The 283,373-nt window shown below is 39.9% G+C and overlaps 1 protein-coding gene across 1 annotated transcript; it reads right to left on the bottom strand.

Moving 5' to 3' along the window:
- Positions 1-891: 891 nt before the first annotated feature.
- Positions 892-134,505, bottom strand: Otogl (otogelin like). The gene is made up of 59 exons (XM_051206415.1): positions 134,449-134,505; positions 132,969-133,191; positions 120,742-120,781; positions 119,703-119,751; positions 114,618-114,684; positions 112,827-112,925; positions 110,972-111,126; positions 108,023-108,144; positions 105,327-105,532; positions 100,955-101,082; positions 100,477-100,583; positions 96,273-96,379; positions 95,916-96,041; positions 93,960-94,068; positions 93,085-93,131; positions 92,450-92,595; positions 90,814-90,937; positions 89,148-89,325; positions 84,470-84,594; positions 81,985-82,194; positions 79,474-79,639; positions 78,801-78,875; positions 76,371-76,423; positions 74,109-74,271; positions 71,370-71,477; positions 70,440-70,578; positions 61,529-61,663; positions 56,147-56,296; positions 54,247-54,366; positions 52,140-52,256; positions 48,813-48,969; positions 47,579-47,605; positions 44,037-44,204; positions 42,192-42,470; positions 39,812-39,929; positions 34,870-34,949; positions 34,522-34,563; positions 30,735-30,790; positions 28,259-28,436; positions 27,199-27,341; positions 26,959-26,982; positions 26,775-26,867; positions 24,756-24,945; positions 21,987-22,201; positions 20,240-20,381; positions 18,640-18,825; positions 17,482-17,694; positions 17,042-17,146; positions 16,688-16,795; positions 15,442-15,543; positions 14,465-14,569; positions 14,340-14,380; positions 10,582-10,645; positions 9,305-9,483; positions 8,765-8,869; positions 6,686-6,805; positions 5,329-5,374; positions 1,742-1,821; positions 892-1,092 (listed from the first exon to the last, which is right to left on the bottom strand). Exons 1-59 carry the CDS (start codon positions 134,503-134,505, stop codon positions 892-894), a joined length of 7,218 nt encoding a protein of 2,405 aa, XP_051062372.1.
- Between the last annotated feature and the right edge of the window lie 148,868 nt (positions 134,506-283,373).

Raw genomic sequence — 283,373 nt, forward strand, 5'->3', positions numbered from 1 at the left:
AGTGATCAATAGAGGAACTAAGTGTTAAATAGTAACAATATAATTAATAACTTTAATGATGTAAAAATATATCTCCAGGTCTTCTATGTAGTGACTGATGCTATGGTCTCCTGTTCCTTATGGCTGAATGGCTATTACTGCACGTGTGGCATTCTAAATGGATACTCGACTAAAACTTTTTAATTCTATCCAGTACTATTTAATAATGGGATATTATGTGACTTTTCTTGTCACCTTGCTATATCTTTTACAATAAAAGAGCATGAATCTAAAATCAAAAAGACCTAGAAAATAGTCTAGTTTTTAACATAAATTCGCAACATTATTGAGTCACAAATGTGTTATGGTAATGTCACGTTTAAAAACTGACAAGGGTTTGCAATGACATTCCTAATACTTGTTGAAGTAGTAAGTAATCTAACAACCTATGGTTCTATGTTCTGTTTCTAAGCACACAACTCTGTAGTTATCTATCAGCCAATTATAACCAATCACATTGGCCAGGGCTTGCAACAGAAATTAAAGTCTACCACAATTTCACCAGCCATGGCAGACTGCAAATCAAAACAAAAAGGGAAACTAGGGACTGAAATGGAAGGAATTCCGTAATACAGCCCTCTGCTTTATAGAAATATTTAAATTCACCCCACACTGCAATTATAAATATAACAGCATTTCAGCTAAACAACTTAAAATGATTTTATCCTCTGAAATAAAATCAAAATTTTCCACTGAAACTATACACAGTTTCTACCAACTGCTATCAAATTCCAATAGTGTCACAACACATTAGTTTTATGCAGCGCAAGTCTGTTGTGTGCCTAAACAATAGCGATGCACTGATGCTGCCTGACATGACACTGTTGTGCAGAATTCACCAAATGCATGAGCTCAATTCCACTGGCATGTGCAGTCTATGGGTTCCTGGAGTATGTACATAACTTCTGTGCCATTTCCTGAGCAATGCAGAGGCACAGTTAGGTTTCGCACCCCGTTTTCACGACAGCACTTGCAGAACCTCAGGTGGCTTTCAACATTGATGTTGTATATGGTAGCTGATGGGCATTTCCCATCACAAGATGCAACACTGATCTGCAGGACAGATAATGAGAAAAAGAAAAACTTCAAATCTGGTCAACACTGGTGATCACCTGAATCCTCCAAGGACTCGGTAAGAGCTTTTTTTTTTTTTTTTTTTTTTTTTTTCTCCACCACTTCATTCCCCAATCTTCTATAAGTTTAAAAGACTGTGGAAATGCTACATTAGAACATGGTTCATAGATACACCAAGAGATGAGTTGTGCAAGCATAACTGAACAAAACCACAGAATAACTTAAAACCATCCCGATCACTCTGTTGCTACTGGTATCTCTTCTGTGACAACAACCAGGCAGAATTAAATAGGCCATACTAAAAGGAGTTAAGTAGTAACTGAGACTACATTCCCTAAGTAAAATTACACAACTAAAGACAAAATGCCAACAAATACATGTAGACTGCATTTCTATCTCGCCTAGATTGCAATTACCAGTGAGAACTGTTGATTATTTATGCTAAGAGTAATTTTAATTCTTTAGAAACAGGATGTTTTAATATTATATGATAGGGACACTCTCAAAGTTAGATAACATATGTTGTCATTTTCTTGGCATATTAGTTTGCCAGATGTCAGTCATCCACAGCCACAGATTTCCAAAAACACAAATGTTCTTTAAGGAACAGTGTCATTGTTCCACTTACAGAGCTCTGGCTTACACAGTCCTGTTTCTTTATGATTGATTTAATGATCACTTTCTGGCACATTCTTTCTTCTCGTTTGCCTGGAAAAACAATAAGAGAATGTGTTTGTTCATCCAACAGTCCAGTAAGAGATGGAAAGAGGGTGGAGTGGTTGGGAGCCCTTGCTGCTAATCCAGACGGCTGGAGTTCAGTTCCCAGAGCCCACATCAGGTGGCTCACAACCCTATAACTCCAGTTTCCAGGGTACCTGACACATCTGTCCCCTCTATAAACCACACACCCATGCACATACACATACCTACACACAAATACAAATACAAATAATAAATATTACAAGCATATGTAAAAGGCTTTCTAAATTTAGATGATGAATATAATTAAATTGGAAATTTGATGTATTTCTTTAAAACATAGTCAGTATTAAATTTTTTTCAGACTCTAGTCTTAGATATAATATGGGTAATATCTTTTTTCTCCTCCCATATAGCTTTTACCTTCTACAATAATAGTTGTTCTTACTTTTTTCTCATTAAAATTATCATTATCATTATTAGCCAAAAATATCACCTATATTTTTATATTTTATTTGTGTAAATATGCATTACATAAAAATAATTCATTAGTACATAACAATTTTAAATAAAACTGGGACATAAAAACTACATTTTCTAAGTACCCACTAATATGCTAAGCATACAAACTTTATTATCAGCTTTTGTAAAACATGAATGATTCATACTTATTCTATGGCTCTGAAATGGCCTTTTAGGATTTCAACTACAAAACACCTTATAATCGTTCATGACACAGTAGTATGCACCAATATGCAACTGAGAATTACATTATAATATAACCAGGAATATATGTTTAACAATGTTTGATAGTGACATAAGCCTGAATAGGATACCACAGGCCAGGATTCAGACCCCTCTCTGTCACTGACTTGCTTTGTCACTTTAGGCAAGTCATTGGTAGTTCAGTATACTAGTTTATAGAATGGTGTAATTACCAATTTTCATATGACTTTATCCATGGAAGTCTCCTGTCACAGCATCTGGGATAGGACCTAAACTCCACAATCTCCACAACATAATGACCATAACCCGGTCATCCAGAATCTCAGGCTGTAGCAAAGCTTCTCTAAAGCATTCCCTTATACACCGGATGAGAGACACCAAGGCAGTTTGCTATTACTCTGCCACTCAGAGAGATTGGCAGAGTTGAGCTAATATGGGCCTACACCCAGTATTGCCTAACAGGATCTCCTTCTCTGGGGCCTAACCATTTCAGGAAGCTACTCTTCCATGGACTGGCTATGGCCAAGACAGGATGAGGGGTGTGCTAGTGTGTCAGCCATCAGTTTAAACACCCAGTTGTTCCCGTGTGTGCCCTCAGAAAATAAACACACCGACTTGTCTATTTATTATCATGGGACCATATTATAGGGCCGATTCAAAGTCAATGGCCTAGACTTTGAATATGATTGTGCCTCTATGCCATATCTAAAGGAGAGTCTAGAATCCGAAGCTGTCAAAGGAATGAGAAGTAATTATATATTAATACAAGTCTCTTCAGATTCTACAGCTAAATTTAATTCCTGTGTTCCCGATAGAGCAGATAACTGACAAACATTAGCCCACATGTAGTTCAGAGAAAACAGAATGAAAATCTGCTTATTTTCAATATTTGATGTTTTATCAGATTCTAGCAATTAAAATGTGCATTACTCTGTTCTTTGTGTGTGTGTGTGTGTGTGTGTGTGTGTGTGTGTGTGTGTGTGTGTGTAACTTTTTTAACTTAAATTTGCAACACGCTTGTTGCAGGTCAATCCCAGTTCTCTCAACCTCCCCTCCTCCCCATCCCCCTCCCAACCCCCCCCATCGCCTTTCTGCTCCCCAGGGAGGGCCAGTCTCATTACTCTGTTCTTAGGGCCCAGTCAGTACAGCTCTTGTCATGGGAGGCAATCAGATGAGAATGGGATAGGTATGTATATTATAATGAAGTATGACTGGCCCTTATACAAAGGGGGAATGTGGAGACAGACAGACACACACACACACACACACACACACACACACACACACACACACACACACGAAGCATAATACAAACATGGAGACAGCCATCTATAAGGCAGGGGCTGGCATTATTCTCTCACTGAAGTCATCAGAAAGCTACTTGCCAACATCTAAGTTTGGGGACTCCAGAGTAATGAAACAGTACATTTCTGGTGTTTAAGCCACCTGCTCTGTGAGAATTTGTGTTACAAAAGTCCTAGAAAGTCAGGCAGTAGAACAGACATCAAGTTGTGAAATGCTAAACTTTTCTACTTTCCTTTTATTGAGGGGAAGGGCTTATATATGACTTAACTGGAACACAATAGAACTAAATTTTATCCCATCATCATAAACCACAGGAAATTTGCCTGGGCCAAATTGCTTAACCTCTTTGAGCTGAAAATCAGAATACTTCCAGGATTTATTGCAGTGGACTCTTGTGCAAAATAAATATTCTATCTTTATATATTCATGGCATTCAGTTCCCAGGATACTCACAAATCTTATTTGCTATATATTTCAGCTTATATTTAGTAATCCATCCTTCTACAATGACATTACTAACCCAAAATATACTACGTTCATTCCCCTAAAGTATCTCTATATAATTTTTAAATTGCTACCTATGTAACTTTTCTTGGAACTTCTACTTTTGTATGCATATAACTTCATATTTTAAAAAAATAAAAACGGTTAGTTGCATAGTCCTCTATTCTAGCCCAGTCTTTATTCAAAATCACAAAATAAACTTATAATTAAAACAAATATAAAATACATTACATGTAATTAACTAATTATCATGACATTTTCTAAATATAGGCTTTAAACATAATTCACTGTTGGCATTTCCTGGCAGTATAGACTTATGGATTTGTTCCATAGGTTTGAAGATACTACACTCTCCTGAATGTCCATATGGGTGTCTCAATGTCATTCTCATTATACACTACTTAAGTTTGTGCAGTTGAGCATATCCCTTGCAACGTAAGCCATAGTGAACTTGAAACTCAAACCTATTAAAGTCCTAGACTAGAGGCTGAAGGGGTGGCTCAACTGTTAAGACAACTGGCTCCCCTCCCAGAGGACTTGGGGACTGATATCTGGCACCCACAGAGTAGCTCACAAGCTTCTGTTACTCTAGTTCCAGGGGTCTGATACCCTCTTCTTACCTCAGCAAGCACTGCATGCATGTGGTACACACACACACACACACACACACACACACACGTAAAACACCCATGCACACAAAACTATTGTGGTTTTAAAGAAAATACTAGGCTTTGATTTTTAGGAAATACCATACTAAAGAAATACCCAAAAATGAAATGAGAATTTATCTAAGTAAAAATGTTTCTTACACCACACAATATGAAGGCTGGGCTACGGGAATGTCAAGCACACATCACAAAAGCATTCCAATGAGGCTTTACAGAGCACATATTAGGGACAGACTGTTGAGAGGACAGAACCCAACAACCATATGAGCCATGGAAACCACTCTACTACTGCACAGACCATAACCTCACTTACAGATCTTGCAACAGCCTTCATTATAGAGCTTCACAATGCCTTCATTCTAGAAACAGACAAAAAGGCAAAGATACAGTGTTTATACATTTCCCCTTAACCTGGAATTGGAAGCCGATTCTCACTATTTCAGCAGCTATCACAAAGCCTCTATAGCAATATAATTAAAAGTTAACAATTCCTAATAAGAATTTCTTAAGAACAATATGTTGTTTAAAACCTGCACTGTCAGGCTGGGTGTTGGAGGCACATGCCTCTAATCCCAGCACTTGGGAGGCAGAGGCAGGAGGATCTCTGTGAGTTCGAGGCCAGCCTGGTCTACACAGCTAGTTCTGGGACAGGCTCCAAAACAATACAGAGAAACCCTGTCTCAATAAGCAAAACAAAAAGAGGGGAAAAAAACTGCATTGTCTGTCTCCACCTTAATGTAAAAAGTACCAAAAAAAAAAAAAAAAAAAAAAATAAGGAATACTTTTTCGAAGCTCCAAGTATTTTTTAAAGATAATAACGTAATGAAAGCTATTCTAACTAGTTGTCATTCACTTTCAACTCCAAAATATAATTTAAACTATAACTAAATAAACTGAATTTCTAAATATCATAAAATGTTAAGAAGATGCTTTCTTTTCTTTAATAAGTGTTTTATTCTTCAAACAAACCCCATTTTCCAGAACTTACATATAACTTTAGTACATGTGATAGCTAGCTAGCCACCACTATTGAAGGATATGACTACAGAGGAAAAAAATCAGTAAGACTATACTATTTCTTTATGCAGTTGAATAAATCCCATTTTTCACTAAGGACTTATTATGTAATTAATACTGGAAGGAGTTTGTTTTAAAAATGAAAACCCTAACCCTTTTAAAGTCTTCTCTAACAGATTTTTCTCTGAGAAAATAGAGTGTGAAAATTAAGCAAAACTACGGGATCTGAAAAAGCACTAGTTTCTCCGGTGACCTGCATCGGAGAAGCAAGGTAAATGTCACCAGATTAGGATGAACTAATGACATGATAAGTCTATGTGTTTGTCTAAGAGAAAGTAGGTAAAACTCAATTAAGTAGCCCATTTATCTAGATTAAAAGGGAGACTGGATTTGCTGACCAAAGGACTTTTCAATTTTCCTTAAATGTACACATAAAACCCTGAAGACAGCAAATTATCCATTCTTTGGAAGTCAAATCTGAATTCAAAATAGCAAATAAAGAACTACAAAAGAGATTTTACTTATGTGAAGAAAGAAAACGCCCACCACGGCGAATAAGCCACAGTGTCTGTAGGGCCTTGGAAATCAGACGAATGTTTGCTTCCTAGATTACAGTTAAGGCAGAGTCTCTTTAGCTACAAGCAAGTACAAACCAGTTTGCATTCGGTCTCATTAAAAGGAGGGCAGATCATGGCGTAGTTCAGAATCGTTGCTCCCTCATGGGTCTTAACACATTCGTGTGTGGTGCAGTTAGAGTGCCAGGTGCTTCCCTCCTAAGAGCAAAAAGGGACCCTTAAATTAATTAAGTATTTAGCCAAACCCAAATCAAAACAGAATTTCTGGGGACATTAATATTCCGTTTGAAAATGTTCTTAACGGTGTCTGAAAATCACACAAATACACACACACACACACACACACACACACACACACACACACACACACACACACACGGAGACAGACAGAGAGAGAGAGAGAGAGAAGGAGGGAGGGAGGGAGGGAGGGAAGGAGGGAGGGAGGGAGGGAGGTTTGTATGTGTTTGGTTTCATTTCATACTGGAACTGAGAAGTTAATGAGACATACAGCAAATGGGAGAAAAGTAACGCAGAGCTACCTTTTTCTACTAATAATCATGTAGCAGCCATGCCAAAGGTCTCACTGCGACATTCTTTACTAGTGACAAAACAGCGAACCACACCCCTCACAACCCTCCTTGCCTGGGAGGTGTTTTTCTTCCTCTTGCTCCCTTATTGCCAGGTTTAAAAGAAAACGTCTGCATAGTGATGTTGGTTACATTGAAACTAAAATATAAAGTGCAGTCAAGCTCTTGAAGATCCCTTGTTAGATTAAGAAACCTAGATGAATCCACTCACTTTCTTTGCTCTAGGTCAATGGTCCTCAACCTGTAGGGTTGAGACCGGCTTGGAGTCACATATCAGATACCCTGCATATCAGATACTTACATTATGATGCAAAACAGTAGCAAAACTACAGTTGGGAAGCAGAAACAAAAATTAATTTTGTGGCGGGGGGTCACCACAACCTGAGTGTGGTGAACTGTACTCAAGGGTCACGGCATTAGGAAGGATAGAATCGCTGCTGTAGGTCTAATCTCAAAATAAATAGCTCCAGATCTTCCACAAACCCCGATGATCAGGGGTAATAAAAATAATATTCAAATTCAGAAAATAGTAATAGCCAACATACCAAAAAATATTGAATTGCTCCATAAAAATACTAATTTTTATTATCCTCATAATTGATTAGGTACCAGCCTTTCCTGGAACTCATTTCTTACATCTGGAAAATTGTGAGAATCAACGTTAAAATTACCATAGAAAGCAATTTAAACAATTTCTTATAAATGAAGATTGAGTCAGAAGAATAGAGAGCAAGAAAAGACATACTATGACAGAGGGAGCCGTTATAGGTTTAAAGAGGAATCTGGCACTAGGGAAATACCCAGAGATCTACAAGGATGATCCCAACTAACAATCTGAGCAATAGTGGAGAGGCCACCTTAAATACCTTCCCTGATAATGAGATTGATGACTACCTTATATGTCATCCTAGAGCCTTCATGCAGTATCTAATGGAAGCAGAAGCAGATACCCACAGCTAAACGCTGAACCAAACTCCTGGAATCCAGTTGCAGAGAGGGAGGAGTGATGAGAAAAGGGGTCAAGACCAGGCTGGAGAAACACACAGAAACAGCTGACCTGAACAAGGGGGAGCTCATGGACTCCAGACTGATAGCTGAGAAACCAGCACAGGACTGACCCAGACCCCTGAATGTGGTGTTAGGAGGACTTAGTAGTCTATGGGGCCTCTGGTAGTGGATCAGTATTTATCCCTAATATATGAATGGACTTTGGGGGCCCATTCCACATGGAGGGATGCTCTCACAGCCTAGACACACAGGGGAGGGCCTGGGCCCTTCTCCAAATGATATGACGGACTTTAAAGATCCCCCATGGAAAACCTCACCCTCCCTGGGGAGCAGAATGGGGACAGGTTAGGGGGTTGGTGTTGGGGAGGGAGGAAAGAAGGGAGAGGGAACTGGGATTGACATGTAAAACAAGCTTGTTTCTAATTTAAATAAAAAAATTCTCAAGTGATATAGAAATGTTTTAAATACAACAAATATATTAATATGTGGGGAGGTAATACACTGTGTATAGGCACGCAATGTGTGCAGAGGAAGTTTTCTAACAGGAACTGAAAATCCATACCTCATATATAACTGATGTTCCATTTTCCATATGAAATTTACAGGATATGTTTTTACAGGTCCCACAGCAGTCATAATCACTGGGGGCTGGAGAGTACGTCTGATGCTGTACACAATGACCAGGCACAGTATTAGCCACACAGCAACACTAGCATTTTCACAAGTTACTTCTGAGGGTGTTCTCTCTGCACATCTGAAAGCATCTGTAAAGTTGGATCTCAGTAGCTTCGAAGAATAATTTACTTTATATGGCCAACTTACAAATGAAGTAGGTGTTGACCTCTCTATATCTACAGGCAACATCCATCAAGCAGGTGCAACAATCTTAGGTCAACCATGCAAGAGAGCTTTCCATGACATCTTTTGAAGCTCAAGGTCACTCGTACTAGAGTGAAAATGTGCACTAAATAAACATCTCATAAAATAACAGTGCTGAGGAGCTATTCAAGTGTATAACCCATAACGTATTCATAAATTCAAACTCTCTAGTTGGAAATTTTAAACTCACTAGGCCGCTGGAGCAGCTTACAAGAATACTTACAACATCACAGTCTTTTGAACAATTCACCATTGTAACATTCAGAGTACGAAAGCCTGTATTGTTATCTTTTTCTTGTAGACATTCTATTGTGTGGCAAAAGTCTCCTTCCAAATACTTTGTCAGAGATTGGCCAGGATTCAATACTGATACTTCTTGAAACACACACACATCATCCTTTTCTAAAAAAAAAAAAAAAAAAAAAATGGTCAGTTAAAAAAAAACAAACAAAAAAAACACAATGTCATCTTTTATATTTACCAATCAATGGAACTTATATTTAAGATTAGATTATCACTGTGATTGACCATAATTTTCAAAATCAAGTAAGATATTACAAATATCTAGCAACCCAAAGGTTCATTTAACATCAATAGCACAGCTATCCCTTCATAGATGATAAAAAAATGTATCTGTAAAATCACTTGTATTAACATGTTCTAAGAGATACACTTTATAGCGACTTCCAGAAGTATGACATCTCAGAGACGAGCAAGGTATTTCACTCCTTCTCTAGAGCACAGTTCATGACCACTGTTAATGAGGAACTAGATGGATGCAGAGCCTAAGATAGCAATAGCAGTAGCCCTTATGGTGGGACTCTGTAACATTTGGTGACTTTAATGATAATTGTGTCAACTGAAATGATTCCATTCTTAGTGCTGCCGGGATAATGCATCACTGTATCAAAATGGAGTCACATTAGAGCAGGCTGGAAGAGGGCTGGACACAACCCAGAAGCTCCCCTTCCTTCTAAGTCTGAGGTTCTGTCATTGTTTCCTCAAACAAAATTCTGAAGCAATTTAAGCCATTGAAGAAATATTCTACATTTTGTGAGCCCACTAAATCTTATTATGAAAATAAAGTATTGCATGCTTTGAAATGGCAATACTAATCATGAAACAATGAGTAAAAATATATTCACAATTTTAGGTAGCATAGTTTATTTTATCCATCTCTCATATATTATACCCTGACCACAGTTTCCCCTCCCCCACCTTTCCTTTCTTAGAACCTACCACTTCTAAGCATTTTGGCTAAGATCAAGTATAGATGGAATATTTTTAAATGACTTTAGAAAAAGAATTCCAGTGCTGGTGTGAAGAACTCATTTTTCTGTCTTATCAAATTTCCAGAACATTTTGAGATATTATGAAGTAAGAGTTGTTTGTTATAATACTGGCAATTCACTTAATATAACTACCATATTTCTAAAAGAAAATACCGTTAAATATATAAATGCTAAACACTTATTATTTAAGAGTATCAAAAAAATTTACCACAAAGATACTGTATACATCCACAGTCACTCTGAAAGTTTTGATCTATTGTGGCAAATTCTCCCTATTAGAAAAAAAAACATATCATGTGACATCACGATCATTTTGAAAAGATACATTATAAACAATTCCACCCAGCTAGACACTTATACTTAACAAACAACCTTCTAGTGAGGAAGCTTAAGTTTCCTGAGTCTTCGGGGGAAAAAAAATCAAATAAAAATATAATTGTGGATTACCCTATTGTATGGGGATAGGTGTGTGTACATAGTCGTATGTCTTGTGTGTGTGCATAAGAATGTACATGTATGTTGAAACCAAAGAACAACAGGTATCTCCCTTGATCAGTCAGCATCTACATTGAGGAAAGGTGTCTCACTTGTACTCATCAATTAGCTAGTCTAGGTAACCAGCTTGCGGGGCAGATCTTCTCTCTCTGCCACCTGTAGACGGGTTAACACAGGTAAGGCATATAGGTGCTGTGTTTCCTAACTCTAGTCCTTATAGTTGTGAAGTTGACTTACCCACTGAACTATCTCTCCAGCACACATTATCCAACCTCTTTGTACTTATTTCCTTATCTATTAGGTAAATCAAGGTGGACACGATGATGTTTATGGTTGGTCCTAAGTTTCAAATCCTACTAAATTTCTTTGATTCTGAGATTCTAGAGAGCAATTTGGAGGAGAAGCAGCTTGCAGCTTTGGAAATGTGCAGCCCACAGCTCTAAGGTCTACATCCCAAAAATGCAGCTATGGCAAACGCATAGAGTAAAGCCAACACAAGAGAAGAAATGTACTTGTGGAACTTGGCTACTTCCTTACTAGTTACACGAACAAGTGCACATTATTAATCTGTACCTTATTTCCCTCATCTGTAAACCAAATATAATGATACTGCTGGCCACATAGTATTACAGAAAGAAATAAATGGGCCAGTGTATATAAAGAGGTCAGGATTGAAGTGGCACCCAAGAGTACTGTATAACCTGTAGCTATTATTATCATGACTGAGACTCAAACCTCACACTGTTGGAAATGGTTTAGCATCCTCTGAGGCAGTGGTTCTCAACCTGTGGGTTGTGACCATTTCCAGTCTAACAACCCTTTTACAGGGATCACCTAAGAGCACTGAAATATCAGATATTTACATTATGATTCATAACAATAGCAAAACTACAGTTACAAAGTAGCAACAAAAATGAGTTTATGGTTGGGGTTCAAGGGTCACAGCATTAGGAACATTGAGAGCCACTGTTCTAAGCAATCACAGGCCCAGGCTTACATTTTCAAGTATTTTCTTGGAAGCGTTTCCTTTCCACAGTGCCTTTAATCTTCATAACACATATCAATAAAATGAATTTGACTCTTCAAGTACATAATTTATTCTAATAAATTAACACCACTGTCTTAATGTTAATTTCCCTTTAAGCTAATTCGTTACATTTCATTGTACCTTATAAGTTGTAATTTCATGTGTTAATTCATTTGTTGTTTTATCACTTTAAAGACAATTGCAAGAAGATTGAAAATAAAATTTTCTAATGGAACTTAAAAAAAAAAAAACTATTGATCAAATTCTACCAGTGCAAATGGTATTCTAAATATGAAATAAGAGATATGCCTGTTGTTTCTGTACACAGGTCTTCATTTTAATAATCAAAGGCATAATTACACACAACTTTTCCTCAAAAGCTCAAATATCTATTTTGTACTAATCCCTTCTCTATCTAGTTCTTTTCAGACCATACCCACATATTTATTTGTAGCTGTATCTCTTAAGGACCCAACTCCACCAACAGCAAAAGTCTTTGGTATTTACCAGTTCTTAACATTACATCCAATAAGATCACTGGTGTGCTCCTGCAGAAGCATACATTCCTTTAAGGTTAGTAGGAAACTCTATCATCTTGGGTTGTTTTCAGTCTTTGGCTAGTATGGCATTCAAGAACAAGTTTCTATGTGGCATCATTTTCTTTCTTGCAGGCGAGTTTGCTGAACCAAGTGGTACCCCTGTCTAACCTAGTTGTTATTGAAAGAGTGTGTGCCATTTTCCATCACCACAAGGAGTGTATAGTGGTTTTCATAGCTCCTAGCCTTTCAATATGTGCTACAACTCAACTTTTTCAAACTGGACATTAAGTCATCCTCATTGTAAAATTGGTTTATACTAAACTGAAAGCAAATGATGATTACATATCTTCTGGGCTAACAGAGATGCTCTGGATGAGGTAATCATGATTGGAATAAAGGCCAAGTACCCAGCATACACTCACACACACATACTCACACATACACACACTCATACACACCCATTGAATCCTGACTTCAATCAATCATTTACCCTAATAAACCTCAACTTCCTTATACGAGATAAAAATCCAGTTCATGAAGATTTGATGTTAAGTAAGAAAAAGAGAGGTGTAGAAGTCATGATCCTACTTTTATGCAAATGTGCTTATACTACACACACAAATCAGATGAAAAAAAAAACTTTTATGAAATCTGTGGTAGCCAAACTTCATTGTCTACATGAACTAAAAATCACTTAGGGGACACAGCTCTGGGATTGCCTATGAGGGCATCTAGTGAAATTTAACTAAGGATGGAAGACACACCCTTAATGACAGCAATACTATGCCATGGAATATGTCACAGACTGGGTAAATTAAAAAAGGGGGGAGAAGAAACTAGATGAACACCAATGTTAACCTCTCTCTGCACCCCATCTGCAGACACAATGTGAGCACCCCTTCCTTCTCCTGATGTTAATCCTTCCCCCATCATGGACCATATCCTCTGGACACTGAAGCCAAATATTTTCTTATGTTTCTTCTTTCCAGACATTTGGTTATGAGAATAATAACTACTATGAAAGTCACTGTAAATCTTCAACATTCTGTGTAAACCAAAGATAACATCACCTGAGAAAATGTAGAGTTAAATGATAGAGAAAATAAAATGCAAACAGGGAATCTTTTACTTGATGCTATTCCTCATTTGTGTCCCCACAAAGCTTGGGTTTCAGATGTCTGAATGGACTGAGAGTACACATAAGAAAAGTAGGAAAATGTAAAAATTAGAATGCCTTTATGGAAAACAATATCTGCCCTAACAAGTGAGGGTAGGCACAAAAATAAATAAGGTGGTACAAAAGTACTACCAGTCACTCTGTTATCAGTCACCCTTGTTGTTTTAAAACATTAAATTCTTGAGATTATTCTCTTTGTATACTCATAGATAACTCAGGACAAGATAAACAATTACATGTTTGTTCCTGTTTCTCCTCTATAAAGTATGTTCAATTTTTAGAAGCATTCTTTGATATGCCTTTTAATATTAAAATAATTTTTTCAATATTTTGCTTCATTTTAAGGACTAGCAATATAATATTAGTATGTTAAATTGCCTGATAAATAATTATGCATTACAGTGCATTGTATTTTATGCATCACTTTTTTTGACATATCTTACTATGTAACTCTGATTGGTCTAGAACTATGAAGACAGCTGGACTCAAATTCACAGAGATCGACCTGCCTCTGACTCACAAGTGCTGGGATTAAAGGTGTGCAACACCTTACAAGGCCACTTTCTTAAAGAAATATAAAAGGTTTACTATCATATCGTGTCAGCATTTTAATCTATTTTAATATAATGTAACAAGGACAATTAATTTTCAATAATTCAGAAATGACCGATAAAGAGAAAAGATACCAATTTGAACAACACAATAAGGCAATAAAAATATATTCTTACCACTTCACAAACTGGCATGACAAGGTTTTCACAGTTGCATTCTAAAAGGCAAAAATCAACATGTTTACCTGAATCAAAATATGTCAATTCATTATTGCACAGCTTTAAGATAAAAAATGAGTTACCACAATGCCAGTTTGGGCAACACTGCCCAGATACATTTTCTTTCACCAGATCCATATCTTTTGCACAATTGAGTAGTGGTGGAGGACAAAGATTTGGCTCACAAACTAGGAAGAAAAATCAAATGGGTAAGTAAATCAGTATTTGTCCCTATTATGCGAATGGACTTCGGGAGCCTGATCCATATAGAGGGATACTCTCTCAGCCTAGACACATAAGAGAGGGCCTGGGCCCTGCTCCAAATGATATGACAGACTTTGAAGACTCCCCATGGAAGGCCTCACCCTTCCTGGAGAGCAGAAAGGGGATGAGATGGGGGTTGTGCGGAGACAGAGGAGGGGAGGATGAGGGAACTGGGATTGACATGTAAAATAAGCTTGTTTCAAATTTAAATTAAAAATATCATATGCATAATCTACTGCTATTATTGCTCTTTATATATATAATATATATATATATATATATACACACACACATACATATATATAATTTGAATTTTCAGAAACTTTAGCTGTGTTGTCAACTTTGGAAAAAAAGTATCCCAGTTTACCATGTTGAGTTGACATCGTACAGAAATAACAGCCATATTGGTCTAGAAATGTTAAAATTAATTTTTTTTGCCATTTGTACAGGGGTAATGCACTGTATTAAATATGTAAGGTCTTATCTATATATGAATTTGATTATAAAAACTAATATTCTCTAAATTAAAAAAATATCATAAAAAAAGAAAAAAATCAAGTGGGTAAAGATGAAAAGATGAATCTAATGAACTTGCCAGTCATTAGTTTGCTACCAAGGCAATGCAGGGGCTTCTTCTACTACGGATAGCATGAACTAAGCCATAGCAGTTGGTCTAGCCCACCTCTTCCAGTAAAGGACAAGGGCCCTGAGTTAACAGCACCAGTGGAGTACTTATCTCTTCTTGAACTTTTCACTGACACATTAAAATATTTTAAATTAGGCAAGATGGGCTTACCACAATAGTACTGTGGACAACATAAATGTGTAGTATTCAGATCCACTGTGAGGAACTCCCCATCAGTGCATTGTGGAGTTGGTTCTGTGCAGGTTTCACAAACTAAAGAATAAACGAAAATCCAAAGTCAGATTAAGCTAAAATCACCTTAATGATTAGTTCAGATTGTCAACTGAATCAAAATAAAATACAATGTGTTTAATTGGGAAGTAAGAAAATAAGGCATAGCTCTCTGTTGCCGAGATGTACAACTTCATACTTTCTAAGTACAATGCAGAAGATAGTATCTTATCAGAAATATGAGGTATTTATTTCCAGGATAAATTCATTCTTATTTGAAGCAAAGTAGCATTGATTAATTTATTGTAATTATCTTATTTTTTTTCTGACTGGGATTGGTCTCATTTCTGTTGAACAGTGCAGTAAAACCTTGTTCTTGCATGCTTCCACAGGTGGTTATTTTTTGAATGACTCTGACAATTGACTCATCCACACAGTTCTTACAAAGACTGTTAATAAATGGGCCTCGTCCTGACCAGCTGCTGTGTGGGAAGACCCATGTCTCATTGATCAGATTGAGAAAAGGAGGCACACGGCAACAGGAGGCAGACAGAGATGACATTGCTTTTTCCTCTTGAGCTTTTGAACTTGCCCCTAAATCCTTGCTGGAACTTAATCTAGCCACATAGAGGCAAGGAAACAATGGAATTCGAGATGTCTTCTGGTTTTGGGTGTGATAATTCTCTTAAACTGGGGGAACGAGATTTCCTTATTATTCACTCTCTAGTTCACCAAACAGAATACTTTGTGCTGGGTACTTCCTAGATGGGTCTGATTCTCCTATGCTCTCTAGGGATCAACATAATTTACAGGGGATATGTAGGCATTAAGTTTTAAAATGGTCTTGTATGCCTTAGTACATTGCATTATTTTAGTTATGTCTTCTAAACTAGCACACACTAAATTATCTTTTTAAAAGATATTTGCCTCATTAAAGAAAAGTCTTGATTCCATTCTTTGGCTCATGTTTGGACAGGTACACATTTTGTTTTGTTGAGGGATAAGTACCACCTATAATATTATTGAGAGTCATTTACAATGTACTCTGCTTCCTATCATTTTCATTCACTTCAGTTTTTACAAGATAACATAATACCACTTGCCACGAGTCCCATGACATTCACAGCTAACAGATGTTTCCCTGATTCTTTCTCTTCTCGCTGCAAATTATCTCTAGAGCACTCACCACAGAAAGGGTAGAAACAGCAAGGGTCTCCTTGTTGAACCTGAAGCATAAACTGGTCTTCTCTGCAATCTGGTGTTGAAATATTGGGGCATTTCAATGTATCACATTCTGCAGAATCACAAACATGTTAGAAAATTTGCATGAGTGAGACAACAGATAAATTAAAATAGAACAATACCATTTTTTCCTCGTTGAATTGAATGACAATCTTAATATAAAGGTATTTTGAGGAATTATAAACTTCACAATCTTTTACAATGAATTCCATCCTTAAAGACCCAGAGGAAAGGGGCCTCATCAGCTATTTAGAATGTACAGTATTGTATTAGTATTGTCCCTAATAGAGTGACTTACCACATTCATACTGTGGACAGCAAGAAAGAGCACTATAGCCAACAAACAACTTTTGGCTACTCGTGCACACTGGAATGGTCCTGTCACACAAAGCCATGTCACAGCCTAGAAATAAGCAGCGGAATGTTATGGTAGCAGTGAGCCCAAGTGGAGTCTTAGGCTTAGGCAGTTGGGTATGGCCCCTGACACGGCTGTGTATCAGACAGCACCAGCTCTAAGGGTCCTCTGGGATTTTCTTGCTTCCCTTACTGTCATGAATCAGAGACGAGACTCAGAGTCCTGCCTTTTGTCATGCGTTGCTGGATATTATTAATAGTTACATGTACTTATAGAACTCATTTTGAGAAAATGACATTTATGGAAGTATTTCATTGCTACCCTGCCGTGGTTGTCAAACTAGTTAGCATGCATGTCTACAAGGCTCCAGTTCACCCACATACCACAAACGTCTTTCGAACAACAGGTCAGCTCATCAACAATGCCCATGACAACTTCAGCTTCTCGCTCACAGATGGGGGAGGGCTCTTCTTCACAGACAGGCTCTATGGGGATAATGCTTCCATCCTCCAAACATTTGTAGAGGGCACATTCATCAGTGCCCCCATTCCAAATCTCCCCAACACTGCGGGGTTGATCTTCGCTGTCAGTACATCCTTTAAAAGACCATCAATGGTTATTTCATCTTCAACCTGAGCGCTACAGCAAATCCAGTCAGAATGTTTTTCATTTGGGGTCATGACTTTTCCACCTACACTATCACTGCAGATCATGAATCTATACTTTCTCGGATTCTCCTTTTCTTCCTTCGGCACTGCACCACATTGTTCTTTAACAAAAGTTGATGTACAGTCCGCAGGAAATATTACTGTTTTCTACATCCTTCCACAAACACTTTCCTTACTGCCAGTCACAGGCCTGTTTCTTGATTTATACTTCCATTTCTATTCTACTTGCCTTTTCACTTAGTTATTAGCAAAATTCCTTTTCTTCTTGCCATGATTAAGACTCATGTGACTGACAAAGTACTGTGCTGCAACTTTCAGAATTTTTAATCTGCCACAACCATAAAGAAAATTTGCAAAATATAATTTTACCACGAACACAGAGTACTTTAAGTGTTTTTCCCTAGATAATAATGCTATCTACCATTTCCTGCATTCTTATTTTCGTAAGGCACTGAGTGTACAAAATCATTTTTTTTAATAATTTTGTGTTCCCCTTCTGACTTTAAGGACTAAGTCCCATTACTCTCTCCATCTTACAGATACATAGCCTCAGAGTCACAGAGGCAAAAGTGAACCACCATAAAAACTATTGGGACTTAAACTGACCCCACAACATAGTGTTAATTTTTAACTTACCTTGTTCTTTCCTAGTCATTAGCATATAATAAAGACTAAAGGCCATCATCACCAAATGCCCTAGTTTTAACCCCAACTGAATCCATACTAGAAGCAAACAACAAACTCATTTCCTTTCCAACACCTGAGGCATCTCTGGGGTCCATTTCCCTCAGCATGTATTTCCAATATACAAAAGATGCTGTATGTGTGCCATTGCTGGATTCCTCAGTAGCCATTTTGTACTTTAGGCCTTACCACATTCTCGCTCTGGGATGCATAGAGTTCTATCTGGCCGGTGAAGAATGGTCCCATTCTGGCACACACAGTCTTCTCTCAAGTTCAGACATGAGGAGTGCCCATAGAACCATTTATTGAGACACGTTCTTGCTTCACATGGTCTCACACAGGGCTGGTATTCCTTTCCCTCTGGGCAGCTCAGAGCTGTAGGCAATAAAGGACAGAATTTGCTAATAACCAAGGAAATCTGTGTGAATTCTGTTTGAGCGAGAGGTCAGCCTGCATTGCAGAGATAAATTTTGCATGTTTTAGTTCTTTAAAGACTATTTTTCATTTACTGCACAACCACAAATAAAGTAAGCCGTGGGGATTCAAAGGCATCCTTCAAGCATCTAGATAGTATTCAGTGTTGTTGTTGAAAGTGTTTATTTAATTTATATCAAATATATATTTCCAAGTCTCCACATAAATATAGAGTCAAATATTACAAAGTTGCTGCTGCACACCCTCAGCTAAACACTGAGCCGAACTCTTGTAATCCAGTCGCAGAGAGGGAGGAGTGATGAGCAAAGGGGTCAAGACCAGGCTGGAGAAACCCACAGAAACTGCTGACCTGATCAAGGGGGAGCTCATGGACTCCAGTCTGATAGCTGGGAAACTAGCATAGGACTGTCCTAGATTCCCTGAATGTAGGTGTTAGATGGGAGGACTGGGCAGTCTATGTGGCCTTTGGTAGTGCATCAGTATTTATCCCCAGTATACGAATGAACTTTGGAAGCCCATTCCACATAGAGGGATACTCCCTCAGCCTAGACACATGGGGGAGGGCCTGGGCCCTTCTCCAAATGATATGACAGACTTTGAAGATCATCCATGGAAGGCTTCACCATCCCTGGGGAGCAGAAAGGGGATGGAATAGGGGTTGGTGGGGGAACAGGGGAGGATGGAAGGGTGAGGGAACTGGGATTGACATGTAAAACAAGCTCATTTCAAATTTAAATGAGAAAAAAATTATATATTAAAAAAAAAAAAACAAAGTTGCTGCTCCATACAACCAGAAGAGATACAATTTCTCCATTTCTCCTTTCCTCTGTGGGATAAATATGAAAACATTCCTTAAATATGTAACTCAAACTAAGTAAGAAAAAAAGTAAGAAAAAGCTGCCTTTAGAGGCTTCATCATTTACTTCCAAAAGATGCATTGCTGAGCAGTTTCTACATGATGTTTTAGGAAATTCTTGTTGATTTCCACCATTCTTAGGAAGTCATGCTGTTCAAAAATGAATATTCAGCTTGTGGTAAGTGGTACAGTCTTGATGAGGTACAATTTCACAGAGTGTAGGGAAATGGGGTATGCTAGACATTCATGATGAACCAGGAGTGGAGAATCCTCTGGTAACACAGCAAGAGGGGGGGGGGCCGGAGAGGGACACAGAGCCGGATCCCCTTTTATTTCTGAAGCTCGGTGACAGCACTGTGACATTTGTTTTCCTTTTTTTCCCACTCATTTTATATTTATTAAGTTACCTTGTGACTAAAAGTGAAGTGAGGAAAGGATTGTAAAGAATAGAACATTCTAGAAGGATCGGAAGACAGCACTGTGCTAGCGGTCACTTACAGCAATAGTCAGGTGTCCTCCACTGAATGCAGATCTCAAACTTGTTGCAAAGAGCTACATATGCAGAAATTGCATCGCACTCATAACTCCAGAGATAGGTGTAGTTGATCCACATTTTTTCACAGAAGTCCCTTGGAGAGACCTAGGGATGCATTTTGTATGTAATAAATGTTACTTTAACTTTCTCAAGGGCCATGGGTTAGCCCAACAGCATTTGAAAAGTCAGGTAGGGCATGCCTTTTGTGCCAGTGCTTGCAGTGCAGAGGTAGGAAGATTAGTGCAAGTGTGAGATCAGCCTGGTCCACATAGCAAGTTCAGGTCAGCCAGGGCTACACAGTGAGACCTTCTTCCAAGAAGTTAAAATTAGCAGGGTAGTAAATTAATGTCATTAAGGTTTCTCTTAAATCTCAATTTCCAAAAACTATTTTTGCCACACACACACACAAAAATTGAGATTTTAAGAAGAAAAAAGAATCGATGCTTTTTTTAAAAAAAAAATTAAATAACAACAAAGTACAAGTGTGTTACTTTTATGTGCATGCATTTAAAATATCTAAACACTTAACATTTACTATCATCCAAATATTGAACTAAACTGACCTCCAGAAAAAAACTCAGAACAAAAACAACAAAACAAACAAACACAAGCACTTTTTCCATTACTTTGTGCCGTGTGTGCATTCCGTCGGGGAACTCAGAGTCCAGGCTGACTGCAGATCTGCTCTTGCCTGTCTAGCTCAGCCATCCCCATGTGTTCTTTCCTAACCAACGCCCTCAGTGTTCCCCCCAAACTGCACTTCACCTGTGCAGAGCGCTTCAAACTGCCTCCGCATTCTCGTTGCATGGACTTCTGCAGCGAATATTCTCTTATCCACATTGCTTCCCTTGTCTAGATCTTTCTCTCTCTCCCCCTTCTTTTCTGGCAATGTGTGCTTTTAGATGCCTCTGATATGTGATCTCCCTGAAGCTGGATTCATATCTCCATACCATGCATTGTAAATAACTGTTCATGGATTCCCCTCCTTTTAAATTTCTTGAAGGCATATGAAGAACCTTATCTGTACATCCCAGAATTATAGCATGGGGTCTATTATATGCTAGCTTAAAGGCTTACAAAATTTTGTACTTGTTTTTCCTTTTTACTTTAACAAATGTTTTGTTTTGGTTTGGTTTTGACAAGGATCTCTTAAAACATTTACTAATCACATAACCTGAGAAAGCAAGAGAGTGAAGTAGAAAGTCCATAAACTGAGGAAACGGGAACACGGCGATCAATAAAACTGAGTGAGTGATGGCTGTGTTACTTACAGGTATATGCACACTAGAGGGTAGCATCACAGGAACAGATTAAAAGGTCACTGTCTTAACTTCTACACCTGTTTATCAAGCGTCGTTGAGCTCTTTCTACTGGGGAGTTTACTCATGGGAAACAATTCCACTTCCCTCAAAATTATACAATTCTAACAAAACATAAGAGGGAAAACGATTACCCTTCCTGACTTCTAGAAGTTTAGGTAGAGGAAGAATCTCTGAACTTCAAACGTACTGACAGAAGGATCAGGGAGAAGTTATTCTCAGGAAACACCATAGCAGGACTGGGAGCTTTTGTCCCTCTCTCTCTCTCTCTCTCTCTCTCTCTCTCTCTCTCTCTCTCTCTCTCTCTCTCACACACACACACACACACACACACACACACACACACACACACTTGAATGCAATCACTCTTTTGTGGCTGCTTCTCACTTACTTTGTCATGGCATGGAATGAAAATGTCTCTGTTCAGTAACTCAATACAGTGGCTGCAGTCGTGTTCAGTACAATTCCTAACAGGTCTTCTCATTGTTACTTCAAAAGATTTCTCAACTTCCCAGCTCCCGATAAACAACTCTATGTCTTCCATGTTGGTAATGATGGTGCCGTTCTGCATCCTGAGGTCATCATCTGGATCATCATTGCAAAGTCCTTGAAAGTAGATGAGGATTTTAGATGGGAAAAAATTTCACTATCACCAAATACAGGCAATGTAACTAAACTGGCTTAAAAGTTGGTTTCACATAATTGGCTAATTGATTTGAATGAAATTATAAACAGCTGAATTTGGGTATCCTTTGACTTTGGCATTGATAGAACCTTTAAAATTATGTCTGGTTTTTTTATTATATATATACAATGAAAATCAAGAAAATCATGTATATAAATATTCTACACCTTTAGTATTCAAACTAAAATGGAATTAAATACCACCTAGAAGAGCAAATATTTTATGAATGAATTCCACTCTTCTGTTCTACAAGGAAAATCTTGCATAAACATAGTAAACTTTTCCTTTCAATAACTGTTCCTAATCCATTATCTAGTTCATGACATAACTCCAGGATCAGGTCATTGTGATGGCTTGTGTTAACTGTTCACAGGATGTAGAATTATCTAGGAATAAATCTATGGACGGACCTTTGAGGGATTATCTAGCCCTGCGCAAGTCTGTGAGGGATTTCATGAGCTGGGTTTATTGAAGTGGGAAGATTCGTGCAAACAGTAGGAGGCACCATTCCCTGTCTTGGGTCCTAGACTAAATAGAAAGAACAAAGGAAGATAAACACAAATACTCATTGCTTTCTGCTTCCTGACTGTGAGTATGACGTGGCCTGCTACTTCAAGCTTCTGCTGTCTTGATTTCCCTGCAACTATACTTGCCAACTGTAGATCAGAATAAATATTTTCCATTAAATTACTTTTGTTGGGATATTTTATAATAGCAATGGCAAAAAAAAAAAAAAAAACTAGGCGAATTTTGGTTGGTATAATCCTTACAAATAATCCGGACAACAGCTGATGGCAGTCAGCTGAGAAACAAAGATGTATTCAATATTAGAATGTCACAGTCAATGCTTGAACTAGGATTGGTGGTTAGGGACAATATATCTTCAAAATATTCAGAGTTGTTGGCTTGCTTTAGCCTTGACCTTATTTGAGGAAGACTAGACAAATTACTCTCCATCGTAGAGTATAGAGCCAGAAACAGCATAGAGAAATGTCCCCAGAGTCCTGATCCAACCTAACCCCAATTCCGACCCTAATTTAACCTGTCATTTTTCTTAATTCTCAGGACTTTATTCCATAAACTATGTGAATTAAACATTTTCTTTAAGCATCAAATTATACAGGAATATCAGCATGAACAATGGTTGTCAGCATCTATGGATAACTTAACATGTCAAAGCTATCTAGTTCTTTACATCTAAACTTTCCTAGTGAGAGATAGGCACAAAGATACACTTTCAAAAGTGTTTTTATTCTAGCCACCATGCCGAGGGGGGGGGGTCACAATACTATGAAGAATTTGATGCCCACAGTGGCTTCCCACTTCCCATCTGGTGTCCTCTCAGTTTGGGCCTCATTCTTTTTTACTAGCTTCTTCATCCAGCACTCATGCTAGCAGTCCTGATAAAACACAAGTATCACTTTAATTAACCAGACCTCTCCCACTGTAGAGGCCATGCACTAAGGCAATGACCTGTGCCTAGCACAAATGTAACATAATTTATTCCCTACACCACTCGTTTAGAACCTAGTTAGCCAAATGGTTGTCTTTACAAGAGAAAAATATCATGAAAATTACATGAAAACCAAACCACAGAAGAGATAGATCCTAGGAATAAAGACAAATTCCCAAAGTTAGCTTTATTACTCAATAACTAATGAATTATTATTTATACTCAATAATGATTTTTGATAATGATAATCTTAAGTCATAATAGAAGTTTATGTTATGTTTAACATATTATTGGTAGTCAAGGAAATATGTAAACCATATTTAACAAAATATTAATGTGTATGTAGTTCAAAAAATGGAATAATATCTTCTGATCACTTCACTGTGATGGGCCCTTATGCTGAACTTTGTAAAAGACAACAGATCTGGTAGTTTCAAATTTTTGTTATATGGTTGCAGATATGTCCACTTTGATTTACAATTCTGAATGGGTGTGTGTGTGTGTGTGTGTGTGTGTGTGTAATACTACAAAACTAAGCCTATGCATAATGGTAAACATGAGCTGTACACTTTATGATAAAATTAGTGTGAATATTTGGAACAGAAACTCTTCCAAGATGGCTTATGTTTTTCCAGACATTAAGATGTAAGAAATATATAAAAGCCTTTAACCTTTGTATGTCATATTTTTATCACATAAATTAAGATAACTCTGGGACCAAATATTACTGCAGTTTGAAATTAAGTGAGTTTAAATATACCTAATAACTTAATGAATGTTCAGTAATGATGACTTAGTATAAGTACTATATCAAGGCACCACAAATGTGCATTTAAATATAATATCTAACCTGAAATGTTTTCCTTACTTCATTTGTTGAAAATCACTGCTTTCTAACATACTTCCACATAATACTGATCATGAGTATCACTTCTCAATCTAGAGAGTGGGCCATTGGCACACAAAGCAATGTGTGTAAAATGAAAAGCACATGAGAAAGAGGTTTCAACATCAGAACTCACCACAGAGCCCTTCTGTATAAGATGACAAGTTAAACTGGGGGCCGAAGTGAATGTCGATGATTCCTGTAAGGTGAGCCCACTTTATGATTAACCCAGTAGGAGTAGTAATCACATACATTGTGCCAGAATCTTCTATGAACAGCTCTTGACTTGAAAAGGGCAGAGGCACGACAATAGAATCCACGTCTACCTAGAACAACACACATATAGCCCTTAGGAGGATATTTCTTAAAGGAGAGAAATTAAAATTAGGCTTTATAGAATGTGGAGTTTTCAGTGTGTGAAATTGACTTCTCAGCCACCTTCTAATAACTTCTACTCCCTCTTGCTGCCCCTTTGCTATACCTTGATAGATTCAGCATTGTCTTGATTTTTGTTTTCTTGGAAAGAACAATTGTTTCACGTATTTGCTCTTGTCTCACTTCCTCAACAAGGTGACCAGACCATAATTTACTAGTCCTAATTTTTACGATAGAGATCCTTTCTCTTCTAAATCAGGACTCAAGAGGAATAATGTCCAGAAGAATCATCTATCAAACTTAATAAAGATTAAGAGTCTCAGTGATTCTACTCCTTGGTTTTGTTTAGATTCTGGACTTAATTTCTCCATCACGTCACCCTGATGATATTAATGTAGACAGCTCAAGGAGACTATGCTTTAAAAAAAAAAAAAACTGATTTGACATCATTACCATGATACAGAACCATGACCTGTAAGTTACAGGAATTTTGGTAGCTACCTCTCTAACCAGTCTTCTGGGTCCCCATCTTTGAATCCTGCTCTTACTGCCTCCTCCACACCCTGCTTTCTTCCCACTCTTCAGGACCTGAGAATTCATCCCCTCCACAAAGGCCTGTTTGACCCTGTCTGTGAGTGTGCGTCACTTCCTTTCTGTATTTTTCTGATATACTACTCATAATTTTAATTCCTATGTCTCTTATTTTCAAACTACCACACATGTATACAAAACCCACACAACTGCAAGTTGATTGATATCAAGATGTTTAGTGCTGTAGCATCTCAAATGCTTTTTTAATAACTGGTTATTAGTCTAACAAATGACCAGAAATTGACCAGGAAAATGCTCAACTGAGGCAAAAAAGTTAATCCCCCTACCTAAATGCTCAAAATAATACCATTTAGTACTTACTATGTACCTTATCAACTGTCAACATTAAAATATGCAAATGTAATCTAAAAATTACCATCCTTGCATAAGGGTTTTACTTAGTTAAACCCTTTTACTATCTTATTTCATGCTCATTTTAATATAATTACATAGTAGGCTCTCTATGGAACTGCAGTAATATACTAATAATGTCTAGAAAGCAAGCATATATGCCGTTCATGTAAGGAAAAACCTTATTGTACATTTTTCCTCGTTCTTTAGAGTGAACCGTTTAGATCTAAGTGATATATTTGACCGACAATTCAGTCTTACATGCTAAACATCCTCGAGACTACAAGTTTTCCTATAAAACCACTCGATTCCTCTCAAGCATTTCATAAGTTTGTTTAGGTTATTGAATTAAATTTGAATATGCTGTCTTTCTGTTTAAGCCAGTACTTATTCACTGAAATACAGTGGTGCCAGAGCTCCCAAACAAGCCTTGAGCCTGCCCTTCTGATGCTCTTCCCTGGCAATGTTCCTGTTGCTACCGTTTTCAGCAGAGTCCACTTTCCTCTTCATATCCTTTCCTTCACCCGACTCGAAACATAAACCTTAGCTCTGGAAGAAAAGGCTTGATTACTCACATTCACCTCAGAGAGTGTTGACAGATAATGTGGCCCTTACTGAGTCTCACGGAGGATGAATATTTGAAATGCCGTCCCGTAAATGGAGGGAAAATATCAAACTTAAGAAACGCATCTTCTAAGTTTCCATGACAAAAAATATTTACCCATAAGAGCAATAAAACTACACGGATATTTAAGTCCTCCTTTTGTGGAAATGGTTGTCTTGCATAATTTCCTAGTCTAATCCCATGTGAGAACATTTCTTAGTGGCATGTTCTTACCTTTCTTACCACTCTATTAATAAGTATTTCATGTGTAGATGTTGTCACATTTAGCTTCTGAAAACAAAGTCCCGAGATTCTTCCAAAGGAAGCCTTCGTTTGGAAACAAATCAAAATTTTATGATGTTAAATAATTTTAGTAATAAGCAAAATGAATTTAAGTAAATTATTTGCAAATACTCACTGGTTTTTTAACAGCATTTCCATTCTGGGGCATAAAGAAAGAAACACAATTACACCAAATGAATTAATTGTCCTTCAAAACCACCAGAGTAATATTGTAAATCTATTATAAACACTTTTACATGAAAAATTCCTTGGTTTCAATACAAAAAGATAGTCTCTTTTAGCATCTTATCATTGTGGAATCCAGGATATTACAATGCATATGAGCTACAGATTAAGAAGATGGATTACAACCTACCTGATTCAGGGAGCATTTTTCAATGTGAACAACTACAATTTCCCCAGGGATTCTTACAAGGATGTAAGAAGCCTTGCTGGATAGTGCCGCACTGTTTCCATCAAATGTAATGATGCTGAGCTCAGAGAGCATGGAGCATCGACCTAAGACAAAGCAACACACAGTGGAGGTTCCTAAATTACCAATGGAGTTTTTAAACTAATTCCTCTCTTTAAAATATACCTCCTTCCCAATTCCCCTCCTACTCTCACATCGTGGTGTGTGTGTGTGTGTGTGTGTGTGTGTGTGTGTGTGTGTGTGTATGTGTGTGTGTGTGTGTACATGCACGCATGTGAGAGAGAGAGGGAGGAGAGAGGGAGGGAGGGGGGAGGGAGGGAGGGGGAGAGTGTGCATGTACATTTGTGCATATCCCTTGTGTATATGCACACTTTATTGAGGTTTGCTGTGTGAGCACTGACGGGGATTATTTCCTTGGGTGAGGACAATGTACAAGTGGCCATATTACTGAGAAATGTGATTTCCCCTTTCCTGTAGCCTATAGCTCTGTGTGGTAAGGAAGAAAAGAGGGGATAATGAGGGGACTTATTGATTAAAGAACATTATATAAATATGTATAAAATTATTGTAAAAATACATTTTTTAAATGCATACACTAATTTCCCAGATCTATTCCAGGGACCAGAAAGTCTGGATACAGGATCTAGCACTCTGCTGGAAAAAGTCCTCCATGAGATGCTAATACCTGCTGTAGGCAGGGAAGCATGTTCACAGCCAATTACAAGATATCCATTCTATTCATACAAGGCTCTGCCTTGTTGTTTCCAAAATGCCTTCAAGTTTTCTGAATCTGTTTTACTGCATTCAGTTCTAAATGGGGAGACGTGTTAAAGACTGTCTCATCAAAATATATTTGAGGCATGGAGGGAAAATGAGTGCATGTGGGGGGACACAACGACAGGACAATCTCAAAACAAACAAAGACAAGGAAAACAAAACAAGAAGACCTCAACACTGTTCTCTGATACAGACACTGTTCACCGAGTGAGAAACGCAAACTAACAAGGACATTCCCACTCAGGGCAGCATATATCAGCGTTCACTTGAACAGGCCATCCTCGGAATCCACAGTCTGGCATTTCCAAGTCCTTCGGGCAGTTCAGAGACCAGTTATAAAAGGTCCACTCCATATTCAGGCAGATGTATTGGCTACAGTTATAAACAGGATCAAATTGTTGAGGCTGATAACAAAAGAGCAAAATCAGTTACGTTCTCAAACTCAACGAACGCTTTCACTTGAGTCTTAAATTTCACATTGTTCTATAAGTATGCATGTAATTAACCAAAACCTTATGAAAGATAATTAAAAATCTCTCCAACTTTTGTTGTCAGACCAACTCTTCAATAATCAATATATAATTAAGATTTACATTAACATAGACTTGCGATCAGAAGTATCCGGGCATCTAAGCAAGAGCTTTTTTTTTTTTTTTTTCTTAAATTTTCTACATCTAAGCAAGAGCTTTATTTTTCTTAAATTTTCTACATCATTTAATAAGCAGATTTGTTCAGTAAAACTTACAACTTAATCACACTCATATATTTATTAATAGTTGACATGTAGCTAGTGAGATGTCTCACTGGGAAAATGCCCTTGCCTCCAAGCCTGATGGCCTGAGTTCAACATCACAGGGAGTATTGACTCCCATAAGTTGTCCTCTGACTTCCATATATGCATCATAGCACACACACACACACACACACACACACACACACACACAGTGAGAGAGAGAGAGAGAGAGAGAAAGAGAGAGAGAGAGAGAGAGAGAGAGAGAGAGTTTGTTATCTATGAGGAGCCATCCGACCTTTTTGTAGTTTGTTGTTTGAGGAAAGGTTTAGGGCAGCCCAGGTGTCCTTTGCACTCAGCCTGGAGGCAGGTGAGGCTGGCCTTTAACCCTTGATCCTCTCGCCTCTACTTTCACACGCTGTGACTGCAGACCGACCGGCACCATCACTCTGACTTTTGGGAATCTCTGACTTTCCTGATCGCACACTTGCAGCCACCTCAGACCTCCCCTTTCGCCTTCCTGGTTAATTCCACTCCTTCCTTTGTCCAGTGCAAAAATCTTAGGGCCCTTGATACTTTTATTATTAACAATCTACCTCTAATTCTTCCCAAGCTGTGGAACCTCTGACTTCCAAAGACATCCAGTCACTTGTGTCCCAGTCATTTGTCAGCGTCTCCACCGCCATCACCTGTGCAGACCATCTGCCTTTGCCTCGCATGTTCTCTCCCTTCTACCCCACAGGCAAGACAACACCAAATTGATTCTGACACAAAGCAAGAGCAATGATTTTCATGCTTGCAAACCTATGGTGCCTCCCTGTGTCACTTAGAAGAAAACCAGTCTTTGCTGGAATCTTCCTGGCCTCTCCTAAACGCTCCACCTCCTGCTTTATTCATCACTGTCTTGTTTACTGCGCTTCTTGTCTAACACTGTGTTAGACACAGTTTCTCCTCAGGGGTTTTATTTTCTATGGAAATGGTGCTTCCCAAAGACCGAATAAACAAGTGATGAGGATCTGTGGCATTTGTGAAGTAAGACAGCATCTGCTCGAGTCTCCCAGTCCTACGGGCCAATCACTTCATCTTTTTGGTGATGGTGTATCATTATGTGGCAGAGCCTCACATACGATATATGCCCAACAGAGAAAACCCACCAGATAATTCTGTGCTTTTCTATTTCTTTCTTTTATTGAAAATAGATTTTTTTAAATGCTATGTATTCTAATTTACGGTTTCTCCTCCTCCAATCCCTGTGAGATCCTCCCCACTTTCCCTTCTACCCAAATCCACACCCTTTCTCTCTCTCTTTCCTCGGGAAACAAGAAGCATCCAAAATATTAATAAACACAAAAAAACTAGAATGGGAAAAACTATCAAAGAAACATCCTTAAGTTCTTAGTCAACTATTTATTTTACTTATTGCAGCCAGAAATGAATTAATAAGAATTATCCAAGTTAGTTAAGAAAGCACACTTGTGCGCTATAGAGATGTGTCAATCACTAACGTGCTTGCTTTTCAAGCATAAAACCTGATGTCAGGACCTAAAACCCTGCTAAAAAGCCCGGCATGGAGGAGCACACTTGTAATGCCACAGCTGAAAAGACAGGACCAGTAGATTTCTCGCTCTCTGTGCAACCAGGCTGTCCTATTCAACAAGAGGCAGGCCATTGAGAGACTCCGTCCAAAAAAAGGAGGATGAATCCTAAGGACCAACACCCAAAGTTGTCCTCTGACTTTATATGGCACACGTATGTGTGCCTGTACACACACACACACACACACACACACACACACACACACACACACACACGTGCGAAAGCACAGTTACAGAAATGTAATATATACCCTGCTTCTCTTTTAGCTGATAGCTGGGCACTGTACCAGAGGAAGTTTGTGTCTGTATAGAGACACACAGACTAGTGTAAGTGCTGTGAGAAACTATGAACACCCTAAAGAGACACACAGCCATACCTCACATTCCAACCCTGTGGTAGGGGTAATGTCTGACGGAGTAACCATGTCCGCATCTGTAAGAAATAAAAACATGTCTGTCCCTGTTAGTGGGACGGGAAAAACCCTGTAAGGGTGCTCCTTGTGATTTTTAAAAAAAAGTGCTTGGGAATTTTACATAGATTATTACACTCACTCCTCCCAAATACCGAGTAAAGTACATAAAACAAAATATCTTTGTAATTTTACAGATGTAGAAATGAAGCCATTGAAAAATCTGGTAAACAGTATGAGAAGATTCTAACCCAGTATTTCTGACTCTAGAACACTACCATTTAATGACGCTTCTATAAACAGCCTCATTGATCAGCTGATGTAGCACAATTAGCTGAACAGGGAGTCATCAAATATCCCTCCAGAGTTACAAACATCATTAGGTTTCAATATTAAATTGTGAATCTGGTCCCTTTCCCTGTCAGCCTCCCTTGGGTTCCTCTCAGGTAGAGTAGAGGATGGAGGACCGACACACAGAAAGGGACAACATCATCAATAGGCTGCTGTGCAAGACACTTCCTAACGTTCTCTATCATCATATCTGAAATATTCGGTCTAAAGAACTACAGAAAAGCCAAGGAAAATAGTCGGAATCTCCCCTAGCTGGAACTGCAGGATTTAAGAGACTGCAATAGTTTCCCATTGCTGTTATAAATTATCGTGAACTTAATATCTTAAAATATCGCCAGCTTATTATATTGGAGCTCTAGAGATGAGAACCCTAAAACCAATGCATTGGTACAGTTTTCTTCTGTAAACCCTAGGGAAGAATGTTTCCTTGGCTTTTCCAGATTCCCGGGAGTCCTTGGCTCTTGTTCCCTTCTTTAAAAGAGCAACGTTCTCTCTCTCTCTCTCTCTCTCTCTCTCTCTCTCTCTCTCTCTCTCTCTCTCTCTCTCTCTCTCTCTCTCCCCTCTTTCCTGTTCCTGCTGTCATATCATTTTCTTCACTTCATCAATGAAGCTTTGCCCCTTGTGCTTTTAAGGACCCCATGACTATATTGAACCCACATGGATAATTCAGGTCAAGATTCCTGGATGATAGTCTAGTCACAAATCAGTCAATAACTTCACATCAGCAAAGTCTATTTGCCATGAAACACCACATACAGACCATAGGAGATGAAGAGACATACACATTTTTAAAGAGCCATTTTCAGTCTACCATAATATATAGAATAACTTTTATATAATTTGAGTTAGTTCTGCAGGTAACCCTTATATATATTCTATTTTATAGTGTCTATCAGCTCAAATGTGTTTTAAAAATTCCACTCATTGATCATATGAACAATGCTCATGTTACCATAGGTCTAGACGTTGACTCATGCAGAGAATGAGGTTTAATAAAGACTTCATTTCCCAAGTGAAATGATATAAATTTCTCATCCAGTCACAGCACAAAAATCAGGAAGAAGTCTAGTGACTGGGTGGTTACATATTCTTCAAAGCAAAAGACACATTGTTAAAGGGTCAATGTTGTTACGAAAATATTACAATCATCAAGGGGTCACCAGTAATGTGTGATTGTAGAATTCTGCTGGCTGAGATCTCATGACAATCACAGGACATTTAACACTGAGATGTGTTCATCATTCCCTGGGTCTTTTAAAAGATTGTTTTGACTATTCAAAAATATTAGTATTTTTAAAAGCTTTAGGATCTCTTTGTCATTTTCTGCAGAGCCAAGTATCAAGTGTTGCTGCCTCAATAATATAAACTCTCTTAATCCATGAAAGCAGGATTTCTTCCTGTGTGCGTTGTTCTACATAATTCCTTCAATAATGTTTTTTTGCAGACTCCACTGTAATCACATTTCAGTCCACTATTGTTTTAGTAAATGTATTCTCAAATATTTTATGTTGTTCATAAATGTTGTTTTAGGCAGGATCTCACTATGTAGCCCTGGCGGGTTGGGAACTCACTATGTAGACCTGTCTGGCTCTGAACTTATAGAGCTCTACCTTCCTCTGGCTCCCTAGTGCTAGGATTAAATGCATGCACCACCACTTCCAGCATATTTTATTAATTTTTGATGCTGAATTGCTTGTGTAGAGAAAGACAATTGGTTTTTTATATTACTCTTACATTCTTTAAGCTTGGTGAGCCCATTTATTACTTAATGGACACTTTAGCAAAATAAATATACATGTACATGTATATGCTATATATAACCAGAAATTATCTTTCTGTTGAAGTTTATGAAGTATAATACATATGAACTACATATGAATAATTGTGATTAAATAGTTTAAACATTTGAGATGTATGTTGAATATTGATTTGTAAGATCGAAGTAAACACCAGTATGCAGAATTAGCAGCCTATGTCCTTGATGGCAGAATATTTAGTCTTATTTTATAGACCTATTCATTCATATATTCATTGAAGTAGGACATTGACATTGACAGATCAATTCCTCATCTCCAAAAGCATTGAGTGCATGCCAAGTCCTTGCCCCAGTGACTGGTACATAATAAGCATACAATAAACATTAGCTCATAAGAAAGGAGACAATGGTGATTATGGTAATGAGGCTCTAATTTGGGAAACATCACAGACTACTAAAAATCCCTCAGTAATTGCCTTCATAAAATAAAATCTAATTTTTTTTGGCATGGCCCTTTTACCTCAGATCATCTCTTTCATCCAATCTCTTAGCTCAATTCTGAATATTCAAAATGCATTTGCTTATATGAAATGGCTTCCATGCTACATGTTTCCTCGCACTCCAAACCTTCACACATGTTGGGCTTCCAAGCCAGAACACATTTTTACTTCTTCTAGCACACTTACTTTCTGTCTACTGATAACTCTACTGATATGTTTTGAGGCTTTACTTCCAAAATAATAACCACGGCCTTCTTTAAGTTGTTCCCATGTGCCAGTATTATAATATAGTCATATAATATAGTCATCCTGTAGTATTGTTGAAGGACAAATTCAACACCCATCACAAATGATCATAACACTGATATCAGTATAGTATTTGCATATAACCTACATGTTTTTCTGTATACTTAACTTATCTCTAAAATACTTTATGCCTAATATAATGTAAAATTTATATAAATAATAATTTGGCTGATATTTTAGGGGATATATCATTAACCCACAAGAATATTTTTCCAAATACTTTTGATTCATGCTTGGTTGGAAGCTATATACATGAAGGGCTATTTATTTTACAATACTTTGACAACAACTTTTTATGTTAAGACCGAGGTTATGACTTGTTGAACATCCACACCCTAACCAAGTGTCCAGAGACAGCCAGTAACATTATTCAATGGAGGCTAACCAAACACAATTATCTAAAACTAAACTTTGGAGAAGTATATTAAGCTTGGCAAGACTCTATGAGTGGCTTTATGAAATCATTTCATGGAGCAAGTTTCATCGTGAGGAAGAAATGTGAGGGTAGGAGCCCCAAATGCTTCCTCAGAAGTCTGGATAGAATCCAAAATATCAAGGAAGGTTTCCAGAGGAACCCGGATTGTACACATCTTCTGAAAGTCAACTCTATTATCATGAATTTGGAAGAAGCCTTAGTAGTCTACACTAACTGAAATGGAGAAACAGGTGGACCAAATACAGAACTCACATACAGCCTCTTAAAACCAAAGTCACATCTGGGATTTTATTTTACCAATGTATTAGCAGCTGGGATAAATGGGCCAGGGCTTATGTTACTGAATGATAATTTTTCATGTTTAAAATTGTAGCAATATGCACGTAAGTGGGTATGACACCTTACCTGGTGGCATTAATGCTGGCTCTGTGGGGGTCAGTGGGATGCCTGCAAAAAAAAAAAAAAAAAAAAAACAGGTGCTGTGCCTTAGACTGAATTTACATAAAAGAAGACCCACCTATTTACATATAGTTCTTTGCCTTCAAGGGAAATATTTAAGGAAAGAAATCACAAGAAAGCAATATTCAAAGCAACACAGGTATATTTTTAAAACCAATGGGATTTTTTAAGCCCTGTGGGAGATTGAATTAAATTATTATCTTCCTCAAACTTCTAATTGTAACCATTTGCCTCAGAGAGAAGTTATCCGTTCTTTTCATTTTTGGTAATAAATCAAGCAAGGCCCACACTTACAGTCCTCTGGATAAACACATTTAAGCGTCACCTCATCCAGGATCATATGCTTGGGGCAGTACGGCAAGCATCCTTCAACCCTTTAAATGGGAAAATAAATGGAATAAAATGTAAACAGAAAAATAATCTACATTAAACATTTGTAACTGAATTTTAGTATGCTTAAAATCTTCATCATCAGACACTTGGGAGAACTCTGTTTGCCATCACTGCTTCATACTTAGGAAATTTATGAAGCTGCACACCAGGAGTTCATGAGAAGGTATCACTATAGTGAAAGAGGCAGGATTTGAGCACAAATGTTGAAAGTATACATTTAAGTTTCAGGCACACTAAACTCACATTCTAGAAATGGGTGGGGACGTAGAAGGAAGAACCATCTGTAGAGTTTTCTTTTTTTAGCTATAGTAAGTGTGTGGTTACTTCTTTGTGTGTGTGTGTGTGTGTGTGTGTGTGTGTGTGTGTGTGTGTGTGTGGTGTGTATGTGTGTGTGTGTGTGTGTGGTGTGTGTGTGTGTGTGTGGTGTGTGTGTGTGTGTGTGTGTGTGTGTGCGCGCGCGCATGCGCGCACACATATACCATATACATGCAGATGCTCACAGAGGCCAGAAGAGGGTATCAGATATCCTGGAGAAAGGGTTGTGAGTTACAGGCAGTTGTGAGGTGCCCACTGTGAATGCTGGGAAGCAAACTCAAGTTGTGCCTAAGAACCACAGGCACACCTAACCGTGGAGCCATCTGCAGCCTGTATTCTCACTTCCGCATTCCACATGTCTGAGCAGACTGCTACGGTGTTTGGCTACTATGGCCCTGAAGATGTATGTACGACAAAACATCATCAGCAGTGGCTGTCACTGCGTATTATTCAGGCCACAGCTCCCTGAAAAGAGACTTGAGATCTCACAGGGAAGAGATGGAGTGGTACGTAACCGAGGGTCTTTCATATACACAAGGAGGAATAACTGTGAACGGGGAGTTCTAGGGAGTGTTAGTGTTTGCACCCAAATTCATTCAGTGATATGGGTGACAGTATAAAGAATTATGAGCTGGAAGGAGGTCCAGTTCCAAGACCTGAGATGTGTAGCTTGAATAAGGAACCCCATCAAGTCATAGAAGTAAAGGGACAGTCTCAAAACTTTTCAGATGCCAGAGGCTTAGGGACGTGTGCACAAACCTAAAGATAGCATGTAGGCCACTGTACTTCCCCAGGAGTAAGACCAAAGTCTGACTGAGATCATATTTTCCTGCCATCCAGTTGAAGCTCAGAGTATAATGTCACTTTATTGGAAGGAAGTGTCATCTGCCCTGTACAGCCAGGTCTAATTATTCGATTCACAGGCGCCACAGAGAATTCATGCAAATCCTCATATGAAAAGGCCTGATTATCTGCCTCCCCAATGTACTAGCAGGCTGTAATAATATTTTTAATATTTTCAAAAAGCTTCCAGTTGCTTGATGTGTTAATAAGTTGGACAAAGATGTGCAGTTTTTCTATTCTGGGTGAACGTGAACTAGCGACACGCTGATGGGTTAGCACCAGCAGAGGGCAGTCTTTATGAAGCAATGGCTTTCTCCTACTGAAAAGGCTTACTTAGGGACAGCTACCCACGTCTTAAATATGACATTTACAAATGATTCTTTTAAAAACAGAAGTAGCTTATCCATGATCAACTGCTTGTTTCATACAATGAATAATAAACCTCTAACCGATAATATAATCATATTTAAAACTTTATCACGCAGCAGAAGAGAAATTAAAGTTACAGGATAATTGACAAGCTAAAGCCAGTGGATTAGCATCAAATGAAGTCATACTTTTTGTCTTGTTTTGTTCGACTCAATTACTTTGCAGTTGTTTTGTACAGGACAAAATTCATACCCATCCTCTTAAACCATTTTCCAAAAGCCATTATTTTATCCCTTATCAGTAATCTCGGTGTCACAAATAGCAGGCTTCTCTTTGCTTTGTCATACAGCTAATATTATGACCAACGTCCAACTGATAGACAGATTGCCTCAGCGTGACGAAATTGCTATAAAAGACACATAATAAGAAAAATTTACATATGTGCTCCACAACTGACATATTCCTCCCAAACAGCTTTCGCGTTCATGGAACACTTTGGTCTGTAACAGTTGCTTGGTACCAGAAACTCGAATAATGTGAAACAAGAATGACTGATCATTAAAAGAGGGGTGTAGGGCCATGTTAAAGCCCAGCTTAGTGCATGGGTCCCCTTGGACCTCAGGCACAATCAAGAGAAGGCAGAGACACATCAATACAGAGGGTAAGACAGGAAGGGATATGCAGGATCGAGAAAGAGCTTGGCAGGTAAACATTTTCTCCTGCATCTTCTAGTCACCCCAGCCCTCCCCCTTAAGGGAAGATCTTCAAGGCAATGCACTGGAGGCACTGGGGAGCTGGCTTCAGTCACCTCAGACACTGGCTCTGCTACAAAGGCAATAAGGGCGCCTAAATGCCACTTCCTGTTCCAGCTGGCTTTTCTCCTGGTGACAGCCACTAGTGCCTTGGGCTCACGTCCTCCCCAGGGGTCATCATTACCATGTGGTCATGCAGCTTCCTTGCCTCCTCATGGCTACCAGAAGATGCAAGAGGAGATGCATTTGTAACTGTGAGAGTTCCAAAAGGTAATAAACACTTCACACACACACACACACACACACACACACACACACACACACACACACACACTGGTCTCAACTTAAAGATAACAATAGAATTCCCTCTCGTTCCTCTATTCACAGAGCACTTGGTAAACAGGGCGCAGTGAACCAGACCCTCTCTCTTCAAAATGTGGTTTACGTAGAGCCGAGGGTCTTCTCTGGGCCTCGGCTAGTCTGCTCTAAAAACGTGGGCGGGGGGGGGGGGCGGAGGGATTATAATGAGATCAGCCATTCCACAGGCTGAGGAATGCCACCTGAAGGTGCCAGTGATTTTGGTCCCTTCTCTTGCTCTTGCCAGACTGATGCCCCTGCTTATGTGTCTCTTTGGGAAGACTGAGAGCTCCTGAGATGGCCTAAGTCTCACTCAGTCACATGCCGGGGGCATTTCATAATACAAGACAGCAATGGTTATGGGCAGACACTCCAAGATCTTTAATATAAATGGCCTCAAAACAGCCCTTCCCACTGCGGGTCCATTTATGGACCCCCCTCTCCCTATTTATGAAAATTGTTGACATCCCCTGCTTCATCTTGCCTCTTCTTCCCGGGTACTAGAGCCTATGAAGAATATTCAGTCTTAAGATTAGTATCCTCAGAAGTAAATTTCTCTTCCTGACATTTTCCTATGTCATCAAAGGGCAATATAGTCTTCAGTGGAGTTAAATGGTTTGAACTTTGCAATAGCTGTCCAGTTTTCCCTATTGTGAGCGGAAGTCTACCAGAAGCTACACATATTTTAAAGGTCCCACAAGGCTAGTGGATTGCAAGTTAGACCTGCTTGGTGGAGGAGGTCTGTAAGTTTGTGGATCCACCACCAAGTTCCCTTGAGCTACCTTTAGTCTCCCATTAACCACCATCCACTTCTCACCTGTGTGTATGGCTTAACACCCTTACAACTATCAAGTAAAATCTTGGGAAGGTCCTAACTTAACAGATCATACTAGTTTCCACTGCCCCGAAAGCTCAGAATGTCATCAGACAGTATCCCATGCCCACAGGAAATATTTTCCATTTTGTGCGATCTGTCTACGCCATGTACCCTTTAGTGTACTTGAAAAACACCTTCATTTATGTCTTTCTCTTCTTCTTTAGTATAAAAACATCATGGAACCCTTTCCGCTTTGGACCATGGTATTTGCGGCAACTGGAATCTAAGTTCTGAAGCCTCGGGTGTTCGTACTTGGATGAAAGTAAAATACTTTGCAGGAACACTGTGAAAGAGGCAAGTGCATCCAGCTTCAATCAGCCTGGGCTCCTCCTCTTCTGCCTGTCACTCACACTGGCCCTGTCAGCACTCTCTGGGTCTGAAACACCTCCAGAGTCAGATTACATGCCTCTCAGGAGGCCAGCTCAGTCAAACCCCTTCTCAGCAAACTCTAACTGGCAAATTCTGCCCTTTCCTGTTCCACTACCAACAGTCGGTTTCAGCTCAACATGCCAGGAGCATGCAATTCAAGCAAAAACAGATCTTGTCATTTCCTTGTGTAAAATATGGCAGGGTTACCTGTCTCACCATAAAAGACCAAGTCCTCACCACAGGCTTGCTTGCCACACTGGCTCTCTAACCTCAGCTCCTACTTCTCTCATGCCTGTTCACTTTCCACTTTACTCAGACAACTCTGCTGAGCTTCAAGGACATCAAACGTGTTCCTACCACAGGACCTTTGCATCTCTCTCAGATCAAAGTCTCTTCCACAGGTATCCACAGGGCCAGTTTCCTGGCTCCCTTCAGATATCTGAGAAGATCACAACTTCTAGGTGTCTTCTTCCCTCTATACCAATTAAACCTTCTCTCTCTCTCTCTCTCTCTCTCTCTCTCTCACACACACACACACACATATGTATATATATATGTGAGAGAGATATGAAAGAATATATATAAGAATATATATATATATATATATATATATATATATATATATATATTCTTTCCCTCTCTTCTTTATATTCTCTATAACACAAAGCACTGTCTAATTACATGATAACACAACACATCCTATAGGTACACTTTGGGTTATTTTCTGTTTCAACCCATGTGTAGACCATATAAAATCAAGCTCTTGTCCTCTTCATCTTACCTAGCAGCAAGCAGAATTAAGAGATCTTCAGTACCTAGTTGAGATTAAAGTTAAATCAACCCATAGATTAGCATGTAGCATATCCTTAACAATGGTCACTTTTCAGCAGGACACAAAAATCACCCAGGACAAAATCTGCTAATACTCGAATTTGCAGGTTTGCATGCCAATGTCACTTACGGTGGAAGGAAAGCACAGGCTAGGGCTTCCGGGTCACTGCACGTTCTAAAACAAGGAATAGCACAAGGTTCGTATCTCCACTCACACATCCTCCTGTAAGGTACCACTGCCTGGATTTCTGAGAAAATAAGAGGAAGTTGAGATTAAGCACAGTGAACACATATTTGAAAACTAATGACTTCTGGAAGAAACTGGTGTGATGCTTGCCTCTCCCTCATCATTAACACTGTCAGATAAGAGCATTACAATTCCCTGGTGAGCAGAAGATCTGCTACTTGGGTTGAATGACTAAATGAAGATCTTGCCTCCAAAGAGTTTAATGTTCTCCTTTCTCTCATGTCTAGTTGTGTTTTCAGTGATTTCCCCATTGTAGCAGTTGGGAATCTTTCTTTTTACAGCATAATTTTGACGCTATTTTATCCTTGCACAACTCTGCTGAGGAACATTACTTGCCATCTAGAATCTTCATTGTAGTACCCTAGTGTCTTTCCGGCCTCGGACAATAAGGAAAACGGTAAGACCAAACACACATCTCAAGAGCAAACATGTTTCTCCACTATGCCTCACAGAACTCAGCACATCGTCTCATACATGGTAAGTACGGCTTGAATACAAAATAACAAATCAGTGTGACTGAAAGATAACTTCCATAGTTCTAGACGGTTTAGTTAGAGGCTTTTCTCCTGTAAACTCGGGCACTATATTCTCTATTCCACATCATGGAGAAGCCCTTCTGCAACAGCTCAAAATTGTCTCTGCATAAAAGAGATCACTTGAATCCATATCCCGAATCTGCGCCCTAAAAACTTTAATTCTAAAGTGTGGTGAGGGAATGGACTATTTCAGAAGGATTCTTGGTGTCTGCAGAGCTGAAGCTGGAGTTCCAGAGGAGACCAGTAGCTTCTCAATGGATGAAGCCTACAGTGATCAGTGTCTTAGATGATGCTATTGACTGTCTTTTGCTGAACCTTGAATGGGGTTTCTAGGCCTGCCTCTAGTATAGTAGAGCAGACTTCTATATTAAAGGGGATATGGAGGCTTATTGGGTTCAACTTTACATTCAATCAAGTAAAATAATCACACCACTCTATAGAACGTTATGCAGGCAAGTGGAAAAGGAAATGTCCCCACATAGCCTTGTCTATTACCAACCTTTAGAGTCCCACTAGGACTTCTTACAATGACTGCAGAATGCCATGGGGATGTACTATGCACAGCACATACAGAGTGGAACTATTGAGACTAACCGGGCCTGTCTTGCTAAGCCAGTGTGTCCTGAAATGTCTGTGCTCAGAGACATCAGTGGCACCCAGAGTGCAAAAAACCCAGGCTTCCATGCTCTGCTACTTCTGCTGCTGAAGCATATCTGGAGTATGCAGAGACAAGACATCCATCACCTGCCCTGAGGTGCTCTCCTAAATGAGAGGGTTGAGGGTCAGGGCACTAGCTTATGGTGAATCCTAATCTTCAGTGGATTGTCACCACCTACAGGAAAGTGGTATCATTGCTTGTCCTGTCCCCTTCTGTCTCATTAGACTAGACCCAAGAAAACATGTGCTGAAAGCATTGTGGCTCTTGTGGCTGAGCTTTGAGGTCCCTGCTAGAGTAAGAATACTGGCAGCTGCATTTAAATGAAACCTCCGACCATACTTAGAACCCATGACCTCGGGGAATTTAGCCTACAATAACCAACGCTTTTAAAGCACAGCTTGGGTTTTCTGAAATGCACCCATTTTCAGAAAAAGCATTCACAGTAGAAAAGGCAAATGATTAGCAATATTGAATGCCTTCAGAGGATTGTTTAAAATGGAGCAGTGTTGGAGACTTCGGATGGAAGTCAAGCTCCTAGGTTTGGAAAACAGAGCACAACTTCAGCCACACAAAGAGAAGATTGCTTTCTGATCCTCAGCTGTAGATCAAAGGGCCGTTCTTAGAAACCAGACACGGCTTCTGCAAAATGAAAGAAACTTTTCAGGGGTCAGAGACACCACTGAATTCCAAAAACAGAGATAAATACTCTGTCTTCAAGACTAAGAATTAGATTAATAGGAAGCTGTCTTCTATGAAAAAAAGGAGATCCAAACACTAGACCATTTCATGAGATGTGAGTAAGTTCTGTTGCAAAAGCCCAATCAGTACTATTAGTATATTATGGAGAAATAATTATAAAGTTATTTCAGTTATTCTAAGCCATTTATACTCGTGTATTTAATGTAGTAGATAAAAGTCAGTACCCCCCCCCTTAGCTCAGTAGCCTGAGAGGTAGAAAGGTTAGGGTCCCATAAATCTGCTCATAGAGTCAGATACTTAACACTGGCATCGGACAAGGTCTGCAAGGCAGACACATCTGTGCTCTCTCTGAAGCTCTCAGGAAGCACACCTTCAATGCTGAAGCTACTTGACTTCTTGAACTCTTCCGAATCATCATATTTTGATGCCTTGACGCTAGAATCCTTGAAAACGATGAAGAAGCCTTTCTTGCTATATAATTCGAATGCACTGTAACCAGGAATCCAGAGCCCTTGATGGTGAAAAAACGTTGCTCTCTGATGAAACGCTGAGTTTGCCTGCCACAGCAACAAGCCAAGAGTGTCATTGTCGTGGACGTAGAGAAAGTAGTTTGGCCTTTCAGCAGATTCCAGAGAAACAAGAGCCAACGCTGTGAAACAGAGTGTCTTGATGACTTAGGATCTCAGGGGAAGGCAGCACACAGGCACAGGCATCACAATGTTCATTTACAAGGTTAAAAATAACTAATCACATCACCACACAGAATTAATGCTCATCTCAGGCACATCACACACGAATTATGACATTTCAAAGAGAAACAGCAATGCAGTGAACAACAATGAACCCTCCCCAAAACCAAGCTCTGGTAAGTTCTAATTTCAAATGCATCTATTATGCCCTTAGCGGGAAAATGCAAAACTAACAGCTATCTATATTCATAAGCTATAATATTGTCACATATAACACCTGCAAACAACTAAACTGGAAAAGAGTAAGAAAACAAAAATATACTAATTTAAGTACATAAACAACTGTACTTTTATATCAATAGGATCTTAAATAAAAAAAATGATTCTGGTAAGGGACTTTTGATACACTGAGAAAATGTTATTTACTCAATAGTATCGTCTATTTCTCAAAAGATGACAAAATGGCTAATGAGCAACCAGGTTTACAAAGCATTGCATAAGTATGATTGCATTTCATCATTTTGCTTTGAAATTGCCCCTTATATGTGTGAGACTGCTGCTATATGAACACATTTTATTAAGATATTGAGTTAATTTTTAAAAATGTATTTTTCACGAAGAATCATTATAAACTACAAAATCATGAAATCTATCAAATCCATTGTTACCAAAGACATTTATTTTTGTTCTTAAGACTTGCAAATATCATGACTAAAAAACCAAAAATGCAAAATAAAATAAAATATTTTTTTGTAGAAGGAAAAATGGTTGCAACTAATTAAAACTTCAGGTGATAGATGCTTGCAGAACAGAGTTCATTCCATGGGAAAGAAGGTATTGATTCAAACTGGAGGATTGGGGGAGTTTTCTCAGAAAAGTGAGCAGTTTATCAGATTCAATTGTTTCACATTTTTTTTTTTTATCTTGCACTTGTAGAAGAAGCTGTGCATGGTTCTGGGTAGATTACACTGAAAATGCAGCCTGGCACCACTGGCCAGAGGGGACACGTCGTCCAGTAAGAACAGGTGCCAGGTAGATACAAGCCTAGGATGCAAGCTGTGGATACAGGTCAGTGAGTGAAGGCTGATTCAACACCCCAGACCAGGACAGAGGAGGTGTGCTGAGGACAAAACATCGTCTCAGCAATTGTCTACATTCCAATATATACACCTCACACTCAACTCATCCGATGCCAAATCATATCCTTCCCTTTCGCTTTAACCTGGTATTAAAGTCCTTTGAGGTGAGGAATGGACTGTCTTTTACACTTTTTCAACGTAAGTTCTTTGGTTAATACTGTAAACATTTGCAGTGAATTACTTAATACCAACAAGCAAACAAACAAAAATCTCAAACATCTACAGTTCTAACACAGCTATGCAAATAGATAAGCCAAGATTTTGTTTTATGTCCTTTGGGGGAATTTAGGAAATGTCATAGAATATGAAATCTCTAGTTAATACTTGGGCACGGCTAATGGAAAAGCGTCCATGAAAAACTAAATTTACATTTTCAATTATACTTACAGGATGTCTTCTCTTTGAAAAGGCCCGGAGTGATCATAAAAATGAAAAACAAATTACCATGATCACTACTTCTTGGTAAAGAGAAAAGGCTCCTACTGGTCATATTGACACCTAGAACAAGGCCGCTCTGCCCATAGCTTGCCAGCATATATGGCCCTTCTCCCAGCCCTGGTGAAGTTACAAGTAAGACAGTGATAGATTAGCATGGGACTTTAAGTTTCAAAAAAATAAAGATACTCCATAAATATTGGGCAATTAAAAATTATCCACTGCTAAATTAACAACTACTTTTAAAATAATAATCATCTAGTATATAGTATATATACTTAAAATATATTATTTAAGCTATATACATACAAATGTATAATATATTTATTATGCAAATATGTACATGGGTACATGCATGAAATTTTTTTATACATATAAAGCAAAAGGTGGAAATGACTCAATCATTTCATCTTCAAATTCCCTCTCCTCTAAGACTGGGTTGTCTTCCAGTCTAACATCCAAAGGTACTGATTTCCTCAATAAACACATGAACTTTCTCTGTATCAGAGCCTATGCGACGGCTCAGCAGGTAACTTTGGACATTTCTGTACCAGCCTCGTGGCCTAGGTTGGCACCTAGGACACATGGTAGGAAAGAGAACCCATCTCATGAAGGCTGTCTTCTGACTTCCACATTTATGCTATGACACACAGCATGTGCATGCACATGTGCTTGCACACACCCACACACATACACACATGCACACTTATGGGAACACACACACACTACATTATTATAAATAAACCCTCAAAGACATGCATCTGTACTAATGTGCTCATGTTATAACACCCTTCTAATTGCACTGCATGAATAAAAAAAAAGAATTCAAAGACACAATATCAACACTTTATTTAAAATTAAGAGGAAACAAGATGCCTAGACCCAGACATGAAATGCCTCAGAGTAATCATTTTGTAAACCTCATTTTATAAAAATAAGTATATAAATTATAAATATGTTTATTGATATTTTGAAATAACTATTTTGTGTAACCCAATTTCTATGCTACTAGTGTTCTTAATATGACTGAGCATAGTAAAAACTTTGAAATTTCTATGAATCATAATACGTTGTTACATCATAACCAGCTATTTACTCTGTACAGGCATACATCTATTTTTCCCTTGTGGATTATATTCAATGTTTCTGTGGGTGTGATGGATCATGTCCTAAAATATTAATCATGTCACATTTGGAAAATTTCACTTTCCCCTTTTTTAATCTTTACCTCAAGCACATTTTTTACCTTCTAACCCACCCTATGTAAGGAAGAAGAAATGTTCGATGCATGTAGAATGAGGTTTTTCTCCTCTAAAAGACTCAAGTTCAGGTAAGGGAAAGGGGCTGGGTAGGGGATGACTGGATTGGAGGGATACGGTGCCTTCCAAGAAGGAAAACGATGTTCAAAGTTTCCATCCTGGAGAGGGAAGGATTCAGTGCTATCCCCTCCACTAATATCATCTAGAATTGGTCATATGGAGCAGCTCATAGATTCTGAGAGAAGAGCTTCCAAGTATTAGTGAAATACTTGGATATCCTGAGTAGAGATAGGACTAGCATGACTGGCCCTTGCCAAGGTGGGGCTGGGCAGCAGCAGTGAGAATTTTCCATTACATAGGAAGCAGTAGGTTCCGTCCCTGTAACTAGTTTCTACTGTGTACAGTGTCAGGCCAGGAAGAAGAGAACCAGGGAAAAATCACACCAAAATTCTGTACTGACTTTCTAAAAAGAACTTTAGAAAAAGAAAGTGATATAAACCTCAGAGAGGAAAGAAGATATCAAATTTTTAAGTATGTGGATTTACATGAAGTATGAATATGATACAAATACGTGAGTATGCAAATTATAACGTAATTCAATACACACGTGTGTGCCTGTGCCCTGATGAAACGCATCCCTTCGACACTAGCCTAAAGATAAATATAAATGTAGAAATCAAAAAGAAGAGGATGCATGAACAACAGCAGGACTTGAGGCATCCTCGAGGATGGTTCAGCCTAAGAATGAGAAAGGAGATGGACAGCTGGACACATCATCTTTCCCACTTAATACACATACGTCTCACTGCAGCAGCATAAATAGATGCGTGTCATCTGTCCATGTAAAAACCCAAGGGAGGGAGCAGTGGCTTTTGCACACAGAAGACCACAGCATCCCTGAAGTCACATGAGGTCATGAGTTACTTTGCACACGGAAGGACCACAGCATCCCTGAAGTCACATGAGGTCATGAGTTATCGGCACAAGGTCAAGCCAGAAGCCAGTAACCATTCTTGCAGTGAGCACAGTGGGAAGGTGTTTACAGGTCCCGCCCCTAAAAAAGGAGCTATTGACTACAGATAGCTACCAGACAAGGGACAGTGTCTCTTCCTTAGGCTTATGGCCCTAGGTAGGATGACTATGTTCCAGTGGATGACCTTACACCATGCACATATAAGCAGCAGCAATTGGACTTGGTGAGTTATTTGAAAACAAAAGAAGAAAGGAAGGATAATTTAAAAAAAAAAAAAAAAAAGGATGTGAAGTTGGGCATTAGATATGGGAAGAGTTGGAGGCGGTGCAGATGATCAAAATACATCATGTACATACACAAGATTCTCAAGAGTAAAGAAAAATCTATTTTAAAACTCAAGCCTAATGCTTTTTAAGTGCCTCCCAGTTAATTTACACCTTGTTTCCAGGCTATTTGCATGTGCTTTGACTGCAATTAAGATATCATTAACGATCATATCACCAATTTCTGAAGTGATATATACAATCCTACCATTTACTAAAATCAACCATTCCCAACAGTAATTCCTGAAACAGTCATAACACACCTCATCTAATAAAATCACTCCAAACTTCATTACATGGTGATTTCGAGCAGGATACTAAAGTCTTTGCCCACATATGGCAATAATGACAACACATACTTTACATTATATGAAAATAGCATTCGACAACCATGAAGAACTTATGCACAGTACTGACACCCAGAATTATTGAGACAATTTCAGGATCAACCCTTACATTCTATTTTTAATCTTGTCTTCTGACAATTATTTATTTCTGTGTTGTCTTTGAATAATGCAGCTATCTTTACAACATAGTTTCTGACATGTTGTAGACAAACACTAGAGAGAGCTCAGTTAAGTCTCCAGAGAAGCCAAGATAATTTATAAGAGCTGTGAAATTATTTGAAGTAAAACAAATTGAGAAAAGTCATTTAAAACAATGTTACTGATTTTCAATGACTTCCACCAACAATCTCTACAATTCTGTAATTAATATAATGTCAACCTCTGCAATTCCATACCTTCTTTAGTCACCTATCACCACTGCAGCAAACTCTGCCTCCTGGGCACAATAACATTTTTCTCTATTACTTGAATCATAGAAAATCAATTCTCTGAATTATTTGTGTCTTGTTCATAGTATAAATTATTCAAAAAGTTTTATCTGAAAATACATCTGACAGAATACTGCAGTAATACTCATTAAAATGTCACATACCTTCATTGTAATATTCACAATCAAGAGCTAAAAGAAAGAAAAATAAATATTAAATGGCATATCAATTACATATTACTTGTTTGCGTATTGCAACACAGAACAAGCATTTATTAATAACTACATAAAATAACAGAGAACGACATCATTACTCAGAAACTTCCGATGAGCAAAGACAATTATGTGTGATTGTGTGTGTGTGTGATTGTGTGTGTGTGAGGGGGGAGGGAGAAAGAGAGAGAGGGAGCAAGTGCATGTTCATGTAGGTGTATAGTTGATGCTTTTAACACAGCCCCTTATAGCTAGGCCAGCTTCAAACTCACTGACAGTGACCCTCCTTGTCTCTGTCTCTCAAGTGCTAGGCACAGGTGTAGACACCAGGTCTTGCTTAAAGGGTTGTTGTTGTTGTTTTCCCCCAAAGGGTATTTTTAAGATGGCGTGTTTCAATAGATTTCATGACATTTTTTTTCCCCAAGTTTACATGATGGTGGAAGTTTCCCCTCCCTCCTCTCTTCCCAATCCCGACCCCACCCCACCCCTCTGTTCCCACCCTCACAATCCACTCCTCCTTTGTTTCTGCTTAGGAAAGGGCAGGTCTCCCATGAGTATCAACAAAACATGGCATGTCAAGCTACAGTAAGACTAAGCACCTCCCCATGCTTAAGGTCTGGGCAAGGCAACCCAGTGTGAGTAGGGTCCCAAAAGGCAGGAAAAGAGTTGGAGACAGCTCCTAATCCCGCGGTTAGGAGTCCCACAAGAGGGGGATACACATTATTTTAAAAGGAGATAAGTACTTGGCAGTTTAGAAGCCAATCACAGACATTGTCCAAATTGGAATCTGTTCTTCAGATGACTAAACCACCTACATAAGGGAATAAGATGAGGAAGGAGCCAAAGCTGAAAAGGGACTAAGATGGGTTTGTAAAGCATCATTATTATCACAAGGAAGAAACTTCACAGATGTAAGAGGACCTGGGGTCCCAAACAACTTCTGTGGTGACAGTACTCAATTTCTATTTCAAAAACTGCAGGGACAGCCATCAAACATAACAGAAAACAACACCTTTTTTCTCTTTGATACAGAACTGGGGATTGTCAAAAGACTATGAAATTCAGACAACTAAACATTCTATGAACTCGAGTCTCGTGGCATTACACCACAACAAAATGCCAATTAATTTGGGTCTTCTTAAAAACTATCCACTTGACTTAACAATATCCTAAGCGAGGTACCCACCACAAACAGTGGGTGACCTCCAGTGAACAGGCACACCTTCCTGGCAGCATTTGTGAGCATATGCTGACACGCTGGTACACAGACATTCACAGTCCCCTCCTAGGTTACAGTTGCATGTATCCTCGTGGCAGTTTTTGGCAAAAGAAGTAACGTCGATCTGAAAGTAAAATGAAAGATGACATGATTTCAATAAGCACTGACTGTGATTAAATTCGAACTTCCTGAGAGAAGAGTAACTGCCCATTCTTCCCAAAGGGCGTCATCAGCATAACGCCGCCACCTACATAGTCTTAATTGTCTCAAGCCACTGTGTTGCCTAGGGAAAAGGAATTACTAAGCAAATGCCACCACAGAGAACCAGCAAAACAAATAAGAATATCAGAGCCATTTTGACATCTGCGCTAGGGCAGATCTCAGACATTTGAAAGGGCATTGTTACACTGTGTGGTTCTTGGCATTGAAGCAGCTCTCTCTGTTCATTTCACATTTTCTTTTCTTTTACTTCTTAGTCTCCTAAATGGCAATGTGATGCCAGTTTATTTTAAATGTCTCACATTCAATTAATGACTTCCTTTGCATTGCACTTGTTAGAACACTGAGTAGATTGAATAGAGTATTGACAATGTTGCTTAAAAGAAGTGTTCGGTGTTGGCAATTTATGTTTCACGTTGTATGCCAATGCATGGGTTAATTTTTCAAGTGGCCCTTGAAACTCTGTGGCTTGAGTCCAGAATGAACATCTTATTGCCTGTCAATGATCTATGGTCCTAAGAAGCATAAAACTCTCAAGATGGAGCTTTATAAGTAGGACCTTAGTCTACACATATCCTTTTAATGTAGCAAGCCATCTTGGTTTCTCTTTAAGTTCCTAAAACTTTTTATATTATAGCAGAGTTATTACATCAAAACATACAACTGAGGCTTTTAAAACAATAATTATAAATTCATCACATGTTAACATAAATTACCTATTTTAGTAAAAACATGTATTTGATCAAGCAAAAATAAATTAGTGGGGAGAGTCCAATGCTTTACATTTTTGCAGATTCTTTAACATCTTTTGGCAGGACACAACTTGATTCTCGTAATGGATTTCCCATTCAGTGTGGCTTGGTTTTGGTTAAAATCCCCTCAAAAAAGTTCTCTATATACATACACCTAGAAAGTCAATGGTGCTAACGGGGTAATGGAGATGGCATTCCATAACTGCAGCTTTCTTTTTTATTCTTAAGATCAGGATGTACTGTGTGGGATAACATGGTATTTCTGAACACTGTGTTTTAGTGACAATCCTTTCCCCATGGCCCTCATGGCCATAACCCCCACTGTCTCTGATTTCCCCTCACAGCCTCCTAAGCGCAGAGGGGGAAAATCTTTGCTGCTTCTATCTACGTCCCTTTCGCCCACTTCCTACCCTTCCTTATCATCTATTAATCACCTTCTTGGTTTCCTTCCTACATTTTTAGGCTTTATACTCTTACATCTATTCTTTGTAAACATGTACACATTACAGGCTAGGATCTGTATATGAGAGAGAATGTATATTTTGGGTTGGTTTTCGTTTTGTTTTTCCTTTCTGAGTCTGTATTTAATACGGTACAGCTCCATCCGTTTTCATTTTTTCTTTTCTGACTGTGGTTTGTTTGTTTGTTTGTTTGTTTTTTGAGGCAGGGTTTCTCCCTGTAGCTTTACAGCCTGTCCTGGAACTAGCTTTGTAGACCAGGCTGGCCTCGAACTCACAGAGATCCGCCTGCCTCTACCTCCCCAAGTGCTGGGATTAAAAGCGTGCGCCACAAATGCCCAGCTCGTTTTCATTTTTCTTTACAGCTGAATAAAACACAATGTGTACATGCACCACATTTCCATTATGCATTCACCTGTTGATGGACATCTGGATGGCTGAAGTAATTTCCCTGCTGTTGTGAATATGCATAAATAAACTTGGGTGGGAAGTATCTCCATAATAGGATATGGATCCTGTGCAATGGCGAGAAGTGATATGGGTGGGTTACGTGGCTGTTCTTGTTATAAAGGACTCCACACTGACAACCATAAAGACTAGGTTTAATTTGATGTCTTAAACCTCAACAGTGAGCTGGGAGCTGGTGGCACACACCTTTAATCCCAGCACTCGGGAGGCAGAGGCAGGGAGATCTCTGTGAGTTCAAGGCCAGCCTGATCTACAAAGCTAGATCCAGGACAGGCTCCAAAGCTACAGAGAAACCCTGTCTCAAACAAAACAAAACAAAACCAAAATACAAAAAACAAAGCAAACAAACAAATAAAAAAAACCTCACCAATGAACTCTGTACTTTGCTACTTTGCTGGATTAAAATCTCCAGGTTTAACTTGCCTTTGGAATAAGCTTTCACTCCTGTGTGACTCTATAGCATTGTGCATTGACTATTGTGAAAAATGTGTAGTATATAAAGATCTTCTAGACACTAATGCATTTAATTACACACATCAGACCGTGGGCCACATTTATTCATATCGTCAACTATATTTTCAGAAAAGTCTCACAAAACTTTTAAACCACAGTTACGGAGCCAAGGTTTGCAAACTTCTATTTTTCACTTCAGAAAGTTTAAATGTTCTTAAGGACAACAGATGCCATGGGATGTTTGCCTTGAAGCCACAGGCTTACTCTCCCCAAGAAAATATCTGCCAGATATTCTAGTCTGCATGACCATATTTTTCTATTACCTGTTTTTTCAAATAAAAATGGTGTGTTCCAGGGAAATCTACAGAAAACCTGGCTCACAACTCAAAAACTGCACAAGTAACTTCTTTGGGAAACCAGAGGGCATGCAGCAGAGGTATGCTTGGCTTTAAGAACTGTATTAAATTACTTTCACAACTTCTACTGGAACCCAAAATTATCCTGTGAGGAAGGAGCTTAGATATTTAAGTTATGCACTTGAAAAAGCTTCTAAAACTATTCTAAATATGTCACCAGGAATCCGGTTACGCTATATTGAAAAGTATGTCCACTTGAAATGCTCTCTGATGACAGATAAACATCTATTCCCCCTTTTGTTATTTACACATATTTACAAAATGCCTATTACACATGTTACAAAATTTACACATACTATAAGATGTGAATAAACTACATTTCACAAACTAGAATGAATTAAAATGGTCATTTGCAGATGCACACTGTTAGATGAGATGGAATAAGGAGGAAAAGCACTAACAAAGGACCCCTCCGCTACCAACCATGGGACACCTGAGTCACATGAGCCTCTGAGTTTATCTCGCTCATCTCAGGTCAAGCAGCAGCAAGTCTTTACATTTGAGATTTCAGTAAAAGAACTCATTTACCACGTTGCGGCATGGAGCAAAAACATCAGTGTACAAGATGGAGCACTCTTTCTTGGCATAGGGGAACTTGCTCTGGTGCGCCTCACAGGGCTTCAGGGCTTCAACAGGATCTTCACACTGTTGGGAACCAAAGGGAAACCAAATGGCAGACCTTAACGGGTCTAGACTTTGAAACCAAAGCACCTGACCACCCATGACAGTGGCACCCAGCACAGCTTCACCCTCTTAGCCGGTTTTTATGCACAGCGTGTTTTCACTCATAGAGGCTATACTTTAATAACATAAATCACTTCCGAGAAGCAGCTAGGGAGTAAACAGAGTGATGTCATAGCAGGAAATTTATCATTTTTAATTCTTCACAAATGCAATATTTTCATGAAAAATTCCATGAGCCTCTAACTTTTTATGTTGTTCAGCTCTGTCACAGACCATCTTCTGGGGAACAGGGTGTACAGATTTCTACACTCTCCAAAGACTCAACTTCCATAAACTCCACAATTTGACCTCTGCTGTCTCTAATCTGCCCCTCTAAAACTTTCCTGAAGAAAGGACGTCGATGACTCACTCGATTCTAAATACAGAGTCAGTTGCTCAGTCTGCCGCCATTTGAGTCTTAACTCTCCTTCAATTCTGTCTTAAGAGTCTCATCTGGTTTGGATTCATCACTGACATTTTCTATTTGGGTTTTCTTATACTACATCATACTGGCTTTTCGTCTCCAACCTCCCGATCCTACCTTTATTAGCAAAGCCTTGAAACCCCTATGTCCCTCATTTGACACAGGTGTCCTCACTTCAACACAGCCTAAATATGCTACTAAGTGCCAAACCCTACTTATATACCAGGGCTGTTTCCTGCACTTCGAACCTAGACATTTCCAGCTAAATATCTTTCCATCACACCTTCCTCAATACAGCCTAAGGTAACTACACTTGTTTCTACTATATCATGAGCCCAACTCCTGCACACATATACCTCCTCTTTGCCCTGTCTATGGGAAAACTCCAGCTGATATTTCCAGAGGCATAAGGCTTTTTTGAGTCTTCCAAGTGCATCCTTCTCAATGAAGTCCTTCAATAAATACTGGGGTTTTTTGTTGTTTATGGTCTCAAGTTTCTGTAGCTTTCTAATCTCCTCTAACAGCTAACCTGGATGTACTGTAAGAGACTCCTGTACCTGCTAAGCCCTTGGTCTTTTGGTCATTCTCTATTTCTAACCCTATGGCACAACCATATGAAGACTTTGAGATGTTTTCACGTTCTGTACCCTCCTCTCCCCTGTTCACATTGGCAAAGCTAACCCTTCATCATCTCTCCTATAAACCAGGGGATCTCAACCTGTGGGTTGAGCCCCCCCACAGGGGTCGCATATCAGATATTTATAATATAACTCATAACAGTAGCAAAATCACAATTACGAGATAGCAACAAAAATAATTTTATGGCTGGGGGTCACCACAATATGACAAACAGTATTAATGGTCAGAGCTTCAGGAAGGCTGAGAACCACTGCTATAAACTTTACCTTTGCATGTCTCATAGATATTAAAGAACTTACTTCCACAGCATTTGTTTCAGGGATCCTCCTTGAACTGTGACAGTCTCTACTTGTTGTGCACATCTACTAAAATGCCTATCTATATCAATACATCTGTATCAATATATCTATATCAGTACATTTCTGGTAATTTTCTACGTCACCTACTAACTTAAACATTAAAATTCCTTAAAGGCAAAGACGTTCATATTCTATGTCTATATATTATATTAAACAAAATCTACTGAGTGAATATAGAGCAAAAGACATTTCGCTACACTTGAAAAGACATGAAAGAAGGTGTTAAGTCTGCATGTCTCCATTACTACTCTCTGGATACATAACTTGTACTAGACAAATCATTTAACATCCTTGAAACACAATCTTTCTATCTGTAATGTAGAGACAATAACTTTTATAAAGTAAAGTTGTCATAAGAATTACACAGAAAAGTAAATATGAAAGCTACCAACTATACATCATTATAAGACATCATGTAAAAAATAACTAAAGTAATTTGACTTTTTGGAATATTCTTTGGTTTGTTCTAAATTCTGTATCTGTAACTTACCTGTCCTAAGGCCCAACTGTCCCCAAACACCTGAGCATTTCTCACTTCCAGGTTATTAGATGTGGTCATATCATTTGAAGTACATTTGTCAAAGTTCCCGCACATTCCTGCCAGCTTGTTCTACAGTAATAAAATTATGATGAAACATTTTATATTAATTCTAAGACTCTCATATATTAAAATGTGGATGATTTAAGATATATAGACAACTTTCCATAGAAATATCTTAAAACAAATGTTTTAATAAAATGTCTTCATACCAATTAAATTATATTTATAATATTTAACAGACCCCAAATATTTTAGCACCCTCCAAGAACTATCGTTCCACATTACTATAACATCTTACCATTGACTATGTCTAACAATGTAAGTAGAAGAGTATATACTGAAGTATATTAATATACATATAATATATACTGAAACATACATTGTATGTAAGCATAAATAGTTTTAATGAAGAAAAATCTACTAGACTATATATTTGAGATGCTGTAGCAGTATAAATGTTGAAACAATGAAGACAACGTGGGTCATTATAGTTTGAAATGATGAGTGCAGTGGCTATGGGACATATTCGTATCAGTACTGACCAATGGGTTTTCTCAAAATACCATGAAAATTTTACTTTTGGAGGCAGAATCCTCTAAGACTTTCAAAAATGGATGATATTCCAACAATAATGGGGCTCCTGCTTAAAACCTTGAGTTGATGCTTCTTGAACTCTCTCCAATACTAATGCCTGGAATGCAACCATTTAAAGTAACACAGACTGACTTCCTATTTCCAGAAAAGTGGGCAGGGCATGTCGAAGACCAGTTACCACTCCCACTCCTGGGTAAACAAACTGGTACATACAAACCACAGGTTAAAGTAGTACCATAAGGGAAAAAAATACTACCTCATACCATATGGGTGAATTTTATAGTTATATATTTTCCCAAGTCAAATATGAGAGATCTCGAAAAATACTAAAATTCCAATGGTATGTGTCGAAGGAAAAACAAGGGATATAGAGGAAATGGAAATAGAAGGGTTTTTCCCAGATTGTAGGGGTGAAGGGTAAGACCTCTCAATAAAGGGGCAGCCCAAACACAAAGTAGGTGTTAGCAGACTTGGTTTGTAAGTAACTACAATATTAGATCAAGACTCCATACATTTTTTCAAACTCCACAGAGCCATAAAGGTAGTTTTAAACTTCCTTACTACTAGTTACTTGCTACAATAACTTTACTATATGTGAATTTATAAGCTACAATATGAAACAAAATAGAGAAAACAGATTGCTATGGTAAGTGAATCATTTTTACAAAACAAACTCATATAAACAAAACTCAAGGGCAGAGAAAGAAGGAAATGAATGAAGCAGCAACAGATAGCATGGTGTTAAAGCCAGAAAGAACTAAGTAAGATTCTATATCATACAAATTAATAGTCTATTCCTTTATATTGCTGGGTAGTATACTACTACGCCATTTGTACAACTGTAACCCAATTTCTGAAATCCTTCACAACTATGTAAACCCTTCACACTTATTAGTAATTTTTAAAACATAAATTAATTCAAATATAGCTCTCTATAGTTCGCACACACACAAACACACAAACAATCCTTTCAAATTTAAATTGCCTGACCAGGCATTGGTGGAACACACATTTAATCCCAGCACTTGAGAGGCAGAGGCAGGTGGATCTCTGTGAGTTCAAGGCCAGCTCGGTCTACAGAGCTAGTTCCAGGACAGGCTCCAAAACAATACAGAAAAACCCTGTCTCAAAAATAAATAAAAATAAATAAATAAATAAATAAATAAAACCTGAAATCGCCTAACATTTCTCTAAACATGAAAAGATAAACACAATTCCATTCATTGCCTCCCATTGAGGGGTTAGGTTGGCCTACCTTCCACTGTGGCCCAACTTTGATGTGGATTGTTGTCTTCTCGTCCCACAGAATGGTGATATCTTCCTCGGGGAAGTACACGACTATGTAGAGCCCAGCTTTCCACAGCTGGTATGCAGGTGTGCTCTCCAGGAAAAACCCCGCTCGCTTCTTCCAAAAGGATAACATGTCTTAGAATGACTATCACACTCTCTAACCACAGGAAGGGAAACGTTAATACCTTCCAGCATCTATTTAGCATTATTGCTTGTCGCACTTTTTTTTAAATTCTGTAGTACAAAACCAGTGTATTAAATAAATACATTGCATTGGTATTCGTATGAAAACTAGAAGATGGGTTCAACAAGAGACCGTGGGGAAAGTAAAAGCTAACCTGGGGACAAGGTGACAAGAAAGGCAATGGACACAGACAATAGGAAGGGACAGTGAATATGAAAGGTTGAGGGTGAAAATGCCTGTTTTTCCCTTCAAAAGAAGAATTCATCCCTGTGTATGACCCTAAGAAGTTAAATACAGCATAAAACTGCCCTTCTAATGTTATTAAACTCTTTAATGAAACACAAAATTATCACAATTGGCAAGGTACAGTGCTTTCATAGTCCAGTGAAGATTTCCAGATTAAGAAGTCTGATAACACGCAATACAGATATATATTCGCATATACATGTATGTGCATACTCTTAAGTGTATGCATATTGGAAAGCGGCAGAGGTACAGACAGACAGACAGAGGAGGGGTGAATTACTATACTTTGGATGAATTACAAGGGGCGAGGTATTAAACTTGGGAAAGAATCTGCATAGAAAGGAACAGAACGCTGCAACGAGACTGGAGGGGAAAATGTTGACATGGAGACAGAGGGGACTGCTTAAACAAGGGCTGAGTGCCATGGGCATCCGAGATACATCCAGGCCTAGGAAAGGGAGGAGAGGGCTGAAGCACGGATGCCATGGCAAAGCCAACCCCGAGGTCCTAGCACCCAAGAGACCCTAACAAAGTAACCACCACATGTGTAAAATAGGACCAATAAAGGATCTGATCATGGAAGTACCCGCCCACGGTCTGGAAACTCAAAGGAAACAATCTGCAAACTAGAAAGGGTAAGAGGGCTTAGATGGAGAACACAGTGGGAAATGAGGACACCTGTAAGTACGACCATGGCCATGAGCTGAGCTCGTAAAATGATCTTGAAATGAGATGGACTAAGGAGAAGAAAACAAAAATTGGGAACAGTTATGAAGTCTCCCGTGCATCTTTCTTCTCTGAATACAACTAAGTGTAGTGGGAGAATGCCATATGAGAGTGGTTGTTTAAGTGAACATTTCAAAGAACAGGTGAAACAGATTTAGTCATACTTATAAGGTGCTTTCCGTCTCCTACACCAAGCTTATGCCTATAACTATACTGTACACAGCAGATATAAGCATCCGTATTGTTAACTGGCTTTACCTAGCCTCAAACGCTTCTGTTCCACAATCATCTGTTGTCACTCACTAGGCTAATTAAGTTATTGTCTGAACCATCTCAATCTGTGCACTTGCTATCCTCCTGCTGGGTCAGAGTGCGGCATAGTTGCTTTATTCTCTTTTTCATTCAGATGCTTCCTCCATCATGAGGGCCACACAATATCTCTCACTCCCAAATACACCGATTTACTTGGCCCACACGTAGAGTCTTGATGTTCTGTAACTTCCGTTTTGAAACCGGGTCTATGATTGATGAGTCAGGTCCAGCGGGGTGAAGATCATGCATCTGTACCATGGCACCCTGACTCTCGTGCATTCTACGTCTTGCACCTCCCACCTCTCAGCACTGGTTTTCAGCTTCTTGCTTCTCAGCCTCTGCGAAGGGGCCAGTGCTATTCTTCATCCACAGCGCAGAGTCAGGACAAAGTTATGTTGAGCATGGGAACCAAGTACCAAGAGAGATGAGACCCTCCACACTGAGAAGGTCTGCAATCGCCATGGAAGGACAGCTGTGCCCCAAAGAGCACATATCAAATGGACAGAAAAGCCCTGACAAAAGAAATCCAGAGGGAGAACAGATATTTCTCCTGCAAGGACACTATGTTTTCATTGGATGGAGGCCCCACGATTTGTATAACCTGCTATGCCCCCAAATTACTCTGCCGTGACATCAACTTTTATCTTCATTATACTTTCCAGGAGTTTTTTTTTTTTTTTTTTTTTTTTAATTACCTTACTTGTCTTTGTCACTGCTCCCCATCCTGGCAGTCTGGTTTTAAATCGGTTGCACCAAATCAAAAGCACGCCTTTTCTATTTGCCATTAGATACAAAATGCTCGTTTCATTAGGTGAGGCAGCCTGCGAGAAGAGCGCCCTTCCTAATCAAAAGAAATGACTGCGCTCCTTGCGTTTCAGTCCATCAGCCAATGCCTCTTTCAGAAAGAGTCAGTAATGAACTGTCCAAAGTAGAACCCTAGGCTTTAGAAGACTAGCACTTCAAATAAAACTGAATGACGTTAGGGAAAAAATGAGTCAGAAATGTAGAAAATCAAAACATGTCTGAGCACAGCTCACGTAAATCTCTAAAAGATTTTTAATTGGCATATTTGATTGAATTACAATTGTGCATTTATGTGAAGGACACAGGGTTGTTTATTCATTTCCCTGGATGAGCAGCCCATTCGTTCATGAAGTAAGTGGCACTTGCTAGATTTTCACTTAGGATCTCCCAGAAAGACACTGTAGCTGGGAACTCCTTTCTTAATCTTACCTCATTCCTCACAAGCTAAATAAAGGAGATTTATCCACAGGTGAAGTTTGAGGCGGGGAGTTACATGAAGCTGCAATTACCACTTCAGAAATGTGCAAAATGTCTTTATGTGAGCCTTTAACCAATTTCTTCCCCTTGAAAAAGCATCCTCGATCATAGAGAGACCTTCACCTACAAATAAATAGCCAGCTAACGGCTAAGCTGAACATTTGTAATTACTTAAAATAGATGTCAATGTGACTGTAGGTGGTTTTGTCTTGTCTGATTGCTGGGTGATTACTCCAGATGTTTCTACATGAGATGTGTCCTAGAATAGAGGTTCTCGAGCTGCAATAAAACAATTTGGGGTATGATGGAAAACCAAAGTAGCAAAAAAATGTCAAAAAAGTAATCCAGGGGCAAACAGATTATACAAATCACAGGGCCTGTCCAAAATGAACAAGTGTGGTCTTTTGTTTAAGACTGAGGAATATCCCTAGTGTTAGCAGAGAAGGTTCAACTGCCATGTCATTTCATCTTTGCTATTGCAGAGCCTGGGGCAGAACACAGAAACTGGCCCTTCCAGCAAAGATTCCAGATGACATTCATGAAAATGTGTGTCAGAGAAAATGAAAATGGTGTCCTGGGAGTCCTGATGGAAATAGTGAACTTTAAAAGACCATCGTCAGATCATACACTTCAAAACTCCAAACTATCTTTAAAATGAAGTCACGTGGCTTGTGCCATGCAGGAGCTTCCAGTCGGAGTCCAGAACCCTTGGCGCATACTCTTGCTCTTACCTCTCCACATTCTAGTTTGGTAGGGACACACTTACAGAAACTCGGCCACACCCTTTCTGTGTCATTCCCAAGGACTTTATTTCAACCTTAGCCATTTGTCACTAGCAACCATGACATTTTGTCTCCCAGCTCTGCTCATCTGAGTGTGATCATTTCCCTACAATGCTATCCTTGTTTCTCTTCATCCATATTCATTCATCTCTCAGATTCATCTATCTTCATCTATCACCTATCATCTTCATTCATCTATCTTCACCTATTTATCACCTATCATCTTCATTCATCTGATTCATCTATCACCTATCATCTTCATTCATCTATCTTCACCTATTTATCACGTATCATCTTCATTCATCTGATTCATCTATCACCTATCATCTTCATTCATCTATCTTCACCTATCTATCACCTATCATCTTCATTCATCTGATTCATCTATCTTCACCTATTTATCACCTATCATCTTCATTCATCTGATTCATCTATCACCTATCATCTTCATTCATCTATCTTCACCTATTTATCACCTATCATCTTCATTCATCTGATTCATCTATCTTCACCTATTTATCACCTATCATCTTCATTCATCTGATTCATCTATCTTCACCTATTTATCACCTATCATCTTCATTCATTCATTTCTTCTTACGGGGTTTAGTTCAGATTATGTCTCTATGAAAATAAGAATGGTGAAAGGAAGGGGGGAGTCAGTTCTTAAAATTCATTCTTCCATACTATCAGTACAATCTTCATAGTCCAGAAGAAGGTGGCTTCGTAGTCACTCTGAGGGGAGGCTGAAATTTGAGAACGTCAAGAAACTTTGCTAGAGTGGTGCAGCAAATAGGTGATGGGTCAGTTCTGACTGACTCCCAAATTTAGGGTTGCTTTAGTGATTTTGTTCCCCAGGAGTGCCTCTAGGAGCCTATGTAGACTTTGAGGCATTATATCACACTATCTACTCCTATTTGCCTTAGTGAATCATTATTCACTTGAGCACAAGTTTTAGTATACTGTGGACATATAACTGAATTTGTAAATAAGTAGGTGAATGAATAAAACTGACTCCATCTTCCAGTATACAAGAATAGATGAAAAATCACAATGATCTTACTTCATATGTTGCCCACAGATACACAGGGAAGATAGATAAGCACACACAGAATTTGACTAAGGTCTATGAGTACCTAGCAGGATCTTTGAGAGCATCCTGTGCAGTTTCCCATAGGAGATAGGACACACTGCACAGAATATGTTAAACAAACAGATGTATTCATAAATCACTTTTTCTAAAGGAACAGCTGAGGGTAAAAACAATCCAGAATATATAAACAACTGGGAAGAGATTCAACTTCTGGGAGATGGGGTTGCAAAAGAAAATCATGAGAGGTGAGGCAGGAAAGGACAATAGCCTACTTGGTAAGAACCTAGCAAGGCAATGGGAAGATACCTGAAAATTATGAAGCACAACTGATAGAGAAATCAGATTCCATATGGGGAAAGTCGCTGTTGCTGCAGTGGATGGCATGGAATAAAGGTGTGTGGCGGGAGGGGGGGGGCATGGGTGCTGGCCATAGTGCTAGGAAGACAGACTGGGGACTACTGGAAGAACTCACATAACAGATGCTGGTTCTCAAAATCTGAATGCTGATCATGGGAAGGAAAAATAGTAGACACAGAACATGATGACAAACAATATAAGCAGAAGATGCAAATGGTGTATGGTTTACCACAATCACACAAAACAACAAAGAAAAAATCTAAATCTGCTACCTACATACAATCAGAGGTAACCAAGTCCTTTCTGGTCTGTTTTCTGTATCAATAGTACAAGTTAAGATCATCATAAAGCAAAAAATTCACTAACCTGTTTGTAAGGAGCATCATTGAGGTAGATTTCGGTGTCCCCAATTGATATCAAAACACTTTTAGAGCAAACAATATCATTGTCAAAGCATTTCTTGTTCTGAGCAATCACAGCTACATCAGTATCATCTGTACTCTGAAACATGCCAAGAGCATTTTATTGGCCTAAATGTGTACTACATATAAATTATTATTATTATAATTATTATTATATGGTTATTTTATTAACAAATGTAAAGGCAAGCAAGATTTATGATGGTTTACATTCGAGTTGAAAAAGACCATATATACTATTAAAGCAAAAATAAAAATTATACTTAACTAAAAATGATAAAATATTCTATTGAAGTACCAGTCTTTAAATAATTCCCCTAATATGTTTTAAAATTTTGTCCTAGAAAAGCTTTTTAGGTTCATCAGAGATCCGCTTGTCAACCATTGTAACTCTCTGTATCAATATATAACCAAACATAATAAGTCACAGAGAGAGAGATCTGACCTACTTTCATTTTTAGAAAATACGTAGTTTCCTTTATCTTAGAAATTTCTTCTGGGCTGATTACTACCTCCAAGGAAGAACAGATGCAGATGCAAACTTTGACCACTTGTGCTAGCAGACAAAAGAAAGCATTCTATATGTGGGCTTGCTTTTAACATGGTGGTGTCTCATCTAATCCCCTCTAACATTCAAAACTTATTTTTATTGAAAAATGGCATTTTATTGTTTATGAAAGCTTTGTCTGGAAGAAAACTTTTTAAACATTAAAGTTATTTTAAGTCAAAACCGCAGGTCATGCTGAGACAGACATGGGCAGCTTCACCAGAGGCAGCTGGACAGTGAAGATCTCATCTCTATGTTCAGACTTTCAGATCACATATTTTCTCATATCCATTCACTTCACGTCATTGGGCAAGTACTGAGAGCCAGTCCCGCATGCACTCGTCAAGTTATAGTGAGTTACAGTACTCCCTCCCCTCAACACACTTCATTTCCAGCAGTATGGGAAACCTACATGTCTCATGGCCCTGGTGAGCACAGCGTAGAGCTCTGGGGGGTGATGCCTGCTGGGTCAGATGCTCAGGTGTGCAAGTGAGATCTAAAGCTTGGGCTGCTAGCAGCTCTCAGAACAGTCCTCGCAACCACGTGCTTTATTGGAGTGTCCAGGAGGACCCTTGGTGTCAGCTCTATGTGTGCACCTGTCTGGTGTGTGTGTTCAACATCCCCTCCCCAGCCCACACAAATGCCCTGTATCCAGCAGGCACAATGTTAGAGTGAATCACTTCTTGATAGGTGCTCGCGTATCAGAGTTCAGCCTAGAGCCATCTTCTCGAGGAGTAAGGACCATCAACCGTAAGCAATGGCAGATGCCACCCTCTGGGAGTGACACTATCCTGTTGTTAACTGGCTGGGCCAGGGCCAGTCATCAGGGCTCTGCCTGGCTTCCTCCGTTTCCTGTGTCTGGTTATGAATGCTCTGAGACACACGGGACTTAAGTTTATCTCACTGAGATGATCCCATAGCAGTTGGGAGAAAGTACTGAGACCACAGTGTGCTCCTGTAGTTGTGACCTCACTGGCTTCCCATGGAAGCCGCTGCCATGGTGGTATGCTGGCTGTGAGTGGCATTTCTGGGATGACACTGACCTAAATACACAATCAAGGAGGTCATGAAAAAAAAAAATCGCAGTAACACTTCCATGGGTTTTCTGCTTTGGGGAGTTAAAAGTTTCTGCTTCTAAATGTTCTTTTGTATTGGCAATCTAAGGGGGTTTCCTTGGTTTCCTAGCTTCACTTTTTAAAGGTTTATATATGGATACTGTATTTACATCATTCCTCCTTTTCATCCTCTCTGACTATTCTTGCACACACACACACCCTCATTTTTATTTTTCTCTTCCTTAATATCTAATTTCAACTGACTGGACCAGCTTTGTCTTGAACTACCCTCCTACTCCCCTTTCGCTTCCGAATAGGTTTTCCCAGAGAACAGAGGACAGAGGCAGGCCTTCAGTTGGAGGTTTCCTTTCTCGGCCTCCAAGCGCTGAGCTTCGCTAGGCTATCTGACCATACTGCCCCCTCCATTCTGTTTTCCTGCTACCTTGGATGAAGCAGCCCTGGAGTCTCCCTTTACCTTTACTGTTTCCCCTTCATTTGCTTTTCCTGTCTCTGTTTTTAGTCATGATTACTAGTCTCACTTGCTCATTTCCTTCCCACCCATTCCCCCAGTGACTGATGTCACACCACAGTCACCCTTCACAATTAAAGTAGAAACCCTTCCCTGATGAACACAAACTAATGTAATCCATGATCACAAATCCATCACTAGAGAAAGTATGTGGAGGAATTCTACATACACTGAAGAGAAAGATGGACACATTCATCAGGTCACAAGGAAAAGTATAATAACAAGCAACACTAGAGTAAGAAATACGCAAAGCAGGTCAGCACTACAAAAACAACTAAAAGGCAATAATTCATATGCATCCCTCAATAATAACTTTATTATTGTCTTAGTTCTCTAAGAGGTGTAGCCTATGAGGGTGGATGCTAAAACTGGAATCATCTATTTCTTAACTATAAGAAATGTAACCCTCTGAAAAAGAGAAACACGTAGCCTTAGAGTGAATGAATGAAATATGTTCAAGCAAAAGTAACTAGAAAGCAAGCAGCTATAGCAATATGAATATCCAACACAATAGGTTCCAAACTAAAATTAGTCAAAAGAAATGAAGAAAATAGATTTATATCATACAGTTCTAAATATGTATGCATTATATACTGCCGTAAGTAAATAGATTGTTCCAATGCCAGAACAGTGGGTGACTACAATACCTCACTCTCACAGACACACAGGTAATCCAGACAAATCCTCAGCAAAGAAATGTCAAAAGTTTAGTTATGTGATAGAACAAATGAATTTAACAAACCAATAATATCCCTCTAAACACTGTAGAAAACTCAGTCTTCTCACCATCCATGCAAATTCTTATTTAAAATATCTCTGGAAAACAAGTCTCGACAAATATAAGGAAATGTAAATAATTGCTTTGATTCCATCTGACAGCACTGGAATAAAGCTAAAAATGATTAGCAAAAAATACCTACAGAACACACACAAATTTGTGGAGACTAAACAACCTAGTACCTGATGAAGAATGAATCAATGAGGAAATCACGGGAAGTTCCTAAATTTCTAGAATAAAAACAATATAACACACAACATCTTAGACAAATGAATTGTCTGCTAATAAACCTTACCAAGGAAATAAACAAATTCTGCAATGAAAATTTTTAAACAATTGAAGAAGATTCTAAAAGTTGTGAAACTCCTATGCTCATAAGTCAATAGAATTAATGTCATGAATATGCAATCTGCAGCAGATTCAACATAATCCCCGTCAAAATTCTAGTGGCATGCTGCATAAAAATAGAAAAAGTCATCTGGCTACCACTGCACTTCTGACCAAAAAAAAAAAAAAAAAAAAAAAAAAATATATATATATATATATATATATATATATATATATATATATATGCTGGGCTTAAAACAATTCTTGATTTCAAGTTATACTACACAGTCATGGGGGGGAACAACATGATATTGACACAAAACAGATAGACCACTGTAGCAGATGAAAAGAATCGATCCACACAGTAAAAGCTAACTACTTTTGAAGAAGCTTTGAAAAACATACACTGCAGAAAACAGGCTGTTTTTAACAAATGGTTCTAGCAAAACTGAACATTTACATGCAGAAGAGTAAAACTAGAGCCCTACCCCTCACCTTGTTTAAAAAAACAAAAAGGTCATATGGACCCATGACCAAAACAAAGGACCTGAAATCTGAGGCTATTAAGGAAACATACCCTAAGATATAGGCAGATGTAAAGGATTCCTGAAAGGGGTTCCAATAGCTCAAGGAATAATACTAAGAATTGAAAAATTAGATTCATAAACTTTAAAACTGTCCTCACAGCAAAGAAATCAAAGTAAAGAGATAGTTGACAGAATGGGACACTCTTTGCTAGCCACATATATATGAGACAGAAAATTAGAGTATAGAAAGAGCAAATATAAGTAAATACTAAAACCCACAATATTTAGTCAATAAATGTGCTAATGAAATCAAGAGACAACTTTCAAAAGAGGAAAAACATTCAACATCCTTAGCCATTAGAAAATGCAAGTTAAAATTATATTAAGATTCCATCACAACGCAGTCAGAATGACTATCATCAAGAAAGCATATGACAAAAATTAATGTCAGAAAGGAGGACAAAAGGGACACTTTATAGACACAGAAGGGGACATGAACTGGCCAAGGCACCATGAAAATCAGACTGAAAGTTTCTCAAAAACACTAAAGCTAGACCTTCCATGTGATACAACTGTACCCCTTCTGAGCATATACCTGGAGGATTCCAAATCAACATACAAGAGCTAAGCAACACCCTTCACAAGAGCCAACTTTTACATTCAGCCTAGATTTCCATCAGCAAATCAATAGATAAAGAAAATGTGAGGTACACACACATGCACACAAGCACACATGCACACACAGGAGTTTTACTCAGTCACAAGAAGAATGAAACCATATCATCTGTTAGGAAGCGAATGTAGCAAAAGATCTTCGATATTAAGTAAAATAACTCACACATACAAGCATATATTTTCTCTCATTTGTGGAGCCTAGATTTTATATAGATACCTTAAACCATTAACACAGATGCACACTCATACCTGCATACACACCTACTCACAACACACGCATGTACAAGCATGCACATACACAAACACACATGTGCGTATGCACACCCACAGGCGCACGAGATGAAAGCAGAAGGGCTACTAAAAGGAGTAGCCAAGGTTGGAATGGCAATCCATCGATACGTTCAGTGTATGCAGTACACTCGCAGAATTTCTTTTATGAAAATCAGCACTGTGATCAATGACTATGCATCAATAAAAAAACTCAGCTTTTCTAAAAAGAGGAACAAACTGATTCCAAGGTCGCTTACTTTATTAAATGCAGGGACAGAACTGAGAATCTTTCTGTTTTGATAGTGCCATGAGTAATGAAGTTAGGAATAGTTACAGAAATTGGAGAAAAACAAGCCCAACTTCTAATGACTCCTTCATCTCCAAGAACATCCTTTAACCATGCACACCTAAATCTATGCTTCACTGAACGCCTCTGCTTCCTCGCTCACACTTAGCACATATGCAGCATCAAAGCTCCTCAGTCCATGCACTTTCATGGATGAATTTCCAAAGTGGTTCTCTCTCCAAAAGTCAAAACCCTTTCAGTAACAACGGGGAAGGTCTCCTCAAAAGGAAAAGAAGGATGGAGACATGCATATGTCGGCTCCAGACTGAGGCGTGGGGTGCAATCACGAACATAAGTACAGATGGGCCTGGGTTCATTTAAACCTTAGGTTGGGCTGGGATATTATCATGTAATCACAGAAATTTCAAAGTCCCAGGTAAGTTTCCTGGATGTTTTTATTTAGAGACAGATCAGGGTGTGTTTTCCTAATGCTGAAATGTGACGAAAAACATATGGGTTTTCATGTAAATTCTCTATACATAGGTTTTGACATCACTCGCGATAGGTCCCCTAAATCAATATATTTCCTAGTTTGGCAAAATTATCCTTGGCTCATTAATAATTACAGCAGCAGTGCCTATGGGAGAGGGTTAGTGAACAGTACTGACAGAGCAATTAATGTGTCTGTGCAATTCACTTCTCCTTGATGGGTGCTGGGAGCCCCTTCCCGAACAATCCTCTGCAAAGCATTGAACATTGAAAAGCAGCATAATAAGGGCCATTAAGATGATTATAGCCTTGTTCTCCTAAAAATATTAATGTCACACTTCTATGTTTTTATGAATGGTTTTCAAAGCAGAAGGGAGTATATAACGCAGGGTTTTATTTGTTCTTCTTGGGAAGAGTTATTTAGATCAAGTGACGAGAAAAGTGGGCTACAAGTCTTCTATTACATTTCTGTTACTGTTAATCAAAGTAACTCAGTGCTAGCTGGGGTCTTTATATTCAGTCAGAAATGTCAAGACGTATTCTATATTACATGCTCTGTCTCCTAAAACCCTGCTATGCTGACGGAAATCTGAAACAATAGCAATGCTAGGAGTTATGTTTCTATAATCCCCACTCCTGATCTACTTCGAGTTAATATCAGGTTTGGAAATAATGTGGCAGAGTTACTAGGCAACGCAAGAACAATTACAAAGCTAGACAGAATAGGTCAATACCAAGGCTATTCTCTCCACTGTAAAATCTCTGATAGACAATCGTCCTCCAAATGATTCCAAAACTTGACCTGTCAGCACCTTTCAAAGTAGAACAGAATAGCGCTTGACAGGCCATTGTCAGCACCTGTCACGTGTAAACCTGAACCCCCTTTAAGGTAACCATTCCACACCAAGTCCCTGCTGACAGGTGCCTATGAATCAACAAATAAGAAAGAAAGCAGGGTTTCTAGCTGCAAGGTGTTATGAAATCATGGCAATGTAGAATTCCATGGAGGCAACATTGATAAAAATAGAGAACCTGTGAGGGTCAGAGTTTTGAGAAAAGAGGCACAAAAGTAAACCAGGTGATCAAAAACAAAGGGCCAGAAATCAGAAGCGTTACAAGAGTGACTTCAAAAACAAGACAGGATGAAAACTCAAGAGGGTTAGAAGAGGTTGCTCAGAGGCTAGGGTGTTTGCTGTGTGTGCATGAGCACTTGAGTTTGCTCACCAAGTCCCTAATTTTAAAGGAAAAGCCTGACACAATAGCATGTATTTACATTTTTAGTTCTTAGGAAGCAGAGAAATAAATTTCTAGAACTCAATATCTATCCAGGGTAGCCAATTTTTTTATTTTTTTTAAATCTCAGGTTCAATGAGAGACCCTGTCTCAAAATATACAATGGAGAAATATTTAAGAAGATGTCCAGTATCTGCCATTGGCCACTACACAACCACATGTACACATACACACACGCGCGCACACACACACATATACACACATACGCACACAGACACACACATGCACACGTGCGCGCACACACACCCAACCCCCCAAAAAATTGTTAAACTGGATTTTACATGTAGGTTATTATCGTCTTTTCTTAGTTTCAATGAATTTAATAATAATAATAATAACAGTAACAATATTCTCCCTATGAACGACCCAAGGTTCAAGTAAAGCTAAGCCCACATTAATTTTTGTTCATCACCATACCCCAACTTCTCAGTTTTGGACTGACATTGCAGAAAACACACAAGGCATTATTGATGTGAAAACTTAGGTAAGGTTTAAAATTTTCAGAGTGATAAAATCAGAAATCTCCCAAGGGGTTAAGGAATTCAGTAACATGTGAAGGATCCGCTGAAGAACACATTGAAATCCTAATCTAAAACAAGTTGTGGGAAGAAGTCTAACAGGTACTGCTACTTGCTGTGGGTTCGCAGAATTAGAATTTGACTCTGAAATCTGAGAAATAAAATATGTACTTCCTGGTTTGTAGTTCATGGCATAAGTCGGGATGCTGGAAGTTTTAGACTTTGTGCGGTTCCTTTTCCCTTAAATCATATCTTGCCTCACAAAATACATTTGTGACTTTCTCCCTAAATCTGTCTCAAGACATGAAAAATAACATGCTGTGTACCTTGTGGATAAAAAAAATCTAAAATCAATAAAGTAGCAGAGTATTTTAATTGTTGAATTCTGACAAGTATTCACTCTGCATTACAGCAAGTGAGATTATCTGGAACTTGGTTGCATTAAGAAAACGTGCGCTCTAGAGATGAACAGAAACAAACCTAACTTCCTTCGATGGTGAGGTCGAAGAACAGGGTGCCTTTCAACTAAAACCAAGTGTTAAGTTTTAATGGTCCATGTGAGAAATAAAAGTGGACACTTTGATGAATTAGATGACTGGGTCCTCCTTAGGACCCACAGAAACTCAAGGGAAGTGTAACCACGGGCAAAAACATTGCAGTCTGCAAAGGCTAGGCCTGGGTGCAGCCGATACAGAGATGGAGAGCTGGCTGTGTGGCTGCAGGGAGAAAGTCAAGTCGCTCCTCAGAGACGCCCTTGACGCTACAGCCCACCCCCACTCCTGAGTCAGGGTGGGTGAAAAAAATAAATTCCAAATTGGGCAGACACCTCAATGTGAAACTGGAAAGCCTGGAGCCGCTACAAGAAAATACAGGTAGCATATTCCAAGACCACGGTGTAGAAAGTGACTTCTGAACGGGACTCCATTTGCTCTGAAATTAAGGCCAAAAACTGACAAATGGGACTTCACAAAACCAAAGTGTTTCTGTGACACAAGGCAAATAATCTGTAAAGTGAAGAGGCAACTGGCAGAGTGGACGAGAACATTTGAAGCTATACATCTGAGAGAATTAGCATCTAGACTATATGAAGAATTCAAAAGTAAAAGAATTACAAAAGCAACTGGCCCAATTAAAGTGGACACAGGTCTCAACAAAGAGTTCTAAAAGAAGAAAAAAAATAACTAAGAAATACTTCAAAAACTGTTCAACACCCTTAGTAAATGGGGAAGTGAAAATTAAAATTCCTTTGAGATTTCATTTACCCTAATGAGAGTGGTTAAGATCAAGTAAAGAACTAATATCAGGTGATGGACAGAACCTGGGGAAAGGGTTAAGACTGCTGGTGTCCTGGGATTTCGTGCCCACCATCCCTCCTCTGTACTGGGATTCCGTGCCGCCCTCCCCTTTCAAAGGAAGCAATGGTATTTCCAGAAGGAAGGCTGTGTCATGGGAAGCCTTGGCACATGGTGTGAACATAAACAAATACTACCTCTTAAAACAAAAGTGAATCTGACAAGAATTCAAGCACCGAGAAAATCGGGCATAATCATATTTCAAGACCAACCTTTATCAAAAACACCTGGCAATCACTGACGTAGTCATATTCCAACCCATCAAAGGAGTAATAATGCCGGTCCCCATATACGGAGCACACTGCAGGACATGGATAATATGTGCAATTGAACATCCCCCGCCGACAAACACTATTTTAAAAAATGACAAGAGTTACAGAGAATTAGGTTTGATTAGTATTATCATTTAATGTATACGGGTGTTTTGACTGTGTTTCCGTGTACTGTGTGTATGTGTAATGCCTGTGAAGGCCAGAAGGGAGGGTTGGATCCCCTGGAATTTAGGAATCAAACCAGGGCCCTGTGGAAGAGCAGCCAGTGCTCTACTGAGCACCATCACTGCAGGGCTAGCGATTTTCCAATAGCCTAAACAGTTTTCTCAGAAGCATCCAGAGTCAATAACACTTATAAGTATTGTCAGCTCCTTCCGACAATGCCTATTACAGTGACAGATTTGTCATATATTTACATTTATAGTACCAGACACCAAATGTAAGTCTGGAACACACACAGAAAATAGATAATAGAATGAAATATTTATGTTCAAGATTCTGTATTCAAAATTTTAGATTACTTGGATATATTTAAAGGAAATTTTAGTAAAAACATAATTTTTATGACACTGTGCTCACTGATTTCCAAATGGTAAAACTTCCATTGAATAAGGCCTTCTCTTTGTAACAATTAGCATTTTCTTATGTTGTCATATTCCATACTTCTAGGCTAACAAATATGCATTTAAAAGGCCATTGCCCCCTCATACAAATTAGCTACTCAATTCCCAATGGCCTCTAGCTCTAATATGCCCAAGCTTGATCATGATTCCCTTCTTCTAGTCAGACACATCAAGTCAAGTCCCTAAAACAAGTGAAATTAATATAGTTGCTGAGGACAACTTGCACAGAATAAGTGGCTGCCCTTACCAGGTATAACACGGCGTGGAGATGACTTCCCCTGACACATACTCCCAATCTTTCCAGATGCAGGGACAGCTTTCAGGGACATAACACTTTCCTTTGTGTTCTGCCATTCTTCCAGACAAAAAGGAAACAGGGTTAGAAAGACCTGCACATGTCAGGCGGGCTTTCAGTCTATGATTTTATCACATTCCACACTGGCTTTGGCACTGGAGTCCGAATCTGGTCTCCTCCTTCCCCCCACAAGGTCCTTGTGTATCACAGTATTAACTGAATGCCAAGGGCATGATCAGATACTATTTACCCTTTTGTTATATTGCACAGTAAATATAAAACAGAAGCGTATGCGTCTAACATGGTGAGTTGTTCTAGAAAAAGCAAATATGTCAAAAACTCATTTTAGCCTAATGACAATGCACTAGGGTAATTTGTTTTTATCTTATCCGTTTATTGTAATGCCTCCTCCTGATTCCCTTTCCCAAAATACTGTTTCATAAACTTTGGGTTTTTGTTTGTTTGCTTGCTTTTTGTTTTTTGTTTTTTTCCAGTCAAATGGACCACAATTGCTGTAGACCCAGACAAAGCAATAGTCTTAAGTGGTTATGCAGGTAACTGAGGAATCTTCCATACCTAATAAAAAGGGGAGGAAGAGGAAGGCACAGCCATTTGGTATCTTTTTGGTTTGCTGGGAGGGGGCATATACTAAACACTGACTGGGCACCTACCATGTAACTGGTGTGCTGTGACGTACTCAGTCATCCATGATACAAATACCACTACACTCATTTTTAAAAGAAATTGAAACTGAGTAACTTGCCCCAAGGTTATTTAATTAGGAGTACCAATATCTGAAGCCACTTATACTCACTTTTCCTCCATTTTGAATTATCTCAGTGCAGTGATTCCTAAACTAGGTCTGTGTGGGCCTTTTATAGCCACTGACCCTATCAGGATTTCTGGGAAAACACATGATATACTAAGGTATTGTCTCCACATGAACCAGAAAAGGTCACACTGACACGAAGGTAACTTAATTATCATCATTGACTTTTTGCTCGAAATGTTTCTGTTTGCATTTTTTTTATTCTGAATCAATCAGAAGCATCTGAGTTGATTCTAGCTCTATCTATTTCAATACAATTAAGGAAGGAGGGATGGCACTTCTCTGTGTTCCTTAATAAGGTTAGCCAGGAAATAAATGTCAAGTGTGAACTGGAAGTCTGAGGGAATAGTAAACAGCATCAGGCACTCTATCTGAAGTAAAATTTAGATACGGCTTTAATCAGCCATGCATCCCAATACTCGCAATCAACACAAATCAAGCAATGTTGCAGGTTTTAATTGTTTGATCACAATACACATTTTCTTTCCCTTGTTCTTTAGACAAATTATTTTCCCTGCTCATTTGTTCTATGGCTTGATTTCCACCTATCTTTATTTTTCTCATATGAGGTCTCTTGTCTCTTGTGATCTTTCTCTCCCTTACTCATAAGCCCTTCTTCTCTCAACAGACTGATACCATTCCCAGACACTTGGCTCTTTGGAGCCATTTAGACAAAGGTGATTCTCCTGGGAGGCAAAGCGCCAGGCCTCCCCCTCCCATGCTCTCTCTTCTTATGAGTTGATCCTGGGGATGTCTCTGTGGAGTGTGTTCAGTGAGGAAGACTGAGTGTCCTGTTTACCTGGGATGCCTCTCCCTCTATTAATCATTAGACAAGCAAGAGCCAGGGCAAACTGACTATATGAATGTTTACAAGGACGCTAACAGGCTCCAGATTCCATGTCTGCCGCAGGTACACAGTAATCCTGCAACTGAAGGAAATGTATGAAGAGTAGATAGCCTGGCATTAAATTGTGATTCATATATACTGAACACACGCACACACGCATGCACACACACACACACCTTAAAATATCTTACAGATCTTACAGTGACTACTTGCTGGGGCTTGAGAGGAATGTGTGGGGAAATCAATCAACTAAGGGTGGCAGAGCTGGGATTTGAGCTCTGGTGTGAATGAGGTCAGAGTTCCCACTTAAAAGTAACCCCTGTTTAGCCTCAGTATAGTTATCGAAACATTCATAATTACATCAGTCGGCTTCACTACTACAAATTAATGTCAGTGGCAATCACTGCATCAATATAGAGAGAGAGAGCGCGAAAGAGAGGAGAGAGAGGGAGAGAATGATGTATACCTAGATGGTGCCTTGAGTGAAGGTGACTGACTGTGTCACTTTTCCCAAACCTGCAGCTGAAAGAAGAGAAACCCCAATCTTACCTGAAAATGTGCTCTCTCTTCAATTCGGTGCATGACTCTAGTTATATTGTACAATGTCACACTAGCTTGGCAAAATAGTTACAGGAGTCTGGTAGCTACCAACTCACTGGACAAAACAAAGATTTTGCCTATTCTTCTAAAGAATAGTTTTAAACTATTTTTAAGTAAGTGTTGTGTGCGTGTGTGTATATGTGTGTGTGTGTGTGTGTGTGTGTGTGTGTGTGTTTGTTTGTGAGATGTGCATACATGGGCCTAAGGGTATCATGCTTTAAATATGGAGGTCAGAGAATAATCCTCCTTCCACCTCTATGGATGTGGGTCCTGGGGATCCAACTCAGGTCAGTAGACTAACAAGGCAAGCTCTATTAACCACCAAACCATCTAGCTGGGCCCAAGACTGTGTTTAAGAGACCTTACTTTCCCCGTGAGTCTGGAACGACTGTATTTACCAGCTAAGGGAACTCACCCTGGAGCACACACACAGCCACTGATGCAGGGCGAGGATGGAGCACAGGTGAAGTTCATGGCCAGGTTTGCACATGTGGTCTCGCAATTTACACCACCAGCTGGTAATTCAGGGTCGGGAAACCTGCAGTCAAAATATTCCTTCCCTTCTGGGCAGGCGTGCACTTCAAATATAAGCATGGATAGCATGGCTGTAACTCTGTATTTGCTTCACAAACTTACGCACAAAGTTTATAGGCCAGATCACTGCTATGATTAAAGGATACTCTCATTCTGTGATATGGAGTTGATGAGCTTATCAATGTTACTAGCTAGAGCCTGTTCAGTCATCAAAATTTCCAAAGGCTGTTTTGAACTTGAAAATCTCAGCCATCTTCCCTGGCACTTCAATAAACAACTAGCATATGAATACTTGAAGAACAAAAACAGGGCATGTCAACTAGATGATGGGATGGGCTTAGTAGACTTCCTAGGGGAGGCCTTAATCTCTCTGTGGAGTAGATGGGGGGAGGGGCGGGAGGGGAACTGGGATTGGAATGTAAAAAAAAAATTAATAAAAAAAAAACTGGGTATGTTGAATAATTCAAACATACCAATTTTTAAGGGCTGGAAACTGTAATACTTATGTCTATATTTACAAAGCCATAATAAGGATGAGTTACTTCTTGGCCTTGCCTAGCTTATGAATAATTATTTTCTTCGCTGTAAAATACAGAAGTGGCCACTGTTACAGAGGCATGACATGAACTTCCTGTTTCCCCAGAAGGCTTTGGGTCTGTCAGGATCAAATAAGACATGTAGATCAGAAGACTCCACTGAGAAATCAGGCTACCTGGGCACCCTTGCTTTAACTATGAGCTTCCTTGAAATAAGGGGCACCCAGTGAGGCTTTTCCAGTAGCTACTGTGTTAACTGCAAGGCCCAGTAGAATGACCTCTAGAGAAGCCCCAGCCTGACCTAAATCCCAACAAAGTAAATCTAGAACAAATAATTCAAAGGACACCTTGCTTTGTCTTGTGTTGTAAGAGACAGGCTCTCAGGTTGGCCAGGTTGGCCAGGATCCCTCCTGCTGCTTTGACCTCTTTAACTGGGAGTATAGACGTGTGCCACTGGGCTCTTAGATCATTTATAGTGACTTACAGTTGGGTATTCAAATAAGTAACAGAACCTAGACCTAGAATGAAAACCAAGAACTGTCATTTGTCCACAGTTTTTCTGTAGTCACTGAAAATCTGGGGCTATTTCTTCACCTGATTAAAAAAATACAGATTCATACAGTCCTCTAATTTGAAGATCTTCAGGATACATAGTCTAATGGAAAGCGATGTTCTAAGGCAAATGGCAAGGGATATATTTTATAAAACTATTGTATTTTAGTGTTCATTTTTATAACAGGGTCTTACATAAACCATGCTTGCTTCTAACTCATAGGTGAATCTGGCCTTGAAATCCGGATCGCCGTGCCCCCACCCCATCAGTGCTGGACAACATGAGTGTGCCACCATGGTCTTATGCTATACTATTTTCAATTTGTCACAACTAGCACTAGAACCTTGCTACCCAGATACAGCCTAGGACCCAGGAGCACTGACAGTAGCTTGGCCACTGGTAGACATTCAGAATCTCTGGCATTGCTCCTGAATCAGAATCCGAACCTAAGCCTTAGCAAGATTACCAGCTCATTGTGTACACATTAAAAACTGAGAAGTGTTGGTCTAGGATAGAGTTTTCTGATTTCTGGTCCACAACTGTGTTACACCAGCATCTGGGCTATCTCTCTCAAGCCTTCTGGTTAACTGAGAGGGTGCTGGGCTAAACAGTAGAAAGGTTACAAGCCTCAGCTGGCCAGCTGTGTCTCTAGGCCAGTGGTTCTCAACCTGTGGGTTGCAACCCCATTGGCAACCCTCTCTCTCCAAAAACATTTACATTACAATTCGTAACAGTAGCAAAATCACTGTTAGGATGAGGCAGCAAAAATAATTTTATGGTTGGGAGATACTACAATGTGAGGAACAGTATTAAAGGGTTGCAGCATTAGGAAGGTTGACAAACACTGCTCTAGACAGCCTTAAATGCTTACCTCTAACTAGCCCTCAAATACTCCAATTCTTGATGTGAAGAAAGTCAGAAATCACTGAAACGCTGTGCTGACTGTGTGATATTGCTATATGCATGCGCTTGGGTAAGGGACTGGATGCTTTCTATCAGAAGAGGCAGTGATGGAGAGATATTCTCCACGGGAAAATCTTTATCTGGAACTCACCAGTAGAGGGTGTTGCTGGCTCATCACATTTCACAGTCCCGTTTGAACACTGGCTAGAAGTAAAGAAAGTGCTCATTTACAGACCCAAACCTTGGGCTTTATACAAATAAATTACTTCGGTCCAGCTTAAAGATAGCTATTTCATTTTGACATATTTTATCAAACACCTCCATGTAAGGAGTCTTATGAGAGACATGAGGATAAAAAATACCACAATGTTGTTAATATGAGCCCAAGTGCTTCTATTCTAGTTGCAGGGGGAAATATACAACTGATTAATGCAATGAGACACACTTAATACAAAAATACATTTAAAACCTAGGAGAGAAAAAGCATTTAAAAAATTTAAAAATCTGTTCATAACTGACATTTGGTGGTCAGAAGATAAACCCTGAACAATTCTAAGGAATGGATGGGGGTTATAATTTAGATCAGAGAGGAAGATCCTAACACTCAGAAATATTTATAAACTACAAGATACAAAATCGGGTGCCAGAAGACGAGGCGGGCAAAAGAGGTGAAGCCAGGCCCTGCTCTGATGTTACGATTTTTCTCCTGACTGGTTTAACGTTTTCTGGCTGGTTGGTTTAAAGACCAATGTCATTAAACACAGACGTGGTATGGTCGGTTTGAATGTTAAGACAATCATCCTGGGGCATCAACACAGAGTCACGAGTGTCATGTGATTTGTTGTGACATTAAGAGGAAAACCATATACAGACAAATGAGCCTTGCAAATTCCTTAAGAGGACAACGTAATAGGAACACGCGCCAGCCCTCAGTAAATCCAGCAGATTTCCCTTTGGCTTTGGAGTAGACCGTGTGTGCTATATGTGCAAAATGAAGAAGCTGGCATATAAAAGGGCCACATTACTTGAAAACCACGTGCCCATATCTTTCAATAATAGAATGTCACTCAGAGGTGTATTCATACATCAAATACCACAGAGGAAGTAAGACAGCCAGGTCTCCTTAGCATACTCCTCTGAGTCAGAGGTATTTGACAGGGAAGCAAATGAGGTCACCATGCTAATTAGCTTTATTTTTGGAAGTAGGGATGGGTTTTAATTTTACTAAATTTAAATAAATATTGTTAAAAATATTAAATTCAAAAGAAGGCTCTTCAAACACTTGGAAGGAGAGTACAGACCAACATGCAATGGTTTTGCTGTAGCTTATTCACTCCCAAACTTGTGTTAAGGATTAGTGCGACTTACACAGCACAAATTGATTTGGTCAATGGGGAACTCCTTCTAAAAGAGATAAATGTGTTTATTACCTGGAGTGAATTGTTGTTAATCCCTCAGAACGGGACTGTTTGCAAGGGTGGTTGTCATGAGCAGCTGGCTCACTTGGCTCTCTCTTCCCTGTGGACCCAAAGCTCTTGAACAACTGTAATGCTGAGCTAAGAAACCCTTGATAAAGTATCCAGTCTCTGGTATTTTGTTATAGCAACGTGAATCAAAGAGTTTTTAGAAAGGTACAGGAAAGGTGAGTGTCATTGCTAAGGCATTGCGAAAGAAGGAAAAAAATGGATTTCACCTACATGGAGAAAATAAAATTCAGTTAAACCCAAGGTTGTTAGGGTTTTTAAGGCTGAGTACATTGAGCATAAGAAAGGACTCGGGATAATTCTCAGATTTCTACCTTGGGAAACTATAGACAGTGTGTTAGACACGAGAAAAGATGCAATGATTTCTTTGTGTTTTAAACAGGGGGTGGGAAGGAAATGGAAATAATTATAAAGTTGAGTATGAAAGACAGTTGACTGTTGATACAAAATGAGCTGTGAAGGAAGGTCTGCAATAGAGCACATACCACCAAGCCAGGTGCCTGGGCATAAATCCCAGCATTATTATTAGGTTGCTTAACTACATGTGCCTCATTCTGCTCCTGTATGAACTGGAATAACATGGCAGGCCCTATCTCTTGCAATTAGAGTCATGGGTGCTTAATTAATAACAAATATACCATTCCCAGAACAGTCACAGAATAATAGAACACACAGTTCTGGCTCGATCTTGTTGCTGTTATTATCTACACATGAGGATGTGCTGTGACCACCCACAATGCAACTAAAAGAAGGATACTGGGAGATAGGTATAGATGGGTGCCGCTATGTAAATGTGGCTACATCTTTAGTAGACAGGTTGTAACTGGAATGAGTGTTAACCTATGAGAGCTATTGAACAAGACTTGATACAGGAGAACATAAGTGACCCCTGTGTGTGTTATTGTTAAGATCTGTTCCAGAATTGATTTTTTTTTTTTTTTTTTTTTTTTTTTTTTTTGAGCCAGTAGATGAACCATGAACCTAAAGCCCTTGGGGTGTAGTTTGAATTACTACCCATTCCTAACATCGTGTGTGTGTGTGTGTGTGTGTGTGTGTGTGTGTGTGTGTGTGTAGTTGATATATTGTTTGACACCTACCATAATCCTGAGGGTGTTGGGATGAGCTCCCCAGGCTGATAAATGCTCCCCCTGTAATGACACCGGCAGTGGTATCTGTAAGGGAAAAGGCAAAGTAAATAAAAAAGATATAAATTTTTTCCCAACACAACTGAAATGACAGCTGACTCCTTGCTCTGCAATTGGCCACTGTAGTCTGCTACCATTCACAGTTCCGACGTGCAAACGACAGAAACTAACTAGACACAGTAGCTACAGAGTTCGAAGGTCAAAATAGTTCTGAACTGTTAGTTTAGTCCCAAGGAAAGTCACTGAACGCCTTTCAGAAAGACACAGCTGCTTTGTCTTTTAACCCTACACGCAATCCAGTCTTTGCTTCCTGGGAGGGCTAAGAACTTTCAGAGTGAGAATGGACACTACAATCTTACCACTCATGTGACAGGGAAATGTAAACCTTGCTAGTGACAGGGGTGTAGGGAAATCAAATAGGATTAACTAGGAGAATCCTTCCTGCTTTCTAGCTTTCTGTGAGTAGCTCACCACATTAAGAAAAAGTAAACAATAAACCAAGATTTAAAAAAAAAAAAAAAAAAAGATATTTAGCAATTTAAAGAAACAAGATCAAAAGTTCATCTGCCTATCAGAAGAAAAGCAGACACAGTCTGGCTGTTGTCCGGCCATCTCAGTGACTTACATGGGCACACAAAAGTTAAGCGTGTCCTCATAGAATTTGCCTTCGGGACAGTTACATCCTTCTGCGCAGTCCTCATTGCACAGCTCAGGGGAGGAGAGAGAGGTGCAGGAACGGAGGCAGAATGAGGAACAGTGATGGTACAGCATGCCCTTCTGACACACCACGGCTGTGGACAAACAAGTGTCACTTAAGGAGAGTTACACAGGCAGAGAAACATACATGAGCTCACAGGTCCAATGGAGATATAGATCATGGGGCAAACACTATCTTGCATCAGTGAACACATCACAGATTTGACAATAAAATCAAATAATGAATAGACAGACAGACAGACAGACAGACAGATAGGAAAATTTCCCTGGCCTCAGTAGGGTATATATAACATGTAAGTGAAATTTCTATTCCTCAGAGATGCTGTTAACTTAGACATCCTGTGGCATTCTTAACTACTGTACCATATTTATTTGGTCTTCAGGAAGATATTTTTAGCAGTCTGGGTAAATTTCTGTTAAATTTTCATAGCACTATGCCTTGATAAAACACTGACCAAAATCAATCTGAGGGAGGAAGGGTTTACTTGGCTCACACATCCTAAGCACGTCCATCACAAAGAAACGTCGAGAGAGGAACTCCAGCAGAACCAGACTAAAGAGCCATGGACGAAAGGTACTTACCGGATTACTTCCAGGTGCACATTCAGCTACCCTTCCTTAGACAGCCCAAGAACAACTTATCTAAGGGGGGAGGGGGGTGGCACTGGCCGCAGAGGCCTACACTGCCCTTCATCAATTCATGATAAGGAAATGTCTCACAGTTATGTTAACAGACCCATCTGATAGAGGCGATTCCTCAGGTGAGAGTCTCATTTCCCAGATGGCTTTAATTGTGCCGAGTTGACAAAAACCAACCAGTGTGGTCATCACCACATGTATCATGTCCTTGAAACCTAAGTAAGCATCCATCTGTCTATAAATGTGATGCAATTTGATTTTATTGATCCATAGTGTTTTTTAAATCATGTTTATAGGTTTTTTTTTTTTTTTGTTTCAAAAAAACTTTTAATTTCTCTTTAAGACTGAATGGAACTAGAAATGGCGGGCAAGTTAAAATAATCTAAAATAGATCTGCACAATGAGAACACCAGCTGCCATGCCAGTGTGGCTGGGGGAAATCTCATGAACATCTATCTGCCCCTAGATGAAGAACTACAGGTAACTAATAGCTGTTGAGAAGCAATCTTCTGCAGAGGCAAGCCCTGTGATAGGTTGTCTAATTCCAAGTGCTCGACCCAAAACACATGTACATATGAGCATGTTGTATTTTGTTGTATTAGCAGGTTGTATTTGTATATATCTATGTAGTGATAATAATAATAATAATAATGACAGAAGGGTCATAACTTTGAGAAGAACTGGGGAGACATTGCAGGGGAAAGGGGACTGGAAATGGTACAGAGTACTTATGTGTAAAATTCTCAAAAATAAGTAGTAAATAAAAAAATGTTTGAAATTTTCAAAGAACTAATTAAATTACTATTTTAAAAGTTTTTCCTTTATTTAAGGTAAATAAAAGCTTAAAACACACTGAAACAAACACATTGACCATTCTGATTCAAACATAATTAAAATTATGTTAGGTGTATAATGCATTTTTGGGAGTACAAAAATGGAGAGTATTACAAACACCATAAGTAAGAAGGGAAGTAAAATACAGAACTTTGAAGCAGAGAAGAGAGGGGCTGGTCCTAGTTGTCTTAGATCTTGGATTTCACCCATGTGGGAATGGAAAATCCCCTACAAAACAAGAAATTGGAAGAGCCAGGATGGATAGATGGCTCAGCCATTAAAGCTAAGGCTCACAACCAAAACATCAAGAAACTGGAAAAACAATAAGCTGACTTCTCAAAGGGAAGCCTCAGTTGAAACAGGGACTAGAGTGGGAGTCAGATGCACAAGGGACCTAAGGGCTAGTATTCCAGCTTTGCAGGCCCTGAGCCCTGCTTTTATAACATAAGAGTAGGCTGTGTATAAACAGTGAATGTAACAGTTTTCAGGACACTTACTACAAAACACGGGAAAAGCCCAAGAGTTGTAGCTAGAAAAATAATTATAGGGCACATACAGAATTTCTCTTAAATGGAACAGCAGACATCATAAGCAAAAGTATTTGAGTCCAAAAACATGAAATAGCAACTGCCTACTGCATATTGTACCTACTCAGCAAAGATCAGCTGTGTCTTTTATAGTATCATCTTCCCCTCTTCTAGTCCCATGAATTTCAGTGAAGGGTCTTTCACATGCTAAGCAAGCACTACAGTACTCAGTCCTTAGATTATAAATTCCTTTTCCAATACACACTGGGTTTAAACAAACTCGATATTCATTCACTTTCAGTATTGTACACTGTAAGGATATTTCAAATAATTTATATACGTATTGACAACTCTTTCATAAAATTAAAAGGGGCGATTATGAATAGAAACTGGCCATCTGCCTGCACTGCCATACTCACCACAGAATGAGACCTGAGCTCTGAAATCGATGGGCACACCACGCTGGCCACACAGGTAGGCATAGTGCGCAAGAGCATTGCACAGGCAGGGGCTTCCACACTTGCATGCGTCATGGCGGCACAGCTGATAGTACAGCCCTGGACTCACGTAGGCATGACAAGGAGCAAAGAGCTCCTGGTGGAGGACATCACAGTGGGCTGCATACCCAACTAGGAGAACGAGAGGTCATGAGTCTTTCATGTACCGGGCCAGATATTACCAAAGAATGGAGTACCAAAAGTACTCAAGTGTCTGTCGTTCCTAGAAATGTATCATTACTTTAAATGAGAGCCAATAAGTCGAGCAACTTACACGGGTAACAGCACTGAATCCATATTTAATTGGTTTTTTTTGTTTGTTTGTTTGTTTTTTGTTTTTAGCCACAATACAGTGTACATGAATAACATGAGCAACGGAAGGGCTGATAGAAGTGGCAGCCTCTGGCAGCCTGGCCTGAGTATCACCTCAGGAAACCTGCTGTGAGGAACTGGGGATTATTATTTCCCAGCCTCCATGCGTGACAAGAGTGGTTCCAGATAATGGATGTAATGACGAGTCTGTAGAAAATACAATTATGCCAGGACTGGCAATCACTGCATTCCAATGGAGCTTCAGGGGTGACAGACAATGGGGCAGATGTCACAGTCATTCAATTCAACATCTGCACAATGCACAGTGTCCAGCGTCTGACAAACACGAGAAGCTCACTCACTTTGGTTTGATTAATAAATCTCTGTGTGAAAGAATGGATGAATAGTGAACAGGAATCAGCGATTGGAATGTGTTTTGAAGTCTATGAGACATAACTGTCATTATGCTATTTGCAGCAGACTCCTACTATCCCAACTTCAAATCAGTTGCTGACCAAAAAAAATCCTGTGTAGGACTGGCAAAACAAGTTTGACAAGATCGGGGAGCTACTACCTTTCAGAAAAAGGAGAAAAGGTGAGTTTTGTGATTCCTTGATGAGAGTGTGCCTTACATGCACTGCTTTCCTTATAGATAAAAATCAGTCAGTCTTTGTGTTGTCATTGTCACTGAGAAACAGATGGACCATAGATATCTTTCACTTTCAAGAAAAAATACGGAACTTATTCTGTTGAGGACATCAAACGTATTTATCTGTAATATAACATTTTCACTAATTTTGAGAATTTTACACAATGTGTTTTGATCATATTCACTATCTACTCTTCCCCCAACTCCTCCCAGATTCAAGGCATATTTATTAATAATAAAATTCCTGGTAGTTTTTTTGTATTAAGTATGAATATGTGTGCAAAATAAATTACACTGTTGGGGGGACACAGTCCTAACCCCAAGAACCCTGAAAGAGTGACTGATGGGCAAGCAAGGCCAGTCTTCGGTGGTCTAAGAATTGTAGATCAAAACATACTGTGGTTATATAAAATGTAACTCAAGACCTTTTGAGAAAACATCCAGAATCTTCTTCAGAGTTGTTGTCTTTTTAACTATTTTCCCTTTATGGAGGTGTCTTTCTTAATTTAACCGTTTGAGATTTGGGGGAAATCATAGTGCACAGCAAAAGTAAAACAGGAAATCTCTAAAGTATCTACCAGAGAAGGCATCAAGTGTGGAAGGAAGGTGGTGAAAGCTACAGTAAAATGGCACATAATGAAGGCTAATAAAAACCCAGCCAGAGGGGCAGCCTCTCAAATGAGCTCCACCGAAATCTTTACACAGTAATCTGATAAATAATAAAGTCAGTGCAACAGCAAGAAGGGAGTCATCACTGTTATAAGCATGATACTTTCTTTAAAAAATGAGATTAGTTGAAGAAGTAAATTCATTTTTAAATTATTGGGATGGAAGGGTGGCAAAATGGAAATGTGACTTCAAAGAAATAAATAGTACAGGCCAAGATTCCAGTCTACTCTTGAGATTAAAAAGAGAGAGATTAGCAATCCTCCTCATTGAGTTAAAAAACATTTCATTTCTTTTTTTTTTTTTTTTAAGTGTTGGGAGCAAGATTATCTGTTCATCCCATCACATCCAAACTAAGCTGTAGGCTCGGTGCTTATGAAACTGTAACAGATGCTGTGAGGAGGAATAAATAGGAGATGCACTTGAGGCATCACACTGTGGACTGAAGATGAGCATCCTTAAATGATAACAGCAGTGTTAGTGTTTTCAGCATCCAAAAACTCCAAAACAGCCTGTGTTTAAGAAGAAAATTATAAATACCCATGATGTATACATTTTTAAAAGGAAAATAATGGGTTGTTTTCTGTTCTTTTAAATAGCTTCAACTGCACTTAAAAGGCATGGATTCAGGCATACGATTGAACAAAAAACACATAAGAAATGGCAGTGCTTTCATCATAATGAATAAATCATCATTTTAAAACCATAGTGTAACATAATGAAGTTAAGAGTAACGTGTTGAGCATCTCCCAGAGTCTACATACAGAAAGGAAGACTTACTGTTCTGTTGATTGATATTGCAGGGGTCCACCATCGGGACATGGACAGGGGCAAAACAAGTAGAGGAAACTCTCCATGCATGAGCATGAAGCTGTGGGGTTCCTTCTATCATGCCTGACGGAGAACTAGAAAGCCAAGAAAATGTTCACCATAAGTCTCTCTCATTCATTCTATTGGCACATATCCTTTAGATATTCAAATAAGTAAACATTCCTTCTTCCTAATGCTCAAGTAAATCTTAGAACTTGAAGTGTTCTAGCAACTTTGAAGAAACATAAATGTGGGGGCTTCCTGTTACTGAGATTTCTCAAGGTGCAAGATTACAGACACATGGAATGTTACTGAGTCTTCTGCTCTGCATTGTGAAGAAAACATCCTAATGGCCATTTTATAAAGAACAGCAGCCCTGAAAGATGATAATCGGTTTCATTGAGCTGGTATCTGAGGAAGTAAATGTTCAGCCCTGGCTCCCACTCAGATAACCGAGCATTAGCCACACAACCAAAAATCCAATCTCCGTGTGAATCAGGGTAAATGTGGAGGGTTAGAAGTGCATAGTTCACATGGTCTGTTGAAGCTAACAACAGATAATATAGGGTAAAACAGTCTATACTCTTGGCTCATTATATCAATGCATATATGTTGTGAGGGCTGAAAGGCTAAGCAAAAAATAATAGTTTAAAATTGGGATTAAAAAATGACAAGAAGCCACCCTTCCTTCAAACTTGCTCTCTCCTTCAGCTTCCTCAGCAGACCAAAACAGGAGAGGAACAACCACCATTTCAAACCATTACAACGTCAAGGGACCAAATATGAAATTCCACCTCAAAACTCATTGAATTCAACAGCCAACGTTTACTAAGTGATTCCCCTACCAGGCACCTGTGAAGACTACTTATGCGAATAAAGACAGATCTCGTCTCTTGAAGGACATGTAGGCTTGTGCCCATAGCTACGGTATCTCGGAAGGGAAGTGTAGGCTTGGTCTCCACTCTCACAGCCCCCTCATAAACGAGTGCTCTCCTTACCATCTAGCTGAGATCACTTCTTCAGTGAGAGAGAGAGGAAGCGGTGCACAGGACATTACCCTTGCCTTCTCCCACCCTTTCCTTCCCTTGCCTATTTCTCAAGAAGTCCTCAGGATGCTTAAGAACTATAAGAAGCCTGACGCGAAAGTCTCATTTTGTTCAGATGAAGGTATTAAGATTCAAAAACTGCCTGAGTTCTGTTAATGGCCCTCTCCTTTTCTCCCCTGCCTGCCTTCTCCCTGCCTTCTTCCCAAGGAAAGCAAAAATAGCTCAGGGTTCCCAGGAGGAACTACCCAGAGCCTGGCTCTCTTATTTCGTTTAGTTGACTTAAAACAATAAATTTGTTAAAGATAGGCACCAGAATGTAGGCCTGTTTATTTATTGTATTTCACTTTATAAAATGGCCTTTATACTTGACTTACTCTAACAGGGCATGTAAAATAAATTCTCAATGAATATTTTTCCATTAAACTATGTTTGTAGACCCGCGTTAACCTTTGTCAAGTAAAGAATTTTAACTACTTTAGTTGCAAAGCTAAACAATGTTGAAGAGTTATCTCTGCCTGAAATATTATCCTGCATTCTTATCACACCCGAGTGTTTATGCATGGAGGAGACTGGGGCCAGAGAGTGGCAGACAGATCTACCGTCTGTTAAACACTGACTGCTAACCCATTCTGACAAACAAGGCCAAGACAGAGGGCTTAACTTCTCTTCTGGACATCAGAACCAAGCCTCCTAGCATGGTTTCTGGTTTGAAAATGTGATAGCTACATTGTTATTCTAACTTCAAGTAAAAAAAAAAAGAATCTAAAAGCAAATAAGTTACATTAGAGATAATGTAAAATAAACTTTACTTTTTAAATCTTTAATTAAAATGTCAGCTCTCATTGCCCATCCAGTGTACTTCTTAGTGAACTGCTAAAAACCCTGCTCCACGCAGCTGACTATCGAGGGTGGACAAGTCCTGAGATTACAGGGACTGAGGGTAGCCTCCTACTGCTCAGAACCCTGGCAGTTTGGTATGAAAACTGATAAATGTTAAATATTCTTCTTGCAGTGGATCCAGTTCTGACATCAGCTAGATGTAAGCGAAATTTTTAAAAGCAAAGAATGTCTGCTTGGGTTGAATATTAAACCAGAGTTTGTCATCAAGATTACAAAGGAAAGAACCACAGAGAACAAGATTATGTATGAAGGTATTTGGAAAAAATAAATCACATGTTATTTAGAGAACAAATCTTCTATGACATGTCCCCTGGATGCTCAGTCCACAGTGACTCTGAACTTATACTCTGTCTCTGGTTATGACCACAGAGGGCAGCATTGATCATGCTGAAATTACCTCAATATATCATCTGCATTGTTGGCTGTTGCCTCACCCGTCATTAAATATGTCTTCATTAGCATTGCATAGAGAGATTACTGCAGTCAGCTTAAAATTGCAAGTATTTGAAATGTACAACATAATTCTTTTACTTTTGGGTTGTGAGCCTAGCCTTTAATAGCTGAGCTATCCCTCCAGGCCTGTGACATAATTCTTTAAAGTGACATGTATCCACTATGCAATGGTTAAGCCAAGCTAATGGACATAGGTGCCGCCTCATACTCTTGTCATTATGGCAGAAGGAGAGTTGCTATTTGGCCCCTTAGCAATTTTCAAGCATATAACACACTGACTCCTGGAACTGTGCTGAATGACAGATCTCTATTCATCCACTGATCAACAACTCCCTTCGATTAACCCTACCTTCAGCCCAGCTCCCAACTACGCCTGACAGCCTTCAGAGCTGCTATTTTTTAAGCCCATGTTTCTCAGTGATTAAAATCCCTTCCTGACAGTGTGACATCAGTTTGTGGAGGGTGAGAACTTAGTCATGTCACGTATCTGGTTCCCAGCAGGCTTCGGGCCAAATGACTAGTACTCACTCCATGACCCTGAACCAGGAACTGCTGATTCTCACGGGTATGGCAACACATATCCTCATACCCAAGGAGACAGACATACTTCATTGCTTTTCTGCCAAGGCAACACCAATTTTCCTAAAATCCAGTGAACTTAGATAGGCATATTTGTCTCACAGCTAACAGTAGTACCAAATAACCCCAGTACTTACTGTAATTAACAGTTATTGCAATTGACATTAAGATCTTGTAAAAGGCTGCACGTTTCTAAAGCAGACCACCATACTTGATATGTAGCAGAGGCGAGCACAGAAGGCAACAGGTAGCAACATCCTGAGTCATGCTGCATAAATCCAAGCCTCACTCCAGAATGTGGACTAGGTCATGGTTTCTTAAACTGTGGTCATTGCACATACGGAGTCGTGCAGATGAAAAGGGAGTCACAGAAAGGCTGGCAACTGCCAAAGGCTTCGGAATGGGCAACCACCCACGCTAAATTCCAAGACAATGAAGTCACCTGTGGCGTTCGTCCCTATAATACCAGTGCTTTGGAAGGTGGAAGTAGGAGCATTAGGAGTTCAAGGCCAGCCTTGGCTTACACTGCAGGTTTGAATCCAGCCTGGGCTACGCGAGACATTTTCTTTTCCTTAAAACCCATGTTACAAAATGGTGGTGCACACTTACAATCCCAGCACTGGGAAGGTAGAGCCAGTTGGGTCCCTGGCTTTGGGTAAGCCAGTCTACATTAGTCAGCTCCAGGCCAATAGAGAATCTGTCTCAAAAAAGAAGGTGGGTGGCGCCTGAGGAGCAGCACTTGAGGTTGCCTTCTGGCCTGCACAAAACACACACACACACACACACACACTTCCCATACTGTCATACTGTTTGGAGCACCTCATCTCAGACTTGAGAATATTGTATGTTATGAATTACAATGTGTAAACTGTACAAAGACTTTCACCCTCACACAAACATATGGCCTTGTTCTAGAAAACCTATTTTTAATTTTCGCCTACCACCATTTCCCCCATGTAAATATCAAATTAATATATCTCTGAGCTGTATTGTATCAGAATGCTTGCTTTTTAAGGACTACTATTTTACTTGTTGATTTGAGTTTTGTTTTAAAAGTCATTAACTTGTGACTTGAGCTTAGGATAAATTATTCAAGAACATCTGAAATGACCTTAAACACATCTCTGACATTTTTAGATCACATAGTTACATGAATTAGTTTTCTCAGTATTGACGATTATAAAATCAAAATATTGAGTGAATCTGAAGGATGTTGAAGATGCTCTATGTCCTGTAGGATGGCATACTCAGTTCAATTCTTTGTGTAAATGTGAACACACACATTCATCTTCTTACTGTGCAAATATGCTCTCATCCTTAATAAATGGCAAAGGATTGTTTTAAATAATTTTCCTTATAGTTTATTGTCACTATGTGCTTGGTGCATATTTATATTTTATGTATTTATATACCCAGGACTGCATAAAATTTTATGAATAAATAGGGGTTCTGAGTGGGAAAACTTTAAGAAATTCTAAGATAAGGGACCTTGAATGAGTTTTTTGTTCCCTTGGGGGGGGGGGTCTTAGTTTCTTCTCTAACTAAACAAGGACACTAATTGGAGGATGGCTATACAAGTTAGCCAGTGACTGCTGACCTCCTATCAGTTATATAAACATTTTTAATGAATCTCTCTCCTCTAAACTGAGCTGTGCATAAGTCATACTCACAGAAAGTCATCCCTGATGTTGCCATTAAAGGTGCCACACAGACCTAATGTCCTCCTTTTCCATGCACTGGAGAGCTGAATGTAAATTCTCTCTCCGTCAACAGCAAACAAAATCTTTAAGCCAAATGTGGTTCTTAGAAGGATGAATAAGGATGACAGAGTTTGAATTTCAACAATACCTGGAGGAAGAGAACACGTATAAATCAGTGTTGTCACATGTAGGCAGTGTTCTGAAGGGACAGAGGACAACACTAGGCCTCTCCTTTTATGACAGCTGTAAGTGGGTAGCCAGGTGGCGGGTCCTGCCCGTGCTCCAGGGGTAAATCTCTCCCCAGTGGGCTGACTGTTTTTCCCGAGTTCCCTCCCCTGTCTCTCTCTCTCTTTTACTTTCCTGGTCTTCAGCAAGTATTTTTGATAGATTGTTATCAACATGTAACTTCCACTGTCAAAAATCTTGAAGAGTGGATAGGTTTTAGATATTGAAACTCTAATCATCTTTTTTCATGGTGTGTGTGTTTCTGTGTGTGGTGTACATATATATGTATGTGTGTGGTGGGGTAAATAATGTAGCAGAAATGTGGTGTGGGATTATATGGGAGGGAGTATGGGGGAGGCGTGGTGTTGATATGTGTGTATGTATACATTTGTGTGCATATGTCATTTGTTTATGTTGTATGGGGATGCAGTGTATGCGTACTTGTGTGTGTGTGTATGTGTGTGTGTGTGTGTGTGTGTGTGTGTGTGTGCGTGCATGCGTGCGTGTGTGTGGTGCAGTGTGTCCTGTTAGTCTAAAGAGGCCATGATCCATTAGGAAACATTATTTTCCTCAAAACTTTTCCACATTTCTGTGAATACCAACAAAAAAGTGGAAAATAAAACTCTTGATAATAACTACTTTATAAGACACATTGCAGACAAACTCATGTTCAGAACTGAGCTAGTGACTTTGTCACCAAAAGCTCTTCCTTGCTCTGACGTCAATTTTTTCACAGATTTAAATTTCTCAGTGTGGTCCCTACGGCCACAAATCTGAAAAACGACATTTCTTAGCATGATACCTATGTAACTTTGACATGTGATTTGTGGCACAAGCTGGAACATTTCTAAGAGTCTTCACTGTGAGAGTAAAAGAACATTCTTAATGCCTGTGTTGTAATGCAGATATAAACAAAGTCCATCTCGGGAAGCTACCACATAGGAAGCTATCTACATATTGTTCATGTCCAACCAGCTTTCCTAATGTCAGGCCTGGATAGTCTCTATTTACCCCGTCCAGGATACGGCAATGTCAGTCCAGTCATATTAGCCCTAAACAGGCTTCACACACCTGCCCCTCTGTTCACCTCTTTAATCCTAAGAATTGCTCAGCTTCAAATGCTACCCTGAGCCTGGAAGCCCTTTTCCTGGGGTTGGGCAGGCTACTCCTCATTTAAACCACAAAGTCCTATGCACATCTTTGAGTCTATCCCACTTTATTTTGAGAATCTGTTTCCTTGTGCAAATTCTAGGCCACTTGAGAAAAATAAGAAGCACGTTGGCCTCAGTATTTTTGGTGATGTGACATGAGCACACCCTGTAAATGTGTTATGTCAACCACCAAGAAGGAAATGGGCCCTGTGGCTTGTGTTTGCTAACCATGCTGATGTCCTCAAAGCATTGCTTCTTACCGTTCAGAGTGAAGCCTTGGTTGGGACTGGTGAGGATTTGGCCTCCTCTACTGAGTATCACTTGTTTGTTAAAATCATCCTCCAGGATTAGAGTTATTGACTGAAGGCAGACCAAACCCAGGTTCTGCATAAAAGTCAAAGTATTGGTGAGAGAAAGAGACAGAGGTGGGCGAAGGGAGGGAGAGAAAGTAGGAGACAGAGAAAGGATACATACAAACAAGAATTTCTGGTACATATGGAGGCTTGAATGTTACTGACAGATAGGATGAAACAACTGATGATCTGTTTCATGTAACCCCACTCCTAGTGACATACCAAATATAACATACATATGTTACATAAAATGTTGGATAACAACATCTTCACTCAAATACCAGCAATTTGTTTTCATAATACATAGTTTATCACTTAACTAGTATAACTGACGGACTTGTCAATAAAGACAATTGCATAACCAAGCAATTTAGAACTTATTATAAAGCTAATGTAAACGCTAATAAATTTCAGCGAAACAATCAAGCTGGAGCCAGGCATGGGGCTCACAGGCATATTCCCAGCACTCCAGGAGCTGAATGCAACAAATCTGAGATTAGACTGTGCTACAAGCTATCTGGGGGTCGGGGGAAGCAAAGAAATTGGTTTATAATGTTTGTTGGAAATGGCCTTTTACTGCCATTACTTTTTTATTCTTCTCTCATTTATTACATTCCAACTACAATGTCCCCTCCATCCTCCTCTCCCAGCCCCTCCCTCCCTACTCACTCCCAATCCTCTCCTTTGCTTCCTCTCAGAAAAGGGCAAGCCTCCCATGGGTATCAGCAAGTCATGGTTTACCAAGTTACAATAAGACTAGGTACCTCCCTTCGGATCGAGGCTGGATGAGGCAACCCAGTAAAAAGAAAAGGGTCCCAAAAGCAAGCAAAGAGTCAGGACAGCCCCCTCTCCTACTATTAGAAGTCCCACCTGAAGAGCAAGCTTCACAACCATAACATATATGCAGAGGGCCTAGCTCAGACCCGTGCCAGGTCCCCGATTATTGCTTTAGTCTCTGTGAACCCTGAGAGCTGAGGTAGTTGTTTCTGTGAGATTTTCTGTGCCGTCCTTGACCCCTCTCCTTGCTACAATCCTTCCTCCCCCTCCTCCCCAGGGTCCCCCAAGCTGATTATTCAAGATTGTGGCAAACTCTTGAAATCACTCTTTCCTTTTTCAACAAATTATTGATGTATTTACTTAAAGAAAAGATCCAACAGAAACATTATAATAAATGAAAGAATTATATATTATATAATTATATATTATAAATCCCTTTAGAATGGTATGAAACCTACTGGATGCTATTTTAAAAAATACCCTGTTACACAAATAGTTTGGGAGAAAGATAACATATATAAATAAGCTTTAGTTATTTTTGTTTTCAAATGTAAATATGTCTAAAATCAAGGTTCATCACATCAACATAACTGACAGTGAGCATTATTCATTCTTTTCTGATACATTAAGAATGACATCTTAATAATCAATACATTAAGAATAAAGATCTATTTTATGAATTAACGTTGTCACTTAATCAGGATGCGAAGTTGGGCTTTGAAAAGTAGGACTGCTCCCCAACTTACTGTTGGGAGTTTGCACTTACCTGTTCACAATGAGCTTTCTGTAAAGTAATGGTGAATTTATCTTTTCCAGTCCCTTTCACGAGGATGTACTGGCACAAGCCAATAAAAGAATAATGGCGCCCATCAAAGGTGGTAAAATGAGAATCACCCACAACAGAGCACTGAACTATCAGAGATAAATAAAGAAGATAAAGGATGGAGGAGGAAAAAGTGTATTAATTCCTGAAAAACGAGAAAATGACTTAGGATAAATAAGCACACCTCAGAAGAAAATCTAAAGTGTTAATTTAGATTGACTGAACTGACAAATTAAGTTATTAAATTTCATTTAGAAATTATTAAATGATAATTTCTCCATGTAGTTTAGGCATTATATTTACACATTTTAACAAATTTCACCAAAGTTACATACTCAATACCATGTACTCAATTTTCCAAGTATCCTCTATATGTAAATTTTGTTATTATGTCCTTTGAGATATATATATGTATGTATGTGTGTATGTACATATATAAATATATATACGTATATATGTATATATGTATATATATATATGAGATACATTCATGAAAACCAGTGTTGTTTTTCCTTGCAAGTTAAAAGTGTTTTTTAAGATTTTAAGATTTTTTTTCCTCCAACAGTTGAAAAGATTACCTGGACAGTCATGCTCAGTGCAGTTCCAAACTCCACCAACACACACACTAAATAAAATCATAAAGATATTTATTAGCCTGACACAGAAGTTTTGGTGACATTTGCCTCAATACATTGATTAATACATAAAATATAATAGGTGCCTTATTATCTGACTAGAAAACTTCTCTAAAAAAGTTGGACTAGTGGTTATGAACTGGATGGCTCATAAATGATTATCTATTACTATCTATTTAATGTCGATCAGACACAGACAAGAGGAAAGAGACACTTTCTTGTGTAAGACCCAGGCTTCTTCCCCCCTGACAAAGAGAGGAATTTCTGAGGAAAGAAAGCGTCCCTGATGATGTCAGCATCTGAGACCAAGGTAGGTTATATGATTGCATAGCATTTGTGTATGCTGTCACAAAGAGAAAGAGGCCATGGTCATACAGCCTTCCGTTTTTACCCGGGAGTGTCCTGCAGGAATTCTTCATGCCTGAGCTAGTTTAATAAGGAATTGCAAATCTTACTGAGCGTGACCAAATGTTGGCAATAGACAGTCACTTTATAAAGTCACTATATAAAGTTTTCTTGTATGAAAACGCAAAAGCACCATCTAGTCCTCAGAATAAAAGCATGTGTTAATTAATGGTCGTGAATAACAAAATGAGATGACCGGCACATGGGCATAGGATTTTATGAAATTACCAAGGGAAATAATAAGAGTACAAACAGAAGATAATGAACCTATGGAGTTCAAATAAAATACAAACTGCACCTCAGAATGTGCAGATTAAAATAAGCAGTAGGCAGACTCTGTGAGATACCTGTCATGTCCAAGTTGTTAAAGAGATCAGTACCCAAAAATTATTCTCCACCCATTGACCACTTACCACTCGGTGCACTCCTGTTCAATCTTTGAACCAACTGAATAAGCTAAGCCATGGAAACTACAGGGACAACTTTCCAAAGAGATGCAAGTCCCATTGTCCATTATGAGTCCTGTTTAAGAAAAATGTATGTCACGATCTCAAAAGAAATAGTAAGGGTTACATTCTTTGAACATATAACAACTCAATCAAATGCTGAGATCTTGCTTACAGCAGGTGTTAGAGACAAAAACTCCTTGTCCGTCAGGGAGGATTCTAGCAACTTAGCTCTCAGTCAGTGTCTACTTTATGAAGGTTTACTTCAGTGAATTTCAACTTTGATTTCCTGTAACTTACCACCAAAGCCTCAAAGCCTACCAAAGAAAAGAGAGGGTACATCCTTAGTTTATGTTCTGTTCAGTCCAAGATAAAAGACATTTAGACTACCATCATGAAAAAGACTACTGTCGTGCAAACAGTAAGGTCCAATGCTGTGCGTTTGTTTTCTATCTTTGTGGAGGTAAATGAAGATGGAGCAGAATTTAAATCAGCTTTTGCATCCACTGGCCTTTTTCATAGCAAGTTTCTACAGGAAAAGAGATTGGCCTACTGCAGCAGCACTTGGATTTATACCCTGAACCACATCCTTACCCAGTGTTTGACTGTAAACAAACACCTCAAGGCTGTCACTGGTTTGCTGTCAGAAAAGGGGCTGGGAAAATCACTTAACTCTCTCTCTCTCTCTCTCTCTCTCTCTCTCTCTCTCTCTCTCTCTCTCTCTCTCTCTCTCTCACTAGTCTGTATTTGTTTTAAGGGTGGAGAACATGTTGGGCTGCAAATGTGGCTGAGTAGGTAAAATGCTTGCTGTGTATGCATAGGGTTTATGTTTGGATCTGCGGAATGCGGAGAAAGCCGGGCCTAGTGATGCATTCCCGCAATCCCAGCCCTGGGTTAATGAACAAATGGATCCCAGAACTTGGTAGTCAGCCAGTGTAGCTGAAATGGCAAGCTCCATGGTTCTCCATGGTTCGGAGAAAGACCCATCTCCAAAATCCAGGTGGAGGTTAATAAATAAGTACACATTGTTAGGATACAGCGCGAGGGGAACGTTGGATGATTCCAAGGCAGGTGAGGGTGACCAGCGGGGGACAAATATGCCAGGCAGACAGAGCTTAGTGGGAAGTTTTATCAGAAAGGGAAAAAGGGAAGAGAAAACAGATAAAGAGAGAGGACAGAAGAGAAACTGGAGAAAGGAAGAGTCCTGTCTGGCCCACAGGAACAGCAGGAACGAGAGAGAAAAAAGACTGAGTGAGCCGCGTCATTCTTTTAAAGGGGTCCTTTGCACCTGCGAGCTGACCTGAGTACTGCCTGTGTGCACTTTGCCAGGTGACAGGGACAGGCCAGCATAATGCCTGAATCCTTACACACATAGCATCAATCTCTGGCCTCTCCTCATGCAGAAGCACACGCACAATACATTACACATGTGCATGCTCAGAGAAATAGGGAGAGGAAGTTCTAAAAAACGTCTTCAGCCTTCTTTATAAATGTCTGCCCGTACAATAACTTTCAACTGCAACTTTCAACTTTCAACTGCAATCATTTGCAGTTATTTTCATTTCAGATATTAAAACTACACTAGGACTAAAATCTTATAATGGAAAAATGTGGAGGCTTTTTCCTAAATTCACTTTCATTGTCCAGAAACAAAAAATGTATAAAGTACTATTATATAGTGAATACACTCATCACCTTGGGAATTTAAAATACTAAATTCCAAGTTTCTGAATGCTTTACAAAATTTAAAAAAAAAAAAAAAAAAAAAAAAAAAAAACCTTCCTCTCAATCACTTCATGGACTGAATGCTACAAGGGTATGAAGTTGCAATATCTCTAATGTCCAGGGAATGGACAGCAAGACCAGTGTATGGTCTTCATACAACCGAGTACTGCAGGCATGCTTTCTCCATGAGGAGCTTACCATCAGCACAATAGCATCCATCAAGACAGTGAAGATTGCTCCCAAGACACTGCTTCTCAAATGTGCAGCTCGGGGGGCAACAACTAATACAATCCCGGTGGACAAAGCTGTCATCACACTTATCAGCTGCAATGGGCAGACAATGGGAAACACGTCAATTTTATCCTCTTTCAAAACAAATAAAAAACAAAAAACAAAAAACAAAAAAAAAACAGTGTTTAGGAAACAGGTACATTTACAAATATGTTGGCAATTTTAAAAAGTTTTGCAATGTGTTAGTTTTGAGAAGTTAGGTAAACTGGACTGTAGACTGAAACTTTTTTGTAAAATACATGGATTGAAAAACTACAAACATACTGCATGCTGGGAAGTCGTCCCTCCAGTCTTGAATGGGGAAACCAGCATGGGAACAGGCTCTCGCGTACTCTGTGGCTGCTCTACAGTAAGTTTCATCATCATCAGTTCTAGAAAGAATAAAAATGAAAATAACCAAGCCAGGGTCACTTGGGAATTTAAACAGAATTCTGCCTTGGATCTGCTGTGTCTTAAAAGCAATGGTGTTCTAGTGACTATCTCGTTAGTTGACCTGAGAATGCATGTCTTCCATGATATACCTCATAGAAGACAAGAATGTTGAGAACATACAAACAACAGATCCTAGATGAATGCACCCACCTAAATGTCGTACAATGTATGTCAACACCTTCGCCGAAGCCTTTCAATAAATGGAACACTTTTCCTATGGGTCAAATAAAAACTATAATGAAAAGTATTTGTATTTAAAACTTTTAAAATATTTGTATGTGTTTTTACTTCTACACAAAATGTGCCAGACATTTTAGAACTTAATGATCATTAAATTCAGATGAAAATTTAAATGAAATTAAAACAGATAAATTGTATTTTTACAAAATATCAAAGATGAACCTTTATTTTCAAATAGCTCATTCTGAAATGCCCAATAATACGTGGCCCTCCGAAAGATCACACTCATCCTGTAGTGGTCTTTGCCATAACAGTCCAAAATATTTTTAAAGACTTAATAAATAACATTTCACAGATTTAAAGGGAGATTTTTGAATCCTTTCACTGAAGCTAGACATTTTTACAATGAGTAAATTGCCACGAGTAAATTATCTCTAATTATTTTTCTTGCAATCACTTTAGAAGCTCTCTAAACAATAATTTCTTATGGGATCTGCCAGTTCCCAAGGCAGATTAACAAGGCACTTTCAAAATAAACAGGTTTCTAACAAGGTAGCGGTCTTGGTTTTCAACCCAATCCATACTCAAAATTGGATAGTTAAGCATCTTAAAAGATAATGACCGTAAGAATGCTCCATTTTGTGACTCTTAACATTTTCAGTCTTTGTTATAAAAGCCACCTTCTCAAATTGCCCTTATTCTGTGCTACTGTAATTGGAGACAAGTAGCTTATCTAGTCCAATTAACTGAGCTTTCGAAGGCAAAAGGGAACCCTGTCCATATAACTGCTGGGGCTCAGAAAAAATCCTGAAGGTACAAAACAGAAAAGTCTTTCTGAAAAGGAGTGTGTTTCAAAAATTGTTGAGTTTTTAACCTCCAAATCTCATGGTTTACGTTAATGAGTGTTCCCTACAATCAACAGTAATTTTGAAAGTTAACACGGAAAGTGATTTAGGGCTTGCCAAATGATGCAGCAAGTATTAAAATATCTGTCATTTACTGAGAGTCTATATTACTCTGGGAACCATGCACGGCACACACTCTTACAGCACCTAATGAAAGACATCAAACTGGGTTAGAAGGAATTTATTAGCCTAACTTACTGAGAGGAAATGAGCAATTTTCCATTTGGATGTTAACTCTAATGAGAAAAGCAAGCATTAACTAATAGTTGTTTCAATTCAATCGACTTTCACATGCCAGAAATTAAAAATCATCTCTTTGCTGCCAAGTTTTTAGAAGCAAACCCAGAAGGTGTAAGCACAATGAATATATTGTTCCCATCCAAAATGCTACCTTTTCTGTAGAGCCTTGTATGCAGTCCTTGATCTTATATGGCAAGAGCCATATAAGTCTGCCCTTACTACTCTAACCTAACAGAATTTAGGTTTTCAGGGTAGAGACTATGTGGGAATGGTCTCTATGTATCCACATCTGTCCCACTGCTTAGCTATGAAGTACAAATATGGATGTCAAGTCAATGTCAATGAGTCATCATGATAGAAGCAAGAAATGAATGTGTGTCCAGCCAATTTACCTTTTCATTGAACAGGATCTTTCTGAATCAGTTCCATGGTACAGGAAAAGAAAAGAATCTTTCATATCCTACCGAAGAAAAGGACAGAAGGAGGGTACAAAGATATGCCCTGAAGGAAATACCAGGAGAAGTAGGAACTTATTCTGGGAGTTTCCCATTTCTGTTTTGACAATGTCCACTAAACTCAACCACAATGCCCTTCTTCCTGTATGACCTGCCTGAACCCCAACCCAGTCTTTCCACCTCCAACATATGTCTTAAGTGTCAGCTAACTTAAACCACTACAAGCTAATTCTCTGTCTTACTGTCCTGTTCCATTTTGTCCTGGAAAAGGCAAAATCAGGTATTCAAAACAAATTAAATTTAAAAGTTGAAAGTTTATATGGTGTGGGTATAGAAGAGGAATACTTTTATTTCTAGTTGCTCGTTGTTTTCATTATAAGACCATTGTATATTTCCTAGATGTATGAATGTTCAGCAAGAGGCATCACTGGCCTTCTGTGCATCTAGGCATGGCCATGTTTCTACATTCTGGTCCAAAAGGCTAAGAATGAGGGCTGTATATGAATCTTCCAGGTCAAAAACTCTATCCTTTTGTTTCCTTTCTCCCTTTCTGACAGTTAACATGAAGACATAAGAGGAGACAGTTTGGGACGTGAAACTGAGAACAGTAACAAGGACATCATGTATCAACAAGACTGCAAAGTCACTGTGAAGTGTATGGAACAGAGCCATGACGTTAATCCAAGAGCAATTACTGGCTTGAACTTTTAAATGAGAGAAGTATAAACATTCCATTTAAGTTTATTCACTGTCACTTTAGCTTTTGAAGCAGCCAAATTAATGAATAGAGAGTGGCTTTCTCGAATATACCAAATGATGCCTTATCTCAGCCTACAGAAAGAAATGGGTGTTGAAGATGGCTATGACAAAGCAATTTAGGAAAATTCAAAACAATGGACACAAACCACTGTGGGGAAAAAATAATGTTTAATTCTATATAAATGGGGAAATAAGGGACAAGGTCAGCCTGAGTAAAAGAACGAAGACATAACAATTGGTGCTTACTTTTTTAAAAGAGTGGGAAGAAATTTTTCAAAAGTTCATCGTAAGGTCACTGACCATCAGTAAAGAGAAGACTCTAATGGTGAGCTTTGTATTTGTTTAGAAACCCCCAGATTTGGAGACCATCTGCACACACAAAGATATGACTGCTCTCTACTCAAAGCCAAGTCATAAAGATAATCAGTTTAATTTAATATTTGAAAAATATCAGTATATTCAATACACTGTATAATATACAATTGATCTAAGGAAGAGAGTATTATCAGGTAAAATAATTTCAATACTACTTCCATTTTTTTTTTTTTTTTGCTTTAATAAAAGTAGAGATTACCTTACAAGCTACCAAAAACTCAAATGGCTTTACTTGACCAAAAACTAGTCCACTATTCTACAAAAAATATTCAAGTGTACTATTTATATTTCTTGGGATTTATTAAATATTCAGATATACAAAATCTTTAAAGTACTCTTAATCTGCAAGGTGGCTAATCACACATACTTGATTATAAATAAACAAAATTTAAAAATAGTTGAACAATGGGTAATTTGTCTTAAGTTCTATTATAAACACAGTGTGACCAATTAGTTGCCTAGACAACTTCCTGTTCTGGCTGCTGTTAACCTGGGACAACATAAAGCAATCTCAGACTATGAATAGAAAAGCATTAAAGGTGCATTTCAACTAATCTCCAATTGAAATTAAGCATTCCCTACAATCAAATCACAAAATGTTATTCACAACATATGTGACTTTGTCAGCAACATGTCTCATTTATTTTTCATGTGCTTTCATTAGAATTGTAGAAATTACAAATTATTGTTTACACCCACGATGTCAAATTTCAGAATTTATTAAATATGAAATATATTTTAAAGCACATATGTATATTAGAAATTGATTCCTTTCACTCTTTAGATACCAATCTCATGAGTTTCCTTCATAATATTATTTTGTTTTGAGGATTTAAAACATCATTGCACACAAGTTTCTACAGACACCTCTAGAATCTAAAAAGGGCCAGTAGCACAAAATGTTTAAAAGCCACTAGATTCTGCTCCCAATAAAACATTTAACTACCCACTGAACAGTCAGCTTCTAATAACTAGCTCTTCATCCAGTTTGGACTATATGTTTAGCACTCCATGGCAACCTGCTAACAATAGCTATGTCACAGAAGTACATCTGCTCTTGGGTTTTTTGTTTGTTTGTTTTTCATAAATAAATATACTGCAAGTACCAATTGTTTTACTTACTTGCACAGATCATTAACACAGCTGGCAATATATAAGTATGGGTCAATGTATTCGTGGCAGCTCAGAAAAGGGAATTGCAGCAATATCTGGCATTTAAAGAAGATTGCCTGTGTGTGAAGAACAGATGCCAATCATCAAAACACCTTCACTGTTACATGAGAATTCTTGCTTCTACTTGGTACTAGTCTACTTGCAAAAAAAAAAAAAAAACTCTCTGTTCTCACCAGGGAAGGGATAATTCCCATTCATAAAATGCAATGAGCAATTTTTCAAGCTATATATTTTTTAATTATTGCACTGATGAATCATGTCATACCCACTATTTCTGAAATTAATGTGGTCATTCCATATTGCAATTACATAATCTGAATTCAAGAACTCAATTATTCTGTATTTTCACTAAAATGTTTAATGTTAAACATACAAGAAGATCTGTATTAAGTTCAACATGCTCAAATATTTCTTACATTAAACTTACCTCAAATGCTGGCATTCCACTGGAACATGGATTTGGAAAGTCCGAGGGAGTGGGTATACATTTAGAGTCATCTAGAGTTTGCACAATCCAGCTATTTGCAAACATAGCAATGTCTTCTGTGTAGTCTTCTATTGCAAACAAACAAACAAAAACAGTGTTTTTCACAAACCTTATTAAAATTGTTCTTCCAAGACAGAAGAGATCTCAGCCCATTAGTACTGGCCACACAACTATGAGAACCTGAGCTTCATCACCAGAACCCATGTAAACATGTGTGGTAAAGCGGTGCATGCACACTTGTGATTCTAATGTTGGGAAGGCTGAGAAAAAAATAAATCCCTGGGGCACACTGGCTAGAAATTTAAGAATACTTGTTGAGTTCCAGGACAGTGAGAGACCCTGCGTCAAGGGAGGTGCATGGTGTCCCTGAGAATGAAACCTGAGGTTGTCCTCTGGTCTCCACAAGTAAATGCACACATGTGCATGCATACACATCTACATATGCATGAACATGTACACAAGTGAACACACACTCAGTTTTCACCCTCCACAAGTGAGTTCAAGGTCAACCTAGGTAATTTAAAGAGTGTCAATATCAAAGGGAAAAGAAGCCAAGGGTGTAGCTTAGTGATAGAAATCTTGCCTAGTATGTACAAGGCCATAAGTTCAATTCCTCCTATTGTAAAAGTGAGCAAATTTTTAAAAACCACTCTTCTATAAGTTTCCTCTTTTTATTTAGGACTCGTTTAATGTGACCTTCTGAAAACAAGTTCTAGATCATTGCCAACAATACTGTTCTATTGTTCTTATCTTATTTCCCACTTTCCATCAAGGCTGCTATTTCTCACAAAAATTATATTTTAATTTTTCTCCTTATTTACTTTCGATGACAGTAAATGAGAGGCAGGCTTCACTGTTTTATTGCTGTATCCTTAGTTTAATATCTAACTTATAGCACATGCTCAAAATATATTTACCAAATAAGTGAATAAAAATATAGATGACTGTTTGATGTTTATTAAATTATATTTTGGATCTTACAAGCATGTCTGCCTCCTTTGTGATCTGTGGCATTGCTGGAAACATTACACACAGTACAAAACCCATTGTAAAGTACTTATTTAAAAATAGAAAAACTTATGTTCTCATTAAGTAAAGCAATAGTTATATTTCATTTCAAAATAACACTTTATAAAGGTCTTAAGAAAAAAATATTTTTAAAAGTCCCCATTATTTCAACATTTTATATTACAAAACAGCCTAGGCAGTGCCTTAGAGTTTTTTCTTCGCTCCACACATGTAACAAGTTCTACTACATCTGTGTTGTTTATTCTGAGACTTTAAATCCACATCTATTAGCTCAGGAGCCCACTAGACCAGAATTACAATGCTTCCCGTGGAAGGTACTAATAGAATAATTCACTGAGCCCGTCAGGACACCTTTGATAGTGAAAAAGAAATATTAATTTCCAAGTCGTGGAAATGAGATTAAACCAGGACTTTTGTGTTGTTGTGAAGCAAGACCAAGACATGACCAGGGAAAAAGGAATTCTCAACTAGATGACAAAATAAATCCTTCCTCCTTGCACAGAAATTCTAAAGTCTCATTTCTTTGTGAAGTCGCCTTTGAAAGATAAGTAGGAATGCAAAGAAAAGGGCAGTTTTAATTACTCTTGGGAATCTGCATATTCAATAGTATCCCATCAAACTACGAAACTCTTGATCTGATCAGCAAAGCTTAAGCTGAGTTTCAAGCGAACACTAGAGCCAAAGAAGACACGCTCACCTCTGGAAATTGCCTTGTAGTTTTACAATCTGGAAGAAATTGAAAAGTAGACTTGTTTTACAACCCTACTAGTTATTTTAAATGAGATTCCTTTAATAAGTGTGCCTTTTGCTGTGTACCAGACTGTGGAGGGCTAATTGCTAGTCTTTGGGCTTCCCCCACAGTCACTCAAGTCTCAGCCCTAATTCAGTTCCTTTTTGCCAGTCTTCACTGCTTATCACCTAACAGGCTTTTGCTTGCTGCCTTCACTTACTTCACTGCCAAAAACCACTATCTACCCCAGAGCTCCTGAGTGTGCTACTCTGCAGAGGGATGCCTAGCCCATCTTCCTGTCCTGAACAAGAACAGGTGCTCGCTTCCATCTTCACCCCCACGCCAAGCTCCCTAAATGTCCTGGTAGAAGTCGTTCAAAGCAACCTCATCCAATTCCCACACTAAGAACTGGACTGCTTATTGTGCTTTTCATGAAACTTTGATAGAGGAGAGAAACTAATCAATAACTTCTATTTGACTGATTTTGTATTAGTCCCACATACTCCTTCCTAACATAGTCTCAAGATTCCAAAGTTGTAAGCCTTTTCATTCCCAGTCCCCAATGGGTCAAAGTTACCATTTCCCAGTGCTCCTGATACTGTACATTTATATTGTACTCACAGCTGCCTCTGCACTTCCATTTACATCTCTCATTAGTCACAGACTGGGAGGCACTGAGAACTTCATTCTTTCTATTCTGCATATGAGGAAACTGACCCAATGGAGCCAGGCTCTCTAATCTAGTTCTTGGTGAACTAGCCCTGATAACGTATCTGTGTAGTGTGAGTAAACTGTTTGCATTGATAAAGACATATTTCTACTCCTGTGGGATACCTAGAGACAAACAAAGTAAATAAAATGGGTTGAGTAATGATGAAGGATGTCCTTCTATACACTGTGAAGATGTATTGCATTTATTGGTTGATGAATAAAGCTGTTTTGTCTTATGACAGGGCAGAATATAGCTAGGCAGGAAATCCAAGCAGAGATAGAGAAAAAAGGCAGAATCAGGAGAAGCCAGCAAGCTGCCAAGTTAGCAAGACATATAGAAAATTAGGTAACACCATGGCCATGTGGTGATACATAGATTAATTAAAATGGATTGATTTAAATGTAAGAGCTAGTTAGCAATAAGCCTGAGCCATCAGCCAAACAATCCTAGTCAATATGTAGCCTCTGAGTAATTATTTTATAAGTGGCCACAAGACAGGGCAGGACCCAGAAAAGCCTTCCAGCTACAGAATAGAATGCTGGGAAATCCATGTTTGTAGAAATTGTCTCATTTAATCCTTGCCACTCTGTGAAATGCATACCATCACATCAATAAAATCAGAAAATCATAAAAGGTAATAACAGCAAAGCAGAATTTTTATCCCATTCTGACTTACAGAATACACACTCTAGAATTTTCTTTTAATACCCATTAAAGTAATATATATATATACATATATATATATATATATATATATATGACTAACTTTGTAATACAAAACAATGTTATGTAGCAAATTTTGGTTTAAAGGCAATTGTTTAAAAAGTAATTGTTATCCACAAGTAATAACATCTAATTCAACTCTAACAGCATCAGCTGAAAGCTGTGTTATACTAGAGGATGTGACTTTGTTTTAAAATTAAGAAAATATTAAGCACTTGACAAGATGATAGGGAGTTAGGAATAATGTTGCTATAAGCTCATATTAAACATTATGACAAAGAGTAAAGTATATTTTTATTATCACCGGTTACTCTGTAAATCCTGAATTACCGTGCTCCTCTTTTATAGCAATGGACAGATTCAGTGCTCCACTCTCATAAGTATTTAAGAGTAGAAGCAAGGTACAAGGTCAGGTCTAGTGGTACTAAGGACAATGTTCTTTTTTATGTAGCCTCTTTATGTGGGTAGACCTGAGTCATGGTTGTGGCCTGTGTTCTCTTAATCCTCAGTTGTCTCCACACAGTAACAGACTCTGTTACTAATGACTCACCAAGGTGAGTTCCATGCCTTAGACTCAACAGGTGACCAGAGAGTCATTTTACCATCTTACAGACTATCATTTGACAGTCGTTTTCATTTATTACTGTCAAGACTGAATATAAAATAGTTTTTCTCCTGAACTAAACAGATTCAAGCCAAAAGGTTTAAATCACTAGAATATGAACTCCAAGAATGGGGAATTCCACATTTTGTTCCCTGCAGCTCCCAAGTCCCCATGGCAGTGTGTGTGTGTGTGTGTGTGTGTGTGTGTGTGTGTGTGTGTGTGTGCGTGTGCGTGTGCGTGTGCGTGTGTGTGTGTGTGTATCCCTAAAACTCCTGATACAAACTGAATACTCAGTTAACACATCTATGTGAGCAAGTGCTACATTTCAACTTAACAAATGTTGTTAAGTAACCAGACAATGTTTCCCAACTTGACCTCCACTTGAAATCACCAAAGTAGACAAATGGTAGCCAGGGATTTTTGCCATCACTCAAGTCTTCTGGCTACTAACTGTTGTTAGCCAAAGGAAGAGGACTCTAAATGCTCACCCCTTTCTTGTGCTCCAGCTTCTTACCTTCCTGGATCACAAAGTCATCTGACTGAATGCCATTATAGTTTGAACACAAGCCACAGGATTTCCCCCTGTGCTCCTCAGACAGTTTGAGGTAAATTCCTGATATTCCATCCCAAGCCAAGGAAAAGCCAAAGGTACTTTTCACCAGAATATAGTCAGCTAGCTTCTCAATGTACACCTGGCCGATGGTCTGAGGCAGAGATAACCTGGAAGACAGAACCATGACCAAGGTACAGTTAGTTATTCATGCCATATTCTCAAGAAAAATCCAGAATTTTTACATGGAGTTATTGAATGAACTAAACAGGGGTACCCCCTCCACCGCCCCAAGTTGCATTCAATGGGAAATTTCAACATTCTATTTAACAAGTTTAATATTTAAATTGAAAGACAAGGAAGATGCCACTGATGTAGAGTTAATACTGACAACTTAGTAGTGTTTCAGAAGCCAGAAATATACATCTGAAAATTACATATAATCTTTTCAAGGTGGAAACTAGCTCTAACAAGTTGATAGAATGAGGATTCAAAAATACTTTTTATCCAGACAGCTAAAGATGACCTAAATTCTGCTCAACAGTTCCAAAGGACAGACAAGCAATAGTCAAAACATGCAGATGTCCTTGAGTTCTGATTATATTTCATTCTACTCCCAACCAAAAAGAGCTAACCAAGTGGACATTGCAAGAACATAATGAGTCACTTTGAAAACCAAAGAACACTGTCCTCCTTCTGTTTATAAATGGTGCAGTAAGAACAACTCCTAACCATAAAATAAATTTGAGAAGCTCACTTTTATTAAGGTAGTCATATCAAAATAAATTTATAAAACATGATGCAGGATAGGTGGTTAATAGATGTAGTTATACCTTTCTCTCAAAATTTCAAATTAGTAATTTCTGCTCTAGAAAGAGTATGGCTCTGTCCAACAAAAACTGCAAAAATAAGCAGACTAGGAGATAATTCCCAAAGAAACACTATAAATAATCTCTTACCACTTACACAAAGCTTTTTTTGCATATAGATATTTATAGAAAATGATTATAAGCAAAGAGAAATAATGAATTATAATTAGAGAATAAAAGACTAGCTCACAAAAAATGTTGATTAAAAACTAAACTTAAAGTTTTCATAGAAAAAATCAGTATGAAACAATGAAGATATTACTTGTTTGAATTTACATGTTTTTAAAAGTCTGTATTTCAAGATAATGGATCATATTTTTAAGCATATTTTACACTAATAGGATGTTAAATTGTGGGAGGAGCAGCTCTGGTGAGGGGGATTTTGCTGTGGTTATGTGTCCGTCATCTCTGTCAGCTCTCTTTCCCTGTAAATTTAATTGCATATGTTTTTTTAAGAGAACAATGGGTATCTGTGATGACCTTGATGTTTATGACACAGAAGGGTGTTGATGAGGATGGGATTAGCAGAAGGAGAATAGACTGCAATCACCTAAGACATACTATGCAAGTTGTGTGGGGGTTTGGTTTTCTTTTATAACTGGAAATGTAAAAAGTAAGCAGACAAGAATACTCGGATCTATGCTAATATCTTTACCTAAATCTGTACTAAAACTTAAAACTTTAAAAACAAACTCCAACTTTGCTTAAAGAAAATAACAGAAAGTGATAAGAAAACAATAAGCCCAGAAATCTGGGCCCTGTGGTCCATGCTTATTTCCCCAACACTCGGGTGGCTTAGATAAAAGAGGATTCCTGCTGGGTTGCATAGCAAGCTCCAGGTCACAAGAAATGTATGGCAAGACCTTGTACCAAGAGACAAGGCCATTAAAAATCAAAGAACCTCCAAACTGGGTAAGGGCTGCTCCTGGTTTCAGGACTAACATGAAGTTCTCTGAGGCCCACCTTCTTACAGTGTTCCTGCCCCTGGCTGAGTCTACACAGAGGAAAAACATCATCAGTGTACTACACTGGAAGGAATCCTACAGTTCACACACCCAACAGAGAGTTCTGAATGATGGATAAATCTGCTCCGTTTCACTATTTACTTTCTCTGGCATAGCTCAGCCTGGAAATGTTTTAAGCCTGATGTCTTTATAATTATTTAGATTGGAAGGGAAATTATTCCTCAGGATTCCCAGTTTTTAACTGTACAAAATCTCTGCCTGACATAAACATCCCCTTCCCCACAACTCTCAGGTCATGTTTTTGGCAGGCAGGAGGCCACAGTGGCTGCTCTGAACTATCAACAAGGACAGTTATTTACTGGCTCTGAGTCTTTGTCAAAGCTTCAATGGAAACTCTCAAGTGACACCCAAGACTCATTCTCACAGACTTGGGAGGACTTCCAGAATCCTTTCCAAGAGAAAGTCAATTTTTTGCAAAATGTTCTATGAAGGGAAAGAGAAAATACTGAACAGGCCAAAAGTAATCAGAACTAAAGTACATAAAGTTAGTTCTTGATGATGCCCTGAGGAGAACAATCCCAGGACCACCATTGCAAATCCACGTGCATCCTACACACCAGGATGTGGAGCAGCTAGATTCCTAGCTGCATGGTGGGTGGCAGTACACTGAAGGTGAGATGTCTCTGTGACACTACTGCCAAATTCGACCAAATAATACATCCTCTACTCCCACTGTCCGCCCTTCGCTTCCAGTCTCAGGCATCCAGGGTGTTAGTCAGTATTTGGTGCCATCTTCATACACCATTTTTTTTTTTTCTCATCTTACCGGATTCCATTCATTTTTATTTCGTGACCATAAATTCTAATTTCCTCTTGGTTTGAAAAAAATAAGCTGATTGAACGATAACAAGAATACACAGAACCAAGGCACTTTGGGCTGTTATGGACCTGGAAGGAAGAAAAAGAGAAAAGAAAGCAAGCATGGGAAACAACTACATGGATCCACATGGGCAACTGCAGCCACAGTTTACCTTTACAACTCGCAGCATCACTACTCCCATGATGCTCTACAAAGTGAGCACCACACTTACACTTAGGATTTTTAAGAGAAAAATAATAATTATCTCAAAACTGAACAATATAATTAATTTTATAAAATGCAAATTATTCGGGCTATTTGTAAGCTCATCTCAACCTCTACATGTTAAAAGATACTACTCTGAATCTATATGATATATGCTGGGGGAAAAAAAGGAGTTGGGCAGAAAAATCATAAACAATACAAGGAAACACATTTGTAGCATTTATGTCCCTGTTAGGGTGTCGATAGATTGTCATGAGAGAATGCTGAATGGCGCTCAATAGCAAGTACTACTTATATGCTGACAAAGTGACTATGACTTCACTTAAAATAAAATTGATTTTCTTCATTCGCAAATACTTTAGAAGAGAAAGAAACTAAAAGATAAAGAAATTATTTCGTCAGACATTAGAAGGAATTCAGTTCACTGGGGGAAAAGGCAAAACAAAGCAAAAGGGTAGAAAAAGAGCAGGAGAAAAGAGTCAATGAATGTTAAATTCTCTTACCTTAGCTCAAAATTAGTTTCAGAAGACTCAAAATATATATATATAAATCATAAAACTACAAGGCAACTGAAAAGCAGGTAAATAAACCGATGCAAAAGAACTTTCAAACATGAAAAGGATAAGAAAATTAATAAGAATAAGACATTTTAAAGATATTAATTCAATATGTAGGTGACAAAATTATTGACTTATTATATATCTAACACATATTCTAGGAAGATAGCCATTAATAAAACAGACAAAAAATACCTGCTTGCCTTAAATTTAAATTCCATGACAGGAAAATAAGTAACATGTACAACTAAATAGAAATAAATATATAGTGTTGGATCACATTAAAAAATATTAAGCCAAGAGAAGACATGACATATATATGTCAAGATTTAAGGAGGATTTTAGATGCCAGGCTAAGGAAACCTTCTCTGAGGCAGTAAAATTCTAGGAATTATGGGGCTTGAAGAAAAACCATGGGAAAAACCTAGAAGCCTACTTAACCAAAAAAAGACAAGAAATACAAAAGCTAGGGGAAGGAATTTGACTAAAACATTCTCAATATCCAGGAACCATCATCCAATCCCATTTAGATTGTTGAAGTATTCCTCTTTGAAGAACAAAATACAGGAAGGTTGACTAATACCAATACATGGGGCTTTGCTAAAGAAACCAAAGTGTCCTTGCTCAGTCTCACATTAGCCAAACAAGCCCTCTCCAATTGTCAGAGGAAAGTTCCTAATTTAACACTCAGTGAAAACATAAAAGAGAAAATTAAACAATATCATCTCAATTTATGAATTTGCAAAAAAATCCAAAGAAACAATCCTAAAAAAAAAAAAAAATGAAACCATTAACAATGGCATCCCTTGAATGACAGCCCTTGTAAGTTTTAAACTCATTTTCTTCAAATATAAAAAAAAAAAGAAGTGTACTACTTTTATAGCCAGTAAGAAGGATTGCGTTTAAGTAAACATGTTTCTTGGTTAGAAAGAAAATTCCATCATTGAAAACCATCCCTTAACTGTGGGAGTGGGTTTCTGCATTCTGCACTGTAGTATGTTACAAAAAAAAAAAAAAAAAAGATAGATTATCTAGTTCACACCTTTGTTGTTAAAAGAATGAGACGATGAAAGAGAACATTTTAATGAGAGGTCAAAGAAGTTGAAGAGACCAGAATTCTGGGAGGGTCCGGGCAGAATGCTAAGTAACAATGAAAAAGAAGCCATTCTTCTCTTCCCAAAGAGATTTTCTGTTTATCCCACTGCCCCCAAATTTAACACTCAGTATAGCTCACCGCCTTAGAGGACTGCAGGCCTAGGGCACAGATGCAAAGCTTGCATTACCAAGCAAGTGGAAACGCAGACAACTACAACATGATGCAGAGCGAAAACAAACACCAAGCCTCAATATTGTGTCTGTAAGGAGTTAGTTTTTAAATGAGACAGCACAGTACTCCCCTCGTTGTGATTTGAGATGCTTTGGTAAATGGAAAAGGAGATCCCTGGTATCCATACCTCAGCTACTGCTCTTTGGGAGCTGAATTTTGAGATATTTCCTAGTAATCCATTAGACTTTGGAACTCTGAAGCCAAGAGCTAGTCCTATGAGCTCTACCATGTAGCATGAATCTACCTACCAATGATATAATTCATAAACACCGGCTTCTTCTTCACACCAAGAGTTGCTTTTGTTGCATATTTTTATTTACTTATCTATTTTGGGAGCCAAGGATCCAAACTAGGACCTTGTGCGTGCTAAAAATTTACCATACCAGTGAGCAATATTCTCTAGCCCAGAGGAGCATTTTCTAAAAATGAAAGCAGATGAGCATCTCGAGTCAAAATAGCAAGGAGGGAGAAAATATTAACAGTATTAATATTTGACTTTACCCTCTTCCAAATCACCAAATAAAACCCAAGCATCAAGGATATTGGCAAGAGTTGCTATGGTAATAAACACGTTTCTACACAGCCTGTAAGATGCTCTTTCATGGATTCAGTCCCTATTGCTAATATGCCAGTCATCATCTCAATAGAATTACACTAATATAACCACAAATTTGGACATTCCATTAAGGGTAGAGCCCTATGTGATCTATAATTATTGTCCATTTCTCACCATTTGTCCAATACTTTTAAAATATGTTATTTCCCAAAGGTAATTTTTTAAATTGATTAAATTTGAATACTACCTACCCATACTGTGTACTGAGGCTCCAAATTACCACAGTCCTTTGCAAATATATAAGAACAGCTTCCTGGGAAGTAATAGTAGATTCCATCAAATGTCTCAAAGTGATATTGTCCCCAGGTTTTGCAAATCCCATCTCTGCCACTTCCCATGTTTGGGACTAAAAAGAAATAAAATAATATTTAGTAGCGTAAAATAAATCACATCTATCTCAAAATGTTCTACCAGGATAAGTAATTGTAATTCCACTAAACTAAGTATTTTACCCCTTTGGGTAATCTATGGAACAGGAAGAAACAAATCACATCAAACTATGAGCTGCTCTTAAAACCACCTAACTTTTTCAAGAAAAGCCAGTCTCCAAGTTGCTATGAAGATAAGACTTATGTTAGAAACTCCCCTAATTTTTGTTTCCAAGAGAAGGATCCAGAAAAAAAGGGGGGAGTAGTAAGGAAAGTGATACAAGAAGATGATGATATTGACAACTCAAATAAATGAGTCAAAAAAGAAAGGCCACCATGGAGTCTCCCAGAACATCATGGACAGCATGAGAATACCACAGTCCCAAAATCTTTTTTTTTTTTTTTTTTTTTTTTTTTTAAAAATGTCTTTGTGGTATGCAGAGAGAAAAGTAAATGATGACAAAAAAAAAAAAAAAAATCATGATTCAATGCCTGGAAAATGGAGCTGGAAGCATGAGTCATTCTGTTTCCTGGAATCTGGAAAATGATGACCTCAAACTGGTGAAATTTCAAAAATATTTATTTTAAATCAAAGAACTTCATCTATTATGTTCATGCCTCTCCTCTGGATAAGCTTCTATTCGGGATTTTATTTTTATCCGTGTCACTTATTATTATTGTGGGTGTGGTGTGTATGGGATCACATTGTATCAGAAGAGCAGGTGTCTGAGGACCACCTTGTGGAATGGCTTCTCTCCTCTACGTAGGGATATATGGGTTCTGGCGACACAACTCCCCATCCTCATGCTTGGCAATAAGGGCTTTTCTCTGCTGAGTCATCCCACGGTCCCCTCATGTTTTCCTATCTTAAATGCTTCGCTTCATAACAACATAAAGGCAGTAATGTTTGCTATGACTTTTTGTATACTCTGGGCAAAACAGAAAGATAAGGATCAAGCTTAGTATCCCCTCCTTTTTGAAACATTTACCTAAATTCATTAGCTTAGGCCAGCTTTGGTCCACTCAGAAAAAGACAAAGCCCGGCTCATTATGCACACAGCCTTCCCTGCCAGTGCATCTTATATACTGCACTTTCCCTCAGAGCACTCAAGTTCAAGTCCGGCTTATCTATTATGCACCATCAGTTGCAGAAGCACGTCTGTATTATTAACAAATACACCCTGCTTTGTGCCAAGCATATAGTCTTGCAAACAGTTAAAATTTCAGTTCAAACCTATTGACAAGTATTAACATAAGATCCTGCTTTAGATGCTGTGGATAAAAACATATTTAAAAAAGAAAATACTCCCCCCATACCTGAAGAATCTCAGTACTATTTCTAGTCTATATACTAAATATCCAACTAATTAAATACAAAGAGGAGAAGCTTCGAGTGAAAATAAAAGAGATACACAAATGAGAACTGGTCCTATTGGGCTAGTGCAACCGAAAGTAGAAAAAAAAATCCCTGAGGAAATAGAGGTTTGTGGGAAGGGAAAGCATACACATCTATTTTCTTTTACAGTGTTTCTAAATTACTTAAAACTGATGGAAAATAAATACAGAGCTCTCTACGTTAGTGTCCCAAATCCCTGAGGACAAACACTTGCAAGCAAATCATGACTTAATGTTCTCTTTCATCTTCCATGACTCTCTCATAAACATCCCTGAAACTTACCAATCTGGCACCTTGTCCCGAGAGCTTGGAATATTTGACAGTCACACGTACCCGTCTTAGAACAGAAAGCCCCGTTAAGGCATTCATGAGGACAAGAACCTGAGGGACAAAATAATAACTTATCTTCTGGCATGGATCGGCTCTTATAAACACAATATGTCACGATCTAGCTTGAACTAACTGTAACACTATTAACTTAAACAGAACCCTGGGCCTTTTGCCTTGTGGTACAAAAGAATTAAGCCATCAAATCTCTATCTATTCATTTCATTATGTGTGCTGTGAAGCAAGAAAGACGGGCTTTCACATCTCAAAGGACTTTGAGAGGAGAGGTTAGCCTCTTTCGAGCAATTGAAAGGTCAAGTTCCCATGTAAGGAATCCCTGTCCCAGATGATGAGAACCAGAAATACTCAAGCTGTAGTTGATGCCCTGCACCGAGTTTGGAATGTATTCCACCAGCCCTTTCTCCAGGAGCAAGTGCCGTGTTAAAGAATAATGCAAACCTTGCTTGCTTCGGGGAGGGCTCAAGCAAAGCCTAGAAGTCAAAAGGAAGCTCCCACCTTTGATGAGAAGGGGGACACACGTCATTTGAAGTTTGCCCACTAATACAGAGACTTGGCTATAAATGACTCAGTCTTTGGAACCTGTGCTTAACAAAGTTGAGGCAGAAGCAAAAGTCACTTCTGGTTGTCTCCCCTTCCCAAAATACACCTTTTCTTTTCTTTTCTTTTTTTTTTTTTTTTTTTTTTTTTTTTTGTGAAAATGTTGCCCCAAATAAATTACATTAAATGGAAGAAGAGAATTGCTATGAATTTTCCTTAATTGCACAGGCATCTCCTGAGGATTTAAGAAGTCAAATTGAGTCCTGATACAATGAGTCCTGATGATAAGGAGAGGACAAGGGCAACTGGCCAAGCCCAGCCTCAGAGACCCCAGGAACACAGGAAAAGCAAAGAGCACATGTCTGGAAGATGTCATGTTAGTGAAGATACTCATCAACTGCAATGACAAACACTGTCTACCAAACATGAGAAGGACTAAGTCCTCTTGTCATTTGCCCCCCAAACATCCACGGATTTCTCTATACATTTCAAAGCCTTCAGCACTCTACATAAATTTTAGATGAGGGGGGAAAAATGAACTGTTTTAACTTAAAACTACATTTTACCAAAATATAGGTGAAATAATGTTTTTCATTAACTTACAAGCAATTTGGATTTTCTTTAAGAGATGCTCCTGTCTTTAAACTGTATCTTGGATCAAGTAGTCCAATGGGTGGCTGTCTAAATATTTAGATAAATACCTTTTTTAAAACATATATATACATCTACAAAGTTGCTCGTGCTCGTGAAAGCAAATAGCAAACTAAATCAAAAACGGGATCACTGTGACTTTAGACAGAGTGATAAGAATTGCTTCTGTTTCTTCACATTTTAAGTTACCACCAGTCTTCTCCTTAATGGATATAGTAAACTGTTGATGCAAAATTCAGATGTCAGGGCATGAAGGAATAGATTATTGATTCAGGTTGATTCAGGATAAAAAAAAAAAAAGCTACTGGTACTCACTGATGCTTTACCAGTCACAATGCCGTCAGCCTTGCCTAAATGTTTAATTTCGGCCACTTCTAAAAATCCATTTGGATTTGTATGGGACAGGAACTTAAATGATTACTATTATCAGTACTCAGTGCCCTCCAATGTAAATGGAGACCCTCAGAATTGATTTACTATCCCCCTGAAGGGATCCCCACAGAGACCACGTACAAAAGAACAGCTCTCCACACTGACCTTTTATTTTACTCTCACCCCAATTAATAGCTTCATGGAAAAAGTATCTTGGAGAGGTCGCTTCAAACTTGAAAAGAGAAATAAGAATGCAAATTAGTTCATTTAATTACCATAAGTCAAAGGTGCAGATGAAAACCTTCTGGAAGGCATTTATGAACAGAGAAGTTATGAAGTGCTGACTTGACAGATCCTTCGATTACTAAGAGCATCTCCATGAAGGAGGAAGGGATCCCTTGGGGTGGTGGTCAGACCTGGCTTCACATCTTCTGTTTGTCTCTTTGGTAACTGGGGCAGGTGTTTGTCCTCTGTGGCCTCATCCCCCCTGCTCCTGCCCACATTCTTTGTGAACAGAGTCCTAACAAGAACTGTATTAATATCAGGTGATTTTTTTTTTCATTAAAAAGTATCAGTTCTCTGACATTTCCAGGTACAGATGAGTTAGGGGGGAAGTGCATAGGTCTGGTACACTAGCACTCAGTGGTGACTTTTGAGTACCTGACAGTGAAGACAGCACTCGCAGAAACACTGTCTGACCCTTGACATCACACACACACACACACACACACACACACACACACACACACACACACACACACACTCAGGCACATTTCCTATCATCTTAATGCCTCCATCAGTTCATCTGTAAAATGGGAACCTGCTTCAGTGTGTGGTATAACAACAAAGTAAAACACTGTCCAATGACCTGAGTTGGATTCCCATGACCATATGATGGAAAGAGGAAGAGGCTCCCAAAACTTGTCTTTTGACATCTATATGCATGCCAGGGCACAAGGACACACACACCACCCACACACTATATATATGCATGAATGAACACACACACAAAATAAATAAATGTAATTTTAAAGCTGAACATACTGTATAACACTGGACTAAAGCAAATACATACTTTTGTTTCTTGTTCCACTCAACTCTGACCTCCACTAAAAAACCAAAATCCCAATGACCACTTGGCACACCAGCTTCCTGACAATTCAGCATCTGTTAACCTGGGACCATAATGCATTTCACCAGTGTAAAGTTTCACACTGAGTTTTAGCTTCGGAGCATATGTGAACTTAGAATAGTGTGCCACTTTGATAAGTAGGGCATTTTCTTTTTTGTGTTATGTACATAACATCAAATAATTCATGGTGACTTGGGATCAATAAACCATTTGAACAGACAGGATATTTCTACAGATCCTGGAGACATGGAATTTCTAAATTACAAGTGTGGTGAGATATCCACCCCGCCCACACCTGTTGCACTGACCATGCCCATTGGGGCGTGGGCACAGGTGCCTTTCTCCTTCTTGATCACACCTCCGCAGGAAGGTGGTCAGCACCATAGAGATGTGCTCTGTATAGGGAAATCACTGTAACACTGACATGCATGCCATTTATAGAAGTCTATGCTGAGGCTTTACTTGCTTATGTCATTGCCAGCATATTTCTGAGGACAGTTATCCATCCATCAGTGCTGTTTGCTTACGGCAGAGGAATGAACTGAACACGCATGGCCTTCAAGCCTATTTCTAAGCAGTGCAGTGCGTGACTATGACCTCATTGCTCCCTGTCATATTTCTCCTTTGAGAACTTAATCGACTTCCAATGATCTTGACACATTTGCTGGCTGCAGGGAACGGAAGTGTAAGCAAGTCTCCTGCTCTTCGCCCTGCCTAAAATGGACACCAAGGCTTACCAAGTGCATCTCCACTCAGCAACAGAGGAGAGGCATTAACCTGAGTCCTAGTGGGCAGATTACACCAGTCCTGATGACATGTAAATACACAGTGACTCAGTCCCATCCACAGAGCTCATTATATGTCCCTTTAAGGCACAGTTCACACAAGTGTTCACCAGAGTGGAAGATGTTTGTTTTTTTCATCACCAGATTTTCTACCCACTTACACAGATGGCTTTTTGTGGTTAATATGCTCTACTGACAAGCCTGTCCTCCAACATTATCACAGAAAACTCATTTTAACTACTTCACATTATATATGAGAATTTTTGTACATAAGCATTCCTTTGGTGGTTTGCTGTGTTCTCAGGCAGGTTCTCCCTACACAGCCCAGGCTAGACTGAAACTTACTATCCTCCTACTAAAACTTCTCAAATACAAAATACTCCATAAACTGAGTTATTATTTCCATGGCTATTCTAATTTTTTTGTTTTGTTTTTGTAAGACCCCATGACAAGGAAGATTATTCAGTGGATTAAGTATTTGCTATGGAATCAAAAGCATCTGAGTTTGAACCTCCAACAACCACCTAAAACTCCAAAGCCATGTACAATAAATTTTGGTCACAGAATGTGAAAAACCAAGCTGGTGTTGAACAGGAAGCTTCTTTCCTGCTAGCTGGTTTTCACAGTACCAAAAGGTGCCAAGTGGGCTGTAGGGGATAAAGGAAGCTACCTATGGATGACTTACTGAGTTGTGAACCCTGTGGCAGTGACCTGACTGGCATGATATGCCCATTGGTACGATGGTGGCACAAATGTTATGGGTCAGATGAGCACCTTCTAATTGAATTTAAGGCCTGTGTGTGGAAACATATGCCTGGTACTGTAATTCTGGCTGAGAATCCATGGTTGGGTAGTTCAAAGGCCCTGGAGAAGAACCAACTACTATTATTTTGCTAAAGAGACATTGTAGAAAAACATCCTCTAAATTTGTGTCTCTATATTTGTAGATTAATTCAGCTCTCAGAAATGTTTCTTTATGACGTGGATGATGGTTAACACCAAAATATACAACCAATTAAAGTGCAGCGCATTGGTGTCTGTGGAGTGCTAGGCCACAAAAGAATCACTAGAAAGATTGTTGTTAAAGACTGTAAGAGCCAGAGGTCTGGGATTGACTGGGCTGAAACAGCATCTTCTAGACATGACAGAGCTACTGCACGCATGAACTCAGAGTAGTTATGGCCGTCTTAGAAAGACAAAATGAAGCCAGTCAACAGTCTAGCATGGAATAGGGAGACCGTGAACTGCTTCCCTTAACTGAGGAGCTACTGACAGCTCATGACTTCTGGAAGAGGAAGAGCCAGTTTTATTTACAACCATTCTCCAGGGGATAGCTCCACACCAATGAGTATATGGGCAACATAAACTGGACTCGGTGGGTAATTAAAAAAACAAAATGAGTTAAATGAATTAATTTGGGAAGGACATGAGAAGATGGTGGTTGATCTGGGGGAAGTTTGGGAGGAGATGGGGTAAGTATGGTTAAAACATACTATATGAAATTCTCAAAGAATTAATAATAATAGTTGCATTTAAGAAGCCATACACAGTGTGCTACAAGAATGTCCAGGGGCTCCCTTGCCAGCAAACTTATGGTTTAGTAAAAAACTGTCTCAAAAAACAAATGAAGCACAGAACAATAGAAGAATATTGGTGGTGGTTTGAAAGAAAAGGGCCCCCAAAGGGAGTGATACTATTCAGAGGAGTGGCCTTGTTAGAAGAATTTATGTCATTGTTGGGGTAAGCATTGAGGTCTCTTCTGCTCAAGCTTCCCTTATTGTGACTGTCAGTCAACTTCCTGTTGCCTCTAAGTCAAGATGTAGAACTCTCAGCTCCTTCTCCAGCACCATATCTGCCTGCATGCTGCCTTGCTCCCACCATGGTGATAATGATGGACTGTAAGTGGGCCCCATCAATTAAATCTTTTCCTTTATAAGAGTTGCCATAATCATGATGTCACTTCACAACAATAAAAGTCTTACTAAGATAACACCTAACATCAAACTCTGGCCTCCACAGAGCAAGTACAGTGATTATACTTGTCCTCATACAAATTCACCAAACTATATAAACGCACACACACCAGAATCTCTAATCTCAAAAAAAAAAAAAAAAAAAAAAAAATGAATCTATTTTGTCTTCTAAATTGTCAAACCATTATGTAACATTTGTGTTCTGGAATAAAATATTTCTTTAAATAAAGATGTGTTACATTTGTTTGTGCTGCAGAATAATTGTTTAACTATGTAAAGACGTGTTGCTGTTTTACTTGCCTGCCTGAGGCAGTCCAAGAAAGCCTGCTACATATTTGTCCTCTGCATCTACTCATTTTCTCCAGTTTACTGTAATACACATATGAAGATGCCTAGAAGGAAATATTTATGACACTTGCATTTCAGAGGCTGGATGGTTCACTGGTTAAGAGCACCTGCTGCTTTTCCAGAGGAGCTGGATTCAGCTCCTAGCACCCAGGTCAGGCAACTCAACAACCATCTGTAACTCCAACTCCAGGGGATCCTAGGCTTCAGGCTCAGGTGCACACTCCCACATGTAGACACACATTTACACATAATTAAAAATAATATTTAAAAAAAGAGAAATAGTTTGGATCTCAGGATTTGTCAAAGGCTCCCTGTTAACTACATAAATATTCCAAAAAAGTCTTTGCTAAATTAAATCTCTAGTTTATTATCTATCTTTCACAAATATTTTCTAAAGCTCATTCCTTTGAGCATTCTTACATATTTTAATGATAATGCAATCTTGTTACCCAGAATCCCTTATATATAATAGAAAGCAGACAAGATGTTCTCAAATTTACAGTATGCTGCATTTTAGAAATACCCAGAATTTGGATTGTTTTGGAAAACTGTCTGTCAGTACATCGGGATATGTCTGATGCCCTTTTGCTGTATTTAACCTGTGACACCTCAGGCTTCTTCCATTTCTTCTAAGGTGTGTTTGCCTTGCTGCTATCGTCCTACCCAATACTGTGTTTACTTTCTAAAGCGTCCAAGCATTCCAGCAAGTAGATGATAACCAATCCACATGGACACCAAAACCTACGCACAGGTTACTGAGATGAATGAGGACAGAGGAAAAAAAAGTGTTTCATTCCAAACAAATCAATGTGAACTGAGAATATATTTGTGGGTTGAAAAAAGATAAAATACAATAAAAGCTGCAGAGAAATGCCTTCGCCTCTTCATGCTCCTTCCTGTCTTGTTTTTAGCATTTCATCCCTTCCACAAAGGTCTCATTGTTGAGGTGACAGCAGAGCCCAAAGCGGAATGAATTCTTTCTCTGCCTCTCTCCATCTGAGGCTTAACCTACCTGTAATGCTAACAGAGCTCTTTTCTGTTCCTTTTCATGAAACTCACTTCTGCAAGAAAACACAAAGAACTTGTGTAGTCAGAGGCCCCCTGGGCAACCTGAACAGCCTTTCCCAAGAGGGAGCTGGTGTTTTCCTCCAGATCTCCATCACTTTATCAAAGAGGCCTTTCTTGATTTAACATTTAGAGCACTCCCCCCCCCCTTTGGAAGGGTGAGATTTGGGTGGTGGAGCTGTCTCATTTTACCAAGTTCAGGACTGTCCACAAATCTCTTCGGGCTCTGATATAAACTGAATTTTAGGAAGGAACTATGAGATTGAGAAATAAACAAAAAAGTGTAGTATTGTAGCATCAATGGGCATAGTTTATTCTCCCTACGACTGCACGAGTCTGCTGAAGTAGATATTTATCAAGTGTGCATTTACCTTTCCAAACGTGATATTAGAATTTCATCTGTTCCATGTCATTTAGAAGCAGAGTGATATAAAAATTTAATTGTCAGTTATCCAAATCAAATCATTAATTCATTAACTTTCACATCTGCTTTACCGAATTTCATATTTTATATTATCCTTATCAATAAAGGTATTCTTTAAAATCCAATTAATATACTTCTGCTCTTCATTAAACAAAGCAGTAAGAACTATTTTCATTATTTACTACTAGAACAATTTTAGTCATATAATCAGTCAAACCAGTTTTACTTTATGTTAACAATAATACATTAGCAGTCAATACTGTAAGTCAACAGAAAAAAATGTAAGAACACATTCCTGGATATAATTCCTTCACAAACCTGTTAGATGAAAGAAATGTCTCTTTAGGACCTACCGACGGTGGACAACACCAAAAGCTTCCTTTGAATAGGCAAGTAAATGCCCATCCATTTCTAACATATGGAAATATTTCAAAGAAGAACACCGCATGCTTTCTGTCAATGTTTCATTTGTGATTTTAAAAAGAGGGCAGAACTGTCTGCTGAGCTTGGCATATCCTCATTCCCCTGGTGTTCCAGAGCACAAAGGCAAAGAAATACTCACTCCGGTGTTTCTGTCAGGATAGATGATGCACAGATGTGTCCTGCCAGAGACAAACACAGACTGGTAAGACTGCAGGACATACAAATAGCTTGGTCTGTGTTCTGCTATTTAACGGATCGTTCTTATCCAAATTCTAAAGTGTGGATTGAGGGTTTCTGCTAGCTATTTCATTCTTTTTCCGAGGACTCTGACCAGCACATAATCTGTGATAATCCTGAGGTGACCATAATCTAGAAACTATGGTCCACCCATGTCCATAGATTGACACGGTGGCAACACACAACACAGTGAGGGCCAGACCAGGGATGGCAGAACCGTTCTAGCTCTGGCCCTACCACGTAGTATCTGGCAAGCTGAAGCATGATGCGAAACAAGCCACGAAATGATCATGTTGAACAAGCCAATCCCAATGCCCCTCTGGCACACTCTGGCACAGCAGCTACCTCTTTTTCCTTGAGAACCAAGTGCTGCTGTGAGGGGTAGATAGTGACTTTGAGATGTCTTTCACACTCTGTCATTTCTTCCATTTCCCCCAAAAGTTCCAAAACATAGACTCTTTTTCAGGAATCAAAAAGCAAAAAAAAAAAAAAAAAAAAAAAAAAAAAAAAGAAAAAAAGAAAAAGAAAAAGAAAGAAAGAATAAAGAAGAAATAAACAAAGGCCATCTCCATAAAAACATTTAATGAGAAATAATGTATAGGTAAACTTGCTATAAAAATTGAAAAGTAATTCATAACCTCAAATGTTAAAGTTAGACCTAAAAACTCTTAGATTTTAATGATATGAAACAACTTTAAGCACACTATTTCTCTCTATTACAAAGTTCCTAATGCTTAAATTACATACAGGAAACAATTGTAAAACATGTCTGAAAGGAGTAGGTTACAGTGGTAATACATCATGATAAAGGCGCAATTTTAAATAGCCACTAAAGAAAATTCAGAAATATCAAGAAAAAGATTCAGGTTCTCTACATTCTTAAGGATTCAGTAAAAATGTCTGAATGATATTCAGCACATATCTATTCTAATGAATCCACAATGCTTGAGAATTAATTTAAAGGAAACTATATCAATTTCAAGAGAGAATGGTAAGTGAAGACAAAAATACAGAAGTCCTTACCTTGCAATAAAAACAGCAGTATATGAAATGAGAAAACACTCCAAGGTACCATTAAATTGAGTTTTCTCACAATGTTCATTTCAGTGGAGTTTTTCTCCCTAAACTGAAAGCAAATTCTGGTCTTCACTATGATGGCATCTTATAAGCGTGATTATCCGTTGTGTGCTCAAATTCAAATGAATACAGTTATGGGATAAAGCAACGGAAAGAAAAACTGCAGCTTTCAGCACACAGCATCTGAGGTTTTAAGAACTCACAGTCAGCCCTTTGGCTGAGTCTCTCATTAGCAATGCAAGGCAGCTTCTTGCCTGAGCCCGTATTAGTTACAGCCAGCCATGCACCTGCACATCACACACCTTTTTAGCCAATGTCAGCCTTTCATAATTTTGGAAGATGAGAGCATCAAAACAATATTTGGTTAATTCGTCTAACGTCATGAAATAACCATTATTCCTAAGTGTGGATCCATACTCCATGTCTTATTAGTCACAAAATAGTAATAATTGAGGACAGGTGGAATGAAATCTAATCAACTTTCTCTATAGTATCTACAATATAGTATCTTATTCTTAACAATGGAATTAAAAGGATATGCATGTATTTCCAACTGAACACCTATATGGTCCAATATAAGTTGACATTTTAATCAGTCCACAGAGGTGGTAAACATAGAAGAGATATAGATTTGAAAAGAAAGCAATGTTTTTTCTAATAGTTGTCATTTAAAAGGAAACAAAACTAATCAGGTACCGAAAACTCTTGCTACTATTCCATTTTTCCATCCTCTATGACAAGCACCTGTTCAGATCACAAAGAAAGGGTTGTTATTCAAGCAGTATGTCACTCTTCTCCAGAAGCAATTGATTGCCTAGAACAGCATCAGGGAAATACTTTCATCTTTCATAATGAACAGCAAAGAGATGATCTGAGCCCAAAACACCTGAAAGCCATGCTTAAGCAACAGGTTCACATTTCCTACAGCAGATCCCATGGCTTTCCTTGCCCCTGTCCCTCTTACTTAGCAGATGGGCTACAATAACAAGAAGTGTCTGATTACAGTAGTAGTTCACTGCAGTTATTACTGTTCTCTGTTGCCCAGACACTTCCTTTACAATAATTTCAATGAATCCAGTGGCTGACTCAGCCAATATCCACTGCATCATAGTTTCCTGTTATTGTCCTAAATTCACTGATGGTGTATTATTGTTCCATGTGGTCCTAATTCTCCGTTGATAAATAACAGCTTACTCCATGAAGCAGCAGAAAAATGTTTGACCATTCAATTTAAAAAGTAAGCATGAAATATACCCATAAATAGCATTAAAATGTAGCTATGTGCCTGTCTACAACACACATTCTGAATTTTAATACATATACTTTAAAGTAAAGCATGCATTCAATAATATTGATTAAAAAGTTCATAGCCTGTTATTCTTGAACTAATTAGACAATTAAGTCTACACAGATAGTTCAGTAAATAATTTATATTTATATTCTAAACATTGGTCCAGAAATGCATCTACTAAGCCATGGTCAAAAACTACAAAATCAACTGTTTTTAACATGACAATATAGGATAACTGAAAAGCTATGGTTACGCTCTGTTTAGAACATAAAAATTGCCTTCCAAAGAACTTTCTCAGACTAAGGGAAGTAAATCTTTTGTGTAAAATGTTTTAAATCAACATACACTACTAAATCTTTGATTCTCTGCCTCTGGCTAATCTACAATAATGTTTCTTATCTTTACACATATAACAATGTATGATATAACAGGTGTTTAAATCATACTTCAGAATCATTTTTCTCTAATAACATCTTGATTTTTTTCTTGAAAGAACTTTTATTTTTTACAAATGACACAGATATAGAAAATTCTTGAATTGAAATCCAAGCTAAATTTTATGATTACAAACCTAGTTATTTTTAATGTACCTGAAAGTTGCCTAAAGAGAATTAGAAAGTCTTGTGAGCTTCATGTTTCTCATATAAACTTTGATAGCACAAGAAATTAAATTTAATAACTGAATTTTCATCTCAAACTTCATATATCTTTTGATTCAAAAACATCACTTGAATTTTCACTAAATAAAACTGAAAATTCCAAGGCTATCATCTGACTTTTTTTTCATCTTTTTTTTGTTGTTGTTTTTATATTGTTTTTATATTTTGTATTCAGACACTGGGAGGTGTTTTGTCTGGTAAAGAAGGCAGTAAAAATTACCACACACAAACACAAAATACTGCCCAGTGTGGCAATTTTTTTCTAAGTAGAGGCTTACTGTGTGCCTTCCCTCTCCTCCCCTCTGTCAAGGCTTCTCACAGGGAAGAAATTTAAAAAGAAAAAGGAACAATGGCAACAAAAGCAATAACTAAATGCCAAGTTCTTTTTCAACTAACTCCATCATGAACTTGTTACTTGAAATGGTAGTCGGGATGAAAATAAGCAAAATGGGCTTCCGTGAATAGCTCCAACAGAACAGAGAGTCTTAGATGAAAGATTAGACCCAGAGCCACAAAAAGAGAATTTATGACTATTGCTATGTGCGATTATTACTGTCAAAACGACAGCTTTTATGTTTCTTTCTACCCTGACAAAGGAACCTAAGCAAAATGTGAGTCATCAACCAGTTTATGAAGAGATACTAAGTTCATAAGAAGCCTGAGTCAAGCACAGAAGGCAAGCAATAAACAGTTCCCTTTCTGCCACAAAAGCACTGAGCATTTTCCCACATGGAATATGAGCTTCAGAAAGTTGACACCTAACAACCAATTGGCCTCAGTACAGCACATTCAAAACAGCTGGCAAGATTGGGAAAACTCTGACCTCCTGGTATATATGTCAATGATAACGGGACTTCGTAACAAAATCCATTGTCTTTGAAGAAATTTATTTCCCTAGAATATTTATATAACATTCGTTTACATGAGTTGAGACCACATCTAAAGTAGCTAACATGTGACTCCCATAATATCACAATCTACTAGTGAAATTCAATTATTCCTCATGTGCTTTGCTAAACTTAACACATTACTGGTTCCATAATTTTTTCCAGAATTTGTCTTATCATTGAGATACCAAAAAGGCCCTATCTCTAAAATGAATTCTAGCACTACGACTTTCATTCTTTTGCTATTAATGAGGTAGTATTCAGAATTCTTCATATGCTTTCAAGCTGTGTGTTATGTGACAACGTCTGGGAGGTTTCACATAATTTACTTTAGATGTGAGACCTATCTCAGCTTTACCATATAAGGATTTGTAACACTTCATAAATCATATCTGTATTAGTCATTATTTCAATTTAAAGTTTAGACGCGAAAGTCCTCGTGCTGTAGTTTATGAAGACACTCACTTTCCAGGTTGCTGTAGAGTGATTGGTTTGCACTACCCAGGGGGGAAGAAGTAGTTAGTGTTCCTCCAACTAGCTTCCCCTTGTCAACACCTCACACCTCACCTCTTGTGTTCTCCAGACTACTACGACACGCTGTGTTTACACCGCCTACAGCATTGTGTGAGGTACTAAATAAAATGAGTGGAGTTCATTTCTCATGTCTGGGATCCATTTGTGTGCACCTACTTTAAAACTCCTGGGAGAAAGTATCTGAATGACCGGGGAGCAAACAACAATGGTTTCAATACCTCTGATTATAGAGTTTGCTTCTCTTAAGTGGACTCCATTAAGAGTTTCACAGTTTTGTGTGTTGTGTACATGGTTTGCATTTTCTATTAGAATCCTTTTAGCACCAGAGTTAAGGATGTGTCTCTCTCTCTCTCTCTCTCTCTCTCTCTCTCTCTCACACACACACACACACACACACACACACACACATACACACACCCAAAAAATATAGATCTACTGCTACCACATGTTCCAGGAGTCTCCTGTTGATTTCTTAGCTTGAAGGTTCCTAGAGTCTGAATTCAAACCATGACTCCAATCGAAGGAAATCTAAAATTGAAAGGACTCTAAGTCCACTTCTGGCTTTGGCTTTGGCTTCTGGGAATGTCCCTTATAGCTATGTGGAAGCATCAAGTGACTTCTGTGATTAACTATCTTATTTATCACCTTTGACTATTTCATAACTGGGAAATTTTAATATCACATAAACTACCATATTACCAAAACAAAAAGCACCAAAAAATCAAAGACAGGCTTTTCTTTCCATGTATTTTGAATATTTCTTTTTATTAGCTTAACTTCGGCTTACCTTTCCGGCTTAATTATATCTGAAAACTATTCAAAACAAATAACTACAAAATGTGGAATTAAAAAAAAGCACATCAAAACAACTCATCTTTGGATCATATTACATAAATTAAGTAAAATTTTTGGTTATTAATACTAACAACCAAACCATATTTTAAAAAACAAATTCATCAGATTCCTCGGTGCCATGATTGGATGGTTTCCTATCACACCAAGATTTCAATTCACACAGCAACAACCTGGCTAACGACAGTTGCCACTATAAACCCCTGGACAGCGGCCAGTGTCAATTTCATCACATACTTCCTCAGTACTGGAAAGGTTGAAACTGAATTGTCTTTGGAGATAAGGTCTTACTGTGATTTCAGTATGATCAGTACAAAAACAACAGAAGAAACCGAGTTCTTCCTTGTGATTTGAGAATCAAGTAACAGTTGGTCAAGCCCCCTTTATCTTGATGTGACCTCTCCCCTACTTCCAGCCTGAATTAGACTCTTACTGAATTACATACAAAATTGTTATCATTATCTCACAAAAGCTGCAGTGATAATGCCCTAATCCCCTTAGAAGCTTTTTTATTTTTTTCAGTCTTCTCTTCTATCAAGATAAGTTTATCAACTTTACTTAGAAGACAGTGGTAGTTCTCTAACTGGTGTCTATAAGAGTTACTCCCTAGGTAATTCTTATAGACAAAGATTCCCAAGTCCACTGCCCCTACAGTTATGTTTTCCAATTAAGTCTAGGGGCATTAGGTGTCTATATTTTTGATAATGAGAAAATCTGGCTATAGGGAAACAGAATACAAAACATATAGAATAAAAGAAATGCAGGCAAATTATAAATATAGTGGAGTTAACAAATTCCTCTGGGAAACACAGAAACTGAAGGTGAAAAACTAAGTGTGGGTTAAATATGGGCATCCCTGCCTACTGTGGAGAAGTTAATTGTTTGGAAAGATGACATGGACATGTTCAGTTTTCCTACTCTTTCTAGATTCTTTATACAAAGCAGTTCCTCCAGCTCTACAGCCTCTGGTCTGTTGGCAACACACCTTCAAGACACCCACTGAAGAGGCATGATGTGCTGTTCTCTCATTAACCCTGGGGGGGAAATCTAAGTTCTAATTCTCAGAACCTGGGAAATGTATTACTCAAGAACCGCAGGTTTTAAAGATGTGGCTGCACTTTCTAGAAGATATTATCCTGGAGAATGCCTGTGAGCCCAGTGTAAAAAAGGTTAAGTGCTGAGAACTGTCAGAGAGAAACACAGTGCAGAAAGAAAACAGTCTCCAAAACTACCAAAGGCAAAGGAATGGAGTTTCTTCCAGAACTTCAAGGAGAAGGCATCTCTGCCCATGTCTTGTTAGCCCAGTGAAACCCATTTCAGATTTAAGATATCCAGGGATATAAGTTACATTCATGTTGTTTTAAATCACTAAGTATACTGTGGTTTGATATAGTAACAAAAGAGCACTTATATACTCTATCCACCAATATAGGCACTAGGTTCCCCATAAAATGAAGACATGTCTAGTCTTAGAACTGATCCATAACTTTCTCAGGCACTGAAATATAAATTATGGAGACAAAAATTATTTGTTGTCCTAAAAGGTTGTGGGCCCTGCCTTTCTGAGCCCAGACAGAATTGAAGATGACAGCTATTTTTCATCCATGTTTATGCTATTAAATGGGCAAACACATTCGGTTATTTTGCAGAAAGAAATAGAATGAGGGGGTTACTCAGAAAGAGGCAAAGAAGCAAGTGTTTCCATGGCTATATCTATCCAGTAACATCCATTTAGCTTGAGTTAACTTGATTAGTATTTTGGTGGTGGTGGTCACAATGGTTCATAGCTGTTGTGTAACACAATTCCTAGGAAGACATGAATAAATGTCTACTTATCCCAGATAGGAAATCAAAGTCCAACTTGATGAACCAAAGATTTTATTATAATCACTTACAAGAGTATAGGTAACAGGTTACTTAAACAAGGAGAAATGACTCAAAGACAGTTGTACCACCAAAAGCCCACCACAGCATGGGTGAGAACTCATGAAAATTGGAACTCTGAAGCTCATTGCACAGTTCACAGACATCCCAACAAATCAGAGTAATTCTTAGCCGCAATTCAGTTGGTCCGAACCTATTCCATAGAACTCTAAGGGTTTGTTTTCCAGGCAGTTAGGCTGCCTCTTCTAAGCATCTTGCCTTGTCTGAAAATGTCTCTCAGTAGTTCTGTTTATATAAGCTTTGGGGGGGGGGTAGTGAATCTGCTTTGTTTCAGAGACTTCCTGGGGCTTTTGAGTTGTTTACTTCCTGCATTTTAAAGGGCTTTCCCTATAGTATGGAAAGCTTTCCTTCCCTAAAAGGAAGGTATCCTGAGTCTTCATCAGCTTCTTTCAAAATGGAGGATTTTATCTTTGGGGAAATTGCTACACAATAATAGCTGACAGGAAGGAGGGTAGTTATGATGATTTATTTTATGGGTCAATTTCATTGGATGACAGGGTGTCCACATATTTGGACAAACTGTTCTGAGTTTTCTATAAAGTTGTTCCTGGGTGAGTTTAGCATTGAATCAGTGGATTTATTAAAGCACATCATCCTTGCCAATGCAGGTATGTCTCATCTAATCCACTGAAGAACTAAAGAAAAAAAAATTAGAGAAAAAAAAAAACAAAACAAAACATGATCTCTCTATAGTTACAGTAAAGCAGCAGCAAAATGTGTTCCCCTTCCTTCAGGCTCAGATTCACACCAGAGTTAAACGATTGGCTTTCTTGGTCTCGGGCTCATTAACTGCAGATTATGGGATTTCTCAGGTTCCACGAGCCCATTTCATATATAAATTTTTCTTTTATACATTATTTGTGTGTGTGAATAGATACGTGCCCTATTGTCTGTATCTCTCTGTAGAACCCTCCCTGATAAGATGATACACTCCTGGGGAGTATATGAGTCCATTTTCCTGTCGCTGTAACAAAATATCCTTAATTCTGAAAGAGGTATGTTTAACTCACAAACCTTTAGGCTGAAAGTCTAAGAGAAATTAATTCTAGCAAAATCCTCACAGCAGACAGGATTGAACTGGCAGAGACTCGTTTGGAAGATCACATAGCAAGATGGGAAGCCAGGGATAAATCAGAGAGGAGGTCATTATCTTTATAACAACAGGAACCACTCAAGATTACGTTACACCTATACTAATGCCTTCTGAAGGTATCCTCTCCTCCATTTCCTGATCACAGTGAGCACACACACACACACACACAAACAGGCATACATGCACGACATACACACACACCTATACATAATTGAAAGAAACCAAGAAGATGATACATAAGAAGGGTTGGAGAGAGAGAAGAGAATGGGAGAAATAATGCAATTATATTAATTATAATCCCCCAAGTAAAATAATTTTAGGAATAAAATATTAAAAGATGAGGGGAGAATGGCTCTCTAATGCCAGCATGCCCTGTGTTTCATAATCTAACATCTAGCTTACATCCTGGTTGAGCTAAATTACTTTCCTTTTCATACAGACAAGAAAAGACAGAAATCTTTAGAAGCAGACAGGTGGAAAAACCCATCCAATCACAAAAAAATGATAGATAATTATTAATATTGATTCTGAGGTCATTACTATGGTTTAAAATGTTATGTTAGATGACATGAAACATAAAAGAATAAAACATATAAATCACCTGGAAAACTAATCCAATAGATATTATAATACAAGACAAAGGAAATAGAGAAAAATAATAAGGTGCTCCCCCAAATAAGAATCCTATAATGTAAGCTCCATTAAAAATAATTCTAAAAATAATTACCACAGTGCAACTCTGGGGAATGTGATTAAAGTCAAGGCATTCTGTGACTGTCAGAGAGAAGAAAATAATGAAGGGTCTGAAAGGTGATTTTTAAATTAAACCCAAAACTACCAAGCAGGAAAAACTGCTTACATAACTGACTGAAAACTAAAGGAGCCCACAGAACTTTGAGGAAATGAAAGACCGAGTGTGACCGCCACAGAATGGGCGACGGGTGAGGGAGGAAGGCTGATAGCAAGGTGAGGCTGTTCAAATCCTTTGGGCTATTCCAAGAATATCTCAGTAGAGAACATGAAGCAGAGGAGCAACAGAGGGCCGTGAGCAGGTGTGCAAAGCTAGGCAAGGATGAACACACACACACACACACACACACACACACACACACTTCTCTCTCAACTTTAAAAGTCCGGCTGTATTCCAGGAGTGTTGTTTCTTTTACTCTAGCCCCACTGTGGAACACCAAAATGTTGTTAGTGTTTTTACCTTTTTTGCTTTTGCTCTTTGGGAGGCATGGGGCTACCAGTTAGCTCCCAAATAAATCCACAAATAAATCCACACATGGAGACTTATTATTACTTATGAATGCCCAGCCTTAGTTTGGCTTGTTTCTAGCCAGCTTTTCTTAAATTGTCCTTTTGCCTCTGGGCTCTCATCTTTCTCTACTCTATGTTCCTTTCTTTACTTCCTACTCTGTGGCTGGCTGTGTAGCTGGGTGGCTGGCCCCTGGTGCCCTCCTTTCCTTCTCTTGCTCCTTCCTTCCTCCCAGATTTCTCCTTCTATTTATCCTCCCTGCCTGCCAGCTCTGCCCATCCTTGCTCCTGCCTTGCTATTGGCCGTTCAACGCTTTATTATGCCATCAGGTGTTTTAGAGTGGGCAAAGAATCACAGCTTTACAGAGTTAAACAAATGCAACATAAAAAAAAAATGCAACGCAAACTTTGCATCATTAAACAAATTCCACAGCAGAAACAAATGTACCATATCTTAAAAATAAAACTCTACAACATAGGAGAATACCAGTAAATGAAGAAAACAGGCATGGTAAAATTCTTAAAAGGTGAGAGCAAGCTGGTCTAGGATAGACGATGTGGAGCCTGGGGAATGATACTAGTTAAGAAATATTTAGAAATAAAGTAATAGAATTTGCTGTTTAATCAAATGTGGTTCTTAGAGGGGGGAAATGTAAAGGATGTGTTTTCTGGGAAGACTAACTGAATGGGCAATAATGTCATTTATTGCAAGAGACCTTGAATACAATGCATGTTTGGATATGATGAAACACACAAGTTATTTTAATCATGTCAAGGGATATAGGTGTCCTCTGTTTTCATCTGTTTCCTCTTTGTGTGGCTGGGTGATTAGTTTAGTTTGGTTTTCTGTTTGGCTAGTTTGGTTTGGTTGGCTGTCAGGTGCTTTGTTTCCCTTTTCTGGGTGGGGGGGGTCATTCTGTAGCAAGGATGACCTGAAATTCTACATAGATGCCACTGGCCTTGATAATGAAGAGCTGGCTCTTGTCTCAGCCTCCAGAGCACTGGCATCATATACACCACTCAATGGGACTTGGATAGTTCCTTTAAAGCTGATAGAAATGGTGTCGTGAAGAGTAAAGTGCTGACGATACAGGAGAGGATGCTGGGGGGGGGGGCATTTTGAGGAGCCAGGGTCTTCTCTTAAGGAGTATTAGAGCAGAGTGTGTATTAATTGCCCCATCACACATCACAAAGATACACCTAACGGGGAGGCTGTTCTCAATAGCACTCTTGTATCGATCGCCTTTGGGATTCTGGTGATAGTCAGCTTCTAACACAGAAACCTAGACTGTCTGTTTGCAAAAGGCAGACGATGCACATTTTTTTGTTGTTCTTCTCATCTTTTGAGCCAGGGTTTCTCTTTGTAGCCCTGGCTGTCCCGGAACTCACTCTGTAGACCAGGCTGGCCCCAAACTCACAGATCGCCTGCCTCTGCCTCAAGTGCTGGGATTAAAGGTGTGAGTCACCACCCAGCTATCACAGTTCTAATCTTGGGATCTAAGAAACTGAGTAGTAGTGTAAAACAGCCTGGGCTACATAGTGAATTTGAAAGAAGCCCAGTATATTAATTAATTATCATTAAATTAAATTGGACAACCAACCTGTTCTAACACCAAAGGAATTTTCTGTGCTTCTGGTGTCCCAGTTTTACATAGTCAGAGGCAAACATGAGGAGTGAAATCTTACAGTAATATATGACCGAATTCCCAGTGAGACCAAAAACAGCCCCTTGCTTACAGCCAAGGCTATAGGAAGGGTAGAGACCCAGAGGCAAGCAAGATGCTACAACAGATACCCTAAGGGTGAAGAGAAGAAAGTGTTGGTCAGCAGAGGAAAGATCTGAGGGCAGGCCTCCTAGCTCTCAGGCCCACTTGAAAGGTGACAGACACCACTGTGTCTAACGGACTTCTGAGAAGCTTGAGTTGGGAGTCTGGCTTCAAGGCTGAAAGAGGATCACCATCAACAGAAATCCATTGACCCACCGCCTGGGCAGGAGTTCATAGACTCCAAGAGGCCCTCAAACCTGAGAGAGGTAAGACAGAGCCTGGAATCAGCAGTGAAAACAAACAAAATAAAGCACAGTAACTGGCAGACCTCCAGAGAATGACACACCCAGTCCTAAGTGAGCCATCTCCAACCCCCACATCTCCAAGCCAACAAGGAACAGGCCTGGAATACTAAAAGACACTGGTCTAAGTCATCCAAACAGGGCAAAGCAAGAACACAAAATTCATCATCTGTTGCATGTCTGAGTGTGGTGTCAATAAATCTGAAATCCCACTACATTTATGAATAACAGTGTTCGTACATCAACCATGTCAGGTACCATATGAAGTGTGTCACTGAAAGGTGGTAGCATTTTAAGAGATAGTATTAAAGGTAAGTTAACCATTCCTGGGAACAGGTCATTTACCACGCCCCCATGGTAAATGACTGGGGAGGACTAAATAAGCCAGGAAAACACAGAGACAGCAATTGCACAGCACATCAAGTCCTCTGCTCTCTGTGTCCTCCCACACACCCTGCTCCGCACACCTGAGACCAGGGTGGTTCCCCCTCCAGCCTCCTGCTCACCACTGCTCACTCCTAGCAGTGGACAAAGAGCTCTCTGGATCCATGGGCATGCCAGGGACGCAGCCACACTTTCGAGGACAACCGTGCTGACATCTGGTGTGGGCAGGACTATATCCCCAATGGTATACTGGCAAATACTTAGCAGCCAATGCTGGGCAAAGTGGAGGACCACAGTGCGCAGCATCTGCAGGTGAAAAAGCCTTCAGCACAGTAAAAGCTAATGTGAGGGGACCTCGCCAACTGTTTTCCACTGTGATTTTTCTCTAAGTAACATACCTCATGCTCTTCGAGTACATGAGCAAGCCAAGTATTGAACTTATCAGAGTTAGATAAACCTTGTTCAATTAACCAATCTATTATATTTTTATTCAACAAAGCTTTGTGAGGGAAATTGATTTTCCCTTAACCTGAGCTCATACTTAATAAAGTAGTTTTTCTTCAATTATTCTAGCCACTTGTTACAAATACAGAGAAGCCCTCTGCTGGTGACTTCTCGAAGTCAGTGTCTATGACGGGGTTCCATGACCCTGCCCTGCCTTGCCAAGCTGGACCAATGTGCAAACGCTGTCTTGAAATGCCATTAGGAATAAATGGCTTGGCTGTTTCCAAGAGAGTTAGTTGTTAATACAGAAGATGAATCGGTTCATATATCACAATGTTGTGTTATTCCACAGATCTAATTCTAATATAGCCAAAGGACATAACTACCAAACTTCATTTTAAAATGTTCATTCTTAATTCTTCAAATTGGGGGGGGGGGGGGAGAGTGGTCTGCTTGCTAAGATTCGTGAAATTACACTAAAAAGAAAATAATTTCCAAATAGCAACACTAAGCTAAATGTTCCACGCCTCGTTATTCCTCATCCCTTCTATGTGGCTCAACCATCATATTTTTCTATGGCTTCGTACTTATAGTATTTGCAGCATGGAGATGTTTTTCTATCATTTTCAACAGGAAAACTTACTAAAATTTATTCATTTCACACAGATTTTAAGACCTAGAGAAAAACTGGGCAAAATGCATATTACCTTTACAATTATAAAAGAATCAATGTAAAAGCTATATTGAGATGTGACTTTTAGCATATAATGTCATATAACAGAAAACATGTTTCATTTATTCAACAAGTATTTATTGTGACTATGTTGTCAGCAAGTCTTAACTATAATTAAAACTCATAGCTAAAAGATGCATAACTGTGGTGACGTTTCTTATTAGGATTATTGGGAAAGAACACTGATTTTTCTGTATACCTTTTTTTTTTTTTTTTGTATTATCCTTGATGACTTTTCCTAGTGCTTTAAAACTACAATTTAAGGATCTTGCTTTATGTTTAGAGAATGTAGCAAATGTGGGAACGACTTGAGTCCTCTATTTACAAAAACATCAGAAATTAACTTTGGCCAGTTTAGAAACAAGGGAAACTTGCTGGAAAGTTACAGGAGAATTCCCCAGAACTGTGAGGATGATAGACAGGTGGCTTAGATCCCAGGTCATCATCTAAGGTAAGACATACCCAGGGCTTCGTTCTCCCAATGAACTGCTAAAGAGTTCAAGTCCCCAAATGACCAATTGGCCACATGTCTAACGTCTGGTTACACATAAGAAATTTCCTAGGACTTCTCAGTTTCCTTTGTCAGCTTTCCAAGACGTCATGTACTCAGAGGAACACAACTCAAAAGGAGAAAACAACAACAAACAGTGATGTTGGGAAGAGGCGAGGAAAGCATCAGAGGTTCACCACACTGCTGCTTGTATTATGCTCTGTGCCACCGCCTCCGTCAAGGGAAGAGAAGCAGCCACCTGGCTTGGTCTCAGTTTCTTTCATAAAATGAGAAGGGTACAATGGATGACTTCTAGCATCTACATTTCATGCTCACAAATGTCACTGGGAGACTCTGAAGCCACTTCTGGAAATGTCTCCAACTAAACAAGGGGCATGCCCACATAGCTGCTGTCCCTGTCCTCAGCAACCTTCTCTCTCAGGCACAGCTAAGTCCTTTGAAGGCACCTCTAGCTTCCCACGAGGTTCGGGAACTCAGTGAACTCCTCATGGAAAAATCTAAACACAAATATACTTCACTTAGGTGCTTACAAGGATAAATTACATCATAAAATATAACATTTTTCTCATTAAAAGGCAGGATTTGCCGCAGTATATGCCATGGTGAAGTTACATTATTTTTTTTTTTTTGTCTTGTTTTGTTTTAAAATTACTTTCACAAAAATACCAGTATTTATCCTCATAAAGGAAAGCCTGGTGCTCCATCTAGAGGACATTTTGAGTTCTTCAGTTTAAGGGGTTTAGGGGGCTTCTGGAAGATGTCTAGAGCCTTCCAATTCTTGCTATAAGTCTACTAATGGTTGTTTAGATCATATCTCATTTTTATAAAAGCATTCTGAATATGCCCGTTTTGTCTAAACATGGGAAACTGTCAATTGTCTGAGTAATGATTTTATTTTTTTTTTTTAGTCATGAAATATATACTCTGTTCGTAGAGTTTTCAGGGGTTAAAAAATTAAACATGAGCAGCTGGAGGTATGGCCCAGTTGGAGAGCACTTGCCACAGAAGTGTGTGGACCTGAGTTCAGATCCCCAACAGCCAGTGAACATCAGGGTGTGGGAGTGGTCTGCCTCCAGTCCCAGTCCAGGGAAGCAGAGACACGGGCACAGAGCACCTGGCCTGCAACATGCAGATTCAGTGATATCTCACAAAACAAGATGGCAGCATGGGATCAGGGGACAACTGAGCTCCTACCATCAGTCTCCACCTCCGTGCACAGCATTATATACATATAAACACACATTCATACGCACACACAATAAGTAAATGTGATGTTTAAAAAACACTTTCTACTTTTTAATCATTTTTACCAACAACCAAAAGCTTTCCCTTTTGGCAGATATTTGATCTTGTTTTAAAAATTATATAATACAACGTAGAACAAAAATATACATGTTCTTTTTCCGCTCCATTTACCACAGCATTTTCTTTCAAAATGTTCTGCTTGTTAACAGTGTGTGCTATTTTTATTTTGGTAACCAGGGTTGCAGTAATCTCTCACCAGCACCTTGGAGAAACGTACTTTTTACATAAGGTCTTGGAGTGTATTCTACCAAAAGCAATGCTTCCAAGTGGAAATGTACACTTAATCTAACAGAATACAGCTCTACGTTTCCACTGAATCCATGAGAAAGTAACATCCTATGGTAAAAGGAAAGGAGGAAGGCTTTGAAATAAGGAGATGAGAAAATTCTGTGGGGAAAATGGTAGAGCCTGGACTGCAGCCGTCTTGGTCAGAGCTATGGGGTCAACTCTGGCTGGACAAGTAGGCCAGAGCCTTCTGGTACTGCTTGGGTTCTGTAGGAGAATAGAAAACTATCATCACGGCATGGCCCCTGTGACAATAGAAACTATTGCAGAACAGGAAGTTTCCTCTGGGCTCATTCTGTCTCATAAAAAATAAAAATAAAAAAATCAAAATCACCACCACTTCAAAAGCTCACCATTTCTCCTGCACATATGCAACAGTGACAAAGTGACAAAACAGTGAGTCCAAATCTCCATGACACAGCTGGTGAGGAGTAGACGGTTTCCATAGAGAGAAAGGGTAAGAGGTGAAAGGAAGAAACAATGGTCAGGGCTGGCTAGTACTAACGCGTCTTTCACGAACAATTTGCTAAATATTGTATCCTTGAGATGAGCCTGAGTCCCCAGACTCAGACTCATGAAATGGACATTGGGGTGTGATGTTCCTAGGTGTAAGTCTGAATGAGATCCCACGTAGGATGCAAAGAAAAGTAACCCTCACCAAATGCAGCACTGTAAAGCTGCTGCAACACGCCCTGCATCCTCCTCCCATGTGGTCCAAAGTCACAAAGCTGAGACCAGAACCCACTCTCACTCATCTCCATCACTCTCTATAATTAAGCATCATCAAAGCCTGTACAGTACCCTATCTTGGGAGGTCAACTGTTCAAATGCTTTGTTTTTAAAAAAGGGCAAATAACAAATGGAATAAAACTTCATAAAATATAACCATATTTGGTTCTTTTCAGTTGATATGAATATATTAAGAAACATTAAGAGTTTATTGTTGCTATTTTTTTTAATTCACTCAGCTCTTCCTGTCTTGTTCCAAAAGAGTTTCTGGGCACAATCCAATAATTTTAGAGCCACAGAATAAAAACAAACTTCAAGATGTCTTTTGGCAAGGTTTGACCAACTCTAGAAGATAAAGAAACAGCAGTCTAAGGCCTATGAGATGCATATACCATGCCTCATGCTCTTTTCTCTGCAGGAGTGGAAAGCCTGTTTAATAGGAGACCCAGTCTCACTGAATGGACAGGCTGGCTTCCCTATTAGCGGCAGACTTAGCAAGGCTCACTACACTAGCCTGGAAAAAGCATGGACTACAAAGTAAAGGAAGAACTATTTCTAAAAAGGAACCACTAAGAACATTACCACTAAAAGGCTACCATAAATGCCCTTCCAGGGTAGTGAGATCAACAACTAACTTATCCATGGAGCCCTCATCTAATACCTGTTGGAAACAGGAGCAAACACCCATACATAAACACTGAGTTCAACTAGAACCCAGATGCAGATGGAGAGGACAAGACCAGGCTGCAGAAACATAGAGACAGCTGACCTGAACAAGGAGGAGCTAACGGGCCCCCAGACTGATAGCTGGGAAGCCAGCATGGGACTGACTCAGGCCCCCCTGAATATGGGTCTCAGCCAGAAGGACCTAGCAATCTAAGGGACCTCAGACAGTGGAGCCAGGATGTATCCCTGGTGCACAAAAGGACCTTGCGAACATATCCCCCATGTAGGGATAACTGCCTTAACCTAGAGACAGGAGAGAAATCCTAGTCTCTACTTCACATGACCTGTCAGATCTACATGACCCCAACTGGATGGCATTCCCCTACATATGGAATTGGGGTGGGGGATGGGAGGGGAGGGTGGTTAGGGTGCATGTGAGAGGGCAGAGAGGGTAAAAGGGAGGGAAGGAGGGAAGGATGGAGGGAAGGAGGGAGAGAGGAATGAAGGGAGGGAGGGAGAGGGAACTGGGATCGACATGTAAAATAAATTAATTTTAAAAAAAAAAAAGAACATTACCACTAAACAAAACTTGAATTCACTCTCGTGCTGAGAGGCAGTGACCTACTGCCTATGATTTTGGTAAACGCTAATCATGAATAGATTCTCGCCAAGCTGCATATACTTGCATGGTAACAGGGAAGTCTCAACTCTCAAAGGAGAAGGCAAACATTAGCCATAGGTATTTGTTGTACTTCTTTTTATTGCTTTGAAGCATTATGGTTTTTAATCTTGTACTAGTTGAAGTCTGCCTTTTCCTAACTGGGGGAAGAAGCTCTTGCATGGGTCCACTAAGATCCAGGACACATACTGTTCCCAAACAAATGACTCAGCAAGTGTCAGTGTATGCATCCAGCAGTGAAGTTAATTGCCACCAATGCCATTATGTGCCAATATAAATCACACTAATAACAACACTGCTCTATGTCCAGATTAAAAAGGAAGATTCTATATTATAGCCAATTCTTTTAAAGCCTGAGGTTTCACAGCCATCATTTTCTGACGATGAGAAAGGGAGTCTCTGTAACTTATTTCCCAACATACACTCAGGCTACAATAGAGATCTGGTCAACCTCAATGAAAAGTAGAAACTGGGTGGGAATGAGTGTTTCCATTATTTAAACCATCCTCTTTCCCTCCTGACTTCCCTTTCCCATCACCACCTGATGTTGGGTTCACTTCAAATCATTGCTGAACAAAGAAGCTACCCTAAGCTAAAGATAATCCCTATCCCCACTGCCTCTATGGATAACAATTCCAGTTGCAACCAACCATTATTCATAAACCTAGCCTGACCATTTAGAATCATCTTAGGGAGCCCTACCTGTAACAGAGAAATCCTTCCTTATAGATAAGAGAGACCCAAGCCTTTTCTTCTATTCCCAGCATTTTTCTAGTTTTCAGTTTTCCAGATATGAATACTCTTTAGTCAGTATTCATTGATGTGTGCCTTTTGCAAACAATCCAGTTTGGTCTTCCAAACAATCATATTCTAGCTTCAGAACTATTTTCCTAAAAAGTAGATTGAAACTAAACTTTATTGTTAATGAAAGGCAGGAGAGATTAAAGAAAAAGAAAGGAAATCCAATCTCATGCAACTTAATCAATGTCCCAGGTGTGAGTTCTTACTTGATCAACTGATCAAAGATTGAATTCTCTATATTTAATTCAGAGACGTGCTTGCTAACCATGCTTAAAAGAAAATAAGCATCAAGTTAAAGGCACTATGAGAAAGAACAAAGATTATTCAACTGGGACTCACAAAATCTGGATCATGTTTAGAAGCTAATAGTTATGGGACATGGGACCTTGAACTTGTCACTCTTTCTCAGTTTCCCATCAGAAAACATCCTCTTCCAAATATTGTGTTAATCTGCCTGTATATATATTTAATGAAAAGTCATTAATCAAAACACCTGAAAGGATCCATTGTTCCTCTGTTACATTGCCAAATGATGGGATAGACTTCTTCTCTAATACACAAAAAAGCACTGGATTGGAAAAGACAAATTATAAAATCTTTTGAAAATTAAAATTAAAAAAAAAAAGCTAGAACAATTAGAGCAGTGCTGTGGGAAAGCTTCACTCCAACTAAAACACTGACAGGCCTTTGGAGAATCGATTGTTTATGATCCTGTCCTCTAGAGACGGGAATTCTTGGATACACCAGATGGTTTTATTTATATAGCAAAAGTTCAGCCCTAGTGAGGTGGGGCTTGCAAATTCACACGCAAATGAAAGCAACTACATTTATCCATGCATTCATACCCTTGCCTGGAAGACTGATTTCCTTTGTTTCTGATAAGCCTTTCTACAAAGTGTATATGTTTGAGGAGGCCAGCCTCTCTTATAAGGAATATCATCTTCCTGATACAACTAAGTGATCGACAGGAACTAAAATTGAATCCAAGAGAGTTGCAGATATTTCTGGTTCTCCTCTGCTCGGTGCATGACAAATCACACTTAATTCACTCTTTGATGTCTCCCATACAATCCTATCTCCTCAAATAGCATTGCTCAACCCCCTCCCCAGCCGAATATTTAAGCTGCATCCTGTATCAAGTCCTGGCACTAAGTCAGCCTCCTGAGCCCAATTTAGAGCACATGGCAGTCATCCAACTCATTGTGGCTGTTTGTGGACCCCAGATCATGTTTCAGAAAGAAGGGACAGGGATCTGCTGACCTTCTCAGGACAGTGGAGGATGGCTTTTCTCATGATGGACACCTGATCTTTCTGCTAACATTAGCTCCTCATCAAAGATGGTACCAAGACTGTGTGAAGTGCCAGCACCCCCTTCCACGCCCTCCTCCGAGAGGTGTGGGGCTTCCTGTCACCCGCTGAGTTTTGGTTTTGGAATGCCTTTCCCTTTCAGATCCAAGGAAGCTGGGTTTTATTCATATGTGAGATAAAGCTCAAGGCCACTCTCAATTGAGTTTTCCTGTTATTAATAGTGCATGCCTGCCTACTGTCATTATCTTTGTATCCAGGGATGTTCAGTGAGACTCACAACAAAGACACAGTAAGAGCATTCGAAAATCAACAACCGGAGAACTTCTACTAGATGAAATTCCCTCAGTCACAGGGACACTCTTTCCTGTCAATCTCTTATCAGTCATCATTTGTTAAAAATGTGATAGTCATTCTTGCTGGGCTCAAGTTAGCTTCTGTTTTGCTGCTACCAGATCTCCAAGAACAGAATGGCTGGTGCAGTCCTGACATGGGGGAGGACTAAAGAAGGCTAATTATACCTTCTAGGCTAGCCTCTCTATTTCTTACTTGAGCAGATAGTTAATAGAAGTATGAAAAACAACCTTGCACTTGCCTCTGTAGTGCCTAAATCAGGGAGTTGTTCTTAATCTGAAAGGGCCTTTAGGAGCATTTGCTTTGATCGGCTCCTACCTTGCACATGGAAGTCTGTGTTAATCTGAAGATTCTTAGAGTACCAGATGTGGTCAAAGGAACCGCTGGCTTTCCTGGAGTTTTATACTTACTATACGAAGGTTCTGTTTCCTATCTTGATTTTATCTTCTTCTATCTCCCTAAACAAATAGTCTTTGAAGTTAGTTAAAAGGAGAAAGAGAGTGGAATTAGTTCACCCTGTCTTGTTTGTTTCCATGAGGGCTCCAACTGAAAGGAAAAGATGAGTCAGTGGCCCGGCACTATTCCGTATATGGCAGTTGGACTCTCGGCTGTTGCAACCAAAAGAGGGCAGCACCACATGGAGTTTGAATTCCCAGGCATCAAAATGCTTGGTTTCTCGCTGAAGTCTGCACCATAGCAAGGCAAATGAACTCTGTGTCGTGTGCAGTATAAAAAGGAAGAGAATGCATAGCCAGATATACAAAGATAAGGAAGGCATATCAGAGTCCTGGCATATCCACAGTTAGAATGGCACTGTGTGTCTGTGAGCACCGAAGGAAACTGAAGGAGATGGGAATGACTATCCGGCTGTTTTTTCTTGGTTTTAAACGTAATGAAAATCACTCAAAGCTTTTTAATAGTTTTTAAATACTAAGTGGTGTGCGTGCGTGCGTGCGTGCGTGTGTGTGTGTGTACATGGATGTAGAGGTCCAGAAGACAAGTTGTAGGGGTCAGTCAGCTCTGTTCTTCTACCCTGTGGGACCCGAGAGTTCAACTCAGGTCATTGGACTTGGTAGCTCATGCCTTTACCCATGGAGCAATCCCACAAGGCCTTTGGGTTAAGTAATGAGACTACTCTGTCTCTGGAGAAAAGGCAACTGAGTGGGATGTATCCAAGATATTGAAGCGGGGTGAGAAGGGAAAAGGTGCAAAAGCAAAACCGGAGGATAACGGGGGGAGGGAGGGGCTTTATAAAAGGTAAGGAACTAAACCAGAGGGATCAGTCAGTGAGGCAGGAAAGGGGGCCTGGTGGGGACACTACGAAGTACAGAAAATGTCTTTATTGAACAGATGAGGGCCAGAAGGGACTGAGGTAAACCCCAGGTGTCCTATCTGAAATCTAACCATAGAGTCAAGCCCTTAACCTATGAGGAATCTAGCAACTCATTTGGAAACAAGAGTGGTGAATTCAGCTTTGTAAACATTTCTCCTTCCGACAAATTAAGCCATGACTACACCGCTAAGATATAATGGGGTGCTGAAGGAAATGAACAAAGGGAATTGCCCCAAAGACTGTCTTGAAAACTAGTCATGAATGCCTACTGTAAACTCTCTTCTTTTCCCCAGATGGAATCCCAGTGCTGGCTAATGACTCATTAGTAGATACAGTGCTACGCATTCATGAGCTATGCCCTGTTGACTTCACCCAACTCTTTCTTTCTTTATTCTGCTATTACTTTAGTCATGTCTCATAGCAACATTTTGGACAACAACTGACCACACATATAATGATGATGTATCTGCTAATGACATCATAGCCATTCAGTTTGTAGAAATACTATGATGTTCACATAATTAATGCAGTTCTTAGAATACATATGATTGTTAAGGAATGTCTTACTGTGTGTGTACCTTGTTGGACTACCACAGACCTTTTTGTAATATATTGTGAAAGCATCAATTAAATCTGATTATTATATTTTTCTACATAAACCTGAAGACACAGCCATTTGCAACCTTTAAAACATATTATCACTAACATTTGTTGAAAACTAGACACTAGAAGTTTTGTACGTATCATTTCATTTAATCACAGGATTAATAAAACAACATTGTGAGGTCATTGTGTCATAATCCCATTTTACAGATAAGGAAATTGCAACATAATGAGGTTAATATTAACTTGAAATAGAACAAACCTTACATCACAATCCAAGTGGGCTGACCTCAGAGTCAATGACCCTACACACTACACCTACTTCCTCTCTGTCCCTTATGAACACATCATTTCCTTCTAGCTCACCTTGAATGTCCCCATGGCATGGAGAATTAGCTATTTTCTCATATTGAAGGAATGGGGTCCTCCAGAGGTAGGATCTTTTGTCAAGCTAGTTGTCCTCTTGAAGGAGGATAAATTTCTAACTTCGAGAAGAGACTTCTCTTTACTAAAACTTCTGAGTTCCTACACACCAAGGTAGACTACTGACAGTGTAATACCTGTCATTAATTGTCCTTCACATATTGGATGTCCGTAACAGAAAAAAACAGTGGCAGGGGAGGGGGATATGGCCATGAAGCCATCTTTGCTTATGAGTCTTTCTTTCTACTATTCACTGGTCTGCTGCGAGCCAGCTTCAAAAGAGCCCTGCAGTGTTGTGCGTTCCTCCCGTAACTGATACTAAGTCATGCATGGGGGGTTTCAACTCAAACTAAGAGGTGAGAGCTTTGAGTCCAACATTCCTAGAGAGTCAAGAATCACAGCACTGCATGGTTTCAATATCTCTGTGCTTTAAATGTATAACAGAAGGGGAAATGGTGAGCATGGAAATACTGTTTGGGATGAGATTGTTTGGTGTCTGAAATGCTAGGCTAGCTTGAGTGTTATTCTGTAGTCTGGCCATGACTTTTCATTAGTCAAGAAGTCACCTCTCATCGTAACAGCACCACAGGTTCCCATAATAACATCATGATTTTCACTTTTGAGAACTTTCACTTTTAGTCAAGTGCTTTTGAGAGAATGTCTCCCTCTGTAACCCAGGCTGGTAAGGAACCCAGTGTATAGTCCAAGCTGGCCTCAAACTGACATCAACCCTCCTGCTTCAGCCTGCCAAGAGCTAACATTACAGGTGTTAGTCATCGTGGTTGACTTTGAGCACTTTTTAAAAACTGTCATTACTGGTTAAATAAGATGTAGCAGTGGTTCTCAATCTTCCCAACACTCCCACCCTTAAATACAGCTCCTCACATTGTGGTGACCCTCAACCGTAAAATTATTTCATTACTTCTTCGTAACTGTAATTTTGCTACTGTTATGAATGGTAGCTGACATGCAGGATGTGACCCCCCTGCCAAAGGGTCACAATGTACAGGTTGAGAACCACAGAGATACAGCCTTAATTTTCAATATTCTAGAAAGGAGAAATGGCTTATAAGAATGTTCCATGCCAGTTATTCTTTATAATAATTTTATTGGCTATAGTGCTCAGTTGAGTGGATTTTATCTTACTGTACTTCATCATTTTTTATTGTTGCTTTTAGCCCACCTGACATTTCATTATTGTAGGACATATCTCAAAACTATTATTTCCCAACTGAAAGATCACCTTGTAATACATCTTCAAAAATATTAAGGTCAAAAGTTATGAATATCATAATGAATATCAATATGAAAATTTTCTTTCCAGAGAAACTTTCACTAGTTCATATTGCCTTATAGTATGTAGACATAGGTCCATTCACTTAGTCGTTTGGTAAATACTTAATATGTACCCATTATGTACTATTTCTGTCAAAGAGTTTAACATCTAATGAGGAAGACACAAAAGTAGAAGTAAACTACAACTCCCAGGCTGTGGAAGTCCCTGCAGAAGACCAGGCCCACCTAGGAGATTGGCCACAAAATGAGTGTTTTAACAGATGGGAACATGTGTTGATGGCTTCTAGGAGGTGGTTATTATGAACAAGAGTACACTAGGAAGATTAATTTGGCCGCAGTTATTAGGGAGATTGCTTGGGGAAAGTGAGTGATGCTGGGAAGAACTGTGTGGAGAACTTAGGGCAAAGGGGGAGGTTTCACCCACTTAGAGCAGCTGCCAGCACGTAGACAAGGCTGAGCTGGTCAACATCCCACATCCCCTAGTGTATGGAGAAGGAGCTCATGAGGACTGACTTCCAGTTGAGCAGCTTCTGCTGGAGGAATAGGTGTCACTTCTCATCAGAGGTATAGCCACTGGTAAGTTTGCATGCTCCAGTTTAAAAAAGAAAAACTTTTAATCCATACTCATGTGTGCTGCCCTAATTAAACTCAATGGGTCATTTTACAAGGCACAAAAGCACAAAAGCAGGAAGGGAGTTTTCTTTCTTTCTTTCTTTTTTTAAGATAAAGAGGTTCAGATGGAAGAAAAAAGATCTAAGAGAGGATAACAGAGGTAAATATGACAAAAAATATATTACATATGTGAGTGAAGTTGTTAAATATACTTTGATAAAATTCAATGTCTACTCATGATAAAAATTCTGAAGAGAATAGGAATACAGAGGACATATCTCAAAATAATAAAGGCAACAGAGAGAAAGTTCATAGCCAACATCACTAAACAGAATACTCAAAGCATTTCCAATAAAATCAGAATTAAGGAAAGGATCCAATTCTCCCTGTTCCTGTTAAACAGGGTACTTGACATCTTAAACAGAGCAATAACACGAGATCAATATATATATCAATAAAAGGATACCATTAGGAAAGGAAGAATCCAAAGTATCCTTATTTACTTCCACCAGAAAACTATAGTTGATAAATAGATTCAGCAAAGCAGCAGGATACAAAATTAACACACAAAAACTGGTGACTTTCCTATAGACAAGCAACAAACATACCAAGGAAGAAATCTAAAAACATTCCCATGCACAGGTATTGTGCATGATTTTGGTTGTGAGCCTAGCCTTTAATGGCTGAGTAATACCATGAAAATGGTCATCCTACCAAAAGCAATCTGCAGATCATTGCAATCTCCATCATAATTCCAATACAATTCTTCACAGATTTTTTTTTCAAAAAAATTTCAATTTCATATAAAAATGCAATAGACCCAAGGTAACTCATACAATCCTAAACAACACATATACATAAACATGCTGGAGGAATCACCATTCCAGATTTCAAGTTCTAACACAGAACTATAGTAATGAAAACAGAATGGTAGTGGCATAAAAACAGACTCATTGTTTAATCTATGAGGACCCACACATAAATCCATACTCCCAAACCAACAATATGAATTGGAGAAAAGACAGTATCTTCAACAAATGGCACTGGTCAAAATGGAGACCTGCCTGTAGAAGAATGAAATTAGATCCTTATCTTTCACTCTGAACAAAACCCTACTCCAAATAGATCATGGACCTCAACATAAGACCTGTTACTCTAAATGTAATAGAGGAGAAATTGGAGAATATGTTTGAACTCATTGGAACAGGAAAGGACTTTCTGAGTAAGATCCTGAGGAATGAAGTGAAGAAGTTTCTATACCACTCAAGTGAAGAGGCCTTCTGCACAATGGTGGGCAGAGGGAATCTGTACCGGAGGTACATCTGATGACAAGTTAGCTCCTGGGATATTCAAAGAGCTCAAAGCATTAAATACCAAGAAAACAAACAACCCACTTAAGAATAGGACCAAGAACTTGCTTTTGGTAGACTTTTTTTTAACTTGCTAATAAGAAAAAACAAGAAAAAAATGATTTCTTTGTAATATTGTATCAATTCTTTGAAAATTTCATACCATGTATTTAAATCACAATCACCCTCCATTCCTCCATAACTCCTTCAAGGTCCACTGTTGTAATTTAAGAAAAGGAGAGCAAGAGAGAAAGATACCATGAGACAGGGTTCAAGCAAAGGATTTTTTTTACTAGGGAAAGGGATCACAAAAAGGGGAAAAGGGTTGGGGTGAGGGGATGGGGGTGAGACTGGCCTCTGGAGACAGGAGCAGCAGAACAGAGGAGAAAGGGGGGGAGAGAGTGTGTGCAGAACAGAGAGAGGGAGAGAGAGAAAGAGGGAAGGGGGAAGAGATGGGAGGTGGGCAGGGCCCTATTAAAAAGGAAACATAGTGAATGTGCACAGGTGGTGCTCTTAGTGGCTGCAGCTGAGGGTGAATCCTGTCAGAACCCCAAAGACAGGCCAAAATAGATGCCTGAATACTAATATCCAGCCTCCATCTCCTCATCCCATCCCAACTTTGTGGCAATCTGACTTCTAAAATTCAAAAAATTAGGGCTGGAGAGATGGATTAGGGGTTAAGAGCAGTGACTGTTCTTCCAGAGGTCCTGAGTTCAATTCCCAGCAACCACATGGTGGCTCACAACCATCTGCAATGAGTTCTGGTGCCCTCTTCTGGCCTGTAGTCTCTGTATACATAATAAAAATAAATCTTTAAAATAAAATAAAAATATAAAAAAATTCAAAAAATTAATAATAATAATAATAAAGGGAGATATATGGACAATAAATAAGCACATGAAAGCATGTTATCACTAATCGTTATTATAGAATAGCTAGAAATAAAAATTATAAATCTTGTCAATAGTTATTAATAACAGAAAACAACTGGATTTCTCAATCATTGCTAATGGGAGTGCAAAATGACACAATCATTTTACAAAGAATCTTGAAAAAATTTATAAGTCAAATATATACCTATCATTTGATCTACAATTCTACTGTCAATTTTCAACAAAGAGAAATTAAATAATTTGTAAACACAAAAATTTTATGTGACTATCCATACAAGTTTTTTTGTAATAGACAAAATTGAGAACAAGCCAATTGCCATAACAAGATGAATGTACTAATACATTGAAGTATATCCACAATGATGGTGTACTCATCCTCAATAGAAGAATAAAATAATTTATGTATTCTATAACATGCATACATAAAAATGTATGCTGAATAAAATAACTCAAACAAAAAAGGGCACTTAATGTTTACACTGCATTTTTATAAACTTCAGAACATACAAACTAATCCAAAATTACATAAAGCAGATCAGTGGCTACTTAAGGAGGAAGAGGAGTCATTCTTTTCAAAAGAATGGGAGGGAGAAATTGCAAAGAGGCACAAGAAATCTTTTGGGGATAATGAAAATGTCTCTTACTGGTTTGTTATGGTTGCATATCTTGATGAGTTTGTCCATATGTCAAAATTTACCATTGTGCTATTTTTTTTCTCTTGAGACAGGGTCTAACTATGTATTCCTGTGGACTGGAACTCAATCATTTCACATTTTAAATAAATATTGTTTAACATATATCAATCAGCACACAAGAAAACGCTTTAAGACTGAATACCAGCGTTTGGGAAAACACTGTATATAGGTAATTGGGCTTCAGTATGTACTTCAACATCTGAAAAGAGCTCTTCAACCAAAACTCTCTGAATTATAAATTCCTAGTCGTGGGCAAGCAGTCGCTGTCCATCACTGAACAAAATTCACAAGGTAGCCACTATGGCTAACAACTGTCATTTCCTCTGATGAAAACTGGTCAGCCATTGCAGAGATCATCACTAGCCAGTTGCAAGCTATACTGACACTCTGCCCTGAGTCACCAAAAACTCTGTCTATTAACTGGTTGGGGGGCACGAGAGGGGTTAAGGGAGGGTTTCTAGGGGATGGGGAAAAGGGAGGAAAGGAGAGAAAAAAAAATACTAATTCTCTGTTTCAATTAACATTTTTAAAGTGATAGTAAGTATAGAACAGGAATGCCCATAGCCTTGATGCTGAAACTAAACTGGTATGATCACTCCACCAAATAATTTGTTGTGTTCTTATAGTCAAATATGCATATATGACCCAGTCATTTTACTTTCAGGTATTCACTCTAGAGAAATAAAATCATATTCATATAAACAGCTACATACAAACTTGTATTATATTTTACTTACATTTGTATTTAACTTACATTTAACTTTCCCAAAATGAAGAGAAGTAGCCTTCAACGGATGGATGAATGGCTGACTGAATAAGAAAAATCGGATGGCCCATAAAAGCAATGTCGCTCAACAATAAAACAGAGTGAATTATAGGTATGTTCAATGAAATGGATAAATCTCAAATTTATTATGCTATCGGAAAGAACCCAGACTCAGCTGCATGATTTTATTTGTAGCATGATCTGAAAAAAAAATAGTATAAGGATAGAAAAACGATCAATAATTGACGAGGATAAGGATGAAGGAAGAGTGCAGTTATAGAGAAATATCTTGAGATGAGAATTGAGAAAGATAAAATCTACTTGCTGTGATGATGAAAACATGCCCAGAACTACAAACAAACAAACACACACACACACACACACACACACACACACACACACACACACACAATTAAATTTTATGCTACATAAATTCAAACATAAAACAGAAGAAAACATAAAATAAAGATAAGTTAGGACTGGAATATTTGGCCTGAATTGGTAAAAGGAAAATCAGACAATGATGGATGGATATGCCTGAACATGTGCATACATGTGTATTGCATGTACATGTCTGTCTTGGGGGGTGACACAAACATGTGTTCACATGCACATGGGGTTTTAAAGGGAAATCTCAGCTGCTGTTCCTCAGGCAACATCCACTTTCCCTGGAGAAGGGTCTCTCACTTTTCTGAAGATCCATGTCTGGCCAAGAAACCCTACTAAAGGCATGTGTCACTGCACCTGGCTTTTTGTGTGTCATGTGGGTTTTGCAGATCAAACTCAGGATCATGTGCTTGGAAGACAAAGCAGTGTACTGAGCTGTCTATCCAGCCTTGAGACAGTAATTTCTGACTTTTTTCTCAGTGCTCAGAGCCAAGTCTTAGACATTTTCTGTGTTAGACAAACATTCTACCACTGAGATAACTGGCCCCTCCCCTAATTTTTAATGGGAAAGCAACATAATAATTGTCATATTCTTGGGATAAAGTAGAGTTTGGAGGAATAAGGAGAGGCAAAAGCATGTAAAAGGATGATGGGGAGGAGCTTTCATTGATGGTCTAGGCATGTCATAACGAGTGCCCTACTATGATGACTGTGAATACAGCCATGCAGAGAGAAGAGAGCGGGGAGATCAGGAAGACAAAAAAGGAAAGGGAGGGATCAAAAGTTGATCACATGATGCAAGTTTAAGTAGACAGAAAATGAGCAATCCTGATAGAAAAGTTCAGAGAGTGAATAAGCTTGTAGCTCTATGTCTCCAACATATGGAATGAGTTGGTATGGTTTAGTCGCAAACCTAGAGCTATTATTTGAAACTTTTGGAATAGACAAATTGCCAAGTTGATAGAAAAGAAGGGGAAGGAAGAGGAAGGACAAAGACGACAGGACCCTAATGACTGGAAAAGTTTCCATTCCCCAAACTCACCAGAAGCTATTTAACTCACTTCCCTAAGTAAACTGAATGTGAAGATGTAATATCCAGGATAAGGCACTTGGCATTGAGGCTTGTAAGGAAGATGCCCTATTAGGAAAACACTTAGAAAAATCTATGAAACAATACGCTCCAAGTGAGCCAGGAGCCACTGCCAAGACACAGTTACTTATCACCTCCCAACATGACACATTTTTCCAGGAAAACTTGCTACGGCCTTAGCTGTAGTCTTTGTAATCTCATACTTTCATATTGCTGAAAGCATAAAGCAAACTGGATGGGAACATTAAATGCCATCATCCTCAGGCCTTGACCCTTTTCATGCATTCTTTTTATATTATTTAGCTTACCATCCTGGAATAGTAACTCTGATATTCCTGACCAATTTAGCACAATTTATGTAATAAGTATGACATAACCTCTGTTGACATACTTGAACAACCTGTCTTTCAAAGATACTTGTTTCTTTATCTAAATCAATGTTTATTCCTATAAAACTTAAGCAATAATTTATTTAAAGACTTTAAAGAGTCAAAAGCTGTAACTGAATCAACAAATGAAGGGGAAAAAATATCTACAGTAGGTTGAACTCAACATTGACATTATAGAGGCCTTTTCTGCTGAAACATGTATGAATGAGAGAAGATAGTTGAATAGCCAGAGCCTAGAGTCAATGCCTCAGACTCTCACCCTTATTTTACTTCTGGACCTCAGTAGGTGGTAGGATGCTAAGTGAAACAAACTCTGGGGTTTCCTGCTCCTGGTGTTTTTAGAACAAAGGAAGGCAGGGTTCATCAGATAAGGTATTGTGTGGTAGAGGTGCAAAAAAATAAAATAAAATAAAATAAAAAGTTCTTGCTTCACCATCATTCACCATCATTTTATCCCTTAACTAAAGACAAGCGAGGTATTAAAAAGGGATTATCAAATAATGACATCTTTAAACCAATCCTTGAGCCTTCCTTGAAGAACAAGCTACTAACTGCGTAATTGGCAAAAGAAACTTGAAAAACTCTATTGTAAATTCATATTGCCCCAAATCCTCACTTGTCTTTACTGCTTTTATTTGGGTTCTCAAAGTTTCTCATCTTTCTAGATGAAATTCTTTGTTTCCTGCTCTGTCTCAAGTGTTGATCCCATCCACTCAGTGTTCTTCAAAGGGATCTTCCAGACATCAAATCAAATTACGTCACTCCTGATTTTTAAAGATGCTTCCAGTTCTTATTTTGATAAAATGAGAGTAAAACCTTTCAGCCTGTTAGAAAGCCATCACACAACCATCCAAAGTCCCATCTCTGGACACTGCCCACCTCCTGCCATCTCCACAGACACACATCCTTCATTCATCAAGGCTAAATCTCCTGTGGCTTCATAGAAAATATCAGATATGTTCCTGGGGGAAAAAACAGAGGGTGATGAAGTATCATTCCCTGCAGGAAGAGGGTTTAAAGGGATACCAAGAATTCTAGGGTGAAGGCAACTACTTAAATACAATTTTCAAAAATGCATGAAAAAAAGTATTATACCAACCTGAAACTCATTCCATTTAGGAAGGTCTTGTTTATATTTAAAGGTTACCTTAAATGTGAGCTCTCCAATACCTCAAATGTTTTCCTGTGGTATCTATGTCTACCACCATTTAATTTTTCTCTAATTTGTGCTGTGTATCTTTCCCATCTCTCCTCCTGAGGACACTGTGACTGACAGCTTCTAAGCCATTTCTCAATCACAGTAATTAGGGCATATGATGAGTACCACACTTATTCATTGTATGAACACATATATTTATAAGATCCATGTGTTAAAGTCTTGGATCCTATTATGGGGCTGTCTTGATTAGGGTCTCTGTTGCTGCAATGAAACATCATGACTGAGAGCAAGTTAGGCGGGGGAAAGGTTCATTTGGTTTATATATCACTGTTCGTCACCAAAGGAAGTTTCGGGACAGGAAATAAAACAGAGCAAAAACCTGAAGGCAGGAGCAGATGTAGAGGCCATGGAGGGGTGCTACTTAGTAGCTTGCTCTTCCTGGCTTGCTCAGCCTGCTTTCTTACAGAACCCAGGACCACCATCCCAGGGATGGCACCACCCACAATGGGCTATGGCCTCCTGATCAACCACTAATGAAGAAAATGTCTTATAGGCTTGCCTACAGCCTGATCTTAGGAAGGCATTTTCTCAATTGAGGTTCCCTCCTCTCAGATGCCATAAGCTTATGTCAAGTTGGCATTAAACTATTCAGCACAGGGGTCATGGATGGTAGACAACCTTTAATAAGTATGGCCTAGTGGAAGGGTCTATAGGTTACTAAGGGCATGTCCTTGAAAGGGATCATAGGACCCTGTCTCTCCCTCTTTCTTTCTTCCTAGTCGATGAGTTTTCTTTGCCACACATTTGCCATTTTGTGTTGTCTCATCTGAGGCACAGAGCAATATGTATATCCCCAACACTCCCCCCTGAAACATCACTGGACTAGTAACCCAGTAACTGTAAGCCAATTAAATCGTTTTTTATCTTTCTTACCTAATTGACCCAAGTATTATCTCAATGGAGAAACACCAAGTTGACTTACAAAGTCAGGCACCAAACTGAGAAATGGCAGAAACTCTAACTAACTGTACCTTGGCAACTTACACATTTATCAATTTTATGATTCTGGATAGAGCGCTCAGTCTCAGTTTCCAATCTGTGCAATGAGAATGACCTTATTTCAGAGACTTTTGGATGCTAGTCATTTTTATGAGAGAGGTCAGATAGGATACGTGTTCATTGATTTGATGCAAAGAAGTTGAAGAAAAGAGAAGGAAAACTATACCATCAAAACAGCGAGGAAAATCATCTACTACACTTTTTGGGGAACAGAAAGTGGGTCAGTGTGACACCATATAAACAGACTGACCATCAAAGGATGAGCCAACAAACACAGCAAGCAGCACTTAAACAACAGATGAAGCCCTTGTCTGATATCCCATCTAAAGAGGCTTGACTCCACACAAGAACAGACGGCAGACCTGAGTTATCCTTAATTCAGTAAGCTCGAGCTCTCAACAAGAGTCTACATGAGGTGTCTGGGTTATGCTGAGCTTTTCTACAGGGAAAACACAACTTAAATATTAAGCCTTTGCATATTCACTTTTACCTATTTTGGAGGCACCATAAGATGCGATTGTAAAAGGAAATTATAGAGAGGGTAGAAAGAAATGGGGAAGTAGAATATCTAAGATTTGAAAAAGAAAAGCTGTAAGAGACATAGAAGTTCCCAAGAGAAGGGTGTTTGGGCTACAGCTATAAGCAGTAAGACAGTGTAACGCACGAGTGGAGATACTCGCTCAGACTTTATGGTGATATCACAGGTATCAGATTATCTTCCTAAATGTTTATCTTTTCATACATCACTACTCCTACAGTTTTACCCACACATCACTTTGATCTCATACATCACTTTCTTGACCTCTTCCACGCAGAAATTAAGAAAAATAAGTCTGTGGGGGAGGAAAGAAAAAAGAGGGATGCAAAAAGTCTTAGAAGAAGAAAAAGGAAGGGAGGGAAAGGGGGGGGGGTACCATACTACACAGTCCATGATATCCTAAGTAACTCAGGAAAGTCAAATAGAATATTAATAAAGCATTTCTAAACCAAAATCAAGTATATAAAAATACATAAAAATGAAATAAGGTATCACATACCCAGAAATGCCCACATTTAGAAAGGAAATACATTATCAAGACTTGGCCTTCAACACATTTCTTAGCATTACAGTGGAAGCTTTCTTTTTTCTTTCAGCTCCCAGTCAGGGTTTCCACAGGAAGCAGATGGCATAAAGGGAAAGATATTTAAAAGACCGAGTGAAGGAACTGTCTACGAAAGTATCCGTGGGGTACTGCAGAAGTACTTCAGGATAAACAGGAGCGGGTCTTGCAGGCAAAGAGAAGATACAGTTCCCAGAACTCAGAGAGACTGCAGCTGGAGCTCTGTGGAGAGGCTGGTTCTTCCTGCTGAATAGAAGTGGACATCTACGAATACAGTCACACCAATCCTCAGGCCAGCAGGAAGGCCTTCCCAGCCTCTGGCCACCGCTGGCACATCATCCTCTGGCCTAGACGCAAATGGAAGCCAAAAGGCCACACAACTCAGCTGCAGCTGCTCGCAGGCTTCCAGCCCGAGGCACAGAACAGAAGAAAACAGAAATTATTGGAAAGCAAATGCAGACTGTCGAGATTCCTGGGCCCTGTCAGTTCCTGTGTCATTTACCTCTAAAGAAGCATGTGCTCATCACTTCGTCAACGGCCCTGCCCATATCAGATACAATGCTTTGCGCACTGGAGGCCCCTGGGAAGTAACGGACAAAAATAAAGACTACAAGAATATGCACATTCTAGCACAGATTAGAGATAACAGCTAGTAAGGTTGGGGAAACAAACGTCAGAAGCTCAGAGAAAAGTAAAATATACCAAGTGACAACAAGCTCCTTGGGTCTTCTCTCCAGTTTTATAAATCTGCAGAGAATCTGATAAGAAAAGCTACCAGACAGAAGAGAAAAAAATAACTATCATGTGTTTTGCCAAGTCTCTTCCTCACGTGGGGGAAAGCGCTTCTCTGGAGATACTTTGGTAAATGTACTAAATGTCAAATTCACGTTTGATTTCATGCCTGCCTCTACCTCTTGATTAATGCAAAAATGTCACTATATACTTTATATTGCTAGATACTTTTGTCTTTTTTAATTTTAGGTATGCTGGCCCCCAAATCGTATGCCAAAGGATAAATTGGAAATTTTCTAACATAATTCAAAATACACTACAAAACTAGTATTGTATGTATAAATGGCATCTCTTTATGATTATTCAGTAATGTCAACTCTGTTTAAAATAAGCTAAAGACAGCTGATTTTCATAAGTTTGCCTATTAAAGCAAAGATTTGTGTACCATATCCTTGGAGTGAAAGAAAAGTGCACCCCATTTATTCTCGTCTTTTCCCCTTCCATTCCATCATGTACCATTTGTGCTAGGAGGGAGGCATTAATTCTTCACACCACACCTCCCCCATATCAATATCACTTGCTATATGACTTCGCAACTCCTCCCCCCTGGGAAGAGAGTAAATTCTTCCTCTTTGCCTTGTACCCTGAGGCTCAGAAAGGGCTTGAAGTACTTGGGCTCGCTCCCTTGGTCCTCCATCACTGTCAGGACAGCAAGCTCAAGTAGGCCCACTGATCCCAAGAGAAGAATGACAGAAAACAAGAGCAAGGCCATCCAGCCACGCCAAGCCCACGCCAGCTGACTTCCAGACACAGGGGTGAGCCCAGAAGATCCTCACAGAGCCACCCAGCTGAGCCAGGCTGAGATTAGCCTACCCTCCACTGACCTGCAGCTCTTAAAAGATTGTTGGGTAAGAAACAGTGCCCGCTCTTGCACAATGCAGTGCTACTGCGCATGCTGACACTAATTTGCTCAGAGACACTGAACTCTTTGAGCCTCGATGTGGAATTGTAAAAGAAGGGGCAGAGTTCCTTCTGCCAGTGTCTAGGTCCTAGAATTACAGTGTTTTGAAGACATGTAGGGATAGTCACTCCATTATCTGTTTCCTCTTTTTTATTCTTTTCCCCCCGAATGATAAAGCAGTGGTAATAACAGAATCTCACAAATGATATGCTCCTCAGTTCATTCATTTAAATAACTTACATGTTGGGAAAAGGACAAAGCCCAACAATCAGAAACTCACCATAGGCAAATAAAAATTGATTATGGGAAGCATAATAGATCCACTGTTACAGAGAGATAAACAGTATTTATTTACATAGGCAGGCATGTTTCTTCTAGTTGTTGCTAACAAAAGTGATGCTTTATTAAACACTGTTTTAAAAGGATGATTGTGACAAGTAAAATAAAATGCCACTCTTCCCATTTTTCCATAACTAAGTTATTGATTTCAGTCAGAAATAAATGGTTGGGATGTATTCATTAGAGGTTTTTATTTTTTACAGAAAAAAAAAATTTCCTTCCTAGAGATTAAACCCAGAGTCTTGTGCATGCCAGAAAAGTACTCTGTCACTTAGCTACACCCCCAGCCCAAGAAAATATCATTATTGTACAGTAAAGGAAAACTGGTAATCCGTTTTTTCCTTTGGGCCAGCCCACCATCCAGGAGGTTCATTGTGAGTTCACAGTAGCCAGTTCTATCCATTTCTGAACCCATGCAGCAGCATTTTTACATGCTGTAATGGGGACCGGGAACACATTAGTCACAGGAACACACCTAATAATAATGTGTTGTTATGGCTTGAACTATGTGCCTCAAAAAGACAGGCCGGATTCCTAGCCTGTATCTCAGAGTGTGCCCTTATTTGGACATAGGGTCTCTATAAAAGTAATATATCAACATGAGAACATCTGGGTAGACCTGACCCGTGGCATTCCTATAAAAGAAGAAAATCACATAGAGACAATGACAAACACAGAGGGAATGATGTGACAAGACACAGGGAAAGACAGTGTCCACCAGTAAAGGAGACAGATCCTAGCATCTCACCGACAGCTCTCTGGTACACTGGTGCCGGGCTTCTGACCTCCAAAACTAGGACAGTAAAACTCAGTCTGCGGTAGGCTGTCACAACAATCCTAGCAAATGAATACAAGTGTCCTGCTGTACACATATCACAGGTTATCCCATTCTAGCCACAAAGAGACCCACTAGATTGAAAGACACTAGTCCTAAAGTTAAATGTTTGCCTGTTAGCAAGACACTGTCTCCATAACAAGGGAGGTGCATCTGCTGTGACGGTGCAGTTTCAATGCTACTTGAGCAATGATAAAAATATGTCTGTGGTTTTGTGGCTGGCATTGCACAAAGGAAGGGGAAAATTGTCTAATAAACCACTTTTGAGGAATGAGGCATTTCACACCGCCCTTGAATGGTAATGCAAGCTCATCATAAAGTCTAAACCATGAAATCATTTTGCAATTTCATTTTATAATTGTGTGTCCACTCAGCTTGAGCTCTGGAGCCATGGCATATGTATCAGGGAAGTGGGTTGTGAATATGGATCTAGGTGCCTCTATTCTTAGTTACAGAAACCTATTTAAATTTTAGCATTGGCAAGAAAGCAGATCTCCCCATTCCAAAGTCAAAATTTCCATATGCTAATTTCAAATGATGAACACACTTGAAATCACTTTCGCATAACCCATGAATCCACAAATGACTTTAGGGAAGCTGATATTTATTTGCCATCTTCAGTAAATTCCACCGGCACCAGGTGGCTTTCATATTTGAGTTCCTCAGCATATCCTAACTTAAACATTCATCTCCCAACCCTGCTCCTCCCCCTGCCTTGGCTATTTCTGTTGACAGTACCATACATACCCACCTTTTCCCCTACCCTGTCATGCCCACACAACCAATGATAACATTTTATAAATGTTATATTATCCGTATTTGTTTGGAACGATGTTACTTTATTTCAATTGATTGCCTATCCTCCTAAAGCAGCCTGTTAAGTGTACCCCATCTCCAAAATTCTCCATTAGAATAAGCCAGTCATTTAGTTTAATGACATTCAGCACATCAAAGTCATTATCCTTAAAAGTTCTCAATTTCCTAATAATAATACTCACAGTTTGAAGGTTTTATTATTTATATAATACTCATCTTCCCTTTTTTACCTACTCCTATTCATATTTAATACTTCACACATGCACTAATGTTCCCTTTTCCCACAATCATCTTCATAGTTTTCTTCTTACTCACAATGCCTTTACTGTTCATCTCTGCCAATCACCCTCCACAAGGCCCATTTCAAAGATAACTCTGTAATTAAAACATAAGAATCTCACAACTTGTACATCTAGGTCCAATGGATTTCTGAACCCTGAGTCACTTGGAGTTTATATGTGCAAATCCCATTTATTGCATTGCCTCTTCACCGGAGTCCTCTGAAACTGAGCTCAATACCTCCTCACTGGCTGTCTTCTGAAATCAAAGTCATTAATCTTTTTTGCAATAAAGCCTGTATATAAAACAAACATATAGAGGCTATAGGTAGCTCCTTATCAATTCAAGTCAGAATTTGCAATCCAAAGAGTCTTCTACACATTTATTTTAAATTCAGTTCTTGGAACTTTATAAATTTGGAGATCATGAAAAAGAAGTTGGGAGACTGTGGTACTTTACTCAGATTGAAAAATCCTTGTAGACTGACCAACTCCCACTTTAGTCATTTTGCTTATATCCATTGTACCAGAAAAATTATTGTTCGGGTACTATGTTAAGTACTTTATATTCATGCATCACTAAGGAATCAACCAGAGAAGCAGGAACCATTTCGGAATTCAAAACAACAAGTTTAACGTGGGGAATCAGTCACATAAATGACTAGAGGAGCTGAGCAAACAGGCATGAATGAGGAAGCCACAGAGAGACTATCCGTGTGTATCTACCACCTCTAGGGTGTTCAGATAAGCGAGTTGGCAGTGAACTCAGGGTTAAAGAAAGAAGGAAGGAAGGTGTGTCTGCCCAGCGGTGACCTACAGACTCAATGCGATCCAATTCAAAATCCCAGTGAGTCGTTTCACGATGGCAACGAGCTGATTCTAAATTCCTTGTAAAGAGACAAGAGATTCATAATAGCCGACAGGATGCTAATAAAAGAGAAAAGTTGAAGAAGTGATATGACACAACTTGAAGATTATCTGCCAAACTGCAATAATCATGACAGTGACATTCACAAAAGAAAAGACAAATAGATCAACAGAATACAAAAGGAACCCAAAGTAGACAGTTTATCTCTGACAAAGAATGGTCTTTTCAATGAATGTGCTAGAATTTTCCATTTTCATTTTAAAATGGATCTAGAAACAGATCTTCATGAAAACAGTTTCAAAATAGATAATAAGCCTAAAATTAAAACAAAACCCCCTATAAGCCAACAAAGGAGGAATCTTGGAGGGACTTAGTAATGGTCTTTAAAAGTAAAATATAGAAGGCAAGATCCATGAATGCAAAAACACTGAGAAGCTGCAAAAACAATGTGAAGAAAAAGATAAGGTAAGCTCCAGAGCAGCAGGAACTGTATGCAACAGACAGATAAAGACCATCGTCCAAAAGTCAGGAGGTTTCTTACAGTTCCCCAATTGAGAGAACAAATAACAGGACCAAAGCCTGAGGATGTCTCAATGGAGAAGAGGCAGAGATGACAAATAAGCAAGCAAAAAGACAACTCACATCATATGTCATCAGGAAATGGAAATTACAACTGTTTGGTACATGTCTATTAGAATGGCTGGAACCCAGAAGGCTGCCAAAAAAACCAACCAGTGCTGGCCAGTGTGGAGAGTAGCAAGAACTCTGATTTGTCCCTGTTGGGAATGCAGAATGGTACAGCCATTTGCAAGACAAGTTTGGTAGGCTCTTGTTGTTGTTTGGTTTGGTTTTGAAACTGGTCATTGTTTAACCAAGGATAATCTTCAACTTCCGATCATCCTGCCTCCACCTCTATAGAGCTTGGGTTATACATACACACCATGGTGTTTAGTGCACGGTAGACAAACACTGTACAAACAGAGTTACAGTGCCAGCTCTGGTTTGAATATAAACCTCCTTAGTATTTACCCAGATGAATCCAAAGTTTTGGTTACACACACACACACACACACACACACACACACACACACACACACACACGCAATTTTGTACATGGATATGTTAACAGTCTTATTTATGACAGCTCCAACTTGACAGTATGTGCATAAAACATAATATTGTCTTAGTCAAAGCCAGTCCATAGCAATCAATATTGTTTAAAGGTAAACTGTGGGACAATAGACTTAGAAAGAGGTTACTTGGACAAATCACACAGCACTGGAAACAGGATTAATTGCAAGTGGACATCTTTTATAAGAAACATATACAAGTAGAACAGAAACAATTGTGTTTAGTTCTAGCTAGCCAGTTGCCTTACTTAGTCTGCATCGAAAGAAGGCTCTAGCTATACATTTCAAAATTAAGTTGTGGCTTTTATGGGTTGAACTTTAGTTTCTTCCTTTCTCTCTCTCTTTCTTTCTTTTTTTAATATTAGCATTTACAAGAAACAGCTCAGGTTAAGTTTCACTTCTGTTTGCCGGTCAAACAAGGATGAAGTCACTTATGAGGCTGGACTGGTTTCTGTCTTCTCTGAAATACTTCAGGCCTGGTCTCCATTTGAATTTACTATATAAGAATTAAAAAGAGACGCTCCAGCAAGACATGAAAAGCCAGGAAGGAAGCTTGAATACATGTGACAAATTGGGAGAAACAATCTGCAAATCTACATGCTGTGGCTCCAGGTACGTGACATCCTAGTCAAGACAAAACTGCAAAAGTAAACGAGAAGATAAGTAGCTGCAAGGGTGGAAAGTGGGGAGGGTGAGTAGGGATAAAAGAGAAGAACAGGGAGGGGGATTAAGGCAATGGAAATACTCTTTATAACAATATCAAGTCGGAGGCATGCTCATATGAACGTATACAAATCCACAGACTGTTACAGCACCAGGAGGAGTGAGCCCCATTTGAAAGGGTGTAACTAGAAGATAGCACGCATGCGCACACGCGCACACACACCACATAAATGTTACCAGTAAAAGACTTTTCAACGTATAACAACCAAACTTTACTTCAAAGGCAAACAAACACATAATGAATGAGAGGCACCGCCCGCTGCACTACCCCATGTCGCATAGTATCACTGCACTGAAGCCTTGGTTCTGCACACACACTCTGTACTGCATGTGCCATGATGCAATGCAATGCCAGTAGGCAATGTCCAGAGCACCTGAGCTTAAAAGTCTAGACTATTATCTATGCCAACTGTTATGTTTTCCTGTAGATGCAAGGTTTCCCACTCTTACAGAATCATGTGGTTTAACTGCTGAGTACAAAGACGTCTTAACACCCTCGTGCCTCAATATGTGAGTATCAAGTTGACATATCTCTGGACTGTGTTGTGTTAGAATGCTTCATTAAAAAAACAAATCTGTTTGAGTTGCTGACTTGAACTTCATAAAAAAAATATTTAATGAATTTTGGCTCGCAATTCAGACAGAACTTCCAACCATTTATGAAAAAAACATAAACTGCCATTTTGTATCAGATAGTCATGTGAAGCCACATCCAAAGTATTGATGGTTATAAAATCAAAATATTGGCCAACCCTGAAACACACTGAAGATGCTCTGTCCTGCAGTCTTAGATACTCACACAAGATTTAATCTTTTTTGCAAAAATAAACAAGTACACCCATCTCATTAGCATGCAACTGTGTTTGTCCTTAATATATGATAAAATTTTATGTATACCAAAGAATGGTCTTAAAAATAATTTATCATTTATTAGTGTGTTATTTGAATACCCACTTTATATACTTAAAAAAATCCAGGATCACCTAAAGTTTCTCAGGGGGAAAGGGGTCACAAATAGGAAAAGTTAAAGAAACCCTAATATGACCTCTGAGTTTAGGCGATTACAATGTGTCAACCCAGGTTCAGCAGTTGTAACAAATGAGCCACTCTAGTGGAGAATATTGATAGAGGGAGATGCTCTGCTTATGTCACAAAGGAGGCTGCAGAGTAGACAATCTCAGAACTCTTACATTGATACCCTAATCCCCAGAGTGCTGGTGTTGGGCTGGGTAGGGGGATTCAGTGATGATTAATTGTCACCGTGGTGCCTTCATTAGTGAGATTAGCATTGTAATAAAAGGGACCCCATACAGCTCCCTGCCTCTTTTGTCTTGTGAAAACACAGGAAACAGATTGTTGTCTGTGAACAAAGCCTTCTGTGTTTTTCCCTCCTTCCAGAACTATAAGAAACACGTTTCTGTTGCCTATCCACCACACAGAGGGCACTCCATTCTAGCAGCTCCCCCAAAACTAAGACAGACGATGCATGCAGAATCTATGTGCATTTCTCTCAACTTTTTAGTAAATCTAAAATGGCTCTACAGACTAATAAGATATAGATATATACATATATACATGGTTTTTAAGGTTGGGTTTTTAAGTCAGGAAACTGGCTTTGATGCCTAGCCTCAAGTTTTCGGAGCATGCAAAGGTCATCTGTGACTATAAATTGCCCGAGAGCCACAGACTGTTAGTCCTGGCTTCCTTGGGTTCTTTTGGATAGGTGCCCTCAAGTCCAGCTATTTATTTGCATCTACTTTGTCACTCGGTTAAGAACATGCTGTGTCTCTGTCGCTATTTGCTCCAGCACCTCTGACCTTCCAGCTTGGAGCTGGAATGTGGGAAGGGGAAAAAAAAATCATAGCCTCTTCATTAGCAGAGAGTGAAATACAAAACTACAAAACTGACTAGGCATCTGCCCTCCACTTTCCTAAAGACCTCTTTTGTCCTCATCACCAAGCCGTACTGCTGGGGTAGTCTCTGACAGCACAAAAAAACTGGTTCTCTTTTCTCTACTACCAAACTCCTAGCACCCATAAGCCACCACTCTTCCTCAGGTCTTTCTCTCTGACCCTGAGCCCAACACGCTCAGGCAACCCCTCATGCTTTCTACACTAAGAGAAGATGGTCCGACTTCACAAATACTCACTGACAAAGATGTCTCTGGTAGGAAATGAACTGTTCTTGACAAAGGGGTAAGAACACAAGACACTCACTTGTATGCCCCATCTTGAACTATCTGAATTAGAGGGGACAGTTGTTTGACACTTCTGACATTAATATCTTCGTCTGAAAAGTAAGAATGATAACTAGTATTAACTAAGATCCACGGTTGTAAAGAGAACTAACCATCTGGCACCTGTGAAGTGAACTACCAAGCTCTGGAGAAGCGGGTGCTTAACCATTTCTGCTGGCCTTTTATTCAAACTTTTATGTGATGCTCTGTAAGTGGAAGGCAATGCTCAAATGTCTGCTAAGCTGGAAAGGCATCTACACTCACTATGGTAACTGACTACGCCACTGCTTCCCATTTCTCACTGACATCAAGCTTTCCATTCTGAACAGTTCACAGCATGCAAGGAGTCCACGCAAAGGAGATAACAGACACAGGCAAAATCCCACGCTCCTGGAAGGCAGTGCTAATTCAAATATGAGTATGATAGCTCTATGTCCAGTGATTTTTGTAGATGTAACTCTTTTTTTTTTTTTTAAATGTCTCCAGATAAATCAGTATTTTGGCAAATTATTGTAATGGTTCCTTTGGGCCTACCTTTTCCCACAAGGTTTTTGAAAACCATTTTGCTGTAAGTTCTATTATTTATTGTGTCAGTTACAAATAATTCCATAATTAAATAATCAAACATTATTTGGATGCATTAGTGTTTCTTTAAAACATATAAAACATACATGGAAAGTAATGTAATTTATAGAAATAACCTTTTTTATAGTCATGTTTAAATCCTCTATGCCTACTTGTTTTCTATGGCAGTCTTTGTACATTAACACTGTGTATAGACATGAAATTTCCAGAGAATCTGTACTTTCTCATAATGTGTGAAACTGTCTTGTGTGCCTGCATTTCCTGGGGAGTGGGGTCTATAAACATCAGTCATCCATGACCCAGTGAACAGTAGCTGCCCCCTATGGCAAGGACCTCACTAAAAATGACAGTAGAAGCAAATTTTTAGACCTATTCCTGATTTTCGCTTTGTATAGGACAGAGCAGCAATTGTACTATTTGTTTTCTGTCTCAGAAACTGCAAACATCCAACAACTGTCACATCACCTGCTGCCCAGATGAGAGAGAAACAGAGATGGAAGGGTCTCGGGCAGTGCTTGCTGGGGCCCAGGGTTGCTGGGGTAACCCCCTGCAGCTTAGCTTGCAGAGAAAGTGGGACGTTTCTTTTGAACAGCTTCATTTTTTCATTTTTATTGGATAAGACGTTACTTGGCATTCTGCTCGGCAGGGAACACATTATTCTGCCATAGCTGCATAGACAAAGAAGCATTTTAAAAATGAATCTCACATAGAGTACAGATATAATTTTTTGAAAGAAATTTGGCTCAGCAAGGTAAACAAGAAAATCTGGAGAAAATTTATAGAGAACAAAGACCTTTGGTCATGTAGGACTCTACTTGAAAGAGAACATACTCCTTTCTACAGTCACTGACATCTACCCCCTTCCTTCAGACATCATATTAAGAGAGCCCCAGAGCGACAGGGCATTTTGAAGGGGCTTTTAAAGCCACAAAGAAATATGTACCCCTATATCTGAACAAGAAGTTATACTGTGAGTATAAATTATTGCCTCCTGGTCTCACATTTTATCTCTGAGCATGAAACACAAGAGTGGCTTCCCTCATTCACACAGTAAGTCTCTATGCTACAAAGAAAACCAAGCACATATTTACCATCGCATTCTGACCTCAAATCATCAAAAGCAACTAACACCAGCCATGATGGGCCCACATCCATACGTCCCTTCCTGTCTTCCACCAAACTCAGACGAACACTCCTGAGTAATAGCATGTCCACCTCAAGGGTTTCCTCTCTGAAGACCTGCAATGCAAGAATTTAATGTTCAGAACTATATCCAGCACAACGGTATTCCAGGAGGTGGAAGATAAACAGGGATGAATGGTAGAAATAAGAACACGTGTTTAATCTAGTGAGTGTGTCTACCTCCGCAAGCATTTGCTTTAGACATAGGCAGGTGCTGGAGAGACAACGGCTCAGTGGTTAGAGCACTGGCTGCTCTTTCAGGGGACTCAGGTTCAATTCCCAGCTTATAACTGTCTGTAACTCCAGTTCTAGGAGATCTGACATCCTCACACACATGCAGGGGAACACCAGTCAACATAAAATACAATTTAAAAAATAAACATAGACAGGCAATCTCAGCAACGCCCCCTCCGCTGCAGAACCAAATCCAAAGCCATGTCCACAATCCTCCCTCACCCTGAAAATCTAACAGACTACTAGAGTTTCAAATTATGAATCTTTTGAATTCCTTACATTTTGTAACTTCCCATAGCAAGTCACGGGGAAACACTCACAGACATTAACACATCTGCTGCCAAATATAAGAAGGTCTTCATTACATGTGAGGGGGAAAAAAACATAAAAGGCCCATGTACAGCCTTATGCCCGTTCATGTTAGCTCAACCTTTATCAGCAACTCTCCCAAGATAGAATAGTTAGGTTAGTTCATCATGACCCATCTTCCCCAGCTTGTCATTCATACTCCTCTCTGTAAAAATCACCAGTTGCCCGGCAGACTCATATTCTCCTGATTAAGTTCCACTATTTTCATGAGAAAGAGCCCATCTCCCACCAATGTGGACTGGAAAACGCACTCCTTGGGCTCACCATCCATCCAAACTTCTCCTCTCTGCTGGGACTTCCAGCTCCCTCATTTCTCACTTCCGATAACTGTCTTTAGTGTCCCTGTCTCGTGGAACCCAGCTAAAAAGAAAGGGCTTGGCCCCGTTTCCTTTGGAACACTAAATGCAACCAAGTCGAAGTAGAAATTAAGGGCGCAAATACAGGCGTGTGTACTATGTAATGAATAAGATGCGGCTTCTCTAGTCCTCAAGAAGTAGGGAACATTGCAGGTTTAGTGCCTAGTTAGAAAAAAAGTAACTCCTACCAAGAAAGACACACACACACACACACACACACACACACAAAAGCTGCACAAAAAGAATGAAAAAAACTCTCATATTTACTGATGTTATAGGAGTGGGAATGAATGAAACTATTTAAGTTAATAATCCTGTTCATTCCACAACTCAGAACTGTAACTACATGTCTTTGAAGAAACCCAGACAACTGGCCTCGATACTCCTCTCTGGACAGCTGCACTGTCCAGAATATAACCACTGACTCCCCTGTCATCCAAAGATGACACCACACATAAAATGAAAATACAGCATTTATTTCACTGGTTCTTTTTAGTTTTTATTGTAGTTGCTTTAAAAAAACTAAATTAAATTCCGTATGACTGTGTGTTTCAACGGGGAGTGCTGATCTGGGTCTTGTCATTACCCCCCCCCCCCCCCCCGTCACGTTTCAGAAATTTAAATTTCTCCCAACTGGGTAGACTAAGCAGGCTGTGTGGCTTTATCTCAGTTTATCCTAAAGTTGATGGACCCCGGAGCAAGGAGAAAGAACAGACAGAATGCAGGGAACACTGTCCACGTCCTCCTCAGAGTGGCCATTCTGTGCTCCCTACAAAGCCTGTCTTGGGGGAGTCTATGGCTCTGAAGAGACTGGTAACAACAGAGCATTGTTGTTGTTCGTTTGTTTTTTGGTTTTGGTTTTTTGAGACAGGGTTTCTCTCTGTAGCTTTGGAGCCTGTCCTGGAACTCACTCTGTAAACCAGGCTGGCGTCGAACTCACAGAGATCCGCCTGCCTCTGCCTCCCGGGTGCTGGGATTAGAGGCGTGCGCCAGCACAGCCATGCCAGGGAGAAACGTCGCAGTGAGGCTGAAACTTACAGTTTCACGGCGGGAAGCGGGGCAGCAGCTGCAGGCGGGAAGCGGGGCAGCATGCTGCAGGCGGGAAGCGGGGCAGCATGCTGCAGGCGGGAAGCGGGGCAGCACCGTGCAGGCGGGAAGCGGGGCAGCAGCTGCAGGCGGGAAGCGGGGCAGCACCGTGCAGGCGGGAAGCGGGGCAGCAGCTGCAGGCGGGAAGCGGGGCAGCAGCTGCAGGCGGGAAGCGGGGCAGCAGCTGCAGGCGGGAAGCGGGGCAGCACCGTGCAGGCGGGAAGCGGGGCAGCAGCTGCAGGCGGGAAGCGGGGCAGCAGCTGCAGGCGGGAAGCGGGGCAGCATGCTGCAGGCGGGAAGCGGGGCGGCATGCTGCAGGCGGGAAGCGGGGCGGCATGCTGCAGGCGGGAAGCGGGGCGGCATCGTGCAGGCGGGAAGCGGGGCAGCATCGTGCAGGAGGGAAGCGGGGCAGCAGCTGCAGGCGGGAAGCGGGGCGGCATGCTGCAGGCGGGAAGCGGGGCGGCATCGTGCAGGCGGGAAGCGGGGCAGCATCGTGCAGGCGGGAAGCGGGGCAGCATGCTGCAGGCGGGAAGCGGGGCAGCATGCTGCAGGCGGGAAGCGGGGCAGCATGCTGCAGGCGGGAAGCGGGGCAGCAGCTGCAGGCGGGAAGCGGGGCAGCATGCTGCAGGCGGGAAGCGGGGCAGCAGCTGCAGGCGGGAAGCGGGGCAGCATGCTGCAGGCAGACACGGTGCTGCAAAAGCAGCCCAGAGAATTCGGGCAGCCGGAAGTGGCCTGTCTCGCGGGCTCTCTAAACCCGCCCCCACAGGGACACTTCCTTCTGGGTACAAGGCCACGCCCACTCACTCCAGCGAGGCCACGCCCCCTAACGCAGCCGGCCCTTGGGGCCAGTTTCTTTCCAACCTCCATGTACTGTATCAAATGCGCTCCGCTGCAGGCAGAGGCAGGGGGGTGTCTGTGAGTTCGAGGCCAGCCTGGTCTACAAGAGCGAGTTCCAGGACAGCTGGCACTCTTTATTAAACTGCCTGCCCAGGGTGAGAAGACTGTCTTTTCTGCCCACTGGGTGTATAACCAGGGCTGGGCGTGAGAGCCAAACCCTGGGGGTTCAGCGGTCTCTTCCGATCAAAAGAAGGAGACACTGAGCATTCTCCGATTTTCTGTAACATATCTTTATTTCCTAAACTTACTAGTTTTTATATTTATTTCACATACCAATCCCAGTTCCTCCTTCCTCCCCCCCCCTTCGCCCCACCCACCATACGCTTCCCCCTGTGTCTAGGCTGAGCAAGGTGTCTCTTCATAGGAAATGGGCTGCAAAAAGCCAGTTCGTGCAGCAGGGATAGATCCTGGTCCCACCACCAGTGGTCCCCACAAGCTGCCAAGCCACCCTCATAAAATTATAAAACTAGAGGATCAAAGAAATTAGCTGAGGAGCATCCGGGGATATTTAAGGAGGGAAATTGTTCCCTGTAAGAAAATGGTGCGTTTCTATTATATTCTCCTGTGCGTCGCTATACCTGAGTTGGGACGGTCTACAGGCGCTATATGATGTCTATCACCTGGGAGAAAGAAGCCATGATTTTTTTTATTTACTTACTTATTTATAAGCAATAATATGCTCTTTGCTAACATCAGGATATGTGGATCTTTGTATTTTTTCTTTGAGTCTACTAGTTTGTCTATCTAAAGTGTTTCGAGAAACCAAAATAATGACACAAATACAGTTAGAGGTTTTTTGTTTTGTATTTGTGTCATTATTTTTATGAACATGAGCCAGGTCTCAGCCCGGAGGCTGAATTTTAATGAAAGCTTCCAGTCAGTACAACAGCAGGGGAGAAGGCCAGTTATCAATAACTAACCTCTCAGGCCTAGACACTGTTGACAGACAGTACGAGCCACAGACCAAAGCAGGAGTGCATTTCCAAACATGAGCTGAAAACTGCATGAGGAGCTTGCCATGTGTTTTAAATAAGCCGTTTAACTTCTTCCCCTTTGGCTCCTCATCTGTAAAATCGGGATTAAAATGAAACTCTTAGATATTTTTCAACATTAATTACTGTTTGAAAAGTAGATTAAATCCTGAGCGCTAAGCTAAGCGTCAGTGCTCTGGTCTGCTTTGGGTCAACTATCTAATTTGGCAAGAGATTTTTTTGGTCAATGCTGTTTCTAAACAAGTTCATCAGAGTACTGTCCAGGCAGCTAAAGTTATCCTTTTGAAACTTGCTACCAATGGCCGTTGCCATGTAAACAAAAAAAGAACAATTACTCACAAAGATTAATTCTAAAAGTGTCTGTAACTAAGCAGTAATTGGGTGTTTAGTAAAACATCAATTAAGTGACATTTTCCTCTACTAACCTAGTAACTCATTAATAATTATAGAAATTATAGTAACCACTAGCATTTCATTATAAATACTATGTAGGACTTTTGGATGACTACAACTGACTTACTAGAAAAAATAAATGCAAATGGTTCCTTCTGATTTTATTCTGAATGACCACTAAATCTTATGCTCAATCAGAGGGAAGGTAGGGGAAACCTCAGAGAAATTGGGGAAGAACATATTGTATGAGAAAAATCTATTTTCAGTAAAAGAAAGAAAATGTCATTCTAAATTAGTAAAATCGCACAAAACTGGTAGAATATGAAAATTCTATGTAAATGAGGACATTAATCTAGCCATCAAATAATTATAAAATACTATAATGTGCTAAGCCAGATTCACGTTTCTGGCAATACAGTATAATACGCTAGGTAAAAATCTTTACTCTTGTGTATTTTCTAGTGGCATGGAAGGAGAGAAAGGAAAATGTAATAAATAAATAAATCATGTAGCATATCAGGTGCCTAGAAAATCTATTATGGGGGGAAAAAGAAGAATTACCGAGGATGATGAGATATCTGGAAAGGTTGGGTGGGGTGAAAATAGTCATTATAAACAAGATGGACAACAAAGGTCTCTTTAGTAGCAGTAATTTGAACTGTGACCTATAGCCTGTTTACAGCTGTTTGGAGAAAATACATTCCAGGTAGAGAAAAGAGCAAGTGCTAAAGCCTGAATATGCTTAGAATATTTGAGGACCACTAAAGAACCTAGGGTGGGAAAAAAAATCAACAAAATCTAGCATTTTATTAATACAAGGATTGAAATTACAGTTTGATTCTCGGCAGCCACATGACAGCTCTCAACTGTGAGTAACTCCTGTCCAAGAGGATCTGACACTCTCCTCTGGCATCTGATGACACCAGGCACACATATGATGCAGACATGCATACAGGCAAATGTCTATACATATACAAATAAAGGAACGGCATTAAAAAAATAAAAATAAATAAATAATGATATACAAAAGAATACAACAATCAGTATGGTTTCAGCAAAACTCGTGAATGTGGGGAACCTTATGAGGATGCTTGGAGATGGAATACCAGTTTGTAGTTCTCAGACATTGGTGTACTCTGAAGCCAGCTGGAGAGTTTGGTAAAATACAGATTTCGCAGCCCCTCCTTCACTGTTACTGATGTGGTAGAGGACCAGGGAATTTGCATTTCAAATGCATTCACAAGTGATCCTGAGAAACTGAAGGAGTTGGTCCTCAAGGAAAAGAGAGCTTCCCAGAACTGTTTTGACTTCCCCAGCAATATAAAATATGCAAGAGGCTTTGAAGTCCTACTCTTCACTTACATGAAATGGAACTTTGAGAAACTTACTAAAGGTTCTCTAACCAATAATCTGCATTTCATTTGTTCTAAAAAAAAATCTATTTTTATTCTTGTATATGGTTCCGCGTGTCTATGACATGTGTGAAGTTACCCTCAGAGGCCAAAAGAGGTGTCCTACACCCTGTATCGTTACAAGCTATTGTGAACCATCCATTATTGGTGACAAGAATTGAACTTGAGTCCTCTGGAAAAGCAGCAAGTGTTCAACTTCTCAATTATCTCTTTAGAACCTAATAACATCCATTCCTAGAAAAGGACCGAAACAATAGGCCATACCTTAATTGTTTGTTGAAAAGTAAGTGTAATGCATAAAGCCGCCCAGAGTTATACATGGCTCAAAATAAAGCTAAGTAGACCCAAGCTGTTTTTATTTTAATTCTTGTCACAGAAGAGAATACTCTCCCCACAGTTCCCTGACAAATACTGAGTGTTCGATAAATGCTGTTTGCCCTCTTTTGGTTCATTCAACATGAAAATAAATAAAACACACTGTAAATTTGCATAGGATGCCAACCCCTTAAAAGGAAGTATATGATCAATATAATCTTTAAAAAAAAATCTATTTAGTCCTGTTCATTAGACTGGAGTGGATGTTCTATAATAAAAAAAATTAAAAATAAATAAAAAATAAAATAAAATAAATAAAAATAAATAAAAAAAATTTAAAAAAATCTATTTAGCACAGTGCAAAGTCCTTTTCTGAGTACAGGGATATAAAGATTAGGTTTCAACCCCCCAAGATCTTTCCATATTCTTAAGCATAAAGAATATTGAAAAGACAACACTAAATGTTGGTGACAATATACAAAATTAGTAGTCAAAAATAGAAACCTTAAGGAGCAGAATAGTCTATGAGAGTTTGGGTTTAGAGTAACAACTCACAGCTAATGGAAATTTGTCATTTTGAATCTACCTAGTTTCTGATGATCCTCTTCTACACAATCAATAGTCTACTCTCCTCCTTGGGAAAGCCTCGACCTTGAGAACACAGTAATAGCTAATGTTCTTCATACAATACAGGACAGAGAATCCATCCACAAGTGGAAACATTCACTTCATAGCAGGTGATGAATGTCTAACTGAATGGTCTACGGTGTTCTTAAGGAGATGCCAGGAAGAGGGTAGTTTTGAGGTCACGGTCATGGCATAATTTGATGTCAAGATCATAATATAGTTTGGGGTCAAGTCATGGCACAGCTTGAGGTCAAGGTCATGGCATAATTTGATGTCAAGGTCATGATATAGTTTGGGGTCAAGGTCATGGCAGCAGTAGTAAAAATGACATTGTCCTCGGCAGGCTCATCTTGTCGTGACACTTGCGCTTCTCATTTCCTTTGTGGCTCCCTTAGTGCCTGCATGTATTTCCTGGCCAAACAGGAATTCTGTGAGCCTGAATTTGAGTACCTGAATTCTTTGGGGGCATATGTGGGTGACAGAGAGCTAAGTTAGCTAATACTTGCTCCTGTTTCTTTTAATCAAAAGCTAATTTGTAATGGTTTCCATGTGAAATAAACATCAAAGTTAGAAATCATGTAGTCTGTCAAGAAAGAGCCTGTAATAGCTTGATAGGTAAGTTATGGTGCAGAGGCTTTACACATTGTAAAACAAGCAATTGGTTGAGGTAGTTAAAACAGCAAATTCACATAAAGGGACTCATGTAGAAATGATGCTTTGGCAAAATAGCCTAGGAAACTTCAGCTTCCTATTTAGTCTTGCCAGCCTAACTGTTTTGCCAGAGCATGTACGTATGCATAACAGATGTATGCTTGGTGCCTGCACGGTTCTGCACCAGGTGTCTATGTATATATTATGGCTTCCAATTTAATGTTTTTATGAATTTCCTGAGTGTGCAAAAGAGTATGTCTCTATTTTTTGTGCTCTTTTCCTTCTGTTAGTTTGTTTTCTCTAACTCTTATATACTAGTGTTTGTTAAGTATCTTATTATATTTTATTATTAAAAATGAAGAAAATAAGACACTATGAACATTTGTGTGGTAATTTTTTTTTTAAAATAGACAGATGGTGCATGACTTTAATCATAGCACTTGATAGGGGAGGGCTGGCAAAGGCAGGTGGCTCTGTGAGTTCTAAGCCACTTTTGCCTACAAAGCGAGTTCCAGGACAGCTAGAATTTTTATACAATACAGTTTGATTGTATTTTCCCTCTCCCAACTCCCCCAGATCCTCTCCACCTCCCTATCTATCTATCTATCTATCTATCTATCTATCTATCTATCCTCTCTCTTTTGTCTCAAAAACAATAATCAAAACAAACAATAAGGAAGGAAGGAAGGAAGGAAGAAAAAAAAGAAAGAAAAAACAAGAACAAAACCATAGAGTTCATTTTGTGCTGGTCAACTGCTCCTAGGTATGGGGCCTGCCCTGGAGACTGATTTTGTCTTTCCCAGCAGGTGTTGGTTGCAGATGGCATCTTGGTTAGTGGTGGGGACTTCTGTCTAATTCCCCCTCACAGGGCTGGTACCCTATCTGGCTTGAACCTATGCAGGCAGGCCCTGTGCATGCTGCCACACTCTCCATTAGTTCATACATGCATCAATCCTGTTGTCCCCGGGAGACACCGTTTCTTTGGAGCCATTCATCACCTCTGGTTCTTACAGTCTACCTGCCTCCTTCCCCACTTAGATCCCTGAGCCTTGCGGGGAGGGTTCTAATGAAAATATCCCATTTAGGCTGAACTCCCTGGATTGGCCCCTGATCCTGCTGCTCCTGTCTCCGGTCCCCTTTGAGAGCACCCTTGGAGCTCTGATACACCCCCACCCATCCCAACCTCCAGCCTACCCCCCCCACCCTGTGCCCTACCCCACCTACAGTCCTGCCGCTCTGGTTGAGCACTGGGACAGAGGGTGGAGCCAACAGTCCACCCTACTTCGGAGACCTCTCGGAGCAACTCCGAACAAAGGAGACCTGACTATCCATGTGGGACCACTGTAATTTCCACCAGCTTGGTCCCTGACCCCGCCTCCAGTCCTCTGCTGGAGTCCCAGGCCCCTCCCAGAGATCCGCCTATCTCTGCGGGTCCATTTGGAGTTCCTGCAGGCAAGATCCTTGACCCACAAATCCGGGCCCCTGCCAAAGAACGAGGTCTCAGCTGGAGAGCGCCAGTTTCCAGTGAGATCCCACTACCCTGCAAAACCTTCTCAAGTTCCAGTCCAGCCCTCGTCCTCTTCTGCCGGCTATTGGCCAGAGAGAAGCCTCCTAGAGAGCTTGGACCACACAGAGATACAGACATTGAATCTTTGATCCACATAAGCCCATCTGGGAAGGACCATAGAGAGAGGGAAGAGACACCACCAACACCTACAGGAAGAAACTATGGGAAGAAGGCAATACAAGAGAACACCTAACAACAGAAAGACAAACATGACACCACCAGAATCTAGGGAATCTACACCAACTAGAATGGAACACAACAACAAAGCAGAGGAAGCAGAAGGGTACGACTTAAAAATCACCATCATAAAAATGATAGAGGCCCTCAAAGAAGATATGAGAAAATCCCTTAAAGAAATAGAGGAAAAACAAACAAAAAGTGGAAGAAATGAACAAATTCCTTAAGGAAAGTACAGAAAGCCAAGAAAAAACAATTAACCAGGTGAAGGAAACGGTTCAAGATTTGAAAACCGAAATTGAGAAAATAAAGGCAACACAAATGGAAGGAAAGCTGGAAATTGAAAAGCTGGGCAAAAAATCGGAAACCACGGACACAAGCATAACCAATAGAATTCAAGAGATGGAAGAGAGAATCTCAGGCGCAGAAGATAAACTAGAAGAAATAGATTCATCGACCAAAGAAAACCATAAATACAACAAATCCTTAACACACAATATCCAGGAAATGTGGGACACCATGAAAAGGCCAAACCCAAAAAAAAAAGGGAAAGGGGAAGGGGGGGAAGCCCCCTCAAAGGGGGTGAAAAAAAAATCAACAAAAATATTCAAGAAAAATTTCCAAAACTGAAAAAAGACACACCCCAAAAAAAAAAAAAAACATAACCAACCCCAAAAAGGGGGGCCAAAAAAAAAAAAACCCCGCCATATAATAAAAAAAAAAAATACCATACAGAAAAAAAAAAAAAAAAAAAAAAAGAGCAGCGAAGGAAAAAGGACAGGTAACATATAAAGGCAGACCTATCAAAATTACACCTGACTTCTCCATGGAAACCCTCAAGGCCAGAAGGTCCTGGATAGATGTTCTAAAAGTATTAAGAGAACACGGATGCCAGCCTAGGCTACTATATCCAGCAAAACTCTCAGTCAATATAGATGGAGAGAACAAGATATTCAATGACAAAACCAGATTTTCCCAATATGTATCTACAAATCCAGCCCTACAGAAAGTATTGGAAGGAAAATTCCAACCCAAGGAAGGTAACTACGCCCACAAAAATGTAGGCAACAGATAATCCAACTACACCAGAAACCTAGGGTGAAGCAGAACAAATATATTCACAATACCACTGCCAACAACAAACCTAAATCAAACAACCATCAACAATCAATGGTCCTTACTCACCCTCAACATTAATGGTCTTAACTCACCTATAAAAAGACACAGATTAACAGAATGGATACGAAGACAGAATCCATCCTTCTGCTGCATACAAGAAACACATCTTAGCTCCAAAGATAGATATTACCTCAGGGTAAAGGGTTGGGAAAAGATTTTCCAATCAAATGGAAATAAGAAGCAAGCAGTCTATCTAACAAGCTAGACTTCAAACCAAAACTAGTCAAAAGAGATGAAGACGGTCATTTCATATTCATCTCAGGAGAAATCCATCAACACAAAGTCTCAATTCTGAACATCTATGCCCCTAATACAAAGCCACCCACATTCGTAAAAGAAACACTACTAAAACTCAAAGCTCATATAAAACCTCACACACTTATAGTGGGAGACTTCAATACACCACTCTCAACACTAGACAGGACCACAAATCAGAAACTCAACAAAGAAACAAAAGAATTAACAGAAGTTATGTCTCAACTGGGGCTAACAGACATCTATAGAACATTCCATCCAAAGACAAAAGAATATACCTTCTTCTCTGCTCCACATGGAACCTTCTCTAAAATAGACCACATACTAGGAGACATAACAAACCTCAACAGATACAAGAGAATAGAAATAGTCCCCTGTATCTTATCGGACCACCATGCTTTAAAATTGGAATTCAACAACAATACAAATAGCAGAAAACCTGCAAACTCATGGAAACTTAACAATGTGCAATTGCACCACTCCTGGGTCAAAGAAGAAATAAAGAAAGAAATTAAAGACTTTCTAATATTCAACGAGAATGAGGATACAACATACCCGAACTTATGGGACACCTTGAAAGCAGTGCTACGAGGGAAGTTCATTGCACTAAGTGCCCATATGAAGAAAACAGAGGATAGTCACATAAATGAATTAACAGCGCAACTGAAAACCTTAGAACAGAGAGAAGCGAATTCACCCCGCAGGAGCAGACGCCAGGAAATAATCAACTTGAGGGCTGAAATCAACAAAATAGAAACCAGGAAAACAATACAAAAAATCAATGCAACAAAGAGTTGGTTTTTTGAGAAAATCAACAAGATTGATAAACCTTTATCCAAATTAACGAAAAAGCAGAGACAGAACATGCAAATTAACAAAATCAGAAACGAAATGGGGAACATAACAACAGACACAGAGGAAATCCAGACAATTTTCAGGTCATACTCGAAAATCTGTATTCCACAAAAATTGAAAATTCAAAGGAAATGGACAAGTTTCTGGATAACTATCACTTACCAAAATTAAATCAAGAACAGACAAACAACTTAAATAGACCTATAACCCGAAATGAAATAGAAGCAGTCATCGAAAGCCTTCCAACGAAAAAAAGGCCAGGGCCAGATGGATTCAGTGCAGAATTCTACCAGACATTCAAGGAAGAACTAATACCACTACTCCTCAAACTGTTCCACAAGATAGAAACAGAAGGTTTATTGCCAATCTCTTTTTATGAGGCCACAATAACTTTGGTACCCAAACCTCACAAAGACACAACTAAGAAAGAAAACTACAGACCAATATCCCTGATGAACATCGATGCAAAAATACTCAATAAAATAATGGCAAACCGAATTCAAAAATACATCAGAGAAATCATCCACCATGATCAAGTAGGCTTCATCCCTGGATTGCAGGGATGGTTTAACATACGAAAATCTATCAACGTGATCCACCATATAAACAAATTGAAAAAGAAAAACCATATGATTATCTCCCTAGATGCAGAAAAAGCCTTCGATAAAATTCAACACCCTTTCATGATAAAGGTATTACAGAGGTCAGGGATAACAGGAACATACCTAAACATAATAAGAGCAATATACAGCAAACCAACTGCCAACATCAAACTGAATGGAGAGAAACTTAAGCCAATTCCTCTAAAATCAGGAACAAGACAAGGCTGTCCTCTCTCTCCATATCTCTTCAATATCGTACTAGAAGTTCTAGCTAATGCTATAAGACAACAAAAGGAGATCAAGGGCATCCAAATTGGAAAGGAAGAAGTCAAACTGTCTCTATTTGCAGATGATATGATAGTTTACATAAGCGACCCAATAAACTCTACCAGGGAACTCCTACAGCTGATAAACACCTTCAGCAAACTAGCAGGATACAAGATAAACTCAAAAAAATCAGTAGCCCTATTTTTTTCAGACGACAAAGAGGCAGAGAAAGAAATCAGAGAAACATCACCCTTTACAATAGCCACAAGCAACATAAAGTATCTTGGTGTAACGCTTACCAAACAAGTAAAAGATCTATATAATAAGAACTTTGTGACTCTAAAGAAAGAAATTAAAGAAGATACCAGAAAATGGAAAGACCTCCCATGCTCTTGGATAGGTAGGATAAACATAGTAACAATGGCAATCTTACCAAAAGCAATCTACAGATTCAATGCAATCCCCATTAAAATCCCACCACAATTCTTCACCGACCTTGAAAGGATAATAATCAACTTTATATGGAAAAACAAAAGACCCAGGATAGCCAAAACAACCCTATACAATAAAAGAACATCAGGAGGCATCACCATTCCTGACTTTAAGCTCTACTACAGAGCTATAGTTCTGAAAACAGCCTGGTATTGGCATAAAAATAGACAGGTAGACCAATGGAATCGAATTGAAAATCCTGATATTAATCCACGCACCTATGAACACCTGATTTTCGACAAAACAGCTAAAATTATACAATGGGGCAAAGACAGCATCTTCAACAAATGGTGCTGGCACAATTGGATGAGGGTGTGTAGAAGACTGCAGATAGACCCATGTCTGTCGCCATGCACAAAACTCAAGTCCAAATGGATCAAAGACTTCAACATCAATCCAGCCACATTGAACCTCTTAGAAGAGAAAGTAGGAGGTACCCTTGAACAAATTGGTATAGGAGACCGCTTCTTGAACATAACTCCAGGGGCACAGACACTGAAAGAAACAATTAATAAATGGGACCTCTTCAAACTTAGAAGCTTCTGTAAGGCAAAGGACACAGTTGACAAGACCAAACGGCAGCCCACTGACTGGGAAAAGATTTTCACTAATCCTATATCCGACAAAGGGCTGATCTCCAAAATATACAAAGAACTCAAGAAACTAGTCAACAAAACACCAAATAACCCTATTAAAAAATGGGGTACAGAACTGAAGAAAGAATTCTCAATGGAGGAAATCAAAAAGGCTGAAAGACACTTAAGAAAATGCTCCACATCCTTAGCTATCAGGGAAATGCAAATCAAAACAACTTTGAGATACCATCTTACCCCTGCCAGAATGGCTAAAATTAGAAACACCAGTGATGACTTATGTTGGAGAGGATGTGGAGAAAGTGGAACACTCCTCCACTGCTGGTGGGAGTGCAAACTCATACAGCCACTTTGGAGATCAGTATGGCGGTTCCTCAGGAAAATGGGAATTAGTTTACCACAGGACCCGGCAATCCCCCTCTTAGGCATATACCCAAAGGATTCACATCAATGCAACAAAGACATCTGTTCAACTATGTTCATAGCAGCACTATTTGTAATAGCAAGAACCTGGAAGCAACCTAGATGCCCTTCAATTGAAGAATGGTTAATGAAGATGTGGCACATCTACACAATGGAATACTACTCTGCAGAAAAAAATAATGGTATCTTGAAATTCGCAGGCAAGTGGATGGCACTTGAAGAAACCATCCTGAATGAGGTAACCCAGTCACAAAAAGAGGAACACAGTATGTACTCACTCATATATGGATTTTAGACCTAGATCAAATGATCACCAGCCTATAATTCACATCACCAGAGGAACTAGGATACAAGTTGTATTCTAAGAGATTCATATAAAGTCCCTCACAGAACTGGGAAGGGACAAGTCCCCCAGACCTCAGGTATAGTGGGGGAGGACAGCTAATGGAGAGAGAAGTAGGAGAAAATGAGAGGGAGGAGAGGAAGGCATGTGCGACCAGGAGGATTGAGCCTGGTTAGGAATGGAAAATAGGAAAGAGAGAGAGAGACAGAGACAGAGAGAGAGAACATAAAAGAGGGAGCCAATATTGGTTTGAAGATAAAGTTGAACACAAAGAAAGGTCGAGGGAACTACAAGACTGCTCCCAACTAACAATCTCAGCTTCCGTGGAAAGGCTATCATAAATGCCCTTCCCGGAGAGTGAGATCAACAACTAACTTCTCCATGGAGTCCTCAACTAATGCCTGTTGAAAACAGGAGCAAACACCCATACATAAACACTGAGTCAAACTAGAACCCAGAAGCAGATGGAGAGGACAAGACCATGCGGTAGAAGTACATAGAGACAGCTTACCTGAACAAGGAGGAGCTAAGGGCCACTAGACTGATAGCTGGGAAGCCAACAGGGGTCTGACTCGGACCCCCCTGAATATGGGTCTCAGCCAGAAGGTCTGAGCAGTCTAAGAGACCTCAGACAGTGGAGCCAGGATGTATCCCTGGTGCACAAAAGGACTTTGCAAACATATCCCCCATGGAGGGATAACTGCCTTATTCTAGAGATAGGAGAGAAGCCCTAGTCCCTACTTCACAGGACCTGTCAGATCTACATGACCCCAACTGGATGGCATTCCCCTACATATTGTATTGTGGTGGGGGGTTGGGAGGGGAGGGTGTTTAGAGTGCATGGGAGAGGGTAGAGAGGGCAAAAGGGAGGGAAGGAGGGAGGGAGGGCTTGGGGGGGAGGGAGGGAGGGAGGGAGAGGGAACTGGGATCGACATGTAAAATAATAAAAAAAAAAAAAAAAAAAAAAAAAAAAAAAAAACGCTTTGACTCCAAAATTTAAGTTGAAGAACAAGTTACTGGGGAAAAGTATTTCTATTTTTGTTTCCACAGAAAATGAAAAGATGTGGATTCCTTCCAGACTAATGTGGTTTGATCACACCAGACCGCCTGAAACAGAGTACAAGCTGATCCTACATTCCAAACAGCTGGACAAAACAGCCCTACAGACTACAGCTAGGATATCTGAATCTTCTTCGAATCCCCCAAGACAGCGCCCCTTACCAGCAGGAAGTAGTTTGGAAAGAACGACGCCCAAATTCCCAAATATTGTGTATAAATGTTTGTTTTCATTTAATTGGACTTTGTTATATAAAATTAAATAAAAAATACTCTATATGCATAAAAAAAAAGAAAATATCCCATTTAGGACTGAGCAATCATAAATCTCACATGGCCTTCCAACTGTCCAGTTGAGGGTCTCTGTTAGTTCCCATCTCCTGCAAGAAGCTACTCTGAGGAGGGTTTGAGAAAAGCTCTGGTCTATTCATGGCAAATGATGATGGGTTTTTGGGTTTTCCAACACCTTCACAGAAAGTGCCTTTCTGAGATTAAGAAAAATGTAGCATTGGGACATATGTGTTTGCCACTAGCTTGAACCCAGCCACTCCCAAGCACCAACCCTGATGAAGTAGCTTATTCAGTAAAAGGGGGGGTTTAATAAGGGGGGAAACAAAGCAAAACACAGTAGTTTTCTAGTAAGAATAAGCATGTCACAGGACTCGGGCAACAGGAGGAATCATAGCCTCAAAACTGTAAAGGCAGAATACTATAAAGGAAGTATATGAAGGCTTAGGAAGAATCAGGTAGAGGAACATCAAAAATAGCTTCATGGTTTTAAGCCCTGACATTTAGAAGACATGCTGGTTTTGAGAGTCAGTTTCCTGGCTTTGTGGAATTCGAAGGACTAGGAAGTGTTTTGGGACAGTATGGATGATCAACAAGGCAAGGGTTATGGGGAGGTCAAAACAGTGAGTCAGCCTAAAAAAGTCTTTACATACCCTTCCTAAAACGTCACAGGTGGCTGTCAACATTTCCAGAAAGCGGTGAGGCCTAATTCAGCAAATAATGACAGCGAGGGAATGAAGTTACGTGCATCAAATGGTTTAGGTAACTTTGGAAACGAAGGCGAAGAAGTTAAAAACAAACAGTGATTCAAGACAGTGATGCTGAGGAGGCAGCATCCTGCCCTCATTATGGAACACTGAGCGGCCTGAAAAATGGTGTCTTCCTGGAATTATGATCAGCATCCCAACATCTAGTAACTGTGAATAGGTAGGGGTTTTATTGCAACATTTCTGTACATGCACGTCATGATATGTGATCACTTAGCCCTCATGTTACCTTTTTGAGCCCCTCCATTCCCCCTGACATCGACAATAATGACATTTTATTTTCACACCCTCGTTGACTCTAGGAGACATTGGAGAGAAAGCATGCAGTGTCTGACTTTGTAACACGGCCTTTCACTCTATTCATTTTCCTGCAAACAACACATCATTCTTCATAATAAGTGAAAAATGTGTGTACGTATATATATAAAATATATATTGTTATATGTATTTTCACCTTTTATCCACGTCTTAGCTACCTCTCTAGTGCTGTGAGAAAACATCATGACCAAAAGCAACTTGGGGAGGAAAGGGTTTATTGCGTCTTACAGCTTGTAGTCTGTCAACCAAGATGTCAAGCCAGGAACTCAGGACAGGAACCTGGAGGCAGGCAGGAACTGATAGAAAAACTTGGAGATGTGCTGCTAACTGACTTGCTCCTAATAGCTTGGGCAGCCTACATTCTTATTATACATCCCAGGACCACCAGACCAGTAAAGCTCTGCCCACGATGGGCGTGACTCTCCCATATCAAGCACTAAATCGCGAAACTGTTCCACAAGTTTGCCTACAGGCCAATCTTAGGGAAGCAATTCCTCAATCATGGTTCTCTCTTCTCAGATAACCCCATAACCCCAGCTTGTGCCAAGTGGACAAAAAACCGGCAATTAAAATCTGTTGTTAACATCTAAGCTGATTTCATAGTTTGGATATTGTCAAGCAATAAACATGGATATTCAGTAATCTTTATAGTAAGCTGACTTTGATTCCTTGGAAGTACAAATTATGGATCATATATTTCATGTGGATAGTTTGAATGATCTGTTTTTAATTTTTAGGGAATCCCCATATTAACTTTCAAGTCACTAAGCTAATTTGCTCTACAAGCATCCTTTTTGCTCACAGCTTTACCAGGAGAGAGAGACAGGGGGAAGGCGGGATGTGTGTGTTAATCATTCTGTCTGCCTGGGGTGAAATGCCTCAGTGTAGTTTGGTTGGTATTCCGTGATGACTACATTATTGAAAAAGTTTGTGTATTTATTGGCTTTCTGTATTCCTCTATCTTACAAAGTACCTTACATGTTCTTCAATAGCAGAATTAACAGAAAATGTTCACAAGATCAAAAGCAATCTACAGATCCAGTAAAATTCCAGTCAACTTTCCAATGTTATTCTCCACCAAGCTAGAAAAATAATTCTGTAATTCGTATGAAAGCAGAAGCAACCCCCAAATAGCAATGGTGAAGGCATCACAATATCTGAAATCAAACTGTACTACACAGCTGTGGTACAACGGCAGCATGACACCAGCAAAGAAATATAAAGACTGGCGGAATGGAATAAACGTTCTAGAAATGATCCATGTAGTTACTACCATCTCTTTCTTGACGAAGGTGCATAAAGCGTATGTCAGTGTCCAGCTAACTTTCCATTGCTAAGCTAAAACACCATGACAGGAAGCTTACAGTTCTCTCAGATCATACTCCGTCTCTGAGGGAGGAACTCAAGGCAGGAATCTAGAGGTCAGAAAAGAAGCAGAGGCCACGGAGGGGTGCTGCTTACTGGCTTGCTCCCCACGCCTCGCTCAAGTCTGCTTTCTTATACAATCCAGGACCAGCGGTTCAAGACTGGCACCAGACACGGTGATCTTGATGCTACCACATTAACCATTAATGAAGAAAATGCTTGAATGACTTGCCTATAGGCAAAGGCAACTGATTGTTCCCCCAAATGACTCTAGCTTGTGTCAAGCTAACAACACAAATAGGAAGGAGGAGAAACCCTTCAACAAGCAGTACGGGGACAAACCGGGTAGCTCCATGTAGAAAAAGAAAAGTAGACCCTCATCGTCCACCCTGTACAAAATCCAATTCTGAATAGATTAAGACCTTAATGTAAGACCTGAAGCGTTGACATTACTAGAGGTAAACAATTCAAGATGTAGGCATAGCACGTCGGAAGTCCCAGAGCTATGCTGAGCTGGCCTGCCCCTCACAGATGTCGGCAGAGCTATGCCTGTTCCCTCCCCATGCTCAGGAGAACCAACCCCACTCCTCACCATGGGCACTAAAGACCTGGCTCCTCCCCACGCCTGACGGGGCGGTCCTAGCTGAGTCCAGGCTAAACAACTCAGCCAACACCAGGCCCACATCCAATGCTTTGAGCTGCCCCACCCCAGCATCTACCCCATCTATGACTTGTTGGAGTGAATGAAATAACGCTGGCTACAGGATCTCCATGACTCCGTGCGATAGAGGGATACCCAAGGGGAGCTTCAGTGGCGGTGTACCCGAAGCCAGAAGCCTTGAACAGTTGCAACGAACATTTGCAAGTAAAGCTCTCTGGGCAAAAGGGTGTTTACTGCCTGACACACCACAACTCTCGATGCCACTAAGAGGAATGAGTAGGTGATGGGGAGGCAGGAAAGATGGAGGAGCAAAGTGGTTTTTGTTTGTTGATTTTTGGTTTTGCGGTTTTTTGTTTGTTTGTTTGGTGGTGGGAGACTACAAGGATGAAGGGCAGATATGGAGGAACTGGGAAACGAGTGGAGTTGGGGATGCATGATGTGAAATTCCCAAGGAATCAATAAAAAAAAAGTATGTTTAAGAGGGGAAAAAAAGGATGTAGGCATAGAGAAGGACTCTCTAAATAGGGTTTCAGTGGGTCAGAAAATAATGGCAGGAATTGATAAATGAGATTTATCAAATTTAAAAGTTCTGTACAACAAAAGAAACACTCAACAGAGAAGGCATCCTTTAGTATGGGAGAAAAATCTATGGCAGGTATTTATCCTACAGAGGATCTAAAATATAGGAAGAAATTCAAAAGGTGCAAAGCAAAAAGACAAATACTACAGTTAATTAATGGGCAATTAGTTAACATGTTTATTCTTTACCTCAATGTATTCTTGAAGGCACAGCTTATTTTAGAATACGTGTTGGCTTCATGGGTTATGACATGGTACTTGATGGCATAGATGCAGTCACAGAAAAAAATAGGCATAAAACAAAAAGCAGCAGGCGTCATGACAACCGTTCTTCACACCTTTCTCTCTCTAAACAAACTCTCTTTTGTCTGTTACAAAATCGAGACATGCAAAGGGGCCGTTTAATTCAAAACGGACACTCTTCTTTCTCCCAAATGCATGTTTGGACCACGCCGTTTTATAAAATCCAGAGTGCAAGCAAGGACTCCAGTTGCAGAGCGGTAACAGGGATTTCTGCATTTGGAAACTTGGTCTTTCCAAATGGCAGAAATGAAAACAAAGCTTATATGAAAAATGACTGTCCTGCTGTTCCTTGAGTGTTTGCATACTGTTTCCCAGCAGAAAGCCAGTCCCAGACTTGTGCACACTCCAAAGGTAAAAGGCAGCATCTGGAGAGTGGGACCGGGGGAATGTGTCTCCTTTCTTTTGTTCCTTGCCAAGCTTACCTTGACATTTCCTTTTATAAACACCATCAGCAAAGACTATGCAAAGAAATTATCTTTTGAGTCTATGTCTGGAGTTCTTCTTGGCTGCCACATTTTAAACCAGCTAAAAGTGCTCCTCTCAACTGGGGTCGATATGTAAAATAAGAAAAAAATAATAATATGCTGCAAAAAAAAAAGTGCTCCTGTCTTTAATTGGATAATAATAGTTAGCAATGCACTGGACCTCACATTGTGACTTATGTCTAATTTCCTTTTTGACTAACAATCTCCTCTCTCTCTCTGTCTCTCTGCCTCTCTCTCTCTCTCTCTCTCTCTCTCTCTCTGCATGGAGAAATGAGAGCATTTTGTGATACCTTTGTGTTCCACTGATCATCCCAGTGTACAGTGATACCTAGGCAAAGGGGACATCAGAACACTGGAAATGACTTTGTGGCTGGAGTGACAGCTCATTTATTCCTTCTCTTGCTCACATGATGCAATGTTATCCTAGAACTGGGTTCAGACGGTAGAGGAGCACAGGTATTTCAGTCTAAATATTATCTCAAATACGTTTAATTTACCTGAACGATTCAAAGGAAAACAATAAATTTGGCAATTATTCTGGGGGAGGGTGGTTCGATGGACCACACACCAAAAAAAAGAGAGTCAAATGAGATGAGATGATCCTAAGTTGGATCCAAGCTCTAATTATTTATACAAGTCATATGATGATTTTGCATTCTTTTCTGTTTTATGTTTACAAAACCATGCTCTAAAGCTAAGTTCCCATTATAAGCAGCTGTCGCCCTGTCTTCTTCCTGTGCATTTCTTGCATTCTTAGTCCTCAGTAATTCAGGCACACCTCCAGCTACTGGAACTCAATACAAATTGTTCCCACTTAAGATTACCAAAGGATAAAAGGATTGGCCACTATTCCCACATAAACCCAAAGAGAAGCTCTTTTTCCTGATTTATACTGTATTGCCATGTTAATAATGTCAGCTAAGCTCTGTTAGTTTAAATATTATACCACAATGTTAGCTCACCTACATGATGCAGAGTGGAGAACTGTGACCATTGTTCTGTTTACTTGGCTGACGACTCAGAAAAAAACAAATAAGATTGTTTGAGCTGCTTCTATGGGTTTGTCTGGTTTTGACTAAATTGGTTGGACCCACTTTGTTGTGCAGATCCTGCCCTGTAAGGAGGGATAAGCCAGCTCTGTGAAACCGTGTCTCAGATGAAGAGGTTGCCGCAGATGCTTGCCATCTACATCCCACAAGGGGCATGGAGACAGGAGTGATATGGCTGGACAGAGAAAGGAATATAAGCAGGAGGAGAGAGAAACTGAGAGCGCTTGCCTCTGAGGATTCATGGAGACAGGATTGCCATTTTAGCTGGGAGGTAATATCTACTGGCTTGGCTGCTTTGCTTCTCTGATCTTCAGGCAAACTTTATAAAATCATAAATAATATATCACCACACTCTTTCTTAAACTGAAGAGCGATTTTTCAAATGAGAAAAGATCCTTAGGCCGTGTGTGAATATGTATATGTATGTATGTGTACATGTGTGCATATTTGTGTGTACCTGTATACATATCTAGGTATGTGTATATGTCTGTCTCCAATGTGTGTGTACATTTTTCAAGTTTAAGAAACACAGAGAATGGTGAAACCACTCATACTCAAGAATGAAAGACACGAGGATATAAATCTCTCCTGTATTGCTACTTACAAATTCTGCTCCTCCAGAGAAAAACAAGTGTGTAAACATTGTGACATTTGATTTTAAGGTTAAAAAACTCAGGCATTGCTTTATAAGGGAAGATTTTTTTTAAAGAAAGAAAAACCAAGCAAAACTTAAGTTTCTAAAGACAACCAATGAAACGAGTCTGTGAAATCTAGATGTTAGGGAGTTACAGATGCGTAATAAGTATCACTATCTTTTTAGTTGAATTGTATCTTCTGAACCAAGGAAACACAATTGTGCAATAACAAATAACTTCCTTAAGCTTCAGGTGTTTTATTCCATGCTTTCTTGGACCTTCTGTCATCCAAGAGACAACACGTCACAATGGGGAGTATGTTCGGAGACGAAGTGGTCGGCCTCAAAGCAGCTGCAATGCAAAAATATACAGGCTCCCAATATCATGTCAAAGGTATGGCCCCAAATCACTTAACTTCATCTACAAGCTCTCATCATTTACAAGTTCTTACCTCTCAACAACATATGCCGAGAACATAGCCTTGAAGCCATGAGTCCTTGAAGGATGCTGTGGATCCAAACTATAGCACACACAATGTAGAGAAAATGCAGGCACTGGGAAGGTGGCTAGCTATGCAAGCATCATGGGACCTCAGTTCAAACCCTAATACCCACGCAAAAGCAAAGCTGGGAAGTAACCCTAGAGGTGTTGGCACAGAGACAAGAGAGTCCCTGAGCTTTCTGACAAGCGTCTTACCGAATCTTTTTTTTAATATATATATATATGTCTCTTTTATTAGTTTGTATACAAGATCAGAATGAAGATTTTCATTCTGTTTAGCTTTTTTTGTTGTTGTTTTGTTTGTTTGTTTTCATTTTACATCCCAACCAGAGTGTTCCTCCCACTCTGACTCACATCACCTCCTCCTAATCTTGTACTGTCTCAAAAACAAGGATAGAGAGCAACGAATAAAGACACCTGACAATTGACCTCTGACTTCCACATGCACACACGCATGCACACACACACACACACACACACACACACACACACATGCACCTCTACACTCGCATGGTCACACCTCAAGCAGGGCTTGCTGACTAAGTGTGAAAGTGCACGTCAACAAATCAGTACAATGCCGTGACAGCATAGAGAAGGGCTATTAAGTGGCAGGAGAGTAAACATTTTATTATGACCAAGAGCAAACCAGGAGAAGCGTGTAAGCAGAGGAGACTTTGACTCTGTTACTTTAGAAAACCCATTCTTTCTTTTTTACATTTTCAGAGACTCTGTATCATGTGCTGTCAGTTATCACACTAGAGAAAAAAAACAACATCTTTTTTGCCATTGTGACACCAGGATCTGATCCCATACCCAGTGGGATTAAGGAAGCTCAGGCAGCCAGCTGATGCCCCAGTCCTGTAAGGAAGTGATGAAGGCAACAGATTCAAGACAAATAGTTCCTGTGTTCTCAGAACTCCTGCTCACATTGCATTTGCCTCAAGAAGCTGCACCCCCAATGCCCTACAGTCCTAATTCCCAAATCCCACATTCTGGGGCTGGCTGTCAGCCAGATGGAAAGGCCACTCTATCCCACTATCTCTTCTCAAGTGTAAACAATCAGGCTCCTCGATTCCCATCAGATAGGAAACTGTGACTCTGGGGAAATGAGCCAAAATTAGCCAGTTTTCCCCTTAGAAGAAACCTCCTCTTCAAAGCTAAAATTCTATTTGCCTTGAAACCATAAACTATTTAACATCCAGCATCGCCACCAATAAGTCATCTTTTCTCCTTGCTTAAGATAACTGAAAAGAAAAACAGATCTCATATTTAAGACCTAGTGAGAGCACACAGACCCCAGTCATAAAGCTGGGGAACCAGTATTGAACTGAACCAAACCGTCTGAATGTGGGTGCCAGTTAGGAGGCCTAGGTAGGCTATGGGACCTCTAACAGTGTCCCTAGTGCATTAATAGACTTCTGGAGCCCATTCCCTGTGGAGGGCTACTACTTCAGCCCAGACACATGGAGGAGGGCCTAGGCCCTGCCCCAAATGATGTGACAGGCTTTGCTGATTTCCCCATGGAAAGCCTCACTGTCCTTGGAGAGCAAGGGTAGAGGGTGGGTTGGGGGATTGGTAGGGGGAATGGGAGGATGGGAGGGAGAGAGAAGGGGGGATTGATATGTAAAATTATTATTTCTAAATAATTAAAAAAAAAGAATAGAGTTCTAGGACTCAAATCAGCATGATAAAAATGGCCTTTCCAGATTGCTATTTTTTAGCTCTCATCTTTTTCCTACCAAAATATGTTCTAACTAGTGCAAAATGTTAGCTTACATATAGTAAGACTCATTTCTCCCCAACTGTGTGATTAGTAAAAATAACTCCACCCAACTGAAGCAAATGACAACTGAGTGTTTGAAATGACTCAGTGGCTCTCACAGATAAAGATGTCAGATGGCTGCGTCCACATTAATTGTCTGAGCTATTATTTACTGCATTTTATAAGTACATTGGATTTATTGACAGCTTATAATTGAACACTGTGAACATGAAGTGATTCAATAGCCATCTTGGGTAGAAAAAAAATAAAATACCTTATATTCTTCTGTCCCCATCCCAGTCTTGCCAGATGGCCCAAGTCAGCTAATATTAAACATTATCTTTAAAAACACTAGTCAGAATCTATCTCCATCATGCAAAACAGCTTTCTCCACACAGAAGAGAAAAAGCTTCCTGTAGATATCAATGATCCAGAGTGGTCAGTCTAGGAGCACAAAACAGAATGTCATTGCAGTATAATTCCCTCTGGTTCCCATCATCTGATCCTGCCAGATTTATTTCTTCCCAGCCTTAAACCTAGGCTCTAAACTAGAGAACTACTTGAAATATTCCCTTAGCCCTGTTAATGGATATGCTGGATAATTCCCCACCTCTTTAAGGGGCACAAATAACAACAATAGGAAATAATAGCCCACACAATAGGCAAAGAACATCAAAGCAACAGATTGAGCCCTGGTCGTAATGAAACCAGGTTTGATCAAGGTACCCATGCTTCCCGAAAAAGTTAGTTTCAAAGATGTGCTTTGGGAAAAAACAGGGATGATTTTAAAGTGGTATCAGGAAAAGCACTTGAGATCGAGGAAGAATAAGAATGAGGAATATACTTTAAGAAAGTGTTGGTAGAGTGGTGGTGGCACATGTCTTTAATCCCAGTGCTCGGGAGGCAGAGGCAGGCAGATCTCAAGGCCAGCCTGGTCTACAGAGCGAGTCCCAGGACAGCCTTCAAAGCTACACAGAGAAACCCTGTCTTTAAAAAAAAAAAGAGCAGTGTGCCCAAGAAAACTGGAAATCCAGGTGGGTGTCTTCAAGTAAGTATAAGGATACTACTAAAATAGAAGAAACTAGAAAAAGCAGGTTTCATTGATTAGTGAAACTTTATAAGTCTTCAGAATGAAGCTTGATTTAATTTAACAGGCTCTTGGAAGTAACTGATATTTTGAAGAAAAAAATATGTACATACATACACACACACACACACACACACACACAAGCACACGTGCATGCGCACGCGCACCCAGATGCTTGACAAAAGAGAGATAAGAGAGACAAACATCAGGTGGCTGTCCAAGCAAAATGTACTCAAAACCTGAGGGAAAAATGATAGCTCGGTTGAGGGAATGAGAAAAAGATTCAATGGTCATCTTGGGCACTGGGTTAGGATGCAAAGACTCCTAATGTAATTGCTGAGCAACAAGAAATCAAACCAAAAAAAAAAATCCTGAATAATTCATGGACCACAATGAGTATGAAAACAGAAAAAAAAAAGTCTTATTTGGGGAATATAAATGAGTCTTATATTTTAACATAACACAATAACATATTGTGTCTCGAGTGTGTAGCTGGAAATGAAGATGATGACTAAGATGCAGGAGCAAAGGTGTCTACGTCAGACTCCTCTCATCCCACCACAGATACTCTCAACAACTCCCATCTTCCTTCATCTTCTTCACCTTTGACTGGCCTAGTGCCAACAAGACAGATACTCCCACCTCAAGTGCTCAGAATGCGCATGAGCATAACTGTAGCTCACAGAAGCAATTTCAGAGGAACCCTTCGAGCAATTAGACAAGAGAGCTCAAGGTTAAATTCTTCTTCCCAGAGTGGAACAATCGTATCCTTACACTCAGGAGTTTCATTCAGCCTCTTGGGAGAGGCCCACCAAGACAGAGTTAGCAGTCATGTTTCATACATGGCGGTACAAAGACCAGTCGAGGAAACATCCTCATTTGAGTATAGATGTGTGGGCGTGGTCAGCGCTACAGGTGCCGGCAGAGTGGATATCTCACTACATTTGATTCTCTGTCCCATATCGTTCTTCTTTTCACTCATAATGGCTTCCTTGGGATTAAATTTCCTAATAGAAATTTCTACCAGATCCCTTACCTCACACTTTAGTTTCTGGGGGATCTGATCTAAGAGAAGAGTTGACACTAGCAATAATGTATGTGGTGATTGTATATTATATAAGCTTTCTAGTAATTAAAATTGATGTGATCACACACACAGATAGCTACACATGTACACATACATATACATGTGTACATTTCTAAAGCTGGGGATATAGCTCAGTAGTGAAGCACTACCTAGTGTGTATGAGATCATAATTCCTTTCCATTATCATAAACAATAACAATTAAAATTAAGGAAAAGTTACCGTGTCTGGTGTGATCATCAGTGTTACTATCATTGCAATTTTCCTGCTAGGCATGTAGCAGGTTTGTGCTTCTCTCTTCCTTTGAAATTTTACGTAACCAACAGGTGTTACTATGGAAAGTATTGAAATATGAATTGAAGAGATGTGGGCCAAGTCAAGTTCAAACTCCAAATACTTTAAAAGCCATGACATAAATATTTTTAATATCCCCATAATATAATGACATTTCCTAACTAAATATTCTTCATTGTGGTCTCTTTCTTTAACTACTACTGTTACATATAAATACATAAACATATAAGTACAACCTACTGAGTTGATTGAGCATTGTAGTATGTTTATATTTTCAGAGTGGCTACTTGGTGTTGAATAGTCAATTAGGGGGCTCATTTCTGGGGAAGACTAATTCCCCATTGTTAATCCTGTAGCTCTTGGGTGAAGGATGTGACCCAATGAGATTTCTGTTTTCCAAGTTAGCATGTCTATTTGTGTTATCATTATTCCCGTCTGGTTCAGACAGCCCCATTACTGAGGCATTATGGATTTAGTCTTGAGGAAACACAATCTTGCAGCAGACTTCCTGATCCTCTGGCTATTATAGTCTTTCTGCCTCTTCTTCCATGATGTTCTCTGAGCCTTAGATGTGGGTTTTAGTTGTAAATATACCAGTTAGACCTTGGTAATCCGCAACCAGTTTTGACCAGCTGTGGGTTTCTATAATGGTCTCTGTCTGCTGCGAATAGAAGTTTCTTTGATGAGTATAAGAGCTACATTTATTAATCAATGTATAAATATAATGTATAAAATATAAATAATGTATAATTAAGAATTGTGTTGGTCTATTAAAATGGCAGTAGTAAGTTCTCCTCTAAGATCCATGACTTTATTACGGAAGTGTAGTTGCCTACACTTCCAGTACCAGGCATTATTTCCCTCCTCTTGAATGGGTATTGGGTCTAATTAGACAGCTATTGGCTACTGGCAAGATTTTACTGTCACTACTGTGCTTTTAGGGAGATGTCACTATTGTACCTTTGGGGATACCTCCACATGCTGGCCATGCTTGTGTTTTATAGGCAACAAAGCCGAATAGGATTACTAATTGTGTTAATTGTCTCCATCTGTTGGCGGCTTGCATGGCAACTCCCAGTGCCATGAAAGCTACACTTGAGGACAGGGGAGTAAACAGGCAAGGTAGGAACAGATAGACACACCAAGTTGAAACCATACACAAGAAAGGCAGGCCAGGCTAGGATAGGCCTAGTGGTTGGATATGGCATAGGTAGTTTGAAGTCAGGCAGTCACAGAGTAGGGCTGGGTGGCACACAAGATGTGTATCCTGGCCTAAGCCTGGAGGTTAGGGATAGCAGCACACAGATATACGTGCAGACAAAACACCCCGCACACATAAAAAATAAAAATAAAGGTTATAAATATTACATGTAATATTTATATTTAAATATTATATATAATAATTGATTCAAGCAAGGGTCATCAATGGCTCCTAAAACATAGAGTAAAAGTATAATACAGAGAACCTTTACACATTTTTTAAATAAATTCCCATATAGACTATGCAGAAGTGCAAAGAGGAAAAAAAATAATTTAATAATAGGAAAATCTACCAAATATCACTTTAGCTAAGTGATCAAATTTTACAGCACTGATTTGGGTCAAAATGGCAACACACAGCATTTTAAGATATGAGTCAGAGCATTTGATATCATTTGTACCAAGAAAACTGGATATGAAGTATACCCACTCCTCCTCCACAAATAGAAATATTAAGAATTGCTGTGTTAATCAGAATTCCAGTAAAACTCAAATGACATCATGTATTTAATAGGGAATCAAGTCAACATGCCAAAGCTCAAACACTCTAAAAATCAGTTCACTGAAACACCAATTAAATGCCCAAATTAAAAACTATGTCCACACGCCAACTTCCAGCTTCTAAAATTTCCAAGTGGGTTTTTGCTTTCAACCATCTGGAAAATAGAGCATCATGTTGGAGATAATTTGTTATATCAGCGAGGAGAAACTCATACTGCCATCCCAGACAATTCTACTCATTGCTATGGCAGCAGCTGAGCTCTCATATCTGGGCAAACTCAGCTAAAACCAAGCAACTAATAAAACACCCTACCCAATTTATTATTATAAAACTTGTGAGCAATCAAAACAAATATACTTTTGGTAAATAGAAACATTTTTTTAAAAATTGTCAAGTAGTAATCAAACAGAATTTTCAATAAACTAACCAAGGTGTGAGAAAATACCTCTAAGACATTTATTTCATAAATTAGGCAGTGTTGTTATAGAACTGTGGCTAAATTGATTTTTCTTAAAGTAGAAGAAAAGTGAGGGCCTAGGCCACTGCTCCATTGTCTTCTGTAGTGTAATGATTTGCTAAGTATAGACAAAGAGCTTGTAAAGTATGGAATAATACAACCCAAACCATAACACATAATGAACATTACTGCAGTATAGGTCTGTGTCTCTGTCTGTCTGTCTGTGGGGGGCCGGGTGGGGGGGTATGCCACAAAATGGCTCTGAAAGCCTTCAACTCTTGTAGGATATGTGCCTAAAGACATGTGTGTCTTGGTTTAGAAAACGTGTATAGAAAACAAGGCAAAGATCACTAAAATAAGGTAAGAGAAGAGGAAAGCCATAAAAGATAGACACTCTCTGGAAAAATACAACAAACAAAAACTGTGGACCATCCACTGAGAAGTAGACCTAAAAAAAAAAAGAAAGAAAGAAAAAGAAAAAATGATTACCAGTCTGAGGCTCTGGGACCCAGGACATAATCTATGCAGACCAGATGCTGTGCCTTCAGTGTGAAGATAGTCCTTGAAATATAGAGGTTACCTTGTCCCAGCGAGGGCAGGCAAAAAGAATGATCTCATACGAAGAAGCAGCTGCCAAGAGCCAAAGGCCTCCCTTCATCTTCTCCGCGAAAACGTGGCCACACACAGACCCTGAATGCTAACATTTTTATGAAGGACTACGGCTTTGGAGTCAACAAACGAGCTAGTCAATTACAACATGGCTATGATTTGAATCTGTGGATCTTGGAAGGATTCCCTTTCCTTTTTAATGGTATCGTAATCTCTGGTCCTATGTTTAACTGAACAGATAAAAAAATAATAATAATCTGCTCACATTATGGTGGAAAATATTTTATCTGCAAGTTGACTTTTTCCTGGCACCTTTGGGAACCAGCCTTTTCAAGATTCCTGGGGAAAATAATGCCACATATTAATAGAGGAGCCCCAGTTTTTTGTTAACCATCCCATGAACTACTGTTAGTAAGCTTTCTTTAACTGGAACCACAGCAATTTACTATTTCTTATCCAGAACCAGGAAACCTGAGTAGGCAAAGAGAAGCATCCTGAGGGGAAACAAGATCTGTCTGACAGATACAGAATTGTCATCAAAATTATAAGTTTCATCCTAAAATCAAGGTTCATGATAATTGCAATTTTAATATACATATTTAAATATTTATACTGGCTATGACTTAAAAAGTAATTCATTAAATTCGCTGATTAATGTCACTACAATAATTGGCACAGCACCAGTGTGGGTTAATCTGGTATCAGCTAAGAGGCAAGCACACCTGTGAGGAATTTTCTTTCCTGTGTTGACCCAAATCGCAGAGAGCTCCAAGAAAAACGCTGTTGCTTTGTAACTGCCTACCTGTGCATCTTGCTAGAAAATTCTTCTTTACGACAGCTGACACCGCCGTTGCTGCTTCCTCTACAATGCCACACTCCCTGATGTCAGAACCCAACTTCGGTCTGCCTTCCATTGCGGGCTGAAGAGCAACGCCTCTCCAGGTTGATGACGGACTTATCCGTCATGAACTGAACAGGAACAAGTACTCAGTCTCTGCTGTGTGAAGCCATCGATGGACTGACTACCCAGGCCGTACTCTCTCAACATCCTTTCAGTTAGGTGCTGCGACCCTTTTTAATACAGCCCCTCATATTGTGGTGATTCCCCAACCATAAAAATACTTTCATTGCTACATCTTAACTGTGATTTGGCTACTGTTGTAAACCAAAAGGTAAATATCTGATATGCAGGGTATCTGATATGCACACCCCAAAGGGGTCCAGACCCACAGATTGAGAACTTAATTGATACACTGTCCAAAAACAATGATAATACATAGAACAAAGATTAAATTTGTGTGCTCTCTTAAAACAGCATCTTTGGAATTATCATCACTATTTCCTCTTCCTTCAGAAATTTAGCTAATATAAAAGAAACCAACCCCAAACAGTTAGTGTGTGACCTAGGCAAGCAACCCAAAGTTGCTTCTCTATAAACTTGACTTTAAAACAAAAGATGAGCCCTGGGATTTCTTTATCTCCACGTTTTGTGCTTGATTTATAATTAAATTTGTTCTGATCTAGCTTCACCTCCACAAATGTAACCCACACTTACTTCTATTACATATGTTCTTAGAATAATTTTAAATAAATTTTACTCAAAGCCAAGAATTGCTAATTCAATCACATTTTTCCTCAGCATATTTTTATAATTTCACTTTGCATGTTCTAACAAATTTTGATTGGTTATCTAAACACCTGATTAATTCTGGTTATCTAAACACCTGATTAATTCGCCTAGATGTTTTTGAAGATAAGTGTAAATGAAATGATTATGAACATTTCTATGTGGCATTATCAGTAGATATCTAAGAAAGTACCTTGCACTGACATGCCTAAGGAGGATGATCCTCCCCAACCCCAACATCTTGCTGTTAGCCCCTTCCCATGCAAGGTTGCCTTCTTGAAAAAATGGTGAAACATGGCACAGTCTCCTAAATAACTGAGCTGGGTCCTTCCCCAAATATGTACATACTTGGTACTACACACTCAGCATAGAACATGTCCTTGTGGAGTCTCAAATTAAACTGAGGCTGAACTCAAATATTTGTTAGAGCTCCCAGCTTGATTGTAATGAAAGGCAAGAAGGATGTGATGCACGAACAATCTGAGGCTTACAGCTATTCTAACTCGTGGTTCTGGATAGGAGATAAGAAGAGGAATTGGGATGTTTCTTGGTAGAGCCTGTCCGCACTATGGAGCTATTGCTCTTGGATATTATTATGGTTAGAAAGTGTTAAGTCTACCCTATGCTCATGAAATGGATGCTATTTGTGGAGGTCCTACAAGCCTAGGAAGAATGGCCAAGCTTCAGGAAGTAGTTTGCTGGGGATAGCTCCTTGGCACATACTATTCCTAACTGTTTCTTGTCTTCTTGCCTTGCTTCCCGTCCCTACAGGATGTGAACTGAGCTGTTTGTCCACCACCTCCCCACTAAGATGCATTGAAACTGAGATTCAAAATAAATTGCTCCTCCCTTAAGTAGTTTCTGGCGGGATTTTGGTAAAAACAACAAAAGTAACTAATCATGATACCCAAATGCTTGTCTTCATCTCCTCTGTTGATTCGTAAGCTGCATTCAGGGTGGGTTCTTTGCCTGGTATGGTACCTCTTTATTTCCCGTCACAACACCTCGCTCAGGCTTTACACCTGATAGCATTGGAATCATTTTCGTACTAAAGTGGAAGCTCACCTTTGTAGCACAACTCTAGGAGGAAGGCTAAGTCAATGGGTCGGGAAATGATCAGACTGTCTCCAATTTCAACTACGTTATGACTTAAAACTAAAGCCATAAGATCCAATCAAACTTGAATGTTCAGAAGTAAATTAAAAAAAGTTAGCATTTATTGAATGTTTTCTGTCAATTGTCTAGAACATAGTATCTAGAAACTACAATCACTATTGACAAAGATGTAGGGACAGACAAACAGACAGAGAAGCAGGGAGAGACAGATGAGAGGGAGAGGTTAGGGGAGAGAGAGAGACAGGGAGCGAGGGAGGGAGGAAGGGAAGGGTGTTAGATTAAATCCAGGTTCTCATTTATGCACTTTATCACTAAGCTCCATGCCTTCCACCTGGTGTGGATATTTTCAAAATGCAGGACAGCCCATGTATTCAACTATTTCTAAATTTCCAAGTGAGGAGAGTCAGGCAATAAGCAGTTAATGAATGCCATATATGTTCACAGCATTCTGCTGGTGGAAGCTGAACAGACGTTACAAGACAGTTTGCATGCTAGCAGAAAAGAGGTCTCAGAAATGATGCAGTTACATTTGAAATGAATCTCATGAAAAGAAAACAAGAACTACTTTGAATAGATCCAGCTTTAGTTATGTGGCCAGAGGAATGACATTTAAGCCAAGCATTGAATAATTAATAATAATTAACCATGGGATGCAAAGAGAGGCTGTCTTGGCAGTGGGGGGGGGGAGTAAGAAGACCCTGCAGTCAGAAACATAAAACCTAGAATAGAGGGGAGGAGGGGACAAAGAGGAGAGGTTGGGGTGGGAGAAGAAGGAAAAGAAGAGGAAGAAGGAGAAGAAGATAGGCATGACGAGGTCCGAGAGTAAAGAAAGAATGGTAAAAGACTTGTCCCGTGAGGTAGTTAGGCAGTAGGATTTCACACCTGCTTTTTGCATCTAAGAAACTAAAAGCCGAGGTGGGTACCGTCAGATCTCTTTCAAACACCTACGACTGCGGTAAGGATGCAAGAGTGGGTTCAAGGAAAAATCATCTCAAAGTCTCTTCATGCAGTCAAAGCTAGGGAGAATGCATCTCAAGTAGACAAATGAGATGTGTCCCAGAACCACTGAATTAGAAAGCCACTCTTCTGACGGCTGCCGTTCACACGCGGAACATAAGAAAAGGTCAAATGTGGGAGGAAGACTAGCAAGGTCACTGGAGTGACAAGCAAGCAAAAATGATACCACAGTGACGCAGCCCGTGGACTGCTGTGAGTAGAAAGTACAAGGACACCCACATCTACAAAATGCTTTCCCCAAGTCTCATAGCTAGTCTGGGAGGCGCTACATGTCCTCTACCCACTAATGAGCAAAGCCACACACCGGGAACTAGGTACAATAGAGTCCTTTGGCCAGTGAAGGTGCCCAGGAGGCAGGGTGATTTGTCAATTAATGAATTCGTGTGTCTAGAATTAGCAGAAGTCTGAAGAAAAGAGAGGAAAGAAAGAGACTTTTTTTTTTTTGGAAAAATTATTACATAAGAGAACACAGGGTACACTTCAGATTTAAGATTAACATGACTTGATCCTTAGAGACCAAATGTCCTTTCACCGGGATTTCTTAAAATGTGAAAGGGAATAAATTACTGAGCCCTTCTCAAAAGGTTTTCTCTTCTAATGCAATGAAGACATCAACACCTATAGCAACTCCCCCCTTGAACTTGGGCATGGGGCTCATATCTCAAGTTTTCCTTAAAATTAGCTTTATGCCCTTAACAAATACATCCCTTGCATGAGACTTCACTTTTCTATTACATGAGGACTTCATACGCTGCTCTCATACTAAAACTGTTACTTCAATAATTAGAAAACCTGAATTCAATACAGAACCAAGGACTTCATATTTTACTCCCTGTGTTATATTATCCCTCCTCTCGGCCTCCAGAGACGCATGTTATCACAAGAAAAATATTGTAATTATTTTTTTCTTCACATTTATTGAATTATGCTGTAGCTGTAATACTACATAGATGGGAGGTAGGGAGAGAAAGCCCTCTCTGCCCAGCTTTCTATTTTTGGCAAGCATTCAAGAGCCTTCACGTGAGAAGGGAGGATGTTGAGAAGGGGTGGTGAGAAGGAAAAGTTCCAGAAGGAGGAGGTATGTGACTACCTTGATTCTTACAGCCAGCTATTCGGAGTACTTCGAATTCCTTGTGTTAAAAAAAAACAAAAAAAAAAAAAAAAAACAAGAAAGCAAAACTTGAGTGTGCATTCCACCCACTCACAGCCACGAGAACCAAAAGAACTCAGAGGCTTTTGGCCTGTGCTGACTTGTACCACATGTTTTATTTAAAGTCTTCTGGAAAGACAACCTTCCCATAGGAGGGGCAAGCTGTATTTGTCCAAAAGAGAAGAGAGAGCAAGAGATTCTACAGAGGCGCCTTAAGTGCTCTGAAAGCAAACATTCAAATTGCAGCAAAAGAAATTGGCTCTTCAAAACTGGGGTTTTCCACTTTGCCTTTCACTGAATGTTTATTTGCCAGCTTGCTGGCATCACAAAACTTGCATCGAGCATTTACTAATTTTCTCTGATCAATAGTAACTGAGAACCCAGAGCTAAGACAGTTTGCTTTTTAGAGAGGACAGTCCTGAATATCAAGTCTGGTTTGTATTAGAGGGAGAAGTATATATGGAGATGTTTACACATGTAAACATTACATATTACATGTATATACTAAACCTGTGACAACTGAAAAGAATTTTCATTTTTCAGAATCTTTTTTTTTTTTTTGAAGTTCAATTCTAATACATTTCAGTTAAATAAAATTACATCACTTCCTCCGTTCCCTTTACTTTCTCCAGTCCTTCCCAGGAACCCTCCCTCCAATCTTTCCCATGCCCTCCCAGTCTCTAATTGATAGACTCTTTCTCATTAATTATTACGATTACACATATGTGTATGTAACTGTGTGTATGTGTGTGTGTGTGTGTGTTCAAAAATACAACCTGATGAGTCTGTTTTTGTTGTTCGTATGTATATGGTCTCAGGGATGACCACTTGGTATGGATAAGGAGTACTGGCTCATTCTCCCTCTCCCAGCAGTCACCAGTTTCCTATTTCTTTGCCTAGGGGTGGAACCCCATGGAATCTCCCCAGCATCCATGTTAACAAGTCTATTGACATTGTTCCAGTCTTGTTCATATAACCATCTCTAAGAGAGACTGTTTCACTGCATTCTGCCTGGCACCCTGGCTCTCACGGTCTCTTCGCCCCCTCTTCCGTGATGTTCCTTTAGCGATAGGCACGAGAGCTGTAACACAGCTGTATCCTCTGGGCCTGGGCTCCCTGCCTATCGTTAATCTCTGCATTATATCCAGTTGAGTTGTGGGTTTTGGTGGTAGCTCCACCCGCTGTAAAGAGAAGCTTCTTTGATGAGGGGTGGTAGTTACAGCAAGGGAGGGGAAGCAGACAGGGTCCGGGGGTCGGGGATGACCCGAGGCTTGCATGTGTGCAGATGGCATTAGGTTGGGAGACAGGAAGAGTTTCCTTACCTGTGTGTTAGCATTTTCTCCATTTGAAATGAGAACTGCAGAAAGGGACCAGGTAAAAGTAGAGGAAACTGGGGAAACGAAAGTAGGGGAAGATTTATTCATTTTTGCACAATTATTACAGCATGGCTGGGTTATTCTTTCTATGTACAAAAACATTCTAGAGTTGTAAGAAGGCTGTGCCCAACCGCAGCTTGAAGGAACTAAGAAATTCGCTGGCTTCTGTAAAATACTGAACTTGTTACCAGTTTCCAATGAATTCAAACACTTTCTAATAGTTTGGAAGACAGTATTTTCAAAAGTTACAATCAAGTACTTAAGTATATATAAATCAGCCTCCACTCACTGTGCATAAGATCAGTATAAGTACTCCTTTAAGGTTACAATACTTGCTACCAACTGGACAGCCCTGAGTTCTTGGACAAACGTTCAGACTGTCAAAGTACTAATTTTGGATGGAGGTGACCCTTGACCTCTAGGATCTGAGGAACCACAAGAGATTAGCCCAAGACTAAAAGGAAGCAAGTTGGAGCCATGTGTACCACTGACCCTTTCCAAGCTGACTTTTGATCAGTGGACTTTTTCCTTTAAAGTATAATCAACAACAAAGTTGGCCAAAGATGGTGGGCCACAAGTGAACCCACCATAATCGCTAACCTCCTCTCTGTAAAGAAAATGAATCTTATTTAGTGTGCATTCTATAGTCTTGGACTTACGAAGGAAAAGATTAGTTTATAAAATGGAAATTAGTTATTCTTAGTCATTCTTGAACTAATTTATTTTAATAATAATTTTAAATGCTTTTATCCCAAATTTGACATTACAGAATTAATGCTTTGTAGAATTTCTGTTTCCACTGAACAATTTTCAGTAGAAGCCAGTGACTGCAACTCCTATGTTTGTTCTCTAGGACAATTGTAGCTTCTAGTCACACATCTCTCAAGAGAGACACTGACTCAAAAGCTCTACAAGAAAAATAACCATACACTCTTTCTACAGAAAAGGAAAAGAGCCGTGGTGAGTGGCTTAAAATATCAAACTGTGGGTATAAATCACTCAGTACCTCATCCCCTTTCTGCTGATGTAAAGTGCATTGTCATGGCAACAGGGATCAAAAATAGCAACCTATGAGAAACACTAGGTTTACTGGAGCACATGGAAGTTTTAGTTTGGTGTTGAGCCAAATCTTGAAAAAAAATAAATCTTTGACTAATACCTACATGCTATTTTTATCTCTCTTAAGATGTAATGTTTGAAATATAGAGTAAGGGGAGCTCATTATTTCCCACTTAACAACGACAATCAAAGATAACGTAAGCTAATTATTTGGGAGTGGGAAACTTGAAATGTTCCCTTAACCAATCCCCAATCTTTATCTCTGCTCTGCCAAATGTGGGTATATAGTAACAAAATAATAGCAATAGTCTGTCCTGGTTTGAAGATTAATATTGGAAGGGCCAAAGCCTTTTAATTAAAATCTTTTTACAAAAATGAAATCCCCCACATTTCTCTAATTCTCAGACAGTTTATCTTAGATATGAAGAAAGGTTGAATAACATTTGTTCTATAAATGTGGTGCCTCTTGTGTTTTGTTGCAAAACTCCTTCTGTAATAATGTGAAGTTCAAGGATTGAGGACAGTTTGAGGACAACAGGGCATGCTAGAGTAAGGAGATCTGTGGCCAGGACTTGGAGAGTGTGATGGGACAAGAACTCATGAGGAGCTGAGTGAGATCTCTTGCCCATCATTTCCATCGTCATTACTAAACTCCAACTCACCACACACCCATCTCCTCAATGTAGCCCTCCAGGTTTGCAACATACAGTCTACTATCTTCATTACTCATGGAGTTAGTGGGTGTTAAAAGTTTATCAGTAACACCACCACCATCATCACTATCCACCACCACAATCACCCAATCAATATCCATTGTTTTTCTGAGGTCATTTAAAGAAATACACAGACTAGTATGGTCTCAGCTGAGGGGAACAACTTCTCCCAACGCAAATAAGTATCATTTTGCGGTGTATTTGAGGCTGTGTGCTTTGCATGCTTCCACATTTGTTCATGATTTTGCTGCTTAAAGGGATCTGAGCCTACTGTTGACTTGCCATTGAGACATAAGCAGAAGACATCTAGGTGTGCTTGACCAAGATAATATGCTCAGTATCACTCAAACATTAGGTATAACACTGTTTTCCATGAGTTTAATATTAACAAATCAAAATATGTTATCCAAAAAAAAAAAGTTTAAATAGACACACAAGGGGCATGGGAAACGGCTCAGTGAGGAGTTCAATTCCCAGAACCCACATAAATGCCAAGCCGAAGTGGTAGCCAGTATGTAATGTTAGCCCTTGGGAGACAGGGGAATCTCAAAAACAAATAGGCTACCTAGACTTACCAAATTGGTGAGGTTTAGTTTCAGCCAGAGTCTCTATCTCAACATATATAAATCAGAAGGGCACACAAGGGGCCAGGTGTTGTTGACACTCACCTTTAATCCCAGCACATGAGAGGCAGAGGCAGGCAGATCTCTGTGAGTTCGAAGCCAACCTGGTCTACAGAGCAAGTTCCAGGACAGGCTCCAAAGCAACACAGAGAACCCCTGTCTCAACAAACAAAGACAAACATACAGAAAACCCGAAGGCACACAGGAAGACACTTGACCTCAGCTTCTGGTCTCCACACACATTATGGATGTGAACTGACTCACATAGAAGAACATGTGCTTTCATATGCAAAAAAAATAATACAAAAATAGGAACAGAAGTATGTCCAACAAGTTTGAGTGTGAATCGCTGAGGAAGATGTTTTAGCTAAAGGGTCAAAGGGACCTGTGTGCTTCACTGTGACCCATCCCCTTGCTCCCCCCCAGTACTGTGGGGGCTTCACAGCTGTGGGTAACAATAGTCAATGCTAACTTCAACTCTGCCCTGCTCTCATTTTAAACCAGTTGCTACCTCCTGTTTAGCTTTTTCTGATATTTCACCTTACTCTACTACTGTTGGTATCGCATTACTTAGTTCTTTGTCATGTGCATTTTTGTTAAAGATGAAGTAATTATAAATATCAGTTCTCAGAGGTTGACGTGCCACTATGGAAGCAGTCAGAGAGCTGATAGTTTTACAAGCAATTTCCCATGTGTGAATGATTCAGCTCCCGCATTAAATGGCAAACTCCTTTTAGTCAGGAACCTCTAAATGTATAATGTTCTCTAGTATGGAGACAGACCCGTAAAACTTGCTGAAAATTGAGGTGATTTTGCTGTCTTCATTCTTGTCACACATTTCATTACACATCCATTTTGGAAAGTGATGTCATTTATGTAAATTTCCACTATGGTAATCAGATTTCTCATCCCTGTTATACATTGGGTAGCTATGATTTTCAAATACCATTCAGCAGTTTATATACAGTACCTCCTTTTAATCATTAAAATCATTCCATTAAAAAAAACTTACAGAAAAAAATATAAGTAACTTTCTAAAATCATAGGCCCTAAAGAACAAAATTGAATTTGAATGCAAACATTCTTAGTAGTTTCCTCTTAAAACAGGAAAGTTTATATGTACATATGTATAGTTTATATAAATATATATACGTGAACTGTAGAAGATTAGTTTGTCCCTGTAAAAGATCAATTAATACTGTCTAAAATAAAATATATTGATCTAAATATTATCTAAGCAACTTCCAGATCAATTTGTTTAACCCTTACATCATTATGAAATTTGTGGTATTGTTACTTCCTTTTATAGGGAAAGATAGATTTGAGAAAACATATAGATAATATAGAAATTCATACATGTATACATGTATGTATATACATATAACATATGCAGTACATATATACCATCTCCTCCATCATGAGACCTTGCCTATCAGGTTGGAACTGTAGCAGGCAGATCCCACTGCTGGGTAAGACTATTGATAACTTTTCTTCCTTGCATAGTACGTTCTGGGATAATGAAAGTTAGCCAGCAAGAGGCCAACTGCAGCTTCTTATCTCTACATCTTACAACCAAAGTGGGTAGTGTCTTTCAGAAACAGGGTTTTGCCATCTGGTTAGGGTGTGCAACCAAGAGTAAGGCTATAACTTGTGTTGTTAAGAAACCCCGACGGCCTCCCTAAGCAGCAACTTGTAAGGAAGTGCCTCATGCCTAGCACTAGATTTTCCCTTAAAAGCTCCTGGGAAAGCATTATTCACCTACTATATATAGGGTACCTGTGTTCAAATTCCTTTTTTTTTTTTTAAGGTGAAAATTGATAAGAAGATACAGGAAGGCTTGCTATACTACTTGGACCAGTGTCTTCTTCAGCTTTGAACTCTGAGGGAGAAGGAACACAAAGGGGAGGGGTATGGCACCTAACAAGAAGAAATCACTTCTACAGGACCACAAGTTTCAGGAAAATCTAAATGTCAAGATTTTCAGGTCCCTTAACAGGACTGTTCCTATTTCAAGTCTCGGGGTCCCATTCCTCCTCAGACAAAATCCTGAGTCTAGGAAAGCAGACTCTCTGAAGCTCACAAATCTCTAAAGCTTTCCTGGTTACCCCACCGCAGTTAAAATATCTCGATAGTTTGCCTAGATGTTCCTTCTGGTTTCTACACTTTACTTGTAGTTCACAATTTGGTACCCTGTGTTATCTTTCTTTAACGCATCAACGTCAGTAGGTAAAAGCTGTAAGATGACATTTTCCTCCAAAACTCTCTGTACAACATCTGAAAAATCATGAGATATGGCACCCATAGAACAGGCTTTCCACCCTAGTCTACCTAGTATAAAGTTCTGGCAAGTGTGCCTCAGAGCACATACCAGGACCTCCTATTTCTCTACCAGTCACCAGAGCTGAAATCTTCTCTCATCCGTAGTGTCAACTGAGTACAAGAGTTACAACTTCCAACTTGAGAATCCTATTTGTTTCTCCCTCCTCCTTATTAATACTCTGGGAAACCAAAGGGAAAAAATAGAATCTGCATCAGAGGGTCAATGTGGACATTCACTTTGATGATGTGTGTGAAGCTAGTGTATGTAAGTATATATGGACAGCATTCCCTCAGTCTGTGAAACCTCCACAGACAATGGTTTCACAGAAGAGGAAACTAAACCTCAAAGAGGCTTGGGGCCTTACTAAAGGTTGCAGGGTTGGCGACATAATCCTTCAAAATTAGACCTTCAGCTATGTAATGCCACCTGTCCGCTCGGTGGACATGCCCTTTCCTTCCCAGGATCCTTACCAAAGCCAATGACTTCTGTGACCTATGCCACAACAGTTAGATTATAGGGTTTGTTTTGCTCCCCACATGTAACACTAGAAACTGTCTTTCTGGAGCCCTGCCCTCTATTACGGCATTAGCGTTCCCTTTTGAATCTCCCCTAACTTGGGCTTCTTTGCTGCTGTTGATTCGTCTATACCCTGTAAAGTTCAACACTTAGGGTTCACAGTGTGCTGTCTCCCCCCCCCCCCGTTAACATTTTCCAATTTTGATTTCTAATGGTTTTCTCTTGTCATGTCATAGTTTTTGTCTCCTCTCCATTTCAGCATATACCGATGGGTATTGGGCATTAGAAGCACTCTTAAAAAGAACCACCTATACCCTTGGATACACTCTTCTCTTTCCTTAATTCCTTGAAGTCTAGATATTATGTCTATCGATTCTCTCTTCAAGGCCTCTCTAATCTCCTGTTCACCAAATCTATGGGCGTGCTGTTTTTCAAAACTCTCTCCCCTTCTTTCTAGCCTGAGCCCAGCATATACTTCCTTTCATTCTCTTTTTCATGTTTTCAAAACCTCAAAATAGATGTATGTACTTTTTCAACTTCCTGAAGACTCACCCTAAAGGGATCAACACACACCAGAGTAGGCTGTTTAAAAAGGAGGGAGTGCTGGCGCATGCCTGTTTCCCTGGTGTCCCTTCCTCTTCTACATTGAGCCATGAGTTGTAGTAATAAAAGCCCTCAGATATAAGGGCCTGGAGTGGGACATTCTTATTTAAGCAGTACGTAGCTTTTGTCATATAACTTGTTACAGAAACAAACAAACAAAAAAAAAAGTAACGTAGATGAATAGATAGTAAAATTGTGGAATGAAACACAAGAAAGTATATTTCAACACATACAAAAAATGAAATCCTTTTATTTGCATCTATATGGGAGGAAGTGTATGTCATCATGCTAACTGAAATAAGCTAAGCACAAAAATTAAAATACCACATGTTTTCACTTACATGCAGAACTATTTATTTATTTATTTATTTTTGTAGAAGGTAAACCAAAAGGCATTAGAAGTTAGGTGAGGGAGAAGAAGGAAGGAATAGAAGCTGGGCAACAGGTATCAAAATACAGTTCTATGCATAAAAATCAGTTCTAGTGTTATATAACACAGTAGAGTAACTATAGTTCACAGCTGGGGCTGGGGAGAATTTTCAGTTGGAAAAGCATCTAACATGCAAGCTTGAGTTTGGTCTCTCAAATCCATGCAAAAAGTTGGGCGTGAGTTTGTGTGCTGGGGAGATAGAGCCATGAGGATTCCTGAAGCTCTCTGGCCAGTCAGCCCAGTCAAACAAGCGATCCAAAGAACCTGTTGAGAAACCAGAAACCCAGTATCAAGAAACAAGATGGACAACTTCAAGGAGCAGCACCCAAGGTTGACCTCTGGCCTTCACACTCATGAGACACATAAGCATGCTTACCCACATACATGTGTACACACACACACATGCACACACACATACAAATAAAAGCAACGGAGAGAAACGTAAAGGTTCCTGTCACAGTAAATGATAATTCCACTGACTTGATCATCACACATTACATACATATATCAAATTAGCACATGGCCTTTGATAGTATGTTCATTCTTATATGTCACTAATATGCGTTTCTGTCTTCTGGGAATGTTTATAAGGATCTCAGTTGACTTTTTGAGAACAGAAAACTATATAACACTTTTAATATGAAACTTGCATCTTGCTCTCCTTTCTTTGTCTTGACGTTCAGGAACTAACATCTCCCAAAAGGAAAAAAGTTAAACTAAATTCAAATTCAAATTCAAAATAAGAATGTACAAGATTTGGCTCATCTTTCTCCTTTTTCCATTTGCTGGATATATATGTTCACAGCAAAGAATGGACACGATACTACACTGTTTCTTTCCACCCTGGATTCTAAACAACCAAAAATTGCTCTGCTGATATATTGTATCCAATGTGTTCAATGCCACCTCGGTCTAGCGTTCTTCTCTGTTAGACCTTGTGAGATAGATGCACTCCATGCTTGCTTTCAGCATCTGATATTGAAATGTGGCTGGTTAGTGTTCTCATTGAGGAATGAGCAATTCAATGGAAGAATTCACCACATGGCTGCAGTTCAAGGGCCAAATTTTTCAATGGAAAAGTTTGACAAGTATTTGTTATAGAGCAGTTCTTTCATTTGGTTACTCTGCATAACTCTGATTTGCTGAGTTTAAGGTGCAGTTTGGTTTAAAAGTAAGCCGTCCCAGTTGCTGTGCACCTAGAATGCAGGAACAATTAATGTCTTTGGGTGGAGCAGCTTTGAGACAGGGCTTCTCTGTGTAGCTTTAGAGCCTGTACTGGTACTGTAGACCAGACTGGCCTGGAACTTACAGAGATCTACCTGCCTCTGCCTTCTGAGTGCTGGGATTAAAGGCATGGGCCACCACCCAGCAAGGAATGTTATTTTAAATGTTCCACCAACAATATTTTCAGTACTTCAATCAACCTTTCTTAACGTCTAAGAATTATGTTGTTTGCTATCCTCATTTACTTATTACCCTATTTTTACATTACTAGGTAAGTGCTAACACATTTCTTGGATAAATCATATAATTACTTTAGCTATAAGGTGCCATATTCCACACTCTTTCCTGGAATTCCACTGTGCACTATTTTTTTTTTCTTCAAATGATGCATTCTTTGCCTTCACCATTTATTCCTTTATAATCATATCATTCCTTAATTATATGACATGCTTTCATAAGCTTTTTTGTTTTGTTTTGTTAGTTTAGTGATATTTCCAGTCTTGTATGGAAAAAAAATCTATAATTTGTTATTTCTCAAATGTCCTTAGAAGGACGTGGGCAGGATTAAGAGTCTTCCATGGTTTTTGTTTTGTCGTTTTTGTTTTTTAAGCATGTTTGACTTTGGTGTTAAGATATTACATTTAGAAAACAGCATGGATATTTTGCTCTTGTGACTACATACCGCCTCTCAGCTTTGATGCATAGGTATCTGACTGTTTTCATGACTGAGCTGCCAACGGGGATCACTGACTTGCTTGTTACTGTCTCAAGAGAAGGAACTGGGATGGACTGAATACTTAGGTGATGAGACCATGGCACATAAAGACAAAGTGTCATCAGGGAAGTCTGTAGCGAGGTTTCCTTGTACTCCAACTCATTTTAAGGTGGTAAAAGTGAGTCATCATAAAATGTATTACAGGCAGCCAGACTCAAATGACCCAATGCTATAAAAATGAATTTCCATAAGTAGCAATTTCCTCTCAACAAAATATGATCCATCACATTAAATTAATGTCTCTAATTTCTACTTTATTAGTTTTATAGTTGCCTCCATTTATTTCAGTTTTATTGTCATGTAAGAACTAAAGGCCCTGGGAATTTAAGACTACTGTATTGCTTAAGTACATCTGAGTAACATCTTAATAAAAAGAAAATTGTTAGCATTGAGCAGTCTTTAGAAGAATGTTTGAAATGTTATTATGAAGACCTCTGATTTCTGTATCTATACAGGTTTGCATCTTAATTGCCTGGAGCATTCACATTCATTATGCAATGTCTTGTATTGATCGATTTAATTTGTATTGATTGACACTGAAAAAACAGCTGTCTTCATCAAATCTATTGTCCTGTTGTTTATCATATGTGAAACACCATTCCAATTAATTTTGTGTCCTAGATTGTTCATTCATTATAATGATTTTTTCAGGTATGTTATTCCCATCATTAAGTAAAGAAATAGATAGATAGATAGGGTGATTTTTAGTTTTTCAATAGTACTCTTCTTAGGCCATCCAACATTGAACAAGCAATAGAAGAGGCATTCAACCCCAGGTATTTTGGCTTTGGGGTCCAATGTTTCACTTCTGAATTATATACCTCTGTAACTGTAATTTACATATTGTGGTGGTTTAATGGGCAGAAGGTACCTTAGAGGATTGTGTGAGAGCCAAAGTTACATTTTGAGTTTTAGTTACTATGTCTTAGAGATCCATGAAGCAAAAATGCCCCTTGCCCAAGGATGGGTAGCTCCTGAAATGTTGGAGGCTATTGTTTATGGTCGATAATAAGCCTCATGTTTCCACTCCTCTAAATAACTTTGACCCATCTGCCCCAGATGTGCTTGGCCATATGCGGGTGGGAGGTACATAAGTGGGAAACATGTCAGGATGTGTGCTTGTCCATGATTGGACCTGATGGGAAATGTGACAAATTATGGGTTTTCCTTCTTAAGTCCTTGTAGGTCTTAATTCGAGGCCATTTCCAGGGAACCTGACTATGGACCTGGACACAGCCCATCTACCCAGCCTGTATTTAATTAAAACTTGCTTCAAATTTGCCTTTAAACTGTGCTAGTGGTCTTACTCTCAACCAGTGGGATTAACGATTGGAACCAAGGGGTGACACAAGTCACAACCACTCACCAGAGCTCACCTGAGAGGGTTATTGGGAAATGGGGTTGAGAGTTGAAGGAAGAGAGAGGAGGAGGAGCAGGCCATTGCTTATTTTAAGGGGAATAGCACGTGCGCAGAGAGAGAGTGCCCAACTGTGATGTCTGTAGCCACATTGTCACAGGCTGCTGTTGATGTGTTCCTGCTGTCACTCAGTCCCTCCCTAAGGGAAGGCCAGTGTAAATGTCTGAATGCTAACACATATCTTATATGATCTATGCTTACCTGGAACTTATTCAGATACTAAAAATCCTCATTAAGGTAAGTGAACATATTTGATAGTGTGTAATTTAACTAATAAACAACAGAAAGTGGCTCTTTATATTACAGGTATACTGAAAACAAAAAGTTGTGGAGAATTGAACTATAAGAATTATAATATTGGAATAGTTATTAGACAATGAAGATACACATTTTTCTACGCTTTATTCCGCTTTAGTATTAACCTTTCTCTGTCTACAATGAAGCTATACATTGTTTAGTGCAATTAAAAAATAAATCATTTTACAAAAAATTAGTGATTTGGTTTTCTCAACGAGAACAATAGAACACTATCTAAATGCCCAAAGATTCAAAGCTTGACCCATCCTGAGATGGCAAAACAGACACTGGCTATTGTGGTGCTGAACTTTGACCTTTGGATCTTCTATAAGTACAACTGATACATGATTAGTACTTGTAAGAAAAGTGTATATCACTCATCACTTTGTCAATCTTCTGGCAATTACTTTTCTGCTAATATCTGTAAAAACTGTATTACCACCCTGAACCATTAAAGATAAAATATGTTCTTTAATTAACTTAAAAGTTGTGTTATTATCCATCCACTGACCATAGTTATTGAATTACTTTGTGAAATATTATTACACCTAGAAATACTTGCTGATCTTTGTACAATCTAGTGGAGTGGGTCTTCTCATAGAGATGAGTTAACAAAAATTTTAAATTGAGCATTATTTCTAATGTTCATTCAAAAGAGTAATTTGAAACAGGTCTCATAAAATTTGAAATAATTTCATAAAATTTCCAAGTATTGGATAACCATCGTTTTCCCAAGAGAGGAAATCAGTGTGCTTCCTCTCTTTTAACCATGATAAACTTACAACTCCTTGACAACTTACTATGGGTTCCCTTTCCTCGTATTCTTTTTTTCTCTCTTTTTTCCTTGACAGGCCTATGTCCTAGATAGAACTACCAATGTGACACACCCTAGAATCAACTGAAATATGAATAATTGACTAATTGTCTTTATCAGTTTGGTCTATGCGCATGACTTCAAGGGATTATCTTAACTGGTAATTGATGTAGGAACACCCAGCCCACTGTACGAGGCACCTTTTCCTGGCCAGGCAGTCCTCGGCTTTGAATAGAAGCTACCTAAGTGTGAAGCAATGAACAAGGCACCAAACAGCATTCCTTCATTGCTTCTGCTTCAGGTTTCTGCCCAGTGATGGATGGTGACCTGGAAATGAAAGACGAAATAAACTCTTTCCTCCTCTAAGTTGTTTTTCACTGGAGTGTATTATCACACCAACAGAAAGAAAACATAATTACTATTAATAAGAAAAATTGATTTAAAAATTCTTAGAAGAAATAGAGTTTTGTTAACTCATCTCTTAATAGCCTTATTTTTTTTTTTAAACTTTGCTCTAATACCCTTCCTTGATTTTATTATCACAACTGAAACAAGCTATGGGAATCACTGATGAGAGTAGTCAGGACACTCTTATAACAACTTATTGTCAAATGTGTCCAACTTAGTGCTGTGCAAAGATCAATTTTTAGAGAATCACTTATTCCTTCATTCACTCTCCAGAAGGTGCTAATCCAGGCATGGGAAAGCCACAGTAAATGTTACAGACACCTTACCTCCCAATCTCACTGCTGTACCTTCTGTCTACCCACTCACCCAGTGAACATCATATCACCATTAGTTGAGCACCAATAAGGTGATACTATGTTTTCTTAACCAAGCAATTCATTTGCTGCTCACAGCTTGACTTGGCAAATATAGTATAGTGTGGTTGATTTCTTTCTTTGTTTTTTTTATTATTTATTTTTATTTGGGTGTATGCATGGCTGTGTGTATGTATATAAGACTGCCAGTGCTGTTAGAGGTCAGAGAGGGTATTGGATCCCCTGGCATTTTAGGTACAGGGTTATAAGCTGCCTGACTTGGGTGCTGGGAACCGAACTCAAGTCCTCTGCTAGAACAGCAAACAGCTACAACTCTTTACTCTGTTCTTTATTCTCTCTGTTCCTTGGCTGTGTAATTTGGTTGCCCTAGATATGCATTTCCTCGTTCATAAACTAAGATATTGATGACAGTTTTTCTTTATTAATAAATCAGAGAGCCCAGTAGTGTCTATAAGAGCTATTTGAGTAGATATTTAAAACTAGTATATATAAAGTGCTTAGAATAATGGCTTGCTCAGCAAACCTAAGTCATTAATACAGTTGCACCATAGTCAATAAAGAAATGGGAAAAGAACATAGCAGTGACAAGGGGAAGTAATGTGCCTGTTAAAGTCAATGTGTATCTCATGAACCTGGAACTGGGCTTTTGAATGAATGAATGAATGAATGAATGAATGAATGAATGAATGAATGAACCAACAAACGGATGGATGGATGGATGGATGGATGGGTGGGTGGATGGATGGATGGATGGGTGGATGGATGGGGAAAAGTATGAAGATCTTAAGGTACCATAACATAGAAACTGGAGTACTGAGCCGGGACGTCTAACTCTTGGGATGACTTCTGGAATGTTAAAGAGTGGTTTCAACTGTACCAACTACCAGCTTGCAACAGAGCTCCTTCTCTCTTGGGAAAACCAAGGTACTAAAGGAAACAAACAGCAGAAAATGTCCTCTGCATGAAGCAGAAGAAGGTTTTCTAGTCACCCTAGTGAATCTGAATAAAGAGAGGAGAGAGACATTAAGATTTGCAAGTGGATGCGAACACATCCCCCATGAAGGGATAACTGCCTTAACCTAGAGACAGGAGAGAAGCCCTAGTCCCTGCTTCACATGACCTGTCAGATCTACATGACCCCAACTGGATGGCATTCCCCTACATATGGAATTGGAGTGGGGGGGTGGGGGGGAGGGTGGTTAAGGTGCATGTGAGAGTGCAGAGAGGGTAAAAGTGAGGGAGGGAAGGAGGGAGGCAGGGAACTGGGATCGACATGTAAAATAATAAATTAAATTAAAAAAAAAAAAAGATTTGCAAGTGGAGGAGGTTCGAGCTTCAGGCCCAGAAGCAGCATCAGAGGGAGGAAGTCATCTCCTGTGCCTATGCATTCAAATGCATTTCCCACTTTCCCTTCTATGAGATTCAGTGTGGCTAGACTTACATTGAGATGTTTGATCCATTTTGCCTTCAGTTTTGTGTGTGGCAATAGATATGGATCTATTTGCATTCTTCTACATACCAGCACCGTTTGTTGAATATGCTTTCTTTTTTCCATTTTATATTTTTAGCCTTTTTGTCAAATATTAGATATTCATAGATGTGTGGATTGATATGGGGGTCTTTGATTCAATTCCATTGGTCAACCTGTCTGTTTTTATGCCAATACCAGCTGTTTTCATTACTATAGCTCTATAGTAGAGCTTGAAGTCAGGGATGGTAATTCCCCTAGATGATCCTTTATTATACAGGGTTGTTTTGGCTATGCTTGTGTTTATTTGTTTGTTTGTTTGTTTTTCCAGTTATGGCTGCCTGGATCACATATTTTAGCATTTGAGTAAAATTATTATCATATTTTAAGTCATCTCAAAATTTCTTACCAGTTAGTGGATCTCAGTTCATGTAGATAGTAAATCCATCCATTGAAAAGGTAAAAAAAAACCCTTCATTTCTAGGGACGTGTTTTTCCTCATCCTTTCCATACAAAAAGAATCCACAGTATTCTGAATGCTAGCTCCCACAGTGCATTACAGTGTCAAAATCCTGCTAAAGTGTTTAAACCCAACAAAGGACTGCCGTTTTCTAAGGGGTTGGTGATCTTGAAGTATGTATTTCCAGAGTATTCATATGCGTACTCTTTTATATTACATATATAAATACATTTTTAACATGGAATTTCGTGGACGAACAAATTATAGACTGTTTTGTCCTCTGCCTATTAAACCAAGCAGCAGGACTAGGTGTTTGGGCAATTGTGAGGCTTGATGAAGTGGATAGAAGAGGTGAGATAGCGGATCATATGAGTGATGCAGTCATGAATCAACTATAGGGCAACCAAACACATGAGGGTATTATTTGGACCATTTTTGCTGGCATATGTTCACATGACATTTTGGCTGGGTAATGCTCGGCTTTAGTTTATGCATATCTGCGAGACAGAAGAATCCCTCAAAGAATGAAGAGAGACTTTATTCAAAAGTGTACAGTGGAAATTTAGTCCTCACAATAGGGTTCCTTTACCAAGAAGCACTGGGTGAGCAGTGTGTTACCCATCACACATGGTATTCTGTCCTTCCAGTCAGCTGATACAAGCAGGGATAACAATTGGAGTACTGTATCTTTGAGGCAGCAGCTGAAGCTAAATCTCTCCACCCAGAAGAAATTTGAAACAATGATGAGACCATAGTTTTCCCTTTTACTATTTTCTTAGTGTAAGAACAATGTTTCCACCTGAGATTGGGGAGGGGGGTCCAGCCATACATGTGACAACTGCTAACAGATAAGGCCGTGGCATTTGTATCAAGAAGGAAAAGAAAGAAAAAGAACAAAGCACTTTTGAAAAGCATTGTATTCAGGTTTTTGTTCTGCCTTTTGTTTTGGAGACAGAGTATCAAATAGTCCAGGCAAGCCTTGAACCCATTAGGTAATCAAGACTGACCTTGAACTCCTGTATTCAAAGTACAAAAATAAAAACTCGTTCATGAAGGAAATTCTAGACCTTGCCCAAATGCTTTAACATTGCCTAATTATATGCAGCATAATTGTGTCTGCTTGATAGCAGCTACTATAGGCACCTTAGCATCGCTATTATTGTTTCTATATTAGTGATCCTCCATGAAAAGTATCTCTTCACTTAGTACCCTGGAGGACTCATTATCTCTCCAGGGGCAGATGGAGATACATACATATATATATATATATATATACATACATATATATATATATATATATGTAGAGAGAGAGAGAGAGAGAGAGAGAGAGAGAGAGATAATATCCCCCTTTGAAAAATTAAAGATGTTGGCCAACCCCTTAGGCAGCTGTCCCATTTGCATAATTGCATTTGGCTTTCTCAATCTCCCCTGAAGCTGCAGATGAATAAGGTATCTCTTTGCATTTTGAAAGGTTTGTCGTGCTGCATCAAGCAGCCACCACCAGCTGCATCCTTAGACCTGGCTCCTTGGGTGAACTTTCTGTGTATAGGCAAATGACACTGCAAGTTTTTCAATCAAAAGCATCATCCATCCATCCTCATGGGTTTCAATGTTTCTACAGTCTACAGCTACAATGAGCATTCCTAAGGCAGCTTTCCTACAGCTCTACTTAGTGGTAGTTAACAGTAGGTTAGGAAGGGCTTGCTTGCTAAGAATGGCATTGCACCCAGCCAGGAAAACAGTAAGTGAGCAGGTTTTATTCTTCTATTATTCACCAAAACGGATAGTGTCATTTAACCAACATACATAATCAGTCAGATATCTAAAGTAGAGAAGAGAGTCTCATATGCTTAAAACCCACTATGCCAACCTTCTGAGAAACAAATCACACCTATCTTCTAGGTAGATTGACATGGGATGAGCTCATTCAGACCTCAGTCAGTCTCTTTCATGGATAGGCTGAGCCAAGATTCTATTGAATAGCTTAGGACAGAAGTTTTGCACATTAAACTCCATACTGAATGGTGAATAGCAAACCTATCAGGGGCTCTTAGGAGGTTTCATTAATTTAATAAATATCTATTGAGACACAGTCCAGGGCAGTGTCAAGCATTAAGAATATTTAAAAAAAAATGGAAGGGTTTTCTAGTCTCATAGGAAGACTTATATGAAGTCAAGCATTATTTAAATAACCATGAGTATGTATGTATACTTTGCATTGTAACATATATACTATGAATAAAACAAAATGCTATAAGAGTCAGGCTTGAAGCCTTACCTAAGAAATGAGGCCAGAAATGAAAAACCTATTAGCTGAAGAATGAGAGGCAATTATTTCTAACAAAGGAAACAATATTGAGAGTCTCTATGATACCACTAGAAAATTCCCTTTCCCAGTGGTCGGGTGATGTTGTCACTGGAATATAGGAATTGAGCAAAAGAGTAGTCAAGAATAGCCATAGAATGGCCATGAAACAGAGACAGGAAACCACTTCAAAGTTTTCTTAGCCTTTGTGCAAAAATAACCCTGAGAAGGCAATCAAGGTATTTTAGGTGCAAAAGAAAACCATGTACTCAAATTTTCAACTGAAAGCATTGAGTAGTCGCAATAGAATAAGCAGAAAAGGAAAAGAGGGGATCTTGGAAAGTCAAATAGAATAAATTTGCATGCATCCAGGCTAGAGAAAGTAGTGGCATGTGCTTAGAGTGGTAGCAATTGAGTAAAGAAAAGTGAATGGCTTCACAGAAATGTAAGAGAGAAATTTGGCCAGCTTTGTAGGTTAGTGTGGCTTAGACATGTTGATCCTGGGATACTTTGATATGTCCAGAAAAGATTTTGAGTAAGCAGTTGGATAAAAGGGTTATGTACACACAGAAGTTTGAGTATAGACTTGGGAAGTCTCAGACAACTGATAAAAATTGGGTCATAGGTATAAAAAAATTCTATATAAAATAGAATATGTGATCTGTAGTGAGATTCACTCCATAGACTCCCACCAACAAGTTTCTGATGCCCACTATGACAATAATTAGATTAGTTAAAACTCCAGTTCTGGGCTTTTTGAGTATTCGCCCTATCTAAGCCTGTTCACGGAAAATTCTTTTCCCAGCACCTACATCTGACAAATGATAAGGTTGCAACGTGCAAAGTAAAGACACCAACCCAAGGGAGGATGAGCAGGTGATTCAGAACACCTGCTTGTTTGAACAAAGCTTTGCTACTCAGTTCGACTTCTTTCTCCTTTACCGGTCTTCTTTCCACAGACACTGACTTTTTAATGCATGTGGTGGCATGCATATCCATGTGTGAAAATGGCTACATGTTAATGTGATAGTGCATGCATGTGTGTGCAGAAGCACATGGGTGTGCACACATGCATACATGAAGACTGGTGCACACAACTGTAGGGGTTATCCTCAGTACCCAGCCCACCTCTTTTGAAACACAGTCTCTCGGCAGTGTGGAGCTCAACGATGACCCTACAATTCACTGAGCAATGAGCTCCAGAGACCCTAATTTTTCCAGATCCCTGGGACTAGGATTACAAAGATGCACCATCACTCCTGGCATTTTTATGTGACTTCTAGGAATCAAACTCATCTTTGCGAGGCAAGTGCTTTATGGACTGAGCCACTCTCTACCAGCCCCACTGGAGCTTGATTAAAATAAATCTGATGCACTCAAAAACCTAACCTGAATCACAACCAAGGCAGAGAAGTGACCTAATAAAGTACAGAATGGAAATAATAGCAAAGTATCATGGTCATAGGAAGATAACTCTACAAAATAATAGAGAGAAGGCAAGTCTAGATGGCGTGATGTCTTAGAAGCGCAAATAAAACAGAAGACATTACACACACACACACACACACACACACACAAAGAAAAGTGTGTTGGAAACTCCTCCCCCCCAAAAAAAGAAGTGACCATTGTATTTAAATCATGGCGGTGGCCTTGGGCCAGCACTGTTACTACCTAGGAACAACAGCCAAGTTGGATGAGGTTGAGGAATTAGAAATGAGAAAAGAAATTCACCATATAATAAGAACCCCTAAGAGGAAAACACAAAGGGACATTTGAAGGGAATGTGGTCTTCAAGAGGAAGGTTGTTGTTGATATGGATAGGTTTATGTGTAACTGGGAATAATCCAAGTGAGGAGTGCAGTAAACAGCAGACTGGAGCATCACTGAGGATGAGGGACTGAGGAAGAGTCTAAGATGGGGGGGGGGCTCAAAACACAGGTGGTGAGATCAGCTGACAATTATACACAAAAATAGACCCAAAAAAAAAAGAGAACACGGGTGCGGACGCAACAACTCTTGGTAGCAAGAAGCTGAGGGAGTTCCCATCTGATGCCTTCTGTTTTCTTCTGGAAGTAGGCGGAAAATTCATCTGTTTAAAAGAGGGGGTTAAGAAAGCATGGATGTCGATTGAATCAAATGCAGAATTTTCATGAAACAGTTGCTGCAGAAGGAAGAAACTTGCCAAGGGAACAGAGACACTGGAAGGCTCCGCGAGATGAGGGCGTTGGCACCTGTCTGCTTTCAATAAGTGGCATTTGTGGCTGTCCCAGGATGCTTGGGTTATAGGCTTTTCTAGAAGGCACACTGATGTGTCACCAGTGGTTGAGAGTAGCATCTGTGAAAGCATTACTCACACAATTGGCTGTGCGGTCTAACCCAGATAATGATGATAAGAAAAGATGAGGGCTCAGTTGAGACAGTTAAGACTTAGCACGCGTGAGACCCTGGGTACCATTCTCAGCACCACATCATATGTGCCTTAATCCCAGCACCCATGAGACAGTGATCAGATGACTGGAAATTCAGGCCTCTCTCCACTATTAAGTGAGTTCAAGAGCAGCCTTAGCACATGAGACCCTGTCTCAAAAGCAGGAAGGGAGGGAGGGGAGGAGAGGGGAGGGATAAGAGAGAGACCGTGGCAGCATACTAAGGTTGTATTTCTAACGGATTGGGCTTCTTGATAACATCAAGAATATGATTTGAGTTGAGAAAGAGAGGCCTGGAACAGAACTTCAGGGAAGAAATGACCTGATGTAAGAAAAACAAACAAACAAGCCTAGCTGGCTCTAAAAAGATTAATTCACTTTAGGATCAGATGATATAGAAAGATCAAAAGACCAAACCAAACAAACAAACAAAAAACAACATCCACCAAACCCAACTTTCTCAAAACATTGTAAATTGACTTTTAGTTTCTAAATAAATAAAGTTGTTTTTTTTTTTTGTTTTGTTTTGTTTTTTTCCTCTTAAAGAGAGAGCAAATGCTGAAGGGACTCAACCCCTGGAACTTGCGTTCAACAACAAAACAAAAATGACAAATATCAAGATTTGTAATTAATAATGAACAAAAAGTAGTATTTGTGGCAAGTTTAGGAGAAAAATAAGATTGGGCTGAAAGGTTACACTGTTAAGGATTCATGATGTTTTATCATTCAATGTTAATTCTTCTTGATGTTTAATTTTCTTGAAGTATCTCCCATGCAGCCGGTCTGTCTTGGAAAGGGGTAAACATGTGGTCATGTTTCCCTTTTGGGGAAAGCATTCTAAATTTTAGAGGGAGGAAATAGCAACAAAACAAACAACAACAACAACAAATCAGATACAACTTCGAACGTATAGTTCCAATGCATAATGTATGGATGGATGTGCTTGTATGTAACACAGCACCATTTACAATGACAACACAAAATGAAGTCAATGGCATGTGCTTTGAAAGATTAAATCCTCTGAACCATGGACAAGTGTCCTTACCTGAGTATAAGTAAGTGAAGAATCTATACAAGCAGAAAGTCTCGGCAGAGGAAGTCTTCTGGCAAAGTATTCAGGATGTGGTGATGTGGTGAGTAGCCATGTGTAAGAGCCCTGTATAACCCACCTGTGCAAGCCTGAAACGCCCTGACCAGAGGACAAGCATCCCAAGCCTAGGGGGGTATACCAGCTATTCAGCCATCACCTCGCAACATTGCACTGAGTAAATGAGGAACATGGTCACTTCTGGCATGATGACACGCCAGCAGGGCAAGAAACAGGATGTCCTGTTGCTGCACACAACACACAAACTGGCAGGCGTCTACCTCATGCTTACCCCCAGCAAATGTCTACTCATTCGCACTCCTGCAAAAATGATACACCATCGGGCAGAAGTCACTATTTGCCATGAAGCAATAGTAGTCAGTGTGCAAAAGGAGCTGATTGCCTGTAGAGTGCTGAGTCCTAAAAAAACGTCATCAGATTGTCACAGGTCCATTTAGGATGAGAAACGCTATCAGTATCATCAAATGAGTCAGCTCTGGCTGGATGGGACAGGAAAGAACACACATCACAGGCTCAGGACCCGGCTCCACTCTGTGCAAACACCCCACTCTGTTCCAGGGCACCCTTGTTATAAAGTTTCATATGACGTGTTTATGGGGGAAAACATTCCTTAATGGCATAGTCTCACCTAAAACGGGAAAAATACAGGTTTGTTAGGGTTTGAAGCTTTGGATCCATCAAGTTCTCCCTCCCTCCCTCCCTTTCTCCCCCTTCCTCTTTCCCACTCATATGCATTCTCCTCTCTCTCATCCTCTCCCCCTGCTTCTGGTCTTCCCTGTCTCTGTCTCTCAACCCTCTCCTCCACCCTCTCTCATACTTCCTTCACCTCTCTCTGTCTCTTTCTGTTTCCATCTCTCTTCTACCTTCTTTCTCTCTCTCTCTCTCTCATTTTCTGTCTCTCTCCCTCCTGTTCAAAATAAAGACTAAGCTTTGGTTTCACGGGTTTTATTTTTAACCTTTTTCATAAATCGTCTGACGCTTTAGCTCACGGTGTACTCAAAATAGGGCCCCCCCCCATTTAAAAGACACGCAGGGGTCACGGAGACAGGGCCATGAAGTGAAGTCACCCTGTCGGGTTCAGGAAGGTTCGCAGCCTGAGCACTTGGCAGCTCGGTAGAGGGCATGACCCCCTGCCTTTCTCTGTGTTTACTCACCTTCCCTGCAGTTGTCACACACACAAAGGAAGGCCTCCTGTCGCCAGATGTTGACCAATTTTCAAGATAAACTGTAAATCTGAATCTTTATGCTCTGTCTCCTGGATTTTCAATGTGGCAACAATTCAAATTTTTCTTAGAAATGTATGGTGATGTCTCATTTTCAAAAGAGCCCGGCGGGCTCATAAATTGCCATACCCTCTCTGTTCTAAACATTCCGCCATGGTTAAAACTATATAAAGAAGATAAAAGCATCATGATGTTAGCTGGGTACAAAAATCAAGATAACTCTCTCCACGAACCACAGAGCGCAGAGCCAAGGCAGTGAGAAAAGGCTAGTGGCCAGATCTCGGCAGCCTGCTGGTAGCTGCAGCCAGCTTGAGACTTCTGTAAATGGGGAGGAAGCTTAAGCAATGACCCACTTGCTGTAGGGATGTGGTTTATTAGGAAATGTTGGACCTGGGCAAGGAGGAAAAGACCAACACCGCCTTAAGACCGGGAACTAACCCAAGGACCCTCGAGCACCATTACCAGGTCAACTCTAAATCTACAATGAATTGGGTGCCCCAAAGCCATTCTGCAGGTCTAACAAGTATTGTTCACAAGACTCATACAATTGTTCTACTTTGCTTTCTGTTGCTGTGCTAAGGCACTGAACACACCCAATTTGGGAAGGGGAAAAGTTTATTTCAATTTATAAGTTATAGTCCATCCTCAAGGGAAGGCAGGACAGGGACCTTAAGCAGGAACAGGAAGGCAGGAACTAGAGCAGAGACCATGCGGAAAGGCTGATTGCTGGCTTGCTTCCAGGCTAATGTTTAGCTACCTTTCTTAAGTAGCACAGGCCCACCTGCCTAGGGATAGGACCGCCTACGGTGGGCTAAACCTCCCCCATCCATTAGCAATCAAGAAAGCATCCCTCCTGATAAGTCCACAAGGCCAGTCTGATGAGACAATCCCTCAAATGAGGTTCCCACTTCCCAGGTGTGTAGAGTTGACACGTGAGACTAATTTGGACAATGATAACACCCTAATGGTACAAAGATTTTTTTTAATCTGTCTAATTACTTATTCAACAATTGAATTTCTAAGTCTCTTATAAGGCAGTTAGCATACAAGGTACTGGGAGAAAATGGGCAACCCAATGGTCTGTGTCTGTATCCTACTGAGATTGCATTTAATCGACTGGGACAGGCGGGGCCAGTCATGGGAACCAAGTCATGAGTACATAAGTGTGTGAACAATATGTCAGAAGATAAGTCATCTAGAGGAAACAAACAAACCCAGTGTAAGAAGAAAATAAAAGTAGAAGTGTGAAGACGGGGGCTACCTCAGGTGAAGAATCGGAAGACCCCGTGAGAGTGTGACACTTACGGGAAGGAGACAGCCACATAAGTGAATGGCACAGGGAGTTCTGAGGTGTTAGGGTGGCAGCATGTGTTCAAGGAAGAGCAAGAGATTCGCGTGATAGAAAACAAATGGGCACATTCTGTCATCCTTGATCATAGTGTCTTCCATAGATGTATCTGTTTTACTTTATGTGTATGAGCGGCTTTGCCCACATCTATGCATGGATATCATGTTCATACTGGTGCCCATAGTGGTCACAAGAAGACATCAGACTCACTGAAACTAGAGCCGTGGATGGCTGTGAGCCACCATGTGTGTGCTGGAAACCAAACCTAAGAGCAGCCAATGCTCTTAACTGTTGAGACATCTGTCCAGCCCCCTACAACAGTTTTTCATTTATTTCTCCTATCTAATTTTGTATGCTTTGATCAACAACTCAAGGGGCCACTCATTCCCCAGCTTCCCAGCCTTTGGTGACTGACAGGCCACCTTCCACTTCTGTAGTTTCAACATCTTTACAGTCTTTGCCTTTTGCTCCCCATGTGGTGAGCAGACACTGGGTGGGGATGGCTGTAAAGGGAAGAGGTGGCTTAGAGACAGTAATGATCATCCTAGCTGATGAGTAAACTCTGAAGGAAAAGTCGGGAGAGAGAAAAGAAGCGAGGAGACAAATTAAAAGCCGCCTGGTGGAGTTTGAGTGACCCAGAGTAAAGAAGATGAAGGAAGGCTAGATGGAAACGATGGGAGAGGCTAAGTGGTGACAGGCTGAATATGGGGAGGGGCTAACACGGTTGGTGACAGATACGGCACTGTGAGGGAAGGGTGGAATCAAGAATGACTCCAGGCTTCAGGCCCTCCTAGCTGCCAGAGTGACACTGACCCTTACAAAGGCTGGAATGCGTACGGACAGGTTAGGTTTGGAAGGTAGGTGAGAATTTGAGTTGAAGGCTTGAGACGTGTTAAGCATGAAGATATAAGAAGATAACCTGGTGGAAGCTTCTAGTAGAGATGCTAAAGGAGAGGAACAAGGCTGTGGATGAGAAGGTAAGGCAGTGGAATAGTGTAATTTAAACCCACCAGACTCGATGAGAGAGAGTGGGCAGACTCATGAGTCACACATGCATGTGATTTGAGAGTCTGGAAAGCGCCCATGTAAAGAGTATGGCAAAATTTAGAGTAGCAGTGAAGTAATGCCCTGTCCCCAACCTGGGCAGTTCAGAGGGCTCAGGGGAAGGAGGTACTGACGACAGAGAGAAGGTCACTGAGGTTCCTCATTTGGATCTGAAGCCCTTAGTCTTTGGGAGCGTCCCATTGGCCAGGCAGCCAGAGTAATAAATACCTCATGCTATGCTCTTTCTTCCCTCCAGCAGGGACTCGGGGGCAAAGGGACCTGCCATCCTCAATAATGTCAGTGCAGAAAACAAAGAAGAGACGAGGAAAGAGCAAAGATAGGGAGGCTGACAAGACAGCAAAGAAGAAAAGAATCCCAAGAATAGAGCCCTAGAATTCCAGGCTTAGAAACCAAGCAGGTTAGGAGTGTGGAAGGGAGTGTGAATGGATTTTGACTCTTTCTCTTCATAGCCTGTAATAGCCCACCCCTTCCATGTGGGCAGAGTTTGTCACTTGCCTCTACATGTAGTAATCTTGGTATGTGATTAAGGTTTCAACGTGTGTGTGTGTGTGTGTGTGTGTGTGTGTGTGTGTGTGTGTGTGTAAAGGAACACTATTCTGGCAAAGATTCTGGAAAAGAACTCTGAATACACAACATTATCTACTTTTATAGAAATATAATCGTATAATTAGAAGCATAATGGTGTGATTAAAGGAAAATGAAGACTTTAAATATTTCCTACCGTCATTCTTCCTTATTTAAGCCTCAAATTAGTGTAATTTTGTACTGTAGCATATTAAAAGATTTGACTTTTAAAATGCTGTTTGGGCTTCTGAAATTAATTTAATGTAATCCATTTAGATTAAAGCACTCAGAAAATGGGGTACAGAGATATAGAACCCTTAGGCATATCCCCAAAGCCTCTTTCACAGGAGGTCAGATATCATTTGTGAGTGTTCTGAACACAGGACCCGTAACACCCCAGAAGCCTTACTACTATACCTTCGGGGCTAGGAATCCAACATATGCATATTGGTGGGAACAAACCATAGCAGGCACACAAATCCCATGCCGTCTTTGAAATTTTCTACTATATATGCCTGGTATCTATTTGTATATATATGTTAAGAGTCTGAATATAGAAAATTACAATTTAATGATCTACCTCATGGAAACAACCATTTTCTAACAGGATGAATGAGAACATGGCAATGTGCATGGTTGTTCCGATCAGTCTACAATGGCTCATACTCTAATTCTGCCAGGTTTTTAAAAATTATTTTTAACATTATAATTATATAATTTCCCTTTTCTCTGTCCTCCCTCCACCTCTATTTGCTAATGGCTATTACATATACATGTGTGTGTCCGTAAATCATAAATACGATCTGTTCAGCATGCATTGTTACTTGTGTGTGTGTGTTTCCAGTGTAGCACTTTATTAACCAGTTTGTGATTTGGTGTATTCATCTGACAAGATAGAAAATAAATAGCTTCTATCTTAAATCGTTGTTATGATGATTAGATACCGTGATATTTGTAAGAACTATGTGGAATTACAAAGGTGTATTGCTACTCTCTTCACAAGAGCAAGAGAATAAAATGAATAACGAAAGTGAAGTGCATATATAAGGGATTATTCACCTCTAAAGAAATAGTAAATTATTAAATTGCAGGAAAATAATTAGAGTGAAAAATGTTGTATTAAGTAACTCAGACTCAGAGAGACCCACGTCTTATGTTCTAATATGTGGCTCCCACCTTCTAACTTTTTTATGTGTGCATTTATGCTAGAATTAGTATGTGTAGAACATACAAAAGTAAGTAGAGGCCCGTGATGAGGGAAAGAGGGTTTTTTTTTTCTTTTTTTAAACAGGCCATATAGTAGAGTGTGTTCAATATGAAACTGGAAAAGAGAATGCATGGGGTAGGAAGGGTTAAGCAAAGAGGGAAGCAGGGGGATGAAGGAGAGGTGAGATGCAGGGTGAGTCAACCCAAACTCATGGTGTATGCAAACGTTATACAGCACTCTGATGCTTGGTAAGCTCATAAAAACAAACTAAGGACTGAACGGGAATTCCTTGTCCAGGTGAATAAAGCTGCCCCCAGCAGTCACAGTTCATTAAGTGAAAATGTCAGGGGTAAGGCTGGGTTATCTCCCTGTAAGTTGTTGTTCAGAGAGACATCTCAGACCCCAAAACCAAGCAGTCAAATCGCTCCTATGGTTGGTTGTCTTCCAGAAGCAGTTGGTAAGACACGATTGCTGGGAATGCCACGTGCCTTGGTTGTAGGACACAGAGAAACCTAGCCAGAACTGGCATGGAGGTTTCCTTCCTGCTGGCTAACACTAACAGTGCTAGAACATGCTGTGCACAGCACTTAAGGAGAACTGGCACCAGCATTCATTCTCAGCCGTGGACCCTGTGAGAATCTACACCAGTCACCCAGGAAAGATGATCCCATTGGTAAAATATTGGCAAGTCTGTCCCAGGGGCAACCAGCCACTTTCCAATTGTGTTCAATGCCTACTGCACAGGAAGAAATTCACATTTGGCATTACAAACCTGGTCAAAAGCCTGTGGCTGAGAACGTCATAGGCTCTCCTGACAAAACAACGGCTGTTATTTTGCTGAATGGACATGATGTGTCTGTCAAATTGCCTTCTAAATAACTATGTGTATGGTTCTAAATTAGTATTGCTGTCAGCTTTGATCAGAGAAGCTTAAACAGTGATCAGTGACGATTATAGAGACTCATAATTGGTTGAAGAATAGGAAAAAAAAATGTCTGTTGAATGCCCACATGTAAATAAGACATCCGTGACACCCCTGTCAAGGCTCTGTAAATGTTACAGAAGGAGCCAAATACTGTAGAAGCCGCCGGAGGAAGGTGGTGACTTCCAGGAACAGCATGGGCTCTTGAACTGTTGAACTCACAGCAGCTGTAATTACCCGTGTGACGAGCTCCATAAGATTGTGTCCATCATAGGGCACAAAAATCAAAGACTGTGAAATGCTCAGCCCTAAATGGAACGTTCACATCACACCCCTCCCCCACAAGGCTCAGAGATCTATGCGGAAGAGTGGGTAGAAAGACTGTAAGAGCCCGAGGTAGTTGATAACATCCAGGAAACCGTTTTCTAGGCACAAGAAAGCGATTACACATAGACTCACGATTATGGTGACGGTGTGCACAAGTTCCAAAAGAATTCCAACCAGACAAAAGTCCCGGCATAGAGGTGGGAAGGGGGTCGCAGAGTCACACCATTAATGGAGCAGCTATTGTCATCTGATTGCTCTTGTGTAGTGATGTGTCCCCTGATAAGTTGACCACAGGCCGGAGCAAACTCTGTTCCCAAGAAAAGCTAGACAACATAAACTGGACTCCTACAAGAAAAAAAGAAAAGCTTAATCTCGGTGTTGTGTGCAAAGGGGGAGGGGGAGAATGGAGAATGGGTAACAGAAGGAGTTGGTGAAAGGGGGTAAATATGTAAAAATAAATTAAAAGGTTGGGCCTATCCACACCCTGTTATGGAAGGAGAGGGGCTCATGGGTTTTCAACCCTCCCAGAGGGTTTAATATGAAGTGTATGATTAATGGGGAAGAGGAGATTTTTTTTCTGTTATTATACAGACACAGTTATTGGTAGGGTACACACACTCTTATTTTGTTCCTGTTCCTATGAGGCTGGAAAGATGACTCAGAGGTTAGAAGCGAAATACTTTGTGGTGTTTTGGAACAGTATGAGAAGCTGACTAGGACAGCACTTGGTTTCTCAAATTCCTGCTTTACTGTGTGTTTTCAGGTTGTCTTCGGGTTCATCTGACAGCAAACAGGTCTCCCAGTGCTCAAAATCCGATCAAAGAATATGCGATATTATTATGTATTCTTGATTATGATACAAAACTCGGCAGTGTTGAGATGGCAGGCAAAGTAGTGTCAATATGGAAGGCACAGAAAACTACACTAGTTCAGAGGCTGGAAAGCTGTTTTTCAAAGACACAGAGACCACTCAACACAAGCAAATCTATCAGTGTGATGTCGTCAGCACAATAAAGTGCAGAAACCATAGGATTGTCTCAATTTTGCCGAAAATGATTTGATGAAGTTTCAATATCTTCTTCATATAAGTGATGAATAAATTGGGTATTGGGGATGAATACACCAGTGTAATAAGGGCTACGTGTAACAAGCCAACGAACACATACTGAGTGGGGAATGACCAAAGGCTTTCTTACTAAGGTCTGGAAAAAACAGGAATGTCCACTGTCATCACTCTTAATCAACACAGTACTGCAAGTCCTAGACAGAGAAATCAGATGAAAGACAGAAAGGAAGGAAGGAGGGAGGAGAGAGAGGGGGAGGAGTGTATGAAAATGTGCACACACACACACACACACACACACACACACACACACACACGCACGCACACGCGCATGCGCATGCGCGCACACACACATACACACACACACACATGCACGCACACAGCCGACATGCTATTATTGATAGGCAGTATTGAGACACGCCTTTAATTTCCAGCACTTGGGAGGCAGAGACAGGTGGATCTCTGTGAGTCTGAGGCCAGCCCAGTCTGCAAAGTGAGTTTCAGCTGTTACACAGAGAAACCCTGTCTCAAAACCAATAAAAATGATGATGATAAAAACAGGACTGCCATATGATCTGCACAGAGGGTGGACTCACTGTATGCTGAGTGCATTCCTCTGTTTGGCCTTAGCTTAGGCTTGTATTTAATTAGCTCTTATACTTAAATTAACCCATTTCTATTAAACTATGTTCTGTCACGTACCACCACCCACCCAGCTTCTGCCGTGTCTCCCACGGCTTCTCGTGCACCTGGATTCATCTCCTCTTCCTTTCTCTCCCTGTAATACCACCTATACCTCCTGCCTAGCTATTGGCTATTCAGCTTTTTATTACACCAATCACGGCAAATACTTCTTCACACGGTGCACAAATATCCCACAATACTCTGCTACACAGATGGTGAATGCACTGAGCACACTCCTCTGCTCTATGACCAGCTTTGTCCCTCATCACTGGGCAAAGAAACGACCTTTCAACGGCTCCACCTCCTAAGCCATTCCACTGGGAAGTAGGACTTCTCTATATGAGACTAAAGAGTAAAACATGACATCACAGTATCACCATTTAGAAACCTGGGAACGACAGCATCTGATGATGAAGCAACTTGCTTAAAAGCACAACAAACCTTAAACAGGTAAATGATAGAGGGAGAATTTGACTGCAGGAAATTTTCTCCCAGACTGTATTCTTACCTATTACCTTGTACTATCTCTTAGGTAAGACGTATAATATCCTCTACCCAAATTACAGCAAACAGAGACAACAAAATTAAGTTGTCCAGGTCACAAGCCTAGGAAGTGGAAACACAACCACCACATGGCTAACTACACAAAGAAAGAGATCACACTCTTGAGTTGTTGATTATTTTGGTTCTTCTCAGCCGGTTCTTCTGTGACCGATGAAAAGGGTTATCTCTGGAGGCTATTACAGAGAGGGCCCTGACTCAGACTTAGATGGTCCATGAAGTCATCATCCCCATGACCAAAATAGGCACATGAGGTGAGCAAGGCTGAGAGGGCAGAAGCACTTAAAGTTCAGGCTGACAGTGTGACAGGAGCCTGACTCAACGGTAAGTCAGCAACAGTGGAAACTGGGGCACTGTGCCATGTAACCAGACTTGAGTCATTCTCTCACTAAATGATGAGTCTCTGTGAGTGGCGAAGCGGCATGGCAGCCTAACTCAGGTCGCTGGTCCATCCCTGGAGGACAACGGACTTGGGGAAAGTGTGAGAAGCAAACATGGAAACATGGAATACGAATCCCTTCTACAATCATGTGACTATAGTTAGAAAAGTGCTATTACTCCAAGACAGGTAGAGAAGGGAACAATCTCCAGCCAACAGAAGCCACCCCAAAATCTGAGCAAGGACCCTTTCAATTTAGCTGGTATATTGATACACAATCTGGTCTGTTACAAAGCTGAGTTGTATTGCTCTATTTATGGGTATCATGAGCCGGCTCAAAGATGTTGCCAATGTGGTAATAACTTCCTTGCCAAAGAGACTGAACTCATGATTTGGGGTTATTTTCATACAATGAGAAAGTCCTGTGTGAAAACTTTTGTTTCCATGGCAAATGTTTTAGGGAGACTGTCTCCACTTGTTACTGTTTGCCTCTCATTTAGCACTTACTCGACGCCTTTGCTTAAAAGGGGTCACACGTTATTTTATGTCCAAGGCACTGGAAGTTCACTGTTGCTATTACCAGCTCCCTGTCATGGAATAAAATTGCCTGTTGAGTCTTTGTTGGGGGTAGGACTGTTTCTCTCTGTTGTTTTGTTTTGTTTTGTTTGTGTGTATACATTGTCTATGTGTGTGGTTGTAGTCATATCTGTATGTCGGTCAGGTGTACATGTACAAGGGTTCACATGCATATGGTGGCCAGATGCCGACGTCTGGTGTCTTCTATAATCTCTTTCCAACTTATTTGGTGAAATAGAATCCCTTACTGAACCTGGAGCTCATTAATTAGGCCAGGCTGGTGGCCAACAATCTCTAGGGATCTGGGTCTTCATCTCCTGCACTGGGATTACAGGTGTGCACGGTCACACACAGAATGCATAGTGAGATGCATGCTGAGGATGGGGATGCATGCTGGGGATGGGGATGCATGCTGGGGATGGGGATGCATGCTGGGGATGGGGATACATGCTGGGGATGCAAACTCAGGGGCTCGTGTTGGTATGGCACTTTAACCAACTGAACCGTCTTCCTTTTTTTCATTCTTTTTATTATTTTTCTTATTTTACATATTGATCCCAGTTCCCTCTCCCTCCCTCACTCCCTCCCATGCCCCCTGACCCTTCTCCCATCCCACCCCACCCCACCCCCACTCCACAGGGAGGGTGGTAGGATCAACAAAATCTGTCAAGTCATTTGGAGTAGGGACTAGGCCCTCCCTCCTGCCTCTAGGCTAAGGGAGTATCCCTCCATGGGGAATGTGCTCCCAAAGTCCTTTCCTGCACCAGGAATACATCCTGGTTCCACTGTCAGAGGTCCCTTAGACTGCCCAGGCCTTCTAACTGAGACCCACGTTCAGGGGGTCTGAGTCAGTCCCATGCTGGATTCCCAGCTATCAGTCTGGGGTCAATGAGCTCCTCCTTGATCAGGTCAGCTGTCTCTGTGGGTTTCTGCAGTCTGGTCTTGTCCCCATTTTCTTATTACTCCTCCCTCTCTGCAACTGGATTCCAGGATGAACCATCTTCCCATCACCTCAGCTGATGTTTTAATGAGGTGAGTCTCGCTATGCTGCCTAGGCTGGCCCACAATTCCTAGGCGTGAGCAATCCTCTCACTTCGGTGTCTTGAATGGCTGGGACTACAGCTGCACATCCCGTTGACTTCTGATTCTATGATTATATTCAGTACATCCAAGGTTTCTAAACGTTTCTCAACACCTTCTCACAACAGCCACCTTTAAGCATATAAAACCATCTCTACTATCTCAAAGCTCTTCGGTGTTTTATGTCTTAGCTAGTTCAATGAAGTCAGCATTTACAAAGAGAGAGTTTGTGTTAATGATTGAAGAATCCTAGGTCTAGAGAGATTAAGACAAATACACAAGTTTGTGACCTTTGTATACTGTGAAGCTGGCTTTAATGGCCACCAGTGAAACTGTTTGGCTAGAAAAATCTCATCCTAACTGCATCTCTAACTTTTGCACAATCAGTGTTTCCTTTACAAGGCATTGGAATGCATTCAACAGAAGCAGCCAAATTCACCTAACACAGTGACACGTTCCCCTCCACACAGCCAGCAAGGAATTTCCAAACACTTAAAATCATTTTCACATTAAAGTCACTTGTTTAGAGAAGTCCCCATCTAGAACACTTTGGGCTGTCAAAAAAACAGGGGCAAAACTTCTCTCACGGTCCAGAAATCACTTTCTAAAATTATCTTCAAGGACGTAATCATAACAAAGATTTTTGGATGGTGAAGGTAGGAACTTTTCCACTATGCTTATATCTTCTTATTGAAGAAAGTTTTCCTCAAATACTAGAAAAAGTTCTTTGGGGGGTCAAAAACCAAACCAAGCCAAACTCAATCAGGACAAAAACAAAACAAAACAAAAGCAACTAGTGAGAACAACAGTCGCTCTGCTAGCTGACAGTCCTGTGAGTGTGTGTGTGTGTGTGTGTGTGTTCCTTATTTGCCAACACTGTTAGCAGTATCAGCCCAGTCACTAAGAAAGATAAAATTTATCTAGGTGAGTCAGGCAGAGATTCCTGAAAAGACTGGCAAATTCTATTAGCAAGATGATTACAGAGAAGAAAGGCTTGTGGCCTAAGCACAACATTGCGTTTATTTCAGTAACGATTGAGCAAAGCACATTTGTTACCAAAAGAGAGAGCGTTCCCTCTTCCTTGAGTTGAGTAAATAAAATGTATTCTGAACCCAACACAATCACATCACAGAGGCAAACAACTTCTTAATTCTCAGGAAGCGCGAAGCCAAACATGAGCAGTGAGCTTTGAGCTTTTTAAGAGGTATTTTTTTGTTTTGTTTTGTTTTACTATTTTTCCTTTTTTTTATACATTCCCCTATCTGATATCCCAAGAAAGAGGCAATAGAAACAAAGTCAACAAATTTCAGGTGGAATTCTTATGACTTAACCAGCTGGGAGAAAGAGAGAGGGAGGGAGGAAGGGAGGGAGGGAAAGAAGGAAGGAGGGAAGGAAGGAAGGAAGGAAGGAAGGAAGGAAGGAAGGAGGGAGGGAGGGAGGGAAGGAAGGAAGGAAGGAAGGAAGGAGGGAGGGAGGGAAGGAAGGAAGGAGGGAAGGAAAGAAGGAAGGAAGGAAGGAGGGAAGGAAGGAAAGAAGGAAGGAAGGAGGGAGGGAAGGAAGGAAGGAGGGAAGGAAGGAAGGAAAGAAGGAAGGAAGGAAGGAGGGAAGGAAGGAAGGAAGGAGGGAAGGAAGGAAGGAAGGAGGGAAGGAAGGAAGGAAGGAGGGAAGGAAGGAAGGAGGGAAGGAAGGAGGGAAGGAAGGAAGGGTCTTACTAATAAGACGGAGACTGTCTAACTGAAATAGGAGATCCCAGCATGGTGATCTCACTGGACCTTTGTATAACCTTGTGCTTGGGAACAGCAGCATTGGGACAATTGTGGGGTTCTTAAGGGGGAAAAAAGACTGAATTATTTTATGTATGGCTTTGGGTTTAAGTCTGACAGGTTAGGCCACTCCACCATCTTGACAGCATGGTTTTGGGTTTGAAAATTCCCGTGTTCGATCGCAATAAGAGACAAAATTCCAAGAAATGAACATAACAAAATTTGTAAAGCATTCATGAAGAAAACGTCTTAAGCATTGTGTAAAGGAACCAAAGATGACACAGGAAGGCAGGCAGGCATGTTCTGAACACAAGTGCATGGTAGAGCGGCTCTCCTGAAAAGCCCACACCACTGCCCTCTTTGTCTCTCTCTTTAGCTCTGTTTGTTTGCTTGCTTGCTTGTTTTTATTTTTGAGGCAGGGTCTCTATGTAGCCTTGGCTGTCGCAGAGCTCTCTATGAAGACCAGGCTGGCCTTGAACCACAGAGATCCACCTACCTCCGCCTCCCAAGGGATTCAGGGTGTGTGTCACCACCCTGGGCTTCCCCTCCAGCTTTTAATGCCCAAGATAAATCTACATACACTAAAACAAACAACAATATCTCAACTATAATTTATATAATTAACATGATCTTATTAACGTGACCACAGAATGTTTTTGTACTAGAAAAGCTACTTCCAAAATTCACACATACACACATATACATATATATATGTATATATATATACATATATATGTATCTCACAAGTCTAATGTGCTCTACTATCTCCCTATCCTCCCCATGGGATCTTGGTTTTTACCAACACACAATGTTAAGCATATGACTTTAAAAATTTGGTTAATGCAAAAACTCATACCTAGCCAGAGTCTAAGAAAAATCCATGACAGATGGCTCAGCCCCACTCAAACAGCCATAACACATTATCCAAGGCTCAGAGAAATCCACAGAAGAAGGGGTAGAAAAGCAAAAGAACCAAAGAGGTGAGATGGGTGGGGAAAAAAAAAAAAAGATGCCTTCGCACACACAACACAGCTGTGACACTCGTGGACTTACTGCAGCTGTGGTTAACTGCACAAGACATGCACAAGATTGGGCTCATCAATATCTCATCATGGATGGGGGTAGGGGGCATGAGGCCTCACCTCTCCTGGAGGGGCTATAACCAATGCTTGTTGGAAGAGAGGTGTCTCTTTCTTCAGGGGTGTAGCCACTGATAAATTACTCTTGCCCCACTGAATAATGTCCCACCCACACTTGGGCAGGTAACTCTGGGTAAACTCAATGGGTCATACACACAGGGAGGACATGAAAGCTGGGAGGGGAGTAATTAAGGAGAAAGATGCTGATGGAGAAGTAACAAGGACAACAGAGAGAAAAATGACTAAAATTTGTTATATAAATGTATCGATTTATACAATCGATTAAACAAAGAAAAATACAGTCGGACAATTCTGAAAAAAAAAAAAGGAGACTTACAAAGTGGACATAATAGACTTAATAGATATTTAAGGCTTACCACGAAGCCACAATTCAAACAGTCTGTACCTACGAGTGACTGAAGAAAGAACTGAGTGGCACAAAAATCTGTATCATGACAAAAAACCCAGACACCTAGCAGGATTTAATGAAGCATTGTTATTTGTGAAGGAAAGGTGGATTTGTAAGTAGTGTTGGGAAACTGGTTAGCTGTAATCTGCAAAACGAGTTTATTCTATCTGTAGCATCTTTACCCAAAACAAATTTCAAATGGGTTGAAAGCAAGGCACAAGAAATGAAATATCAAAACATTACTAAAGAAACCATGGTGGGTGTTTAGAATCTTGGGACTGAAGAAATGGCTCTGTGGTTAAGAACACTTATTTACCTTGCAGAGGCCCCGAGTTTGAGTTCCAATACTACCGTCAGGATGATATTCAAAACTACCGGTAACTTCAGATCTGAGAATCAGACATCCTCTTCTGGCCTCTGAGGACACAGTACACACGCAGAGACACATGCTACCTCATTAAAACTAAGTATTTAAAAAAAAAAATATGCAGTAATATGTTGTGAGAAACTGTTGATGCGGGATTCAAAATCTAAAAACATAATAGATAGAAAACATAAAAACAACTTCGTGAAAGAGAAATTCTGAAGACAAATGATAGCTATGAAATATGTGCTTTCAACTGATATCACAAAAGGACTGACGTAAGGGTTAAAACTACTCAAATAGCTAAACCATCCATCCCAGGGGGGAAACTAGGAAAGATTACAAATATACAATTCATCAAAAGGGAAATGAAATGAGAGAAATGCAAATAAGCTCCATACAGAAACCTCATTTCTCACCTATCAGATAGGCCAGGAGCCAAAGTGTTCATTGCACAATCTGTTGGCGAATATATTGGGGACAAGCGTTCTCATGTATGTTGCTAAGAAAAGGTATTGGTTAAACTCTTTGGAGTGTGATTTTGAAATGCCTATCATAACTACAAATATTCACACTCTTTGGCCAAGCATGCATTCCAAGATTATCTCACAGATTTACACACAAACCCCAGTGTAGAATACGGAAGCACAAGATGATATGTATACCTTTTTTTCTTTTTTTCATAACAAACTCCTGGACCCAGTTTAATGGTCTTCAATAGTCTGACGAAACTGCCAACTTTGCACCTCCCAAACACACGCACGCGCGCGCGCACACACACACACACACACACACACACAAAGAGGGAGAGAAAGAAAGACGTGTATGCATGTGATCCTACATCTCAAATTTCAGGATAAAGTGAGATACATGTACATGTTTACTTTAAAGCCTATAAAATTGCCTTTTACTCTCAAAATCCCCCTGTCTATACAATAAGAATGTGGTTGTTGCAATGGATAGAATATTTCTATGCCAGGTAAATTCATATGTTGAAATCTTCCCTTTGAATTGAAGCTGCCATGGCAGGGTTAACATACATCCTAGATGTATGCTTGGAAGGACCCTAGAAAGGGCCATACAACTCTTCTGCCATGTGAGAATGCATTCATTGGTCAGCAGCCTGGAACCTAAGAAGTTTCACAGAATCCAGTCCTACTTGCACCCTGATCTTGGACTTGCCACCTCCAGAACTATGAGAAATAGTTTTGTTGTTTAAACAAGCCACTCAGAGCTGGGAGGTGGTGGCACATTTCTTTAATCCCAGCACTCAGGAGACAGAGAAGATGAGTGAATATCTGTTTGAGGCCACCCCGGTCTACAGAGAGATTTCCAGGACAGTGAGGACTACACAAAGAAACCCTGTCTTTAAGGGGGGGGGGGCGAGAAGGAAAAGGAAAATATATATACATATTTTTTTTTCTGAGTATCCTCTGAAACAAGTCATTCAGTCTGTGCCTGTTGTTATAACCACCCAAAGTGAGTCACGCCGTCACCCAAGATACAGTTCTTGGAAGTGCAGGCATGGCAGAGAAGGTGAGTGTAAACGAAGAACGAGAGAAAGGGAAAGCAGCATGTTGCTTCTCAGTCAACCCAGTTCCCTTTTGGCCCGATGGAAGTTATGAACTCACACAGCCTAGGACAGAATGGTCCTAACTAGGGTCTACTCTGACCTCTTCTATGTAAAAGTTAGATGACCGTGGACAATTCCTTAACCTGCTTCTTCCTCGGGTCCCTCGTCTCTAAGATTGCCCCATCAGTACTAATCTCACAAGCTCATCATAAAGAGCAAGGGATGTAATCTGACTCTTGCAAAGCACTATGGGTGCTTTAGGGTCCCTGTGATTCCGGAGGCTTCTGTTTGGCTATACCCAGACTTTTTTGGCAAAATCAACTCATACTCAAAGGTGTAACTGCCAAAGAAATGACTATAGGATTTTGTGTCAACTGTAGTCACTCAATCAACATTACATTGAACATTGACACTGAAGGGTCTAAATTGAAGTTTAGGAGATACACACACACACACACACACACACAAACACACACGCACCAGAAGAACTCTAAAGTAGGCTGCCGTAAACCATACAAGCTTTCATTTTCTTATAAGTTATTGATTACACGTGTTTTATCTTTGGTATCTTTGGATCAAGGCTCGGGTAGCCCGGGCTGGCCTCATAGTCTATTCATAGCTGAAATGACCTTTCACTTCTTACCCTCCTACCTCCACTTCCTGGATGCTGGGACTTTTGGGTGTGGGCCACCACATCTGGTTTATGCCGCTCTGAGGGATCAAACCCAGAGCCTTTGGCAATGCTGGGCAAGCATTCTGCTAACTCAGCTACATCCCCAGCCCACGGGGTTAGCATGGATCCCCGGCCTCACACATGCTGAGTAAGGATGCAAAAACATTAGGGCATGTTTTTTTTCAAATCTTGATTAAATTCAGGGGAATCCACTGGGAGTTTGGTTTCCAATAAATCTGTTTATCTCTTGAGTATCTCACAACTTAACAGGGAGAAAAAAAAAACCCCTATTACTGCAGTCACCAATAAGCAGCAGGAAGTAAGCAAATAATGACCTCACGGGGTCAAGAGCACTTTGGCACTGGGTTAGACCAGGATTAGAGCTGGTTCTGCCACTTGGCATATGTGACTTGGGGCAGGATTACTAAACTTTCTATCATGAACTCTACGAGTTTAAAATAATTGCACTGCCATCTGCTTCAGGTGGAGAGTGAGAGAGAGGGAGTTGTGGTCACATGTGACTGATAAAAGCTCACGTTCACTGTATCCTTCCTATTTCTGTGGGTTAAAATAAAGACTGCTTATTCTTCACCTGACACATCTACATTCTGTCTGTAATTTGTCTTTGCTGGAAGAGTGTTATCTAAATGTATGCTTTTCTTTAAAAAAATAATAATAATAGTGACTTAGCATATTATCGCTAGCCAGAATGTAAACTAACTGTCCTCAGGAGCCACAGAGCCAAGTCTTGGTTCAGGTGATTTCCAGACTTCCTATTTAGGCAAGGCCCCAATGTAGAAGACATAATTTTTTATAATCCCACTCTGAGGACACAGCTCGGTGATGCAGCTATAAACAGACTGGCTCCCTGCCACAGGAACTTGTTTCTCAGGACGAGAGCCCAGTCGGTGGGAACTCACTTGTAAATGCCTTGGAACTGCACACTCCTGGTGGCAGCCACATCTGTGGCCTATGCCTCCTCCCTTGCAGTTAGATTCTAGACCCCGAGATCTGTGACTCTCTCTCTGTTTATGGGCACTTGATTTGTGACTGTAGAATGCCAACGCTGGAGGTAACTTCCATAATAGAGAGATCCATTTCAAGAATTTTTTTTCCTAAGGGGAAACTTGGTAAGCAGCTAATTTCCTCACTAAAATGAACCTCAGGCTTTCAATGTCACATGTTCCAGTTGGGGGACAGCACGTGTGAGAAGATTAGCTGAGAGCCCATCTCCAAAGCAGGTATTTTTAGGAATCTTGGGTAGTATTTTAATGTCAGCTCAAGAAACGAAGTTATTTGTTTCTTTTCGTTGCTAGGCAACGTGTTGGATATGATTCAGTTTCCGGACTTTTTTTTTTTTAAACATTGCTGTGATTATAACAATAAAACAGTACCATCTTTTTCTCAGCATTTAGGAGAGTCACTATAACTTAACAGATTTCCCTTCTTCCATTGTTTTCTGCATTGTCCTTATTTTAGGATCCTGGAGCTACATAATGAACGTACTACTCTCCAAACGATAACTTACGCTTCATGGTGCATTAGGCTAGATGTCTATTTTAGGGTACATGGCCAACACAAATGCAAGTCCTCGGCTTTGCAGTCTTTCCTCGGAGGTTCTCTACCCTCAGATCTTTGTGTTCAAGAACCGGGGACACTGTGTTATATTTTCTAAGGCCAGGAGTAGCATCACAGGCTTTAAATGTATTCCATTGAAACAGAGTAATGTTAGTCTCTGTGTGTGTATGTGTCTCTCTCTGTCTCTGTCTCTCTCACACATGCACACAAATACAGAGAGAGAGAGAGGAGAGAGAGGGGGAGGGAGAGAGGAAGGGAAGGGGGAGGAGAGAGAGAATAGAAAGCAGGCCCCAACAAGAGAGAAACTAATCTAGACACCAAAAATAGTTCTAAGTACAGGATTGCGCCCTAGGACTGGAAGGTAGAAAATATTCTGATTAAGAAAACTGGACCCTGGAAGAATACAGACTTTGGGAGGGGGATCTCTAGTTTGTGGGGGGGGGGGTGACAGGAGCTCTTAAATTTTTCATGGTAGAGCTTTAGCTCCATGGGGTAAGTTTCTTACCGAGATTTCCAGCCCTCCAGCCTGTTACGTCAGCACAAAGGAGAAAAAAAAGTAAAAACAAAAGACACTATTAGTAAATTAAAGGATGACAGACAGACAGACTGACACACACACACAGGAGAGAGAGAGGTACATACACACATTCAGGTATATTCACACACATACATACAGGCACACACAGGTATACAGGTATACACACACACACATACAGGTACATCATTCACACACATGTACGCACACACAGATACATTCACATATACACACATATACACATACAGGTACATTCACACACACGCACATGTGCATGCACACACACACACTACCATTGTAAGAATCTGAAGCTAAGGATAAGTCAGAGAGCCTCTAAACACCCTCTCACACCCTTCTGAGGTAGGGATAAGAGGCCAAAGCAGAGAAAGGGGTGATCATACATGGACCCACTAAGAAGCAAATAGTTGGGGCTGCAGACAAAACGGTGCCTGGTAGCCCTTTCCTCTAAGATGAGCCCTAGCACTTGGAAATTACTCCAGCAACTGAGAACCCCATTCCCCCTGCCTGAGCTCAGCCAATTGCTTGGTTTCTGAAGCTCACTCCCTTGCAGATGTATGTGGCTGCAAGTCTGGGGCTGAGCTATGAGACCGAGTCCAGTGGCTCGCTGGATTTCCTCGGCTTGCTCCCTGAAGCCCAAGGCAAGCGTAGTGCTGCATGGCCTGGATTCTTGTTCTCCAGGGCAGAACTCATTGCTTTGTTCAGATAGCCCTTTCCTCCACGCTCTTGAGGATGTCCAAGGTTTGGATATTGTCCAGGTGCCTGGATACACAGACAGGGTGGCTCTGGAGCAAGTGGGAACTTACCAGCCCTTGGGAGGCAAACCTTCTATAGCCAGCAATGGCTGCTGGGATGCCAGTTAGAATTCAGTAGAGTGAATTCAGCTCTGTAGCCCACAACAGCACCAGTCTGGATGTAAGGAAGAGACAAGAACGAGGATAATCATTAGTTTTTTTTTCCTCTATTTTTACTTTTGTTCTTTAAGTCCTGTCATTTTAGACTTTTGGGATATTATTCCTATTTTTTACTTTTGTCTTTCATTGCTCCAAAGCTTACATAATTTCAAGTATGTAATTGCTAATTAAATTGGATTTTTCTTTATCTCTTTCTCTTCCATTTACTCATAGTATTTTCCTTTTATTCATTTTCTTTAACCTTGCTTCTGTTTGCCCTTTGCCCCTCCTTTTTAAAAAAAACCTCCATTATTTTGTCATTTTTTGGATTATCATTATGATGATTCAGACTTGGGTCTATGTAACTTGTGTCCTCTTTTCTTTGGTTGTTGGTGATGTGATAGTTGTCTTCCACAGCCGAGACAGCTAACCAAGGAGAAGACAGTACTATAGGAAAGGCTACCATAAACGCCCTTCCCGGAGAGTGAGATCAACAACTAACTTCTCCATGGAGCCCTCAACTAATGCCTGTTGAAAACAGGAGCAAACACCCATACATAAACACTGAGTCCAACTAGAACCCAGATGCAGATGGACAGGACAAGGCCAGGCTGCAGAAACACATAGAGACAGCTGACCTGAACAAGGAGGAGCTAACGGCCACCAGACTGATAGCTGGGAATCCAGCATGGGACTGACTCAGGCCCCCCTGAATATGGGTCTCAGCCAGAAGGACTGAGCAGTCTAAGGGACCTCAGACAGTGGAGCCAGGATGTATCCCTGGTGCACAAAAGGACCTTGCAAACACATCCCCCATGGAGGGATAACTGCCTTAATCTAGAGACAGGAGAGAAGCCCTAGTCCCTACTTCACATGACCTGTCAGATCTACATGACCCCAACTGGATGGCATTCCCCTACATATGGTATTGGGGTGGGGGGATGGGAGGGGAGGGTGGCCAGGGTGCATGTGAGGGGGCAGAGAGGGTAAAAGGAAGGGAGGGAGGGAAGGAGGAAGGGTGAGGGAACTTGAATAGACATGTAAAATAATAAATTAAATAAAAAAAAAGAGTCCAAAAAAGAAAGAAAGAAAGTTCTATACAGTGGGGAACTTCAAAACGCTAAAGACAGTGGTTGAAAAGACCCCAGAAGATAGAAAGCCCTCCTGTGTTCCTGGATGGATAAAATTTGCTTTGTGAAATGGCTAAATTATCAACAGAGCGATACAGATCCAGTGCAACCCCCACTAAGATTCCAATGGTATTCTTCACAAAATTAGAAGGAAAAAAAAAAAAACAACTTTTTTTTCCTTCATTTCACTTAGAATGGCTACTGTGAAGGAAATAAAATTCCCAAACAACCCAAGCACTAGGCGGGATACGGAAAAAGGGAACACTTAACATGGTTAGTAAATTAATCTAGTCACCATGTAAATCAGTATGGAGTTCCCTCAAAATACTAAAAAAAGAACTACATAAGATATTACACAGCATGCCTGGGTTTAATCCCAGAGGAATGGAAGCAAGCATAACAAGCATACAACAAAGATCCCTGCATATATTTTTATTACACTAGTCACAACAACCAAGCCGTGGAATTGGCTTAGATGCCTATGCATGGATGAATAAACAAAGAAAGTATAATTTGTATGGCATGTTTTATATACAACGTAAGATTTAATACATAACAAAATAGTATTATATATTATATAATTCTTCCATAAAGAGCAAAATTATACTTGTAAGAAAATGGATCAAACTGGATAAATAACACAATCACAGGTACTTACTTTATTTTAGCCTTTATTATTATAATTACTACAATGATAATGATTGTGTGTGTGTGTGTGTGTGTGTGTACACGTGCATGAAAACATGAGCCTAATCAGGGGAGAGGCTGAGAATCAGGGAAAGATGTATAAGAGGAAGGTGAATGGGAGCAATCATAAAATACAACACTACCAATGACTTTGTACATTCTAATGAAAACATTCTTAACACGATACGCTTCAGTGTGACTGACTCTGTGTTGTGCCACAGTATCAGGAACTGTGAAACGAATAAATTCTGTGCAAAAAGGGAAGACAGTGAACATCTCTGTTTTCAAAACCAAGGCTGCCTGTGCCAGTCTAGGAGAGGGACAAAAAAGGAATGTACTTCAACCAGCCCAAGGGAAAGTGTCTTCCTTAGGATTGCTATTGCTGTAACAAAACACCGTGACCAAAAAGCAAGTTGAAGAGGAAATGATTCTTTCAGTTTATACATTCACATCGATGTTCATCGCTGAAGGAAGTCAGGACAGGAACTCAAACAGGGCAGGATCCTGGAAGCAGATGCTAATATAGAGGCCATGGAGGGGAGCTGCCTACTGGCTTGCTCAGCATGCATTCTTACAGAACCAGGGACCAGCAGCCCAGGAATGGCTCCACCCAGCATGGGCTGGCCCCTCCCACATTGATCACTAATTAAGAAAATGCCTTACAGCTGGATCTCATGGAGGCATTTCATCAGCTGAGCCTCCTTCTCTGATGACTCTAGCTTGTGTTGACACCCAAAGCCAGCCAGTATGGAAAGGAATACTTTGTCCCCCCAGCCTGCTTTTCAGAAAGTTCTATGAGAACCTCACACAGTACACAGCACCTGGGAGGTCAGCAAACACTGTCAAATAAATGGGATCCAACCCTTGAGAGTTTCAGTGACTGTGCAAGTGCTCTCACTGGGTAGGAAGAGAGCACACGGCACTGGCTACAACTGAAGGGACGTAATCTAAGCAAGTGTCTACGGAAACGTTGATAGGCCGTCCTCTGTTGGTGGGACAGCGGTGGGGACAAGTGCAAAGGCGATGTTCAGACACAAAGGACAATGGACAGGGAGTCAGCCTGGGACGCAGAGTGACAGCAGTGAGAGACAAAGACTTGGTATGCATGCATGGAGGATGGAGAAAACAACCGAAGGACAACAAAAGTGAACAAGACAGCATTTCACTCAGTGAGACGCCCTTCAAAATGTGGCCAGTTGTCCCGAGGAGAGGTTGGAGGGTGATGCTGCTATAGACCAGCGCATGACCATGACAATGATAGTAAGATATCATAGTCAAATGCCATTGAGAACTTGCAAAAGTACTCTAACTGAATCTGTGTTGTGTGTTAAAACGCTAAACCCTAACGGTGACCCTATTACTGTTCCCATTTTTGTAAATTAAACAACAAACCGATATTGAAGAAATCAAAGCAACCCTTCCAAGTGAAAAGGTCGGCAGCAGTAAAAGAGGTTTCTATGCACTGAAGTGTTACATGGCCAGGGTCCTGTGAGCTATACTATCGGTCAAAGCATGAAGGACCTGTGCCCATCTGTCCCTGGATCCTGGTTCATCAGACCTGAGCCCAACTGCAGATCCTAAAGTGACCCTGGGACAAATCTTCAGCCATTTCTACCACAAATAGAAAAACAGCAATACTGGTCTGTATCCCTGGTCTCAGATCCTCTGACCTCTACCCCGTGGAATCAGCCCCCTTACTCAGTCCGGCCCTATTCTACCATGGTCTTGGATAGGTCTAATCACCCATGGAGTTGGGAGGGGACATGTTCTAGTTAGCCTTAGAAGACATTAATCAGAACCTCTGTTAAAGCTGCCCATGACCGGGATCCAGACCAAATCTACCACGGTTTGAGGGGTAGCCCCACCCACTCAAGTATGCACTCAGGAACCAAATGGGAGCCACACATCCACAGTCCTCATAACAAGTGTACTTTCTGAAGGCTGAGCTTCAGACCCAAAGTAACTTCGCAACCCAACTTTGTCCCTGCCTGGCCGTTATTTCAGAAGCAGCTCTGTACACATCAGTATTTTGCAGAAAGCAGTCCTGGTCAATAGACCTTCCAGCCATGAAACCACTGGGTGCAGAATAAGGAAAAGCCATGTGTCCTGGTTCAAGTCTAAATAAATGACAATCCTGAAGGTAATGCCATCACCAAAGATGTAGGTAGGAAAAGATCTGTGCAGAAATTTATGCAAGATTACATGGGTCATGAAGACGGACAAGCATTATCAACAGAGCAAGCAAATGAACAGAGTTCTAGTAACCAGCAGTGACTCTGTAGAGACCTACGAACTTCCTAGAAAATAATCCAAAATAATTGCCTTTAAAAAACACAGGGACCCTACATGTGGAGGGGGGGAATGGGATGGGAGGTAGGGAGAATGGGAGGGTGGGAGGGAGGGAGGGAGAGGGAACTGGGATCGATACGTAAAATAAGAAAAATAAATCTTGAAAAATGTAAAAAAAAAATAAAAAGAAAAGAAAGAAAGAAAACCCACAGGGAAAAAACAATGTCAGGACAATAATATGTGGACAACAATATCAAAATCAGCATAGAGATGTGAGTCATGAAAACCAACAAACCAGAATTGAACATCTGAGTAGACGGTGAGTTAAATGGAAAAGTGCAGCTCTGTTCCAATAACAGATGTGATCAAGAGGAAGAGAGATCATGAACTCAAAAGCAGGTCAGTTACAATCATACAGTGAGCAGATTAAAAAAAGAAAAATGCAAAGGAAAATATCCACAAACCTTGTAGAACACCAGCACAGACACTAACAATCACATTATGAGGGTCTCAGAAGAGCAGAAAGGGAAAGGGAGAGATATGGGTATCTAAGTACATGAAGCTCAAAAATCCTTAAGTTAGGCTCCGCCAAAAAAAAAAAAAAAAAAAAAAAAAAAAAAAAAAGGACTTTGAAAGCTATAAGAGAAAGCTAAATCATCACATACCAAGAAAAAATAAAAAAGACTCGTCAAGCTTCCCCAGCGATGAAGGAGTCAGAAACTATATTTGAAGTTCTGGAAGAAAAAAGGATTACCATGCCCCCTAAATACTTCTCTTAACACAACTGTCCTCCATAAATGAGAGAAAGAAGGGAAAAACTGAGAGCTCATCTCACTAGCCCCGATTTATATAAAGAATTCTAAAGTTGGTTCATTGAGCTAAACCAAAAGCCACTAATACTATGAGGCATAAAGCACTGGTTAAGATAAAGTATAGCAAAATTTGGAATATTCTAAAGCTGTAAATTTTATGCAGATACTTTAAAAGTACGTACAGTAATTAAAGACATAAATATGAAAAGTATAGTACAATAATGTGTTGACATGCAACATAAAAGTACCAAATTGTGACATGAAAAGTCAAAACAATAAGAAGAAAAGTGGATCTTTGTATATAAAGTTAAGTTATTGTCAAATTAAAATGGCCTGAAATGTTTTATGTAGGTCTCATAGACAAAAGAGAAAGGAATCAAATCATGCGATAATAATAATAATAATAACAATGATGACGATAAATCACAATGATAGAAAGAGAGGAAAGACATAAAGATAACTATTAAAAAACAAAAAATAAATGTCAAATTAATACTTACATATCAATAATTCCTTTAAATACATAAATGGATTAAATTCTCCAATCAAAACACAAAGTAGCTGAGTAGAGAAAAAGGGAAAAGCAAATCTCCTTCCTTCAACTTTAAAGACACCTAGTCTTAAAGGGAAATTATAGAAAAATGTATATAACATGCAAATTGAAGCAGAAAGAGTAAAAGCAGCTTGTTTATTTGCAGCAGACAAAGTGGAAAATAATTGAAGAAGACATCCAACACTGACCTCTGACCTCTAAGTATTCTCTCTCTCTCTCTCTCTCTCTCTCTCTCTCACACACACACACACACACACACAGACATGCTCACATTCACACACTACACACAAAAAGTATACACAAATACTCATAAAGAGTAAAATTCAGCTTTTATAACTGGAATGAAATCTTGACATCTTGGCATGGGTTAATCTAGATAACATTAAGGGCATTGTGCTAGGATAAATAAGACAGAATAAGAACACACACCCTGCTTGATTTCAGGTTATTTGAAGTCTTTTATTTTTTTTTTCCTTTTAAAATGCTGTATCACTATGCAGAGCAGTGTGTCTTCAAATGGGTAGCAGTGATCTTGCCTTTGCTATCCAATACTAGGATTACAGACATCCACCCCCACACTTAGCCCCAGAATCTTAAAAAAAAAAAAAATAACATTAAGGCTAAAAGTCATAGAAACAGAGTGGATGAGTAGTTTCCAGGTAGCTAGGAATGGAAGAAATGGGTTGATTTTCAAATGCATAGACTTTCAGTCAGTAGGCTAATGAGTTCCGGGAACTAAGTATACGAAATGGTAAGTATAATGTATTGTGCACTTGAAAGTTCCCAACTGAATCTTAAATGCTGCAAAACAAGTTAATGGTGTAGACTAGAAGTCACGCTACAGCCAAACGTTAGGCCAAGCCTGGGGAACCCTGCTGAAAAGAGGGAGGAATGATTCTGGGAGTCAGAAGAGTCAAGGACATCACAAGAAAACCCAGCTAATCTGGGCTCATAGGATCTCACAGAATCTGAACAAACAACCAGGGAGCCAGCATGGGACTGACCTAAGCCTTCTACATGTATGTGACAATTGTGTAGTATGGTCTGCTTATGGAACTCCTAGCAATGGGAGCTGTCCCTAGTGTATTGTCTGACTTTGGGAACCTACTCCTCATATTGGATTGCCTTGCCCAGCCTTAATACAAGGGGAGGTGCGTCATCCTATAGCAACTTGATAGACATGCTTTGTTGATACCCATGGGAGGTCTGCCCTTTTCTGAACAGAATCAGAGGAGGAGTGAATGGGGGGGGGGGGACAGAGTGGAGGTGAGGGGTAAGAATGGGAGGAGAGGAGGGAGAGGAAACTGTAAAATAAATAAGTATTTTTTAAAAAGCTGTGTTAATGTTAATTAGCAACAATAATTAATAATGTTAATGTGTTAATGACTGTTGCTTGACTGCAATAGTCATTTCACAACCTCACGTTGTACCATCTAAGTATATGCAATTTTACTTAACAACACCTTAATAAAGCTAGGAAGCAAGAACTCAGAAATGAATTCATTAAATACTTGGTATTTATAATACATCTGTGAGTTCATCAGTTGTGGAATATTTATGGCTCTAACTGGAAGTCAAAAATGAGAAGGAGTATAATAAGAAGAGAGGAAGTAGGGGAGGGGAGGGGATTTAGAAAAAAAAAAAAATTCCAAAAAACGAAAACAAAAAATGTGGCCCCTGGGAGCCTGGAGGAGCTCTGGGATGACTCGACTCAAACCCAAATCCAGATAGGAACAAGGGATAGCAAGGAAAACCACTCAAGGAGTAAATGCTGGATTCGGGGAAGGTAGAGAAAAGATACAACAGAAGATCTCTAGCAACTGAACATTCCTTTTTGAAAACCAGCAGGACAGCTTCATTCAACCTACGAGGGACTGATAAACAGGACCAGGTAAATTATAGCAGGTTTCTGAGTGAATCAGAGCAACCTAGGCCATGTGTAAAAGTGTTCGGATCTCTGATACTGCGTCACGGATGCCACACAAATGGTGCTTGACACTTACCACGGGCTCAGGGGAAAGGCTTTGGTGGCACCATGCATCGTATTCCAAGCCTTGTATGCAACAACTGCTCAAACCAGGGGCTTCATTTCAAGCATAGAAAAGTTAGTCACGTTTCTTAGCATGTTTGTGGCTAAGCCATCTCTCCTGCCCCCATAACATTTTTGTGAGTGATATTACTATCTTGATATAACTTGTCTTTTTGCCAGTATGAACTGGGATTACTTGGGAACATAGCGCTTGTCTGATTTAAATGTTGATCAAGAGCAATAGCCACAGTAGAAAGCAAGCCGGTCTTTTAGAAAGCAGATTCTTCTGGGTTAATCATTAGGAGACACTATGCAGAATCTTTCGGAATAAAGGTCTCATATGGGACATACAGATGCATTAGAGACTATTATATTAACTCTAAGATTTGCATAGCTTCCTTATTAGAGCCGTAAAATCCCTTACATCATAATCATAAGGACATTCAAATGATTTAAAATCATATCTAACTGGAGCATTGTCCACTATGAGATCCATCGTGTGCTTTATGGAATCAGCTCTTTCCTCCTTCCTCCCTTCCTCCCTTCCTTCCTCCTTTCCTTCCTTCCTTCCTTCCTCCCTCCTTCCTTTCTTTCTTTGTCTCTAGGGCTGATTTTGTTTTGTTGTTTAAATTCTTGCATTTACTTTTGCGCTGGACTCCAATCTCCAGGAGTGGAAACTACTTTCTCTAAATCATATACAATCTTCCTAGAGATTTATAAAGATTGGTTGGTAGAAAAAAAAATGCACTGTTTCAAATTCTCTGCTTTCTCATCAATTTATGATTTCCTCAAGGCCAAATTCTTGTTGCTGACCTCTATGTAATTATGATTCAGGCTAGAGAGAGGGCCCATTTGATCAGTAATGTCATGACCAAACCATGGAATACACATTTGCCCCTTTTAACTTTAGAATGTGTAATGAATGCATGTGTGTGACAGGGTGCCTGGCTAGCCAAACTTCTGTTAGACATCAGATTCGTTGCTGGATAAAACCATTTGCTAGGGGATAACACTGGAGGTTTTATTCTCTTTTCAAAAACATTTTTCAGTGCTTTTGAAACAAAATCAGCTAAATAATTATTTTTTAAACCTTCTTTTTCATAGCTGTTTCATGTTACTGAATGACAATTGTTAATTGTTGTATCAGTTTACAGCCTGGCACTGCACAGAGATTCCATATACTGAAAGAACTGTTGCTTAAAATATAAATAATTAAAAGGTTTACCCACATCAGAAAAAAAAAAGAGACGTTGCTTAGAATTCTCTGAAATCTCTGAGCTTTTATAAACTCAATGCTAATCGTGTATTTTTGTTACTAATTCTGTATCAGAAAAGTGGATTTGGAGAATATAATGTTAATGTACTTGGAGTTAGTGAGATGGCTCAATCAGGAAAGGGCCTGCCTTTGCAAGCATGAGGACATTAGTTCAATCCCCAACATCTGTAACTTTAGCAGTGGCAACCTGGTGTGGGCTTGGAGACAGAAGCATACCAGGAGCTTATTGACAAGCCAGTTTAACTGATCACTGAGTTCCAGGCTCAGTGAGGAAACCTGTCGATCCATAGATAGATAGATAGATAGATAGATAGATAGATAGATAGATAGATAGACAGACAGACAGACAGACAGAGAGATAAGGTGGAGAGACAGAGAGGGTACCTGAGAGGTTGACTTTTGGCCTTCACATGCATGCACATATATGTGCATTTACACACATACAAATATGCCCTCATACAGACTATATATACACACCACACACATTTAAAGTAAAATAATACGCATGTATGAGTATCTGTAACCCCTGTTGCAAAGGAACAACACTGTACATACTTAAGGCCAGAATCCAAATTCTCTGGAAGGCTGAACCACATAAATATAGAACAGCCACGCACTTCACACAGTCACTACATAGTTGGGAAACTATGCGTCAGTTAAACAAAGAAACTAAACACATAGGGCCTGCTACATTTAAATATTTAAGTGCCATATTTAAACAAATCATTTTGTAGCCCAGAGGATTTCCAAGGCAAAAGCAAAGTCTAAGCCTTTTTATAGAACACCTTTTTTTTTTTTTCCTCCCGCTGAGAGCTTGAACTTCACACAATAGTGCTTTTCATTTCTCCATTTTCTCCTCGGAACGTTTTCCACTTCTTAGAGGTTACATTGTTTTGAAGGATAAACTGTAAGTTTTCCAAACAGCCTCCTTTCTCCCACTCAGGTGCCCCGGGGGGAGTTACAGAGATTCTGTACACAACTTATTTTCATTTCCCTTCACCCCAGAAATGATCAAATAAGGACTGTTTCCCCAACATTTCTAGGGTAGAAGGCTTCGACAAGTACGACTCCATACACCACTACCTCTTTTCTTTCCTGCTCTGGCCCATCTAAGGAATGGGGTGGGGGTTGTTTATTGAACAAACAAGGCTCCAACAGTTATAGACACGGGATAACTGCACCATCCCAACCCTGTGGAGAGGGAGTACGCCGCCTATGTCTCAATCCCGCCACTAACAAATGACCATGTTCAACAAATGCTGTAGGGATCCAAACGATCTCTCTTCAGCAGCAGCCCCTTCTTGCCACCATAATACACGTGCTGGCAGTGTGAGCCACAGCAACCTGGCTCAAACAAGGACACTGCGTGTTACATATTCTTTACTATTTTGGAGTTGCCATGGCAGAGAGAGGAGAGATATTTTTGTTGATGGAATGTCTTAACAGACCTCTTTGTTTTGGCCTTGGGGGCTTTCTGAAGAGGGTGGCAGATCTACGTTAAAAACCTGCCGTAACTTTTTTTGGTTCACTATCAACATTCCAAAATCCCCCAGGGAAGAATAATAAGTTCATTATTAGACACGAAGGCAGATAGATGGTCAGGATTTAAAGATGAAAGTTTTCAATGAGCAAGATGGATGAAGTGTCAGAATTTGTAATGAGCTCTTTAACTATCAGTCTTAACTCCTGGCTGATTTTCAGCTCCTTCCTTCCGTCCCATTGACTTCTGCCTTCCATCCCATTATCTGTCTCTGTCTCCTCGTTTTAAACCAGAAGTAGTGAGTTAGACTGAGCTGGGTGAGGGTATAATTCAGAAGGCAGCTAAAATGACTTAAAATAACAAGTTTCCCTTTATTTTTTTATTTTTCCCGCAAACCCCGGATATCCTTTGTGGGTCACTCGGAGGCTTGCTCTGTTTTACCTCCGTCTGGGAATCAGCTTTTTGAAGTGGCTTCCATCTGAAAAGGAACGGAAACTATGGGCTGTGGAACAAATTGGCCAGTTGCCAGATTTTGTCTGACCTGGGAGCTATGACTGCGTTCAGAGTTTCAGAAGTGGAATATTTGCTGCATGTGAAAAGCACATGAAATTGAAATCAACCTCTGTGTCGGTAAAAGTGAACTCCCTGGGTCCCGGCAATCACGCTCACTCATGGGCACGCTTGCCCATGGCTGTCTTTGCACTCCGGCGGCAGAGTTACATATCTGCGAAGGAGATTATGAGAGCTGCAGAAACCCACAACATCTTATCCAGTTCTCACAGAAAAGAAAAGTTTGCTTGGGTGGTTACCTTGAGAAAAAGTCAAAAAGAAGATGGTAAATCAAATGCATTTCAGGCTCCTGCCACCAGCAGAGGCTTTGGCTCAGTACTCATTCTTCAAAGCTTGTCCCCGTGGTCACAATGAATCCAGAAGGGTGATGTTCTTCTTGCACTTGGAAAAGAATGGCCTGCCCTTTTTCAGATACACAAAATAAGAGAATGCACACTAGCAACTGTCCCTACAGCAGAGATTAGGGAATACAAAGAGAACGACATATGCCAATAAACTCTAAAATCTAGACAGGAATACTAGATTTTCAATTAAAAATAGAAAAAAATAAAAATAAAATTGACTAAAAATTTCCTCAAGCCGCATAAAGGAAAAATAAAAACCTTCATACAAGTGGTTTCGGATGTGTGCTGCCAACATTTCACGGAAGAGGTAATCCCATCATTGTGTAAATTATTTCAGAGAAACAAGAGAATACATATGCTAAGTGATTATGTTAATACAAGTCCATATCAGAAACAATATTGGGGGCTGGTAAGATAACAAGGAGGACAAAAGCATTTGCTGACAAGTTTGATGACCAAGACCCACATGGTAAGAGAGAGTTGACTCTGACATGCCCATTCTCCTCTACATACACCATGGTGGGAGTACACACACACACACACACATGCACATGCGCGCGCACACACGCACACACACATGCACACACACGCACGCATGCAGGCACGCACACACACGCACACACACACGCACACACACACACGCACATGCACATGCACGCGCGCACACACGCACACACACGCACGCATGCACGCAAGCACGATCCTGGCCAGGTCAAAGGGTCCCCTTTACCCGGTGCCACTGGGTGTATTTGATCGTTTTCATCTTTGCTTTTCTGAAAGCTGCATTCACTCGGCTTGTGAAATGACAGACAAGCCGGTCTGAGCAATTGGAGAGCAAAAGAGGTTCGACTCATAAACATCTAGCTTGTGTCCTAATAGGAATATTTTAAAAGCAAGTAAAGCCAAGAGGTTTTTAAAAAAATGATTCCATTTGGGCCTTTTTTTTTTTTTTTTTTAGTGGTTACACAATGGAAAAGAATAATGATGACTCCTTTGGGAGTACCCATGCTTTTGTGTGCTACAATTGCCAAAGTCCGGAGATCATGCTAGAATAAGAGGGATGACAGTACAGAAATTTTGACAAGTATATTACATAATGTTTGAAAAATTAAAACTCTGGACTGTTCAGAATTCTGCAATAGAAAGTGGCTTTTGATAGGTAGGTGGTATGTGCCAGTATCCCTTTTCCGTCAAGTACAACTATGGGCCATTACATACAGACACTGACGTGTAATCCCACCACGGTCCTAGCACACAGCCATCCAATGGCAGCTGAGAGGAGGCCTGTGAGCTGTCAGCCCTTGGGAGATGGGCTCAGGGAAGAGGCAGGGGCAGCCCTGGAGAGACAGGTGAACTGAGAAGAGTATTCTAAGACTTCTAGAACCAGAACAGAAGTAGGCGGGACTATGGGCTCTGGAAAACACATCCTACCTCCACAAAGCTCATGCCCTGAGAGGAACAGTACAGTTGGGCATGAGCAAACAGCACTTTCTGAGACTCTCTCTCATAGGCGTTATTTTCCCACACTACAGCATTTTGGAATTATTTCTTTTATTTTTTTGAGATCATACTATAATTACGTCATTTCTCCCTCCCTTCCCTCCCTTAAAATCCTCCCATGAACCCCACCTTGCTACTTTCAAATTCATGACCTCTTTTTTTTCATTGTTATTACATATGTGTGTCTGTGAGAGTGTGTAGTTATATGTACATATGTAATACATATATGTGTGTAAAATTATATATATACATGGATACACATACACACACACACACACACACACATATATATATATGTATATATATATATATATATATATATATTCCTAAACAAATAAGTACAGCCTGCTCAGTCTGTATAATGTTACTTGTATGTATGGTTTTCAGGGTTCACCATTTGATATTGGCTAACTAATTGGTGTGCTCTTCCCGAGAGAAGACTATTTCTCCTACTCTCAGCATCCCTTAGTTGCTTATAGTTTCTTTTTGTATAGGCATGAGGGACTGTGCTGGTTTAGTAGAGTGGTAATTGTTGGTTCTTCTCCAGAATACAGGCTTCACTAGCCCTGAGTAGTTGACTAGGTTTCCAGTACCAGGCATGGTCTCCCTCTTACTAAACAGGTCTTAAGTCCATTTAGAGAGTTGTTGGTTACTGCCAAGACATGTGTGCCACGACCGCACCCTGGGGTTTATCATGCCATTCTGGTATTTGTTGTGGTTCATGGGTGTCATAGTTTGGTAAGATGGTTGGCTGTTTCCCTCATTTGGAAGCTTGCATGGCACCTCCTGATCTCAAAAACGTTAGTCCTAGAGGAGGGGGAGTTGCAATTACTTTTGATTTTGATTTTGATCAAATATGATCCTTTTGGATTTTTCTCTGTAAAGACTGTGGACGGCAGGATCAGAGATCCCAGATGGCAGTGTCTTCTCAATTGGTGACAAGGCAAAGGCTGTTTCTAAGTATAGATATGTAAGATGCAAAGTTCCCTTTCTCCATTCAGTGGGAGGTGAGGGAGGAACAGAGACATTGTTGAGTGACTGAGCAAATCAAAGATTCCAGAAATAGTCGGTACTAGATTTACTTATAAAATGAAAGTGAAGGTTGGACATGAGGGCAGGGGAGGATTTTTCTGGTTTGAGAACTCTGCCTCCTTGAGAATGGAGGTGTGATAAGTACACTGATGGGAGATGCCCTTCTATATGCTGTGAATATGTGTTTCCCTTATTGGTTGATAAATAAAGCTATTTCGGTCCATGGACAGGCAGGAGTTAGCCAGGCGGGAACTCTAAACAGGGATAGAGAAAGATAGTAGGCAGAGCGAGGGAGGCATCATGTAGCTGCCAAGGCATCTCTGGTAAGCCAAGATGATGTGAAGATGCACTGATTAATAGAAATGGGTTAATAATTAAGAGAGAGCTAGCTGATAAGAAGCCTAAGCCATCACCCAAATATTATATAATTAATATAAGCCTCTATGTGTTTATTTAGGATTAAAATGGCTGCGGAATCAGGCAGGACAGAAACTTCCTTCTACAGTACATAGGGAATAAATTAACTGCCATTTGAGTATCCCACAGAATGGTGGGGGTGTTGAGGTGCCCCTCAAGTCAACTAATATGTCAGCATTCCTTAGGAAAAGAGAAAAATTACTCACAATGATTTATTTTATCTGGGTAGACTTCAAGTCACCAGTAAAATAAATGCAAGTTTTGTCATTCTTATTTCAACAGGAAATTTTAGAAAATTTCAAAATCAATATATCCATTAGGAGGCAAATTGCACCATGCTTTATTCATATTTTTTTCATAGCAGGATTTAAAAATAACAGGTCGAACAATACTGAAGCTTCTGTTAGAGAGAAACTACAGTTTGGTTAACCCAAAATCTAGTGCTGATAAAATTGAAAAAGTAATCATTGTGCTGATCAGGTTTAATTTCTTTCCCTTATTACAAAATCAAGATAAAATGTTATCAAAACATTCCATTCACTTGTTTTTCCATGCACCCTTTTGTTTAAAAAAAGAAGAAGAAGAAAAGAAAAAGGTAACATACCTAATAAGGTATACAGTGCTTCACTGGAAATCACTTGCCAAGCCTTCTAGCTATAGCAGAATGAATCCCCTTCATAACAGGGACCTGCACAATCCTATTTGAAAAATACAAAATGCTGTGAACTAGTATTTGCTTTGGATACCAGAGGACCGTGTGGAGTAACATTGTTTCAACAGGACTATCTCTGTAACACTATCAAATATGGGAGGAATAGCAAAGTATATTTCCAACCCTTTATAAAAAAAAAAGAAAGGGAGGGAGGGACAGAGAGAGAGAGAGAGAGAGAGAGAGAGAGAGAGAGAGAGAGAGAGGAGAAGGGACTTCATCAAAGGGAGAAAGAAGGAAGGCATACATTGTTACTGTCTCTTGCATGGTTCTTCACCTCAAATAACCTAATGTTACATTTATATTGAAGCTGAAGGGCACATCCATTACACCAACATCCAAAGCTTAATGTCCTCCACACTTCAAGCAGACAAACTGTGCTGATATCTTTGGGCTCCCTAGACAATGTACAGCATCCAGAATTCCCAGCAACTCTAAACAAAGGCATTGTTGGCTCAGGAGCAGTAAAGGGAAAATTAACTCTCAATGTAGACGTCGAAACAAGGTAATCTAGTTGCCATAACATGAATGTGATCTTAAGATTTTTGATTGCATACACAATTAAAGAATAGTAAGAGTCTATGAAGACTCTGTCAAATGTTTACAACCTAGTTACAAATTTGCTTTCGTATGATTTAAATAATAGCAAATAATGCAGTCCTAATGTGGGCTAAATAACCTGAAAGCAGAGAGAAAACTATTTTTTGGGAGGGGGAAAAGAGAGAGGACTGGAGATAAAGGATAATAAAGATTAAATATAAACGAAGTACAGGACACATGTATGAAAATATCATAACTAAAGTTATTTTTGGTGTGCTAACTTAACAACATTTAAGTTTAAATGAAAGTGTCAGGCATGAGGTGAGACACACCTTCAATCCCAGCACTCAGGAGGCAGAGGCAGGTGGATCTCTGTTAGTTCGAGGCCAACCTGATCAACAAGTGAGTTCCAGGACATCCAGTGCTGCACAAAAAGAGCTTGTCTCAGAAAAAGTAAAAATGACACGTCCATCTCTGCAGCTTTTTTAATTGTGATGGATGAGTCTTTCAACATTACCCTTTCTAAGACTCGTTCTTTCTTTTGAAGTATTCATTTTTAAACTATCTTGAGACTGCAGATAGTGGTAGAGTCCTCACCTGATCTGAGAAAGGTTCTGGGTTAGATCTCTACCATCACAAAAGCAAAACTGAGAAATGTTGTACATTCTGACACTTCAAAAACAAGACAGTATATCTCTTTCAAATCTATCAAGAGGAATGTAAACAATACAGTGATTTGACACAATTAATATACATCCTTTAAGTGCAAACAAAGTTTTATCAGCAGGCCCTCTTACTCCTTGAGTTCAAATTTCTTCTGCAGTTTCATTACATAATTTTATGTTGAGGTAATAAAATTTTGTCAGCTGGGGAGCTGACTCAGAGGTTAAGAGCATCATCTGTTCTTCCAGAAGTCCTGAGTTCAATTCCCACATGGTGGCTCACAACCATCTATAATGAGATCTAGTGCTTCTTTCTGAAATGCAGGCATACATGCAGGCATACACGCAGGCATACATGCAGGCAGAATACAGTATAAATAAATAAACAAATCTTTAAGTAACAATAATAATAATTCTGTGGGTTCAGCATCATAAGGGTCACCTCCATGATACAATTGTGCTTGCTTGCAATGGAACAATTCATATAAAGTACAATTAATTGATTCTTCCCTCTGGCCACAATGGTCGATGTCATTGCCAGTCATCAAGTTAGCATTATTATGAGTCTCCAATTTCTGCAGATATTCTGAGGAATGATGAATGCACTGCATGTTAAAACCAGAGCCGGAGCAGTGACCTTTGACCTTCTGTAGTCAGGCTGGGAGGGAGCAGTCATGCAAGTATGATCAGCCAAGGAGAAGCACAAGGCCACAGAGAAACTTCCACTAGCTTATAGAAAGAATGAATACGAACAAACCTTTCTACTGACTTCATTCAAATTCTATGTGTTCGCGTACCAGCAGAGAAGTCTTCATGGAACCCAGAGATCCTTTATTTTGAAAACCTTTGGGTAGATGAATTTACTTAGAGCTATACTTGTAGAGTAGTATGTATATTGTTTCAATGGGGGGGAAGGAAACTTAGAAATTTCTGAACATGCTTTTAAAATGTATTTGTTGTCATTATTGTTATTATTATTATTGATGTGGGAACGCACACACACACATAAAAGAGAGAGATTGAGCACACAAAGGGCTGGGTAGGAGTTAATGAGGAGGTCCAGCAACCTTATCAGCCTCATTGCTTCCAGCTGTGATTTGTCAGGACTTCACTTTGGCCTGAAGAACTGGTTGATTCTTTCAACCCTCCAAAGGCCTGGAATTACTGGGTTTATCAACTTCGATTGCTAGCTGCTGATAGAAATCGCTTCTCTTAGGAAAACTGTCTCTTCTGTCACTCCAGCCTTTACCGGTTTTGAAAAGTTCAGTGAAGGAAGCCGCTGCCAAGACATCCCACAGTTTTCTTTGACATTTCCTCTTGAAGTTTCAGCTCCAGCGTTTAATGTTTTCCCAGTCACTGTGGAGAGCAATTTTTAACTGCCTAATAATGATGTTCTTCTCATGCCCACTACCTGACTCCTACCAAAACCTGTGCTTTAGCATGCGAGTTCAGTTCTATATTAAGGTCCAGAGGGTTGTTGATGGTGCATGCCTTTAATCCCAGCACTCAGGGATTAAGAGTTCGAGACCAACCTGGTCTACAGAGTGAATTCCAGGAAAGCCTTGTCTCTAAAAACAAACAAACAAAAAGTCCCAAATAACCCTAGTGTATGTTACACAACAATCCCAGGTAATGCAGAAGTGGACAGACACAGATGGTCTGTAACAGTGGGGATCCAGACTCTATCATCTATTTCCTCTGCTGGCCAAGTCACCACCCTTATGAAAGAATGTGCAACACCACATCCATTTACTAGGTAAGAGATAAGGGAGACGAGATGCAGAAAATGATGCATCTCTTCCTCTGAGGGCATGGCCAAAGTCTCCAGATTTCCATAATTCACTTGTGCTGAAACCCACTAGGAAATATCACTTGTTGAAAGGCCACCTGCTCCAACAACAACAAAAAAATGCAACCACTTGAAAAAGCAGAGGGTAGATATCAGAAGATAAACAGCAGACTCAGTTTGCTATAGTATCTATTGTAAATACTGGGTTTACTACATAATGTCAGAGGAGTCAGGCAGAGCAACCTCTAAGTTAACTGCAGCTGCACTTTATTACGGGTCATACAATCTTGTCTGTTCAGAGACTTTATTGAGTAGATTCCCAGAAAGACAATTTTAGGCCATATCACAGGCACTGCTGTCATTCAATATAAATGCCTTTCCTTCTTCTTGTTAAGCCACTCACATTCACTGACCACAAAGTTACTCGTGCCTTTGCACCAAGCTATGGCCAGGCTAAGTGGAATTTTTTGCGTGATATTTAGCAAGTATTCCTACAAAAAGGAGGCTTGATTTTTCTTATCTACTTCTGCAATTTGCAGTGTAAACATGATGTTGGGCACTGTAGTAAATTAAACTTGCAACCTCATCCCTAAAAGAGAACTGTGGAAGTCCTAAGGGCTACTGCATTGACTAAATTTGGACACCGATTCTTTACAGATTTATTCCAGTTTCAACAAGGTCATTTTGACAGATTTTATTCTAGTATGGCTGAAAATAGGAGATGGAAATGTATGGAGGGAACACATCCTTGGAAGACACGTGGGCAGACACAAAGGACAGGTCATGAGAAAACAGAACATAGTGGTGAAGTAGGCAGAAATCAGAGTGTCACATTTGCCAGTCAGGCAGCACAAATCGATGCCAGGAAACAGAAAGGAAGGGCTTCCACCAACAGGGTTCAAAGCAAGCATGGCCATCAGACATGTAGCTTGGAATTTCTAGCCTGCAGAACCGTGAGACAATAAATGATTGTCATAAACCATTCCCTTTGTGCTGCATTATCGCTGTGGCTCTAGAAAAGAAAGCCTAAACACGTGTCTTATATCATGGATGGCTTGATAGGGAGGTCAGAAGCCTGGGGGTGTTTGCAGCTTCACAGAATAGAGTTCTGAGCCACACCTGTCTGGAGTTTTATATGAGGTAGGCACACATTTGAATCTTTAAGCTCAGTTACCTGGGGTTTCTATAAATCATAAATAAACCTAATTCTGATACTTTTCACTCACTCATTGCAAGTGTGGTGTGGTATGGTGTGTGTGTGTGTGTGTGTGTGTGTGTGTGTGTGTGTGTGTGTGTGTGTGTATCCTCCTATGAGAACTTGCAAATGTCTTGAAATAAATTGCATTTAACATTCTGGCTCTACACTCATTTTCTCAGTGAAAATTGTTGGAAATATAACACTAATAACATGTTCTAACCTTGCCAAGGAAGCCAAGATTAGAATTGTTAGGAGCTAGTGGCATATGCTGTAGGACTGAAATCATAGATTATTAGCATGGAAATGATAGTCTAACACAGACCATGAAAGCACAGACCACGGCACCAAATATCTGGAATTCATTTCCACCTCTACCACTTAACAGCTGGCGGAGTGGTTATGAAGGGCTCTCATGTACAAATAGGTGATAAAATGTTCTTGATGATTGATTGCTTTCTTAAATGTAGATAGCATACGTGAGATGACAATGGCCTTATGGGATTGTTGGGGGTATTACAGGCAAAACACATAATGTGAATAGGAGAGGTCCAAATGAAAATAAGCCCTTTCCCACCTCAGGGGTGCATTCATGCCATCACCAGCAAAACTACACTCTTTGTCTGCTTAATTTACATTTATTTGTAAGAATTAATACTTTCATTGCTGTTATTGGGATGGGATTTTGGATATAGTTCAAGCTGGTCATAAACTTATAATACTCCCCCTCAGCCTCCGAGTGATCTGGAATTACAGACCTATACCACTGCATTTAGCTATGTTCACTCTTTAAACTCAGCTCAGGGTTCTTCAAAAAAATAAAAATCTCATCGTGTCATCCTATTTGATTGGCTTCTGCCATGGCTTCTACACTAACACTATTGGAAGTGTTGCATACTGACCAATTCTGATCTTCAAACTACCACTCACATAAATTAATACAGAAACTAAGACTGTGTGTAAGAACTTTTATAACAGTTTGGCACTGTTATCTGGGCTTGTATTTTTGAGGTTTGATACTTTTGTTTTGCTCATAACTCAATTTCATTATCACATATAATAGTTTCTGTCCATACTAGGTGTTTCAAAACATTTTAAAAATAATCCTTCATTATATATATTTTATAAAGAACAGTTCTGGACCAGAGATACAGGGTTTCTTTTGTTTGTTTGTTTTGTTTTGTTTTGTTTTTTTGTTTGTTTGGTTTGGTTTTTAGGTGGAATAGTGATTATTTGTAGCCTTTATAGGCTATGTAGTTTGTTGGAACTAAGACTAACTTTATAGAATAAAATCAACCATAGACAATACATGAGTGAAAAATTTTTTTCAGTAAAACTTCTCCATTAAATGGTTATTGTGCAGCCCTGTGGTGGACTGCATGCCTATAAATGGGAAGTATGCTAGGTTCAAGTCCCAATACTGCAACGTACACACACACACACACACACACACACATACACACACACACACACACACATGCACGAGCCTCTTTGCATTCAAATTCAGATGAGCTGGGTTTAGTCCATAAGTTATCTTTTATTAATCCCTGCTCTAACCATAAATTGCCAACAGGGTATGTGTCTGATGATGTTTATTCCTCTTTACTTCCCAGAACCTCAGAGATTCCTCATATAGTAGGCATCCAGTAAATGCTGGATATTTCTTTCTATTTTTCATTATTGTGTATGAAAGTATGGTGGGCACAGGAACACCACTGCACATGTGTGGAGATTAGAGGACAACATCCAGGAGCTGGTTCTTTACGTTTGTCCGAACTGCACCACAAGCATTTTTCCCTCTGAGCCATCTAACTGGCCTAAGTAATTGTCTTGATAGAAACAAAAACAACCAGAAAGACAGGTAAATGTCTTTCTTCATGTGACACAGAGGTCATATGTTCAAGGCCAAGAAAGCCATAGATGATCCGTGAGGAAGGTGTTAACCACCTAGTTAGCAAGACAAAAAGGATAGCAAAGGCTATCAAAAAAAAAAAAAAAAAAAAAAAAAGGAAAGAGAGCTGTAAGGATCCTGTGTGGGTTTGGGAGGAATGGCAATGGGCAGCCATGAAAATGACCAGAAGCTTCCAGATGAACATGGTGGTTCAAAGCCATTTCCAGAACAAGATGCTGTATTAGACACGGGGGGGGGGGGGTTTGGAAATACTTAGACTGGAGTCCCTTGAGAATCTGTCGGATAAGCTTTAGGATGATGCAGGAAAGGAAGCAGTTGGGGAATTGATCGGAGGTGAATCCAGGAGATGAGGACAGGCACAATGGGGCCCCATCATCCTCAGACTCTGGGAAAAAATGAGGAAAGTAGAATACTTGGAATCGGGGAGTGGGGGGGGGTAAGTGCAACAAAAAATAAGGGGCAGCCAGGAGTTAGACTTGCATGTGTCCTTGACCCAGAAATGGGAACACTCTGAACTATAGATTTGGTCCCATCTCCCTGAAGTTTACCCAAGGTGAAGAGAATCAGGAAAACAAGGTCAGAAATTGGACAGTCGATGCAGTTGACTGCTTCAACCCATTCCTATTGTCTAATGCAAAACTGGGTTTTAAAATATAGAATGTCTTCTGGGAGATTTCGGCAACAGGTGTTCTGACAATTTCTGTGCAATGTGTGTGGACTTAAATGTGCTGGACAAAATTAAAACTTTCATAGCCCATGAAAGCTTGCAGTGAACTTTGGACTAATGATTGGGTTTCGTGTGTAAATACAGAAAGAACTTTGCTCTCGCTTAATTTTCCCTTCTCCATGACTACTGCAGCTTAGACTTATAAAACGAAAACAAATCTTTGTATGAATGGATAGCAGGTACTTCAAGAACTTGTGGCTTCATGGAGGGATACTCTCTCAGCCTGGACACATGGGGGAGGAGCCTAGGCCTGCTCCAAATGATGTGACAGACTGTGAAGACTCCCCATCGAAGGCCTCACCCTCCCTGGGGAGCAGAAAGGGGATGGGATAGAGGCTTGGGGGGACAGGGAGGAGGGAAGGGCGAGGGAACTGGGGTTGACATGTAAAACAAGCTTGTTTCAAATTTAAATAAAAAATATTATAAAAAAAAGAACGAGTGGCTTTCCTGGCCCTGCTAAGTGAATTAAGCTAAAGCACAGGAGTGAAGAGAAAGGGGAAACAAAGGATATCTGTGGCCAGACTCAAGGCTACACACAGCCATCTAGACAAGGAATCCAGAATGCAAGAGAGCAAGCCTAGGAAGAAGACCCCCAGATAATCTCCAGCCTCTCCTTACAGCCACATGCATCTCCTCTCCTTGCTGGTTAATAGCTCATGTTTTAGTTCTCGGCCCAAAACAGTAGAGTTTGTTTTCTTCCAAAATTGTGTTGCCTTTTTAATATGTGGGTTGGGGCTTTCAAATGGGTCATAAAACCATTTCAATGGGTCGAGACCATATATTTTAATTTAAAAAGGAAATGAAATAGTGTGGAAGCAGACAAGCAAAGGAAAGGAGAACATCTTACTTTATTTTGGTTGTACATATGTGTGTAAGTATGCTGAGTCCCAAGACCATACCTAACCGTTTAGGAATAGAGACACAGGCAGCGATGATAGACAGACAGACAGACAGACAGACAGAAGAAATGACAAGCCAACTCTCCCAAAATGTCACCCAGTGTGTGGCATCCTTCCCATAATATGGATAATATAATGCAAAGCATAATCACAATGAAAATAATGTTTTAAAGAACAAGGATGACCAAAAGTTAAAAGGGAAAAAAAAAGCTTACCTAAACGTATTAAAAGATACGCTTCAATCCTAGGTAAAACTTTTCCAATTTCATGTTTGAAAAGAATGTCCAAGTTCTCAGAATAGTTGGTTTCAGTCTACAAAGGTCTACAAAGCACAAATCTTAAGCATGGTCATTCACTTTTCAACCTACTCCATTCTCAGATGTTTTTCATAAAGAATTGTTATGACAGCTGGGCAGTGGTGGAGCATGCCTTTAATTCCAGAATTCAGTAGGTAGAGGCACTCTGATCTTCATGAGTTCGAGACCAGCCTGTCTACAGAGCAAGTTTCAGGACACAGAGAAACCCTAATAGAATACATTTCCATTCAACAATGAAAAGTATAGAAGAAAAATACGAATTATCAGGCCTATCTCTTACAGTAAATAGTGTTTTTTTCAGGAATTTTTATTTTAACGCATGTGATAAAGACACATGTCACTGTCATTACACAGTGACTTCTGTGTCCTTGAGGTATACTGCCCTAATCAAAGTTCTACTGAAGAACAAATCAGGGAAGCAGCATTGCATGTCAGCCTTTTTGCTGGAAGAAATGTCCCCCGATACTGTGAGGGGAGGAGGAAATATGGAAATTCCTTCCAAACAAAGTGTTAGCTGCATAGTTCTCTGATCTCATACCCCTGTGTGCCAATCTTCTGAGCTCTTCATCTCGGCAGAGAGTACAAAGAGATCTGGAGGGAATTCTCACGGGGAGGCTGCATGACCCCACACTCGCATTCCTCTTGGACTGCAGCTGAAAGATAGAAATGAAATGTGAGCGAGGTGTGGCAGCCCTGTGGGATTCAGTTTGGCCAGAGCCAGAACACTGTTATCTCCGCTTTACTCACCCCGGGCTCGAGAAGCCCTATCTCTGATTCATTCCTTTTCTACCCTCTGGACCTTGGACACAAAGCACTGGTGTTTCCAAAGGATCAGAAGGCAATTATCATCCTACGCAGAGCCCTATGTGACAGCTGGGAGATCCTTCCCCACAGTGCTCCTCCTGAAGTCCTCCCCTCCCTTGCACTCCTGACCGATCTCCTGGACCCCAGGCTGCGAAGGCACACAGGAGACAGGCCATGAAGGGGTCAGACTAAACAATACCACAGCACTGAGAAGGGGAAGTAGGCACAGAGTCCCGCCCCTAACCAAAGAGCCCTGCATGTGATGCCCCCTGGGAAAGACAAGCACACTCCAGGGCAGGTCCCATGCCAAGGTGTGCCTGGCCATCACAAAATGAATCCCATGGTTTTTGTACATGTTTTGTTTTGCTTCTCTCTCTCTTTCTCTCTCTCTCTCTCTCCTCTCTCTTTCTCTGGAGTTATTGTTGTTGTTTGTTTTGATTTTTCATTTCTGGAGGGTTTTAGACACACACACACACACACAGAGAGAGAGAGAGAGAGAGAGAGAGAAATTTGCATGTGTAGAGATGTGAGGAAGGTCTGATATCAGTTGACATTGGCAGGGGTGGGGTATGATCAAAACGTACTGCATGAAAAAAATTAAGGAAAGAAACAAAAGAAAACTTTCCTACTCTCCATACCCTGTTCCAGTTCCCCTCGTGATGCTTCTCAATACTCCTAAGGCTAGAGCTAGTCCCTTGCCCATGCTCTGTTCTCTCCAACAGAATTCAAGCCCCCAGGGGAGAGGGAGCGCTGAGGTTTCCTTTTGCTTGCTTGTGCTACCTCCCCAACATCTCAAGCAATGCTTAGTAGGCATTAGGAAGTAGGTATTGATTAAAGGAATAGATCTTGGGGCTAGGAATGTGGCTGCGTGGGTAAAGGCACTCATCACCAAGGCTCACAACCTGAGTCCAGTCAGCCCCCAGTCCCCAGGACCCACGTGGTAGAGGAGAGATCAGACTTTCGCACATGCTTCAGCACATGTGTTCATACGTGTGTGTGTGTGTGTGTGTGTGTGTAACTGAATTAGAAAAAAAAATAAAACAAGTGAAAGGAAGGGTTCTAGCCTGGAAAAAAAAAAAAAAGTTGGGTGCAGAGTTCAAGTTGGTGTCAGCAATGGCAAGTGTGGCGGAAACTGTGAAGGTGCTATGACACAGAGTTCACAGATTGGCACCCTCGCTGCTCCTCTCCGTACCTACACACACTGAATTGATAGCATCAGCTGTGGGACTTTGGAATTCCTGTGCACTAATCATGACCGTAATTTGCAACCTCTTCTTGTGGGTGGCCTCCCCGCCTGCTTCATTTCGTTTTGCATTCAGGCCCCCTCTCGTCAAGCTTGTGCCTCAGCCTGGACAGGTCCCCGAATGATGCTTCTAGCAGATAGTTCTATAGTCTCACCTCAGCTAGTGCAGCCCTCTGGGGTCTAACTTGTCCCGGTTAATCTTTACGGCCAACTGAACACCACCTAGAGCCCTCTAGGAAGAAAGAACCTGTCCTGTCGTGGGGGATTTGTACACCGTGTGGAGGTGGATGGCTGTGATTGATGTAGTAAAAAGCCAAACAGCCAATAGCTAGGCAGGAGGTAGAGGTGGGACTTCTGGAGGGAGAAAGGAAGCGGAAACGGAATCTAGATACCAGGTAATGGACGGGAAACAGGAAATGCAAGATGGAGGATAGGTAATGGGAGAAGCCTGGAGACATGGAGAGAAAACAGTAGGTATAAGATGGGAGGGAGGTATTATCTCATGATAGGACACAGGTTAATATAAATTGGTTGATTTAAGTTATAAGAGCTAGTTGAGACAAGCCCAAGCTATAGGCTGGACTTTCATAATTAATGAGAACTTTCCCTGTCATTATTTGGAAGCAGGACAGAAAAAAACGCCAGTTACAAGACCTCATTTCGAGAATTTTGCCTCAGTCAGACTAACATGTGGCTGTGTCTGTGAGAGAGGTCTTGACTGATGATTAATGTGAGAGGGTCTAGCCTACTGCCGCTATCACCATCTCCAAGTTGGTGGGCCTGAGCTGTCTAAGAAAGCCAGCTAAACAAGTAAAAGAGATAACCAGTAAATAGTGACCTTCCATGGTTTCTGCTTCAGTTCCTGCTCTGAATTCCTTCAACAATGGATTGCGACCTAGAAATGTAAGCCGAGTGAGTATATGCTTTTCTTCCCAAGGTTTTTGAGTCAGAGTGTTTTACTAAAGCAAACTAGACACCCACCTTTATCCATGAAGCTAGCCTACCCCTTTCTTACCTCCAGTTTTTATAGAAACAAACCTTTCAAGATTATCATCATACCTGGAGACTCACCTGCTATACCGACTAGTTGTCTGAACCAATAACCTTTTTTGAATCAAAATAATTTGAATTATTTCTGTTGCAATTGAGTCCTTGGAAAGAAGAGGTTGGAGAACCATCTACGCAATGTCATCTTTGCCTACATCATGAATTTACAGTCTAGGCTACATAAGATATTGTCAAGAAAAGAATGAAGTTAACTCTAAAACCCCTATTGCCATCCCTTAACTTCAACACATTTTCCTACCTCTGGTTGAAGACTACCACTTCAATAGAAACACACTGTTTGTATGGCCACATTAGACTAAAAGTTATGACTGATGAAGGATGGGTATCAAGTAGACGGAATTACTTCCAGTCTAGCTACAACAAGAAACCCACAGCAGAAATCCACAAGCAGTTGCAAATCTTACTGGGTCAGAATATTATTAGAAAGCCTTCTGAAGACAGAGAGAGAGTCTAAAATCCAACTGGATTTCCACATTTAAAGTCCCGATGAGATGGAATGATAGATCAGGATGATCCTGATATCATGATCCCACAGATTCCCCCTTAGTATAAACAAAAAAATAGTTTGTAGGATATGACATGTATGTATATTTGTATATATCTATGTTATGTATATATATGTGTGTGTATGTATGCATATGTATGTGTGTATATGTATATATATACATATATATATATAATTTCTGTAAACTATTCTTGTGAGGACAATGGGACTTTAAAACCTCTTTCAAAACACTATGATAACATTAACTAAGTGAAAACTCTAACCTGTGCAGTATCTTTTTTTAATGTATTTACTTACCTCATTTCTATGAAAGAAGGTCTCTTTGCACGTGTAAGTGTACCACGTGTCGGCTTGGGGCCTGCAGAGGTTAGAGGAGAGCATCAGCCCCACTAGAACTGGAGTGTTTTCGAGCCACCGTGTGGGTGCTGTGTAGCAGTGCTTTAAACCATTGACCCACCCCCAGCCCTTTGAAAATTCCTCATCCCACTTGAAAACTGCCTGAGTTCTCTTTACGGTTCCCATCGTTCTATTGCAGAATGTACTCAACTTGTATTTAAAGCATCGTCCACCAAACGCCATCCCACTAGTCACTCTGAACACTGTGCAACTCCAATCTACTCAATCTTTTCTTTTTTCCTTTCTGCCACATACTTGAGATTCAGCATCTAACACACTGGCTCTTCTCTCCGCCCTTAATCTGGTTTTTGACAAGTGTACTTAGCCATGCCCAACCCATGGTTCTTTGATCTACTTATTGAGCTGTGAAGTTTGAAATGGAATTTTACACGCAGGCTCTGAACTCCGTGCCTTATTCCATTAGAATAGGAGTTTCACAGAAATGAGGATTTTGTGGACCTAACGCGGCAGTCCAACCTCTGAAATAGTTCCAAATGGTAGCTTAATGCATGCACCTGAATAAAGGAAGAAAGGTAGGGAGGAAGGTAACAGATGACTGTGCTAGTTGGGACCAGCATCGTTGTCATTGATCAGCTGTATCAGAAGCCAGAGTCACGCACTTAAATGAGCAAATGTGCACTCGGCTCTCCAAAAATTCTTCACAACCCACACCTTCCTTCTCACCGTCCGACTTCAACGTTCTTTTTTCCCTTAGTTCCTATTTCTATAGCATTTGAAAAAGAGCACACAAAACGAAGCACAAACACTAATTAATGAATTAACTAATCAACTAACAGCCTAGAATTAGGTCTGCAGTAACGTAGGTCAGACAGCTTAGAGAATACCAGTGCTACTTGAGATTCCTAATCTGGCAAGATACTGGGATGAGCTTGTCCACACACACACACAAAAAAAAAAATGCCTATAAACTATAAATCTCTCCACACAGGAAGGAAAAGTGTGTGCATAGTCAGTGGCAGAAATTCTGTGGATGGTCTGGCAGGCAACACCCAGAGTCTGAAGTATCTGTCACTAAGGACTGAGCAAAGTCCTGGCAGGCAGTAAGTCCTGTTAAGGAAATCCAAAGATGCTCTGCAATCAGTGTGAACTCCATCCACAAGGGCAAAGACCTTGGCCTCTAATACACATGCTGCCATTACCACACCTCTCCAGTCCTAACATTGTCGGCTTCTCCATTAATTATTTAACTGAGTGAATGATGATTCAACCTTACCTGATTCCTTTTTTTTTTTTTTTTTTCAGTATAAGGACAACAAGAACTAGAAAAACAAATTTCTCATACCAAAACAACTCAACTTGAAAAATCCCAGTGGTTTAAATATATATGCAGGGAGAATGTGGTCTCTCCATCTTTTTTCTACAGATGACTTCGTTTTCAGGCCACTAACACCTATCCAAAGTACACACGTTTGCAATCACAAGAAAAGGGAGTGGGGGAGACAGAAATGGGGAGGAATCTTTTCAAAGCACATGAATCTTGGGAAGCATGGAGCATACTGCATACAACATGGCTTGCCCTTGAATGACATCATTGTTGAACCCCTAAGTGGAGCTAAGATGCTGAGTGCATGTGAAGCCTCTGGGATAATGGAGTGGTACCTGCTTAGTCCTATCTATCTACAGCCTCTGGGATAATGGAGTGGTACCTGCTTAGTCCTATCTATCTACAGCCTCTGGGATAATGGAGTGGTACCTGCTTAGTCCTATCTATCTACAGCCTCTGGGATAATGGAGTGGTACCTGCTTCACCACAACCAGCAGTGCTGAGGGAGAAGAAGGGAGCCACCAAAGGAAAATGCATCAAGGATATTTCCTAGAAGGAGTGTGCGCTCTGAGACACCTAGACAGTAAATGCTCATCGCAAAGACGTAGTAGCCCAGGCTTGACAGGGCTTGGCTTAGTCAGATCACCTCCCGTCAAGCCATCTGGGAGCGCTGATAGGAGAAGACAATGAAGGATAGTTTGGGTACCGATTAGGGTAGCTAAGAAGTGTGACTCAGCCATGAGTAAGAACTATTACTGAAACAAGGAAACGTCAAAACAGCTCCAGCTTCTGGGCCTGAAGAGAGTAAATTCTCACACACTTCTGCAAGTGCAGACGTAATTGGTATGGGGGGGGGGATCAAGGATGGGGTAGCATTTGAAGCTGCGTCAGAAGTGTAGGAGTATTTAAGATGTTAGGTGCACTGGTTCAGAGTGCCATCACCGGGGCACATTCATTCTCTATAAATGGCGCTGTGCCTCTAACCAAAGTTCAGACTCTGTTTTAAACTATGGGATGAGGCCAGCAAGGTGACTCGGTGGGTAAAACACTTGCTGTGCAGCCACGAGTTCAAACCCTAAAACCTGTGTTTTAAAAAGGCTGGATGTGGTATCTGTAAAGCCCAACAACCCTCCCACAGCAGGATGAGAGGCAGAGGCAAGAGAACCCACTGTATGTGTTTTGAGTGCAAGAAATAACAAAAGAGACCTTGCCTCGTAAATAAGATGAAAGGAGAAACACTCAGAATCTTTTCTGACCTACACACACGCACGCACGCACGCACGACATGTGCCCCCAGTCCCGCACAAATACATAAATATTTTTAAATTGTGTGAGCTCATCTGCAAAGATGCGCCACGGGCAGTCTACCTTTGGTTTCACACTTCACATCCCACCATTATTTTATTTCCTTTCAAAACTGGTTTTCCTCCTGTCTGACAAGGAACTTCTCACGGGTGAAGATAAACAGTACCTCCAACTAAGCCAGAAATCCATCACCTATGTGTACGTGTACATGTCATACATATTTGTTCCATCCACTCCTGCCTCTTATCTACTCGGTTACCTAATCTTGCCTATTATCCATCCTACACACATTGCCTGGCTCCTTCCCCTTCCCTCAAGCTGTTGGCAGGATCTAGGCTCCCGTCATCTTTGTGCAGAAAACTTCTGTTGTCCTACCCTTAATTCCCTATACGATGAAGAACATTCCTAAAACCCATAGTCTACATAAATCTGCATGCCAGTAGCATTCTACAACTTCTACAGAAAAAATTCCAACATCATGCTGGAATATTGCTTTATATGCTTGTCCCACGGGCAAGATAGTGACCAAATCATACAGCACATATGCACTTAGCGTAGCAAGACTGGGTGCCTACTTCCAATTCCTGGTGAATCACATACCGTACTCAAAATGTCATTTCCTGTTTCTCATATCGGGACCATTGTGTGAACAGTTATATCTTGGCATGTGCAGTGCAATCAATCATACTTTTTCTGAGTTAGAAATAAACACAGGATTTGACAAATTAGAATGCGGTAGAAAAACTACAACTTTCCTGACACCGTTTTTCTACGCAGCCCAGGCTAGCCTAGAACTCAAGATCTTCCTGCCTCAGTTTCGCCAAAGAGTAGGATTATAGGCATTGGTCACTACACCCAACAAGAACACTATACTCTATTAGGGTGATTTTTGCTGAGTCTGTATGATACATTTTCATCAGCAGTTTGCAGATGCAATGGCCTGTGATTCTGCAATGTGCATATTATATCTTCAAAGATGAAAGAAAGCATTCCAAACTTGGGCGGTCTCCCTCCACTGTAATGACAGAGAACTTCCTTTATACCATCATGCTGGAGAAAATCCAGAGGATCTTTGGGTATCAGGGGAAAACTATCGGAATAGTCTAACCTGTGCAAGCAATCAATCAGAAGTTCCAAGTTAACACCACAGCACTCTTACCAGGGGCAAGCAGTGAACTTTCTTTTAAACTTACAGACTGATAGGCAGACTCACATGGGACCATTTTGGTTCACCTACTTAAGTGTTTTGATTATGTAACATAATGCAATTTTTAATCATGTTTCTAGGTTACCATGCTTGTTTATCATTGTTTTGATTGTGATATATGACCTGCTTTAGCTATCCAGACAAAAGACATTACATAATGTGATTATAGGTGTAAATACAAGTAAAATTGCTTACATGAGTCTATGACACACTCCTGTTTTAATGAGTTTTATGTGCCACCTCTTTTCCCCTCTTTGAAAGAAAGTTCATTTGAAAATACATTTTATCACTTTTAAAGGGTGAAAGCAACAACATTGTTTATATATTTTTAGATATGACGACTAATAAACACCCCCTTTTAAAGTGATATTTTTATTTTCATCTTGTCACCCCAATGAATATTTTAGAAGTAATCCTGGTCCCTTTGCTTAGATGCTTGATGCTGTGTGATAAAGAGTTTAGGTGACACTTTGCAGAAATGAACAATCTGAAGTTTAATCAGATGAGGGAGTAAGGAGGATTAAAAAATTCAAATGTACAAATTACAGCTACTAATACTACTTCATAGGAATACTTTGTAAATATACAAATACATCAAAACAACCAAATCATTTCAAAAGACTTTTAAGCCTTGGGGACAAGGAAGATACCTCAGTAGATAAAGCACTTGGGTAGGCCCCCTATAATCCTAGCCCTTGTGAATCATAGACTGAGGACCCCTAGGACAAGTGGACCATCTAGGTTAGTCACATGAGCTGAGTGAGCTACAGTTTCAAGTAAGATACCCTCCCTTACTTCATAAGATAATGTTTTAACATCAGCCTCCAACCACGCACCTATACATACACACACTCATATGCTTATGTATGTACACAATGCATTCACACACATATACACATACACACAATAAGACATTAAGGCTTGGCTTTTTATAAATAATGCACAATTTTCTCAACAAAGATATATTAATTTATTTAGTATGCATGTCTATTTCTGTGAGTGTGCTACACTTAAACTTGAAAAGATTACTTTAGGAGCTGGAGAGATGGCTCTGGTTCTTGGTGCTTGCTGCCCTTCAAGGGGACCCAAGTTTATTTCCCAGCACACATGTCAGTGGATCACAACCACCTCAACTCTAGCTCTAGGAGATCTGCCACCCTCTTTTGGCCTCTGAAGGTGCCCACATACATGGGACATACAAATACACATACATACATACGAGTAAAAATAGAAGCAATTTCTTCTTTGAGAGAAAATTGCAAAAACTCACAGCATCTAACACATTTAACTGGTGCCAGCCGAGAGGATGACACTTCTTAATATCAACATAGAAAAGTAAAACGTGGGCTGGAGAGGTGCTTCAGAGTGTAAAAATGCCTTTGGTTAGCCACACAAATCTGGTGACCAGAGTTCAGTCGCCAGAGACCACAGTGTAAGGAAATAGCCAGCTCTTAGGAGTTTTCCTCTGCCCTCCACTCTATTCACATACACAAACACACACACACACACACACACACACACACACACACACACACACACTATAGTAGCAAATAAATTTTGAAAAAACTAAAACAATTTTTACCTTTTCCTCAACATGAATTTCTATTGAAACAAGCTCGTTCATACGCAGCAGACTACTTATGTCTACCAAGGATCCGTAGTGGATTTTCATGTGTTAGGAGCTTAGTAAAGATAAGAGTCATACAGGCACAATTTCTGTCACTTTCAAATGTCCATAATCTATTAAGCCCTGGAAACCATTTAATGTTTACCAGACATGAATACTAGATTGAAACTATATGGGGCTAATCTATAAGGATATGGACTATGGACTTTCAGATACACAACTGCACAGTGATTTTTTTTATTATTATTATGCTACCCTGTGTGTGAGTGAAAGAGAGACAGAGACAGAGAGGCAGGGGGAGAGAGGCAAGGAGAGAGAGACATATTTTATTAATTTATGCACCAAGCATTGAATAGTACTAACTTTTCCCTCATGTATTTGATACAATTAGTGTGATTGTCTGCACCTGGCATTCAGCATTTGATGTGGTCAAGAAAGATGATATGCAATTGTGATTACAAATGAAGAGTAGTGGGCAGGAGATACGAGGGAAAATCATGTCCTGAAGATGTATTTGGGTTGACAAACAGTGATTTCAGAATTTCCCAAGATCCAATAATTTGATGATTTTACGGTTTCTTGTTTGTTTGTTTTTAATCTAGATTTGGAGATTCTATAACCAGTCAAAAGATGAGCAAATATGGGGCTCATACAAGCTTATGGGTCCTTACTTCCATCAGTAGGTATGATCTCTGTAGATTATCTCCATGCTTTGTCATTTTTGTTACTTGCCAGTCTTCCATAATTCCTTGATTTCATAGAGAAGACACTGCAAATGATCTGCTAAACTAATTCACTATGGTTTTATTTTCTCTGTTTTTCAGTGGTTATTAAGACCCTTACAAAAACACTCTTTCTTACTATTTTCAAAAACGTTCTTTGTAAGTGCCTTATAACTCTTTAAAGGAAAAGAATCTCCCCTCCCCCCATTGGCTACTAAAAATGAAGAAATCTAGAAAAATGAAGTTCTTCTACTCAGTGGATTACTAGGTGTGTTTTAAAATACAATTTTGAAAACATATCCCTATACTTATCTACCCCAGTATTAGTACAGCATCTTAACAACAGCTGATGAATAACACCATCCCCACATATAAAGCATATTTCTACAGAGGTAGCTCAAGATCAAGGTAGTGGGCCATCAGCTTATATAAATTCATATACATTTGTATATATCTTTTTTTTTTCAGAAAAGATTTCATGTGAAAATGAAGCCGGGTGTTGGTGGTGCACGCCTTTAATCCCAGCACTCAGGAGGCAGAGACAGGCGGATCTCTGTGAGTTCAAGACCAGCCTGGTCTACAGAACAAGTTCTAGGACAGGTTCCAAAGCAAACCTTGTCTTGAAAACCCAAAATATATATATGGTGAAATGTAAAGGGACCATGCCTTCATCTCTGCTGGTATTCAGTGTTTTATTATTTCACCTATAAACTTTCCTATTTATTCAAATAGATGGAGGAAAAAAGAGTAGCTTGTGACGATTCTGGCATGTGTCCTTTTTAAATAACGCAACACTCAGGAACTCCACAAAGTAGTCTGCTGAGAAATGGTCCACACTGTACAAGTTTTACCTTGGGGCATCTGCCTGAGGCTGAACTAGGAAAGGCTCTTCATGGAAGTGTTGAGACATCCCTGGTGAGTGTTAGTAGACATAGCCTGCTATATTTTAAAGGACATTTAATTTGTATCTTGCATAAGGGTATAACAGATCATCCCCAGAGTTTTAAAATTATCTTCCAGACTTGCTTAATGTGAGGAGGAGAACTATGTGCTTATATGTTGATATAAATATTTACTGAAGCAATTTTACCAGATGAAACATTCTACATGTTCTTTAATGTTAAAATCATCATCTTTATGCAAATGTACACTATCAACTTTCCTCACGGAATTACGTTCTGAGGGCAGGGATAGGGATCAGAAGTTTAATATCATCCTTAGCTACATGGCGAGATCAAGGCCATCCTGGACTACAGGAGACTTTCTCAAAAACAAGCAACAACAAGAAAAATATTCTATGTTCTTTCTTATATTTGAGATTTTTTTAAAAAAAATCTTTTTGCCAATAAAAGCCTTAGTGGGGGGAACCTGTAAGAAATGCATTATTTATTGTCCATAAATAGAGATAAATGAGAAATAATGCTCAGGGTTGCATGGTCCATCTGGAAGTGATACAGTAGGTTGGGATATAGAACCCACACTGTGGCCACAGCATAAGAATAATTTCTCATTCCCTGTAGGAAACTCAGTCTGTGACTGCGAATTCCAACCAGCTGAGTCAACAGGCTAATGGCAGATAGCGCTGTCTATGCAAACGGTGCAGAACAAATTTTCCCTTCAAAATAAATCATCTCGCCGAGTTCTTCTACCCTCTCCCATGCCATTTCCCAATGTCCTTCATTAGCTCTTTACTCTGAATATACAAATAGAGGGCTTCTCTTTTTATGCTCTGGAGTGTGAAACCATACTGTCTTCAACCATACCAGGAACTGCTGTTCTGTTCTGTAAATACAAGCCAGTGCTGCCTCCTTTACTTCATGTGACTCACACACTGTTTTTTAAAATAACTATTATTAGTACATATTAGCTGTACAAGTTGCTGGCCTCACTGTGATACTACCATACATGTCCATCTACTCTTCTATCCCTCCTCAACCGCTGTACTCTTCAGTCCATAATAATCCCCGTTTTCCTTTCAAGTAAACCCCCTTTTTTGAGTTTCCACATAAAAAACGGAGTGTGCAATGCCACTCTTCCTGTATCTGGTTCATTGCATTTTCCATCCATTTGACTGCAAATTATAAAATACTATTCTTTTATGATGTTGCTTGGTTTTTTGTTTGTTTGTTTTGTTTTTGTTTTTTGGGTTTTTTGTTTTTTTTTTGTTTGTTTTTGTTTTTGTATTGGGTTTTTTTTTGAGACAGTTTTTCTGTGTAGCCCTGGCTGTCCTGGGACTCACTCTGTAGACCAGGCTGGCTCAGATTCACAGAGATCCACCCGCCTCTGCCTCCAGAGTGCTAGTGTCAAAGTTGTGCGCCCCAGCACCTGGCAAAGATTGCATTCTTCTCTGTAGCTGAGTCATACTAACTCTTCTCCCATTGGTGGATGTCACAGTCTTTTACTACAAACGTTAACATGGGGACTTGCAGCAGAAAGAGATACAGACTGCCAGAATGGCGGTAATATTTTTCTCTGTAAACTCCTCTCCCTGGGCATTCTGCAACCATCCTAAGTGCCTGCCTTTTTACTGCTCACTGTATCATGGTCCCTAGAAACTCAATAAAGGAATTTGGGAACGCCTGGTGCTTCAGAGTGTTTCCAGAATATTCGTGTGCAAACCAAGAGGAATCACCTGGGTGGCTTTTACATTGGATGCCTGAGCTCCATTCCCAAACTTTTATTCAGAAAGTTGGTTGTTGGCATCCCCAAACTTGCGTTGTTGATGGGTTTCCAAGTGTTCCTTACGCAGAAGCGGCACCTTGAGAAGCACTGGCCTAGATCAAAAGAGCAAGTTATTATGGGATTATAAAGTGCTCTGTGCACCAGTACAAGAAAATTACCATCTTCAAACTCTAGCTCTTGACTACACACCACAAAGGCTACACAGGTTATCCATTTAGTGTTTCCCAGAGAGTAGCAAAGTGGAAAATAGATGGACTTCTTCAAAGTGTGCTGTCTAACAGGAGTGATTGTGCCAAACAGCAAGGGAAGGAAACTATATGGTTTGAAAAGTGTGAGTGTTGGGGGGGGGGCGGAGTGCTGGGGAGTGTTTCGGGAGCCTCCAGGGTAGAGTCAGCAGTGGCAGAAAACCGGCAGAAAACTCAGAGCAAGGTTGCCAGGTAGCCAGCACCATATAGGAATGAGCCTGAAAATTGTCCTCTCTCAGGAACAGGGACACAACTGCTCTGGCACACCCCCCCCCAAATTTTCTCCTCTAAAGCCAGGAAAGCCTGAGGATGATGGGCTGTCCACTCTCCCAGCAACGAGCGACTCAAATACTTCTCCCTTTGGCTTTCACTTAAACATAACTTTAATGTCATCTGCTCAAGTCACAAGTGACATAGCTATGCAATGGATCAACAATGGTACAGTTGGGGTGTAGAAAAGACTCTCTTTTTTTGTAATCAACACTGGAGATTAATTTACTTTCGCTGTGAAGAGGAAATGCGTCAGTTGAGAGTGTAGTGCAGCCAGCAACCAAGGAGACCAATGGAATCAAGCAACCAGAGTGTCTGTGTTTAGTAGGAGCGCCTCTGTTTTCTCCTTCATTAAAAAGGATGCCCAATTCTAGGTAGGCCTCGATGGATTTTAAATGTAAATCATCTTTTCCTGTTGAAATCAGAGTTGCTCTTTTGCTGTCCCTCCTGGTATCATTTGGCTTGTTATTTTATTTTTATTCCTCTTCTTTTCTTTTTTTCTTTTAATCCTCCTCCGTCCTGTAAACGCAAGATCAGATAAGAGTCAGGTTAGAGTAACTTCACAACTTTGCCCATGAACACTACCACACTGATGCTTAACAGAGTAGCTACACTAGCAGCCACAGGCTATTTGATTGTTTGCCAGTGACACTGGTTTTAATCGATATCTTAAGTGGTGGGCTATCGCCATTTCAAAGGGAAGATTTTTTCCCCCCTTTGCTATTAAGAGATAATTTCTGGGATGACATTGAACACACTATATGATTATCTTTCTCCCAATCAGCTTCTTCGCCAAAGACTTTTGCCTCCTCTTGATAATCTCTGCCAGATCTGATCTTGATCTCAGTAGCTACCTGGTTTTAACAGTTCCTTCAAAGATGGCATAATTAAAAGATGTCCTTATTTTTCAGGATAAGGTTCCAATATACATTCACATTACCTCTCTTTTCCCTTCCCTTTCTCCCTCTCTCCATATCTCTTCCTCTTCCTCTCTCCTTCTCCTTCTCCCTTCAGAACTCATGGAATTTATTTTCCAAGCGTTTCTTGTGATTTATTGTGGTGATATATGTTTATAATCTAATAAAACCATTGAAGATCAGAAAAGCAAAGCAGCCAAGCCACCAGAGAGCTCTTACCTCTACCAAGGTTGGAAAGGGCATCCTGTCCTCGATGTGGCTGGAGACTAATTGCCTAAGCCTGAATACTGAATGCTCTGCTCCTATCTTACAAACCTCTCTAGTGCTGGGATTAAAGACAGCTCTGTTTCTCTTTTAGACTGATTATCTTACAGCCCTGGGTGGCCTTGAACTCAGAGAGATCCATTTATCTCTATCTCCTGATTCTTGGGATTAAAGTTGTGTGCCACCACTGTCTAGCTTCTGTGACTGTAGCTAGTTTTGCTTTCTGCTCTGCAGAGGCTTTATTAGACCACAAACATTGTATCATTTACTCTTTGCAGATAATTTGTTTCCCAAATGGTCAGTGGGAACTGCTTGAAGCTGGGACCAATGTCTGTGCATTTTCTTGCTTTGCTTCCTGGCACAAGATATCACAGCTTGTATTTTTACCTAATTGCCTCACACTTGCAATCAGCCATTTCCTTAAAGAAACTGGTTCCTAAGCCGGGCATTGGTGGCGCACGCCTTTAATCCCAGCACTCAGGAGGCAGAGGCAGACAGATCTCTGTGAGTTTGAGGCCAGCCTGGGCTATAGAACAAGTTCCAGGACAGGCTCCAAAGCAATACAGAGAAATCCTGTCTTGAAAAACCAAAAAAGAAAAAAGGAAGGAAGGAGGGAGGGAAGAAAGGAAGGAAGGGAGGGAGGGAGGAAGGGAGGAAAGGAAGGAAGGAAAGAAGGAAGGAAGGAAGGAAGGAAGGAAGGAAGGAAGGAAGGAAGGGCTTCTTCTAGGGAGAAATTCAATAGCCACAATCTGGGCACCAAAAAGTGCCATGGAAAGATAATTTTTCATAAAATGTTTAATTCATATTTATAACTCCTTTTTTGACAAGCCATAAATATATAGGAGAGGCTTCTAGACTAACTTAAACAGTTCCAGTTCTTGCATGCAAATGGTTTGTCTTCTTGCTACTTCATAAATTAGCACTACGTAAATGGAAAAGAAAAACTCCTCAGGCTTTTGAAAAAGAAACATATTTATAGTTGCATCTCCAGAACCCATTGAATTAGTCATTTTCATATTTTCCTTTAAAGTGTGTATAGGTTGCTGGGACATTGAGAAACTACCTAGCTCTTTATCAAGAATTATAACCCTGGAGTAGAAAATGGGATAGCTGCCACTCAGATCAGTTAGAAACAAACTGGGTCCTCCCCAAGTCCGCATCCCGACTGCAAGTCAGTCTTTCAAGCTGGATTTGTTGGCTTTATATCACAAATGTGTTTAGCTTTGGGTGTCCAATACCCACCCCCGTGTGTGTGTGTGTGTGTGTGTGTGTGTGTGTGTGTGTGTGTGTGTGAGAGAGAGAGAGAGAGATCACTGGCTTTTCCTCAGAGTCCCAACATTCCTCCATGCAGCTGAGACCATAGCATCCTCCTGTCCATCACAATCTGCCTAGGGCGTTAACACCAGGCCAGTGGGTGTGAAGTAGTAGCTAGGAAGTACTCAGTCTAATGGATGAACAAAGACACCAGCCAATCAAATAATCAAGTTTCAGGGGGAAATGGAAAGCTTGAGGAGAGAGAGAGAGAGAGAGAGAGAGAGAGAGAGAGAGAGAGAGAGAGAGAAGCCAGACTCCACAGTGCCTTCACTACTCCAAAGAAAATAGCTCTCAACAGAGACAGACTAAGCAACCATGGCAGTAGAATAAAGGTATTGTAAATGGTTTCGCAGCTTACTTCTGCCTGCCTTTCTAGGGAGGGAGGCTATCAGCAGATGTGACTCTGATGGAGACAGAGAACAGAGAGCCATTCTACATGAGAAGCGGGTGTCTGTGGTGTCCGCTGTGCACGGGCACAGCTGACGCTGCATGCTGTAGTTACAGCAGCATGAAGAGCTGCTGTCATCCAGCACTGCTCTTTTACCTGGGATGTGACATGCTTCAGGGCTGGGAGAGATGGCTCATCTCACTGATTAAGAGCAGGCTTCTTCTGCTCTTGCAGAGGACCTGAATTTGATTCCCAGAACCAGGTGGGGTGACTCACAACTGCCTATAATTCCAGCTCCAAGAGGATCTGCTGCCTCTGGGCTCTAGATGCACCTGTATTCACATGCACAAACTCATATAAACACACATATGTATATACATGTAGGTATGTGCATGTGTATGTATACATGTATGTATGTATGTATGTATGTATGTATTGTTTCTCTGTCCTTCTTCAATACTGTGGTCCTCTTGCTCCTATTAGCATATTTAAATACGTTATCAAAGCTAACAAAATGCATTCACTCTTGCACACTGTGAATTATAGGGAGCAGGAACTGTGTTTTTGATATCTTTGTATTCCCAGCACCGGGCATAGGGCCCAACACCTCAAAGTACACAATTGATTTGTATAAAACTACATTGAGTATCCAAATCAAAAGATAAACTTCCCTGGCAATTATAATCTGGAGAGGGTGGCTAAATGTATTTTTTTATGATGACAGAATAAAAATGCTATTTTTTTTTTCATGGAACAGCCAATGACATTTGACTTGCAAAAGCTTACATGCCCAATGTCATTACTAGTGATAAGCTAAGAAAGCAAACACCATGTATTATGGATTGCTGAGATCATATTTGTAGAAAGATAAGATTAAAAACCCAAGTTGCTGCTTTTTCCTGTAAGTACGTTTCCTTATGAGATACCCATCGTGTTCTGTCAGGCTGTCTATTTCTTGTACAATACAGAGACACACAGGGCAAAGAAATTTTTAAAATAACAGTAGGTTGACAGTAAAATTCATCCAAAACATTGTCCCTTTGTGTGAGCCATCCCAGAGTGTCCAGTTTCCCTGATGACTCGGGAGAGCTAATGAGAATAGACATCCCTTCTGACTGCATTTCCAAGATTAGCCACAAATTCTTCACTTTGAATGAGACTTGAATAACAGACGTAAGGTTTATATCTAAAATAGTGATTCACACCGTTAATTGGAAGCCATTAATTTAAATCTGATAATGCTACAAGAGAAAAATGTTATAAATAACATTAAAGTCAGATTTTTTTTTCCCCAAGCGCGTGTCGGCATTGAGAAGGAAAAAGCATATTGGAGAGGAACACTGTCTAAAGCAAGGGCATCAAGGGCTCCAGGGTAGGGAGGAGGAGTTGTGTAGGGCCAAAGTCACTGACTGGTCCTGTTCAACGGATGAGATTCCCACTTGTGCCGTTCCAGAGCTAAGTGTTCTCATTCCTTCTCGTCCTTCCCAGCCATTGGAGAACCATGACTGGAGTTAGTCCAGAATGACAAGACTACAAATCAGCTAGCTCATTCATATTCTCTCCCCAGCCCCCAGAATCCCTCTCCCTCTTTCTCGATTAATTTTCTTCCATGGGGCCTAATCTAAAACTCTCAAGGGTAAACTTGGGGGTGAGGCGAGCCTTTTGTCTAAGGCCATTTAAGCTCAAGTGAACGGAGAAATGGCTGCTTTCCTAAAAACTACAGTTCCTCTTGCATTGAGGTTTGGGCTCAGAGAGTGAGCACCGTTTTCCATTTGCATATTCCAACCACAGAGACTTCTTGAAGGAGTATCAAGTTTGGAAATTTTTATACCCTGGTCAAAGCATTTTCAAATGCAAAGCAATTAACAAGTACTTATTTTAGAAGGAGAATTAGAATGTATTTCCTTGGGCACTGGCTTGAGCTGTGAACTGTTACTAAAATATTGCTTCCCAAGTTTGCTTCCCTCCATTAGACCAATATAAGGACTGTCTGGGGTCTACTTTATATTCCTAGGGTATAACTCACAACCAGGCACATATCAAGCACTCAAATGTGTATTGAGGGGGACTATTTGTCCACTGCCAGTTGTATAATTAGGATTTCTTTCATTCTTCTAGAATTAGGAACAAAGCTACAGTGACCAGCAGCTATTTGGAGATGCTGACTGTCATTGAAATGTTCCCAACCTGCTTTGTTGGGATAGCTCAGAAGCAAGAGCTCTAGCCAATATTAAAACCCTATCTTTTGTGAAACTTTGGAGCAGAGGGTATAAAGCTATACAAGGAATACCAAACTAGAAATGTTCTCATCCTGGCTCTGTTGCTTATCTGCTAACTGGGGTGATACTACTACATCCCCTGGGTCTGTTAAATCTCTTTCCCTGCCTACTCAGGTACTAGTATTAAATTATAAAAACTTCCTCTGCCCAGCATCAGCAGCCACATTAAATTCATCTTTTTATTCCAACTCAATGCTGCACTCATAATATGTGGTTAATATTTATCAGTTGAGTTAGATTGAAGTTGCCCCAGGGTCTCTAAAACATTACTTTACAATATTTTAGTTCAAGTCTAACACTGCTTTCGATGTCAAGTTTAAAACTAAAATGTAAGAGGCCTCCAGGCCAGCATTGATTTATTCTCACTTTTCTTTTATCCAGATTTTTATATAAAGACAGTTCACATGGTGAGACAGTCACAATAAGTCAAACTATACTTTTATCAAAACTTTTAAAATCTAGGCCACCAAATGTTGTCTTTAGTTTTGAGTAGAACACACCTCTTTATGAGAGTGAGATTTGGGAGAACAAATGTTTTAAGTTACTTGAATGGGTTTTGCAGAAGTTTAGATGTATACAATACCTTACTAGTAAGAGATAAATGAAAAAGAGCACCATTGCTTATATAACAAAATGCATTCCCAAAAACAATGTATCGCCAATTCTTTTTGATGTATAGTTTTTAAACAGACTTACAGTTAACATAAACCATCCTCAGTTTTCAAAAGTTTCATATTTTTTAGTGATCTGAGTTTTCTTCTAACAATCAGCAACAACAGTATGACTTTATGCATTTATAAGATTACACACAGAGGTTTTTAAAGTTCTGTCTTAAGGAACTTTAAGAGACCTACAGCCAAACATTAAACGGAGCTCAGGGAATGCTGAAGAAGAGTAGAGGAAGGGCTGTAGGACACATGAGAACACCACCCACAGAATCAACTAAGAAGAGCCCACATGGGCTCCCAGAGACTGAACCCACAACCAGGGAGTCCGAACGGGCCTGAGTTAGGTCCTCTGCATATACATGACCACTGTGTAGCTCTGTGTCCTTGTGGGACTCCTCACAGTGGGAACGAGGGTGTCTCCGACTATTTTGTCTCTTCTTGGGACCCTTTCCCTCCTACCGGTTTGTTTCATCCAGCCTTGTTATGTGGGCTTGTGTCTTTTCTTATTGTGACTTGTTATGCTGTGTTTGATTGACATCCCCGAGAGACCTGCTTTTTTCTGAAGGGAAGTGAAAGAGGTGTGAATCTGGGGGAGAATGGAGGTGGGAGAGGGGGCTGGGAAGAGCGAGGTGAGGGGAACTGTGGTTGGGATGTAATATATAAGAAGAAACATTAAAAGAAAATACGTCACACAATCATAAATACTAAAAGTTTAAAGAAAAAGTTCTAGCTTATTATAGAGCAAGGCTAAATGGCTGCTGGAGTTAGTCTCATTGTCAGTGTGACCTCTGGGTCTGATATTGAGGGTCTTTCCAGAGAGGTTCAACCATCCTGAATGTGGTCAGTCTGCGCCATGGGCTGATGTCCCAGACTAAATCAAAAGGCGGAAGGAGAAAGCCAGTTAAAAGCAAGCCTTCAGCTGGGCATGGTAGTGGTGCCTTTAATCCCAGCACTCAGGAGGCAAATGTAGGCAGATCTCAGTGAGTTCCAGGCCAGCCTGATCTACAGAGTGAGTTCTAGGACAGTGAGAGCTGTTACATAGAAACCCTGTCATGAAAAACAAACAAACAAAACAACAAAAGGCAAGCATTCATCAAGTCCTCTGGCTGAGCAGTCGGTGCTCTTAACCACTGGGCCATCACTTCAGCCCCTAAATATTAACATTACTAAAATGTTTATTAAAGGTGTCCCTTTGTTCTTAAACATCTGATTAAGATTTTATATTTTCTTCAAATGTACTATACTGAATATCCACTATGAGACGACTGTATGAAAAAAATTACCACTAAAGGGCATAAGAATATTTTGCTTGATGTAGATCTGTGATTCTTGTGTTTCAAATCTGTGACAGACACTTGACATTTGGAAAGGCATAGATTAAATCAAGCAAAAACACACTTGCAAGCCAAACTTGGCTATGAAATGCCAGTTTGTAAACCTACTATAATCAGACACAGTAGAACTGAACTTTTAAGGTCAGTTAAGACTACAGTTAAAATAGATGTCAGGTGTATTTGTTGCTTTTCTTGTCACTATGACAAGATATCAGATAGAAACAATGTTAAGGAGAAAAGATTTAATGTGTGTTCCTTCCGCCATGATGGGGAGGGCCTGACACAGCAAAGTAACTCATGGCACGGTAGGCCAAGAAGAAATGAAAGGGAAACGCAGGCACGCTGTTGCCTAGCTCCTTTCCCATCTTCTGTTCTGTTCAGGGTCCCTGTCGGTGGGATGATGGCACCCACATTCAGAATGAGTCCTTCTTCTCAGTTAATTGTCTGGGGAAAATACCCTCACAGACACACCTCCACTTTTAAATTCAGTCAAGTTGAAAATAAAGATTAGCCATCATCCAAGGCTAAGGCTAAAGGTGGGAGGGAATGGCAATGAGGAGAATAAGGGTGAAGAAAACGTGTAGATAAAGAGGGGAGATGGTGAGAAACAGTAAAGACAGGGGGGAAGGGGGAAGGGAGAGGGGGGAGAAAATGGAAGGCCAATGGGGAGCCGATGGAGCAAAGGGCAGGAAGAGAAAGTGAAAGAGGACAGTGTGGAAAAGGATGG

The sequence above is a fragment of the Phodopus roborovskii genome, unplaced genomic scaffold, assembly GCF_943737965.1.
Source record: "Phodopus roborovskii unplaced genomic scaffold, PHOROB, whole genome shotgun sequence".
Classification (NCBI taxonomy): domain Eukaryota; kingdom Metazoa; phylum Chordata; class Mammalia; order Rodentia; family Cricetidae; genus Phodopus; species Phodopus roborovskii.

Coding starts and splice junctions, on each gene's coding strand:
- Otogl (XM_051206415.1), bottom strand. CDS start 134,505: ATGACCTGGGATCTAAGCCACCTGTCTATCATCCTCACAGTTCTGGGG. Junction 96,042..96,272: donor GGACGACTTCCCAGCATGCA/GTATGTTTGTAG, acceptor TGCCCATTGCAG/CTGATAAGTGTGATGACAGC. Junction 28,437..30,734: donor CCACAGGGTTGGAATGTGAG/GTATGGCTGTGT, acceptor TTTTGTTATCAG/CCTCAACAATTTGATCCTGT.